This window comes from Monodelphis domestica, chromosome 4 (assembly GCF_027887165.1).
Source record: "Monodelphis domestica isolate mMonDom1 chromosome 4, mMonDom1.pri, whole genome shotgun sequence".
In the NCBI taxonomy this organism is placed as follows: Eukaryota; Metazoa; Chordata; class Mammalia; order Didelphimorphia; family Didelphidae; genus Monodelphis; species Monodelphis domestica.
The window spans coordinates 93,066,821-93,305,272 of NC_077230.1; the positions used below are offsets into that span (position 1 = coordinate 93,066,821).

Below are 238,452 nucleotides of genomic sequence, written 5' to 3' on the forward strand. Positions count from 1 at the left end.
GCTAGAAAAGGGGAAGGTAGGTGAAGACAGCTAGAAGAAATGGTGGTAGAGAGTTAAGTTAATAAGAAGTTGAGTTTGTCTTTCTAGGGATACTACCAGAGCTCGGGTGTATGGCATTATGATAATGAAAAAATGGAAGGAAGATAGGACTTGTTTTATTTTCCTTTTCTCTATTAAAAAATAAAGGAGGGGGCAGCTGGGTAGCTTAGTGGATTGAGAACCAGGCCTAGAGACGGGAGGTCCTGGGTTCAAATCTGACCTCAGACACTTCCCAGCTGTGTGACCCTGGGCAAGTCACTTGACCCCCATTGCCTAGCCCTTACCACTCTTCTGCCTTGGAGCCAATACACAATATTGACTCCAAGATGGAAGGTAAGGGTTTTATAAAAAAATAAAGGACAATATTTGGATTAGAGAAGATAGAACCAATATTGTTAACAAGGAATTAAAAGCTAAGATAAGAGACATGAGCAGTTGGGTAGTACAGTGAAATGAAGTGCTAGCCCTGGAGTCAGGAAGATTCATCTCTCTGAGTTTAAGTCTGGTCTCAGACACTTACTAGCTGTGTGACCCTGGACAAGTCACTTTACCCTGTTTGCCTCAGTTTCCTCATCTGCTCAATGATCTAGAGAAGGAAATGGCCAAACCACTCCAATATCTTTGCCAAGAAAACCCCAAATGGGGTCATAAGAGAGTCAGACATGACTGAAAATGACTGAGCAGCAACAAAAATATGACATGATCAAGCTACATCTAGCTACCTTTGACAGATTCATGTCACCTAATCCTGACAAATTAGATGATGAGACACTGATTAGAATGACAGATGTGATTGCTCAACTGCTATCAATTTGGGGAAATGATAAAGTGTGGAAGAAGTGTCTCAAAATTGGAGAGAGACAAACATGGGAAGAGAGTAAAATCTTCAAACTAAGCCAGGGGTCACGTCTGAAGGCTTAGTGGAAAGTTGGCCAGACAGAGAACCCCCAAAACCTTCTCCTCCAGGGCTGTTTTCTGTGCGTTGGCATTACTGTGTAGAAAGCCAAACCTTGGGAAGATTTATTCTTTGGCAAGAAGAGAAGAAAATGAAACGAATGCCCTCCCCATCGCCATCATGTAATGTAGGGTGTAACAGTCCCTTTTTCATAAGCCTCCCACTGAAGTGCATCAGCTTCTGGCCACAGAGTGGATTTCAGGGCCTGCCAAACTACCTTTGGAAAGAAAAACACCTTATACTGAGGAGCTGTAAAGGATGTTGGGGCACTGCGGAGAGGTCTCCTGAGTTTGCATGCAAGGGTGCTAGGACTAGTCTTGGAAGCCACAGTGTATAAGCATGCAGATCGTCAGCTAGATAAGAGCCTGAGAAAATATTTAGTGGCCCCCTCTAGAATATGCTCTTTGTCGGCAGAGATTATTTTCTTTTTTTGCCTTAGTATCCCCAGCACCAAACATGCTGTTTGGCATCTAACAAGAGATTAATAAATGCTTCTTGAGGTCGTTTTCACATGAAGAAACCAAAGCTAGTTATGGTCATGTAAAAATGTCATGTATTGATTAGAAAAATGCTTACAACTCTCAGGTACCACTTCATACCTATCAGATTGGCCAGTATGACAGGAAAGGAAAAGAATACACATTGGAGGGGGTATGGCAAAGTTGGGGCTTTAACGCATTGTTGGTGAAGTTGTGAATTGATCCAACCATTCTGGAGAACAACTGCCCCGGAACTACATCCAAAGGGCTATAGTACTGTACATACCCTTTGATCCAGCTATTCCACAACTAGATCTATATTGTAACTGTGAAAATATGGGTTTCAAGACTGTGAATTTCCCAAACTGTAAAGATAATTTTTAGCGTCTTGATTTTATATCAAAAAATAAGTGGTCGCCATGGGAAAAATTTCCAAATATGAAATACCCAAGTCAGCTGGGTTTTATGGAGATTTTAATTCATATAAATGAAGGAATTAAGGAAAGGGAAAGAGACAGAGTAAGAGGAAATAGTAGAAAAAGGCTAGGGCCTAGGCCAATGGCCTAGGCCTTTCTCTTTAAGAGAGAAACTAAGTCAATCTTTAATCACTCACCACAAGATCTTTCCAAGCAAAACTCTAGTGTTCAGAGACTCAGCAGCCTCCTCTGACTCCTGACCTCCAATTCAGCTACCAAAGCTGAACTAAATCGAACTCCCTTGAACTGGTTCAGACCGCTCTTTTTAAAGAGAAATTTCTTTTGTGTCACCTCCCCTAAATTTTCACGTCTACCAATCACAGTAGATACTTTCCTAGGACAGCCCATTCTTAGTTTTTAGTTCTCACCTTCTCTGGATAGATTATATCTTCTGAGTACTTCTCACCTCTTTGCTAAGCTTGCCCCTTGCAAGTTGCCTGAACTTTTAGTGATTAATTTGACCTTTATAGGTACTTAGCACCCTTTTGTATTAGATCTAAAAATAGACCTAGCTTAAGGTTTTAGCCTCACTATAAGTATGAGTTAAGTACCTTCATTGTTCACTAAGGAGTTTACAACTTTATCTTCCCCTAAAGTATGCCCAAGTATGGGTGGAGTAATTTAAAGTTCCCAATACATTCCTGATCAAGTACCTCCATTGTTTAAATGGGGAATAACCTTAACCATACCTTAAGATAATGTTCCAAGGTAGAGTCTGAGAAAATTTAAGATTCACAATATCCCAAAGAAATCAATACATCAAAATTATCAACAATCATATGAAAAAAATATTCTAAATCCCTTCTGATTAGAGAAATATAATCTAAAACAACTCTGAGGTACCACCTCATACCTAGCAGATTGGCCAACATGACAGCAAAGGAAAAGTAAATAAAATATAATAAATAAAATATAAAATAAGCAAAGGAAAGTAACAAATGCTGGAGGGGATGTGGCAATTTCCCTGACCAGACCTCAGAAGCCTATGAGGCTGTTCAGTCATGTCCAACTATGTAACCCCATGAACCATACTGTCTTTATGGAGTTTTCTTTCTTTTTTTTTTAAGTGTATTTATTTAATTAATTAATTAAGAATATTTTTCCATGGTTACATGATTCATGTTCTTTCCCTCTCCTCTTCCTACTCCCTCCCATACCTGATGTGCAATTCCACTGCATTTTACATGTGTCATTGATCAAGACCTATTTCCATATTATTAATATTTGCATTCAGATGATTGTTTAGAGTCTATATCCCCAGTCATATCCTTAATGAAGTTTTCTTGGCAAAGATCCTGGGTGGTTTGCCATTTCCTTCTCTAATTCATTTTATAGATGAAGAAACTGAGGCAACCGAGGTTAAATGACTAGTCAGATAGCTAATAAGTGTCTGAGGCCAGATTTGAACTCAGGTTTTCCAGACACTGGACCAGAGCTCTATCCACTGAGTCATCTACTTGCCCCATCGGAGACCTACAGTATAAACATAGTGTAGCCAAAATGTTAAATATTCATAATTTCTCTAATAGTAGAAAGTTATGTTGTTGCAAATAGAATGATTTAAACAGAAGCAGAGTTGTTGCTTTTTAATAGCCCAAACTTATGGTACGTGGGAATATGTGTCTCCTCTATCTCCTCATAGTTCTCCCCACCATGTAGCACCATCTTTTTCTTTTAAATTAGAGTAGGGAAAGTTTTGGGGTATCATGGAAAGGAGTAAGAAGGGAGGTCAGAATTCAGTTAGTAAGAATAGTAGTTCTGAGCCAAGGAGAAGCATCCCTGAAGGCAGCCAAGTCAAGTGTGACATGGAGGATGAGGAAAAGGGAGGCTGAGTTGTGGCCCATCTGGGAAGCTGCTAGATTTGGTACCAAAGGATGTGGTTTTAAATATTGACTCTGCTTTTTTTAGCACCTATGGCCTCAAGCAAATCACTTAATCCAGGAGGGCTGGTTTCCTTATGGAGCAGGTTGGATTTATAGTCCAAACAAATTGTAACGCTCAAATCCTTTGATCCTATGAGTCATACAGGGCCAGGTCTTGATATTAATTGGGATTCAGTTAATCCTGATCCAGATAAAACATTTCAAGGAAGGAAGGGCCCTAAACCAGGCCATCTATAATATGAGAGGCCCTACCCTAAAGTACTAAGTAAATGCTGGTTATTATAGTCATAACAGACCTGTATTAGGATGGTAGGATAGTATAGAATTCATAAGTCACTGGCTCCTCTGATGTACAATATTCTGTTCTAGGAACTTTAGTGGGGAGGGGCTGTTGATGGATACTGGTCCTTCTCTGGAGGAGCTTACATCCTGGTGATAAGGACAAGACAATTAACAATACCCTGGATTCCCTGACAGCCTAGGAGACTTGACAGTTTATCCAGGCTTAGAGATAATAGGAGTATCTTTATCCCCATTTTACAGATGAGGGCTCAGAAAGTTACATCCATGGTCACTTTAAGTCTTTTCTGTTATACCATGATGCTTTTCTACAAAGCAGGTGACGTCAGTGATTGGGCAGGCTTCATGAAGGAGATAGATGAGTCTTGACTTGGGTCTAATAATAATAGTTACCATTTATATAGTCTGTTAGGATCAGGCAAAGTGCTTTACCAATATTATCTCATTTTATCTCATAAGAAGCCAAGGATATATTATTATTCCTATTTTTATAGATAAGGAACTGAAGCTGACAGAAGTGAAGTGACTTACTCAAAGTTACACAATAAGGTCTGAAGCTGATTTGAATCAGGACTCACTCCAGGTCTAGTGCTCTAACCACTGCACAACCTAGAGAGATAGTCAAGAGATAGAGAGGTTAGAGGAACAGCTAGATGACCTAAAGCACAAAGGGAGACATGGTTAGGATTCTTTATTATTATTGAAACTGTCAACATGGAATCTAGAAACCTCAAACTTGTAGCCTAGTAAGATCTGATGAACCCCAAGTTTCAGGACTAGCTTGTAAGTTAGAGACCCCAGTGACTCTTTAGTGCAGTAGGCAGCACATCAGTCTCATAAACTGAAGGTCCTGAGTTCCCTACTCGAAAGGAGGGTGAGATACAGTGGGAGAGGCTTCTGGAGACCAGAGGAGTCATTTGGCCTGGGCTTGGCCCACCTGACAGGGATTGTCTTTTACCTTAGGGTTCATTATTCAGTCTGAAACTGCTACCCTGAAATTCCCTTCAGGGTTGATTCTCACAGGAACAGGGAACCAGTCCAAGCTTTGGGGTCTCCAGCTTATCGGCTAGTCTTAAAAGTTGGAGTTCATCAGATCTTACTAGGCTTCAAGTTTAGGGTTTCTAGATTCCATGTTGACAAAACCATTACCTTCTTTCTTAGAATCAAAATTAAGTATTGATTTCAAGGCAAAAGAGCAGCAAGAGCTAGGCAGTTGGGGTTAAGTAACTTGCCCAGGATCACCCAGCTAGGAAGGGTCTGAGGCCAAACTGGAACCCACAACTTCCCATTTCTAGGTCTGACTCTCTTCCACTGAGCCACCCAGGTGCCCTAGCAAAGGGACAATAGATAGACCAATCTAAGTTAAGAGAAGGCTTTGTGTATCGAAGTAATAAGAGATCAGTCTTGGAAGGTAGGTTGGGAGTAGATCATGAAAGACTTTGAATGCTAAGCTAAGAAGTTAAAGTTTTGCTCCATGGACAATGGGAAACCATTGAAAGACTTTGAGACTTTGATCAGGGTCGTGCTGACAAACCTATGTCATACATGCTGAAGGGGGCTGCTCCCCTCCTCTCCGTGCCACGGAGGACATTCTTTACTTCATTCATCCCTCTACCCAGCAGCCAATGAGAGCGCTTCTTCCCTCCCCCATCTGGGGTACTGGGGTAAGGCAGGAGGCTCACATGCAGCATAAGGGTTGCAGTTTGGGTACTTGGTCTCTAAAAGGTTCACCATCACTGGATTAGGAGAATCACATGATCCAAATAGTATTTCAGAAATATTAATAGTAATAATAGCTGAAATTTATGCAGTGTTTTAAGGTTTGCAAAACAATTTTCAGATATTATCTTTTATCCTCACAATAACCCTGAGATGGTTGTTTTCCTATTTTATTATTCCTATTTTACAGATGAGAAATTAAGTTAAACAGAGGTTAAGTAATTTGTCCAATAAATTGCCCAATGGACAGATTGATTGTTATATGTTTTTTAAACCTTCGTCATTTATCTTAGAATCAATACTGTGTATTGGTTCCAAGGCAGAAGAGTGGTAAGGGCTAGGCAATGGGGGTCAAGTGACTTGCCCAGGGTCACACAGCTAGGAAGTGTCTGAGGCCAGATTTGAACCAGGGATCTCCAAGTCTGGTGGTCTATCCCCTGCACCCCCCAACATAAAAGTAAAGTGTGACTGTAATGTGAATTTGAGGGTGGAATATCTCTGGGCTTTGTCTGCATGGCATTAAAAGAGGACATGGGGACAGGGTGATGGACCCTGAAAGGACATAGTTTTAAGATGACATGAACTAATTCTTTGTTACAAAAGAAGGTGATAGGAGTCACTGGGAAGTGATAATATTGGGGAGGAAGAGAGGAGAAAGAGTAAATAAAGCAAGTATTTTTTAAAAATAAATGAGTCTGATTTAAATATAGGCTCCTCTCACCCTCTCCTCAGTAAGCTGACAGTCAGGATGGAAGGAAAGCAACCCAGGAAAGCGATTCCCATGACACTGGTGGGTGGGGAAGAGGAGAATAGGGAAATGATAAGTCATTCTGAACCAGTTAAACAGGGAGTCATGGAAATCTCTGTATAACATGATGTTTGGGATGGTAATAAATGCCAAATGAGTGGAACAGATGGAGGCAAGGAGGGAAGAGTTCATTTCTTTCTTTAATAATAACTGACATTTGCATAGCCCTTCAAGGTTGCTAAATCATTATTCACACATTTGAGCATTACAACCACCTTGGGAGGTTTTATAGCATATATAATTATATACTCACACATACCAAAAAAATATCAAATATAATTATCCCATTTTATGGATAAGGAAACTGAGGCTGCTGAGAGAAACTAAGTCCTTTCTCTAAGGATCCCACAATTAACAAGTTTCCTAGGCAGGACTGGAATCTCCAAATACAAAACTCTTTCCATGACACCAGGATGCCTCTTCTCTAGGCTGGAGTGAGTCTGGAGGGCTTCATCTCGAGGAGGTGGTGGCCAGATTGGAAATCAAGAAACCCAGGTTCTATTAGAACTCTGCCTGTAACTTTTACCATTCACTAACCATTAGCTCTCCAGGCCTCAGTTTCCTCCTCTACAAAAAGGACAGATTAAATGAGATCATCTCTCAGCATTTATGCTGTGCCTATAAATCCAAAATGTGTTGGATTTCAAATCCTGGTAAATTGTAAATCTGTCTGTCTTTGACTCTGTCTCTGACTCTGTCTCTTTCTTTCAGGCCCCTGCTACTAGAAATTACGCAGTCTCATTCTGTGAAAATCATCTCCGGGATCATGGCTTCACTGCTACTAAGTGTTCCTTTGAAAGAAAACGATGGCTAGCAAGCTGATGCTGAGGGACCACGGGGATTCTCAGGCCAGAAGTTTTCAGGTTTCTGAGGATGCTCTTGGTGCCATCAAGCAAGAAGCAGCAGCAAGGATGACATTAGTGTTTCCATGTTTTAAACCAATGCAAAGGTAAGCGAATAATATGGAACTGTGTTTTTCATTGTCAGCTAGGTGTAGTCTGGAACCTGAGTTCTCTCTGTGGATGAATGAATGTGAAAAAAAAACATTTATTATGCATTTACTCAATGCCACACACAGTGATACAAATAGAAGCAAACTCGACGGTCTCTTGCTAACATTCTATTGGAGATAGATATTGGCAACCCATTCTGCCGAGTAGTGTTTTGGACTAGAGATTGAAGGATAATGAGTGAAGTCTTAGAGTAATTTAATTGACAAGGAGAAAAGTTGGGCATCTCAATCAACTATGAACTGGATTAAAAAAAAAAAAACCCTTACCTTCCTTCTTAGAATTAATACTATGTATTGGTTCTAAGGCAGAAAAGCATAAGGTAGGCAATGGGGGTTAAGTAACTTGCCCAGGGTCACACAGCTAGGAAGGGTCTGAGGCCACATTTGAATCCAAGACCTTTTGTCTTTAGGCCTGACTCTCAATCCACTGAACCACCCAACTGCCCCCAGAACCGGATTTCTTGCTAGAGATTGGGAGATAGAAGTCGGGGTTGCGGCAGAACGAGAAGAAAGGGTAGGAAGCCACAGGTGAAGGCCTTTTTTTTTTTTTTTAAACCTTCCGGGTAGATTAGCTCCGGGAGTAGTTCTCCACCTTTTCTCATAAATATTCTTCCTTCTTCTTTGGCCCGGAGGGTTGCTGCTTCACCCACCCCCCCACCCAGCCTATGCAAATCAATGCTCACTTTCTACCTTTGGCAGCTTTCCCGCCCAAGACAACAACAATCAAACACCTAATTCCTCCACTAACTTTCTCACCCAGAGTCTAGTCCTCTCCCGGGATCAGGATCGCAGCAATTCTGGTCCTTTCTAAAAAAAAAAGTACAAAGTTGGGGAGGGGAGGCGTGTTCCGTCAGTCTTCCGGCCTGTCTCCCACCCCATCCATCCTACTCCCTGGCACCTGCCTTAGCGCTCGAGGTAGCCCAGAACGATCCATGGAACCTTAGTGAAAAGCCGGGAGAGAGTCCTTTCTCGGACCCCTTTCTCTCCGAGGGAGTCCGGCCCAATCCGAGCCTTATGTGAAAGATGGGAACAGAACCCTTTGACTTTGCTCGTTAAGATAAGCACGATTATTGTGGAAATAGGCGGCCTTCTCATCCGGACTTTGCTTGAAAAGGGTCCTTTGGTCCCCCTTTGCTGGGGTATGATAAAATCCACCTTCCGCGATCCCCTGCAGCTCGCCTTTCCAGTCTGCCTGAGCCTTAGACGTGCGCCTTTCCTGTTCTCCCAGTTAAACTGCGGGGTTGCCAAACGGCGGGAAACAAAGGTTAGAAATGGTTTCTCATAACTTCAGAAAACTTACGTGGACATTTATTATTAATGTGTCAACATGGAAGTCTAGAGATCCCCAGTTTATTTAGTTTGAGTGTAGAAACCCCAGGTTTTGGCCTTGTCTCAGGAGAGTTTCCCCCTGAGGGAAGGTCCCTCTTCACCAGACAGTGAACTTCCTGGTAGTTTGGGTGGGAACAGCTAATCCCATCCAATATTAAGCATCCCTTTTGTCCCAATGGTTTCTTCCCCCTAGGCTAAGGTCCATGACCAAGGTGACCCAGCCCTGGGCTGAGTCTTTCCCTTTTGTGTCCATTGTGGGGCATCAGCCCCTCACTATTATTCCTGTCTGGAACTCCTCATTTTCCTTTCTTACCATTGTAAAGTCAATCAACTGCCCCTCTAATCCTAAATCCCCCAGGTCATCTAGAGTGGTCTATAGGTTCCCCAGGTTCTTTTGTTCCTCCTGTCGGTCCTGAGTCGGTGGCACTCCCAGGGGCTGGTGACCAGGGCGTCTTGACTCTGTGCAGTCATGGGAAGCAGCTCTGTTGCTGTATTAGTAGCTCTAACCCCTTTTCCCTTGATTAAAGAGTGATTTTTGACTATTTAATAGTTCTGTGTTTTTTCTAGTTGACAAAAGTAAAAAAATTAAAAATATGTAATAATGTTTTTACCTGTAATTGGGGGGAAATACAATATTGTTGGAGAAAAACACATAAAATAAAATCCTAGGATCCATGGGTGGGAAGTAGAAATTGAGGGAACCTTGAAAATCAAAGGACACTCTTTAACCATTATTTAAAAATATAACTAGGAAAATCCATAGGTTAAAATGTAGTGCTTTATTGAGAAATGGGGAAGGGGAGCACGGTCGTAAGCCTAGGACCCGAGATAGAAATCCCTCAAGGATTTATAAAGAAAATGAAGGGGGGAGGGGCGACGGGTCGGAACTGCCTCAAGTCGTTTACCTAAAACAACCGCCCAAAAATTCACAGGAAAATCCCTTATTTTGGGGAGAATCTGGATACAATCAAGCCTCCCTGAAGGGATTATAACATTTTACCGAGGTGGGAGACCGAATTTTCAAGAAATTGGAGAATAGTTACTGTGGGGGGTACATTCAAACATTTTAGCATTTTATTATTTTAAATACTTACCTTCCGTCTTTGAATCAATACTGTGTTTTGGTTTCAAGGCAGAAGAGTGATAAGGGCTAGGCAATGAGGGTTAAGGGACTTGCCCAGGGTCACACAGCTAGGAAATTTCTGAATTCATATTTGAACCCAAGACCTCCCATCTCTAGCTTTAGCTCTCAATCCACTGAACCACCCAGCTGCACCCATTTTAATCCTTTAAAGAAATTATCAGCAAGTTGGAGCCGGCTACAAGGAGAAGAGTGATCTGGGAGATGCTGAAGTGAGCATCAGTAATGATGGCTGGACCTCCTGGAAGAAGCTTCAGCTATTATAGGTGTCAACTAGAAAAAACGCAGAACTATTAAATAGTCAAAAATCACTCTTTAATCAAGGGAAAAGGGGTTATCGCTACTAATACAGCAACAGAGCTGCTTCCCATGACTGCACAGAGTCAAGACGCCCTGGTCACCAACCCCTGGGAGTGCTACCGACTCAGGATGGACAGGAGGAACAAAAGAACTTGGGGAACCTATAGACCACTCTAGATGGCCTGGGGGTTTAGGATTAGAGGGACAGTTGATTGACTTTACAATGGTGAGAAAGGGAAATGAGGAGTTCCAGACAGGAATAATAGTGAGGGGCTGGGGCCCTACAATGGACACAAAAGGGAAAGACTCAGCCCTGGGCTGGGTCACCTGGGTAATGGACCTTAGCCTAGGGGAAGAAACCATTGGGACAAAGGGGATGTTCATATTGGATGGGATTAGCTGTTCCCACCCAAACTACCAGGAAGTTCACTGTCTGGTGAAGAGGGACCTTCCCTCAGGGGGAAACCTCTCCTGTGACAAGGCCAAAACCTGGGGTTTCTACACTCAAACTAAATAAACTGGGGATCTCTAGATTTCCGTGTTGACACAGGAAAGACTAGTTTTTTTAAACCCTTATCTTCTGTCTTGAAGTCAATACTGTGTATTGGCTCCAAGGCAGAAGGTAAGGGCTAGGCAATGGGGGTCAAGTGACTTGCCCAGGGTCACATAGCTGGGAAGTGTCTGAGGCCACATTTGAACCTAGAACCTCCCATCTCTAGGCTTAGCTCTCAATCCACTGAGCAACCCAGCTGCCCCCTTATAGGAAAGACTTCTAAGACAAAAGGGTACTCAAGGTTGGCACTTAAGATTTGATCCTGTGTATTTCAGAGTCTAAGAACAGTCCAGCCTGGGACTCCTGCTTCAGGCAAATTACCAAACTCAGAAGACTCAATTCAAAACACTGTCCTACTGGGAGAAGGATAGAGTAATCTAGTCTGAAGGGAGCTTAAAGAGCAATGGATTGGATGGGGGGGGGAGGGCGTCGGGTTTTACCAACTTTTTTGAGATATTAATAACTTAAGAATAACACACTAGTTTCTCACTCCACACATGGAAAACACAATTGCTTGTATTTTTCTCATTGCTTGAATGTGGGTGAGATCTTGCCCTTGAGGTTACTTGGAGCCTCCAGGACTTTCATTTTTGGCTTTTTTCCTTTTGTTGTTACTTTTAAATTCTTCCCTCCTCTCTTAGAATCAGTACTATGTATGTATCAACTTGAAATCCAAAGAGCCCAATTTTGCCCCAACTCCGGAGAACTCACCCATTTCAGACTGAACAATAGACCTTAAAGTACTTGGTGATCCCAATTTAGGTGGGGCTAATGTACGCTTAGAAGTTTCCCCTATTGTGTCTGAGATCCGTGCCCAAGAAGACCTACACCTGGGCAGGAACCATGGTAGTAGGGCACTTCCTGATAGCCAGCCTCTGGCTACAGCCTCTTTCCCAGGCCTGCTTACAACGGGGCAGTGCAGTGTGATGGCCTGAGTTCCCCAAAGGGTATAGAAGATCCCTATGCTCTATTGTACGTGCATTGGAGAGGACCCAAGTTTGAGGGATGCTTTCCTGAAGGAGGTGACCTCTGGGATCAACTTTAAAGCAGGGATAGCAATTAAACAAGCTAGGAGAGTGCCAGAAAGGGCATTGCAGGCAAAGAGATCAGCCTCAATAAAGTCAGTCATATAAGCAGAAAAGGATAAGAAGTTGGAAAAGGAATAGAGTGATCCAATTAGGCTAGAAAGTAAAATGGGTGCAGGAGAGGAATAATATAAGGCTGCCAAAGTAAAGTAATGACAGATCATGGGAGCTTTGAATACATTGGAGTTTTCGACTTATTCTTTTTATTTATTCTTAACATTCTTTTTAAAACTTTGAGTACCAAATTCTCTCTCTCCAGCCTTTCCACTGCCCTTTAAGAAAACAGTATCATATCAGTTATATGTGTAAAATCAGGCAAAATGTATTTCCAGATTAGCCATGATGCAAAAACAAATGAAGAAAGATAACATGAAAAAAAATGCTTCAATCTATGTTCAGAGTTCTTTGGTTCTCTCTCTGGAGAGAGCTGCCATTTTTCTTCATGGGGCCTCTGGGAGTTGTCTTGGATCATTATCTGGATCAGAGTAGCTAAGTCTTTCACAGATGATGCAATATCACTATTACTATGTACACTGTTCTGCCCAGTTCACTTCATCCTGCCTCAACTCACAGAAGTCTTCCCAGATTTTTCTGAAACCATCCTTCTCATCCTTTCTTCTAGCCCCATAGTATCTCATATACCACACAGTCATATACCACAACCTGTTCAGGTATTCCCCAATTGATGGGTACAAATTTAAGGGTGTTCACTCCATTGCCAATTCTTTGCAACCACACAACGAGCTGCTATAATAAATCTTACACACATGTTGGTAAAACCCTCACCTTTCTACTTAGTATTAATTCTAAGACAGAAGAGCAGCAAGGGCTAGACAATCAGGGTTAAGTGACTTGCCCAGGGTTATACAGCTAGAAAGTGTCTGTGATCAGATTTGAACCCAATTCCTTCTAGTTCCAGGCTTGGCATTCTATCCACTGTGCTACCTACCTATCGATACATATGTGTTCTTTTCCTTTAATCTCTTTGGGATATAGACCTAGGTCCATATTGATGGGTCAAAGGGTACGTACGGTTTTATAGCCCTTTGGGCATAGTTCTGTTGTGGGGTGCTAGAGGTGAACCCCTGGGGTCCGGGAAGGGTACCTTTTGTAAGGATGTAAGACTGAAACTTAGCTTAAAAATAAAAAGAGAAATGTATTAATTTAGAAAGTAATGTTGAATCTGGCCAGGAGAAGAGTATAGGTGGAACAGCAAGATGAAAGGCTGCTCCCTGAATCCATCAATTCTGGGGATTTTATACTTTTTACAACAGTGGGGACGTGATGTTGTGTCGTGGTGAGGACATTCCCAGGTGGGGGGTCACCTGACCGGGGTCTGCCTGGTGACCCTCATAGTTTAGAGGACAGATGGATGTCTGAGACACAACCTGATGGGATCAAGGTGTAGCCTGGACGTGCATCTCTATGTCCATCTCAAATCTAAAGGATGGTCCAAGAATGATAATAATCTCAGGGTTTTATAGAAGTATCAGATGTTCTTGGGTTAGAAGTCACAAGGACAGAAGGGAGCAAAGGAATTTCCCTGCTTACAGTTTGCCTGGGTTTTGGGGTTACAATGCCCATGCCAGCTCCAGGATCCTGGACTGGGTCACTCCTCCACCATCAGTGCATTAGTGTCCCTATTTTTCTAAATCCCCTCCAGCATCCCTCTCTTTCCTTTTCTGCCATGTTAGTCATGGTGTGAGGTGTTACTTCAGAGTTAGTTTAACTGAATGCACAGGAGTCTGACTCCCTCATAAATAAGGAATATGGACTTTTTCTTGTGGACAGCGAATGACTTCTAAAGTTTTCTTCCTGAATTCATAAATTGGGCACAAATGAAGCTCATAAGGCCAAAATGAAAATAATTTGTCTTCTTTACCCAATAGTAACTAAATTAAGAAATGGGGTAGGGATTTAATCTGTTCACTGATAGATGAAACTCCTAGGTAAGCAAACTCGCTTGACCAGAGCAGGTCAGCATCTTTTTGGGACGTTATACAGTAGTAGAGAGAGCTGCCTAGAGCACTGAAAAAGTTAAGTGATCTGCCCAGGGTCATATAGCCAAGATGTGTCAAGAGAAACCTGGTACCCTGGTGTCCTGGCTTCAAGACCTGATCTCTACTACACCATACTGCCTTTCAAAAGAAGAAATAGCTGTATTTTTTGTTTGTTTTCTTTCTTTATTCTTTCTTTTTTAATTTTTTTCCCCATGGTTACATGATTCTTGGCTCTTTCCCCTCTTCCCTGTCCACTCCTGGAGTTGACAAGCAATTTCACTGGGTTATACATGTGTTATCACTCAAAACCCAAGAAATAACTGTTTTTTAAAAAGTGTTAAATTAATATCTATTAAAGATCACATAACAATAACAGCTTTTAAATTGGTCTTCAGTCTTTATAGTGTTTCGGCATGTAACCCAAGCCATGGCCCAATCTCCTACCTAGCTCTTACTTCATTCCCTGATATCTCTGAAAGCCTTGACAGGAATGAAAGAGGACAGCAACTGGGATTTATTTTCAGGAGATGATTGCTAATAAAGGAAGATATCAAGGAATTCTATGTGGCTTACATGGCAGTCCAGGTTATTATAGATTAAAAGCTGGGAGACATCTCTTAATCCAACTCTCTCATTTTTGTTCACACTTACATAAGGCAGTGTATAACAGAGTATATACTTACCTTTACCTTCTCTCAGAATCAATACTATTAATTCTAAGAAACAGAAAAGCAGCAGAGCAATTGGAATTATATGACTTGTCCAGGATCACACAGTAAAAGGTGTTTGAGGATGGTTTTGAACCCAGGTCCTCCTGACTCCAGGCCTGGGACCCTATCCTGGGCTACCTACCAGTCCCCAGAGAAGGATTTAAATCTCGAATCCTCTGATTCAAAATCTAGAGCTCTTTCCTCTGTGAGATGGTCCTGGAGCCAGTCTCTCTTTTCTCTTTCTATTTGCCTTTCTTCATCTATCCATCCTGCCCCAGAATCTCACCCATTGGCATTACAGTAAATCTGGGATACCTACAAGGTTATTATTATTCAGGCGTGTACAACTCTTCATGACCCCATTTGTGGTTTTCTTAGCAAACATAACCAGAGTCGTTTGCTGTTTCCTCCTCCAGCTCAATTTACAGATGAGAAAACAGAGGCAGACAAAATGAAGTGAATTGTCCAGGGCCACACAGCTAGTAAGTGTCTGAGGATGGATTTGAACTCAGTTCTTCCTGACTCAAGACCCAGTGTTCTCTCCACTGTACTTCCTAGCTCCCTTCCTACAGGATATCCAAGTAGAAATGTCTGTAGGTCTGTAGGTATCTGGAAACATAAGGCTGGAGCTAAGGAGAAGAGAACAGACCAGTGTACGTAAAAAAGAGAAAAGAGCAGAAGGCCAAGGATAGTCTTGGAGAAGACTCATAAAAGGAGTAGTCAGGGAGGTACAGAAGAGCCAGAGAAAGGTATTGTTGCAGATGCTGAGGAAGGAGAAAGTTTCTATATGGAGGGTCTATTTAACAGGATCAGGGACAGCCACTAAAGTGAGATCAAGTTGGTCGAGGAAGGAAGCCACCTGCTGGGGAGTGGCCAGGAAAGGAACTAGAGGACAGTATCTGTGTCCCCCACAGCAGCACGGACGGCAGGGAGTCCTGGGAAGGACATAGAACTTCCCACCAGCCAAGCTGTTGCTGCTGCTGGTGGCTTCACTCCCTGCTGAGCCAAAACAGGGTGGACCATAAACCAAACCGTCGCTCCTTTTTCCTCTCTTTAAAGAAACCTGACATCTGTGCTTCTTGGTTGTTTTATTTTTTACTTCTCTTTCCTGCCACAGGATACTGGGGGGAGTGGGGTGGGGGGGTGGAGGAGGGGAACCCACCTACTCCTAACAAACATCTCGGTCTTAAAAGCCAAGTTCTTTGCATTAAGAGCCCTGGTGCCCCCCTAAGGATAGTCTTTGCTCTCTGACTTGGCTCCATGCTCCACTACAGAGAGCATCTTCCCTCACAGGACCACAAGCCCATCTCCCAAAAGCCCCATCCTGCAGAGCCAATAACCAGCATAACTAAGGCTTCAAATGATGCCTTCTCTAGCGTTTAGAGGGAAAAGAGGGAGTGTGCTATCCGGGGACCTTAATGTAACAAACTAACTAATTGATTTTTAATTAATTAACTAATTTATTAATTTATTAAAAATAAAACGGACTATGGGTGATTAGAAAGTCAAGTCAGTAGAGTGATTTTCTCTGGAAAGAGCTTCAAAGGACCAATGACTCCAGTGGAGTGAATGGAAGAGCTCCCAAAGGGCAGAATCCCAAAGAGGGAGGGAAACTGAGCAAAGGGTCACCTGATAGAAAAGGCCACCTGGGATTGAATTTATCCACTTCTAGATGGCTAAGAGTCTTCCCACAGGCTCATAGTGGTAGGGCTAAAAGGGACCTTGGAGGTTATCTAATCCAACTCTCTTGTTTTACAGATGAGGAAACTGAGTTTCAGATAGATTAAGTGACTTGCTTCAAATCACAGATAAGTAAATAGAAGAGCCAAGATTTGAACCCAGATTCTCTTCTCCAACCCCACTTTCTTTTCTCCATACCAAAAAACATCTCACTAACCTCTCCCTCCTCCCCCCAAATCAGAGGTTCTTAACCTTTTTTGTGTGTGCCATGGGCCCTTTTAATAGTCTAATGAAACCCATGATCTCTTCCCAGAATAATGTTTTTAAATGCATTTAAAAAATCATAACGTTATAAAGGAAACTAATTCTTTGGAAATAAAGATGGTAAGCAATCTCATATAGATTTTACATGTGCAATCATGTAAAGCATTTTTCCATATTAATCATTTTGTGGAAGGAAATGCAAATAGAAAAAAATTAAGAAAATGAAAAAGTTTGCTTTGGTCTGAACTCAGACTTTATCAGTTCTGTTTCTCTGGAAGCAGATAGCATTTTTTTTTTATCATGAATCCTTTGGGATAGTTTTAGATCATTATATTGTTGAGAATAACTGTCATTCACAGGTGTTCAATGTAAAGTATTCCTGTTACTGTGTACAACGGTTCTGCTTTTTTCACTCTGCTTCAGTTCATGTATGTCTTTCCAAGTTTTTCTCAACTCCTCTTGCTTTTCATTTTTCATAGCACCATAGTATTCCATTACAATCACATGATATAACTTACTCAGCCATTCCCCAATTGATGGATATCCTCTCACTATCTAAATCTTTGCCCCTCTAAAAGTAGCTGTTTTAAATATTTTTGTACATATAAGTCCTTTTCCTTTTTTTATCTCTTTGGGATACAAACCTAGTAATGGTAGTACTCAAAGTGTATATACTGTTTTTTAGCCTTTTTGGCATAAGTCTAAATTGCTTTCCTGAATGACTGAATCAATTCACAATCCCCCCAACAATGCAATCATGTCCCAGCTTTCCCATATCTCCTCCAAGATTTTTCATTTTTTTGGTCATAATAGCCATTTCTATTTTGTCCTCTGGTTCTAAATTATCAGAGCATTTTTCCTTGATAATTTCTTGAAAGATGATGTTTGAGTGCTTTTTTTAAAAAAACATGGTTTTCAGTTAAGCCAATAATTTTTAGATTCTCTCTCTTGGATTTGTTTTCCAGTTTAGTTGTTTTTCCCATGAGAGATTTCATTTTTTCTTCTGCTTTTTCATTCTTTTTAATTTATTCAATTGTTCTGTGATGTCTCATGGAATCAAAGCTTCCATTTGTCCAATTCTAATTTTTTTTTCAATTCTAATTTTTAAGACATGATATTCTTTTTTATCTCTTTATTAATTTATTAAGTCATACAAGTGGCCTATTCAAAGACAACTTCAAGATGATTGGCCAAAATGAAGTAAGAACTGAATAAATGGAATTTCTACAACTTTCTACCTGCATATGGCTAGATAAAGCAAATAGAGAAAAAATTTGTAATTATCCTCCAAATTAATTTACAGACTTATCATGGCATAATTAAAGTGTCAATAACATTTAATAGAATTTAGGTAATTATAATTCATATGGAAAAATAAACAGGTAAGAATATCAGAACCTAGATATGCAAATCTATCAGGATCTAAAGTACTTTTTTAATTAAAATTTTTTATTTAATTAATTAATTTAGAATATGTTTCTATGGTTACATGATTCATGTTTTTTCCCTCCCCTCCACCCCCCTGCCCTGGTAGCTGAAACACAATTCCACTGGGTTTTACATGTATCATTGATACCTATTTCCATATTATTAATATTTGCACTAGGGTGATCATTTAGAGTCTACATCCCTAATCATATCCCCTTTGGTCCATGTCATCAAGTAGTTGTTTTTCTTCTGTGTTTCTGCTCCCACAGTTCTTTCTCTGGATGTGGATAGTGTTCTTTCTTGTAAGTCCCCTAGAATTGTCCTGGATCATTGCATTGCTGCTAGTACAGAAGTCCATTACATTGTACCACAGTGTATCTGTCTCTGTGTATAATGTTCTCCTGGTTCTGCTCCTCTCACTCTGCATCCATTCCTAGAGGTTTTTTTAGTTCACATGGAATTCCTCCAGTTCATTATTCCTTTCAGCCCAATAATATTCCATCACCAACATATGCCACAATTTGTTCAATCATTTCCCAATTGAGGGACACCCCCCTCATTTTCCAAATTTTTTCCACCACGAAGAGTGACTATAAATATTTTTGTACATGCCTTTTTCCTCACTCTTTGGGGTATAAACCCAACAGTGGTATGGCTGGATCAAAGGGCAGACAAAGACATCATATTCTTGAATGAACTTTTGTATCTCTTTTTCCATTTGGCCAATTCTACTTTTTAAAGAGTTTCTTTTCCTCTGTGAATTTTTGTATCTTTTTTCAGAGGGCCAATTGTATCTTTCAAGAAGTTTTGCACTTCAGTGCATTTTTGTGTATCTTCTGATTGGTGTATGTGTGTTTTATATCATTTGGCCAATTCTGTTTTTTAAGAGATTCTTCTCTTCTTTGGATTTGTGCCTTTTTTGCCAATTGGCCTATTTTACTTTTCAAGGTATTAATTTCTTCAGCATTTTTTGTACCTCTTTTACCAAGGTGATGTCTCTTTTTTCATGATTTTCTTGTATCATTCTTATTCTTTCCCCAATTTTTCTTCTATGTCTCTTATTTGATTTCTAAAATCTTTTTTTAGTTCCTCCACTAATTCTTTTTGGGCTTAAGAGCAATTCATATTTTTCTTGGAGGCTTTGAATGTAACAGTATTGACTTTGTTGTCTTCTTCTGAGTTTGAATCTACCTTGTCACCAAAATAACTTTCTGGGTTGAGTTTCTTTTTTGGTTGTTTGTTCATTTTCTTTTCTTTTGGTTTAAAAAACTGTTAAAGTTGGGCCATGTAACTGTGGTGAGTAGGGCACTCTTCCAAATTTCAGATTCTTTGTGCAGCCTTCAGAGCTGGCATTGGGAATCTAACTGCTTTCATTTTTTCCAAGGTGGTATGCTATAAGAGTCAGTATGCTGGGGGCCATCAGTCTACGACGCCTTGACAGAGCCATGCATGGTAGCTGGGGAGACCACAGAGTGGTCCTTGGTGAGATGTGACTGCCCACTCTATCACCCTTGCATGATTTCTTTCATCAATGTCCCTTACCTATGAATTGGCATGATTATTATTCCCCCTAGTCTCAAAAGAAATAATGCAAGAGCAAAACACATGTACCCTTATTCCCCAAAACATCACCAAAAGATCAGACCCTCAAACCCAATCCCAAAAGACTATCATGGGTTAACTTTTCCTTAGGTACATAATTCCCAGCAAAACTGCAGGTACAGGCCAAGCCCAAAACTTTCTCATGAAGCCAGCACACAAATCAATCATAGAGGCCCATATAATACGTACAGGTACAGTACAGGCAAAGTAAGCTTCAATATGCCTCAGTGACTCAATTACACAAATCAGTAATTCAAACTCCCTAGTAAACCACCTGTGACGAAATCATTTATCTTGTATTCTGTCTGTAATCACAATACAAAAATATGGAATGTGAATCAAGTGATTTGTTAAAAGTTAATGTATCACTTTTCCAATTATCTCTCTTTGATTCTGTGTATCTACATGCCAATAATATGGATATAAAAATAAATCCCAAGCCTGGGAATGTCAGAGCAGCTATCAGATGCAAAGCAATCCCATGGCTGTTATGATTAAGCTGTCTTCTGTTTGTTATTTTTGTTGACTGATCCTTCACCACCAGTCAGGATACCCTGGAGTCACGAGTGAGGCTGGACCCTGACCGTGGCATTCTGGCACTGGAACAGGACCATTCCTGGCTAGGTAAGTCCCCTTCCCCTAACCCTAATAGTTTCGAAAGGATCAGCTTCTCCCCCCAGAAGAGGTCCCGGGCCCCCCTGTGGATAGAGCAGGGTTTGGGGGGGAGTAATCCAGGGCCCCCAATATAAGAGGGGCAGGCTCCCAAGGAGGAGCAGTTTCAGAACAGGTAAAGTTAGGAGAAGCAAAGGACCGCCATGGGACACCGTGAATTAAAAGAAAGCAAGCTATTCACTGAAATAATTAAACACAATTTTCAGAAAAGGGGAGTAAAGGAGAGATAAGCAAGCAAGTCACAGCTGACTAAGTTCTTGGAGTTTATTCAAAATTGCAGTCTGTGGTTCTCCAATGTAAGAATGGTAGATTTAGACACAGAAGAAAAAGTTAGCCCAGACTTAAAATCTTATAACATCCCCGTTCGGGCTAGACAACCACCAGCAACTCCCACACACACACACCTGAGGGAAGGAGGAGTGAATGGACGGGAATGAGGGGTCCCCCTCCTCCTTCACCTCCACGACCCCCAGCATCAGTACCCCCCACACTCTTTTACCCCTTGGAACTATGATCAGGGTCCCCTGCTTTTCTGTGGCTGCAAATGCTGGTGAATACTGGTGCTCCTCCTCATCCTGTGACTGTGCCACAAGGCTTCAACCTGGTTCTGTGTATGGCCAATATGACAAGAGTTTTGCACCCAAAGCCAGCAAGGAAACCCCTGTAATCTCCTTCTGGGCAGTTGTCCAACTCCCCCTTTTCATCTGTGGCTGAAAGTTCTGGAAGCCTTGGGTGCTGCTTTAGCTTTGCCAAAGACCTATTGCCTCAGTGAGGCCTGCCTCGGTGCACTGTGCTCTACTTTCACCCTGATGCTCTACATACTTCATGCCAGCCTTCTAAGTTGATTGGGGCTGAAAAATGACTTCACCATATCTGTTTGTGGGTTATGCTGCTCCAGAATTTGTTTTGAGGCATTGTATAATTGCTTTTTGGAGGAAGATTTGTTAGAAAGCAGATGAGTCCCTGTTCCTTCAGTGCCATCTTGGCTTCACTCCTCCCTCAAAGCAGTTAAATATTTTTAAAACTATATTTCAATATGGTGGGTCTTTACTTTTATGTTTATATTATGCATTTAGAGACATGATTCTAAGATGGGATCTGTTGACTTCCCAGACTGTCAAAGGGGTCCAAGATCCATAAAAGGTTCCCTTTCCTCTCTGAAGGGAAGTTTGTCTCATCATCTATTCTTTGGAGCCAAGATTAGTCATTCTAATCCATCAGAATTGAGCTGCATTCCATTTCTTCCATTTCCATTGTTATAGTCATTGGGCATAATATTGATCTTGTTCTGTTTACTTCATTCTCCTTCAGTGTATACAAGTTATCTAGTGTTTGTCTGAATTCCTTATATTCATTGTTTCTTGTAATAGAATAATATTTCATTAGAATCATACACCATAATTCATTCTTCCATCCCCTTTATTTCCAGTTTTTTCCCCATACAATTTTTTTTTTACTATAACTATATTTTGTTATATAGGAATCTTCCTTTCTTCCTTCCTCTGATTGCCTTAGGAAGGGGATAACTGGACCACTGTTTAGTGACTTTTCTGGAATGATTAAAAACTGTTTTCTAGCATGCTTAGGCCAATCAACAACTTCACCAACAATGTATTTGTATGCTTGTATTTCCCATATACCCTTCAACATTGACTGTTTCTGTCTTTTACCATCTTTACCAATTTGCTGGCATGAAGTAAAACCTTGGAGTGGTTTTAATTTGTGTTTTCCTTGTTATTAGTGATATGGAGCATTCTTTCATGTGATTGTTGGTAGTTTGTAGTTCTCTGCCACTGAAATAATTTATTGTTATCTTTTTACAAGTTCTCTATCCCAGAATACCTCTTGGTCCTTTGCATTTCTATGAATTCTTTATTTATCTTGGACATCAGATTTCTATTGGAGAGATTTGATTAAAAAATATATTTTTCCCCATTTCTTTTCTCCCCTTTTTCTCCTTGCCTGTATTTATTAGTGCCCAAAATTTTTAAATTGATATCACGCTCTGGTTCATTTAATTATGTAGTCTTTTATGTTTGGTTTGAATGTCTAATTAGAGCTTATTGTGATACATGGTGTACAGATGCTGATGTGAACCTAATTTCTACTAAACCAATTTTCTACTTTCTCCAGAATTCTTATCTATCATGGAGTGCTTTCCCCAGTAGATAGTATTGTTTGGTTATCAAACACTGGAATAATCTATTCCCTTGCTTCTGGGTTTTGCTAATCTAATCTGTTTGAATAACCCCCTCTTTTTTACAAGGGAGTAAGATGAGTAAACCAAGAAGGATCAGGTAACTTGTTCAAGTCCATGTAAGCAACAGGCTGCTCAGCTGAGACCAGAACTTAGATGTCCTGACTCCTAGTTTGTCCCTCCCTGAGATGATAAGCAATCTAATATAGATTTTACATAGCATTAGAATTAAAAAATAAATAAATAAAATGAAGGGTTGAAATGAATGATTTCTTTCTCCAAGGTCCTTACCAATGCCAAACCCCATGACTTCTAGGTTCAAGTAGGAAGATCTTTAGGTCTTCTATACATGGAGAAAGGCTCTGATTTCAATGAGCGGTTGGAATCCTGCCTTCAGCTAGAAGAGGTTTCTTTTCATTTCTGGCTTTGATCTTTTGCTAACCATCCCGCACGCTTCCTTTGTCCAGAATCTCCCTTCCCCTTTCAGCCTTCCATGGCCATTATTATTTCTTGCCCAAGTCTTCCATTTCAAACTCAGCAGCAGCCATAATTCTGAAAAGCAAGAACAAGAAAAAGGAAAAAATAATGTCCCACCGCCACCAACCACCAGCTGCAAAGCAGAAGTAACCAGGGACTTTCCTAAGGAGAAAACCCCTCTTCATTTCTTCAATGACCTTGGCCTTCCTTTTCCTAGAATCTTATGCCATAATTTCTCACTGTCTTTCCTCCTATCTCCCCAAGAGGTAAAGCCTTAGTAATGGATTTTTGTTGCTGTTAAAATCAGTCCAGGCTAATATTTCCCCCCCAAACCCTTTCAGATATATTATTCTTGCACTCGCTAAGAGATGTAGGTAATTTTCTAATGGACACTTGACAGATATGGAAATAAATATCTGTACTCCCCTCTCTCTTTAGAATGGAAGTTCCATAAACACTGTACACAATAACAGCAATATTGTAACCAGCTGCAAAAGCCCAGCTACTCCAGAATCCAGAAGGATTCTTTTTTTTTTTTTTTTTTGTGAAGCCTTTACTTTCCGTCTTGGAATCAATACTGGGTATTGGTTCTAAGGCAGAAGAGTGGTAAGGGCTAGGCAATGGGGGTCAAGTGACTTGCTCAGGGTCACACAGCTAGGTAGTGTCTGAGGTCTGACTTGAACCCAGGACCTCTCATCTTTAGGCCTGGCTTTCAATCCACTGACCACCTAGCTCTCCCCTCTAGAAGGATTCTTGAGGAAAAATGCTATCCATCTCCAAAGAGAGCCAGCCCATAAAATCTGAGTGCAAATTGAAGCATAATTTTTAAATTTATTTTTCTTGCTTTTCTTTTTGCAACATAGCCAATAGGGAAATATGTTGTATATGATTTCTCATGTATAATGGATATCACATTGCTTAACTTACAATGAGGGAGGGATCAGAGGAAGGGGAATTTTAAAAATTAATTGATTGATTGATTGATTTACACATTGATTAAATCAAAATTCATAAAATTTAATTTTAAAATGAAGTGAATAATTAATCCATAAATTAATTTGACATTGAATAATTCCTTAATTAATCATTTAATTTAAAATTTTAATGGATGTTACAATAAATGTATTTTAAACAAATAGTGTTTTAAAAAAGAATGAGAGCTCCAGAGAGTAGAGATTATTTTCTTCTTTGCATTTATATCTCTAGAGCCTAGGACAGTACCTGGCATAGAGAAGGCACAAGTACTTGTGGATGAAAGAATGAATGAATGAATGGAGTTGAAGAAGGCCATACAGTGAGGTGCTGTTTGTTAAGAACAGAGGCAAGGCTAGAACCCTTATCTCGTAACTCCAGGCTGGACCTCCTGTTTCAACATGCTCTGGTCCACTGGGATGCCTGGGGCTGGGTTTCATTAATATCTGGCCCAGCAGACCTTTCTCAGGCACTTGCTATGGGCAGGGCGGATACCAAGATAATGGTGAGCCAGGCCCTGCTCTCAAGGAACTTGTAGCTTCAAGACCAACAGTGGAAGAGGCGGAAATGGCAGCCCCGCAGACAACTGATGAAAGGGAAGATAACCTGCCCAAAGCCACAGAGCTAATAAGTGGGGAGCCAGACCTGGAACCTAGGCCCCTTGACTCCCCAAGTCCCGAGTCCTGAGGCTGGAGACATCCCCTGGGGTCTAGCCCCCTTGCCCTGCATGCCCAGCACATTAAGCAGGAGAAGGCTGGATGTGTGACTGCCTCCATCTTTCCTAGAGCCAGCTTCCCATTCTCTGACTCCTCAGAGCAGCCTCCCTGCTGCCCACAGCCTTGCTCCTGCTTCCTCTGTAGAGGCAGCCTCAAATACTCTCTCTTCCTTCCTCCCCTCAACAGAACCACATCTGTACCAATGAGCTTGATGAAGCAGGAAAAGCCTTCTAAAAAGGCAGTCTCGGTGGTTGGGGACTGTGGGGGGGGAGGGGCGGTTGGCATCAGGGCAAGGCAAGGCAGAGGGCAGGGCAAGGGCAGGGCTGGATTATCAGGGTGTTACTGCAAGGCTGCTAGTCAAATGTTAAGCAAGCTGTCTCTTCAGGAAGCTGGCCAATTTATTATCAGAAGTGAGCTCCCTCCAGCTTCAGGCACTTTTTCTGGGGGGCACATGACTGATCCCATGGTAGCTCATCCTCTCTGCCCCCTTGGTCCTCTGGAAGGTCCTCAGGAGCAAGAGCAGCTTTCCTGGCTTTGTGGGGGAAAAGAAAAAGAAGGAAAGGAAGGAAGGAAGGAAGGAAGGAAGGAAGGAAGGAAGGAAGGAAGGAAGGAAGGAAGGAAGGAAGGAAGGAAGGAAGGAAGGAAGGAAGGGAGGGAGGAAGGAAGGAAGGAAGGAAGGAAGGAAGGAAGGAAAGAAGGAAGGAAAGAAGGAAGGAAGGAAGGAAGGAAGGAAGGAAGGAAGGAAGGAAGGAAGGAAGGAAGGAAGGAAGGGAGGGAGGGAGGGAGGGAGGAAGGAAGGAAGGAAGGAAGGGAGGGAGGGAGGGAGGAAGGAAGGGAGGAAGGAAGGAAGGAAGGGAGGAAGGAAGGGAGGGAGGGAGGGAGGAAGGAAGGAAGGAAGGAAGGGAGGGAGGGAGGAAGGAAGGAAGGGAGGAAGGAAGGGAGGGAGGGAGGGAGGAAGGAAAGGAAAGGAAAGATTGGTCCGTAAACCTTTTACACTGTACTAATGGATGTACTAATAGGATGATTTAGATTCCTTTGATCCAAGTCCAGTACAGTTCTCTTCAGTCCAATTCTAACCCTAATCAGGATATTAATGGCAGCTAGGTGGCATAGTAGATAGAATGCTGAGGTCTAGAGTTGGGAAAACTTGAATTGACTGAGCAAGAAGAGGGCAGCAGGAGCCCACATTGGGAGCACCCATGTGGGGACTTAGATTAGGCTTAAATCTCTTATATTTCTACCTATTTCTCATCCTTCATCTATCTAAGTAATTCTACTAAACTTTATAAAATTCTAAGGACCTAGGAACATCTGGGTGGCTCAGTGGATTGAGAGCTAGGCCTAGAGATGGGAGGTCCTAGGTTCAAATGTGGCCTCAGACACTTCCCAGCTGTGGGACTCTGGTCAAGTCACTTCACCCCCATTGCCTAGCCCTTACCACTCTTCTGCCTTGGAACCAATGCACAGTATTGATTCCGAGACCCAAGGTAAAGATTAAAAATTTTTTTCTAAGGACCAGTCTCTTAAATTTAATTCTTACCAAAAAAACCCTTCAGAAACCACCCAATGGGGTAGCTAGGTGGCTCATTGGATAGAGAGGTAAGTCTAGAAATGGGAGATCCTGGATTCAAATTTGACCTCAGATACTTCCAATTGTGTGACCCATGGCAAGTTACTTAACCCCAACTGCTTACCCCTTACCATTCTTCTGACTTGGAATATTGTTTAGCACTGATTCTAAGACAGAATATCAGGGTTTTGTTTTGATTTAAAAGAAAGAAAGAAAAGGGAAAAGGAAAGAAAAGAAAAAAGAAAAAGGAAACCCCTAGTTTTAAGTTCCTTGCTCCTAAGTCTAACTTAGAACAATGGTTCATTAATTAGAGCTTCAAAGGACCTTGGAAATTTTGTTTAACTGCTTTACTTTACAAATGAGGAAACTAAGGTCCAGAGAAGAGAATGACTTGCCCAAAGCCATACAGTTAGTTATGGATAAAGGTGGGACTCACTTTTTTTGTCAATATTATACTGCTTCTGGAGGTGTGCTGGAGTCAGCTCAAACAAACTTAGGGAGAGCTGATTGTTAAATTTCAGTGTAAACATTTACAGGTTGAAAATCAACAAAAGATACACATCAGGGCTTGATTTGTTGTTTTACTGTCTAGACTTAAGAAAGTGAAGAAATTGTTAACAAAGCAGATTAAATTTAAAAGGGCCTCATGCACATACATACATTTTTTTTAGAACAAAACATTTAATAATAACTCTCTGGCTGTTTATCTTCTCAGGCCCAGTTTCCTTGGAGGCCTGAGCTATCTCTCATTAGCTAAGGCTCCCCCAGGGAGAGAGAGATAGGAGAAAGGGTCTGACTGTGTGCTTGGGAACACACAAAATTCCTCAAACTTCAGGAGCTGGTCAGTAGCACTGGTCTCACTATTAGTGTTTTTTTTTTTTAAAGCCTTACTTTCTGTCCTAGTAACAACTCTAAGACAGAAGGGCAAGGGCTAGGCAAGTGGGGTTAAGTGACTTGCTCAGGGTCATATAGGTAGGAAGTGTCTCAGGTCAAATTTGACCCTGACTCTAAGTCTGTAGTGCTATTCAGTGTTCCACCTATCTAACCCTAACCCTAGTCTCACTGTTGTTATTCAGTCATGTCCAAATCTTCATGACCCCATTTGGGGTTTTCTTGGCAAAGATACTCCAGTGGTCTGCCATTTCCTTCTCCAGCTCATTGTACAGATGAAGAAACTGAGGCAAATAAAGTTAAGTGATTTGCCCAGGGTCACACTGCTAGTAAATGTCTGAAGGCAGATTTGAATTCAGGTTTAGACATCTACAGCCCATATCTCACTATTATCTCACTACTATTCCCTTGCAGCTAATGACCCTGGGAGTGAAACAAAGTATAGCATTGGAAGGCATCCAGGGCTTGGACCCCAATCTGGACTTCCCTTGCCCCAGGCTTTTATTACACTATTTGCCCCCTCCCCCCCACTCTTGCCCAGCCTCCAGGTATAATGGGGAAAATCTTGGACTTGGAGACAGGGCACCTGGATTTGAAATTCCAGCTCTCCAATGTACTTCCCAAGTGATACTGGGAAAGTCATTTCACTTTACTGGGCCTCAGTTTCTTTATCAGTAAAGTGAGAAGGTTGAGATCTATAGATAGGGGTCCACAAATAGATTGCAGGTGGTCAATGAACTTAGCTAAGAAGGAAAAAAATAACACTTTCATTTTTACTCATCTCTAGCTGAAGTTTAGTGTTTCCCTCAAATTACTTAAAAACATTCTTTTGAGATGGTCTTAGTAGACTTTACCAGACTACCAAAAGGTTGAGAATCTCTGGACTCTATCATCTCTAAGGTTCCCCTCAGCTCCAGCTGCTCCACTTCACTGGACTCACTAAGAAACGAAAGTCCACTCTAAACCCAGCTGACTTTCCTCTAAGGCTGTATTGGTGAACCTGTGGCACACCTGCCAGAGAGGGCTGCTCCCCTACCCTTCTTCATGCCCCTGAGGACATTTCTCATCACCCACTCCTCTGCCCAGCAGCCCAATGAGAGCACTTCCTTCCTTCCCTGTCTGGAATAAGGTGAGGAGCTCACATGGGATGGGAGGGTTGCAGTTTGGGCATTCGGTCTCTAAAAGGCTCAACATCACTGCCCTAAGGAATAGAGGGGAGAGAAAGAAGTTTCCAGTGGCCACCCAAAGTACTATGGTGTGAGAGAGATTATAGGAGCTATATATACCTGGAGGTGGGGAAACTCCATCCCTTGACTAATTTATCAACAGGGACCCAATATGCTCATGTATTTAGTTCCATCTCCTTATTTTATAGTTGAGAAAAACAAGGCTCAAACAGGTCACCTGGCTTGCCAGTGAGCGACAGAACTGGCTTTCCAGAACCTCAAACAGCAGCCCCAGCTGTTTGGGAAGGGGCTCTCTCTACCCAGTCTGGCACCAAAGGTTTACCTAGTTGAACCTTCTCTGCCCAAGGTTCTAATTTGTTTGAGAGAGTTCTGAAGTTGGTCTGGATCTGTGGGAGAGGGGAAAGGGCTGAGTGGTTTCTCACACTGGGAAATTAAGGGTTTCTTGCTCTCTCAGCCCAAACACCTCGAGCTTCTGCTTGGTTGAGAGGTGGGGATCAAAAGGACTTTCTGGACCTGTTCTAGGTAGCCAGCCCTGTACATGCTGGGGCCCCCTGATAATTAATCATTCTTATCAGGACCAGAGGACTGGTGGGTGGAGTGATTCAGGTCTGTGGGTTAGAGGAGGAGGAGGAGGAGAAGTGATACTGGAGGGGGTGGATTGTGCTCTTCCTACTCTCAACATAAAGGAGACACTGAGGAATGAAAAGCTGGAGTGGGGATAGGGGGAGAAATGAAGCACATTGATGGCTGGTGGGGAAACACTCCGGTGAGGTAATGGGAAGTTCTCAGGAAGAAATCTGAAGAAGGACTTGGCATAGAGAGCGTTGGATTCCTACAAAGAGATCAGCTATAATATGGCTGAGTCTTTGGTGTGTGACTTGGGGAATGGGGCGCAGTTTGAAGTCAGGGACCCAAGCAACATCATTAGTTCTCCAAAGTCAAAATGCCTTTAAGCCCAAGCCTCAAGTTCCCTTTCTCAATAACCCTGGAGACTCTAGCTGACATTTGCTGTTCAGTCATTTCACTTGTTCCTCTTTGTAACTCCATTTGGAGTTTTCTTGGTAGAAATATGGGGGTGGTCTGCCATTTTCTTCTCCAGCTCATTTTACAGATAAGGAAACTAAGGCAAACAGGGTTAAGGAGCATGCCTAGAGTCACATTCATATGTGTCTGAGGACAAATTTGAACTCAGATCTTCCTGACTCCACTATGCCATCTAGCTACCCGTTACCCATGCTGCAGTCTCCTACAACTCAGCTGAATAACTCAACTGTGAGATGTAGCTCTGGGAGAGTGGAAGAATCTTGGGAGGTTCTGAACCGCGTCCATCCCGGGAAATATACCTTCTGCGCCTCATTTCTCAGCCTTGGTAAGGAACCTCGGTGGTTGCTGGGGTTCTTGGCTCACCTTGAACTCCCTGATTTACCAGAGGGCCAACTTTCCCTCTCCATCCGCTCTCCCATGCTCATCTCCAAGGCTAACGCCCCTCCTTTCGGTGGGGACCCAGCTTGGTCCCCACTCAGAGGGGAGACAACTAGAGGGAAGAGTTTCTAGCACGGCTCCTTCCAGTCCTGTCTCCTAAGCTCAGCCCTGAGCGAAGGGTGGGCATGCCTAGGAGAGTGTGTGCCCACTCCCACACAGGCACACTGGTGGGAGATGACTCTCAGGGCGTCTGCTGAGTCTGGAGTATTTTTAAGTTTTGAAGAAAAAACAGTTCTTGGGAATTTCCTAAGACCAGACTGGGGCTGCCTGTTCCCATGAAAATGTGTAGGACGAGTGCCCAGTGGGGATAAGGTGAATGGCGTATCTGGGCATCAAGGATTTGGCATGGGGAATGACTGAAGGGCACTGTGGAAGGTTAGGGCTAGAGACACCGGGCCAAGGGAGAGAAGGGTGCCTGGCACACTGGTCAGAAATACAAGGGCTTAGGCATACTTGTGGGGCAGCTCATGGGATCATGGGGACTAAGGGGGGGGAGGGCTTGGAAGCCATGAAATCCAGCCCATCATGGATTCCTCCAGGACACACTCGTTGGATAAAATGAGATGGGTGGCTATAAGAACAGCAGGAAAGGGGCAACTCAATGGAGAGAGAGTCAAGCTTGGGGACACGAGGTCCCCGGTTCAAAGCTGACTTCAGATGCTTCCTAAGTGGATGACCGTGGTAAGACACCTAACCCCAATTGCCTAGCTCTCACTTATCTTCTGCCTTAGAACTGAAACTTAATATTAATCGATCAATCAATAAGCCATGCAGGGAGAGAAAACCTACCGGCCATAGAATGAGGGGTCATCTAGGTCAAATCCCTCATTTTACAGGTGAAGAAACTGAGGCCCAGAAAACTGAAGTGACTTATCTAGGACTGAATCTGAGCCAGGATGAAAACCCAGGTTTTCCTGGCTTCAATTTCAAGCAGCTCTCCCCTCTGCCAGGTCTAGGCTCATGGGCATTGTTTCTGATGCCCCTCCTCACCTCTCCCAAAACAGCAGCACATATTTTTAGCTCGGTGGTCTTCACATCTATCTCCATCCCGCCCAACCCAGAGAAGCATGGCAGGAGTGGAGGAATTTAGAACCCAAAGGATTTCATCATTCTGAGGAAGGGGATGGGGAGGGGAGGAGATATTTCCCACTAGCAAATGCCCAGAAGACTGAGGAAGTCATAAATACCTCTCTGCTGCCTCCTACAGCCAGAGAACAACAGCAGCCTCCACAACAGAGGCTAGGGGGCATGATGGGGTGTTGGCTCACCCTAGAGTACAGAGGGAAGCATCTTTGATGAATATTTAAGAACCATAAAAGGTAAGAGTGAGAAGCAACCTTCATTGCAATCTAGACCAAGCCTTGTTCTCATTTTCCAGCTGAAGAAATGAGAGCCCAGGAAATGACTCCCCCAAGGACATTTGGAGAGTAAAGTGGCAAAGACTGGGAGGCATCTGAGTCCTTGTCACCACTCCACACTGCTCTGGGAAGTTAATAAAAGGATATTTAATGGAGACTTTGGGGAAATCAAATACTCCCACCAGTGGGAACCAGGATGGGAGGAGAGGCAGTTCAGGATCGGGAGCGGGGTTTGGGAGGGAAGGGAGTTGAATCCTGATGTGTGGTTCAAGGGAGAGAGCCCTGGGAGGGGTGGTCTTGGCAAGGTGGAGCTCCTTGGGAAGGGCTGGCTCCAGGGGGTGGGAGGCTTCTCAAAACTTGTCTCTGGCTCTCTTTTACTTGAGTAAGAACATCCACACTCTGCAGCTGAATGAAGAGTGGGAAACAGTTGTGGATATCTTCCCCCTCTCTTCTTCTGTCTCTCTCTTCCCCCCTCTTCCTCTCTCTCCCTCTCTCTCTCTCTTCCTCTCCCTCTCTCTCTCTTCCCCCCTCTTCCTCTCCCTCCCTCCCTCCCCCCTCTCTCTATTACCCCCTCCTCTCTCTCTCTTCTCCCTTCTCTTCCTCTCCTCTCTCTCCCTCTCTCTCTCTTCCTCTCTCTTCCCCCCCTCTTCTTCTCTCTCTCTTCCCCCTCTCTTCCTCTCACTCTTTCTCTCCCCCCCCTCTCTCTCTCTCACACACACACACACACACACACACACACATGCAAAGCTGAAAGACCTCCTGCTCTTCTATCTCAAGGATGCCTTCAGAGAGCAAAGGGTAGAAGAGACCTTAAGAGGTCACTGCCTTTTTTTGCCATGAGGAAATTAAGATCCAGGGAGGGGAGGTTACTTACCCAAGATCACACAGCTAGTAAATAGGAGAGCTGGGGCTAGAACCCATGGCTCTTGGCCACCAGTGCGAGGCTCTCTCCTCTACACTGGGCTTCCTTGACCCACCCCACAAGGGGCAGAGTGAACCTGGACAGGAGGGTGCTAACCCCAGAAGGTATTTTGGACTTTTGTCCTTTTTCATGGGAAGGGAGATGAAGCGACCAGTTTGCCCCTGGAATCTACGGAGCAGCCTGGCATCCTGGGGTGATTCAGCATGCTTTGTGAAGTCTGATGCCCGAGTGCCCCACTCCTGCCCTCAGCCTCAGGGCCCCTCCCCAGCCTCCGCCTGCCCTCCCTGCCCCTGCCCACACACACACACTCTTTGCTCCTTACCTTTTGCAGAGAAGCTGCTTTCCCACCCCCCAATGGGCCTCTCCCTGACCTCCACAGTTTCATGTGGAAGAGCGGAGGGGCAACAGGAACAGGGTGAGAGCCTGGCACATTGGCAGGGTGGGGGCCTGGCATGTTGGTGGGGCAGAGGCCTGGCACACCACCGGTAGGGTGGATGCCGGGCACGGGGACAGAGTAGGGGCAAGACACATTGGTCACGTGGCAGTAAGGAACGGGGAAGGGACAAGAGTGCCAGTGAGAAGCACACAATCTGGGTTTTTGGGTCCTGTCCGGCTCCACCACCCTCTGCAGCTGGACGGCATCAGCCATGTACCTGGAAAGAGAAAACCATTCACGCCTCGGCTGCCTCTTGTGCTGTCCTTCCTTTCGAGAAGGAAGAAGCACAGGGTTCTGGGCCCATGATAGTGGCTTTGCTCCAGGGGGAGTTGCTTCCAGCACCCCACCCCATCCTTGGAGATGACCGGGCTACTGCCAGGGAAATGGGGGCCAGGAAAACAGGGAGGGGGATCCTCGGTGCAACAAGGAAGGCTGCCCGGGGGCCCCCACCACACTGGCTCTTTGTGGGGTGCCTCAGGGAGAGGCTTGGGGAAAGGAGGAGAGGATAGGGGTGGGCTAGGGAGCTCAGCATGACCCCTCCCCCCTGGCGTGGCCCTCTCGGGTGGGGGCCCCAACTCACTTAGGTCCCAGCGGTGCACAAAGGGTTAAATACCAGTTGCTGACACAGCCCAGGTCAAAGGGGTTATAACCCTGCAGGTAATGGCACTAGGAGAGGCAGGAGGGTTAACTGGCTACTTACTGCATCGCCTGGCATTTACAGTCACTTGGTAATAGTCCCCCACTAGAATACTAGCTCCTTGAAGGCCTTGCCTCATCTCTGGGTGCCCGGCACCCAGCCTAGTGCCCTCCTGTGCTTACTGAATACCGTAAGAGCCTGCCAGGCATTTGGCCTGCTGTCTCATTTTGCCTTCACAGACAACCCTGGCAAGGAAGTGCCATTATGATTCCCATTTTACAGATGAGAGAACTGAGTCCGAGAAAAGATGACTAGACCAGAGTCCCACGGTCCACAAGTTTCAGGGGGCAAGCTTTGAACTCGGGTCTTCTTGACTCCCGTGTCACAGTGAGGGGCAGCTGGGTAGCTCAGTGGATAGAACACCAGACCCAGCGTCAGGAGGACCTGGGTTCAGATTTAGCCCTGAACATTTTCTAGCTGTGTGACCCTTGGCTTAAGCCTCTGTCTTAGAACAGATATTAAGAGAGAAGGAAATAAAGAAATAAATGTGTGGTGAAGGCTAGAGGAGGAGGGAGAAGCAAGCTCCCCCCACTGCTCAAGCACAGGATCCCTCCTGTACCTTGCCCTCGTAAGAGCGCTCAGCCGAGCTCACAGACAGAGCTTGCGTCCCCAGGAGCAGCAGCAGCGGGAGCAGGAAGGCGGTGGCTGGGATGGCCGCCACGACCCTGGCAGCTGGGCTAAGGGGCACAACTTTCTCCTCTTTGTGCTTCCTCATCTCCCGCCTCCATCCTTATTTTAGTACCCCTTCCCTGTCCTTTCTGGTCCCTTCCTCATGCTACTGCCTTACCTCTCCCTCTCCCAGACCCACCATCCCCTCTCTGACCCCTTATCGTTTCTTGTTCCTCCTCCTGGTCCATAGGTCCCCCCCCAGTCGCCGGTCAGACTCTTCCAGACCCTATTTGGGAATTTCTTGGCACAGATACTGGAGTGGTTGGCCATTTCCTTCTCCAGCTCATTTGACAGATGAAGAAACTGAGGCACACAAGGTGAAATGACTTGCCCAGGGTCATTCAGCTAGTCTAAGGCTAGATTTGAAGATGAGTCTATCCACTGAGCCACCCAGCTGCCCCCTTCTTTCCTTGTCTGTTTTCCTCTTCCTTGACCCCCTTCCCTTGGCTCCCTCCCTGACGTTTTCCATTTTGGCTCCTGCCCTGTCCCCTTTCCTGAGACCACATCAGCGTTCATGAAGCCCCAGCCTCAGGGACCCTGCAGAGGATACGCAAAGGCCTTGTCCAAGGTGAAGGGCTGCTGAGACGTTCGGATTAAGAAGATCAAGCAGGAACAGAGCAGGGCTCCCGTGTAGAGGCAGAGCGAGACCACCAGGAGCAAGAAGCAGCGGAAGTTTCGTTGGCCGATGCAGTTGTTGACCCACTTGCAATGGTGATCAAAATCCTGGGAGGAGTGAGGTGAAATGGGGCTTGGGGCTCCACCGAGGAACCTGCAAGCCTCAAGCCCCTCTCCATTTCCTCACCCCTAGGTCCCTGCCATTTCAAACCCTTCCCCTCGGAGCCCTCCCAAACACGTGAAGAACCTGAGAGGCAAACTAGCCCGCCCATGCCGATTCCCAGCTGAGGGATGGGAGTTCTTTCTTTTGGGGAGGCAGCTTGGGCCATGAAAAGAGCACCAGATGGAAATCAGATCTGGGGTCCAGTTGAGTCTCTAGCACAGCCAAGTGATGAGACTAGGAGTGGCTAGATGATGGCTCAGGGGACAGAAAGCCAGGCTGGAGAGGGGAAGTCCTGGGTTCAAATCTGGCAGTGTGACCTTGGGCAAGTCACTTAACCCCAATTGCCTAGTTCTTACTGCACTTCTGCCTTGGAGCCAATGCATAGTATCAATTCTAAAATAGAAGGTAATTGTTTAAAAAAAAGTGAAGTGTTAAATGTTCTTATTCTTCATGGCCCCATTTGGGGTTTTCTTGGCAAAGATACTGGAGTGGTTTGCCATTTCCTTCTCCAGAGCATTTTTTACAGATAAGGAAACTGAGGCATGCAAAGTTAAGTGACTTGCCCAGGGTCTCACAGCTAGTAAGTGTCTAAGGTCACATTTGAACTCAGGAAGAGGAAGTCTCTCTGACTCCAGATCTAGCACTCTATTCACTGCATCAACGAGTGGCCAAAGTGCTATAAAGCAGTTTTAGATTAATCTGAGAAAGTCTTTTATTGTTGAACCCCAGACTTTGATTCCCAAAGACTCGAGTGAGCAAGGGACAGAGTTTTGTGCTGGGATCAGCATTGCTCTGGCCCATTCTCTGCCCCCAATGTACCCCCTACATGAACTCCCACCAGTAGGAGTCTACATGGTCTGGTCAACTGAGACCAAGGGGGCAATAAAGTTGACTTTCTCCCCTCCCTAAAGAGAAGTAAGTGTGTTTGTGTACAGACAGAATACAAGAATCAGTCCTAAGTCATGGGCTATTTTTCTTTCTTCCTTTCAAATTTTTTAAAAATTATATTTCTCTTTTCCAGATTACAGGAAGGTACAACTTTTAATCATTGTTTTCTGACATTTTGTTATGTACGTTCTCTCTCTCCTTCCCTCTTATCTTCCCTCCCTGAGATGGTAGCTAATATGTAATAAGGTGTACATGTGCTATCATGCGATACATATTTCTGTGTTCATCATGTGAAAGAAGGCATACGCCACTTACACAAGAAAAAAATTCAAAGAGGAAATAGAGTATTACAAAAGGCATGCTTCAAGCTGCATCCAGAAGCCTTCAGTTCCTTCTGTGGCAGTGGATGGTGGTACTCATGTACCATGAGTCTCTTGGAGGCATCCTGGATCCTTGTAATGGATAATGGTTAAGTCTTTCACAGTTGATCATCATACAGTATTGCCATTTCTGTGTAAACATTCTCCTGGTTCTGCTCCCCTCACTTGGCATCACTCCATGTCAGGCTCTCCAGGGTTTTGGTTTCTTTTGTGATACTCTTGTCTGTCCTTTTTTTATGGCACGACGGCATTCCATCACCATCATTTACCACAACGTGTTCAGTTTCCAGTTCTTTATCACCACAAAAAGAACCGCTTTAAGTATCTTTGTACAAGTCGGTCTTTTCTTTTCCCCTGTCTTAGAACTTTGAGACATAAACCTCCTAGTGATATTACTGGATCAAAGGGTATGCATAATTTTATGATCCTCTGGACACAGTACCAAATTGCTCTCCAGGATGGTTATTTCAGTTCACAGCTCCACCAACAGGGTATGAGGGTCCCAATTTCCCCACCTCCTCTCCAGCATTTATCATTTTCATTTTTTGTCATATTAGCCAATCGGATAAGTATGAGGTAGTACCTCAGAGTTGTCTTAATTTGCATTTCTCTGATCAGTAATGATTTGGAGGCATAGCTAGGTTGCTTAGTGGATAGAGATAGCCAGACTTGGAGAAGAAAGGTTGTGGACTAGAATCTGGCCTCAGACATTTCCCAGTGGTGTGACCTTGAACAAGTCACTTAACCCCAATTGCCTAGCCTTTACCCCTCTTCTGCCTGAGAAGAGATATTTAGTATTTATTCTAAGAGAGACAGTAAGGGTTTCTACAAAAAAAAAAAGTGATTTGGAGTATTTTTCCATTGGACTAAAGATTTAATTTCTTCATCTGAGAACTACCTGTTCATAACCTTTGACCATTTATCAATTGGAGAATGACTTGCATTCTTATAAATGTGCCACAGTTCTCTATATATTTGAGGAAATGAAGGCTTTGTCAGAGATACTTACTATAAATTTTTTCCCCCAGTTTGTTGTTTCCCTTCTAATCTTGGTTACATTGGTTTTGTCTGTGCACTCTATTTTTTATTGTTGTTATCTGTTTTATATCTATAACTTTCTGTATGTCTTATTTGGTCATAAATTTTTCCCTTATCCATATGTCTAACAGGTACACTAACTTGTGCTCCCCTAATTTGTTTATGGTTATCACCCTTTATTTCTAAATCCCTCATCCATTTTGACTTTATTTTGGTATAAGGCATGAGATATTCTGGTCTATGACTATTTCCGCCATATTGTTTTCCATTTTTCCCAGAAATTTTTGGTTGAGTAGTGAGTTTTTCTTCCAGAAGCTTGGACTTTGGGTTTGCCAAACACTAGATTATTGTGGTCATGCACTATGCATATTGAGTGACTAATCAATTCCATTGATTCACTACTCTATTTCTTAGCCAGTGCCAGATTGGTTTTGTTGGTTTGGTTTGGTTTTAAACCCTTACTTTATGTCTTAGAATCAACACTCCATATTGGTTCTAAGGCAGAAGAGTGGTAAGGGCTAAGCAATAGGGGTTAAATGACTTGTCCAGGGTCACAGTTAGGAAGTATCTGAGGCCAGATATGAACCTAGATCCTCCTGAATCTAGGTCTGGATCTCTATCCAACCTGCTAGCTAGCTGCCTCTAATACCAAATTGTTTTAATGGTTGCCCTTTATAACACAGTCTGAAATTTGGTACAGCTAAGCTACCTTCCTTCATATTTTTTTTTCTATTTCCCTTAATATTTTTGACCCGTTGTTTTTCCAGATGAATTTTATTATTGTTTCTAGGGCTATGAAATAATTTTGGGGTTCTTTGATTGGTATGACATTGACTAGGTAAATTCATTTAGGCAGAATTGTTATTTTATTGTATTGGTCTGACCTATCTATGAGCAATTAATGTTTTTCCAGTTGTTTATATCTGACTTTATATGGAAAGTATTTTGTAATTGTATTCATATAGTTCCTGGATTTGTCTTGGCAAGTACATTTTTAGGTATTTTATTTTGTTTATACTTTTTTTTAATGGGATTTCTCTTTCTATCTCTTGTTATTGGATTTTATTGGTAATATAGAGAAATGCTGCTGATTTCTATGGGTTTATTTTATATCTTACAGTTTTTCTAGTTATTGTTTTAATTAGTTTTTTGAATGATTCTCTAAGCCTACTATCATATCATCTATAAAGAGTGATAGCTTTATTTCCTCATTTTCTATTCTAATTCCTTCAATTTCTTCTCTTATTGTGATAGCTAACATTTCCAGTATAACACTGAAAGTAGTAGATATAATGGGCATCCTTGCTTTACTCCTGATCTTATTAGAAAGACTTCTAGCTTATTTTATTACAGATCATGTTTGCTGATGGTTTTATGTAGGTGCTATTTATCATTTTAAGAAATGTATCATTTATTCCAATGTTCTCTAGTGTGTTTAAAATATCAATGGGAGTTATATTTTGTCAAAAGGTTTTTCTGCATCAATTGAAATAATCAGATTTTGGTTTTATTGATAACATCAATTATTCTGATAGTTTTCTAATTTTGAACCATATCTGCATTCCTGCAGACATAGTCATAGTGGTCAGGGGTTCTTAATGCAGGATTTGGGGTATCTTCATAGATTTCAGGGGATTTGTAAACTTGAGAAGACAAAAATTATGTCTCTATTTTTCACTATCCACTCACTGAAATCTGTTATTTTATTCAATTATCAATGTTTTAAAACTATTAAAAAACCAAAGGGGTCCAAAGGCTTATTAAAAAAAGGTATCCATAACTCAAAAAAGGTTAAGAACTGTTAGAACTCTTAGGCAGGATTCTTAGAGATCATTTAAGTCATTTTTTTGTTGTAGCTAATCTGTCATGACCCTATTTGGGTTTGCTTGTTTTGTGTGTTGGTTTTTTGCAAAGACACTGGAGTGGTTTGCCATTTCCTTCTCTGGCCCATTTTATAGATGAGGAAACAGGGTAATGATGGGATTAAGTGACTTGCCCAGGGTCACATAGCTAGTGTCTGAGGCCAGATTTGCCCTCAGGAAGAGGGAGTATCTGACTTCAGATCTAGCACTCTATCCATTGCATCACCTAATTGCCCTCCTTGAGATCATCTATCTAATTCATTTTTTAGATGAGAAAATGGAGGACTATAGAGAAGTCATAGATTTAAAAATAGGAGGGACCTCAGAGTCTTTCAAGTTCAACCCCTTTTTATAGAGGTGAGAAAACTGAGATACACAAAGATTCAGTGCTAAAGTCCCATAGGTAGTGAGCGTTGGAGGTAAGATCTTAACCTACACAAAGAACTGGAAAACGAAAGGATGCCCATCAATTTGGGAATGGCTGAACCAATTGTCATACGTGATTGTAATAGTATCCTATTGTGCCATAAGAAATGATGAACAGGAGGATTTCCGAAAAAGCTGGAAGAATGTATATGAACTGATACAAAGCAGAACCAGGAGAACATTGGGCAGAGTAATAGCAAAACTAGGCTGATCAGCCTGAAGGACTTAACCATGTATCAGCAATGCAAGGATCCGAGACAATTCCAAGGGGCTCATGATGGAAAAGGCTATGCACCACCATAGAAGGACTCCATGGGGTCTGGAAGCAGACTGAAGCATTGTAATTTTCCCCACTATTTCTTTCATGAGCTTTTTCTTGTTTGTGTGATATGTGTCTTCTTTCACAACATGACAATAGCATGTTTAACCTAAATCAGTTATTTGCCATCTAAGGGAGAAGACACAGGGGAGAGGGAAGGAGAGAATCTGGATCATAAAATGTCAGAAAACAAAATGTTAACAACTGTTTCTACATGTCATTGGGGGAAAATATCATAAAAAATTTTTGAACCCAAATCCTTTGACTCCAGAATCAGTGCTTGTTTCACACGATGGTGGCTGCCCAAGGTCACATAACTAGTCAGTGGTGGCACTGGAAATCAAACCCAGATCTCCTGAGTTCCAGGTCCAGGGCTCTCCTGACAGCATCTGATTGCACCCCTACTTTTCGTAGACATGCCTGATCCATGTTTGTACACATGTTTCCAACCATAGTGAAGCTAGCTAACATGTGACGTGCTTTAGAACAGTTTTTTTGAACCCTTACTTTCTATCTTAGAATTGATACTGTGTATTGGTTCTAAAGCAGAAGAGAGCTAGGCAATTGGGGTTAGGTGACTTTCCCAGGGTCATATAGCTAAGAAGTGTCTGGGTTCAGATTTGAATTCAAGTCCTCCCGACTCCAGGACCAACTCTCATTTGGATGAGCCTTCTTTGGACAAGTTTTAAGGAATTCTCATATATGTGCTTATGTGATACAGTGGGAAGCGGAGCTAATGCACAGGAAAGCACAATAGATCTGGTGTGAAAAAGACAGGCTTGAATCTCTGTTCCAAACCTTTTTTTTATGACCATGCACAAGTCATAGAACCTCTCTGAGCCTTGGTTTCCCCATATGAAAATGAAGATAAACTTGTCATTGTGAAATTTGTTCTCAAGAATGTGCTATTGGAAATCTAAGCTATCCCATTGAAGGTGGGGGAGTCTTGATGGCAGCCTGGATGCCCTCCCAGGTAGGACTCACCTCCACACAGATGTTGCACCTGGGACAGTGGTAGGTTCGGGGAGGACGGTGATAGCGACACCTCTGGCACCATTGGAGGCGGAAGGCTCTCCTGTTCACCCACACCACCTTGATGGCCAGTGGACACTGCCACTCAGAGCCTGGGCATGGAGAGAGGCAGGGAGCACCTGATAATGCTTACATCCCCAGAACAAGGAACTAGAGGCCTGGGGGCTTCCAGATTCCCGGACTCTAAAGAACCCTCCCTCGAGGGAGGGAGGGAGCAATCTGTGGAGAAGAGTAGAGACGTTTACATGGGGCACACAGGGCAACCCTACTGAGACACTTATGTGTCTAAAGCACCAGGATTTTCCAAGCAGGAAGAGTTCTGATTTAAAAATGAGGCCTTTGGAGCCATTAGCCCACCCTTTAAAGTGGAGTTGAGGAAGGGGTGATGGAGAGGGAAGGAAAATAAAGAAAAGAGAGGTACTGGAACCTGGTAGGATGGAAGGAGGAGCAGGGTCTCTCTATTACCCTGCTTCACACCTGGCTAGGTTTCTCCCCTTCTCTTCCTTCCCACACCCACTTCACTCATCCCCAGGATCAGCAGGAAAATCCTCAGAAGTGATCCAGACCAGTTCCCTCCTTTTTCAGATGCAGAAACTTATTCCCCAAGAGGGAGGATGACTTCCCAGGCTCCCACAGTTAATTAGTGGCAGAGTCAGGAAGAGAACCTAAGTTCTTGGTTCTCAGCTCAGAGCAGAATACCACTTTAGCTTGATGGTTTAGGAAAAACAGCTTCTGGAGGCAGAAGCAGCAGAGACAGGTACTCTGGGGAAACTGAGGCACAAAGGAGGGAGAGGTTTTCTATCTCCATGGCTGGCCTGATCTATGGCCATCAACCCTCCTCCTTCCTACATTATTTTTTTTAACCCTTACTTTCTGTCTTAGTTTCAACTTTAAGGCAAGAAGGCCAAGGGCCAGGCAAATGAGGTAGAGTGACTTGCCAAGGGTCACATGGGTAAGAAGTATCTGAGAATAGATTTGAACCTGATCCTCCCAACTCCAGGTCTGTCACTCTATCTGCTGTGCTACCCAGCTGCCCCCTACCCCTACCTAAGGCTGGAAGGGCCTTACCTCGGTGGAGGATGCCAGGGTCAGAGAAATTGAGAAAAATAAGACTGACCAAAGTGAGAACAAAGAGGAACCCATTGATAGTAGGAGACACCCAGTCACCATGCTGAGCAAGCCATCTGCAACTGAAAAGAGAACCCCAACTAAATTGCTGCTTCAGCCCTCCCTCTACTCCCCTGTGGGCATTTCCCCTCCCATCCCAACTCGCCCCAAGCCCCAGGGTCCAGTTGGACTCAAAGGAAGGTATGTTGAATGCAATGTCCAGAAATGATACTGTCTCAAGAGAATACCCCAATGCCTTTCATTCCACCTGAGCCAGGCCTGAACCTAAGAGCAGGGAGGGGAGGAGAATTCTTGTTCTTCTTGGTAGCTGTGATGAGCAAAGCTGGGTGTGTATGGCCCATTCCACCACCGTGGTCATTTCTACTCATTCAGAGCCTTGGTGTATCTGGGTGGCCTTTGGGAGACAAGAAGGTAGCCCTACCAGCCCAGGAGACTAAAGGGAGTATTAGAGCACAGTAAGCATTTCATTGATCAAGAGCATCCATGGGCATGTATCAGGGAGACAGGAGAGATGAGGGATAGCTCTAGCAGACCCTCCCTATCCAGTCAGGATTCCTGTAGAGGGGAGGGGAGCCCAGTTGGGCTATGGAGAAGGCAAGATACCTGGGAGATGGGGAGCTGTGATCTGATCTGTGTATATGTAGTGCTTCATGGGAGCAGAGAATTGAGAGAGACCCAGGCAATGGGGACCCACTCACGGAAAGGAGAAGAACAGACCACTGATGGTGATCAACAGCATAACATTGAAGGCAGCAAAAATGCTGGATGGGGCCCAGGAGTGAAGCTCATTCCTCTGGGGCACTGACTCCCTCCTGGGGTGCATGACCAGGCACTCAGTGCCCCCAGGGGAGAGTAGAGCCGCTGCTGGGCTCTCTCCCCCCTGCTGGCTACTCAGGACCTGTCTGTCCCTTGCCTTCAGAATTCTATGAGAAGTTACGAAGTCATACAGTATGACATCATAATAGACAAAGAGGTCCCTAGGGGAGGCTGGAACTCAGGTTTTTGAACAGATACTTCTGTTGGGTTCTCCTGTCTTATTTGACTATTCTCTAGCCCCTGATTTCCAACCTCATTGTCTAGGTTCTGCTTCTGGTGAGGGATGGCTCTCAGAATGAAGAAGAGAGATAGGTAGCTAGTTGGATGGATAGATAGATAGATAGATAGATAGATAGATGAAGAATGAGAGAGAGGAAGGGAGAGAGGGAGAAAGAGAAATAGACAGACAACATTTATTAAGCACTTACTATGATCCAGGCACTATGCTAAGGCCTAAGATACTAGAATTTAGTGGGGGGAGGAAGGAGGAGAGAAAGATACTCAAACTCAGGATTATGGTGAAGAGATGATCAGGAATTGGGCTTTTTTTTAATTTAAATTTATTTATTTATTTAGAATATTTCCCCATGGTCACATGATTCATGATTCCTACCCCCCCCCCCCCCCCCATACACACACACCTCTTGCCTCCCCACTCCTGGAGCTGACAAGCAGTTCCCCTGGGTTATATATGGTATTATTGTTCAAAACCTATTTTCATGTTATTCATATTTGCAATAGAGTGATCTTTTAATGCCAAAACCCCAATCATATCCCTTTCAAACCATGTGATTGATCCTATGTTTTTCTTCTGCATTTCTGCTCCCACAGTTCTTTCTCTGGATGTGGATAGCTTTCTCATAAGTTCCTCTGGATTGTCCTGGATCATTGCATTGCTGCTAGTAGAAAAATCTGTTACATTCAATTGTACCACAGTGTATCCGTCTCTGTGTACAATGTTCTCCTGGTTCTGCTCCTTTCGTTCTGCATCAATTCCTGGAGGTTGTTCCAGCCCCCATGGAATTCCTCTACTTTATTTTTCCTTTTAGCACAATAGTATTCCATCACCATCAGATACCACAATTTGTTCAATTATTCCCCAATTGAGGGACACTCCCTCATTTTTCAATTTTTTTCCACCACAAAGAGTGGCTATAAATATTTTTGTACAAGTATTTTTCCTTATTAACTCTTCAGGGTACAAACCTAGTAGTGGAAAGAGTATACATTCTTTTAAAGTCCTTTAGGCATAGTTCCAAATTGCACTCCAGAATGGTTGGATCAATTCACAATTCCACCAGTAATGCATTAATGTCCAGATTTTGCCATATCCCCTCCAACATTTATCACCTTCCTTTGCTGCCATATTGGCCAATCTTCTAGGTGTGAGGTGATACCTCAGAGTTGTTTTTTTATTTGCATTTCTCTAATCAAGAGGGATTGAGAACATTTTTTATGTGCTTATTTATAGTTTTGATTTCTTCATATGAAAACTGCCTATTCATATCCCTTGACCATTTGTCAATTGGGGGATGGTTTGATTTTTTGTAAATTTGACTTAGTTCCTTATATATTGGGGAAATTAAACCTTTGTCAGAGAGTTTTGTTATAATAATTTTTTCCCCAATTTGATGCTTTCTTTCTAATTTTGGTTACACTTGTTTTATTTGTATACAACTTTAATTTGATATCATCAAAAATCATTCATTTTACATTTTGTAATGTTCTGTCTCTTGCTTGGCCTTAAATTCTTTCTTTTCCCACAGATCTGACAGATATATTATTCTATGTTTACCTAGTTTATTATAATTTCACTCTTTTTATTTAAGTCATTTACCCATTTTGAATTTATCTTGGTATAGAGTGTGAAATATTGATCCAAACCTGATTTTTCCCATACTGTTTTCCAATTTTCCCAGCAGTTTTTGTCAAAGAGTGAGTTCTTGTCCTAAAAGCTAGGATCTTTGGTTTTATTGAACATTATCTTGCTGAGGTCGTTTATCCCAAGTCTATTCCACTAATTCTCCCTTCTGACTCTTAGCCAGTACCATGTTGTTTTGATGACCACTGTTTTAGAGTACATTTTAAGATCTGGTACTGCTAGGCTTCCATCCTTCACATTTTCTTTTCATTATTTCCCTGGATATTCTTGATCTTTTGTTCTTCCAGATGAACTTTGTTATAATTTTTCCTAATTCTGTAAAAAAGTTTCTTGGTAGTTTCATAGGTATGGCACTAAATAAATAAATTAATTTGAGTAGGATTGTCATTTTTATTATGTTAGCTTGTCCAACCCCAAAAGGCTTTAAAAGAATATCTACCCTTTGATCCAGCCATAGCCATGGGTCTGTACCCCAAAGAGAGAATAAGGAAAAAGACTTGTACAAGAATATTCATAGCTGCGCTCATTGTGGTGGCAAAAAATTGGAAAACGAGGGGATGCCCATCAATTGGGGAGTGGCTGAGCAAATTGTGGTATATGTTGGTGATGGAATACTATTGTGCTCAAAGGAATAATAAAGTGGAGGAATTCCATGTGAACTGGAAAGACCTCCACAAACTGAAGTTGAGTGAAATGAGCAGAACCAGGAGAACAAACGTAATCAACTTTGCTGCTGATAGCCATGTAATGATCCAGGACAATCCTGAGGGACACTTTCCACATCAAGAGAAAGAACTGTGGGAGCAGAAACCCAGAAGGAAAACATGATTGTCATCTGTTTATATGGGTATGTGATTTGGGGTTTTGCTTTTTGAAAGATTGTTACAAAAGTGAATAATATGGAAATAGGTACTGAGTGATGATACATGTATAACCCAGTGGAACTGCTTGTCAGCTCTCAGAGGCAGGAGGGAAAGAACATGAATCATGGAACCATAGAACAGAACAAATTAAAAAAAGTAAAAAAAGAAGTCCTACTAAATCCTGGAGAAGGAAGGAAAGGGAGGGAGGGAGATAAGTTCGATCATATAACTTAGGAAGACTTGCGTGGAAATTTGTTATAATATGTAATTGATAAAAAAAAAAAGTTTTAAATAAAGTAGCAAAAAAACCAAAAAACAAGTCATCATGCTGAACCTTATTGCCCTCTAGTGGCCACTTAGCAAATCCACCCTAGCACATATAGACAGGAGCTACAAAATGGTGAATTTTCAAGGTTTGGCTAATTCACAGAACTTAAGAGCTGAAAGGCTGCGTTGGAGAGGTTAGTCCAACCTGGTCTGAATAAGGATCTCTTCTACGGTGCACTCCACAAGCGGTCATTTGGTTCTTTTCTTGAAAACTTGCAAAGAGGGGAACCCTCCTGCGGGTTGGCCTCCTGAGGGAGATCATTACACTCTTGCCTGGAGCTAAGTGCAATACAGTTTTTACCGGCTTCAAGCTGAAATTCACTTCTTTGCAATTGCCATCCATCACTCTGGGTACTACCCTTTGGGACAAGCAGAACATGTTTAATCTCATGGGACAAACCTTCAAATATTTGAGGATAAATGTTTCTCTTCTCCAGGCAAAAAAGCCCAGTCAAACTCAAGCCAAATCTTCAGGGGATCCAGATTACCCTCCTAAGGGCAAGGTGCAATTCATTAATCTTTCCTAAAATGTTCCCTAATTGAAAAATGTTCAAAAGCTATGAACAGGCAGTTCTCAGAGGAAGAAATTAAAACTATCCACAGTCATATTTCAAAATCCTCCAAATCACTATTGATTAGAAAAATGCAAATTAAAACAACTCTGAGATATCACCTCCCTCCCACTGGATTGGTTAACATGACCAAGAAGGAAAATGATAAATGTTTAGAGGGGACGTGGGAACGTTGTGACACTCATACACTGTTGGTGCAGCTGTGAACTGATACAACCATTCTGGAGAGTGATATGGAACAAGGCTCAAAGGACCACAAAACTATGCATACTCTTTGACCCAGCAATAACACTACAGGATCTCTATCCTAAAGATAAGGGGAAAGGACCTACCTGTACCAAAACATGTTTAGCAGTTCTTTTTGTAGTGGCCAAGAATTGGAGACTGAAGGGTGTCCATTGCTTGGGGAATGGATGAACAAGTAGTGGTATAAGGTTGGAATGGAATACTATTGCACCATCAGGAATGATGGACAGGATGAGTTCAGAAAAACCTAGAAAGACTTCTCTGAACTGATGCAAAGTGAAATGAGCAGAACTCAGGGAATAATGTGTAGAGTAACAGAAATCTGATATGATGATCAAAGATTTAAACCATTATCAGCAAAGTGAGTCTATGGACTCATGATGAAAATGCCATCCACAGCCAAAGAAGGAACTGGTGGAGCCCGAGTGCAGATCAAAGCCTTCCATCTTCCACTCGATTTCCTTCATGAGATTTCTACTGTATGTTATTATGTGTGTGTTCTATCATGACATGAGCAATATGGAAATGTATATTACATGAAAGTTACAGATATGACCTACATCAGACTATTTGAGAGAGCCTTAAGAAGAGAAGAATAGGTATTGAAGAGCTTCTATGGGGAGTATAATAGTGGATCAATTAAAAAGTAAAAATATAGTCTTCCTGCAATGAAGTTAGATAACATAAATTTGTAGTCTACCCAGCCGTGGCATTTATGTGATTTCCTCTTGCTATATTCAGAAGCATATGAATAGGAGTTGAGAAAGAAGATGGTGAGTATAATCAGGGGTTATAATTTGGCAAGGAGTTGGGGGAGGAGGGCGATTTGAGACTATAGAATAGTGTAGAGTTGAATTGATTAACTATGGGATCAAGATAGGGAAAGGATAAAAGTGAAGTCAGAGAGGGGGTAATGAATGGAGAAAGCAGAGAGGGAAAATGGATTGGAAGCCATGATGAAGGTAAAGACCACATTTAGGAGTGGTGAGGCATAGAGGATGATAGAGGGAGGTTATGATCAAAGGAATGTAGAGATCTTGACCAATGAAATGGGATACTTGTGAATAATGATGAAATCTTAAGATCATCAAGAAATAATAAAACTACTTCCACTCCTTAGTCCCTTTATGACCCCTCTATGTCCCCTTGAGGGGACTCATATCATCTCCCCATATTTGAATGTATTTTTGGTCCTTAGTCCTTTACCATTGTTTATTTCTGTTTTCTTTTCCTATATTTCTCTTTACTCCATGTTTGAATTTCAAATTTTCTCTACAACTTTGTTCTTTTCATCAGGAAGACTCAGAAATCCTCTATTTCATTAAAGAACCATTCTCACTCCTTTAATATTAAGTTTTATTAGTGTTGTTATTGTTCATCCTTAATTTTTAAAGAGGACCAATGACATCACAGAGTGATGTCATGACTTGTTTGTGAATTGGATTGAAGTGAGGCAGAGTTTGACCAAATCATCAGTCTCTCTTTTTTTTCTCTCTCTCTCTCCTCTCTCTCTTTCTCTCTCTCCTCTCTCTCTTCCTCTCCCTCTCCCTCTCTCCCTCCCTGTCCCTTTCTTCATCTCTCTTTCTCCCTCTCCCTTTCCCCCCTCTCTCTTCTCTCTCTCTTATCGCCCCCTCTCTCTCTTCTCTCTCCTCTCCCTTCTTTTCCCCTTCCCTCTCTTTCCCCCTATTTCTCTCCCTTCCCTTTCCCCCTCTGTCTATCTCAGAACCTTTACTTTCCATCTTAAAATCAATACTGTGTATTGGTTCTAGGGAATTGGGGGTAAGTGACTTGCCTAGAGTCACACAATTTGGAAGTGTCTGAGGCCACATTTGAACCCAGGACATCCTATCTCCAGGCCTAGCACTCTATCCACTGAGGCACCTATTGGCCCCCAGCCTCACTCTCTCTTCTGGAGTCATCCAAGTCCAGTGGCAAAGAAAAAAGTCAGGATGAGTGGTGGTGACCCAGGACTTGTGAATGATCTTGGCATCTTTGATGTCTGTTCAAGCTCTCAGGGCTCCACAGCGCCTACTTCGGCTGCCTTTAAGGCCATTGGAACAAATTGTTCTCAAGTCTTAAACTTCTAGTACTTCTATTCGGGCTCTCCCTGGATCCTGTTTTCCTTTCTTAAAGAAAGTAATGGCCAGTCTGGAGTGGATCCCAGAAATAAAGAGAGGGGGGAAACGGAGCTGGATGCAGAAAACCCAGAAGTTTCAGGGGACAAATGAAGGATTCCCCATAACCTGTCTGTCCAGAGAAGACCATCCCTGTGGAGCCCTGATGAATGGCTAAAGATGGCAAGCCCGTTCGACCCTTCTGAGATCTGCATATCTCCTGATAAACAGCTTCTTCAACCCCAGCCCCCCCATTCTTACTTGTTATTGAGGTCATTTGCTGACCCCCAGCCCTGCCCATTCCACTGAATTGTCTCAGGCGGGCTCCCCCAGTCACGAGTAAGTCCTGTCCCCCTTGTTTGCCTCTCCCACAAAACCAATTAAAACCTCTCTTTTTGTTACTTTAGGCAGGTCGACTCCTCCTGGGGAGCTGTCTCCGGGCCACCAACCCACTAATAAGCCTTTAACTTTATTGGGGTGCTTGTAATTGTTTAGGTGGGAAAGTCCTCAGCAATCAGAACGGCGCTCCCCATCACAAGTATCTCATGAGACACTTACTGTGTGCAGAGCCCGAAACAGTCCCTGCTCACAAGGACCTACATCCTAACTGGGGAAGCGAGTACATAGCATTTCTATCTATGGGCTTATTTATCTTTTATAATGTTCCATATTTGACTGAAATCTGCAAGTAAATAGATACTATATATAAATGTACGTGTATAAGGGCATTTGGGAAGGAGGTAACTAGCAGTTGGGGAAGGAACCTGCAAAGCTTCTTAAAGATGATGGTGTTTCAGCTGGGCTTGGGGTTTGGGGGGTGTGCAGGGAGCGCTAGCACCTCTGGAGGGTCACTGGTCTGTGCAAAATGGCGCCACCTAGGAGCCCAGGGAGGGCCAGCACCTCTGGAGGGAGGGTCACTGGTCTGTGCAAAATGGCGCCACCTAGGAGCCCAGGGAGGGCCAGCACCTCTGGAGGGAGGGTCACTGGTCTGTGCAAAATGGCGCCACCTAGGAGCCCAGAGAAGCTTAGTATCCCTGTCAGGAGGCTTTGTTCCCTTTTCAGGGCTAATCACCCACCCTTTGGTTTTTACCTGTCACCCAACTCTAACCTGTGACTCCAAGAAGGTGTACATTCCCTGGGGCTGCCCTCCAGTAAAACCATCATGGTGGGCAGAGTAAACCAGACTGAGGGTGACCAACAGGCCTCAAACCCCCCAGTGAATGAGAGGGGGGTCTGCCCTAAGCACAGGCAGAATGGTTAGAGAAGGACAATTTGCTCCAGCAGCCAGGAAGGTAGCGGAAGGGGAGGGGGGGTGTCCTTAGAGCTTGGCCATCGCCAGCTGTCTTGACTTTTGTCGGGCCGACGGGATCTGCAATAACTGAAAGAGGCAGAGGCTGACGACTGTGCAGCTTTATCTCTCTTAAACCCAGTCCAAAGAGCAAGTCCTCTCCCTGTGATGGTCAAAGCGAAGGAGCCAAGGAAAAGAGAAAGCGCACGAGGCAGGCAGGCAGAGGAGCTCTGTGTGTGAGAAAGCTGTCAGGGTTCGAGGGCCCGGAGGGCAGGATGGCGGAGGGGCCTGCACAGAGGGCTGTGGAGGGCTTTAAAGGCTTAGGGAGAGCCCTCAATTTCTTTTAGAGGCAGGAGGACGACGATGGATTTGGTTGAGTTGGAGAGTGACGCGATCAGATGTATGAATGTTCAATGAAAATTAAGAGGGATTGAAGGCAGGAAGGCCGATGGGAAGGTTCATTGATCCACGTGAGAGAGGAGGAAGGCCTGAACTAAGGCAGTGGCTGGGAGTGGGGAGGAGGGGTTGGACGCCAAAGATATGGTGACGGAATAACCAGCAAACCAAACTAATTTGCCGTGTGGAGTGAGGAGTTAAGAACGTGGAGGTCGTGAATCTTGGAGTCCCAAGGAAGGTGGAGCCGTCAACAGAGGGAGGAAATTGGGGAGAAGAGAAGATCAAAGGGGGAAAAAACATTCAGTTTGAGATACATTGAGGTGATGATGATGTCTCTGGGACTTCCAGTATGAGATTAAGCAATTGGTGATTCCGGGAAGAGACCAGCATGAGGCACGTTGGTAGTATGAAAGCCATTGGCCTCTCTCCTTCCTTATTCCTGAACTGTTTATACATATTATATATATATATATATATATATATATATGCATATATAATATGTGTGTGTTTTTAAACCTTTATTCCTTATTCCAGAACAATATCTATTTAAACCCATACTTTCTCAGTAACAACTCAAAGACAGAAGGGCAAAGGTTAGGCAAACAGGATTAAGTGACTTGCTCAGGGTCACACAGCTAGGAAGTGTCTGAGGTTAGATTTGAACCTGGGTCCTCCAGACTCCAGAGCCTCCTGGCTCTCTATCCACTGTGCCACCTACATGCCACTTGTAAATTTGTTTGGTATGTTTGTTATTGTTGTCATTTTCTACTTGTGTCCAGCTCTTTTCGACCCTATCTGGAGTTTTCTTAGCAGAGATACTGGAGTGGTTTGCCATTTTCTTCTCCAGCCCATTTGACAGATGAGGAAACTGAGGCAAGCAAGATTAAGCAATGTCTCCAGTGCTTATGAACTGTATGACCCTGGGCAAGTCACTTAATCTTGTATGCCTCAGTGTCCTCATCCATAAAATGAGCTGGAGAAGGCATTGGCAAACTACTCCAATATCTTTGCCAAGAAAACCCCAAATGGAGCCAGATATGACTGAACAACATTGTCTCCCCCACACATAATGTGGTTTCTGCCCATAGCAGAAAAAAGCTTCTGGGTCCGTCTCTCTTTTCTGTATCCTTCAAAGACAAGCTCCATCCCACCGCATCCATCTCAGAGCTGAGGCTCCTGTAGATGTAAGACGCTCCTTCTCCCCTAGAGCATCAATTTCAGGTACTCCCAGCTAGGCAGGGGAGAATCTATGATGAGATCGCTAAGAAACAAGTCCTCTCTCTTTCCTTAACGGAGTGGTGGGGAAAATGACACAAACACAGAAAAGATGAAATGCTTCAGGGCCTGAGACTGTACCCAGCTCACTCTCCCAGACCCCTGATTCTTTTTCTCTTTCCCTCAAATAAAATAAGTCATGGTTTTGCATAATAATACATGTATTACCCAGATTAAATCACCTGCCAGCAACGGGAAGGGAAAGGGAGGGAAGGGAGGGAGATAAGTTCAATCATATAACTTGTGTGGAAATTTGTTGTTACAAGTAATTGGTAAAAAAAAATTATTTTTTTAAAAGTAATGCATTTCTATTTCTGATTGTGTACCACTGCAATATTTCTTATTATTTCGGACATCCTTCTGGAGTCAGGGGACCTGGGTTCAAATCCTGCCTCTGATATTTGTTACCTCTCAACTTTTCTGGTTTATTCCTCTGTGAATCAAGAGTGTTGGACTAGATGAACTTTAAGGTCCTTGCCACCGCCCCAAATCCCTTTCCCCTTAACACAATTCCAGCACCCTCTGGACAAAAAATTGTAGGAAACGACCTCCCTGCAAGTCTAAAGTTCAGCTCTCTGAGCAATTAACCTCAAGGTCTTCCATTAAATCTGGGATGAATGACCTGGGAGAATGTTTGATTGGAGATGATTTTCAGGAGGCTGAGTCAGCTTGTTCTACTGTCAGGGACAATCTTCAGGCGAATGTCTCACTGGTCAAGGACAGCAGAGAGGGCAATACCCTTTCCCCACTCCTTTACAATCCATCCAGTCTCTGACTCCCCAACATGAGGTCTTTACTTGGGGACAAATCAAGCCAACACATGTTTAGGATCTCATATGTTAGGCTCTGGGCCACAGTGAGAAAAACAAAAGCAAAAAACTCTCTCTCTCTCTCTCTCTCTCTCTCTCTCTCTCTCTCTCTCTCTCTCTCTCTCTCTCTCTCTCTCTCTCTTTGTCTGTCTGTCTGTCTCTGTCTCTCTGTCTCTGTCTCCTTTCTGTCTGTCTCTCCTCTCTGTCTCTCCTCTCTCTCTCCCTCCCTCTCTCTCTGTGTGTGTCTCTCTCTCTGTGTCTCTGTCTGTCTGTCTCTCTCTCTTCCCCCCTCTCTTCCTCTCTTTCTGTCTCTCCCTCTCTTTCTTCCTTCCTTTTTAAAAAACCTTCACCTTTTGTCTTAGAATACTAAATATTAGTTCCAAGGCAGATGAGTGGGAAGAGCTAGGCAATGGGGGTTAAGTGACTTGCCCAGCGTCACACAGCTAGGAAGTGGCTGCAAAGAGATTTGAACCCAGGTCTTCCCATCTCCAGGTCTGGCTTTCAATATACTGAGCTGCCTAACTGCCCCCTACTCCCTGATTTCAATAAGCTCATGGTCTAATGAGAGAGACAATATACAAACAGCTATATGCAAGCAAGATGTATATACAGAGATAAATGGGGCATAATCAAAAGAAAGAAGGCACTACTATTAAGAGGATCCCAAAAGGCTTTCTGAAGAATTTTAGAGTTTAGCTGAGATTTGAAGGAAATTGGGAGCAAGAGATAGAAGAAAAGAGAGAATTCCAGGAATGGGGAAACCAGTGAACTAGTGAAAATGTCCAGAGTCATAGGATGGAGTGTTTTGTTCAAGAAACAGTAAGGCCAGTGTCACTCTATCAGAGGATATGGGAGGGTATAAGGAAGGCATAAGAAAACTAGAAAAGAACTCCACTGCCTAACTTTTACCACTCTTGAACTTGAACCAATGCAGTATTGATTCTAAGACAGAAGGTAAGAGTTCTGATTTTTTAGAAAGCTGGAAAAGAAGGAAGAGGCTAGCCAGGGCAGCTAAGTGGCTCAATAAATAGAGCATGGGGCTTGGAACTGGGGAGACTCATCTTCCTGGGTTCAAATCCAGTCTCAGATACTTACTAGCTGTATGACCCTGAGCAAGTCACTTAACCCTACAAGCTGCCATTTTCTCAATTGCAAAATGAGCTAGAGGAGAAAATGGCAAAGCACGCTAATATCTTTCCCTAGAAAACCCCAAATAGGGTCACAAAGAGTCAGATGTGACTGAAGGAACTGAACAACAAGAACAATTGAATTCCAAACAGAGGATTTTACATTTGATCCTGGGAGCCACTCAAGTTGATCAGATAGAGGGAAAGGGGACAGGGCCAGAGATCTTGGCTTTAGAAAGATCACTTTGAAGGACGGAGGGGAGTGGAGAGAGAGACTTTCACATCCTATATGAAAGTTACAGTAGAGAAGGAAGAGAAGAAGACCTGAAGGGTCACTCTAATGATCAACTCAACCAATAAAATGATTAAATAAATCTATGGAGTCTTCGGTGTCTATGGGGCACACATGGAAAATCCCCATATGATATGATTTGGTTCTCTTTCAACTCTGGGCAGGTTTCTGTGTGAAAACCCAGGAAATCAGGGAGGAGCCAGGACCTGGGCCATTCAACCTTAGGAGCATTTCCCAAGATGAACTCTGATACCATACCAGGAACTTGGCTGCACAGGAAGGAGGGAAGAGAGGGAGTGTGTCAGGCACAGACACCAGCGGCTCCACACTGGCATCTCAGCAGCTCAGCCACACACATCTTGGACTTCACCTGCTCCCAGCCCTCCAAGGCAGCCAGCCTCCAAGGCAAGTCTGGATAATGGAGCTAGACAGGACCCAGATAACACCTGACCCCAGGTAAGTGAGGGCAGCTCGGGAATCCTGAGCTTTTGATTCTCCATGACAGAGAGAAGAGTTGTTTTCTCTGAGACATTGGGTCACTCCAGACCAGAGTAGATCAGGAGGGATAGGAGGAGGCTGGACAAGTCATTGACTTGTAGGAGGGCTAGTCTAGTCATAGTCCTAGGCAATATCTTAAGCTAAAAGAAACTTCAAGGGATATCTAGCCCAACTCTTACATTTTATGGAAGAGAATACTGGAGTCCATGGAGGTTAAGTGACTTGCCCAGGGTCAAACAGATGGTAAGCATTAGGGGCAAAATTTGAACCCAGGCCCTTTGACTCTAGGACCAAGGTGATTTCTTCTGTCATGGTGGCGCAGTGGATAAAATGCTGGATCTGGAGCTAGCAAGATCTGAGTTCAAATCCAGTTTCTGATACATTTTTTCGCTGGGGTGCCAATTTTTAAAAAAAACCCTTAACTTCCATCTTAGAATCAATACTGGGTATTGGTTATAAGGCAGAAGAGCAGCAGGGGCTAGACAATGGGGGTTAATTGACTTTCTCAGGGTCACATAGCTAGGAAGTGTCTGAGACCACATTTGAACCCAGGACCTCCTGTCTCTGGACCTGACTCTCAATCCACTGAGCTACCCAGCTGCTCCTGGGTGGGTGGGTGGGTACCAATTTTAAATAGATTTTATTCTCCAGGACAAGAATTGCATTTCCATTTTTTTTTACAGTACTGATAAAATACAATGTTTTTTACTTTTCCTTCTGCACATATTCAAGTATTCAGAATGCTCAGATTTACATAGTAGCTTAAATGTTATTTTTTAAACTGCTACAACCTTGGCTACAAATTTAAGTCCTTCAAATTTTGGAAAGCTATATGGAAAGCTCTTTCTTCTTTGACTGACCAGTTTTGAAGAATTAGATTATTTAGTTTCCAATTAATTTTTAATTTGCCTCTCTATGAGCGCTTATTGGTTATAATTTTTTATTACATTATAATCTGTAAAGGTTATATTTATTATTTATGCTTTTCTGCTTTTGATTGTGAAGTTTTTATGCCCTAGTACATGGTCAATCTTTGAATATGTACCATGTGCTCCTGAAAAGAAGGCATATTCCTTTTTATCCCTATTCAATTTTCTCCAGATAGCTATTAAATCTAACTATTCTAAAATTTCATTCACTTTCTTTACTTCTTTCTTTTTTTTCTTTTGTTAGATTTATCTAGTTCTGATAGGGGAGGTTGAGGTTCCCCACTAGTATGGTTTTACTATGTATTTCCTCCTTAAGCTCCTTTAGCTTCTTCTGATATCTTTAGTTGACCTCTTCCATGGTAGATCCAAAAGAAGCACTTCCAGATAAGGCTGCTCCACCCCCTAGGAACCCACCAGGAATACCCTCTACACTCTGGTTTAGCTTGATAATGACTTAAAACCTCAGTTTGCCTTAGTTTTCTCAACTGTAAAACAGGAATAACAGCAGCACCAACCTCATAGGATTATTGTGAGACTCAAATGAGATATTATTTATAAAAATGTCTGGCACATTATAGACTCTTTATAAATATTTGTTCTCTTTTCTTTCCCTTTCTCCCCACTCTATACTTAGCCTTGCCCCTCAGAGTTTAATAGGCTTTTCAGAGCTAAGGTACTTAGTCCTCACTATGTCCAGGATCTCTCCTTGTAGAAGTGGGAGAAACTGAGAACAAAAATGAGACCAACATAGTATGGGCAGTGGGTTAGAGTGAAAAGGACAATGGTTTAGGAGACAAAGTTCAGATCTTGACTCTGCTCTATCCTAGATATGTGACTTCAGGCAAATTATCTCACTTTTTAGGACCTCTGTTTAAATTTGTCTGTAAAATGAAAGGACTTATTCTAGAAGATCTCTAAAGTCATATCTAGATCAGAATCTCATGAATGATTATTGTTGTTCAGTTGTTTGGGATTCTTTGTGAGCCCATTTGGGTTTTCTTGGTAGATACTGCATCAGTTTGCTATTTCCTTCTCCAGTTCATTTTACAGATGAGGAAACTGAGGTAAACAGGGTGAAATGACTTGCTCAGGGTTACCCAACCAATAAGTGTCTGAGACTGTCATTTGAACTCAAGAAGATGAGTCTTCCTGACTCAAAGCCCAGTGCTCTATCCACAAGTTGCTTACCAATGATCACAGAACCCAGTCCATAATAGTTGGGGAAGACAAGGGTTAGAGAGAACATGGCTTTGAACACTGGGGTTAATGAGATGGATTTCTCCCCTAGGTTTCCACCGAGCCTTTTCGACTTGCTGACAACCAACTACAGCATTCCAGCTGAGTGCCTTTCTCAACCTCCCACTGCAGCCCAGCTCCTGAAGAGTGAGTTAGACATTCCCCCGAACCAATCTGACAGGGATGAGGTAGGGAGGGGAAAGGAAGAACAAAAGTCTTGTACAGGTGCCCAGTTTTACAGCCTTTTCCCCCCTGGAAAGCACAAGATGACCTTCATTTACTTACTGGAGAGCTAAAAAAAGCTGCAGGAAAACCAATCTTGTAAACTGGTAGCACCTTTGGGAAATCCAAGTGGACTGCTGCTTGGAAGCTTTAAATGAAGTGAACATCTTTAAAACCTCCCTCATGGTCCTGCTCCAAAGCCTCCCTACCCTGAATTCTAGCTCCTGCTCAGTGAACACCATTGGCTCTCTATCACCTCCAAGATTAAATACAGGGGGCAATGAAGTGACTCAGTGGATTGAGAGCCAGACTTGGAGATGGGAGATCCTGGGTTCAAATCTGACCTCAGACACTTACTAGCTGTGTGATCCTGGGCAAGTCCTTAACCCCCCATTGCCTAACCCTTACCACTCTTCTGCCTTAGAACCAAAACATATTCTTTTTTTTAAACCCTTACCTTCTGTCTTAATATATTTTTGATTCTTTTTTCCCCAAAACAAACCCTTACCTTCCATCTTAGAATCAATACTGTGTATGGTTCCAAGGCAAAAGAGTGGAAAAGGTCAGGTAATTGGGGTTAAATGACTTACCCAGGGTCACACAACTAGGAAGTGTATGAGGTCACATTTGAACCCAGGACCTCCTGGCCTCAGGCCTTGAGCTCTAACCACTGTGCTATCTCGCTGCCCTTCGATAATCTTTTTATTATTTTGCAGTATCATTCAATTCAACAGACATCTAGTAAGCACTTCATATAGCCTTATGGACAACGACTACAGAAAGGCACTCATAGCAGAGGGCTAGCCCTAGACTAAGAAAGGTCTTGGTTCTTGTCTTGACTCTGACACACATTAGCTTCATGACCATGGCCTAGTCAATTAATCTCTCTGTGCCCAAGTCAGGCTTCTGAGTCTATGAGGAAAGGGGGGAAGAGGGGATGTCCATACAGGGGAATGGAGGAGAGGAGAAGGGAGAGAGCAAGGGGGAGAGAGACATAGATGGAGAGACAGAAACTGAGAAAAATAGAGAGAGGAAGGAAGAGAGAGGAAAAGAGGGAGAGGGAGCCACAGAGGCAGGAGCTGGGAGGGAGGGAGAGAGAGAGAAGGAAAAACAGAGAGAGGTGAAAGGAGAGGAGAAAGAGGGAGGGAGGGAGGAAGAGAGAGAGGAGAGGGGGAGGGAGGGAGAGAGAAAGGGAAAGGGAGAGAGGGAGGAAAAGATAGGGAAGGGAGGAGAGAAGGAGGGAGGGAGAAGGAGAGAGGTAGAGTGAGATAGAGGCAGAGAGAGAGAGATTGCTGAGGAGGTGAGCATAGTATTGGTTTGCTCCTAGATAATTTGAAATTTGTGGGGGATGTCACAAAATTGCAAGCTAAGAGAAAATCCAGTGGGGGCATCTTACCAGAACTCTGTCTTTATTCCCTCTGTCAGCTGCTCAAGCTGCTCTGATGGCTTCTCATGTAGGTATCGCAGCAGGCAGGGGATTTCCATCTTTCTCTCCTTCTAGCACTTTGAGTGCTCGAACACAATTAAGTTCAACACCTGAATTGTGCCATGCTATGAATCAAACTAGGCTTAGATCACCATAAAAGGCTAGTGAATATGAATAGGAGAATTGATGTATTATAGGATTATGGCATAACTAGTATGTAGGATTGGAGGATAACTAACATTCTATTAACCAGCATATTGTAGAATACATGTCTGTAATATGCCATAAATAGCAAGTTTAGAATCTATTAGTTAATGATACATAAGACAACTACTGTATTCTATTAACTAATATATTTTAAACTGCTATTTATGGCTCTATACTACATATTTAGCAGAGAATTCTTTGTTAACTGGAAAAACGGGTGGGGAACATGATCCTCTCCGCCATGTGCTAGTCACAGTGTCTGTTTCGCTTTACTTACTGTTTTTTGGTTATGAGATTGAGTCCTGTGAGGCGAGGGCAGGGAATGACTGTGAAATGGTGGTAATGCACAAAACAAAAAGTCTTCCTGCACCTTTACAGAAAGGGCCATCCCTTTTCCTTATGACCAAACGAGAAGACGTCGCCCCTGTCCCCCAGTTGAGTTAGGGAGACGCTTTGCACTGACATTGAGCGGTTAATCATTTGCTATTTGTCTTACAAGGTAAGTGCCCAAATGAATGCTGTGGACAATAAAAGGAATCCAGAGAAGGGAGAGCTCGGTGCGGTTGGGCAAAGCTTCATAGATAAGATCGGAACATGAACTGGGCCCTAAAGAAGAGCAGAAATTGCTTGGGTGGAGAGGAGAGGAGGTAACCCTTCCAGCATGAATGAGGGGCAAAGACAGAAGTGAGGAGGCCAGCCCGGCTGGAGTGAAGGTTTCTGTGGGGAGAAACAGAGGACTAAAGGAGGGTTGGGTAGCTCAGTTGAAGTCAGAGCATGGAAAGCCTTGAAAACTAGATGGAGAAATGTGGACTTTATTCCTTAGGCAATTAATTGAGAATCGCTGCAAGTTTTTGAAGAAGGGAGTGGCAGGATAGAAGTGGTAAGTCAGAAGGATTTATCAGTGTCTACACTAGCAAATGTGTTTAGGGATGAATGGATGGGCTGGAGAGGAAGAGACGAGGTTATAAACAAAGAAAGGAACTGAAGGTTATGCCAATAATCCAAAGGTAAGATAATGAGGCCCTGGACTAAGGGAGCAATAGTGAGAAAAGTAAAAAAAGAAAGGTCCAGACTTGGGAAATATTACGAAGGAAGAATCAGCAAAATCTGGTAACTGGCAATATATGGGAAATCATAGTCAGAAGTCAAAGACAACTCTAAGGTTTGGGTGCTTTCATGAACAGAAATAAAAGGGTCAGACTAGGACAACCATTTCAGAGCTTGCTACAAAACAACTTTATATCTACATTAATAAATTGCTAAGTTTTCATTCTATATTTTGGCTAAACACAGTTTATTCCTAAAAAAAACAACTACCCTTTAACAAAATAATTTTTAGTATAAGCTGAGAGTTTTCTTAAAGTACTGTAGAAATCAGTGCTTGCTAAGGGAACAGTTGTATTCAAATATTAATTAGGCTTATTTTTAAAAAAATCTTTACTTTCTGTCTTAGAATTGATATCAATTTTAAAGCAGAAAAGTGGTAAGGGCTAGGCAATGGGGGGTTAAGTGATTTTCCCAGGGTCACACAGCTAGGAAGTGTCTGAGGCCAGATTTGAACCCAGAACCTCCCATCTCCAGGTCTGACATGCTCCCCACTGTGCTAGGTTTTGTTAGATCAAAAATAGTTGTAGATAAGAGAGTAGGAGCCATAAACTGTGATAATTAAAATGTTTGGGAGCAAAGGAAATATATATATATATACATATATATATATATATCAATTATGACCACTGAAATATGTTTTCTACTGTGTCTTGGTTTTATATAAATATAAGATGGTCGCCAGGGAATATATTCCCAATTTATGAATATGCCCAAGCCAACTGGGTTTTATAGAGAAATTTAATTTATAATACACTGATTAATCAATAGAAAAAGAGAGAAAGTAAGAAAGGAATAAGAATGAATAAATCAGTCAGTTGGTTTTATCACTCACCCAAGATCTCTCTAGGTAAGGCTTCTCATGCCAACCTCAGGTTCCACCTTCAAGAGAGCCTCCTTTCAAGAAATTCAAGAAATGTTTCCAGAGAATTCTCCTCCTTCAGAGCCAGCCTTCTCTCCTGGTCCTCCCACAGAGCAACCTCCTCAGTCCTCCTTCAGAGCCACCTCGCTCAGAGCAAAACCTCCTTCCTCTCTGTCCTCAGACCCCGCTATCTTTAAGGAAACCATCTAAGTTCCCTCCCCTCAGTTCTTACATCTACCAATCACTGTCGATGTCTCCCCTGTGCCAATGGTGGCTCTAGTTTAACCCAGGACCGCCCAGAGGTTTATGGCTTTGCACAGGTCTGTTGAAGGTCATATTCTCAAATAATTAAATCTTGATCCTTTGCTGCAGCCCTTCCTAAATCCTGTTACTCTAAGTAGGGTGGAGATTGTATTTTCCAAGACCTGGTTCTGTCATTCCAAGTATCTCTATTGTATCAATTCTAAAATCAATCATGACTCAAAGAACTTCCTGTTCTATGCTTAAGCATAGGTCAAAACCCTTTCCATTGTTTAGCAAAAGGTTTCTGTCCTAAAGTAGTCTTAAGTAGGGAGGAGAAGGATCCTCCCATGCCAAGGGGTTTCACATTCCAATAGAGTTCTTACCATCAGTAGGAAATTTTTTCCAGTATGAAATTTCCCAATGGGGAAATTTCCAACATTCATAAGTCTAAGAAATTTTAAGGTTTACAGTTTCGTCTTATATAGAATATTTCTGGGCTTAAAGCACATTGAACCAAACATTCAAATGGATCTGTGATCACAATTTGGATGTTTCTTCAATGATATAGTTTGACTCTCTCCATGCCCACCCACCCTATGTGACTCTTGTCCAAGCTCCCCAAAGAGGGATCCACCAGTGTATTAAAGTTCTTCCTTGATTTCCCCCAACATCACAAGGCAGACTGCCCTGTCTACTTGTAATCCCTTGCCCTCAGCTATGAGACCAGCTTATCTCTTCTTCCTATTATACAATTGAGGATATCTTTGTTTTATTTTCTTTGGAGAGTGTCATAGTTAAATGATCTCCTATTAGAGGGATGGCAGTGTTAAAGGAGAGAAGGGGGCTTATTTGAGAGATGTTGCAAAGGAGAAATCAAGAGGCCTTGGGAAAAGATTGGATATTGGGATGTAAGAGAGAGTATGGAGTCAAGGATGAAACTTGGGTTTCAAAGCCTGGGAAGATGGTTATGCCCTTGACAACAGTAGAAAAGTTTGGAAGGGGACAGTTTTAGGGGAAAGATAATGAGTTGTATTTTAGATATATTGAGTTTAAGATATCTACTGGACACCCAGCTTTAATATCTGAAAAGAGCTCGGAGGTACAAGACTGGAAGTCAACAGAGAGGTGGTAGATTTTAGAATCATCAGTATTGACATGATAATTAAATCCATGGGAGTTGATGAGGTCATCATGTGAAATAATATAGAAGGAGAAGAGAAGAGGGTCCAGGAGAGAATTCCATGGGATGTCAATGGTTAGTAGACATGACCTGAATGAAGAACTAGCAAAAGAAACTAAACAGGTAGATAGATAGGATGAGAAACAAAAGAGAGTAGTATCCCACAATCTTAAAGAGGAGAGGGAACAAAGAGAAGAGAGCGATCAATAGCACCAAAGACTGCAGAGAGCTCACAAAAGATGAGGATTGAGAAAGGCCATAGGATTTGACAATTAAGAGATCCTTGATAAATATGGAAAGAATAGTTTTAGTGGAAGTGACTGAGAGAAAATACAGCCCCCATACCTTGTAAAAAACACCAGAGAATAGTAGAATAAATGGAGCTTTCCTTAATTATTTATAATGGAGATGAAGGGAAGCAAGGATGCCCATTATCAGCATCAGCATGCTATTCAATATTGTACTGGAAATGTTTGCTATAGTAATCAGAGAAGAAAAAGAAATTGAGGGAATTAGAATAGGCAATGAGGAAGCAAAGTTATCACTCTTTTAAAATTATAATATGGTATACTTAAAGAATTCCAGAGAATCAACTAAAAAACGAATTGAAACAATTAAGAACTTTAGCAAAGTTGCAGGATATAAGATAAACCCTCATAAATGATCAGCATTTCTATATCCTACCAATGGTCCAATAGCTGGAGACTGAAAGAGAAATCCCATTTGAAATAACTGATATACAATATAAAACACTTGGGAATACACCTACCAAAACAAACCTAGCAACTATATGAATACAATTCCAAATAAACTAAACAGTTGGAAAAACATTAATTGTTCATGGGTAAGTTGAGTCAATATTATAACAATGGCAATTCTGCCTAAATTAATTTACCTATTCAATACCATGCTAATCAAACTTCCCCAAAATTTTTACATAGAGCTAGAAAAAATAATAATTCACTTGAAAAAACAAAAGGTCAAGAATATTAAGGGATTAAATGGGGAAAAAATATGGATGAAGGTCTAACCATACCAGATATCAAACTACTATAAAGCAGTAATCATCAAAACAATCTATACTGGCTAAGAAACAGAGAAGTGGATCAATAGAATAGATTAGGTATACAACCCACAGTATTAAATGTCAGAAAGTATTGCTGATAAAGGCTTTATTTCTCAAGTATTTAGGGAATTGAGGCAAATGGATAAGAATACAAGTCATCCATCAATTCATAAATGGCCAAAGGACTTGAACAGGCAATTCTCAAAGGAATAAGTCAAAACTATCTATAGTCATAAGGAAAAATGCTCCAAATCACTGTGTGATTTAAAATAACCCTGAGATATAATACCGCACACCTGCCAGATTGACTAATATGACAACAAATGAAAATGAAAATACTGGAGAGGAGGTAGGAAAATTGGAACACTAATAAACTACTGGTGGAGGTGTGAAATGATGCAAGTATTATGGAAAGCAATTTGGGGCTAAGCCCCCAAGCTCTAAAACTGTGCATACCCTTTGACCCAGCAATATCACTACTAGGTCTATATGCCAAAGAGATAAGGAAAGGAAAAGGTCCTATGTGGACAAAAACATTTAGAGTAGCTTTCTTTGCTGCAACAAAAACTGGGAAACCAAAGGGATGTCCATCAACTGGGGAATGGCTGGACAAGTTGTGATTTACGGTTGCAATGGGATACTCTTGTGCCATAAGAAATGATGAATGGGATGATTTCAGAAAAGCTTGGAAAGAACTGATGCAAAGTGAAGCAAGCAGAACTAGGAGAACATTGCATACAGTGACAGAAATATTGTACCATGATCTCTTATGAAGAACTAAGCTATTATCAGCAATGCAGGGACCCAAGATAATTCCAAGGGGCTCATGATGAAAAGTGCTCTCCAAACCATAGAAGGAACTGTCAGAGTATGAATGCAAGTCAAACCAGGCCATTTCTTGCCTTATTTCCTTCATGATTTTTTTCCTTACATGTGCAATGTCTTCTTTCAGAGTGGGGAAATTTGTATCAAATGGCATTAGAATAACCTGTATCAGATTGTTTGCCAACTGGGGAGGGGAGAGGGATGGTGGGAGAGAGAGAATGTGGATTACAAAATGTCAGAAAAGCAATTCTTAAAAAATTGTTTCTACGTGTACTTCAAAAAAAAAAAGGAATGGTTTGTTTAAAAATAAAAGAAGAGAGTGAGAGCAGAGAAAGTGGAGGCACCCATGGAAGACGACCTTCTCAAGAAGTTTAACCACAAAGAGCAGAAGAGGTCTGGATTGATGATTAGCTAGCAGGGGTGGAATAATCAAGTGAGGGTTCTTTTCAGGATACAGGAAAGTATAGATATGTTTGTAGGCAATAGTGAAGCAGTCAGTAGACATGGAGAGACTGAAAATAAGGGAGATAACAGAGGGACCAATCTATTGGAGGAAACGGGATGGAATGGGATTGCTTCTGCGGGTAGAGGGGTTTGCTTTGACAAAGTGTAGGTCCATTTCTTTGTGTGGGACAGGGAAGAGGGCAGAGATTGTGGCACGAGGCATCTCAGTGATATGACAGAAAGGAGAGAAATGGGAGCTCTTGGCGAATGGCCTTAATTTTTTCCGTAAAGTAAGAGGCAAGGTTCTCAGTCAAGAAAGTGGGGAAGGGGGAGCCATAAGATTTTGGAGGAGGGTTAAAAAGATTTGGAAGAGCCATTGTGGGGAATAAGATAGTGAGTTGAAAGGGGATGTAGAAGGATTGCCTGGCAGCAATGAGGGGCTCATGTGACATAAATTTGTAGTGGACCCAGTGAGAACGGACGCATAATGTTCTTCATCTTTGTTTAGCAGCACAAGTAGAAGAATATTGATAGATATTGAGAGTGACCCAAAGTTGAAGCTTGAAAGGAAACAATAGACAAAATTATTAAAGGGGCCAGGGACTAAGAGAAGGATAGCATGGAAATGAACCACTTTACCAAGGCACAGAGATGGGGAAAGGAGGAAGCTAGTGCAGGGATGATGGTCCAAGAAAGAATGGAGAGGTAGAGGAGTTCGATATCCTGGTCTGTTTTGGGAAGGCAGAGGGAGAGATGGAAAGTCTGTGATCAGAGAGACCATGATCAGATAATGGAATTTCAGTCCTTGAACATGGAGATGGGTACATTTGTGTAATGGAAAGATGAAGGGAATATCATCTTTGGGCATCAACTTCATGTGCATCAGGGCGTATTCTCTTTATCTTTATCTCTTTATCTATAAAGATATCTCAAATATCTTTATTTTCTAATGAGGATGCCACCATCATTCCCAGATCATATTTGTAAAACACTTAGCACAATGCCCAGCACAGAGTAGGTGCTATGAGTAAATGTTAGCTATATTATTCTAAAATACCTTTCCAGGTTTGACCAAACTAACTTTCTTAAAGCTCCTCACATGACATTTTGTCATCCAGCCATAGCACAGGCTATGTCTCACAGGCTTAAAATATACATCTTCCTTGATTCCACTCTTTACAGTCTCTTATTTTCTTCAAAACTCAGCTCCAGCATAAACTCCTAGATGAGAGCTTTCCTGATCCCCCTCCCCTTTTTTTCCTTCCCCCTCTCCCATTATTTGTATTTGTACTTGGGCATATGTACATGTTGTCTCAGTACAGCTAGGTGGTGCACTGGATGGTGGATAGTCTGAGAGGATCAAACTCCAATAGAAGGAACTTTTTATACTCTGAGATGATGCCATTCCTGAAAACCAGGCTAATATGGCCAGAGGTTACCAGGAGTTGGCAAAGAAAAGCAGTCCAGGGACAGTTTTGTTTCCTTTCCAGGAAAATAATCCATGGATAGAGGGAGAGGAATGGGAAACTATAGACAGCTTTCAGAGAAAATAGGTCTAACCTTGTTGGAGGGGAAGAGAAGGGAGGGATGAGAAATCCAGATAGATATTGGTCCTATTGCAATGGGGATACAACTTGAATCAATCAATCAATTGATAAGCATTTTTTTCAAATAGCAAGGAATCCTTTACTATAGAAACTATTTCTTTTTTTAATGTTTTATTTTTCCCGATCACATGTGAGAACAACTTTTAACATTTGTTTTCTAAAATTTGGAATTCTAAATCCCCTCCCTTTCTTCTTCCTCTCTCCCCTCTATGAGGCAGTAAGCAATTTGATATAGATTATATATGTGCTTTCATGAAAAACATTTATATATTCATCATGTTGAGGAAGAAGCCATATATCAATAAAAACAAGTGAAAATAAGTGAAGATAAAGAAAATAAAGTGAAAGATGATATGCTTCAGGGCAGCTAGATTGCACAATGAATAGCGTACCAACTTTAATTTATATTTTAAATTATTAATCAATCAATCAATCAACCAATTAATTACTAATAAATTAATTATTAAATAAAATAAGCATTATTATTTATTTAGTTTTTAGTACTTCAAATGTGCTCTTTATTCACCAAAATGAAATATTTCCTTTTAATGGGAAAATGTTTCATTTTAATAAATAGTAGTACATTGCTTTGATAAGTATTTTTCTTTTTTTAATTTTTAAAATTTTATTCTAGTAACAAATTTACACATAAGTTTTCCGAGGTTCCATGATTTATGCTGTCTCTCTCCCCTCTTCCCTTCCCCACCACAATTGACAAGCAATTCTACTGGATTTTACATGTATTATCATAGAGTATCAACTTTAGACATTTCCTACCTGTGTGACATTGGGCAAGTCATTTATCCCCAATTGTCCAGCCCTTATTGCTCTTCTGCCTTAGAATCCATACTTACTATCAATTCTAAAACATAGGGGAAATATTTAAGAAAAAGAAAAACAGTACATTTTGATCTGCATTCATATTCCATCAGTTCTTTATCTGGAGCTGGATACCATTTTTCATCATGAGTCCTTTGGAACTGTTTTGAATCAATGTATTGCTGAAAATAGCTAAGTCATTTCTAGTTGATCATTGTACAAAATTGCTGTTATTATGTACACAGTACTGGTTCTGCTCATTTCATTTTGCATCAGTTCATTTAAGCCTTTCCAGGTTTTTCTGAAATCCTCCTGCTCATTATTTCCTATATTCCATCACAATCATATACCACAACTTGTTCAGCCATTCCCCAACTGATGGACATCCCTTCAGATTCCAGTTCTTTGCTACCCCAAAAAAGAACTGCTGTAAATATTTTAGAACATACAGTTTATTTTCCTTTTTCCTTCATTACTTTAGGAAATAAACCCAATAATCATTTATCTTCATATATTTACACACACACACTCACATACACACACACACACACACATATATGAAACTCTTTTTCAAAAGGAAAAGTAGGGAATTTGGGGAAGAGTGGGAAACTATGTGAACCCTTGGTTATTACTTGTGCTTATATGGTGGAAACTGGATGTTTGGATCAAATATTTCTAAGTATCTAAGTCCTTGCCTCATTTGAGGAAGGAACTCTTTCTCATGTTGATTAATCAAGTACTATCTGGACTCAACAGGCAATATAAAGCCAGACCATGCAGTCAATCAGTCAGTTGGTAAGCATTTATTAAACACCAACTATATGCTCATCCTGGGGATATAAAAAGGCAAAGAAAGCCCCTGACCTCAAGGGGCTCACAACTAATAAGGGAGACAACATATAAACAAGTGTGTACAAACAAATTACATAGAGGAAAGATAGGAAATAATTAACAGGGAGAGTACTGGAATTAAGAGGGATTGTGTAAATTTCCTATAGAAGATGGGAAGTCAGGGATTCTAAGGAAGTCAGGAGGTAGAGACAAAGAAGAAGAGCATCCTACGCATGGGAAACAGCTAGGGAAAATACCCAGAGCCAGGAGATGGAATATCTTGTTTATGCAACAGCCCAGTAGGTCAATGTCATTGGATATAAAGTGCATAGCAAGTAGTAAGGTATAAGAAGACTCTAAAGGTAAGGAGGAAAGAGGTAGATTATGAAGCACTTTGTTGTTGTTTTCTTAAATTTTTTAAAACACTTTTTTCCAATCACAAATATAAATAATTTTTAACATTTTAAAAAATTTTGAGTTCTAAGTTCTCTCTCCCCTCTTCCCTCAGTGACAAGGCAATTTGACATGAAGAGTTGTGCAAAACATATTTCCATATTAGTTGTGTTGTAAAAGAAAGCACAAACCAAAAAATAAGTAAAATAAACACTCAAAAATTTTTAAAAAGTAAAAAATAGTATGCTTTGATCTGCATTCAGACTTCATCAGTTCTTTCTCTGGAGTTGGACAGCATTTTTCACCATAAGTCCTTTGGAAATATTTTGGATCTTTGTATTGCTAAGAATAGCTAAGTTATTCACAGTCGATCATTGTATAATATTGCTGTTACTGTGTACAATGTTCTCCTGGTTCTGCTCACTTCACTTTGCATCAGTTTGTGTAAGTCTTTCCAGATTGTTGTTGTTTTTTCCTGAAATCATCCTGCTTTCCCTTTCTTATAGCGCAATAATATTCTATCACAGACATATTATGAAGAACTCTGAATGCCAGAAAATGTTATATTTGATCCTGGTAATGATAAGGAGTCAGTGAAATGTATTGGATGGGGGAGGTGGGGAGAAGGGATGATATGGTCAGACTTATACTTTAAGAAAGTTACTTTGGCAGGGCGACAAAAGAATGTCTACCCTTTGATCCAGCCATAGCACTGCTGGGTCTATACCCCAAAGAGATAATGGACAAAAAGACTTGTACAAGAATATTCATAGCTGTGCTCTTTGTGGTGGCCAAAAACTGGAAAACGAGGGGATGCCCATCAATTGGGGAATGGCTGAACAAATTGTGGTCTATGTTGGTGATGGAATACTATTGTGCAAAAAGGAATAATAAAGTGGAGGAATTCCATGGAGACTGGAACAACCTCCAGGAAGTGATGCAGAGCGAGAAGAGCAGAAACAGGAGAACATTGTACACAGAGACTGATACATTGTGGTATAATCGAACGTAATGGACTTCTCCTTTAGTGGCGGTGTAATGTCCCTGAACAATCTGCAGGGATCTAGGAGAAAAAACACTATTCATAAGCAGAGGACAAACTATGGGAATAGAAACACCGAGGAAAAGCAACTGCCTGAGCACACTGGTTGAGGGGACATGACAGAGGAGAGACTCTAAATGAACAATCTAATGCAAATATTAACAACATGGAAATGGGTTCGAATCAAGAACACATGTGACACCCAGTGGAATCATGCGTCAGCTATGGGGGGTGGGGGGGAGGAAAAGAAAATGATCTTTGTCTTTAATGAATAATGCTTGGAAATGATCAAATAAAATATTATTAAAAAAAAAAGAAAGTTACTTTGGCAACTGAGTAAAAGATGGATTGGAGAGCACAGAGGCTGGAGGTAGGCTGACCTGCCAGCTGGCTATTGCAATAGTCCAGGCATGAGATGATGAAGGTTTACACCAGAGTGATGGCAGTCAGAGGAAAGAAGTAGACATGTTGGAAGGATATTGCAAAGGTGAAATCAACAGGCCCTGGCAACAGACTGGACATAGCAGGGGGAGAGGAAGTCTGAGGAGTCAAGGATGACATAGGGGTTTTGAGGTTGGAGGACTAGAAGCATGGCATTGCTTTCAGAGATTACTGGAAGTATGGAAAGGGGATAGATTTGGGATAAAAGATAATGAGCTCAGTTTGGGGCATGTTGAACTTCAGATCTCTACTAGATCTCCAATTCAAGATTTCTGAAAATCTGTTAGAGATGCAAGACTGGAGGTCAGCAGAGAGGTTGGGGCAGGTAGATTTGATGATAGATAGATTTGAGAATCATCAGCATTGAGATGATTAAAGCCATAGGATGACCAGATGAAGTAGAGAGAATGGAAGAGACACCTACAGATTAGACCTAGATGATAATCTCATAAGGAGACTGAGAAGATGCAGTCTGAAAGGTAGGAGGACAACCAGAAGAGAGTGGTGTACTGAATACCTGGAGAGAAGAGAGTATCAAGGAGAAGAGAGCCTGACAGTATCAAAGGCTGCAGAGAGCTCAAGAAAGATGAGGATGAGAAAAGGACGTTGGGTTTGGCAATTAAGCGATCAGTGATAACTTTGGAGAGAGCAGTTTCTGTGGAATAAGGTTGGAAGCCAGACTGCAAGAGAAAAGAAGAGAAAAGAGAGAAAACCACCTCATCTACTGTAGATGGTCTTTCTGAGGAGTTTGGTCACTAAGGGCAGAAGAAATAAATAGCCTCTTAAGGCTTAGAGGTTACCCAAGAGTCTTCTGCTCACTTGGCCAATAGTTTGCTTCTCTAACTTGAACTCTAGACAGCCCATATCTTCTGTTACATTTGGGTCTCAATTATTTCAAACAATGCATTCTCTTAAGCAGTCTCCTAATTTGGATGCATTGGACTAGACATCATTACTATAGCTCACATCATCACACCCACAAATAGTGTGAATATGGCCATGTGTGACCACTTCGTGGGATCATCATTCAAGTTAATCTGGACCTGGCTGTATATTCTCCTGGGATGTAGAAACCCCAGGGAACATTACTGAAGAGACTCTGCTAATCATTGGCTTTGTGACCTTGGGCAAGACCCTCAAAGGTCCCTGCTGTTTATTCCTTCATTACCTGCCTCCCAGGGATGTTTTTAGGATCAGATTAAAGAGTATATCATCTCTATATAAATATATATCACCTATATAAGGTATTTTGGAAATGGCATGTTGACTTGTTGCTATTCTTATCCCCCCGTGCCCCCCAGAGCTGAACTCTGTGGAGCTGGCTATCACAGGGATCCTGACCCTGTTCACTGTGAGTTCTGTCATCATCTACGTGGAGGATGCCATTTACCTGTACAAGAACACACGGTGCCCCATCAAAAAGAAGACTCTGATTTGGAGCAGTTCTGCTCCCACGGTGAGAGCCCCACCAATCTGGGGAGGAGGGCATGGCAGGAGAAGGACTAGTGATGGGGCTGGAGCCAAAGTCAGTCCTTACACTCAACTATTCAAGTCTCTGAGGGGGCTGCAGGAATTCCATTCAGTTCATTTCTTCCAACAAAGATTTATGAAATGCTTACTATGCCAGGGGCACTATATTTGGTGAGATGCAAAAATGAGACTCAGCCCTCAAGGTTCTCACATTTCACTGCTTCAGATGCCTACTAGCTATGTGCACCTGAGCAAATCACTTCCCTTTTGGTTTCCTCAGTTTCTTCATCTGTAAAATGAGGATAATTTTGGCACCTACCTCCCAGGATTGTGAGAATCAAATGAGATATTTTTGTAAAGTATTTTGCAAAGCTTAAAGTTAATTATAAATTCTAGTTGTTGTTAATATTATTACTATTAATTACTATACTTAACTATATTACTATATATTGTTATAATTATGCCATTACATTTACTATATATTATTATAGTTGCTAATTACTATAATTACTATTAGATCAATACAAATTTGAGGTGGCTAAAAGCACTAATAACTAGGAAGCTCAAGAAAAGCTTGAGCGAAGCCTCAATTAAGAAGGTAAGAATTCTGAGAGGCTGAGATGAGGAAAGAGCAGTTGTAAGCAGGATAAGATGGAATATCAAGATTAGAGGGAAATGTGATAGGCTATTTTGGCTGGGAGGCAGGGTACAGAAAGGAAAGTAATATGAGAAGGGTTAGAAAGGTGGGTTAGAACCAGATCCAGAGGTCCTTAAACACTAAATTAAGGAGTTTTTATTTTACTCTACAGGCAATAGAGGAACAGTGGAATCTTTTGAGCAGGGTTGGTGGGAGGATCTGTGCCTTGAAGCAGGGAAACCAATTAGAAAATGATGGGCCTGAACAAGATGAGAACCATGTGAATGGAGAGGGAGATGGGTGGAAGAGATAAGAGGTAGAATGTATAAGACTTGGCAACTAATTGAGTTTAGGGAATGAGAGGGAGAGAAGGGTCAAGGATGTTTCTAAGGCCTTGAACCTGGGAGACTGGAAAGATGGTACCCTCAATAGAATAGGGAAATTTGGAGAAGTGGGTTTAGAGAGAAAGATGAGTTGCATTTTGGGTACAATAAGAGGAAGACATCTAGGAAGAATCAATAGGCTTTGGGAATGGGGTTTAGAAGAGACATTAAGAGTATATATAGGGGGGTCAGCTGGGTAGCTCAGTGGATTGAGAGCCAGGCCTAGAGACAGGAGGTCCTAGGTTCAAATTTGGCCTCAGACACTTCCCAGCTGTGTGACCCTGGGCAAGTCACTTAACCCCCATTGCCTAGCCCTTATCACTCTTCTGCCTTGGAGCCAATACACAGTATTGACTCTAAGATGGAAGGTAAGGGTTTAAAAAAAAAAAGTATATATATAGGGGGCAGCAAGCTGGCTCTGTGCACTGAGAGTCAGTCCTAGAGATGGGAGGACCTGGGTTCAAATGTGACCTCATATACTTCCTAGCTGTGCAATCCTGGGCAAGTCATTTAACCCCCATTGCCTGGCACCTCTACTTCCCTTCTGCCTTGGAACTTATGAAGTATTGATTCTAAGATGGAAGGTAAGGGTTGTTTGTTTGTTTTTTTAAGTCTCTCTCTATATATAGACATATATTTACACATTTGACTGAATCTTTGGAGATGATGTCTCCATCCAAAGGAAGAAAGTAGAGGATAAAAAGAGAAGAAAATGCAGGGCAGACCCTTGAGAAACATCCTCATTTAAAGGATAAGATATTAATGATGATTCAAAGGACATTGAAAAGGAACAGTCAGGGGGCAGCTGGGTAGCTCAGTGGATTGAGAGCCAGGTCTAGAGACAGTAGGCCCTGGGTTCAAATCTGGCCTCAGACACTTCCCAGTTGTATGACCCTGGGCAAGTCACTTGACCCCCATTGCCTAGCCCTTACTACTCTTCTGCCTTGGAGCCAATACCCAGTATTGATTCCAAGATGGAAGGTAAGGGTTTAAAAAAAAAGAAAAGAAAAGGAACAGTCAAATGGTAAGAGAACAAGATGACTATATGTAGTGTCTCAGAAGAGGGAACATTCAGAAGACAGAGATGTTTGACATTGTTGAACAGAAGCTAGAGAGGGGCCAAAGGATAAAATCTGATAAAAGGTCACTGAATCGAGCAATTAAGAGATTATTGCTAATTTTAGATGGAACAATTTCACTAAAGTGATGAGGAAAGAAGAGAGAAAAAGAAAAGGAGAGGGAGAAATAAAGAGAAAGAATGAAAGAAAAAATAAAAAGAGAGAGGGAGGGAGAAAAGAAGGAAAGGAAGGGAGGGAGGGAGGAAGGAAGGAAGGAAGGAAGGAAAGAAGGAAGGAAGGAAGGAAGGAAGGAAGGAAGGAAGGAAGGAAGGAAGGAAGGAAGGAAGGAAGGAAGGAAGGAAGGAAGGAAGGAAGGAAGGAAGGAAGGAAGACTTATTAAACACTTATGTGCTAGATATTGCACTAGGCACTGGAAATCTAATACAAAAGTAGGACAATTCCTGGCCTCAAGAAGTTTACAAGATGAAACCTGGACTTGGAGTCAGGAAGAGATCTGGATTTGAATACTGTCTGCTGGGGAAGTAAGTTTGAGTCTGGGGAACTTAACAGGAATGCTGTATGGAAGTAGAAGCAATGATAGGATTGATTTAATTATTGTACCCAGACCAGAGCAAGAAGTGGAAAATGGAATAGTGGAAGGAGAAAGGAAGGGCAGAAGCCAGCAGCAGGGCAGATGCAACACATCCAGGGGAAGCCTGGGGCTAGCTGCACATAGTGAGTTGGGTGAGTTTGTACTCATTCACTAAAAGGACAGCTCTGGACTCAGAGCAGAATTCCAAAACTGAGTAGATTAACTCTCTCCAGGGAGTTTTGATCTACAGGATACTATTTCAGAGAAAGAGAAGTAGAGGGAGAGAAGGACAGCAGAGCAATTCATGACATTGTTTAGAAATCTGAATCCCATTCTTGGACATCTACATTTTAAGCAGTTTTTCACTTTCCCAATTCAACTGTCTTCTGGAGCCCCAACCTTCAAACAGTAGCGGTCTTTAAAAAAATAAAATAAACACTTAAAAATCACCTTTGTTTCTAAGGTCTTAAATTTCTTGTCCTTCAACAGCTGTGGCATTGTTTTCTTTGGGTTAAGGCAGCTCACCATCAAATGACCCCAATGATCTCAGTGAGGGTGTCTGGTAAGAACAAGAAGGAAGAGCAGATTTGGGGTTTGAAGGGAAATGGTTTGGAACAACTATCATAGGAATTGTGATGCAGAGCACCCTCTCACTTTTATAGCTGAGGAACGTGAGGCCACAGGGGAAAAGTGACTCACTTGTACTGTTTAAGGTGCAGGAGGAACATCTAGGCAGAGACACAAAGCAGACAGAAATGCAAGGCTGGAGCTGGGAAGATTTTAGGGATGGAGCTACACAGATTTGGGATTTGGGAGGGAGCTACATAGATGTGTCCACTGAAGTCATCCAAGGTCAAACAACTCTTCAGGGTCCGAGTCAAGATTGGAGAGCCAGTGCAACCGGGCAACCATACTGCCCCAAGAATTGGACATCAGGGCTATGAAGGACAGAGAAGGGAGGGATCCTACCTCTCCCTGCTGGTCATCTCTAATTCTTTTCAAGTAGGTGGTGTCTATATTTTGCTGCTGTGGGCTCTGGATCCCCCGCTCCCTGATGTTCGTGGAGATGGCTGTCACCTCGTAAGCATCCTAGTGCCCCTCTACGGTCTGGTTTCTCCTATCAGCACCACAAGCTGCGGACAGCGCAGGTTTGGAGCTCTGCTCCTCCCCACTTTACTTTAGCCCAGCCTCAGCAACTACTCTTCTCCCTGTAACCTCTCCCCGAAAGCGGACTGATCTAAGAGAAGAGGACTGCTGCCTCCAACCCCATTATAGATGCTACTGATCATTAGATTAGCACTTCCCAAACTGGTTATTTGGCTCTTCTGAAGCCCCTGGTTCTTGTTAAGCACCATTTTCTTCCTTAGGAGGAGCATCCTTTTTCCTGTTTCAAGAGTCAGACATCTCCTTTCCCATCGTCTCCCTGTGTTCTACACACAAGGCCAATCCATCCCTGCTGCCTTCTCCCTTCAGCAAACAACGTCAGAGCCCAAGCCCCCACCTCTCTTTCCTACTTCACAATTCAGTTCCTTCCTAGGACAGCTAACTTCTCCCTCCCTCTCCTCTGTTCTCAGGTATTTTGCCATTTGCTTTTATTTGATAATGTTGGTCATGGTGGAAGGCTTTGGGGGGAAGGAAGCAGTGCTGAGGACGCTGAAGGACTCGAAGATGATAGTCCACACTGGCCCTTGCTGCTGTTGCTGTCCCTGCTGTCCCCGCCTCATCCTTACCAAGTATGGGTAGAATTGTGTGTGTGTGTGTGTGCGCGTTTGTGTAGTCACAAGGGGGAAACCTCAGCTTAGACTGGGACAATACCAGTGGTGAAAAGGTTGGGAATCACAGAGCCAGGCTTGGGAAAACTTGCCAATGGGATGACTCTACTACTGTCTACTAATGGAGTAGTATCCTGAGGTTACTGAGGCTGCTCCCACTCGGCCTCAAAGCCTCCTCCAAACAGACCAGGTTATTGATTTTTGCTATCTCTGCCACTCTCCTTGGTCCTTGGGAAGGGAAGCAAGAATTCATTTAGTACCTACTATGAGCCAAGCACTATACTAAGCACTTTACAAATACCTCATTTAATCCTCACACAATAACCCTGGGAGTAGCTGCTACGGATCCCATTTTCTTTTCCCCCTTTTTTTCATGTTCTTTAAAACAATTTTTCTTTATTTTATTTTAATAACAGATGTCCACACAAGTTTTCCAAGGTTATATGATTCATGTTGTCTCCCTCACTTCTCCCCCACCCCTTCCCAGAGCTGACAAGCAATTTAGTCTGGGTTATCCATGTATTATCAAGCAAAACATATTTTTGTAAGCGAATAATCTTATAAAGCCAAACCCCCAAAATCATATATCCAAAAAGCCAAGTGATAAATCATGTGTTTTCATGTGCATTCCGACTCCCACAGTTCTTTCTCTGGAGGTGGAGAGCATTCTTGGTCCTATGTTCCTTATAGTTGTCCTGGATCATTGTATGTTTGATCGTCCCACAATATTTCAGTTATTGTATGTAATGTTCTCCTGATTCTGCTTATTTCACTCCGCATCAGTTCATGGAGGTCTTTCCAGCTCCTTCTGAAATCCTCCATTTCATTATTCCTCATATCACAATAGTATTCCATCACCATCATATATCACAATTTGTTCAGCCATTCCCCAATTGAGGGACATTTAAGAATTAAAATTTTGAGACTGGCCTCAAATTAATAAAGTTTATTAGTATCACTTGGATAGGTAAAAGATCAGAAATAGGTAGGCTAAGAGTAAAATAGTCTATTACGTGGGTTCACTCAGTCTGGCCTCCAGCAGCAGCTTCCTTGGCTCATCACCAGACAGAGGGAACAATTCCTCTTTTGTCCCCTTTATCCTCTCTCTCACTTGAGGATCACATTCAGAGACATATCCAGATCAAGTCCATAGGTCACACTACATTAGGTGACGTGGGTGTAGACTCAAGTGACCTAATTTACCCAGTGATTTCCCTCACACAGTTCTGACTTCTGGCTCAAATGGTTGACAAGTGTGTGACCCCAGATGAGTCAATTTCCTTCACACAGACATCCCTTTAGTTTCTAATTATTTGCCCCCACAAAGAGAGCAGCTAAAAATATTTTTGTACAAATAGGCCCATCCTTTTTTTATTTCTTTGGGATAATGGTATTGCTGGATCAAAAAGTGAATCCCATTTTTCAGTTCAGGAAACTGAGGCAGTCAGAGGTTGTGACTTGCTATGGGTCACACAGGCCAGTAGGTCTTCTCGACTCCAGTTCCACACTTCTGTCCACTGTACCTGGACACTAAATTTTGCCCAGGAGCCATCATCTTTGAGATACCTTTGAGATAAGGGGTGTGTGGGAGCCTGGAATCAGGGTGTTCTTCCAAATGAGTATAATGATAACCACGGGTGCTTATTGCTATCCCATTTTTCAGATGAGGAATCTGAGACTGAATAGTTGAATAACTTGTCCAAGATCACACAGCTAGCAAGGGTCTGGAAGTAGGATTTGAATTTATCTTAACTTCTTCTCAGCTCCCTTCCCACCCACCTATGGTGTCTCAGTCCCCAAGAGAGAGGATCCACTTAACTTAAAAGGTGCAGCCACTGTGGCTGTCCTCTTTGTCTAAGGACAAAAGGGCTTCATGGGGCAGCAAAGGGGGGTGGGGTGGCTCTGTGTCCATACCTCCCTCCCACTTCCTCAGGAGGAAACTGCAGTTGCTGATGCTGGGCCCGTTCCAGTATGCCTTCTTCAAAATGGTCTTTGTTTTGTTGGGCCTGTTGCTGGTACCTGATGGCATCTACAGACCCGAAGACGTAAGTAGGAAGGGGTCAGGGGCTGGGTCCTTGTTCCACACCTTCAGTCTTCGCTCTGGTGGAACAGGTAGAGGCTGGAGGGCTGTCTGGGAAAACAAGACCTTTATGGCACTTTCCTTCTCATCTCCAACATGGCGAGAGAAAGGGATCCTGAGCAGAATTCTATCACTGATGCCTGCCTTCTCTGCCCCTTTCAGATCTCTGCAGGGAGCACAGCTCTATGGATGAACACTATCCTTGGTGTGTCCACCTTACTGGCCCTCTGGGCCCTGGGAATCCTCTTCCGCCAGGCCAGGCTACACCTGCGCTCTCAGAACATGGGAGGCAAATTTGCTCTCTTTCAGGTAACTGCATCTAAGTGTACAAATGTTGTCAGCTCCATCACTGGAATGAAACCATATTATAAGCAATAATACTCTGACCTTAGACCCAAATTCCCCAGAAGGAATTCTGAGCATCCAGTGGCTCCTCTAGGTTTGGGGAGCCAGAAAATCAGCATCTTCTACTGAGCCAAGGATGAGAAGAATCAGGGAAAGGGAAGAGGGGTAAGAAGTGAAAACTGGAAGGAAACTTTAAAGAAAAGCCTTTACAGAGTACTGTGATGTACAGAGACACAAACTTCGAATATTTGTGGTTTGTTTTTGAATCAAGACCAACTCTATGTATGTCCATGGGGTTTTCTTGCAAAGACACTGGAATGGTTGGCCATTTCCTTCTCCAGAGCGTCCCCATTTTACAGATGAGAATTGAAGCAAATAGGGGTAAGTGACTTGCCCAGAGACACACTGCTAGTGTCAGAGGCTGGATTTGGACCCAGATCTTCCTGACTCCAGGCCCAGCACTCCATCCACTGAGCTACCTAGCTGCCCTGAATATAGCAGGTGCTTAATGACTGCTGAATCCATGGTTGTTGGGATAGCAAGACATTCAAGTTAGTATGTCTCTGCATCTTTTCTCCCATCCTTTAGCAGTCCCAGAAGGTGCTGTCTTGTCTCCCCTCCAACGCTTCTCCTCTGTGTTCTCAATCATCTCTCTTTATGAATGCAGAATGACTTCGCTTTCCTTTTCCCACTTCAGTCTTTCCGTCTACCTCTAAACATGCACAGGTCTCCCTTCTCTCTCTTCTATACCTCTTCTTTCCTCATTCTTCCTTAGAGAGGTACTATGTCAAAGTACAAAGAATACTGGGATGGGAGTCAGAAAACCTGGCTTTAAGTCCTGGTTTAAGTTCTGTGACTCACAACTTGGGCATGACCTTGACTTTGAGCCTGAGTCTCAGTTTTCACGTCTGCAAAATGGAGGAAGGGGTTTGAAAACCAGGCTGAGAGATGGAAGTCCTGCGTTCATATCTGGCCTCAGATACTTCCTAGGTCTAAGCAACGTGCAACATTAAAACCAAGATGGAACTTCAAAGAAAAGGAGCAAAATATATCAAGGAATTGCATGATAGGAGAAGATGGGTTGGTCAAGAGGTGAGGTCAAAGGATGACAGGTTAACAGCCAGAGTCTACCAGCAACCTCTCAGAGTCCAATGAAATTAAGGAAGAGTCTCACAGAATGACTAGGCATGGAAGGGGGGCCAACTGCATTGTGGGAACTCTTGAATGAATAAGTCATCTGAGAATTCATGTATAAAATACCTAATAGCATTCTCTGATACATACACACAAAGTAGCTTTATTTCCCCAAGCAGGCTCTCATTTTCTTGAAGGCAGGGCTCATGTTTCTTCTTTTTATATCCATTAAGGCCTATGTATGGCGCTAGGCACATAGCAGAGGCTCACTTGAAGGAAGAACAAAAGCAACTTCCTTGTGCAGTTCAAGGCCATGTGGGCAGCTCATGCAGTATGACTGAGATTCAGCCTTCGATTAGCGCCTAAAACTGCTCTTGACCAAGCTAAGAAAGGAGACGCATTAGGGACAACATCTCTAGGATAGTCATTGTCAGATGGAAGCGAGGTTAGAGTAGATGAGACATCTAGGCAGTGGGAATGAAGACTGCATTATCATTAACACTTGGAAAGTAGGTGCTTAATAAATGTTTGTTGCCTTGATTTGATTATCCATTGGATTAATCAATTCAGTTTAGCTCTGTTCTGACTGCCCATTTTGATATTTATGCATTAGCATCTCCAGCTTTGATCAATACACATTGCTCTTGATTAGCACTTTGGGATCAAATGTTTGATGAGTGATGAGGCTGAAACCAGGGGTAGGAAGAGATTTTCTAGTAACCTGGATTTTCAATTTCTGAGCTCTCCCATCATTGCAATAAAGAATTGGTGAGCCTATATACAATGAAAAAGACAAGGCTGAAAACCTAGACGGTGACCTATCCTTACACTGGGAGACCACAGAGTCTCTGCTCTCTTCATGCAGAATTACAAAATCTAATTTGGAAGGGACTGAAAGAATCATGGATATCTATGATTTCCCCCAAAAGTGGTCATCCCACCTTTCCTTGCAACCTTCAAGGGAAGGGAACTAACTCCTAAGATTTTCCTTTGGGACATCTGCAATTGTTAGGAAGTTTTTCCTAGCATTAAGCCTAACCCTCCACTGAAAGTTCCATCTTGTTCTGCCCTTCAGAGTCAAAGCAGACGTCTGATCCCTCCTTCCATGTGATGGTCTTTCTATACTTGAAGACAAACATCATATCACTCCCTCTTCAAGTTTAGTCCAAAAACATGATCTCCAGATGGCTCCCTATTTTGATCATCTTCCTCTAAACACACTTTCTTCCCAAAACATAGTAAATGCAATACTCTGGGACGCTCTCACTTTACTCTCATTCGCAGGTACTCCTCGTACTGACTGCCCTGCAACCCTCTATCTTCTCGATATTGGCCAGTGTCGGGCAGATTGCTTGTTCTCCGCCCTATTCCTCCAAAATCAGGTCCCAAGGTGCGTATCTGCAACTCTTAATTCACTTCCTAAAGGAAGGCTGGGGAGGAGCAAGAAAAAGGCAAGCAAATAAGAGGTAGACAAGTCTCAACTTCTGTCCTAGCTGCTCACTGTTGAAGTCACCTTGATCCTCTCTACCCACAGGGCTTTTTACTTAGGGAGCAAAAATTACACTCAATAGCTTGAGACTAGTCATGGTGCCCAGAGGAGTCTGTGACCACTAATTTCCATCCCCTAAACTTTTGGATGAGCATCCTTATCAAAGGGAAGGCCATGCTAATAGAGATGTATTGTGTAGTAAGACAATTCATCCCCAGTTAGACTACACATGTTCTCTTTAACAGGCTCATAAAACTTATTTTGGGGTCATAGCTGGATACTAGTCCTGATTCCATCTCTAATTGACTATGGCCTTGGGCAACCTTAGCCTCTCTGGACCCGTTTCCTGATTTCTTGGATGGGGATATTATCTGTACTATCAACATCATTATTGTAGCATTGTGCAGTGCACCCTGGCATCATTTTATTATTCTTGGGCACTTGATTTCTATATACAGCTAATGGTAACAATTAGGATTTAACTCAGTTTGGGTGACTCAAAGGTTTAATCCAGAGAACAAACTTTTGGAGTTGTCTTTCACATCAGTGTATTTTCGGTTTTATTTTGGGAGTTTGGCTATGTATGACTTTGCTCTTACAAGTGACCAAAATAGAGATGTTTTGCATGACAATAAAAAAATTAAAAGGTTCGAGAGACTTAGATACACTAATATGGATCAGGCCTAAACTGGCAATTCTCAGTAATCCTGCAGTGACATTTATCATAGAAATGGATCATCAGGGAGTTGATATGTCAGCAATCCCTTTCAATAAGGCAGCCAGGTGGCTGCAGTGACAAAAGCACCAGAGCTGGAATCTGGAAGACTCCTCTTGAGTTTAAATCCAGCCTCAAACACACTAACTAGCTGGGTGATCCTGGCCAAGTCACTTAAGGCTGTTTACCTCAGTCTCCTCCTCTATAAAATGGTAAATCACTCCAGGATCTGTCAAGAAAACCTCAAATGGGGTCACAAAGAGTTGGACATGCATTGAACTGAGTAAGAATCCTTTCAACAGGTTCCTTATCCTGAGTTTGTCAGCAAGACGCTGCACTTGTTTTTAATGTCATCCCTGTGTTTTGTAGTGATGAACTGCCACCTTCTAGTAGCAGAGACCTGTCTGCTGACCATACTGACGAGGATATACTATCGGAAGCGAGATGACAAGATGGGGTTTGAACCTTTTTCTCTTCTGGATACGACCTCTGAAACCAAAGCTTAAAGACAGGCTGGCTTCCCCAGTCTAAAGGTCCTTCTTCACTACCTGGCTCTGACACGAGCAAGGGAATTCTCATTGCCATTATGCAGTTGCAAATAACTACAGAAATTGTTGGATATTTTCACATGATAAAGGACGGATGTCGTAAGGAAGAACAGATTTTCTTTTATTAAAAAAAACTCTGAAAATGGAAGTGGCACGTGTGTGTACACAAATATCTCAGTCCAACCTTAAGTCAGAATACTCAAAAGTCTACTCGCACAGAAAACGTTACTATTGTGGGAAGGAAATTATTGAGGGGACTTTGATCATGAGGACAGAATGGAAACTCTGGTGCCCCCTGTCGTCAGCCAGGAAAGCTAGCAATTGAGATAGGGGATCACAAGGCAGGAGGCAGGCCTGTCTTGTGCCCTGGGCTGCCCAGGCAAAGGAGAAAGGAGATGGTTTTGAGGTGTGAGAGTGAGTGGGCAGAGAGAAAGTTCGATAAACTGAGGCAAGACCAAATTTCTCTGTCAGGACTTCTGTGTTAGGGCGGGCTGGGAGGAGCACATGGCTGCTGGGGAACCTTGAGCTAAATGTAGCAAGCTAGATTAGGGTAAAAACTTCTCAAAGCTATCTACCTCCTCTCTCCTTCATCCTCTCCCCTACTCCTCTGTGATGAATAAAATAATAACATTTGTGACCAGTCTCACAATTTTAACCTGGGCAATTCAATCCTTTGAAAGGGCACCTAATTAGCATAATCCAGCCTTATCCAAAACCTTCAGAGAAATCAGGTGGTGGGGTAATCAAAATTAGGATGGAAAATATCTTAGTAGCTATAGAAGTACAGAAGCATCATTTAGACATTGGGTTTCATTTTTGTAAGGCAGTAATTTTGTGAATCTTCTCTGCCAGGCTGTAGCAGGATTATCTTGGAGATAAATTAACCTCCCCCCCCCCCCCCCCAATAATGCAAATTGGGAACTCTATTAGAGAAAGGCAAATGGGAAGACTGGTGGTATCTCCCTGCCCCACCCCACCCCCAACATCACCACACAAAGTAAAAAACACATGGGTGGAGAACATTGATTAAAATCACTTTGCATTTATTTGGCTAAATGACAAAAGCCAAAACAACTCTGAACAGATTAACAACACACAGACAGAAAACTGATAGACTTAACACCAACTGAGGAAAACTATCCTTTGGACTCCAAGGAAGTTAACATTCATGCCAAGACTTGTGTTTCTTTTTAAGACAATTCGTTTCTCCCAGGAGCTTCAACTCCCAAACAACCCAAGATGACAAATCTTTGTTTATGGGGTCAGAAAGGCTCACATTCCATCTAAATGAACTTAACCTGAGTCATTTCAACTGGAACCTAATATAAAATGGATGCTTTCATCTTTTATCTTTCTGGCCCTGCCAAGTATAAACCTATATTTTGGCAGAAAGAAAATGCTGTTTTTTAAAAAAGGAAATTAGTATTTTAATACCATAAACCCAATACTATCTTCCATTTAGTAATCAGGAAAAATCACAACTAGGAGGGAACATTCTGCATCCCATGACCATCTGTTCTCCAAGAGAAAAAAAAAGTACAAATCACTGTGTTATGACTCTGAAAAATATACTCTTAGAAATACTTATACTGATGAGTTAAAAAAAATACAATTACTTACAAAATATTGTCAATTTTTTTCTTTTTTTCCCATCTGTATTGGTCAGGCTCCCTATGATACTGTATACAGAGAAAATTCTTGAGAGCTATGGCTTTTGACAGGAGAAAAAGGCAAATGTAGTTGATTTGAAGAGATTATGGGGAACGGATCCAGAGCTAGTTCCTAAAAGCATCAAACTCCTTTACAGAGGAAGTCATACTCAAATCAAGACAATCCAACGATGGAAGAATTAAAATGTTGCAGAGAAGTACTTTGGAGATGGGCCCCCTATCAATGCTACTTACTAGGGGCTTGGCCATAGGCAAAGAAAGAAAAAAAAATGTAATTATGGTACAGCCTAAGGAGTTCTTGTGGCAGAGAAAGAAATGACCTATTCCCTTTATTTATGATATGTATAGCTCTTCCTCCCCCCACCCCCCCTACTTTATAGAACCCTCTGGCTCCTATTTTCACCTAAGACTTTGATCATGGTCTGCTTTTTGACTTCTGAGGAGAGGTTGAAACAGGAGAAATAATCCCCTCCCTTTTTCTAATGTAAACTCTCACACCTCATTTCCTCACAGTTGTGGTTGCAAAAATGAAAAGTAGACTTTCTGCTGAGTCCACAGTAAGCTCCTACTGAAATGGTCACCTTTAATGTTAAACTCACGGCATCCATGAGGCCGACACAGACTACGCTTTTTAACCTATAGACCACAGCCTAGTTCTGACCCCTCTATTAAGTCCACCTTATCCATCCCATCTGGGCCTTTCATTTACCCAGAGACACTGAAAAACGGCCCTACACCTTCATAGAATAAATTCTGATCAAAGGGGTAATCATAACACAGTCATCCCCTCTAACTTCATTTAATTAGGTTAATAGTCAAAGAGGCATCATTCCAGTGGTATCAATCGTTTTCTTGTCTTCCCTTTCCCCCAGGTGCAAAGACGTACAAATATAGACTTTAAGGTACCCAGAAAACATCTCTGACTACAAAAAGCTATTTGTGTTTGGATGGTATCTACTTGAGACAGGTCAAAAGATAGTACTGAACACAAATGCAGGCTTACCAATTTTGTGGCTTAACAAATTTGCCTAGATGTTCTTTGCTAAGGATGGGGCATGTCCAGACAGAATATCCCACTAGTCATTGGCACAGAGGAGTAAATATACTTCTGGGAAACATTTTAAAGGAGGAAAAACCATATTCTGAGGGCCTTTGTAAATGTACATCTGAAGAGAGTGAAGAAATTGTAAACTAATGGATGCCAAGGACATTCCAGAGGATGCACCATAAAAGACCATGGGGGCAGGTTTCAGCAGTCACATCTTTACGTTCCCTACCACCAGCCTTCAAGGGCACAGCTTCATAAAATTAAAAAATCTGTACCAAGAAGAATGTTCTAGGCAGAAACAAAATCACTAAAAAGGGAAGTCTGCCTGGCTGAAGCAAAGAAGTTAAATTAACACTTGATCAAATGAAGCCGTGAAGCAGCATAGCAAGGGAAAAAATTGATTTCAATTGTTTCAGAGAGAGGATCCCAAACCAAAGCTCAATAGAACCATAAGGCTCCAGAATAAAAATGGCGCTTCATCAGAAACACAGTTTCCATAAGCCACGGGGGAATCCAGAGGAAGTCTCCCTCTATTCATTTCCTTCACTTTGATATATCAGCAGCCTCTCCAGGCAGCTTGAATCTTAAGAATTCTAGCTACCTTGCTCTGCGGGTACAGTGTAAATCCTGTGACAATTACTTGTCATCTAGCAGGCACAAAAAACAGGTTTTATCAGAAAGTGTTCACATGGGGGGCCACAGGAGGCAAACTGCCCCAGCACATGGACAAACACAGAAAGCTATTTGTGGTTTTCGTAGCTGAAAACACTAAAACTCCACCCCCACAAGGGGTATTGATGAGCAACCGAACACAGCTGACACAAGCAGTTTTCCCATTAGGCCCACCACACAGGTGGGTGAGCAAGCAAGGGGTGGCTGCTGCTCTGCTGGTCTCTGGGTTGAGGAGGCAGGATGGTGAAGCTAAGAAAGAGGCACATGCGCAGCAGCAGCGGCGGCAACAGCAGCAGCGGCGGCAGCAGCAGCACAGCCTTAAGCATCCACATTCCTCGGGATAGGAGTGAAGTGGTGCACTCCCCTGAGGGCTAAGCCAGGCCTGGGTGAATGGTGGGTGGGTAGAAGGGAGAAAGGGAGGTTTGCACCTAACTTGGGTCTCATCTCTGGGAAAGGAATATGGGCTCTGCTTTTTGGGAGAGAGGTGAAAAGTCCCTGTTAGCTGTTTCTCAGAGTGGAAGAAGAAATGGGGAGGACTGATCAAGGTTAAGAAAGTTCTGAGGAAAAAGATATGAGAGAAGGTGTGGCTGCTGTTTAGAGAAAGGGCGGCAGGTCCTTGACACTTTGTTCCCAAACTCTAAGAATTCTTCTACAATCATTAAATGTGAGCATGGGAACAGGGATTAAAAGAATACACTGAAAGCCTTCAGACACTTGCAGTGGTATCCTTTTCGGTAGAAGCAAAGTAAAGTCCTAGATATGGGAATGATCAGGTCCAAGACTGTTTCCCCACTGGAATTCAGTTTATAAGCTGAGTTTGCACATGAATGTGTACATGTGAGTGCACACCTACACAAATATCACAGTATGCTGTCCTCTAAAAGCAGCCCATAGAAAGAGGCAAAAGCCTACCAAGGGCTCCTAGGCAGCTTGGTAAATTGGAGATGAGTTTCTGAAAAAGATAAGCATTTCAGGGAAACGGCTTGATGAATAATCCTTCTATCCACTGTCCTCAGGGATCACAATGGTAGCATATTTCCAGTAGACCCATCTTAAGAAGTGAAAAGAGACAGACCCAGAGACCCTTCTCTGAGAGCTCCTTACTACACCTCAGCACATTGGCCAGCATCAAGCTTAGGGGGGTTAGTGACTTCAGGAGGTCAGTTTTGCCCTCAAAAAAAGAAAAGAAAAAATGGAAATCAAATTAATTATAAGGAAGTTCACATCATTTTCCCTAAGCCACATCTGGCATGGCTCACATCAGGTCGTAAGAACTTAAGAGAGTCACTCAGCTTCAGACCAGAAATAAAACTAGAGTGAACTGGGGTTGCGGGGAGTGGGGAGAGAAACCTCAGGGAACAATACTATCTCTTTTTTTCTCTCCTGGTTGGGGCTCCACTTTTTACATTTAAAAAGGCTTTTTTTTTTAAATTAATAAAAACTATTATTTTCCTTTCAAGATTATCTGAATGCAAACAGTAAAGCAATGTCCTCGTGGAAGCTGGTGCAGGGGAATGGAAGAGAGGCTTCTAAGGCAGTTCTTCCTCTGTCTCTCTGGGTGATGCCTTTCAGAGGACAGGCTATTTTGATCTCTGTTCCAAGTCCTCCTTCCCTCGTCTATAACTGTCCTTGGATTTAGTGTTGGAACTGACAATTTTGAAAAGACAGCTGAAGGTGAAAGGACAGAGGAAGGAGAAGGGAAATGGGATGGCATATTAGTCATCTTCATCATCTTCACTTATGTCATACTGAACAGCCTTGTGTACCGAGAGGTTCGCAGGGGAGGAGGGTGGAGAAGTCTTGCCAGAGAAGGGCCATCGAAAAGAGGGAGAAGGGGAACGTTCACGAGTGGGGCTGTTGCTTGGGCTCTGCTTGGGACTGATAGCTTGAAGCATCCGGCCTTTTCCTTCCTTTAACATGTGTTTCTGGGGATAGAGAGGACAACAAAAAGAAAGTTAGAGGAAACTTTTGGATGGTACTAGACCACCAATAATGGATTACAGAATTAATTAAGCTACAAAATATCTAAGAGGTCATATACTCCAACTCCTACATTTAACAAGAGAAGAAACTGAAGCCCAAGGAAGCCAAGTAACTTGCTTTTAGATCACATGGGACTTTAGTAAGTGCCTGTAGTCTTAGTGAGTCATCTTGGGTTTCAGTAAGTAATCACCTTGGATTGATATTGCAGGATGACTTTAAGCCACATGAGGATGCATAATCATAAGCTTGGCAATAGCTTTAGACACCCACCTAGGCACAAATGATTTTTTTTTTTAAACTTAACTTTCTAAATATCAATTTGAAAACAGAGAGGAGTGGTAAGGGGTAGGCAATCAGGGTTAAGTGACTTGCCCAGAGTCACACAGTTAGGAAGTGGCTGAGACCAGATTTAAACAAGGTCCTTTTGACTCCAGGCCTAACTGTGCTACTACCTAGCTTCCATGGCACAAATGAATTTGAAAGAAGTTTTAAGCTATGATCCTTTAATATTAAACCACTGTTGACTGTACAGCCACAGAATTCTAAAATTAGAAGAGACCTCCCCTCAGAAAGCCATCTCTTCAGAAGCCCTTTACTTCTAGACCAAATTACAGATCAGTTCACTTAGACCGAAAACTGTCACAGTCTTAAAAGTTTTTGAAAGTCTCCTGATTGGTGCAGAAAGCCTCTAAATGATCCTTTCCAATATCCAAATTGCCTCGATACAAAAAATCTTTCTTGAAAGCTAGCCTAAATCTCTGTTGCTAAATGACCACATATGATATTGTCACATAGATTTGGAAAGAATACCTCTTTTTTAATTTTCTTTTCTTTTTTATTCTTGTATTTAACTCTTTTTTAAAAAATTAATTTATTTAGTCAATTTAGAACATTATTCCTTGCTTAAAAGAATCACATTATTTCCCTCCCCTCCCCTCCCCATCCCTCCCACAGCTGACAGTGAGTATTACATGTGTCCTTGAACAGAACCTATTTCCATGTTGTTGTTTGCACTAGGATGTTCCTTTAGTGTCTACATCCCCAACCATATCCCCTCGACCCATGTATTCAAGCAGTCGTTTTTCTTCTGTGTATTTCTACTCTTAGTCCTGTCTTATCTTCTTTTACTATTTCCTTCTACACCAATGTTTTGTTTTTAATCAGGCCCCCTAATTCCCATCCTTATTTTACTTCCCTTTCTACTCCCCTCCCTTCTTATTCCCCCCTTATTTTTCTTTACAGTCTTTTTAAACTACCCCCCCCCCACCTCTCTTGTACTGCTTCCCTCCCCACCAGTCTGTTTGTTACCCTTCTACTCCCCTATAGGGCGCAAATCAATTCTCTGCCCCAATGGATTGGATTGTTCTTCCCTCTTTAAGTCAATTTCAATGCACATAAGAGTTGAGTATTTACTATCTCCAACCTCTTTACCCTTCCGGTGTATTGATGTTCTCCCCCTCCTGCCATGAGCTTCTTTGTGACATATCAATTTATACCCTTTTGTTTCTTTTCCCATTTCTTTTAGTATTAACCCCCTTTTTAAAGCTCTGGTTGTATATATATATATATATATATAGATACACACACACACACATATATATATTTATGCATACATATATCCATATACATATTTATGTCTTAGCATTTCATCCTATACAGTTTGTCACTGTTTCCTCTAAGTGTAATTCTTCTGGCTGCCCAGGGGATAATAAAATTTTTTAAGACTTACCAATGACCTTTTTTCTTAAAGGGATACATATCATTTTAACTTATTGGGTCTCTTTTAAAAAAGTTGGGTTTTTTGAGTATTGTTTTGTTTTTCTTTTTTTCCCCGTCTTTTTAAATTACCTTTTGATGATTCTCTTGAGTTCTGTGCTTGGGCATCAAATTTTCTGTTCCGGTCTGGTCTTTTCTTTACAAACACTTGGAATTCTTCTATTTTGTTAAATGACTATACTTTCCCCTGTAAGAATATAGTAAGTTTTGCTGGGTAATTGATTCTTGGTTGTAGAACTAGTTCCCTTGCTTTCCGGAATATCATATTCCATGCCTTTCGGTCCTTCAGTGTAGATGCAGCCAGATCCTGTGTTATCCTCACTATGGTTCCATGGTATCTGAATGACTTCTTAGCAGCTTGTAATATTTTTTCCTTGGTCTGATAATTCTTGAATTTGGCTATAACCTTAATGGGTGTTGTCATTTGGGGACTAAGTACAGGAGGAGATCTGTGGATTCTTTCAATCTCCACTTTTCCCTCTTGTTCCAGAATATTGGGGGAGTTTTATTGGATAATTTCCTGTAGTATGATATCCAGCCCTTTCCTTTTGACATGGTCGTCAGGTAGACCAATGATTCTTAAGTTGTCGCTCCTGGAACAATTTTCTAAATCTTCTGTTTTGATAATGAGATGTTTCATATTTTCCTCAATTTTTTCATTCTTTTGATTTTGTTTTATAGTGTCCTGATGCCTTGTGAAGTCACTTGATTCTAGTTGTTGTATTCTGGTTCTTAAAGACTGGATTTCATCACTGGCTTTTTAGTCATCCTTCTCCTTCTGGTCTGATTTTCTTTGGAGGTCATCTTTCATCCTCTTAGCCTCATATTTCATCTCCTTTGCCTCTTTTTCAAGCTGGTTGATTTTGGCTTTAAAGACACTATTTTCTTGTTTTAGTTCAAGTGCCTCTGTTTCCATGACTTATCTTAGTTTTTAAGTTCTTTTCCCAGTTGTCTTCAGCCTCTCTTTTCAAAAAAAAAAATCTTTTAAACATTATTTTATTTGTTCATTTTCAAACATTATTCCTTGGAAACGAAGATCATTTTCTTTTCCTCCCCCGCTCCCACCACCCCTCCCATAGTTGACATGTGATTCTACTGGGTATCCTTGAATCAAGTGTCCTTGATTCAAACCCATTTCCATGTTGTTGGTATTTACATTAGGGTGTTCATTTAGTCTCTCCTCAGTCATGTCCCGTCAACTCCTCTAGTCCAGCAGTTGCTTTTCCTCAGTGTTTTTACTCCCACAATTTGTCCTCTGCTCGTGGACAGTGTTTTTTCTCCTAGATCCCTGAAGAATGTTCAGGGACACAGTATTGACACTAATGGAGAAGTCCATTACGTTCAATTGTACCACAGTGTTTCAGTCTCTGTGTACAATGTTTTCCTGGTTCTGCTCCTTTCGCACTGTATCACCTCCTGGAGGCTGTTCCAGTCTCCATGGAATTTCTCCACTTTTATTATTCCTTTGAGCACAATAGAATTTCATCACCAACGTACACCACCATTTGTTCAGCCATTCCCCAATTGAAGGGCATCCCCTCATTTTCCATTTTTTGGCCACCACAAAGAGCGCAGCTATGAATATTCTTGTATAGGTCTTTTTCCTTATGATCGCTTTGGGGTACAAACCCAGCAGTGCTATGGCTGGATTAAAGGGCAAGCAGACTTTTATCACCCTTTGGGCATAGTTCCAGATTGCCCTCCAGAATGGTTGGATCAATTCACAACTCCACCAGCAATGCATTAATGTCCCAACTTTGCCACATTCCCTCCAGCATTCATTGCTTTCCTTTGCTGTCATGTTGGCCAATCTGCTAAGTTTGAGGTGATACCTCAGAGTTGTTTTGATTTGTATCTCTCTGATTATAAGAAATTTAGAGCACTTTTTTATGTGCTTATTAATAGTTTTGATTTCTTTGGCTGAAAACTGCCTGTTCATGTCCTTTGCCCATTTATCAATTGGAGAATGGCTTGATTTTTTGTACAATTGATTTAGCTCTTTATAAATTTGAGTAATTAGACCTTTGTCAGAGGTTTTTGTTATGAAAATTGTTTCCCAATTTGTTGCTTCCCTTCTCATTTTGGTTACATTGGTTTTGTTTGTACAAAACCTTTTTAATTTGATGTAATCAAAATTATTTATTTTATATTGTAAATCTTTTATGTCTTGCTTGGTTTTAGTCTTTCCAGAAAATGCTGAAGAGGGTTATAAGGAACTTTGGATTCTACCAAATCCTAGATCCACCTAGAACTTGCTAATATTTTGGGTCTCCACACTCAGATCTTATTTTGAGTTCCCCTTGTGTTTTAAGCTTTGTTCAAATTTCATTGAATGTTTACATTTACCCATCTCCATTGCTTTCTGGGCAAAATTATAGGTATCCTTTCCACATCAGAACTTTCCCCATTGGTAGTTTTGATATATCACAGGTTGGCATAAGAAATTAAGTGGGAATTTGGGGGGGGGGGTTCAGAAGTTACAGACGACACACAAAGGCCAGCAGAAGACACAGAAAGAGTACGATGCATAAAATATATGTATATTATTGTGTAATATCAACATATTTTAATACCATAAGTATACACAATTTCTTTTTCAAAGTTAAAATAAGTAAAAAATTAAAGCTTGCAAAAACAAACACCCCCCCCCCCCAAACAAACATGAAAGTCAGCAAAATTTTATGTGGCTTTTCCAGAGTGCTAGGGGGCTGTGGGTCTCAATGCAAGTGTGGTTAGTGTGTGAAGAACATTGTCTCAATCCTATATCATATAAATCTCGTGAGCCTGGTGGAGAGGGAAGCACATCTCCTTTCTAGGTGTAGAGTGTGAGGTGTTCATCCAAACCTAATCTCTCCCACACTGTCTTCCAATTTTCCCAGCAGTTTTTATCAAATAGTGGATTTTTCTCCCCAAAGCTGGGATCTTTGGGTCTTGCCCCAAAGTCACTTGCCCTAAGTCTATTCCACTGATCCTCCTTTCTGTCTCTTAGCCAGTACCAAATTGTTTTGATGACCGCTGCTTTGTAATATAGTTTGAGATCTGGGACTGCAAGGCCCCCTTCCTTTGTATTTTTTTCCCCATTATTTCCCTGGATATCCTTGATCCTTTGTTCTTCCAAATGAACTTTGTTATGGTTTTTTCTAAATCAGTAAAGAAATTTTTTGGAAATTCAATGGGTATGGCACTAAATGGATAAATAAATTTGGGTAGGATGTTCATTTTTATTATATTGGCTTGTCCTACCCATGAGCAGTTAATGTTTTTCCAATTGCTCAAGTCTAGTTTTAGTTGTGTGGAGAGTATTTTGTAGTTGTGTTCATATAGTTCCTGTGTTTGTCTCGGCAGATAGATTCCTAGGTATTTTATTTTGTCTAAGGTGATTTTGAATGGAATTTGTCTTTTTAATTATTGCTGCTGAGCTGTGTTGGAAATGTATGGAAATGCTGATGACTTATGCGGGTTTATTTTGTATCCTGCAACTTTGCTAAAGTTGTTGATTATTTCGCTTAGCTTTTTCATTGATTCTCTAGGATTCTTTAAGTAGACCATCATGTCATCCACAAAGAGTGATAGCTTGGTCTCCTCCTTGCCTATTTTGATGCCTTCAATTTCTTTTTCTTCTCTAATTGCTACTGCTAGTGTTTCTAGTACAATGTTAAATAATAGAGGTGATAATGGGCATCCTTGTTTCACTCCTGATCTTATTGGGAATGCATCTAGTTTATCCCCATTGCAGATGATGTTAGCTAATGATTTTAGATATATACTGTTTATTATTTTTAGGAATGGCCCTTCTATTCCTATCCTTTCTAGTGTTTTTAATAGGAATGGGTGTTGTATTTTATCAAAGGCTTTTTCTGCATCTATTGAGATAATCATGTGATTTTTGTTGGTTTGCTTGTTGATATGGCCAATTATGTGGATGGTTTTCCTAATATTGAACCAGACCTACATTCCTGGTATAAATCCTACTTGATTATAGTGAATGACCCTCCTGATCACTTGCTAGAGTCTTTTTGCTAGTATCCTGTTTAAGATTTTTGCATCTATATACATTAGGGAGATTGGTCTATAGTTTTCTTTCTCTGTTTTTGCCCTGCCTGGCTTTGGAATCAGTACCATGTTTGTGTCAAAAAAGGAATTTGGTATTACTCCCTCTTTGCTTATTATGTCAAAGAGTTTGTAGAGTATTGGGATTAGCTGTTCTTTGAATACTTGATAGAATTCACTTGTGAATCCATCAGGCCCTGGGGATTTTTTCTTAGGGAGTTCTTTGATGGCCTGTTGGATTACTTTTTCTGATATGGGATTATTTAAGAATTCTATTTCTTCTTCTGTTAGTCTAGGTAATTCATATTTTTTGTAAATATTCATCCATATTGCCTAGGTTGGTATATTTATTGCCATATAATTGGGCAAAGTAGTTTTTAATGATTGCCTTAATTGGGGGCAGCTGGGTGGCTCAGTGGATTGAGAGCCAGGCCTAGAGATGGGAGGTCCTAGGTTCAAATCTGGCCTCAGACACTTCCCAGCTGTGTGACCCTGGGCAAGTCACTTGACCCCCATTGCCTAGCCCTTACCACTCTTCTGCCTTGGAGCCAATACCCAGTATTGACTCCAAGACAGAAGGTAAGGGTTTAAAAAAAAATGATTGCCTTAATTTCCTCTTCATTGGAAGTAGGGTCCCCCTTTTCATCTATGATGTTGTTAATTTGCTTTTCTTCTTTCCTTTTTTAAATTAGATTGACCAGTACTTTGTCTATTATGTTTGTTTTTTCAAAGTCTTATTTATTAAATCAACAGTTCTATCACTTTCGATTTTATTTATTTCTCCCTTTTGTTCGCTTTCAAGTTTTTTTATTTGCATTACCAGTTCATTGATCTCTGCCCTCCCTAATTTGTTAATATATGCACTCAAGGATATGAATTTTCCTCTGAGTATTGCTTTGGCTGCATCCCATAAGGTTTGAAAGGATGTCTCACCATTGTCATTTTCCTCAATAAAATTATTGTTTCTATGATTTGTTCTCTAACTAATTGATTTTGGAGTATCATATTTAATTTCCAATTAATTTTTGATATGGCTCTTCATGTACCCTTACTGATAATTATTTTTATTGCCTTATGATCTGAAAAGGATGCATTTATTATTTCTGCTTTTCTGCATTTGAGTGCCATGTTTCTGTGACCTAGTGTATGATCAATCTTTGTGAACGTGGCATGTGGTACTGAGAAGGTGCATTCCTTTTTGTCCCTATTTTTCTCCATATGTCTATTAACTCCAATTTTTCTAAGATTTCATTCACATCTTTTACCTCTTTTTAATTTATTTTTTTATTTGATTTATCTAAATTTGATAGTGATTGGCTTAGGTCTCCCACTAATATGGTTTTGCTATTTCCTCCTTCAATTCACCTAGTTTCTCTGTTAGAAATTTGGGTGCTATACCATTTGGTGCATACATGTTGATTAGTGATATTTCCTTGTTGTCTATACTCCATTTTAACAGAATATATTTACCTTCCCTATCCCTTTTAACCAGGTCTATTTTTGCTTTGGCTTTGTCAGATATCAGATCAACTCCTGCCTTCTTTCTATCAGTTGAGGCCCAAAAGGTCTTACTCCATCTTTTAATTCTGACCTTGTGAGTATCTATCCACCTCACGTGTTTCTTGAAGACAACATATGGTAGGGTTTTGGATTCTAATTCATTCTGCTATTCGTCTACGTTTTATGGGTGAGTTCATCCCATTCATGTTCAAAGTTATGATTGTCACTTGTGGATTCCCTGGCATTTTGATACCCTCCCCTAATTCTGACCTTTCTTCTTTAGCTATAACCTTTTAAACCAGTGATTTACTTTAGATCAGTCCCCCTGGTCCCCTCCCCTGATATGCTTCCCTTTCTAGCCCCTCCCTTTTTGTTCCCTTCCCCTCCCCCCTTCTTCCCTCCCTTCCCTTCCTTAATTTCCCCTTCTCTCTTACCCTGTTGGATAAGATAGAATTCAAGATCCCAATGGATCTAGATGTTCTTCCCTCTCAGAGTTGATTTCACTGAGAGTAAGGTTTAAGTAATACCACTTCGCACTCTCTTCCTCTCCTTATAGGAGAATTCTTCCCCTCCCCTTTCCATGTGCATCTTTGTGTGACAAAGATTATTCTATTTAGTTTTTTTCTATTTCTTGAAGTATATCTTAGTATCATCAATGATACCCCCCCTTTGTCTTTCTCCTCCCCTGCTTTCTCTATATCATCTTGATGCCCCAATCTTTCCCTATGCATGATTCTTCTAACTACTCTAATGATGCATAGTTTTTGAGAATTACACATTACATTTCCCCCACATATTAATATATATAATTTTATATAAATGTAGTTCTTATAGAATAGAGCTTGGATAAAAGAAAAAGATAACATTTTTCTCCTTTTCCCTTTCCTTCATATTTACCTATTCATGTTTCTCTTTCTCTTTGTGTTTGGATGTCAAACTTTCCACAGAGCTCTGGTCTTTTCTTTATAAATACTTGGAAATCTTCTATTTTGTTGAATTCCCATACTTTTCCCTGGAAGTATATAGTCAGTTTTGATGGATAGCTGATTCTTGGTTGAAGACCCATCTCTCTTACCTTTCTGAATATCATGTTCCATGCCTTACGGTTATTCAGTGTGGAAATTGCAAGGTCTTATGTGACCCTGATTGGCATTCCTTTATATCTAAATTGTCTTTTTCTGACTTCTTGTAAAATTTTTTCTTTTGCTTGGAAGCTTTGGAATTTGGCAATTACATTCCTGGGAGTTGTCTTTTGGGGATTTAGTGTAGAGGGTGTTCTGTGAACTCTTTCAATGCCTATATTGCCCCCTTGTTCTAGAATCTCCAGGCAGTTTTCTTGGATGATATCTTCTATTATGATATCAAGATTACTGTTTATTTCTGGCTTTACTGGTAGACTGGGGTGTATGGGGTGCTAAGGGAGGAATAATATTTTTGGTATGGAGGACTTGTTGTGCCCTCCTAGGGCAGCTCCCCAGCCTCTGATCCTCACCTGACACCCAGCTCTCACTTGTGGCTCCTAGTAGCTGCTGGCATGCGGCAGCGGCCACACCCTGGGCAACGGCTTCGACAGGCCAGCTAAACCTTGTGAGGGTAGCCATCGGGTCGATGTTGACCCCTGGTGAACTAGGGCTTTGCTCACTCAGCATGTGAAGACTGCTTCGGTGGAACAGGCAGAAGAAACCAACAAGAAGGTTCAAAGACTGAGAGGGCGACGCAGCAAAGCACTGTGGAGTGCTTAGGGTGTGTTAGAGCACAAAGGACAACATGGCCATCCAATGTAGCTGAGGAAGTCTCCAGGTGTAAAGACTTTTCGTGCCAATGGGCCCAGGCTTCCAAAGCTGAGAGAGTGGGACTGTCTCTGTGCATCGACTTTTCCACTTAAATCTTCATGCACAAGTGTCTTTGTGCACAAAAACGCACAGTCAATTGTCATCCTCGGTTACCGAGAGACTACTACATTCACTGATAGTCCAATGATTCTCAGATTGTCACTCCTTCCTCTGTTTTCCAGGTCTGTCACCTTGTCAGTGAGATATTTTATGTTATCTCCTAATTCCTTAGTCTTTTGACTTTGCTTTATTAATTCTTGCTCTTTTGCAAGATCATTGTCGTCCAGTTGCCTGATTCTGACCTTTAAAGACTGATTTTCCTTTTCAGATTGGTCTGTTCTGCTTTTTGAGGCTTCAAGCTGTTTCTGCAGTTGCTTGTTTTTGTCCTTCAGATTGCTGAGTTCCTTTTGCATTATTTCCCATTTTTCCTGCCAGAAGGCTTCCATCTTTTTGATAACTTCCAATTTAAATTCTTCAAGAGCTTGTGGACAGTTTCCATTTCTTTTGGGAGGTTTTGGAGCATTTGCTTGTGTTTCCTCTTCTATTTCCTCTGTATTCTGTTTTTTCCCTCCATAAAATGTATCCAAAGTCACCCCCTTCTTCTTGCTTTTCTTGGTATTGGGAGGCTGTTGCTCCTGTGCACTGTTTGCCATCTCTATGTTTTGTTTTTTTTTCTTCCCTTTCCAGTCAGAAATCTGAGTGAGGAGGGCTTGCTCTCAGTGTAAGGGTCTAATGATTGAGGCTTTAGCCTCAGGCTAATTCTTGGTTCTCCTCAGCTGTGCTGTCTTCCCCTGCCTGCCGGCTTTTCAGGTGTTACTCTTCTCAGGTGTAGGTCTTTGGTGGTCTTAGTTAATTCCCAAGACCTGTGGGTGCTCCTTGCTCACTTTAGGGGATCCCTTCTCACACTAGTTGATTATAGAGTGCTAGTTCTGGGCGCCCGAGATGTGAGTTCCCCTCACCCACCTGCTGGGGTTTGGGGTGTTACTACTCTCAGGAGTAGGTCCTTGGTGGTCTTATTCAGGTCCCCAGACCTGGGGCTGCTTGTTTTTCAGTCCTGGGGTGCTCCTCCCTCACTTGTTGATTCTGGCCAGTGCTGACTTAAACTCTGGCTCCCTTTAGTGTGGTGGGTGGGAGAGGGTGGGTCAACTCTTCATTCCCTTATATTGTGGAAATGCCAGAATCTCACCTACCTTCAGTCCTGCACTTTAGTGTGGGGTCTCTCTTTTCTTATGAGGATGGTTGTTTTTTTTGTTTGTTTTTGGGGGGTCTTTTGAGGTCATCTGTGTCATTGGGTCTGAGGAGAGGAAGCGAGCCATATCTACTCTGCAGCCATGCTTACCCGGAAGTCCTGTTCAGCCTCTCTTAATTGTGTTTTGAATTGTATTTTGAATTCTTCCAGAGCCTGTATCCAGTTCGCTAGGTTTTCTGTTTTCTGTTTTTTTTCCCTTGGTGTTCCCTCATCCTTCTCTGTTCCACTTACTCTTTGTTCATTGCCTGTAAAGAAGCTGTCAATCCCCTTCTTTACTCCCTGCAGTTGCCTGAGGTCTTAGCTCTTGCTCCTCTCATTTTTTTGTGGTTTGGGCTTTTCTTTCTGCCTTCACCCTTGGAATTTTGTCAGTAAATCTCTCAGTGCAGTCTATGGGGGAGGGGTGTTGGGAGCTTGAGCTTCCCTGCCCTCTGGAAGCTTTGATGGGATTAAGTTCAGCAATCTGTGGGGGAGGAGTTTTGGGGAGCTAGAGTTTCCCTTCCCTCTGAAGGCTTTGATGGGATTAAGTCTGGCTGGGTTGCTGGATGTGCCCTGAGGCCAAAACCTCAGGAAGGGGGGAAAGGAATGTATCCACTTCTTCAACTGCTGCCCACTCTTCATTTTCTCTATCTGCTTCTCCACTGCCTATGTTGGACACTCTGAGCCTGGCACAGCTTTCGCCGCAAGGTACTTCCTCCAGACCAGAGCCTTTGCTCACCCAGAGGTTCCAGCTGCCTCCAGAGGCTTAATGCTCTAGGGTGGGGGAGGGGTCCCAGGACCTTTTAAACCTTAAGGTTTAACTCTTAAAGTCTTCTCAAATTCTGGCTTTGCGGGGGTGTACCTTTTAAGTTGAGTCCTGCAGGAGGGTTCCTTGACTCTGTCTTATTGCTAGGTTTGATTTTCAGTCCCCTGGGAGCATTTAGTTTGTAATCGGTAAAGAAGGGTTTTCAAATGTCTGAATGTTTGCTGCCTCTATGCTGCCATATTGACTCTGCCTCCTTTTCTTTTTTAAACCCCTTACCTTTCTGTCTTAGAATCAATATTGTGCCAATAAGGCAGAGTGATAAGGGATAGACAATGAAGATTAAATGACTTGCTCAGGGTCACAGCTAGGAAGTATCTGAGGCCAGATTTGAATATAGGACCTCCTATCTCTGGGCCTGGCTTTCAATCTACTGAGTCACCTACCTGTCCCCTGATATGTCTTTTTTCAAAGCAGGTTCTTATAATAATTCAGGCTCATACAAGTTAAAATTAAGAGTTTACTTAATATTCATTTTTTTTACAACAACAATACAGAAGCAAGCCAAATAAGGTTAATGAATTAATTAGGGACTAAATCTTTTGAGATTTATCTGAGACTGATGAAATTATCAAGAAGTTGCACAAACTCCTTAATCAGTCACCAAACATTTATCATGGAGAGATTAATTAACCTTTTGTTGTCCCTTTTTTATTGCTCCAATACCCTATAGTGTCTTCAACCAGCAGGAAAACTGTCCAAATACTTAAAAGGATATTCTCTCTAACTAATGAGAAAAATCATACCAGTGCTCCTTCTGGGCCAAACATCTCCAGGAAGTTTCCAATGAATTCTCTGGATTTCTCCTCCCACTTCTGAATGAGGTCAATGCTTTTCTCCTCCACTTTCTGCACAAATTCCTTGGACTTTTCCTCTACATCTTTTACCTTCTTCTTTACTTTGTCTACACGTTCCTGTAAGTGATATTTCTTCTCCTAAAAAAAAAGAAAGAAAGAAAGAAAACTCTTAAAAACACTCACCTAGATTAGGTTATATAAGGAAAAGGTCTTTAACATATCTTGTTTAGAGAGGCAAAGCACTAATAGGTGAATTTTTTAGGTGTAAAACCCAAGTCTGATGCATGGACAGTTCAAATATTATGTAGATGTAGATGTTCAGAAAACAGCAAGTTCATCTGATAATACAGTCAAAAAATATCAGTTGTAGAGTTTAAAGATCTGATCTGGAAAAGGAATTCTAGATATGCCTCTAACACTAGCCAGCAATATGATTTTAGACAAGATCTTTCTTCATTCTATGATTTAATCTGCTCTTTGGTAAAATGAGGGAATAAAATACTGAGCAGTTGACAAAAAAACTACATTAGAATTCCTTGAATAGTCAGTGTCTATTGTCTGAATAGATAATTTGCTTTAAAACTGAAGATTCAGACAACTTGATTAACCTGGACAGAAAGATGGCATTGACTGGAGCAATGGCTCCAGTATGGTCCAGTGACCTTGAGGGGTCCCCAAGATCCTTTCAGAAGCTCTTTAAGGTCAAAGCTACTTTTATAATAATACTAATATATTATTTGCCTATTAAAATACTCCTCCCCTTTTCAATTACATATAGAATTATTCTTCATATATGTCAACCAAAACAACATATGGCAACAGAATGAATGAAGAAGCAAGATAAGAGAATCTAGCTGTATTCTATTAAGTCAAACTTTAAAGAGACTTACAGAATTATGTAAAATAATGCCACTCATGTCATTAAATTTTCCTGTTTTGGAAAATATGGCTATTTTTCATCAAATGTTATTTTTTAAAAGATATAATATGGATTTTTTTAAAAAGCGAGTTAATAGGCGCAGCTAGGTGACTCAATTGCTAGAAAACCAGGCCTGGAGATGGGAGGCCCTGGATTCAAATCTTGCCTCAGACAACCACTTCCAGACTATGTGACCCTGGGCAAGTTACTTAATCCTAAGTGCCTAACTTATCACTTTTCTGCCCTGAAATAGGTACTTAGTACTGATTCTAAGACAGAAGTTGAGTTTTTACAAAAAAAAAAAATTAATCAATAAACATTTTAAAACATTATCAGCTTTAATTTCTAATATAGCATACATCAATAGATATAAACAAAAGACCTTTGGGATTTTAAATAATTTTAAACAAAAAATTGAGGGTCTTGAGGTCATAAAGTTTGAGCACCACTGATCTAATGCAAACTATGCTGGATTTAAAGGCAAAGGCCTTAAATTCAAATAGGATCCTATCACTAGCCAGCCAAATAAACCTGAACAAAAGGCTGAACTTTCAGTTTCAGTTTCTTCATCTATAAAATGAATATACTCACGATTCTCACTCAGATGTTTTGAGAATCAAATAAAATAGTGAATCATAATATATGAAATCCATTTTGTGACCATAAAAAACTATAAATGACCTAATAGAGTAACACTATTACTACATCATAAACTCCAAAGATAATCATATCTACAAAGAAATAATCAGTCAGATTTTTAAAGGCAAAAAACTTTCAAATATAAAATTTGTTTATTCATTATCAAATTTCAAATATCAAAGCAAGTTCTCTTTATACGTATTGGACATATTTTTTGTGTATATGCTGGCTTATGGAACTCATCCAGTTGTCTTGATTATTCTTATCTATTAGGGCACACATTTTCTGGAGAGAGGGTAGAGACTGAATCTACACAATCTTCAGTGTGCTGAGTTTAATACAATGCTACAGGCAACTACATATTAAAAGCTTTAAATTGATTCTAAACTAAAGAAACATGAAAACCAAGCCCTATTCAATTAGTCTGGGTAGGTATTCAGTCTATGGGGCCCTGGAGCCAAGGGGCTCTGACTCACATTGATGAAGCTGACATTGAGTTCCTTGGCAGTGTATCCCCGTTGCAGGTTCCGCCTTGCATATACGTCATAGTCCCGAACAATGCGGGTGATGATGTCTGATGTGGATATACCCTCTGTCCTCTGTGTTGGCGCGAACATACCTAACACCATGACATGCATTACATATACACACACACACACACACACACACACACACAATGATAGGACTTTATTCAGCCCAGATGATGGGATTTCTCTGCCTTATAAGGGAAGAATGGTCAGTATAGCCTTAGCTATCTTTCAGTAAAGTCTGGGAATCCCAGGTTCCTCTATGTTACAAAAGGATAACCATTTGTAATCTTCAACAGTAATCTTCAGACTTAGAAGGTAATGCCATAAAAGGGGAACGCAGGGATAGGAATTGGAGTAAAAAGATAAAAGAGTACAGGGCACTAGGATTAGGAAGAATTTGGGATTTCAGACATAGGGAACTCAATAGACATAAACAAGTTTTCCTGAAATTAAATCAGTCATCACAAGGAAGGTAAGGGCAGAAAGGATTGGGATCCACCAGGCCAAAAGAAAGGACTAGGAATCATAGGACCTCAGCTCTACTTTGGGATTTCTCTATGACCAGAGACAAGTCATAGTCTTAGAGAGAGCTTTGATAAATCCTTTCCAGAAACTACTGACATCCCACAAATTGAGAATCCACCACTGACTCACCTGCTTCTTTGATATGTTTGTAAACATCATCACTCCCAGCAGAAGAATATGGGATGTCATCATGGGCTACGAAATCGATCTGAAAATAGGGAAATATTTCAAACTAAGGAAAATTCCCATCTAAAATGAACTGGTAAATCTTCCTAAGAAAAAAATAGTAACCAGGTTAGGATCCAAGCTCTCCTTATATTCACAAATTGCATAATTCATTCAACAAACTATATAACCAGTGGTACAATAACCTCATCAGGGAATGGTAGCAAATGTGAGGTTTATCAGCTTTATAGCTTGAAACTTTTTGTAAATCCAACTTTAAAGCTGCCAGCATGTCTTTGCCCAAGGTATGAAGTCTGGCCTATAAGCAGAACATTGGTCTCATGAAGGAAGATGAGAAAACTGACCTATTCCCGATTCTGTAAAGGATTGGCTAAGTAAAGGTCTCTAATGCAGGATTAGATTAGAAATTAAGTTCATCTTTAAACAATTGGCTCTCTGTTCATCATTCAATGAAATAATTTGAAAAAGTAACTGAAAGTTATTTTATTGCTAATATGAAAGAGTTATGGCAAAGTTCCAAAAGCCAAAGACAAAAAAGGCCTTTTAATTCCAGAATTCAGCTTCTTACTGCACAGTAACTCTTTATTTGCAATGATAACAAACGATGCAGAACAGCAACCTTTTAAGGGTATCAAGCCAAATCCTTCTTTATTTATTTCCTTCTGAAGAGGAAGAAGAGAAAGGTGTGGAAATAGTGGCTGCCACAGGTCACTGGCTAGCCTTCCCTCTTCCCAGGTCCCTCCAGACTTGAAGAATCTATTACAGAATAAAGCACTCCAGTTAAGTAGAATCATCAATAAAAAAATTTAGGAGAATTTCCCCTAAATCTCAGTTCCCTGGGAAGGAAGGATGGAGCAGCCAGGGGAAGGGGATGTGTAGGGAAATGAAGGAAGGAATCGCTTGGCAACTTAATTATCAGTTAAATAACTAGTTGACAGCTAGCTGAGAACAAGAATGAGAACCAGCACAGGCTAACCAATATTTCAAGAAAAATAGTGAAGGGGGGTATTGATAGAAGACATAAGAGTACTCTAAAGACTAACTTCCTAATTTTGTTTAGGATCTACTCAAATCAAACCACTAAAAATCATCTCACATACTACTTTTTACTTGTATAAAATGCAGCAAAAGCAGATGATTTAATCCATTCCCAAAAGTTTCCAACAAATCCCATCCCTAAACCTTCCTAAATCCTGTTTCATACCATCTTGGCTTTACTTGTTCTTCCTTTCTTCATCTGGTAGTTTCCTACTGCTTTCTATCTGAAAAGAATGTTTTTTTCTTTCTTACTGGATTAGCAATTTCATCATTTTAGGGATCATCCAGTAAAGAAAATACCTTACCTCTTACACTCACCTTTGCCAGCAATATGGCATTCTTTCCATGTTACATGAAAATTGAGAAAGGACAAAGAATTACAGTACTCAAATCCTAAACTGGAAAAAAAAAAACAACACAACCTACCTTCTGCTCCTCATCAGCTTTTTACCCCCATATTAACAACAAAACCAATAAAAATGTCTGTGCCCATCTTTGAATCCAGAATGTCAGCTCCTGAAGGTAGGACTGGGGCTCTGGTGCATATCCATAAACATTCTATATCCTATTCCATAGGATGAAAGGAACAAACCCAAATGCACCTCTCTTTAAAGTGGAAGGGGATGGGGAATGAAGAAAGGCCACATCTAACCAGACTCTTACCCGATGCTCTGTCAGGAATTCAGGTGTTAGTGTCCAGGGGGCATTCCTCACCACCTCATCCACATAGCGGCAATGCTGAACTGCATCATAGCGTTCGTTTTCATTCATTACAGTGAAGCCCTTGAAATTGTGTGTCAGTTCATCGCTGCAAACTGAGTCCACAGGTACCATGTAAGTTATCAAGACAAAATTACTTCTGCTTGTCCCACCCCTAGCTTGTACTCTTTCCTATCTAGAAAATGAATCAATTTCTATATACTAAGCAGTTAACTAAATATAACTAAGCCCAAGAATCAAAGTGGTTAGATTAGATATGCATTTTCCAGATCTACTAAGATGACTATCTTTCCATATGAATTCTAAAGACTATAGGCATAAGAACTTTCCCAGAGAGGACACAATAAAGGTCTGGGAATAGTTTTAACTCTTTGCTCTGATGCAAACTGTTTCAAGTTTGGTTCATTATCACTTCTATATAAAGCTGGATTGGGCTACAACATTTGTTTATAGTACCTCAACTGGTGCAATATGAAAATAGAAACCTGGGTCAACTGGACAAAATAAATCAAAGATGTTCCAAAGACTCAAGAAATTTAAGCTAACAGTGAACAAAGAAATTATATGGCATCTCAATTCAATAAGCAAAGAAGTTTTATTCTTTTTCTTTATTTTAAACCCTTACCATCTGTCTTAGAATTGATACTACATATCCAAGGGAGAAGAAAGGTATCTTAGAATCAAAACCACATATCCAAGGGAGAAGAGAGCTAGGCAATTATGGTTAAGTAACTTCCTAGGTTCATACAGCTAGGAAATGTCTGAAACCAAATTTGAATCCAGGACATTCCATGTATAGGCCTATATAATCTATCCACTGAGCAACCTAGCTGCCCCAGGAAGTTGTATTCTCTTAATTACAGTTGCTCTTATTGTGTACTTCAGCACTAGAAGAGGCACTTACCATCTCTTTCTGAACAAAAATAAAAAAAATCTTTCCTTACCTCCCACAATAAGGTATGTGTTGGGGAATAGGTTCTTTGCTTGCATCAGAGCCCGGGCATGACCAGAGTGAAATAAGTCAAATATACCATCAGCATAAACCCTTACAGGTCGATCACCTTAAAATGAAAGAGAAGAATACCTCATTAAAAAGAACTGATCTATCATCTTACATTCTGTAAATGACACTGGAACAGATCACAGTTAGACAAGGTCAAACCTCCACAAGACAAGGATATAGTTTCATTCTGTGAAAATGTCAAAATATGTCAGATTCAACAACTGTCAGACTACTGTGCCTACGATATGATCTGGATTTGACACCTCCTCTACTTCTGTGAGGATAATTTTAGCGTTGTGACTTAAAATCTAAATTTTAATGGTCGCCAGGGGAAATCCCAAATAATAAAATACCCAAGTCTACTGGAAATTTTATGGTGATTTAATTGATATAATGGAGAAGATTAAGAAGAAGGGAGAAGGAAAGGGTAAAGGATTTCTTCCCCTGCCCGGCTGGTACCGGGCAGGAAAATTAGAAGATCTAGAAAGTAAGAGTTCGGAGTGTGAAGGAGGAAGAAATCAATGAAGGAGGAAGAAATCAATCAACATGAACTCCAAAAGGGGCTCAGCTGAGATGCCTGAACCTGAATCAGGTCAAGGACAAAACTCACCACCAAAACCCAGACAAATAACTGTTACCGCTCCCAAGATGTCGGAACGCCTAGCACGCTGCTAGCCAGAGTTGCCTCTCCAGGGAAAGAGGAGGAGAGAGGAAGTGAAGTGCCTTATATAGACAGTTTTATATCACTTTCCTGAGTCTCATCTGTATCAATGATGGCTTAGCTTGACTTAGGACAGCCCAGGGGTTTGTCCTTTTTTCTGCACATGTCTGTTGAAGGCCATTTCCTCAGATAATTAAATCTTGTTTGATGCAGACCTTTCAAATCTTGTTAAACTAAGAAAGGAGGAGAAATGTAGAGTTTCCAAGACCTGATTCTGTTATTCCAAGTATCTCCATTGTTACTGATCAGGAAGTAGCTAAATCAAATCTTCTAAAGAATGGTCTGATTAGAGTGGAATAGTTTTAAAATTCACACTTCCCTTTTGAAGTATCTTTGATTCATACTAAAGAGATTAGAAATATTGTCCTCAAATCCTCAGATACAGTACCTAAATATAAAGTCACACCATCAAAACAAAAACCAAAACCTAGGAGAATGAAAGGAAGTTAGTTCCCTGGACAATTATGCCTGGGGGGAATTATTATGTATTCAAGGGACAAGGTGACTATAAAAGAAAAATTTCAATTACATAAAACTGAAAAACTCTTGCACAAATCAATCAATTGAGCTAGAATTAGAAAAAGAGAAGTTATTTGCTGAGGAAATCTTTGCAGCAAATATCTCTGATAAAGATCTGATATTCAAGTTTCAAAGGGAATTGACACAAACCTAGTGAGAACATGAGTCATTTCCCAATAGATAAGTGACCAAGGAATATAAACAGGTAGTTTCTCTTTTTCCTTTAAAATTTTGCTTTTATATCACCTACATTTCTCTTTTAAAAACAAACAACTCTTACTTTCTGTCCCAGGATCAATAAAGAATATCAGTTACAGGGCACAAAAGTGGTAAGGGTTAGGCAACTGAGGTTAAGTGACTCGCTCAGGGTTACAGAGCTAGGAAGTGTCTTTGTGAGAACAGAACCCAGGACCTCCCATCTCTAAGCTTGGTTCTTTATCCACTGAGCCACTTAGCTGCCCCAAGAAAATAATATGTACAGTCTTTGTTGAGTTAAATGATCTGGCACTTATTAATACTTCATTTATTTTCAACCTTTTCTCACCAAAAATAGTCTACAATTAAGTATATAAACTGTTGTTATGCTTAGTAACAACAATACTTTGTGCTGAGTTTGGGACAATGGTGAACCCAGAGCTCTGTTCTGTAGGGGAAATGTCAAGTGTTACTGCCTCCAACAGGATCCCTTTATCACATACCTCAATTTGACCCTTGAATGTCTGTTGGCATTTTGGAATTTGACTCCCCTTACATTGTTATAATCACTGTGTTTCTAATCTGGGTTTATTACAGTGCTGTTCATGAGATAATTTATTAAGCTATACTGACTCATATTAAGTACTCTGATCAAAATATTATAAGTAACCAGAGTCTATCACATCACAGAAGGAAATATTAAACATGAATAGGGCTGAGTTATTTGGCAAAAGTAAAGCCCTCTTGGGGGTTGCTGGGTGGCTCAGTGGATTGAGAGCCAGGCCTAGAGCCAGGAGGTGCTGGGTTCAAATTTGTCCTAGCTGTGTGACCCTGAGCAAGTCATTTAATCCCCATTGCCTAGCCCTTGGCACTCTTCTGCCTCAGAACCAATATACAGTATTGATTCTAAGACAGAAGATAAGGGTTAAAAAAAAAAAAGTAAAGCACTCTGTGGAGTCTTTCCTTTTAGAAAGACTTAGATATTGATTAAAAAAAATTTTTTTTGGTGTTGATTAATCAATAACCTACCTACTGTTCCAACTGTTTCCTCCTCTCTAATACCAGAGATTGAAGTACAGGTCCAATTCTATAACCATTGCTACTAGGTAACTGAGCACAAATTCTCATTAAAATGAAGGCTATGCTAGAGGGGCTATGGGAAAAATATGTTCACTAATGCACTGTGGGTGGAGCTATCAACTAGTCCAACCATTCTGCAAAGGCAATTTGGAACTATAACCAAAAAGCTATTAAGCCACATTTAATACAGTAATAATGCTAATAGGTATATACCCTCAAAGAAAGAAAAAAAGGAAGCATTCGTGTAAAAATATTTATAGCATTTCTTTATTGTGGTGGCAAAGAATTGGAAGCTAAGGGAATGCTCATCAATTGGAAATGGCTGAACAGTTTATGACACATGAATGCGATAGAATACTATTGTGCTATAAAAAATAATTAAGATGATGATTTCACAAAAAACTAGCAAGATCTGCATGAATTGATGCAAAACGAAAAGAACCAAGGAAACAAACTATACAATAACAGCAATATTGAAATGATAGACTTAGTAACTCCAGTAAACACAATGATCCACCACAATTCCAAAGGACTCAGGATGAAACACACTATTCACTTCCAAACAGAAAACTGATGGACACAAAATACAAATTTAAGTACATAATTTTTTCTCTATCTCTTTTTTTTATTTGGGGGGGGGGGAACAGGAACATGTTTAATGAAGAAACCTGTTTTGAAACACTATACATATTCATAATGGACTTTGTTTTCCTGGACTCTCAATGGGTGGAGGAGGAAGTAGGGAAAGGCTGAGAATCTGGACCTGAAGAAAAGTGCAAATAAAGAATTTAAGTCTGTGTGCTTTAAAAAAGAAACAAAAATAAAGTAACTACAGAATGTACAAAATATTTGTGTATGTACCTACCAAGGCACACAAAAGAACAAAAACATTCTTTATAGAAACAAAATCAGACCTTAATAACTAGAAAGACAGCAATTGTTCATAGTTGAGATATGTCAATTAATATACTAAAATTAAAAATGACAGCATTACCTAAAATAAAATGAGACTTCATCTCTTCTAATAAGAGATATATACAAATCCTCTAAAAGGTCAAAAACTTTCCTTAATGGATAAACTACAGTTCTTAAAAGAAGAATTATTAACTATTAATATGAAAAATTACTCCAAATCACTAAGAGAAATTAACATAAAAATAACTCTGGTTTTACCTCAGAGCTAATAAACTGGAGAATATGACAAAAGATGAAAATCATTAGTATTAAAGGGGATATTGAAAGACACTTATGTATGGTAGAACTGTAAATTAGTGTAACCATTCTGGAAAGAAATTTGGAATTATACAAATAAAATGAATAAAGTATCCAATATCCTTTGACCCAGAGCTCTCAATACCTTAGTGCAAGCCATATGCAAAAATATTCATAGCAGCACTTTTTATGGTAGCAAAGAACCAGAAACAAAGCAAATTATGTTATATGAATGTAATACATTTTGTGCCATAAGATACAATGGAAACTATGAATATGAAATCAGGGAAGCATAGATTGATTACTATCAGTACTGTCTCATAAAGCAGAGATGAAGTAGCAGGTAAAACTAGTTTAAAGAAAGGTTGTCAAGACATCCAGCTATGCAAGATCATTCTACAAGTATTTAAGAAAGAAAGTGAAAATCCAACAGAAGAAAAAGGAAAAGATCTGTGAAAATTATGTATAACAAATTACCTTCTTCATCAAAAACAACCTAAACACCACAATCTCCCAAAAAAATAGGAGTAGGTTATAACATATAATTAAATACTCCAAAGAACAGGAAAAGTTGTCTTCAAGGGGTTGTATGGTAGGACAGCTAGTAAATATGACAGAAAAACTGGTAAAGATCAAATAGTAATGTGGGTGAGAGGAAGGGATGACAAGTGAACTATCAGAGCAATCACCCCTTTCTCATTCTGCCTGTTTTCCCCTCTCTTGTTTTAAAATAAACCTACTCCTTTGTGAATTGATTCAACCATTCTGGAAGGCAATTTGGAATTCTGCCCAAAGGGTTTTAAAAGAATGCCTACCCTTTGATCCAGCCATACCACTGCTGGGTTTCTATCCCAAATAGATAATAAGGAAAAATATTTGTACAAAAATATTTATAGCTGTGCTGTTCGTGGTGACAAAAAAATTGGAAAATGAGGGGGTGTCCCTCAATTGGGGAATGGCTAAACAAACTGTGGTATCTGGAATATTATTGTGCTAAAAGGAATAACGAACTAGAGGAATTCCATGTGAACTAGAATGATCTCCAGGAATTGATGCAGTGAAAGGAGCAGAACCAGAACATTATACAAAGAGACAGATAAAAGATGGTTACTCAGGGACCAGGAGGCACAATGGTTAAAGTTGAATTTTTTTTTTAAACTCTACCTTGTCCATTTTAGAGTTAATACTATATGTTGGTTCTAAAGCAGACAAGTGGTGAGGGCTAGCCAATGGGGGTCATGTGACTTACATAGTCACATTGCTAGAAAATATCTTGAGACAGATTTGATCTTCCATCTCTGGACCTAGCTCTCAAACCACTGAGCCACTTAGCTGCCCTTCAATTTGGAGGTTTGAGGATAAGTAAAGTTTAGAAAACAGTAAAAGAACAACACCCTGGTTGAAGAAATTAGCTCTAGACAGAAGAAAGTTTTGAGTTTCACTGATGGCTGAAGTTCAGGAGTGGTTCCTTCACAGACTAAGTAGAGTAAAAGAAGGAAAGAATCATAATAGTGAGAATAAAGGGTAGGCTACAAAATTGTAGGCCAAAAAAAATGGGCAACAGATTATATGCTAGATTTCTAGACTGCATTCAGTATGTAACATAGCCAACAAAGAATTTGGAGAGTCTGAGATAAACATTAATATAAAGAAAAATGAATTTGACAATAATGAGGAATCAAAGGGGAGCAAGACTTTGATAGGGAGATTGGTAAGCAAAATGTTGCAATTGCCCACGAAAGCAATGAGGACTTGAGATTCAGATGTTAATAACAGGAATGGAAAGGAAATAAATGTGAGAGATGCTGCTGAAGCAGAATCAACAGAAGTTAGTAACTAACTGAATTTTGGCCCCAGAGGAGTTAGGTGACAGAAATTCTAAACCCAAGTTATGAAGAGAAGGGTAATGCCATTAAGAGCAATGGAGATGAAGTTGCAAGCTAATAAACATTTCATCAGATGGATTTCTACCCGTTTCAATATATAGTCTCTTCTTCCCTAGCCAACAATCTTGGGGGGGGGGGGGCGGGGGGAAAGAGCAACTGAAAAAGAAAAAATGACAAATGAATAGAATTCAAAGAATAGAATGTGCCCTTCCAAACAGCAGCAAGCCAGGTAAGACAAAAACCTACTCTCCCATGAGAAGTAAACTTCTGCACATTTATAGAGTGTAATAACTATTAGAGTAGTTTATACCATTGTTTTGTAAATACCACGAGAGGCTGAAAAATGAACAAGAAAAAGGAAGCACACAATATAAAACGTACATACCAGGAGTCCCTTTCTTGGCCTCCTCCATTGTTACTCTGACATAGGGCTTACTGTAGTCAACTTCAATTTCATCTGAAAATGGGGCTGGTTCCCTTAAGCCCTTTAGGAAAAGTAAAGAAGAAACATAGTTAACTTTCATTGAAGAAAATGGATGTCAAACAAATTACTAAAAGAAGGGCAAATTATAAAAAAAACAACAATTAAACCAAATATCCTTCTATCTTAAGAATACTGGCATGGGGGCAGCTGGGTAGCTCAGTGGATTGAGAGCTAGGCCTAGAGATGGGAGGTCCTAGGTTCAAATTTGGCCTCAAACACTTCCCAGCTGTGTGACTCTGGGCAAGTCACTTGACCCCCATTGCCTAGCCCTTACCACTCTTCTGCCTTGGAGCCAATACACACACAGTATTGACTCCAAGACAGAAGGTAAGGGTTTAAAAAAAAAAAGAATACTGACATAATCTAATCTCTTTCCAACACTTGGGTAGAGAGAGGGAAAGTGGTCCCTATGGGATCTGGTGAGAGATCTAAGTAGAGGTTTTCCCAACAGTTTTTTGTCAATTTAAAGGAATCTTTCCCCAACTTATTTATGTGGTTGGGTTTCTCAAACATTGGATTTCTGTTTCTTATTGCTTTGGTTCTTGCTTATTTAGCCTATTCCATTGATTTATTTTTTTAATTTTTAAAACCATGATCAAATAGTTTTGGTAATTATTTTTATTGAGAAACTATTTCTCCATCACAAATAAAGTCCAATCTGGTTCTAGATAAAAGTCTTTAATCATATTAGGGAAAAAACTTTCTAAATATATGCTTTTTAATGGTTTTCAACTTAAATAATTTTTGCAATTTGCTAGACAAAAATTAAGTTTAGACCAGAACTCTATACCACATACCACAATAAGCTCCATGACTTGAATATGAATGTTATATCATAAAAAAAAATTGAAGAGACTTCTTAGTCAAACAAGGGATAAAAAAGAAACCACAAAGTTGAAATAGATGAGTTAGGTTACATAAAATTTTTAAAAAGCACAAACAAATCAAGGCAGATAGAATTAGAAAAGAAACTGTTAAATGGAAAGGTTCTTTGAATCAACTATTATTTTTCTTTAAACCCTTACCTTCTGTCTTAGAAACAATACTGCATATTGGTTCCAAAGTAGAAGAATGGTAAGAGCTAGGCAATGAGAGTTAAGTGACTTACCCAGAGGCCACATAACTAGGAAGTGTCGAAGGTCACATTTGAATCCAGGACCTTCTGTCTCTCAATCCACTAAGATATTATTGATAGACATTTGTTTTGTAAGAGTTAAAACTGGTTTTGGTCAAATATGAGTTAAAAAGATTTTTGTGATCTCCATTTATAAAAATTAACTTGTAAGTCACGAGGCTGTTAGTAGCTTTATTACAGTAAGGTAGAGATAGTAAAGAGAGGTAAATGTAGGAAGGAGGTAGAAAATATTGCCTAGGCTAAATACCCTATAATTGCCAATCCAGGGGAATCTAGCTCAACTCTGACAAAGGCTCCCTCAGGTCCCAATCTCCAATCAGGAGTCACGGTAGTCTCTTCAGCAAGAGTCTCATCATTGCAGCAGAAGTCCAACATAGAGACATCCATGCAGCAAAATTCCTCTTCAGCAAGAGCCAACAATGCAGCAGAATCTCCAACAAAGAATCCCTCTTTCAGCAAGAGCCACCAAGGCAGAGGCACCAATGCAGCAGAATTCCTCCAACACAGAATGAATGCTCAGCTCCACAGTCTCGTCTTTTATAACCCCTTTTCCACGTCACTTCCTGTCTCTCTGGTTTCTAATTCCTTTCAATGACAGCTGGTCTATCACATCTCAGGAACATAGTTTCTTAGTTTGCCTGGCACTGTGGGGATGGGGGTGAATGACAGTGCTTGTGGGATCTACTTCTGGTCTTTAAGGGTATGAACTTCCTTTTCTAGTAAAAGGTGTAAACCTTAAAATTTCTTAGACTTGTGAATGTTGGAAATTTCACCACTGGAAGGTTTCATGCTTGTAGGGAATTTCATACTGATAGTGGGAACTCTATTGGAATGTGAACCCCATTGGCAAGGGAGGTTCCTCCTCCTCCCTTCTTAAGATTACTTTAGGACAGAAACCTTTTGCTGAACAATGGAAAGGGCTGCAGCATAGATCAAAATTTAATTATTCCAATCTCCACCCTACTCAGGGTAACAGGATTTAGGAAGGGCTGCAGCAAAGGATCAAGATTTAATTATTTGAGAATATGACCTTCAACAGACATGTGCAAAGCCACAGACCTCTGGGCGGTCCTGGGTTAAGGTAGAGCCACCATTGGCACAGGGAAGACATGGACAGTGATTGGTAGATGTGAGAACTGAGGGGAGGGAACTTGGATGGTTTCCTTAAAGATAGAGGGGTCTGAGGACGAGAGAGTTGGTTGGAGAGGTTTTTGCTCTGAGAGGTTGTGCTCTGAGAAGCTTGCTCTGAAGGAAGCTGGAGGTGGAGGCCCCTGAGACTGTTTCTCCATTTTGGTCATGTGAGTGATAGGGACTGATCTCTTTCCTTTGCCTCAGCTATCTAAGGGCTTGGGCCTTTTGGCCCAGCCTAAACAGAAGGGGTATTTAAGCCCTATTCCCTTCTCTCCCCTTTCTCTCTCCCTCTCTCTCTCTATCTCTAATCCCTTTCTTCCTCCTGTTTGTAATTAAACTCCATAAAAGGTTGACTGCTGATTTGAGTTTTCATTTAGGAATTACATAGCTGAATTCCTTGGCAACCTTAAATTAATATATATCAGTCTTTTAAAGTGATTTCCTTGTCACATTTGTGGCTGACCACACGGGAGTCTAAAGAATTCTCTCAATAAACTTCTGAAATTCCTTGCCTTTTTACTCTACCGTCTCACCACTTAGTCCCTTTTAACAACAAACTTGGCTTAAAGACACAGCTGCTAGAACACGTGAGTATAAAAAACTTTTTCTCTCTTCTCTTTTCTCCTTAAGTTAAATTGGAATCAGCAGTTTTTCTTTTTCTTCCCTTTAATCTTAAGGGACAGCTGGGTAGCTCAGTGGATTGAGAGCCAGGCCTAGAGACAGAAGGTCCTGGGTTCAAATCGGACCTCGGGTACTTCCCAGCTGTGTGACTCTGATAGACAGAAAACAGCTGTTTTAAATCTCAGCAACAGGACCCTAAAGTCCTGGCTGGAAGAGCTGTTTCTAAATATCCTTTCCCTTAAGGAACAACTTCCTGGATTAGGAAAAAAAAAAACCCTGTGGAAAGTTTGTTGCTTTGCCCTGCTCCCCATGTGTTTTGTGAAATTACAAAATATATATATATAAAAATGAGTACTACATTCTTTGACAATTATATGGCAGCTGAAGAATTAGGGGCATTGAGGAATGCAGGATACCTCCAAATTTTTATATTAATAGGTACTGTCATTTTTGTACTCCTCAATACTATATTTAGAGATGCTAAAATAAAAAAAAATTGAGGATAAAATAGAAAATATTGAGGATAAAATAGAAAAAATTGAGGATAAAATGCAAGCCCAATTAGAAGATCTAAAATGTTTCTTACAGGATCAATTGGCAAACACCCACTCTACCAGAAACAGACCTGTTTCTGAACCTTTGAATGAGGAAATTTCCTTCCCTGAAATAGAGATGGAAAACACCTTCCCTATAGCCCAGTTAACAGACTGCTTCTCTCGTGCAGTGCAAATCTTGACTGAATTTAATCCCCAAAACCCTTCCCCTGCAATCCCAGTTTCTCATGTTCCCTCTCCTACAGAAAACCAAATTCCAACGCAAAGGAGATCTTGTCCTCCTAGAGAAACCTGTCCTTGTCAAACTGACCCACAGGTACAAAATTCAACTAGAGGCCTGTTTCCTCTAAGAGAAGTACCTGAAATAGGACGGAATGGGGATGTGGTGACTTTAAGACATAGGATACCGTTTACTCCCCAAGAAATAAGTGAATTTACACGAAATATCCCCACATATGAACAAAATCCTTTTCTAGTAACAAAAAAGATGGGAGACAGATTTTTTCAGTATAATCCGTCTTACAAGGACGTTGAGAACTTACTACAGGCTTTTTTAAGTGAACGTGAAAAAAATAAAATAATTGCTCACGTCAACAAAACCTGGGGGCGTAATGCAGCATGCAAATTGGCCATCTCAGGATCCCGAATGGGACTATAACAATCCTGAGGATTATCTACAACTATACCACTGTAGAGAGGCCATCCTCACGGCAATGAAGGAATGTGCAGATAAGTGGATGGAACTGGAAAAAATTAAGCAAAAGGAAGAAGAAACACCTTCCAGATTTATGGATAGAATAATCGAGTTTGGGAACAGATACTTAGATTGGGACCTAACTAAAGAGAGTAGTTTAAGACAAGTTAGAAGGATCTTTGTAAATAACTCTTGCAAAGCAATTAAGAATTATTTTAGAACACAATGCCCAAGATGGTCAGATATGGACCTTGAAGAATTGCGAAAAACAGCTATATATGTTTTAAAGGGAAACAAAGAAAAGGAGGAAGAAAATAATGATGACATGGAGGAAATGAAGAAAAAATAAGATATTTAATAGATAGGATGACTAAATTAGAAAGTGGGCATGATAATGAACCAACGACAATTGCCCCTCTCCAGAAATCCAATTATCAATCCATTACTTGCCACTTCTGTGAGAAGAAGGGCCACAAAATGATGGAATGTAGAACCTTTCTTAAGATGTTTGGAAGGAATACACAGTTTAATAATAGCTTTAGAAATAATAACTATAGAAATGATGATAATGGTTATAGAAACCAGAATTCTAGAAATTATAATAATGACTATGGAAATAACTATAATGAATATAGAAATTAGAACTTTAGAAACCAAAATTATAGAAATAGGAATTGGGAAAATAATGACAATTCTCCAAATGAAGAAAATGATAATACTCAACAACAATATATGAGAAATGGCGCTCATCCAAAACATGCTCGAGGTGCTAATGAACCTCAGAGAGGTGACCTTCAGGAGGGTGCCCAAGGAACTTCCTAATATAATGAAGATGATTCTTCTTAGATTGTATTGATTTTGTTGATATTAATTAACCTTTTTCAGTTTTTTTCCCTCCTCTCCAAATAGTAGGAAAGGATGAATAAAGAACTTAAGACTATGATTGGCAAATTATGCACTGAGACCGATTTAAAATGGCCTGAAATTCTCCCTCTGGCCCTATTTTATCTTAGAAGCAGGCCTAGAGGAGACTTACATATTTCACCATTTGAGATGCTTTTTGGACATCCGCCTATACAGGCTAAGCCTTTCTCCCTGGCTTATACATCGCTATTAGGGGGAGATATTACTATTGCTTCCTATATACAGGAGTTACAACACAAACTACATGAACTTCATGAATCCAGAGCTGCAGTACAGCTGGACCATTAGACTTTTCTCTGCATGACCTGAACCCAGGAGATAAAGTTTATATCAAGAATTTCAAGCGAACTGGAGCAACTCAACCTTCATGGGAAGGTCCATTCCAAATATTATTAACTACTCCAACATCTATAAAGATTGGAGAAAGAGACTCTTGGATTCACTGCTCACATGTGAAGAAAGCATCTTCTGCTGAGACTGACTGACTGTATCCTATCATATGAATTGTGACTCTATCTTATATGAATTGGAGATAATAATCCATAGACAAATGGATGCTGTTTTTTCAAGAATATATTGAATTACTGATTTTTTTCTTATTTTTCTTATTTCTTTTATTTTATTTTTTGATCAGAATATTTAAATTTTTTCTCATTTTTTGTGCTGAAGGTACACATAATTAATATTAATATTATTTTTTTTCCTGCAGTAATACAAGTTAATATATATATACTCTTGCTATAATATCAATATATGCCTAAAAGCTTTAAACTATGGGAACCTGCCATGCATTGATAAAATATTATAGGACTGTGATTAATGTTTGTGTCTGATTCCAGGAAAAGGGATAAAAACAAGGAGCACAGACTAAACCTGGATAGTGCCAATAGAGCACACAAGAAATATTAAAGTGAGACTCGAGGTTGCGACGCTTAACTTATGTTTAAGTCGTAGGACTTCCTTGTATCTACACTCTTTACGAAGTACTCAAACAAGTACAAAGCTTGACTATCATGCTGGCTCCCTATATCCCTGAATGGGAAAAAAAAAATCAGACGAGGGAATGACATTTCCCCATCAAAATAGAATTCTAATTCTTTTCTTCTTATATTATGGCAACTTCCTGTAGTCTTGGCTACAAATGGCTAAGTGAAATATTACTGCATCCTGTCCTACATACTTGTGGGATAGAAATTACTTTAAACTGGACCTATTTTGAATTTTTCCTATGTTTTTGATTATTTTTCTATTCTTTTGATAATTGACACATACACCCCCATAACTGAACAGTGTATTCTGAGCTAAACTTGATATATTTTTTAATACTTACTTCAGGGGGGATTGTATTTTAATTTAAAATCTAAGAATTTTTTTTAATTTTTTAATTTTTTTGTTTGAGATTGTATTTTTATAAAAATCTAAGAATTTTGTTTAAAATTTTACTGTTATAAAAAAATTCAAAGATTTTGATTCTGTTTGAGAAAAGATCTTCAAGAAAGAAGCTTGAAACTTTTATATCCAGAGAATGAACTGTTGCAGAAAGATGCCGAAAACCTACACTTCATCAAGAAGATCAAGAATGAACTTTGGATGTGATTGATTGGACTAAACTTTTGATTGAACATTTATTGTAATTGTACACATTTATGCCAAAAGGGACTGCCCCTAATTTGGCTTTCTGTCAATGCGCCTAGCAAAACATTGGTTTTGCTTTCTTTTCTTTTCTATTTCCTCTCTCACTATTCTAATTTCTCTTAGAAAATTGAATATTGTGTATATCTATAGTTAGAAGTGCATTTAGAACTACAAAATGATTATGTTAAATGATCAATGGGGAGACTAGTCTCCCAATGATCATCAGGGGGGATTGTAAACCTTAAAATTTCTTAGACTTGTGAATGTTGGAAATTTCACCACTGGAAGGTTTCATGCTTGTAGGGAATTTCATACTGATAGTGGGAACTCTATTGGAATGTGAACCCCATTGGCAAGGGAGGTTCCTCCTCCTCCCTTCTTAAGATTACTTTAGGACAGAAACCTTTTGCTGAACAATGGAAAGGGCTGCAGCATAGATCAAAATTTAATTATTCCAATCTCCACCCTACTCAGGGTAACAGGATTTAGGAAGGGCTGCAGCATAGATCAAAATTTAATTATTCCAATCTCCACCCTACTCAGGGTAACAGGATTTAGGAAGGGCTGCAGCAAAGGATCAAGATTTAATTATTTGAGAATATGACCTTCAACAGACATGTGCAAAGCCACAGACCTCTGGGCGGTCCTGGGTTAAGGTAGAGCCACCATTGGCACAGGGAAGACATGGACAGTGATTGGTAGATGTGAGAACTGAGGGGAGGGAACTTGGATGGTTTCCTTAAAGATAGAGGGGTCTGAGGACGAGAGAGTTGGTTGGAGAGTTGGTTGGAGAGGTTGTGCTCTGAGAAGCTTGCTCTGAAGGAAGCTGGAGGTGGAGGCCCCTGAGACTGTTTCTCCATTTTGGTCATGTGAGTGATAGGGACTGATCTCTTTCCTTTGCCTCAGCTATCTAAGGGCTTGGGCCTTTTGGCCCAGCCTAAACAGAAGGGGTATTTAAGCCCTATTCCCTTCTCTCCCCTTTCTCTCTCCCTCTCTCTCTCTATTTCTAATCCCTTTCTTCCTCCTGTTTGTAATTAAACTCCATAAAAGGTTGACTGCTGACTTGAGTTTTCATTTAGGAATTACATAGCTGAATTCCTTGGCAAGCTTAAATTAATATATATCAGTCTTTTAAAGTGATTTCCTTGTCACAAAGGTTAACTAAGTATGAAAAGAGGAGCACTCCAAGTTCTTGATTAAGTTAAAATGACTAGGAGGATAATTTCCTTTCACAACCCCCCTGTGATTCTATTGGGAGACAACCATGTTGAAATCTTCCAGATTTACATGCCTAATCTCCCCAATTAGTCATTTCAAATAACCATCTTATACTTCTAAAGATCTTCTGGTTAGAGGTGTATATAATATTGCACTTTCTAAGTGGAAATTACAATTTGGGGATAAGAGGGAAATAAAAGAGAAAGAAAGCAGAAGCAATGATTAATAGGCACATAGACAAAAAAGGGCAATTGGGGGCAGTCCCCTTTTGCATAAGAGTTTACATTCAGAATAAATGTGTTCAACCCTCTTCAGTTCAGCTCATTATATCCTAAAGTTCACTCTGGATCTTTTGATGCAATATATGGTTTCTGAAGGCTTCTCCAAAAAGATCCACTTCCTTGATTTGGGGTGTTGGCAAGTTTCTTTTCTTGAAATTTCTCCAAAAAAAATTTTAAACCTTGGGATTTTAGGATAATTATACAGTTTGATAACCAAGTCATATGAGGAATTCAAAATCTGCTATGTACTACTAGGCATAGTCCTGAGCACTAAGGATACAAAGACAAAAATGAAATAGTCCCTGACCTCAAAGAACTTATATTAGGGAAAAACAACATGTCTCCAGAAGAATAAATACAAAATATATATAAATGTAATTGAGAGGGGAGGTACTTAAAAATCCTCCTGTATGAAGTAGCACTAGAGCTGAGCCTAAAAAGGATGGGAAGAGTTCCAAGAGGCAGAGAAGAGGAAGGACAGCATTCTAGGCATAAGGAATAGCCTATGCAAAGTTGTAGAAGTGGGAGATGGGAAGCCATGCACAGGAAGTATCAAGAGGGTCAAGTTTACCTGGAATATAATTGAGCAGGGAAGTGGGAGTGATGGTAATGTGTAATCAGCCTGGAAAATAGGTTGAAGCCAGATTGTGAAAGGCTTTAAATTCTAAAGAGAAGGGTTTTCTCTTAAGAGGGAGAATATGAAGCCAACAAAACTTTTTGAGTAAGGGAGAAATGTCATTATTAGGAATAGCAATCTGGTAGTCAGGTGATGGGGGAGAAAATAAAACAACAATTAAGTCCAGGACAGAAATGACAAGCCTGAACTAGAGCAGTGGCCCAGTGTGGACATACAAATGACAAGACAGGGCAACTGATTAATTTGTAGGGAAGAGAGAAAGATACCAAAGATTGAAGAAGACTAATATTATAAACTAAAGTGATTGGGGGGATTGCAGTGTCTTTGTCAGAAATCAAGAATCTGAGAGAAGAGGCAGGTTTATGGGGAAAGATAATGAATAATTTAAACAAGTTGAGTTTGAAATACCTGTGGGACATCCAGGTGGAGATGTTCAGCAGTAATTTGGTGATATAGGACTGGAATTTGGGAGATATCTAAAGACCAGACAAGTAGATTTGGGAGTCATTTACAAAAAGATATTGAACCAATGGAAACTGATGAGGTTTACCAAGAATATAATGAGAGAAAGGGGCAGGACATGGTACTGGAGTAACCTATACAAAAGGGACAGAATGACCTTGAAAAGTCAAAAAAGGAATAGTCAGATTGGAAGGAAGAGAAAATCAAAATAGTCAACTGTCAAAAAGGAAGGAGTACAGGAGGGAAAAGGGAGAAGGGAGGAGGAATATGCAAGTGATAGAAAAGAGTAGTGGTCAAGAATGCAAACACTGCAGAGAGGTCAAAAAGGATAAAGACTAAAAAAATGTCTTTCTGGTTGGTAATAAAGAACCAATGGTGAGAGGCAGGTAGGGAACACAGTGAATACACTGTGTACACTAAGCCTTCATGAGATACTTAGTATTGATGTTAAGAGGTTTTTTTTTAATGATAATAAAATAATAGATTTAGAACTGAAAGGAACCTTAAAGTTTATCTAGTCCAATATCTTCATTTTATAGATGAGGAAACTGAGACCCAAAGAAGTAAAATTACTTGCCTAAAGATACATAGAGTGGTAAAACTAGAATTTGAACCTAAGTCCTCTGACTCCAGATTCAGCCATGATTGTACTAAACTAGGATTTAAATTAGACTTCAAGGAAGTAGGAGTAGGAGGGAAGAAAATAGAGAGGTTTTTAAACTACAGAAAAAGATAAAATAGGATGATAAACTGAGGAAACTGTAGAGTCTAGTGACTTAACTCCTTGAAAATGCTATTATAGGTACCTTCTGAATCTCTGTAACCTCTAATACTGTTAATCACTATCTTCTCCTTGAGACTCTCTAGGCTTTTGGAACACTTCTCTCTTCTGGTTCTCCTTTTACCTGTCTAAATGCTCCTTCTCAGTCTCCTCTGTTAGATTTTCAATCAGGTCACATTTGAAACTGTGGGAATCCCATGAGGCTCTGTCCTGGGCCCTCTTCTCCTATACTATTTCCTTCAGTGATCCTATTAGCTCCTATGAATTCAATTATTATCACTATGTGATGATTCTCAAATAATCTCTAAGCTCTTTGTTGATCTCCAGGTCTTACATTTATCTACTTGTAGGAAAAAAGACCTCTACCCCCTTATACTTGATTGGATTTTAGTGATAGTGATAGGTTTAAGATAATCAGTATTGTGATTCTAAAGTGATTAGTATAAATTCCATTATAATCTTAATACAATCAGTAGAATTACAAGGATTTCTAACTAAAGCATAAAAACTGCTTCTAAAGGGATATCTAACCCCTCCAATATAAAATCATGTTTGGCATTCAAAGCCTTTCATAACTTTTCCATAGTCTTCCTACTTCCCATCACATACCCTCTATAATTCATTGACACTGTCCTCCTTGTTGGTCCTTGTACAAGACTCTATTTTCCAACTCCATTAATTTTTCACTATCTCCCATGCCTAGAATTCTCTTCCCTCCTCATTTGTCTCTTGGCTTCCCTGGCTTCCTTCAAACTCTAGCTAAAATCCCACTTTACACAGGAAGCATTTCCTAAATCCCCTCAATTCTAGGGCCTTCCTTAACTCTTTTTTCCTTTTGTATCTCTAGCACTCAACACAATACCTGGTCCATAATAGTTGAGTAATGTTTACTGATTAGTCAACTAATAAATAGTACTTGGATAGCTGTTGATTATTATCCACAATAAAATACTATAAATAATACTATATTATATACTATATATATAAATATATATATATAAACTATAAATATAAATATAAATATAAATATAAAACTATATATAAATAATACTATAAATAAAATACTATAAATAAAAATACTCTTGTCCTTCTTGTCCTTAATCTTCAAAGGTGATTATAATGTTCCTGAAAGGAATCAATTTTTAAATCACCCAGAGTCAGTCAATAAGCATTTATGAAGTAGTTACTATGCCAAGGACAGCATTATTACTGACAATACTTATTAAGTCCTAACAGGATCTGTTGGCTAACTACCTTTCAAAGAAGACATAAGAGGCAGTTTTCCCTGGCTTCATTTTAGATCATTGGTATTACTCCACCTGCTCATTAAGCAAATGTGATCAAAATGTCAAACACTCTTCTTGTCATAGCCCTGGCTCTACATGCCACCATTATGTTCCAAAACACCAGAAATACAGCTTGTCTTGCCTTACAGCTGTCCTGCCTAACTTTGTATTATGCCCATTTCAAACTCTCAACAATGATTAATTTATTGAACTGTTATGAAAACTTGCTGATTCTGTCACACATATTTTCTAATCTAAGAACTTGAGTCTCTGGGAGCTATTTTGCAACAAAGTATTTATCAAGAGTTTCTGACCTTTTTGACTATCCACTGGTCTATTTCTGATTAGTCCTAAAGTGGGGGGAAAAAAAGTTATCCCTCATATGGTCCTCTGGGCAAGAGTACCAAAAAAAAATTCAAATTAACAGCAAGATTTTGGCTAGTTACCTAATTCTGTCCAGAATGCCCTAATGTTCATGCCTGGATATTATGTTTTTCTTAATGTGGCTGAAAATCAGATTAATTTTTTTGGCTGCCACATCATAAAAATGTCTCCTTTAGAGCTTGGAGCTCACTAAAACCCCCACATCTTTTTCATAGGAATTACTATCTATCTAATCTGCTTCATACATCCTAGGAAGGGTATTATTAAGGAGGTGATGCTACAAAAGCACAACCAGACCTCTGAAGAGTTAGGATCACAGCATGAGAACAGATTGAAAGGAACTAGAGTTGTTTAGCCTAGAAAGAAGGCTAGGAGTGAGAAAGGGGACATCAGCTATTTTCAATAATCTAAGGACCTGTCTTCTAGTATTTAAAAATGGTTTAACATGAGAGAGTAGATTTGTTTTGCCTGATTCTGGCTGGAGGTCAGAGAACACTAAGGGAAAAGAGATCAATTTAGGCCAGTAAGAAAAAAACTAACAAATAACTGGGTCTATTTGCAAGTGAAATGAATTGCCCTGGAGGTGGTGGGTTCCCCTACACAGCAAGTCTTAAAGTGGGGACTAGAAGACCATTCAAGTATATTTTAGAGGCGGGTTCTTCTTGTCATAAACAGGTCTGACAAGAATGCCTCTGAAATCTCTTTCACTATAAGATTCTGAGATTTATAAAGTGCTCAAAACATCTCAATAAATGGTTGGCAGAAGTGACATCATCAAAATCTTTATTTACTCTGCTGCTCACAGTGGGAAATGACTTAAAAGGTGGTTTTGTTGAGAAAACATTTAAAAGAGAAGGGCTCCTGAAAAGTCTGGCAAGAAACAATCATTCATTTCTATTTGCATTTTCTTTTTTGCTACATACCTTCTTTATTCTGACAGGAGAGGATTTCAAAGTTTAATTTTTACATTCAAAGTTTCAAGATCTTTAACATTCAACAACCTTCAGTAGGGAATAAATTTTATAATGATTTTTTATCTAAAGTAAAATTATTGTAAATTTGCATAACTAAAATGAATAAATTGAAAATGTTAATTAAGATTCCTTGAATTTCTAAAAAACACTTCTTTCTAGGGTATTTTCATATTCATTATCTCATTTATTCTCCTTTTCCTGGCCACTGACAGAAGTAAAGTGGTACCTCAGAGTTGTTTTCATTTGCATTTCTCTAATCAATAGTTGATTAGAACATTTTTCTCTATGACTTTAGAGGCTTTGATTTCTTCTAAAAACTGGCTGTTCGTATACTTTGCTTATCAATTGGGGAATGACTCGTTTTTAAAAATTTGACTCAGTTTCCTGTTTGAGAAATGAGGCCTTTATCAGAGAAAGTTGCTATAAAAATGTTTGATATTACTTCACTATCTATGGTATTTTTTAGCAAAATGTCATTTTTCATCTCATTCACTATCAAAATACAAGTGAAGCAGAGGAGTTGAGTATGGGGAAGGAAATGTGCCATTTCTCATATGATTCACTATAGCCTTCACAGCTGACCCTTTGGAAATAATTTTGATTAAGAAAAGGGGTAGGACAGAAAAAATCTGAGACAAACTTCAAATAGATTCATTCACACCGTGAAAATTACTGAAAGAAGATGGCAATGTTACTGGCGCTGGTAAGCCAAAAAAAAAATTTTTTTTTGGAAAATTTTATTTAGTCAATTTAGAACATTATTCCTTGGTTAAAAGAATTATATTCTTTCCCTCTCTCCCCTCCCCCCAACCCCTTCCTGTACATACCCAATGTACAATTCCACTGGGTTTTACATGTGTCCTTGATCAGAACCTATTTCCATATTGTTGATGTTTGCACTAGGATGATCATTTAGAGTCTACATCCCCAACCATATCCCCTCAACCCATGTAATCAAGCAAGCCAACAAAATTTTAAACAAAGCTTAAATTGAGTTCCTGGCTAAAGTACCAAAACATCATTTGACATACTAATAATCATTGGACTCCCTAACTCCTTACTCTACTCCCCAAATCCTACTACTGTCTACACAACTGTAGATTTCTTAGCATCTGATTCTCTAAAATAAGACCATTAAGATGTCTCTTGTTCTGTTTGTTTGGTTTTTTTTAAAACCATATTAGCCCTTATAATTAAAAAGAAATAAAGATAACATTTCCATTCTGACCAAACTCAGTCTACAGACTCTGTGTTTCCTGAATCTGGCCATTATTAAGGTGTTTCTATACTTCTTATTTCAGAAATACCAGTAAAGGAATAACTGTGCTATAAGCCAGAAGGCCTTTATTTAATACCAGAGCAAGGAAGAGAATATGTTGAAAATAAACTGAGAGGCAAATCTAGATAGTTCAATGAATAGAGTCAGGCCTAGAGATGGGAGGTCCTAAGTTCAAATCTGGCCTCAGACACTTCCTAGCTATGTGACCCTGGGCAAATCGCTTTAACCCTAATTGCCTAGCCCTTTCTGATTTTCTGTAGTAGAACTAATACTTAGTAAGGGTAAGGTGGTAAGGGTTTTGAAAGGAAGAAAGGAAAACTCTTCACTTACATGTCAACAAAGACATCAAAGGTGGCATAACAGATAAGAGTGCTAGCCCTTGAGTTAAAAAGATCCCAGTTCAAATCTGGTCTCAGACACTAGATGTGTGCCTCTGGAGAAGTCACTTAACCTTGGTTTGCCTCATTTTCCTCAACTGTAAAATAAGAACAGCACCTACCTCACAGTGTTATTGTGAGAATCAAATTAAATAATACAAGCACTGATATAGCAGGCACTAAAGAGGTACATACTTATTCCTCTTTCTTCCCTTCCATAAGAACAGGCTCTGCAAGTGAATAGCTAGCAACAAAAACAACGTAAATTATATATAATAGAATATGTTGCCCTCTAAGAGTCCACCCCAGAAGTCTCATGCCCTAGAACTTCACAATCCTATTAGTAAAATAAGATGAAAAAATTGAGACCTCGTTTGCCTATTCCTTTCCTTGCTTAATGTTTCTCTAGAGCCAAAAGTTTCTATTCATTGCTCTTTAGGAGTAAATCTCAACAGTCAATGCTGCATATGGTGGAAAGCAGGGGTTCTTTATCTTTTTTGTGTGTGGTGCTCCCCATTAGCAGTATGGTGAAGCCTGACTCCTCAGAATGTTTTTAAATGCATAAAATAAAATACATAAGATTACAAGGAAACCAATTACACTAAAATATAGTTGTCAAAATCTTTCACAAAAAAACAAGTTCACTGACCCCAAGTTAAGAACCTCTAGTTTAAAGGACCATCTTCACTCAGCTGTAACTAATAATCTTAGGTTCATTAACATGAAGAGGGAAAACATGTAACTTCCTGGCTATGGAAATGGCACTTGGCTTATTCAGGGACATCCAGGAAATACCACTGTATAACATTTCATTCATCAGAAATTAAGTTTGTATTCTATAACAGCAACCCAATTTTAATATGTACAGGCAGCAGGTAAAGTAGAAGGGAGACAGTGGTTGATCTTTAATTGTATGGTCTGATGGTAGTATGATGAAGGAAAATTATTCATCTATTTGCCCCAGAAAATATCGATTACCTTCCCTTTAACACTGCCCAGTGGAGATTACACCACAAGAAACTGAGTTTCAGTTTTTTTCCCCAAAAATATAAGGGGAAAGTCATATGAATTATACAAATAACTAGAGGCAAATGAGTCAAGAGAAAAAAAGAATAGAATAGGTAGTAATGGAGCTCTCAATGACCTCAAATATTATATTAACTTACACTTCAATACTTGAAAAGATTAATTAAGTAGGTACTCCACATGTCTGAAGTCTCTTGAGTTGCTCGAGTCAGAAACATTCTAATATCATTGGTGATCAATCTTCTGGCGGTCATTAGTGGTCAACCTGGTGATAAGTCTCTCCAAATTTAATTTGATTGGGCTATTTCAAATTGGGCCCATAAATCCATTACCATGCCCACTAAGGCATATGCTACAATGGTACAATGCTACAATGGTTTTAAGAATTCTCATTTTCATATCTGAATTAAAGCATGAGAGTAAGTCTTTAGTATAAGAGTAAAGAGAAATAATTTCAAAATTATTAATTTTGTTCTGCCTTGTCAAGTAATAAAGCCATCATCATTCTCAAATGATTAACAATTTACAACCTAGATAAAGGATTTATATACAATTTTCTTTGTTTATTTACAAGGTTTTATTTACTTAGGCTTGTTACTTTGGGTTTGTTGTTTTTTTAACATGCTATCGAAGAGATTCAATCACAGGAACGACAAAAATAAAAATACCTTTTGGGTTTGTGTCTTTTTAACCAAACAACTCCAGAGAATACATCCGCTCTGTCATGTAGGCTCTTTCTTCAGCACCACAATTAACTTTGGATTTCTATAATTTGGACCTACAAGTTCAGAATGGGCATAATACTGTCCCATCTGATACCCTTAGTTCTTTTTTTAACTTATGAACACTTGACTAGTATAGTAGACAGTGCCAGGTTAGGAAGACCTAAATTCAAATACTGTCTCAGACACACCAGCTATGTGATGCTAGGCAAGTCACTAAATGTCTCTACCTTCAGTTTCCTATTCTGCAAAATAATAGAGTTGGATTCTGACCTTTACATTCTCTTCTAGTTCTAAATCTACAATCATATGATCCCAAGAGCTTCTGTTTTTCTGTTTCTGAAGGGTTTGCTATTTTCCCCACACCAACAACAATTCTGTACCAAAAAAAATATAATCCCTAATTCCTTTTTCCTTTCAAAATTACAACAAATGCTAAACACCAGAAGAGAACAGAGAGGGAAAATCCATTAACATAATCTTCAGTTTTGCCATCATCACCAACAAAAAAAATTATACTATAAACTATATTGTAACCTGTAGCAAAAAAAAAGTCCTCTTGTAACCCTCCCACTCTAAATTTCTATTTTGTTTTTTATTATTTTTTAATTTTTGTTTTATTTTATTCCAATAACAAATATACAGATAAGTTTTCCAAGGTCACATGATTCATGTTGTCTCCCTCCCCTCTCCCATAATTGACAAGCAATTCCAGTGGGTTTTCCATGTATTACTCAAAACATATTTCCATAGTTCATTTTTGTAACAGAGTAATCTTTTAAAACCAAAACCCCAAATAAACAAGTGATAAATCATGTTTTCTTCTGTATTTCTACTCCAACAGTTCTTTCCCTAGATGTGAGTACCATCCTTTTCATAAGTCCCTCAGAATTGTCCTGGATCACTGTATTGTTAGCAGCAAAGTCTGTTACATTTGATCGTCCCACAGTTTTAGTTACTGTATATAATGTTCTCCTGGTTCTACTTATTTCACTCTGCATCAGTTCATGTAGGTCCTTCCAGTTCTTACAGAAATCAACTGTTTCATCATTTCTTATTCCATCACCATCATATACCACAATTTGTTCAGCCATTCCCTAATTGAGGGATATCCCTTCCATTTCTAATTTTTACTACCACAAAAAGTACAGCTATAAATATTTTTGTCCAATCAAGTCCATCCCCATTTTTAAAAATTTCTTTGGGATACAGAACTAGTAGTGGTATTGCTGGATCAAAAGGAATGCATTCTTTTCAAAGCATTTGGGTATAATCCCAAATTGCCTTCCAGAATGGTTGGGTCAATTCACAATTCCACCAGCAATGCATTAGTGTTCCAATTTTGCCATATCCCCTTCAATATTTGTTGTTTTCCTTTACTGTCATATTGGCCAATCTGTTAGGTTATTTCCATTTCTCTAATCAAGAGAAATTTAGAAAATTTTTTCATATAATTATTGATAGCTTTGATTTCTTCCTCTGAGAACTACCTATTCATATCCCTTGACCATTTGTCAACTGGGAAATGGCTTGACTAAACCTCTATTTTGGACAACAATAGCTTAAATAGTTTTAATATTCATTTACTAGACTTCTAAGGCACTTTATCATTTCAAGGTATTAGTCTTGATTTTTCAGTAGTAAATCAAAAATTAGTACTCATGATATACCTCTAAAGGGGACCAGTTCTAAGTAAGTAAAGCACAATAAAAATGGGAAAATAAAAAGTACTGATAACTTCAATCATTGTGAGGGTTCTTTTGATTGTCTTTCTGAAAAAAGGATGGATGAAATCTTACAGAGATAATGTAGCGTAGGAAGCTTGGGAAGTAGTCTTAGGTGTAGTTTCCCATGTGAGACACACTTGAAAAGTATGAATGAAAGAAGGTTTGGGGGTAAGAAGCAGCAAATAAGAACTCTGATTCTATTTTTGCAGTAAAGGGGAGAGGAATTTAGGTATAAGAATTGACTTCACTAGAAAGGTATATGGGGTTATGAGGAAAATCCTAAATGTGGTAGACATGTTGTTATTAGATTAGATATTAGATATGCTGATTAGAACCCATTTCCCCCATTTCATTAACTGATGTTTGCTACTGGACCAAAATATGTTCCTAACACCCCCAAACTTTTCCAACATTCCTTCCTTTGCACTTTTTAAGCAGCTCAACTAAATTACTACACTAGCATATACAGAACAAGCCTTCCAACAACTGTGTGGATAAGCCATCTTCTTATTACTTTATTAAGCAACTACAATTTCATCAATGCTATATCAATTCATCCAGAAGGCAAGAGATGTCAAACCATAAAATCCTTTTGTTTACTTACAAATGAGCTGCGAGATACTTTGGCAATGACCTCTTCTGCTGACCCATTGGATCCACTTGATTCTCTCCTCCTCTTCCTTGAATTCAACTTGGCTGAACCCTGTTCATCTTTTTTGTCTAACCTGGACACAGAAAAGGAAAGAGATTTCCTTTTTATTGGGGAAGAAAAAGAAAGCTAATATTTAAGTGATAACATTAGGTATACCCAGCAAATGGTTAACTTCAATGTGTACCTTTCTACAAAATATCCAGTTTCATTTGGTACAAACGGTAATACTTAATAAGGCACAGTATCTGAGAGAAATAGTGAATGATGCTCCTGAAAAAGTAGTCAACCCTTTATTCCCTTCCCACTCTCTTCAATTCTATTTGAATGCAGAATATATACTGTGTATTATAGGTCAAAAGCATTCTTGTAAGAACACTGAATTCACAGTCACTGCAGGTCAAAAAATTGGAATTCTTTGGCTTAAAAGGAAAATTACATAACCTCTAATATTGCTTATTTCTATGAAAGGTGAACTCTGGAGCTATGGGAGGCTCAAGAGAAGTTTGGAGAGATTAATCTGGTGTAGAAAGGCCCCAGCCCACCCAACCCTCAAAGTATAAGAACAAACTGAGACATCTGCAATCTAGTCACTGGGGCTATCTTTTGACAAATGTCCCACTCTAATTCAATTTTTATATCCTGAGAATCCTCCCCCCTCCATTACTGATAGTGAAGAAATACTCTGAGGCAAAGGTAAAGCAAATTGTAAATAACTTCTTTAATCTAGGGCTTCATAACTTAAGAGGGGTTTGAAACAAAGCCTCGTGTAACAAAAGCTAACCTAAAAAACAGATACTAAAAAAGAAAAAAGAGAAAGATTCCATTATGAAAGAATAAACTTACATTTTCAATAGGAAGAAATAAAATTATCAATATTACATTAACTACTGATTAGTAGCATAGGTTCATTGTAATATATGTAGATCCACATATCTCTCTCCCCTTCAACCTCCCTTCAATAAGGATTCACTGAGTTTCCATGATTGACATAGAACAATGGTAGATGCTATGGACAATAAAAAATATACATTTGAGATAACAATTCCTGTCGCCATACATTTTTCCCTTACTGCCTATACTATTCAACATTTATTCCCTAGATTCCCCTTTCTCCCTTAAGCCTAAACTGTTCCTGCTCATTCTGGGCATTCCCTGGACTACCAAAACAGAAGACATGCTTATTATGACACAACTATACTGGGCTAGCTACAGGCAAAAGAAAAAAAAAAGGTCTTAGAACCCAAGAAGCTTTAATGTAAAAAGAAGAAGCAGAGGTGATTATAAGAATGGGAGGGAGGAAAAAATCCAAATATTCACTAAAACATAGCCTCAAACAAACAACAAAGATACCAGGCTACAACATGAATCAGCAACCTATGCCACAATTATCAAAGGTTGTATGGGCCAGGCAAGATGATGAAACAGGTGAAATTTATCTTTGACATACTTCTCTTGGCAGCCGATTCTGAGTTTCAATATTAAGTAATCCTTACTAAGGGTAAATTAAAGTTAATTTATGTCCAGATTAAATGTTTTTCTGTTTGAAAAACTGACTCATTAATACCAACCAGCCAGATAACAGAGCACAAATTCTTTAACATAAAAGGATTCTAAATGACCACAAATTCAGGGGCACCAGGAGAGACCTTAAAGATAATCAAGTCAGACACCTTCGTTTTACAGATGAGGAAAATAAGGCTTAGAGATAGTAAATGATTTTCCTAGAGTCACACAACTAATCTCAGAGTTAAGATCTGAATCCAGATTTTCCTGCCTCTCAAGAAAGGGAAAGAATTCATTTTCTTACCCAGTTATTTGCCTGTCATCTCAAAGCAATGTTACATTAACGAGATAATTTTAAAGCACTTACCACAGTGCCCATCACATAGTAAGCACTATATAAATGCTTGCTATTATTATTATTACTGAATACCAGATAGAAAATGTCAGATTGCCAATAACAAATCTTCCCTAAGGAATATGTCTTAACCAAATCCAAGTAGCAGTAAGTAGGCAAATTTTATAAAAATGTGTTCTAACTCTTCATGCCTAGAGTTATCATGAGTCAAGGCTAAAAAACAGATAGGTTCATATTTTCTGACCATTTATTTACTGAGAAATTACTTATATTCTTATAAATTTGATTCAGTTCTGCTTTTGTCAGAGAAATTTGCTATAAAAATTTCCCCCCAGTTTCCCAGTTTCCTTCTAATCTTGGCCACACTAGTTTTGTTTGTGCAAAATCTACTTAATTTTAATGTGGTCAAAATTGTCTATTTTATATCCCAAAACATTCTCTTATCTCTTGTTTGGTCATAAATTCTTCCCTTTTCCATAGATCTAACAAGTAAAATTTTCCATGCTCTCCTAACTTATGTGTATTATATCAACCTTTATGTCTAAATCATTAACTCATTCTGACCTTATCTCAGGATATGATATGAGATGTTGGTCTAATACCTAGTTTCTGCTAAACTGCTTTCCAGTTTTACCAACAACTTTTGTCAAATAATGAGTTCTTGCCTCCAAAGCTTAGTTCTTTGAGTTTGTCAAACATCAAATTATTAGTCATTTACTATTGTGCACTGTATACCTAACCTATTCCGCCGATTCCCCCCAACTCTATTTCTTAGCCAATACCAGATTGTTCTGATGATTACCACTTCATAATATAGTTTTAGATCTGGTACTGCCAGGTCACGTTCCATCATGTTTTTTTCATTTGATATTCCTGACCTTTCCTTCTTCCAAATGAATTATTATTTATTTCTCTAGCTCCCTAAAAATTTCTTTATTGTGTTGACTCAGTCTACCTATAAGCAATGAATTCTCCAACAGTTTAGCTCTAAATTGATTTGGGTGAAAGTTGTTCTGTAATTTTCAATCACATGATTCTTCCTGAGCTCATTAGGGTTTTCCTGACAAAGATATGGAGTAATTTGCCATTTCCTTCTTCAACTCAATTGACAGATTAGGAAAAGAAGGCAAACAGGGTTGAGTTACTTGCCAAGTCACACATCTAGAAAGTGTCTGAGGTAAGACTGAACTCAAAAAGATGAATCCTCTTGATTCCAGGTCCATTACTCTATCCACCATGCAACCTAGCTGCCCTGCATTTGTGTGAAAAGTGTTTCATAATGGTGTTCATATAGTTCCTGGGTTTGCCTTGGCACAAAGATTCCCAAGTATTTTATAATGCCTATACTTATTTCCAATGGAATTTCTCTTTCTGTCTCTTCCTGATGGACTTTGTTGATAAAATACAGAAATGTTGATGATTTATATAGGTTTATTTTATATCTTGCAATTTTGCTAAAGTTGTTGATTATTTCAAATAGTTTTTTAGTTGACTAGGGTTCTCTAGGTATATATTACCTGAAATGAGTGATAGTCTTGTTTCCTCATTGCCAATTCGAATTCTGTCCATTTATTTTCTTTTCTTACTACTATAGCTAGCATTTCTAGTATAATACTGAATAATAGTGGTGATATGGGATAATCTCCTTGCTTCATTCCTGATCTTACTGGGAAAGTGTCTAGCATATCCTCATTATAGATAAAATAAAAGACAGTCTGGAACCAATTCTTTTCTTTGGTCTTTAGACCATGTAAGTAGAGTTGAAACAAACAGAAACTGAACTAGACAAAGAATCATAATTTTTTTTAAAAAGCCTTCTATTCATTGGGAATAGAAGATAAAAGACAAGAATTATTTGTTTAAAATCAAGATAATTTTTCCCACACACAAAGAATCATGGTAACCATTTGCATAATTATTAACCTGCAAGAACATCTCTTGAATCTTCAATTAAATGGTAGTACCTAACTGCATTTATAGTTCAGCTTAGTATCTCTTTGGAGAACTGTTCTCTCAATCTTCCATAAATAAAATAATTCATGAATCAATATAGAGAAAGCAGACCTTAACTCTGATTTTAGTGTCAAGCTCTAAAAATAAAAGCTTTTACTTTTAAAAATCTAGGCCAGGCAATTTGGAATTATGGCCAAAGGGCTAAAAAAAGAATGTATACCTTTCAATTCAGCAATACCACTACTAGGTTTGTATCCCAAAGAGCTTTAAAAAAAAATGGGAAAGGACCTGTTTGTATAAAAATATTTATAGTTAGGGGGCAGCTGGGTAGCTCAGTGGATTGAGAGCTAGCCCTAGAGATGGGAGGTCCTAGGTTCAAATCTGGCCTCAGACACTTCCCAGCTGTGTGACCCTGGGCAAGTCACTTGACCCACATTGCCTAGCCCTTACCACTCTTCTGCCTTGGAGCCAATACACAGTACTGACTCCAAGACGGAAGGTAAGGGTTTAAAAATATATATATATTTATAGTTGCACTTTTTGGGGTGGCAAAGAATTAGAAACTAAAGGGATGTCCCCTCAATTGGGGAATGGCTGAACAAATTGTGATATATGATGGTGATGGAATACTACTGTGATATGAGGAATGATGAAACAGGATAACTTCAGAAAAAAACTGGAATGACCTACATGAATTAATGCAGAGTGAAATAAGCAGAACCAGGAGAACATTATACATATTAACTGAAATGTTGTGGGACTATCAAATGTGATAGACTTGGCTACTAACAAAATAAAATGATACAGGACAATTCTGGAGGACTTATGAAAAAGAATGCTATCCACCTCTAGAAAAAGAACTGTTGGAGTAGAAATGCTGATAAAAACATATGATTTATCACTTTTTAATTTCCATACATAATGAAGTTTTGGTTTTATAATATTATTCACTTTCAAAAATGAATAATGTGGAAATACATTTTGCTTGATAATTAAATGTATAGCCCAGAAAAAAAAAAATCTAAGTTGTGGTGGCTCACCAAAAAAGGGAGGAAATGTGGCAGGCTGAGACCCTCAGGTCCAAAGACTCTCAGCAAAGCTCAGGCCCATAGAGCAGAAAGTCCCCAGACACATTTCTACTCCTTTTTCTCCTTCTGCATCTAAGTTATGTTTGTGTTCACTACCCCTAGAGTAAGCCAGGCAAATTCACCTGTATGTATCATGTAACCAAGGCAAATCCTTGTGTATATATCATGTAACCTATGGACACCTCCCTGATCCTCCAGTCCCTATATGAGATATACCCTAGAAAATCACTAATAGGAAACTGCTTGTCAGCTTCGGGAGGAAATCATGAATCATGTAACCATGGAAAATATTCTAAATTAAAAAAAAAAAGAAAGCCACTGATGTATGGCATTGCATTGTGTCGCTTAAAGTCTCTCATTACCTGTTACCATGTAAACATTGCCTGTTACCATGTGTATGGATAGTTTGGGCAAAAACTCCAGCCTGTATTTCTCCCTTTATAAATGAGGATGTGACTTTCAATAAAGTGCCTTGATTGCCATCCACATCACAACCCTCCTGACCCCGCGGCATACATATCATTTTTCTTACATGTCTTCAAGGACCCTAACTATTGTCAGGTGGGACCTGACACTAAGCCAGGGGTATCTTGGTGGCTCAGGGGATTGAGAGCCAGGCCTGGTGATGGGAGGTCCTAGGTTCAAATCTTACCTCAGTCACTTCCCTAGCTGTGTAACCCTGGGCAAGTCACTTGGCCCTATTTGCTTCAGTGTCCTAATCTTTAAAATGAGCCAGAGAAGGAAATGACAACCTCTAGTGTCTTTGCAAGAAAATCCTGAATGAGGTCACAAACAGTTGTACAGAACTGCAACAACTAAATAACAAAAATACATCATATCACTCTGAGAAAATTGCAATTTTTGCCATATGCCTCAAAGAGACCAAAGAAACAGACAAAGGATACATATGTAGAAAGTTTTAGCTGCTCTTTTTGTTATAACAAAAAACTGGAAACTAAGGGGTTGCCTGAATAAAGAGAAATGGCTGAACAAAGAATGATATATAAATGTAATGACCTTCTATTGTGCCATAAAAAATTATGAGATGCACTATTTATGAGAAACTTGGGAAAACATGAATAGATTCAGAATGAAATGAGCAGAACCAACAAAACAATTTATACATTTACAAGAATGTAAAGGAAAACAACTGTGAACGACTTAAGAACTCTGATCAATGAAATGATCAATCACAAAGCTAGAGGATAAATGATGAATGTCCCACCCCACCCCCCACTTCTGAAGAGAAGTGCAGAATGAGACATATAGAGAAGAAGAAATTCAAGTATAAGAAACTACACAAGACTTTTGGAGGCTTTTACTGTAAACAAGAGGAGAGCTTAAAATACAAAATTTCCAAATTCAGTAAATATGGCAAAGAATAGACAAGAGAAAACAATAACACTGCAAAGCTGAAGTTAAAAAAAATGGATCTTTAATGGAATAAGGCATTTTTAACCATCTTCCATGAAAAAGCCAGAGCTAAATAGGAACTGTGAAAAGAATAAAGGAAGAATCCAGTGAAACCTAGAAAGGCAAATTTATTTGAGCAATTGTAAGGGGCTATATGATGATACAGCATTAAGATTCTAATAGTAAGAGAAGAAAAAGTGTCTCTTCAGAACTTCAGTGTCTTCAAAGAGTACTGAGGGAGTTTAATAAGAAAAACAAGAGGTCTAGTTCTAAATGTTGTAAAGGAGGGAGGAGGAAGGAGTGAAGGAAATATACCAGTGTACAAAGGAGGAAGAAGGTGGAATTTGCTACATAAGAAAAGTAACCAATATGGAGGAAGGGATGGGGAAAACAGGCATAAAATGAACCTCACTCTAATCTGAAATGGACAAAGGAGAATTTATCACTTGCACACATGGTCTGGTATTGTTATATTTATTGAGAGAGATGGGGAGGATATGAAGAACGGGGGGGAGGGGGGATAAGGAAGGTTTGTAGCAGGGTATGGAGGAGTTGATGAGAGAGAGGGAATATTGCTGCTGGTGAGACAAAGATGAGTGATGCCCCCTTCCAAGAGGCAGCAGCAGCAGGGGTCCGATAAGGAACATTTGTCTTTGAATGACTGAACTGATGTTCAGCTCCCTTTATGCCCCAGAAAAGATAGTCCACTTATCTGACTGCGAATTAAAATAAGATAAAGTTTAATAACCAGTTTGGATGGGAGAGGTATCAGGAAAGAGGGACGAGGGATGTCCCTAAATAAGGTTGGAGTCTTCCTCAGCTTGGAGCTGAGGCCCAGCTTCACAGGCTGGTGGAGGGTTTCTCCCACGCCCATCTACTCTATATCTGTGTTAGCTTTGTCAAATTCAGAATCTTAGCAGTAGACAGCAAGCAACCAAGGAAAGTTCTAACCTTCAGAGCTGATTGGGCCCGTGTCTTTAGGCTGAAGCAAGTAGAGGTACTCCTAATCCAGACTGAGAAGCCAACGCTCCTCCCACCATCAATACCAGGACAGAAGTAAAAGCCCAACAGGCAGGAAGTGCTAGTCGCAAGATACAACTGCCACTCCCCGTTGTCCCTTCCTCCACCAACTGTCAGTCTTGACAATTTCTTCTCTCTTGATATTCCCACTCTTGCTTGTTCCAACACAGTGGCAAAAAGTTCAGAACTTATTTCTAGTTTCCTTTCTACAGTATAAATATACATCAAATGGATAATAAGTAGGGATAAAGAGGAGAATAAAATTTTTTAAATCCTTAACTTCCATCTTAGAGTCTATACTGAGTATTGTTTCCAAAGCAGAAGAACGATAAGGGCTAGGCAATGGGGGTTAAATATGACTTGCCCAAGGTCCCACAGCTAGGAAGTGTCTAAGGTCATATTTGAACCCAGGACCTCCCATCTCTAGGCCTGGATCGCAATCCACTTAGCCACTCAGTTGCCCCCCCCCCCCCCAGGAAGATTTCTAACTAAGAATAATCACTAGAAAAATAAACCAGGGTGTTGAGTGGGACAGTAACTAAAAGGAAAAAAGAACTAGAATCTAAGGGAGTGTCCATCAATTTGAAAGTGACTAAATAAACTGGTTTATGAATACACTCCCTAAATAATAACAAGATTAAATTTCAGAGAATCCTGGGTAGTATGAACTGATGCAATTTATGTAAAGACAAAAACACTGTGCAGAAAAACAGGTTTGAAAGACTGGAGAAAGCTTATCAGTACAATGACAAATAACCAAGACTCCAGGGGACATATAATGAAGCTTGTTATTCATCTATCAAAGAAATAAAGCTGCAGAAAGAGACAGACATTTTTATACATAGCCTCTTCATGTATTTGTCTTGCCTGATACTTAATTGTTACAATGTTTTTTGTTTTTCTTTCTCTAAGCTTTTTAATGGGGAAGATTAACAATAGTTTTTGGTTTTTTTTTTAAACCCTTTCCTTCAGTCTTAGAATCAATACTGGGTATTCTAAGGCAGAAGAATGGTAAGGGCTAGGCAATGGGGGTTAAGGGACTTGCCCAAAGTCACAAAGCTGGGAACTGTCTGAAACTAAATTTGAACTCAGGACCTCCTATCTCTGGGCCTGGCTCCCAATTCACTGAGCCACCCTGCTGCCCACAACAATAGTTATTTTTTAAAAAGGGCTATTGAAATATTTTTTTAAATTGAGAGAAGAAAACTGACCAAAGGAAGTACAAACAGAACAATTTCTAAAGTAATATATGTGGGGCACTTAATAGAACCAGTCTGATCAAGAACAAAAAAAAAGTCTGATCTAAAACCCAGTGGAATTGTGTGTCAGCTATGGGAAGGGGTGGGGAGAGGGGAGGGAAAGAATATGATTCTTGTAACCAAAGAATAAGGTTCTAAATTGACTAATTAAATAAAAATTAAAAAAACAAAAACAAATAGATATAGAACCAGGACTGGAGACAGGAAGTCTCCAATTTCAAATCTGACCTCAGATACATCTTAGCTGTGTGGCTGGGCAAATCCCTTAACCCCCATTGCCTAGCCTAGTAAAGGAACTGAATGAAGTTTTAGAAAAGTTAGATTTAATGGATTTCTGGAGAAAACTGAATAGGGATAAAAAAGGTCTATACCTTCTTTTCAGTAGGCACGTGGTATATACACAAAAACTGACCATGTACTAGGGCATAAAAACTTCACAATCAAATGCAGAAAAGCAGAAATAATAAATGCAACTTTTTCAGATCATAATGAGATAAAAAGCTTAATCAATGAGGGTTCATGGAAAGGCAAATAAAAAGCAGATCACTGAATTGGGCATGCAACTAAAAAAAACTAGAAAAAGAAGACATTTAAAATTCCCAATTAAAGACTAAATTGGAAATACTAAAAAAAAATCAATGAAGAAATAAAATTGAAAGTAAAAGATTACTGAACTCATAAATAAGAGTTGGTTCTATGAAAAAAAAACCAAATAAAATAAAAGTACTAGGTAATTTGATTTTTAAAAAATGAAGAGAATCAAATAACTAGTATCAAAAATGAAGAGGTAAAGCAATTATTACCAGTTATTCTGTTCTATTTGGCAAAATAAGCAAAGGAGTCCTACCAAATTTTTTTTATGACAAATATGATGCTGATACCCAAGCCAGGAAAAACCAAAAAGAGAGAAAGAAAATTACAGACCAATTTCCCTATTTAAAATTGATGTAAAAATCTTACAATAAAACAGACAATAAGGAAACCAATCTATCACTCTTTGCAGATGATATGATGATATACTTACAGAATCCTAGAAAATCACCTAAAAAACTAGTTGAAATAATTAATAAATTTAGCAAAGTTGCAGGATACAAAACAAACCCACAGAAATCATCAGTATTTCTATATATTTCCAATAAAAATCAGCAGCAAGAGTTAGAAAACTCCATTTAAAATCACTTTAGACAATATAAAATATTTGGGAATTCATTCACCACAAATGCAAGAATTATATGAACACATTACAAAACACCTTTTCACACAAATAAAGTTCGATCTAAACAACTGGAAAGACATTAATTGCTCATGGGTAAGCTAAACTAATATAATAAAAATAACAATCCAATCTAAATTATTTTTTTAATTCATCACCATATGAATCAACCTACTAAAACACTTTTATAGAATTAGAAAAAATAATAACAAAATTCATCTGGAAGAACAAAAGATCAAGAATATCAAGAGAAATAATGAAAAAAAATGTGGAGGTGGTGCCTAGCAGTATCAGATCTTAAACTGTACTATAAAGCAGTGGTCATGAAAACAATATGGTACTGGTTAAGAGACAGAAGGGAAGATCAGTGTAATAGACTTGGGGTAAATGACCTCAGCAAGACAGTGTATGATAAACCCAAAGACCCCAGCTTTGGGGACAAAAATCCACTATTTGGCAAAAACTGCTGGGAAAATTGGAAAACAGTATGGGAGAGATTAGGTTTGGATCAACATATCACACCCTACACCAAGAAAAATTCAGAATGGGTGAATGACTTGAATATAAAGAAGGAAACTATAAGTAAATTAGGTGAACATAGACTAGTACGCATGTCAGATCTATAGAAAAGGAAAGATTTTAAGACCAAGCAAGAGCTAGAAAATATTACAAAATGTAAAATCAATAACTTTGATTACATCAAATTAAAAAGGTTTTGTACAAACAAAATCAATGCAATTAAAATTAGAAGGGAATCACAAATTGGGAAAAAAATTTTATAACAAAAATCTCCAACAAAGCTCTAATTACTCAGATTTATAAGGAGCTAAATCAATTGTACAAAAAAATCAAGCCATTCCCCAATTGATAAATGGGCAAGGCACATGAATAGGCAATTTTCAGATAAAGAAATCAAAATGATCAATTAACACATGAAAAAGTGTGCTAAATCTCTTATAATTAGAGAAATGCAAATCAAAACAACTCTGAGGTACCACCTCACACCTAGCAGATTGGCTAACATGACAGTAAAGTAATAAATGTTGGAGGGGATGTGACAAAATTGGGACATTAATGCATTGCTGGAGGAATTGTGAATTGATCTAACCATTCTGGAAGGAAATTTGCAACTATGCCCAAAGGGCGCTAAAAGACTGTCTGCCTTTTGATCCAGCCATAGCACTGCTGGGTTTATAACCCAAAGAGATCATAAGGAAAAAGACCTGTACAAAAATATTTATAGCTGTGCTCTATTTGTGGTGGCAAAAATTTGGAAGATGAGGGGATGCCCTCCAATTGGGAAATGGCTGAACATATTGTGGTATATGTTGGTGATGGAATACTATTGTGCTCAAAGGAATAATAAAGTGGAGGAATTCCATGGAGACTGGAACAACCTCCAGGAAGTGATGCAGAATGAAAGGAGCAGAACCAGGAGAACATTGTACACAGAGACGGATACACTATGGCAGAATCGAATGTAATGGACTTCTTTATTAGTAGCAATGCAATGATCCAGGACAACTGCTTGATCACATGGGTCGATGGGGATATGATTAGGGATGTAGACTCTAAATGATCACTCTAGTGCAAATATTAATAATATGGAAATAGGTCTTGATCAACGACACATGTAAAACCCAGTGGAATTGCTCGCTGGCTATGGGAGGCAGGATGGGAGGAGGGAAGGGAAAGAACATGAATCATATAACCATGGAAAAATATTCTAAATTAATTAAATAAAAATTTTTAAATAAAAAGAAAAATGTGAAGGATAGTGGCCTAGCAGTACCAAATCTTAAACCAAAGCAGTAATTTCCAAAACAATCTGGTACTGACTAAGAAAACAGAAGAGTAGATCAATGGAACAGATTAAGAGTAAATGATCTCAGCAATCTAGTATTTGATAAACCCAGAGATCCTAGTTTTTGGAATAAGAACTCACTACTTGATAAAAATTGCTGGGAAAATTGGAAAACAGTATGGTAAAAACTAGGTCAATATCTCATGCCTTATACCAAGATATGGCAAAATGGGTATATGATTTAAACATAAAGAGTAAGTAAATTAATAGAACATAGAATAGTTTACCTATCATATCTGTGGAGAGGGGAAGAACTTATGACCAAACAAGAGACAGAGAACATTACAAGATATAAAATGAATAATTTTGATTATATTAAATTAAAATGTCTTGTACAAAGAAACTCAATGCAATTAAGATTAGAAGGGAAGCAACAAGCTAAAAAAAATTTTAATAACAAATTTCTCTCATTTCTCAAATATATAAAGAACTAAGTCAAATTTATAAGAATCCACATCATTCCCCAAATGATAAATGGTCAAAGGATATAGGAATAGGCAGTTTTCAGATGAATAAATCAAAGCTATCAATAATCATAGGAAAAAACGTTCCATATCACTCTTGATTAGAGAAATTCAAATTAAAACAATACAGAGGTACCATGCCATACCTATAAAATTTGGTCAATATAACAGTAAAGTGTGTAGAGGGAGTTTCACCCTCTTCCTCTCCTGGATTGCTGACCCAGTGCTGCGTCCATGAACGTGAAAAAAAAAAGTGTTACGCAGACCGGGCTCTATTCCCTTGGAGGCAGTTAGGCTTAAAACTCTACATATCTGTTTTTTTCTATTTCAAGTGATTATTCATAAACTCGATGGAAATAAATACCTATACTTTTACATTTTAATCTAACAATTTTTGGCAACCACTATGGAAAAAGAATTCTTAATTTTCTTTTAAGAAAGCCTCTTAGTATAGAGTAAGGGATAGGTTAGATTTGCTGGTGCAAAGCCATTTTTTTGTGGTTTTCCCTCCACCACTACCAGTGCTGCCACTGCTGCCCTCCCAAAGATGCCCACTGCTGCTGCCCCTGCCAAAATGGCCACTGCACCAGCTACTCTGGTAAGAAACTCCCCCACATGTCCCCTCCCTTAGCTTAGATGAGAGTGGGGCTTTGGAGAAAGGAGCCCAAGCCTTGAGGTTTGTGCTTGGTGCACTTAAGCTAAAGCTGCCCTAAAAATCCATGTGGATCCCAAGAGGCTCTGGAATATAGCAAGAACTTCTAATCCTTTCCAGACCCCTGGCTCCCTGCACCCCCCCCCCCACCTGACAGACTTTGGGTGATCCCCTGTGCAGCACCCTCAACCCTTTTCCCCCTGGGAAACTACAGACTTTCAGCTTGGAGCTAACACAGTTCTTAACTCCCTGTGTGCTCAGTTCAGTACAGCCACCACTCTGAGAGCAGCAAACCCATGCTATATACCCCCACCCCCGCCTGGCTCCAGACTAACAAACCCAAGGGATTTCCACGATCCTGGCTGTGAGGATCTCCCATGGGCCCCTAGATCCTGACCCCACCTAGCACAGAAGGCCTTTCTTTTTAGAGATCCAGACCCTTTTGGATTAACTCCTTCAGTAGCTCCTCCTAAACCCTTGATTAGATATAGCAAGAAAAACACCCTATCATCCTCCCACCTGAACTGTGAGGAAGTTTCTCCTACCCCCCTTCCCCTATCAGACCTCACTCATCCCCAACTCCTCCCATCTCCTTTCCTCTCTATCCACTTCTCTACCCTCACTTACCATCTGACTCTCAATCCCACTGACCTTACCCTGGAGAGTTTCTTCCTCCTTGCTACCCCAGTCCCCACCCACCTTCCCTATTCCTACCCAAACCATCCTTCTCACTCTCTTGGCTATTCCTTTCCATGCCCTCCTTCCCCTGACCAACATCACCCATCCTATTATGTCTCTTCTCAACCCCATCTTACTATGTCTCCCCCTCTCCTCCCTGCCCCGACCTAGTCTATCCTAGCTCTTCCTAGCCACCAACCTTGATCTCCTCCCAACCCCATCCCCTTCCCCCCCAAATCCTTTCAACCTGCTTCCCCACCCCCTGACCAATTCTTTTCTCTTCACTCACCCACTCTTTCCCCTTCTCCTACCCGCTCCACTACAACCCAAACAACCCACACTACAACCCAGGCCAAGCAGCAATTATCACAGATAATTCAAATGAAAGTCTATTCCCTCTAGGGGATGGTCCCATTTATAATAAGCAGGAGAGCTTGGTGAACATTGGCCATCATACACTTTTCTCTCCACAAGACATTGAGACATTGAGAGCTTTAAGGAAAAGATCCTTTCCTTTGAAGATGATCCCATTTTAGTTACAACTAATTTTGAAAGCTTTTACCCTCTCTTATAATACCACAGTCTTGCTAACAGAAGCCCCCTGCTGTATCAGATACAGAGACCATTAATGAAGTGCTTTCTGCTCTCCAGCTACATGAAGCTCCAACTGTAGTTCATTGCTCTGCCCCTATAGGTGGAACTGACCCTGTCTCTAGAGGGAAGCACCATGCAGATACTGTAGGAAAGCTCACTGTTTTAGAAGGACTTACATTGATTTTAACTTAGACACCTAGTAATGACTGAAATTTATCTCTCTCTTATAATGAACAGGAAGTAGAAAAATGGAAACAAAAGTTTAAAGCAAAACAGATCAATGGGGTATAGATGTCTTTTGAAGGAAAACCCCTACTGCCTAGAAATTTTTATCATCAAATATGCTTATCCACTCAGAAGAATGGTCACTTTGGCACTCAGGGTATTGAAGACTCTGTTAAAAAGGTATGGATAGCCCCTGGTATAACCACATAGCTATAGCCTCTAAAGTGTGTACAGTTTGTCCTACTCAATATGCTTTTCATGACAAAGCTTTTGGTGGGCATCCTCTGGCTTACACACCTTTTAAGCATTTACAAATTAACTTTATTACCATGCCTAAGGTTGGACATTATAAAGTTTGTCTGGTCACAGCAGCTTTTGTTGCTAAAGTGCTCTTAAGTCCCTTGCTTTAGCCCATCAACACAAATTGATTCAGGCAGGGAAACCTATTTTATTGATTCGATTTTGTCTCAGATTTATTCTTGTTTAGGGATCACTCCCCAATTCCATAAACCCTATCACCTCCCAGAGCTCAGGCCAAGAAGAGAGAATGAATAGGTGTCTTAAAAATATGACTGGGAAATTATGCGCTGAGACTCACTTGAAATGGCTGGGGTTCTCCCCTCCAGGGGAGACCTTCACATCTCACCATTTGAGATGCTTTTTGGGCATCCCTCCAAACAGGCTAAGTTTTTTTCTCCTGCATACACATCATTACTTGGGGGTGGGAGGGGACGACATTTCTATTGCTCCTTATATACAGAATTTACAGGTCAAATTACAATAACTCCATAGGAACTCAGCCTGCCTGGGAAGATACATTTCAATTACTGTTAAACACTCCATAAGTTATCAAAATTGGAGAAAAGTACTTTTGGATTCATTGCTCACATAGGTACCTCGTGTTAATACTGAGTGACGATATCCTAACACATTTATTATATTTGCTGATTGTCTATTTTAAGATTTAATTTTGTTTTTAAGTTCACATATTAATCTAATCTATAACATTCCATTATACTATGTCTTTTTCAGTTACTGTGTTTTGGTTATTAGCTATACGTTCTGTTACACTGTCTTTATTTGTACCCCCTTCCTATGACTGGACTGGGGATAATACCATTATATAAGTCCATAGACAAGTTGGACAAACTCTTTTCCTTGGCAAAGCCATTGATCTTTATGGATGCAGGTGCATCCATATGCACCAGATGCATCAGAGTGTTGTTTTGTCTTGGACAATAATTCCAGCCCACAGTAATGAGATATTACCACAGCTTAAAAAGGCCTTTTTCTCCTTTTTACATTTGTTAATTGACTCTATCAAATTGGTTACAACCTGTATCAGTAACGAGAACTTAATAAGCTAAAAATCTCAATTTATTTTAATGGGTCTTCAGAAGTGATTTTCAGATATCTAGGAGCACCACTAACTCTGACTGATATGCCTACGTTTGACTTGTGTGTAATAACAAGAGGTAAGGGTCCATTTAGTAGTAAGTACATGGGTGCATTATTGTATTCCCCACCTCCACATTTATAAAAAATGTAATGGATGACACACCAGAAGTGATTTTCACCATTGTATTCCTCACCTCCACATTGCAATGGATGGAACATATAAATACATGTCTTTTACGGATGTTATAGTCTTATCCTGGAGGAAGGAGGGTTTTCCATAGGGCTTGATAACCTTTGAATGGTTTTACAGTCTCATCCATAGGAGGATTTCCCATGGGGTTGGATGTTTTTATAATTGTCTTACTCTACCCTTCTACCAGAATGGTCTATGTTCTTAGTGGCATCAGCAGTACAAAGGTTTTTCTGGGCTCTTCTGCCAAATTTTGGAATGATGGCAATAATAGATTCTGTTAGAAATATTTCAATTGAGGTTTAAAGATTTGCTAGATTTGGAGAACTTGTGACAAATATCCATGAGCTTATGAAGATAGAATTAATACTCCCTTTGTCTATTTTGAGTTAATCAATCAATTACTTTAAGTACTCCTACTTAGCTAACCATTAAGTAATTGAGTTCACAAGTCACTTACTAGAGAAATCTCACACCTCCAAAGGCCACTGCCTCTCCCCCAACCCCATCCTCATCCCTGGCAGTACTGGGCAAATTGGGGGGCTGTGATTGATTCCCATTAAGTGGGGGAGCAACAGGAAGTGACGTTGAGAAAACTGCTTTAAAAAGGCCAGCCTGATGATTCATTCATTCTGTGTTAGTGAGCTGGACTGAAGGGAGACTCTTGGAAGCAGTTTTCCTGGACTCGTCTTGGGCTGGAGCATTCTGTGCTGGAGAGGCTTGCTGGGTGAGCTGGACTTCACCAGAGCAACACTTAGGGTTGGTAAGTAGGCTAGACAATTCTCTACCTCCTTCCTACATTTCCCACTTTAATAGCTCTATCTTATTGTAAATAAAAGCTGTTAACAGTTGTTTTGCTTTAAGGGCTAATATTTTATAATTGGCGACCACAATCTTCTTTTTAACTCATATATTTTGTCAAGCCAACTTTTTACCCTTAGAAGCTTCAAAGGTTTTTAAATGACACACAGCAAGTGGCTATAGAGATTCATGTGAATCCTAATGATAGTGGGTTTGTTTACAGTTGTCATCAAATGGGCTCTTATGATTTGGGGGATTTGGGTACTTCTTAAAATCTGCATTCATAGTTAGTTGTACTACTGTTTTTAAAAAGCTGTTACCTGGTAAAAAAAAATCATGTATACATACTGTGGCTCATGGCCAAGTTAAAAAAAGAATTAAAACTCATTCTTGAGTGAGAAACCTTTGTGTTGTGCTTCTGCTTGGCCAACACATTGTCACATGGAATGTGAACTATGAATTTATTATTATTGTTTTTATTTATATTTGCAGCAGGATATCTGATTTTTTCTTTTTCTTTTTTGTACTTGAAGTACATAGAATCAGTGTTAATGTTTTTTATTTAGAAGGATGTTTACAATATCTGTTAGTCCTAATATCAATGCATACCCAAAAGCTTAAGACTATGGAAAGCTGTCATTGATTGTTAAGTGTTATCAGACTTTTACTAATAATTGTGTCTGATTTCTGAAGAAGGGATCACAAAAGAGCCACTGCACAGTGTCAAGAAACACAAGATCAAGGAGACCAATAATCCCTGTGGGATTACTGAGGATCTGTGCCAAGTCAGAGGACTTGTTTTGAGATTCAAGGAAATGGCTGTTTGACAACTTCAGACACATGACTCCTTCATGCCAGGTTTCCAACAAGTACCTTAGTTTGGCTTCCATTTTGGCTCCACTATCCCTGAGAGTGAAAGTAAAATCAGACCAGGGAATCATGCTTCCCTTTTACCTCAGAACCTAGTCCCTTCTCTCTTATAGTTTGGCAATTTTTCTGTAGTCCTGGCTGCCAATGGGTAAAGTGTTATATCGCCACAATTGTCCTATAAGCTTGTAGGACATAAATCACTTTAATTGGGCCTTGTTGGTGATTCAAGGACCTGTTACAGATTTATTCATTTTTATTTTTGCTCTTTTATTTGGGATTGGGGGGGGGGGTTATTGGGATATTTTTTTTTTATAATTGACTCAAATACTTCATAACTCAGCCATGTATTGTTAACATATTGGTTAACACCCTCCTCAGGAGGTAATTGTGTAACTATTCTAAAATCTAAGGTTTAAAATCCTTTGGAGAAATTTCAGGAAAAGAAACTTGCCAACACACTAAATCAAGAAAGCGGATCTTTTTGGAGAAGGTGCCACAAAGATGCCTGCGGAAACCACACATTGCATCAAAATATCCAGAATGAACTTTGGGATATAATGAACTGAACTGAAGGAGGTTAAACATACTTATTCTGAATGTAACCTCTCATGCCAAATGGAACTGTCCCTAATTGGCTTTTTGTCAATACATCTATCGATCATCTTTTCTTTTCTTTCCCTCTTATCCCCAAATTGTAATTTTCACTTCGAAAGTGCAATATTGTATGTAACTCTAGCCAGAAGATCTTTAGAAGTATAAGCTGGTTATGTGAAATAATTCACAGGAGAGACTAGGTATGTAATTCTGGGAGATTTCAACATGCTCATCTCCCAATAAAATCACAGGGGGCGGGGGATTGTGTTGAGGGAGTTTCATCCCCTCCCCCTCCTGGAATGCTAACTCAGTTCATCCCATTTTTCCAAGAACCTGAAAAAAAGGTGAGGGTGTGACCTGACCAGGCTCTATTCCCTTGGAGGCGGCAATGGAGAACCTTGGCTGAGGCAGCCAGTCATGTAGAGAACCACATGATCAGTTAGATTAGATTAGGCTTAAATCTCTACATATTTGTTTTTTCTATTTCAAGTGATCATTAATGAACTCTATGGAAATAAGTACCTCGAGTTATTAATTTTAATAGAACAAAAAGCAAGTGATAAATGTTGGAAGGGATGTGGCAAAACTGGGACACCAAAGAATTGTTGTGAAATGATCCAACCATACTGGAGGACAGTTTGGAACTATGCCCAAATGGCCATAAAATTAAGCATACCACTACTGGGTATGTATACCACAGAGATTAAAAAAAAAGGGAGGGTCACCTGCTTGTACAAAATATTTATAGCAGCTATTCTTGTAGAAATTTGAGGGAATGGTTGAACAAATTATGGTATATGTTGGTGATGGAAAATAAGAAATGATAGGCATGATGATTTCAGAAAAACCTGGAAAGATCTGCATGAACTGATGCAGAGTGAAATAAGCAGGATCAGGAGAACATTGTACACAGTAACAATATTGTATGATGATCAACTGTGAAAACCTGGATACACTCAGCAATGCAACAATCTGGAACAATTCTGAAGAACTTATGACAAGGAAGATGCTATCCCCTTCAGGGAAAGAACTGTTGGAGCCAGACGAAGATCAAAGCATACTATCCTTCACATCAGTTTATGTATGGTTTTATTGGGGAGGGGGGGTTTGTATGAGTGTGCTTATAACAACGACCAATAAAGAAGTGTGTTTTACATGATAACACATGTATGGCCCAAATTGCTTATCATCTCCAAGTGAGGGGACCAGAGGGGAGACAGTTTGGATCTCATAATTTTGGAAAACATGTTGAAAATTATTACATGTAACTGAGAAAATAAAATATCTTTGAATTAAGAATTATAAGCTCTGGAGTGAGAGGACCTAAGTTCAAAGGCCATCTTTGATGCTTACCACCTTTGTGACATTGGGCAGGTCACTCTACCTCCCAGGTTTTCAGTTTACTCATCAGTAAAATGGTTGAACCAGAAGTCCTTTAAGATCCCTTGCAATTCTTGATTTATAATCCTATTAAAATCCAGACAGCCTAAGGAATCTGTTCAGTTTTTAATCATAATAACAACGAAGTAGGCAGAGCTTGAGGAAGTTTGCCAAGAAAAATTATCACTAAACCACATCTTTATCTATGTGACCAATAGATACCACTCATGAAAAAGATACAATGACAAGCCTGAACAAGGAAATGGGTTTTGAAAAGCAATGTTGATTCATTTATGTATTTTCTTCTCTGTGGTCAGTGACCATGTTTTAAACTTCTTTATACCTCTTACGGTATATCCCATTGTTCCCAGCACAGAGCCCTAAACAAAGTAAGAACTTAATAAAAGTTTATTGATGGGAAAAGCAGTGTTCAAGAGAAAAATGGACTCTTATATTTTGTGTTTGCTCAAGGAAAGAAAAAGTTGTGGAATTACAGCCACTGTTTGGTGCCAATGTAGGGGGATCAAAAGGAATGGCATTTTCCAGTGCTACACAGTATGATTCTGGTTCCCTGTCCACAGCACTTACATTCATGAAACTAAATGAGATGAAATAGCAGTTTTGCCCCAAAATATACAGTGTCTCTAAATTAACATTACTGAAGTATGCTAGGACTTCTTGTTTCCTCCATGGTTTCTCCCTAAGAGGCATTTCTTTTGTCAAATGCCAACAAGCAGCACAAGGTGCTGTGACGAAAGACTCAAAGGAGGTTGGCAGCCCAAGTATGGAATCTGGGTGAGGTGCTCCCTTTAATATCACAGCCTACACAGCCCTTAAAAGTCGCCCTATTTAATCATTCAAATTCCCCATTCTTGTGGGTTTCAGGAAGAAGCTTGCCCCCTTGCCCAGACTACCTCATGAATTCTTTGGTTAATTTCCCCAAAGTGGGAGTGTCCTCAAAATTCAGAATCAGACTTTACTCTTGACTAGATCTGCCTTTTGAATTCTTATTCTAGTTCACAAAAGCCGACTCTTTCTGCTCACTCATTCCTCAATATATATTGATTGCCTTCTTATTTAGTGTTTCAACAATATTCCTAATAAGGCCTAATAGGAAGCAGCATATTACTTAAGGCACTTAAGAGGCAGAAGCAGTGGGGTAGAGCAGATGGACACGCTCCACTAAGTCTTTCCAAACTTCATCCAAGAGAGCCCACATATGGAACTTGGATCCTTGTTGCCCCCAGTAGTGAGAATAGGCCCCAATAAAATCAGAGCCATCACCTAGCTAGAGCCAGACACGTAGCTTCTTGCACCCTACCCTGTCCCCACCCCCAGCATGAGAACTTAATCCAATTCCTTCACAAATACTAGATGTTCTTCCAAAAATCACAGGTGCAAGAATTCTATGAGAAACTCATTTAGATGGTTACACACTGACATATTGAATTATTATCCTATAGAAAACTCTGTTTAAGTTTCAGTGAGGTAAACTAAATTATTGTACTAAGATTGTAAATCATTACTAACCATTGTCCATGTAAAAAGTATACCTAATCCCTTAGCTTGCATCACTTTCTCTATAAAATACTAGCTGTGCTCAATAAACCTTGCCTCTGATTGCTACCAGCTTCATTGGTCCTCCTGACACGTGTCATCCTTTTCCCTATATCTTATTCTCCTAATGCTATATCTTATTCTCCTAATGCATTCAGGACCCCCAAATGTTTGTCAAGACCCTCTGACAAACCCTGACACTGCAAAATGAACATATATTAAAACAAAAAACCACCACCACCACCTGATATATCCTGGCACCAAAGCTCCCCTTCCCCAATCCCTGCTGAGACCAATAGCCCCCCACCCCCACCCCAGTACCAGTCTAAACCATAAGACAAAGCTCCAATAAAATCTGGCAAAACATCAGGATTTTTCTGTCAGGCCTAGACAAATGACCTCCTACATCATTGACTATCAGGCCTGAGAACTTCCCACCACCACCACCACCCCACCACCCCCCAGACCATGGTTCCCAACACACTTATGGCCATCCAATCAACTGGACACAAGTACTCCACTTTGACCTATAGATGCAATCTAGGTTACCTCATCCCAGACCACCACCCCATAAGGGATTGCCCACTTCTACACCCCCCACTCTCACTTTCTCCTCCCTCACACTCCACTGCCACTGGCTTCCCATCCCCCTCTACCCCCTCCTTTAACTCTAAATAAAGCTTTGTTGCATTACTCTCTGTCTCTTTAGTCTCAGGTCGAACCGGTCAGCAAGGTCTGACACCACCAAAACCCAGCCAAGGTTTAAAACCAAAACTATTGCTTTTCTACCATTTCCTATTTCATTTAAGGAAGCAAGCCCCAGTATGGCATTACCAGGAAAGAGTTGTTGCAAATTAAACTATCTAAATTTGACAAGCTATAATCACAATCACTTTGTCAAAGCCAAGAAAATCTAAATCATACCTTTTAAACTGCTTGATTACTATAGGGATCCACATGGAAATTGGGAGAGCTCTGGGCATTAGCATAGTGCAGAGTAATCTTGATTCATCCATCCATCTATATAGGCCAATGTATCCTTTTTCCCTCAGCACTTTTCCAAATGGTATACCAACAGTCACAAAGCCAATAAAGCACTTAACATTGTATCCTATTTGGAACCCTTAATTCACTACCTTTGGGAAGTTTTACAAAGGAACACTGCTAAAAGGGACAGACTTTTCAAACCCATTTTGGAATGATATTAATTTTGTTATTCATGTTATCTACAGTGCACTGAGGGTTCTGGGCAAGAACATTAAGTAATATCAGTGAAATCCAAGGGAACAACTAACCTAAGGCAAAAAATCTCTAAATTCAAGACCAAGGGAAAAGAGCCTAAAGTAACCCACAAGCTCCAATCTGATACAGTTGACTCCATTGCTAGAGAAGGGAATAATCTTTTTGATACAAAAGTGGGAGATCTTAGCCAGATTATGAGGGTAGTTATACTATGAGAAAAACTGCAAGGATTATCAATGTGGCTATCTCAATGAACCATCTGGGTAAAGATCACTAGAATTTATACACATGTTCCAAAGGCACTATTAAAACTGAACCTTGACATCTGGGATATTCTGAGTGTCCAATCATAACACCATCTTTTTTTTTTTTTGGAGGGGGATGTGTATCAGAATCTGTCATTTTTATCATTGTGGAGAATTCTCAGTATGGAAATTTCCTCCATCAATTGGCACCCTGTCTTTAATTTATAATCTTATAGAGAGCTTCCAGGGATACCGAGATATTCTAATTTTCCAAATGTTATATAGCTAGAATGTGTCAGTGGTAGGATCTAAACTCTAGTCTTTCTGACTCTGGTGTTGACTCCCTCTAACCAATATTCCAGGCAGTCTCGATACAGTTATTCTTTTATACTTATTAAGTACCAAATGTGTCAAAGTTTGGACAATCTCCAACACCATCCTTTATTAGAGAATCCCTCTAGCCAATTTATAGACAGCTAGGTGGTAGAGTAGATAGAGCACTAGTCTTTGAATCAGAAATGCTCATCTTCCTGAGTTCAAATCTGAATTCATCCACTAGCTTTGTGACTTTGAACAAGTCATTTAACCCTTTTTGTCTCAGTTCCTCACTTGTAAAAATGAGCTGGAAAAGGAAATGGTAAACTGTTCCAGTATCTTTGAGGGGAAAAAAAAACACAACAAAATTGAGCCATGAAAAGTCAGACATGACTGAAACAATTCAACAACATAAGATTAGAATTTAACTTCTTTCAACTAAGAGCTTCCTCAATTTCCAAGGCCCAAGAGATGCTGTCAGTTTTCTAATGCAATCATAAGAAGTAATCAGTTCACACATCCACAAAGAAAAAGTCATATGGCAAAAACTTCTAGCAGCTAATCTAAATCAGCTCCAATGTCTAGATCAATGCAATTGTAGCAGTTCTTCCTAAAGATGTTTTTCCCCCTTTTGACACTATCCCCATTGAAGACTCAAAACACTGCATTCTCTACCTACATCCTATTACTCAGAGGAAGTACGAATATTTATAAAAACACAATTCCCAGTACATCTAAATTATCTATCTATGATAGACATCTTTGGGCACAGAGCAGCCCATGAGCTACTTATAAGCACCACATTCACCCAGAACATACACTTGACTCTTCCTAAATAGATCATGTTATTTTTAGCAGACCCTGAGTGAAACCTAGCATGCAAACAGTTGTGGATTGGATATATCAGACCAATAGGTCCCTGTACTCCCTGGCAGGTGACCAAAACTAAAAATAAAAAACCTCAATCCATTACAACTTTCTGATTCAGATTTATATACCTGCCAATTTGGTTTACCTGTCATCATACAGGCAACCTCTCAATTATCACAAGCAATTGACTGTACAGCCATCTCAAAAGAGATTTTTAAAAGACATTATTTACATTTGGTTTCAGAATACATGCTGCCAATTTTAGTTTTTGTAATTTAAAACTAATTATGTTTTGCTTAAACTAATATTAAAAGCAGTTTGTGTTGACTGAATGTATACTGGCCAGGAATTGGAAGAAGCTGGTCCAAATTTAAAGCTTGCCACAAATCAGCTATTAAGTAATTAAAAGGTGATTGTAGTAAGTGACATCACAGCTTTGCTTTACTTATGAAAAAAGCAAGTCACAACATTTAAATGACAGAGAAACTGGGAAGGCCAAGGTACAGAATTTTGTGACCAGTTTAGGTTTAGAAGACAGACTGATTAGTCTTGTATAAAGTGACAAATGAATGATAAAATATGGTAGATGATTAGATTTAGAATTGAGATAGGAACCTAGATCCTTTATTTTTTTATTAGACCATACTGCTTTTCCAGTCTGTCTGTTGCTGACAATATTATAGATATAGGCACAACCAAGACCTCCATCAAAAAGAAATTCCCTTCTGGTACAAATTAGAATTATATGAACATCTTCTATCATATTCTGCAATAAATTCAAAGTGGATATGTTATTTTAATATTAAAGATTATAACATTAAAAAAGGATAAGAGAAGATCATTTAACTTTCAGAATTATGCATAGTAGATTAGTTTATAAGCAAAAAAGGGATAGTTAAGCCAAAAGACATAAATGATTCTGATTGAATGAAGTTACAAAGCCCCTACACATGAATAAAATTAATGAATTATGGATAAGGGAAGCATCAATTGGTAAATAATTTTGTATTTAATATTTCTGACAAGTTATGCTATAAGAACAAAAACAATCCCTAATAGGCAAACTGATTCAAGAATATGTACAAATAATTTTCAAGTGAAGAACTTCAAACTATAAACAATTAGATAAAAGAATGCTTTAAATCACTAATAATAAAGAAAATGCAAATCATAATATTCAGCAAGTTAGCAAGATGACAAAAACTGGGAATAGTAAATGTTGGAGGAGCTATGGAAAGAAAGCACATTAATGCATTGTTGGCAGAGCTGTGAATTTATACTACTCTGGAAAGCAATTTTAACTTAAGAAAATAAAGTGACTGAAATGTCTATTCCTTCTGACAGAAAGATTCCTGTACTAGGAAAATATTCTACTTGCAGGAAGTAACTGACAAAAAGGCTCCCTATACACCCAAATTTTGTAGCAGCACTTTTTGTGGTAGCAAAGAACTAAAAACAAAGTAATGTCCATTGAGAAACAGCTTAATGAACTGTGGTACATGAATGTAACAGATTATCACTGTGCTGTAACAATGACCAAAATGATGACTATATACAGAGAAGCAAAGAAAGATTTACCATGAATTTATGCAAAATGAAGAAGAGCCAGGAAAAATATATATGCAATGACAACAATGTAAATGTAAAGAATAACTGCCATAAAACAGTGAAAAATAAAAATTACAAGGTCATAAAGAACCAGTTTGGTCCCAAAGATCTCTCTCCTGAAGGTGAGAAGAGAGAAGTGAGGGAATCCCATGACTATTAATGCATATAAACTGGGTAAGGTGACAGGAGTCTTGTAATCCCTGATGCTTAAATGGAGAAAATTGGGAGATCTCAAGAGTCCTAAATTTCAATGCTCTAAATATATGTGCTTGGAAAGGAGGAAGAAGGAAGGGATAAAATACTAGACTGGTTAAGGAGGAGCTAACCAGCTCTTGTCTGCAATGGAGACCATCAATAGTAGGAATAGCCACCATATTTCCAGTCTCAGTAAGATAAGACCCAGACTAAAAATTAAAATAAAATAAACACTGCATGCAGTATCAGGATTTAGGTTGGTTTTGGACGTAATGATCAGTTTTGCTGAACCTTTTTTTGTTGTTGTTATTTTAAAAAATCTGTTAGAAAGGATGGTTCTCTGGGAAGAGGAAAGGGAAAACAGAATATAAAAGACATAAATTAGGAATATAAATATATGTATGATTACACACACTTTAAACCCCTACCTTCCATCTTGGAGTCTATGTATTAGTTTCAAGACAGAAGAGTGGTATGGGTTGGACATTTGGGGCAAGTAACTTGTCCAGTCACACAACCAGGAAATATCTGAGGTCAAGCCTGAACCCAGGACCTCCAGTCTCCAGGCCTGGATGTGTCTCCACTGAGCCAGCTAGTTGCTCCAATGTGTGTGTATATTTTTTTTTTTAAAGGAACTCCCCCAGCCCAATTAGATAGAAAAGTCCTATGAGAAAGGGTTCCCTACCTTAAGTCTGAAAGAAGATAAAAACTACTGTAAAAACAAAACATTATTTCTTAAGAAAAAGAGAGACCACAGCATATACCCGTTTCTTAGTATGATATAACAACATAACAGAATATCAATGAAATTTTAAAAATAACCAATCTGACATATAAAATAGGAAAAGACATGAAATACTGTGAATTTAAATGAGCAAGATGAAAAATATTTTCATTGATTTCAATTATATTTTTAAAAAGAATATATGAGTACTAAAGTGGACAAAACAATCAGAAATGGATTAGTGGTTATAACTGCTTGCATGTCAAAATTTATCTTAAAAATATAGTTTTAAGTGTTATAAATTTTCTACTAGCTTTTAAAGTTCATAATAAAGTTTTCTTTTTTTAAGCACAAAAAGTTCCTTGATCCAAGAGGAAACAGGAAAAACCAAATAAATTTGTTTCTGGCTAATTGAAAAAGTAATTAATAACCTTCCTAGAAAATAAGAGGATCAGTTTTGTCACTAATTTGATGAGAAAATGGTTAACAATTTCTGTTTCAGTTTTCCCATCTATAAAATTGGTGTGATACTTGTCCCCACCCACTTCACAATATAATGGAAAGAAGGCTAAGCAGGGAATTGGGCAAGTTACTTAATTTTCTGTGCCTCAGTTTCCTCATCTACAAAAGAGTTTGGACTAAACTACCTGGAAGATTCTTTCCAGATTTAACTCTATGATTACAAGATTTCTAAAATGAAGAAAATGGATAATAAACAAGGAAAAATATACTCCTACTACTAATTTTTCAATTTATTACTGCTGAATACTTTTTCTTTCTTATTAATTATGATAGCATTACCATACTTTTTTTCAGAGCTCTGTGTGTGAATTCTCATTAACACTGTCTAAGACATCTTACTCTGACAGAAAATCTGACCTGGAGACAGACCTGTGAATACTCAGTCAATATCTTCTGATTCCAAAACTGTAACTGACTTGATAACTTTCTTTTAAGTAAAAAGGATAAGGAAATTGTCACCCCCAAAAAATCTGTAAACCAGATGGATTGATTCTACCAATGTCTGGTTACCATAGTCAGAAAAAAAAATTTTTTAAAGAAGCATGGGACAAAGCAGGCACAATCAGCTCAACATGAATATGAAAAAATACTGTTATCTTCACCTTGGTTTTTAACTTAATGCCCCTCCCCCAATACTCTTTTGCCCAAATTCAAAACCACAGGGGTTGATACATTCAATTACACTTGGATAAGAGGATAATTATCTGGATACCAGCCTGGACATGGTGTGTGACAATTTAAAATTGGCCAATCTCAAGCCAGGAGGCACTGGCTGTTGTTATTTATAGGTAGTAAGCAACTTCTGCCTGATGGGTATGAGAAGGAAAAAGTAAACTGACTTTAACTCAGAATTACCTCGGTTTCTCTGCATGATTAGTAGAGCTGGTCCAAACGGAAATAACTAGAAAACAAAACCAGTAGCTACCATCGAATTCTGATTACCCATGGAACTTTGTCTTAAAAACACCACTTGGGCTGGGCAGGTCTGCCCCCCATCCAACATAGACAATTCAACAAATTGCAAATTCAAACAGCTGTACTCCTTAATTATCTGCTGGTCACTGCTACTGACCAGGGATCAATGCCCTGCCGGGGGTTCCATTCCTCTAGACGGGTCACTTATTCATTCGAATTTATTCATTTAAATGTGCTACAGAGCAGCTAGATAGCACAGTGGACAGTAGGCCAGGTCTGGAGTCAGGCAGACGGGCTCAAAACGCCTCAGACACTGTCTAGCTTTATGACCTTAGGCAAGTTCCTTAGCACAGACAGCCTAGTTTTTGCTGCTCTTCTGTCTTAAAATAAGATACTAAGGCAGAAGGTAAGCGTTGTTTGCTTGTTTGTTTGGGGGGGGGGGGGTAGAGATGTGCCATATAAATTTAAGGTATCACTATCACTGTCCCTTTCCACATACTACTAAAAATCCAGTGGTGTCAATCATATACATATAGCTCTTCTACATCATAAGCACCTTGATAGCAAGAATCTGGTCTAATCTAAACTTTATATTTCCCGTGAGTGGCTGCGGCAATACTCTGCACACAATAAGTGCTTAATATTCGCTCCCTAGTATTCTCTTAAATAACAATTTTCTCCTGCTAGAGCAAAATGCCTCTAGCAGACAGCCCAATCCCGTAACCCGATTCCTAGATTCCCGACCCTTTAGGGCTACTTCTGCGGGTGTTCATCCTCTCCTCTGCCGGACGTCAACCTCACTTCTAACTGCCACTGTCAATAGCCCAATCCAGATCACGTCAACCGCAATCTAGTGTCCCAAGTCGGCCCTACCACCCCCAATCAATGACAAGCACCTCCCAGTCTCCAAAGGGCAGCCGGAGAGGACCCCTGGTTTCACCGCCCCACTCGGCCCTCCTTCTCTAGCGTCTCTCTAGCCCTTGCCTCCTCCCCGCGGTCAGCTCCTTCATTTCACCCAGTGGGGAAACTAAGACTCATGGAGACGAAGTGACTTGTGAAAGTCAAACAGCTCGTTCACGTAAGAGTTAGGCCAGAAACCAGAAACCCCGACTCTCAAGTCTCTCAGGGACACCGACCCCGCCCTGCCGTCGGGCGCCTCGGACCCCGCTATCCCCGAGCCCCACCCACTCCACCACTCTTTGGGCCAGCTCCGCCCTGCCCCGCCCCCTCCTCACAACCTTCCCCCAAACCTGTCCCCGGCCCCCAGCCCACGGCGCCCCGTCACCGCTGGATGGCCCAGAGCTGCCTACCTGTGCCGGCCGCTGCCCCCGTCCGCCATGCCTGCCTGCTGGTGCCCGCGCCGTTCGCCGTCCCCTCGGTCTCGAGAACTCCCTGTGGCGCCGCGTCACTAGCGGAGGACTAAGGGAAGAGGACCGCGGGAAGGCAGCTGACACCAAACCGGAAACTCCCTTCCTACTGCCCTCCCCCTAAGGGAGGTTCCCCCCACCCCCGGCCTTCCCACTAGGAACTTCCAGACTTGCTACCAAGGTTCCGCATTCACTGCAGGGCCAGGGGGAGGAGCTGAGCCAGAAACTGGAGAGGAAGGGAGTAGGATGAGCCGAAAAGGGGGATGTGGAGGGAGAGGAGAAGCTGCGGAGTGCCGGACCCACCAGCCAAGCGGCTGCAGGGAGGGAGCCCAAAGAGGCCGGTAGTGGATGAGAGAAGGAAACAGACTTCATGTAGGGGATATATATCTGAGCACACGCGACTATCAGAATGGGTTTCAGTCTCTCCAGAGCAGCTGCCAAAAGTCCAGGCCAGGCTGCTCCTGACTTGGCTGGAGGTAACTTTGCAGCCAGCTTTGATCTCAGATCGCTCGACCCTGATTCTCATGCCTCTTTTATAAGCTTATGACCATTCTTCAACAAGACATCATTTTCACAAAACGGAAACTCCAAAGTATACTGCTGGGGGCTAGAGAAGGGGCGGGGGAGGGGAAGGAGGGGCCGGGAACAAGTGGTGAACCTATATAGAGTTGTTTTATAAGAATCAACTGGGCTGAGTTTCAAACCTCTCACCCTATCTTGAAGGTCACTTGTCTAAGAAGTTTATCTTGCCTGTCGGGCTTGGGCACCGCAAGAACTCAGAAAGTTTCCAGCTCCTAAAAGTGGCTGTTCCATCTACAGACTGAAATGAGATGCAACACCAGCAATTCCTGAAAATTAAAAAGGTGAAGAGTTGCTCATGGGTAAAAAAAAAAATGTTCTTCACTCTATGCCTGGCATAGAGTCATGCTTTGCAATTATTAAATGTGGAAATGAATTGAGGAATGGTTTAATGGTCATTATGTCTTGATACCTTCTCAATCTTGTTTTTGTAGTCATATCATCTAGATGGCTCAGTGAATTGAGAGGTTAGACCCAGAGACTGGGTTCTAATCTGGCCTCAGACACTTCCCAGCTGTGTGACCCTGGGCAAATCACCGAACCCCATTGCCCAGCCCTTAACACCCTTCTGCTTTGGAACCAATACACAGTATTAACCCTTACTTTCCCTCTTGGATTCCCTATTGGAACCAAAAAAAAAATTATCATTCATTTTTTACATCTTGAGTAAAGGTGGGGATCAAATATTAGTTATTTATTTGTGAGGAAATAGGATTGAATTTGGAAACATTTAACTCATTTTCCTTTTTTTTTTTGGTTTTTTACTATTTCATATTAAATCATGAGGAAAGCTAGAACACAGGACAATTGAAAGGGCAGAGATCAGATCAGGGAAAAGAAAAAGTAAAAATGGGAGAGGATACAATAGGAAGCCTGTACATGTCAAGAATAAAAAGTATCCAAACATTAACTGAAAAATCATAGGCACTAAATCAGTTTTCAAATACATAAAGGTTTTTGATCTCTAGTCCCTTCCCCATAAGTCTCCTAAGCCTCTGAGGCAGGTGTTTAGCACAGAGGAAAGAATGCCAGGCCAGGAGTGGCAAGGAACTGGGTTCAAATTTGGCCTCAGCCACTTACTCCCTATGTGATCCTAGCCCTTATTGCACTTCTATCTTAGAACTAATTAATAATCAGACATAAGGTAAGGGATTTTTGTTTTTTGAAGAAAAGAAAATCTATAGCAGATGCTCCACCAAGTGCTATACTAAAAAGGTTATGTTGCTACTTTTAAAGCTACTGAATTTTCTTTTTACAGGTCTACTTGGGAAGCAACTTTACCCAAAGGTCCCACTTTTGTCTTCCTGCTCTCTTTTTCTTTCTACCTAACTTACTCACACTAGATATTCAGTGTAACCACAGAGAAAGTAAAATATAACTTCTTTAAGGCAGAGATGGTGTTGTATAAATCCTTGTTGAAATAAAGAGAGGAAAAAGAGAGAAGGGGAAGAAGTAGAAAACTGAAACTAGAAAGGTTTTTCCTTAGTAAATATTTTAAAAGTTCTAGTTAGTTACATTGCAAATGGATGATTTTGATTGTCATATGGAGTACTCTATTAATAATTTATGACCTCCTTCTGAACTTGCCTCATTCATAATAGGAAATAACCAAGAAAACTAACTCAAATATCAGATGTCAACTCAAATGAAGAGTCTAACCTTGTGTCACTATCACGAATAGATGATGAACTATGCATGCATTATTCACATTAAATAATTCACCTTAACATCATGTCCCTGTAATAAGGGTGTATATAATCTACCCTTTATTCTAAATCTGACAAAAAATACCTCAAGTCTGTAAAGGATAATTTTAGCATTGTGACCTAAACTATATTAATTATTGGTCGCCATGGATATCCCAAATAACAAAAAATTTACTCAAGTCAGTCTGGAAATTTATGGTGATTTAATTAATATAGTGGAAATAAATTTAAGAAGAAGGGAGAAGGAAAAGGGTATAGGATTTCTCCTGCCTGGCTTGTGCTGGGCAGGAATATTAGAGGCTCTAGAAGGTAAAGTTTTGGAGAGAAAAAGAGGAAAGAATCAGCCTGAATTCCAAGAGGGTTTAGCCAAGATGCCTGAACCTGAATTAGCTCAAGGGCAAACTCACCACCAAAACCCAGACAAATAGCTGCCACCACGCCAAGATGTCAGAATGCTTAGCACACTGTCAGCCAGAGACACCTCTCTGGGGAAAAAGGCCCAAGGAGAACAAGTGACTTGCCCTATATAGACGGTTTTACATCACTTTCCTGCATCTCATCTGTACCAATGTTAGCTTAGCTTGACTTAGGAAAGCCCAGGGGGGTCTGTCCTTTTTTCTGCACATGTCTGTTGAAGGCTATCTTCTCAAATACTTAATCCTTGAGTATGGTGCAGACATTCCTGACCTTGTTAAACTAAGTAGGGTGGAGAAATATAGAGTTCCCAAGACTTGATTCTGTTAAACCAAGCATCTCCATTGTTACTAATCAGGAGATAGCTAAATCAGATCTTCTAAAGTATGGTCTGAGTAGGGTGGAGTAGTTTTAAAATTCACAAGTCCAAGGTCATTTTTTCTAAGCGTCCAATTGTTTCATTTTAACAGACTCATAATGTACAGAATATATACAAATACAGTTATGATCAGAAATATTTAGGGAGTTCATTTCACTGTGATTTGTGAAGTTTGTTTTATAAACTGTGGGGATTGGAACCTTTCTTTTTTGTGCAAAATGTGACAACTGGATTTAGGTAAAGCTAGGCTTTTTTGCAGACATGTAGACCCAGCTGTATTTAACTGTAATAAACTGTATTTAAGGACTAAAAAACTTTAGATATTTGAATGGAAATATCTTGAAGATAAAAAATAAGTCAGCTTGTTAAAACACTCAGCAATATCTGAAATTTGAATGACTAAGCAGGGAAGAAACAGAAGATCAATTTCATTGAACTGTCTTTCACTTCTCAACCAAGAGCTCTAAGAGTGTAGCAATGACATCTTTGATAACAAAATTAGATAAGAGTATTTGGTCATAAAATAATCAACTAGTTCAGATGATCACAAGTCTGTTATTGTAGGATTATTGCTGACAGCCAGCCAGAGCAGAATTTACCAAGCTTTCGCGTGATATAGTCACAGCAAGTACTATGATGTCAATATAGCAGCAGGACTTAAGGTTGGCTACTCAATGATTTCTGAACCCTCATAGCAAAACTTAAAGAGAATATCGTGGAGACACAGCAAGACAATTAAGAAAATACACACAAGACTTTGTTTCCAATCCATTTACTAGCTCATCAAAGTCATATCACAAAGCATTTATACCAAATGTACAATAACAGATAGAATAACGTTTAACAGGCACAAGTGGAGCTTTTAGATTAGGTGAAAAAAAATGCCTGTGTGTAAGATAAATAAAAAGGAGAAAATCCTACAATTTTGGACCCATGAAAAAACACTTTATATAGGTCAGCTAACTCTGAAAAGCAAATATAGACCCTGAAAAATGAAGTGGCATGCCTAAGGTAGGACAAGAGACAAGACCTCAGTTGTTCAGATTCCTTGTTTGGCGCTGTTTCCATTTCATCACATTTACAAGTTTGGCTGAAAAAGATGTTACCATAAGCATCATTTAATATTTACTGAGTGTCCACTATGCTAAGGACTGCTTGATCCTATGAAAAAGCTAACAAATTCAGACAAGTCAGTCTGAATGAATTAGCAATGTGCACACCAGTAAAGTATTGATTTGGGAGAGCTAGGGTTCTGCTATTTTATTCAAAATTTGTGTCAATTTCAAGGGTACAATGAATTAGAAATTCTAGAAGTACAAATAAGAAACAAAAAATTAAAAATATCTGGCCCTATACAGGGTAGGCCCAGTAATTGCCAAACTGTCCACCGATCTCTGTTTTAATTGACTAGATATGCAAATGCTTGTTGAATTGTAAGCTCAGAATATAAACAAATTTAAAAATTCATCATTTCTTTTTGGGCTTTCTTTACCCTGCTCTTCAAAGGATCAATAGTAGAAACAGCCAAATGCAGCTACGACACAGAACAAACTGTCCTGAGAAAACAAGAGAAAATGTTTTTAGTGCTAATAACAATGTACTTGCAACATTTATGATTGAAATCATAACTATTAGATCATTTCTGGATATTCTGAAGGAATTCATCATGGATGGACACTCCAAAAAGGCAATATGAACCATTGCCAGCCTTCTTGTTCATTATTATTCTTCCATAGAGGATCTAGTCAACTTAATGCTCTTTCAATATATCAATTTTAATACTATGCCACTCAGATTTTCTATCTATTCTCTCTCATCCTTAATCAGTAACTAGTCATACTTATTTTCTGATATTCTTGGTAATATCCTTTGCTCAGAACATTAAAAAAAATTTCCTTCCTCTTACCAATGGTAGCACTGCATAGTAGACAAAGAGATCTATCATGACAGGTGAGTGACACACTGGCTAAAATACTGGCCCTGGAGTCAGGAAGACATGAGTTCAAATCTGGCCTCCTACACTTAGTAGCTATGTAACCCTGGGCAAGGCACTTAATCCTGTTTGCAAAATAAAAAACACTATCTTCAGAGTCAGGAAGACCTAAATTCAACTCCAGCCTCTTCACACATTCTGTAATAGCCACGTGACCCTAAACAAGTAACAACCTCAGTGCCCTAGGCAACTCTCTAAAAAAATATGTTCCATATTGATAGAGGAATTTTCCTCACCAGGAGTTCTCTACATGGTGAAATCATAAAGAAAAATAACATCTAGAGTTGTTCCTGAAAGGATAAGCTATGATGATAGTGTAAAGAGCACTCAAACAAGAGTAATAAGTATTGGGCTCTAGACCCCCTTCACCACTTAATAGTTATGTCAACTTGAATAAAAGCCATTCATCTTTCTGGGCCTCCACTGACTCATTTGTAAAATGAAGGAGTTGAACTAGATGATTTCTAAAGATTCTTTTCAGGTATAACAGTATATGAGATATTTCTATGAGCACAGATGTGTTAGATGTGATAGAAACCACACAGCAGTTATGTTATAAAAATTAGGAATTAAATTACAATAGTATCCAGGTTGGAAGTTTTTTGACACTCAATAAGAATTTGTGAAGTGCTTATCATTTGCCAGGAACAGTGCCTGAGGCTAGAGAAACAAAGATAAAAAGGGAACAAGTCCTTGCCTTCAAAGTGTCTGCAATATAGTGACAATATATGAGTGTACATGAACACGCATGTGTATATACATACATGTATGTAACATAATACATACAAAGTCACTTGCTACTACCTCTCCAACTTGGCCTCCACGTGTTTGTAGGTCAAGGGGGCAAAGAGAAGGTAACTACTCTCAAGGGTCCCAAAGTAGCCTAAGTAAATTCACTGCTTACACTACAGTTCATGAGCACCTACCAAAGCACTTAACCTTAGTAGTCAGGCAAGAGGAACAATTTAACTCAGAGTAAGATGGCATAGAAGGAAGAGGAGCTATAAAACATTCCCCTCATAGTTATGCGTCATTCGTGTGGAGAAAAGAGGCACAGACTTGGAGTACAGTGATAGACACGGGGAACACATGTAATCACGTGCAACTCACTCTCCTCCGGCTTCATAGGACCTTGATGTCCTTTCTCTTCTCGTGTAGTCATCCTAACCCCTGTCAACATGGAATCTAGGAATCCCAAACTTGTTACCTAATGAGATCTGATGAACCCCAAGTTTCAGGACTAGCTTATAGATTGGAGACCCCAAAGCTTATCCTTGTTCCCTGTTCCCAAGAGAATCTACTCTGAAGGGAATTCCAGGCTAGCAGAATAGACTGAGTGGGGGACCCTCTGGGGAATGACAATCCTAGTTGGGTGAGACCAAGCATAGGCTAAGGATCCTTTAGTCTCCATTGAAGCAGCCCCTTCTCTTACACCCTAGCCTCTAGCTAGGATTCCTTTCCCAAGCTTGACTGTATCATATTGGTGTCGTTTGAACACTCCCATTTTCCTTGTAGCTATAGTGATGTCAATCATCTCTCCCTGTCCCTGGACTCCCCAAATGGTATAGAGGTTCCCCAAGTTCTTTTGTTCCTCAGAGTCCATCCTGAGTCGGTGGCACTCCCAGGGGGCAGTGACCAGGGCGTCTGTGCAGTCTCGGGGGGCAGCTCTGTTGTCATGGCCTATTAGCGCTGAGGCCTTTAGCGCTGAACCCCTTTAGCCCTTGATTAAAGAGAGATTTTGGCTATTTAATAGTTCTGTGTTTTTTCTAGTTGACACCCCCTGGATTTGCTTCTCTCCATAGCTCACTCTCAGCTGCAAAGGCTAATTCTCTCTTGAATCTCTTAGACAGCTCATTCCCTGATGCCACAGATCTGGTTCCTTCTGCCTTCTGCTTGTTTCTGTGTCTGTCTAAAATCAACAATCTTTTTTTCTGTTATGGACCTCCTGCCTCCCAAGTCTGATGAAACCTATCAACCCCTTCTTTGAGGAATGTTTTTAAATGCACAAAATAGAACAATAGGATTGCAAAGAAAACAAATGTTGGTGAAAATATTTAATTTTTTTCCCATTCAATTTCACAGCTACCCTAGGACTCTCCATGCTGTATACAAGAGATATAAAAAAAGGCTATAACTTTTTAAAAATAAAAATTATCTATGAAGAATAGGGGAACTATAAAGAGACTATAGTTATCTAATCCATCTCTATTTTTAAGCAGATTCATTCAAAGTATCTTTAAAAAAATACTCTTTTGTAAGGGGGAAAATGAAGAAAAGCAAAATTTGCAAAAACGGGACTGTGCATAAGTAAAAGGCAAAGATTTGAAGGAGGGTCTGCTCACACACACAAAACTGAAAGAAGAGTTCCAGAATCTGGGGAAGGGATCAAACAGAGAACCTGAAAGAGCTGGATGTCAAGGAGAGTGGAGAGGTTACTTCCTGTTGGCCATTTTGTTTATGCCTAAAGAAGGTAACTGACCTTTACCTGCTGAAACCCAGAGGTTCCTGTATTTCCTGTCATTCAGAGATTCCCGAGATCATTTCTATCCCTGTCTCCAGTTACCATCTCCCATGATCCTGTGAGCTTCTGTATTTCTGCGAGATCCTGACTCTGTGTGTTGTGTGAGCTGCCAAGACCCAGTAAACTGCCAGTGAAGACAGGCCAGCCATCTTGGCCCTTGGCCTCTGGCCTACAAGGGTGAACTCATCACCTTTCTAGCTATCTCATCCTGATAAACTGTTCGCTAGTCAATCAATAATTTGTGGACCAGTAGATCAGTGTGGTTAGTTAGTTTATTTGGTAGAGTGAGACAGAATAGGAATAGTGTAGCCTACAGATCTATGAAGACGGTCCCTGAGGACCCATAGTGGGTTTTGGGTGAAGAAATAAGATTATTAAGTTTAGGGACACCTTTTCCCTGGTCCTCAACATTTCTCTTTACCTTATTATAAGTAAATGTATGTTACTGTTTAACAACAAAAGTCGGATAGCGTTTAACCTTGTAAGCTGCCTCTCAGACGGTATACTCAACAGTGAAACCAGTAAGTCTACAAACCCATCTATCCATCATAATCATTTAATTTCAGTTTAAAATCTTTAAAAAAAAAACAAATCTTACCTTCTGTCAGTACTAATTCTAAGAGAAAAGAGCAACAAAGGCTAGGAAATCAGGGTTAAGTGACTTGCCCAGGGTCACACAGCTAGGAAATATCTGAGGCCATATTTGAACTCAGATCCTCCCAACTCCTGGCCTGCTGTTTTATTCACCATGCTACCTAGCTGCCCCTAAAAAGTCTTGAGAAAAATGAAATATGCTACCCACTTCCTGATAAGAGGTGATGGCCTGCAAGTATGACATATTGGGGTGGGTGAGGGATGTCCAATGTGGGAATTCATTTTGTTGATACTATGTATGTTTATATACTACATGTTTATAATGGGTTTTGTTTTTTCTTGTTTTCTCAAAATAGGGGAAGGAAAAAGTGGGAAAGAGAAAATACTGATCTGAAAATAAAATAAAATTCAACAAAAAAAATTGTTTTTAATCTTGAGATTGTTATCCAGCATTTAACACTGTGTACATACTGCAGTTAATTCCTATTAAGTATGGGTCTGAAATGAGTTGGTGATTTTTAGATTTTTTTTGTTATTCCAAACTTGACAACAAAAATAAGCATTTACTTATACAAAGAATAAACACGAAACAACTTTCTATTATATATAGCTTATTTTAAATGTATATGCATATAAGTAGATGTAAAGATAGCTCACATTCAGCTTATTAGTTCTAAAGCTATCCTGACTATTTATCTCTCCCCCAAAATCCTGCTATTCAGTGGCACCTTTAAAAAATGCTTCATTGATATTTTCATTATCCTTTTTTTCTATCAATATTTATTCACCTTCTCTGCCCTCCCTCCTCAATACTCCCTTGTAATCACCAAGCATAGTCAAGCAAAACACATCATATGTTGCCCAAGGCTGAAAGTATGTGTCATTCCTTACCTCCAAGCTACAACCTCTCTATCAACAGGTAGAAAGCCTGTCCTGTCATTGTCCTCACATGGAGTTGTGGTCAGTCACTGCACCGAACAGATTTTCCAGATCTTTAAAAGTCGCTCCTCACCACTGTTCAAATTGCTCTAGGGGTTCTGCTCACTCCTTGAGCATCATTTCACTGAAGTCTTCCCAGGTCCTCCTGAATTTGACCCCTTCATCATTTCAGCACAATATTCCACTAAATTCTTACACAACTTATTCAGCTACTCTCCAATGGATGATTACTACCCACTCTCCAGTTCTTTACAGAAAAAAAAAAGTACAGTCATGAGTCTTCCTTCTTTAACTCTTTAGGATATCACTGATGGGTCAAAGGGTATGAACAGTCCAATGACTTCCTGGATATATTTTCCTCCAATATGACTGTACAAATTCACAAATCCATAAGTTCCACTGGTATGCCTGTTCTCCCACATCTCCTCCAATAACTGCCATCTTCTCCTACCAAAATCCCTGCCAAAATAATGGGTGCAAGAAAGAACCTTGGAGCTTTTCCGATTTTCATCTATTCTAGCTTAGCAATATGGAATATTTTCTGACATGTTTGTTGACATCCTGTCCCTCCTCTCACCATTTATCTTTTGGACAAAGACCTCTGCTCTCATATACCTGAATCAATTCCCTATTAAATTTTAGGGTTTTATTTTCTGATTTTTTTAAACCTTTATCTTCTGGCTTAGAATCAAGACTCTGTATTGGTTCCAAGCTAGAAGAGCATTAAGGGCTAGGCAATGAGAGTTAAGTAACTTGCTCAGGTTTATACAGCTAGGAAGTGTCTGATGCCACATTTGAACCCAGGACCTCCTATTTCTAGGCCTTTATATCTATGCAATCAAAACTCCATTCCGTCCTCTGTGATCCCTTCCATTCCTTGCCTAATCAATAATGCCTCTACTAATCATAGCCACAAATTGTTACTTAGATTTGTTATTAATGATGTGACCTTTTATATCTACACGTATCTTTCTGGAGCTTATTGTTGTATATAGTATGAGATGATGGTTTTAACCTAATTTATGCCAGATTGCTTCCTAGTTTTTCCAAAAGTTTGTGTTCAATAGTGTCTTTCCCCTAGTAGTTGGAGTAGTTAAGTTTATCAAGCTCTATTCTCCAATTTCCCATTGTTTCTGGGATTTTGCTTTATTAATCTGTCCCCCTGATCAATTTTTCCATTTTTAAATCAGTATCAAATAATATTAATTTAAGTTTTTAAAACTCTTACCTTTTGTCTTAGAATCAATACCAAGTATCAGTTCCAAGGCAGAGAAGTGGTAAAGGTTAGGCAACTGGGATTAAGTGACTTGCCCAAGGTCATATAGCTGGTTAGTATCTAAGGCCAGATTTAAACCCAGGAAATCCTCTCTCTAAGCCTGGCTTTCTATCCACTGAGCCACTAGCTACTCCCATCCCAAATAATTTTAAATATCATTGCTCTATAGCATAGTTTGTTATCTGGTACTGCTAAATCATCTTCCTTCCCTTCACACATTATGTTTAACATGATTCTTTTATTCAGGTCTGGATGAACCTTACTCCCCTCAAGAAAAATTGCCATATATAGAACAGAATAAGAGGCCTACAACTGAAATCACAAATCTGTTCCACACACCTTGCTTTTTAAAAGTGTATAATAAATTCAAAAGGTTACTTTGAAGGTTTCTTGCTTATGTTTCCTTCTGAACTCCTGTCAGTGCTTCCCTTGAGTTTTTTATATGCCTAAAGACTCTGGTGTTTCTTTTCTTCTTTTTTTGGAGGTAACCCTATCACTAGCTCCCCTCTATGTACCCTTGTACTTTCTTCAACAAACTGGAAAACAAAATCCATGTAGCAGAACAAACCACCATATTGGCCAAGTCCAAACATGCATGTCTCATTTTGTTCCTCTAGGATCTTAAGAGACTAAGGGTCTATTGAGCCATTTCTTTTTAAACCCTTACTTTCTAGCCTAGAAACTCTATGGCAAAAGAGCAATTGGGGTTAAGTGACTTGCCCACATATTCCTAGGTAAAAAGTGTCTGAGGCCAGATTTTACCTCATATCCTCCTGACTCCAGGCCTGATCTTCCTGTGCTGTCTGCTGCCCCTGAGGCAGTCTTAAAGTAACTACCTTCATCAGATGAGAGCTCCTCTTTTGAATCAATCAATCAAAGGCTTTAAAGTAGATAGAAAAAGTTCTTAATCATTGTGGAAAGAACAAAAGCCACTGAATGGAATTAAATGATGCTATACAGAGTAAGTGAACTGGGATTAGTTGAAGAGATTCAGTCATACTCTACCAGGGATAAAACAATAAACCAGTTTGGAATCTATTTGACTCTCTGGTCAGCCTAGTGGTGAAAACGATTCCGGCCAACCTCCTCAAAAAAGGGAAGTAGTCCCCTTGGGGGGAGGAGATCCCCACAGACCAGAGGACCACCTTGTGAGTTCTGAAGGGTACGAGAATGCACACTTCCCAGGGCATCATAATAATATCTCCAGAACCAGAGTAGCTGAAAGTGGAAGCAAAGAACAAACCAGACACACTAGGGGAAGGCAAGCTCAGTTCTCTATAAGGATAACCAGCAGAAAGCTACCCCTCACTTAAGTGAAACTTCATGAAGACCAATAAGAGAGAAAAGGAGTTCCTACAATCGGTTGCTGTGAATCTCTCCCTTTGCCCCAAGAACTCTCTAAGCTTGAGCCTACTTTTCCTTGGACTCTGAATTTGTGGGCAAGTGGGCCCAAAGTTTGAGCAAAGGATTTGTAGCAATTATTCTTACTATACCACTTTGGCAGTACCCATTTTTAAAAGCCTAACTGGTAATCATGAAGGAAGCCCACTGATAAAGGCTCATGAGCAAAAGCTTAAGAACAATGTCTCCAGCACCTCAGAGTTGCCCATAAAACCAACAACCAGCGACCCTCTGGAAAGCCAACTTTCTAATATGAACAGGAATTTGGGATAACAACAGCCTCAAAGCACATACTACAAGTTTCACTGCCTCTCAGGCAATACCTGATGCCTCCTTTTCAGGCCTCTAAAATTATGGTTGTTCATGGCAGTGATCATAGTTCTCAAGCCTTTCAAAGTTGTTTTTCTTTACATTATACAACACAATAAACATTGAGCACCTATTGTGTTCCAGACACTGTGCTAACCACTGGTAACATCATAAACGGAAAGACAGCTCCTGCCCTCAAGAAGCTGGTACCCAGTGCCGGCCCCGATGATGATGGAGATGGGAATATAATCCGCTAAGCTTGTGAGCCCTCTTTTATATAGGCTTTGGGAATACTCTTTTGCTCTGCCCTCCAATCAGATGAGCAGAGTCCACTTATATAAATCGTGCTCCTCGTTCTGCTCTCTTCATCCTTCTTCAGTTTGTATATTGTTCCTCGGTTTGTATGAAAACATGTCTTTCATTATTTTTTATGTTGCAATAATGTTCCACTACATTCATATACCATCACCTGACCATTCCCCAACAGATAGGGGGACTGTTATAGCATTATAACATTATAACAAAGATCGATTATAAATATTTTAGAATATATGGATCCTTTTCCTTTTTTGGACCTCTTTGAGGTAAAGGCTTTTCTAGATCCACACTGAAGTAAAAGGAGGGCTACACTTCGCTTAGCTATCTTAACGTGAAGTTTCCATCTCTCTCTAATGTTGTCTCTACCTTAATATTTGCTCATTCTCTAATGGTAACAAACATACCCCAGATCTCATCCATCATTAAAAAACCCTCACTAGATCCCTTCCATATTGGCAAGCTATTATCCCTTTATTATTTATATTATTTATTAATGTAAATATTAACTATTTATTATCCCCAGTATTCCAAGTTATTTCTCCTCCCGTTCACAAAACTTTTCCCAGGAAAAGTTCTCTCTACTCATTGCTTCTACTTCCTCTCTTCTCACTCTTCAGTTCCTTGCAAGCTGTACTCCAACCTCACCTAAATGAAGCTGCTCTCTCCAAAGTTACAAATAATCTATTCTTTAATGGACAAATCTAATGACTTTTTCTAGTCCTCACCAGGAGTCTCTCTACAGCATTTGACACTGTTGATTACTCTCCTGCTTCTCCTACTACTTGTCTGCCTTCAAAGAGCCTTTCCCAGCCTTCCTGAATTTAGTGCCCTTCCTCTGTTGATTATTTTCAATTTATCTTGCATCTTCTCTTGTTTGTACACAGTTGCTCAAGTGTTGCCTTCTCCTTTTATACTGTGAGCTCCTTGAGAGCATGATCTGTCTTTTACCTTCCTTGTATCCGAGGAAAATTAATGTTGAATTACATTATTAGCAATATTTCTATGTGAATCCATTCATTTTTCTCAAACCCCCAACCTCTGACGGTCAGGTAGTTCAGTTCTCAAGCAAATGTAATTAATCCCAGGCCACTAGGCATCTAACCAAACCAGGCTGGGAACTTTGTCTTTTGTTAAAGGCAGGATGGATACTTATCTATAAGCAAGGATACCCTCCCTGAGACATTCCAAAGCCCAAGCCTCTTTGTCCTGACTAAACATATCATCTAGATTTGAGGTTGATCAGATCTACAATAGGGGAAAGAGCCATTGAAAATATGATTGAGGCAACTTATATTTTTCTTAGGCTTGCTAGAGTAAGCTGGGTTTCATAAACAAGCTGACATTCTATTTCTTAGAAAGGCCAGGTCAGCCATGTTTCCTTCTCTAGCTTAGTGAAGTTGTAGGAATCTATCCACCTGAGGAGTAAGCCTTTCCTTCCCCCTTTTCCCATGAAGTAATGGGGAGAAAGTGAGATCTCTAAGATGACCTCCTCTTTTAAAATATCTACCAATAAAGACTTCCAGGGGAGGTCGAAAGAATGCACCATCGAAAGATGATGGAAGGATACCATCTGGCTTGGGGGGGGGGGGGGTTCTGCACAAAGGCACCTGTGATCATCTTTTTTAACAGATCGCATGCCCCTATTAATAAATAATGTTCCACTCAGAGAAATGGCCTCTATTTATTTATTGGTTAAAATTCCCCGGGTGCTACATATGCCTGGCATTTAGTCCGGTGACTGGCACAACAGGTACTTCATAAATGCTTAATGACTTGACTTTTCATTCTTCTTTTCTGGACCATAACCTATGCCTCACCCCTTAACTGTAGGTATATTCAAAGGCTCTATCTTGGACGTTTTTCTCTTTATAATCTCTCTTCTCATAGGTTCAATGACTATATCTTATGCCAATGACTCCCAGATCTACATATCCATCCTTATTCTCTCTCCTGAACTAATCACTTATTAGACATTTCAATCAAGATGCTCCATAGATATCTCAAAATCAATTATGTCCAAAACAGAAATATCATCTTTCCCCCAAAGCCTACCCCTCTTCCAAACTTTCCTATTTCTTTGAAGAGCACCGCCCCCCTCCCTTCCAGTAACCACCTCATTTAAGTGGCATCCTTAACTCTAGACTCTCCCTTTACTCCCCATATTCAATTGGTTGGCAAATGTTGTCTTTTCTATCTCCACCCACCTCTGACATGTACTCTGTGACCCTGGGCAAATGTATTAGTAGTTAAGTGCTCCAAGGCAACTCTCTAGGACTAAAGGTTGCAGATAAGGCACTGACACTGGTACTTCCATCTTTCTCCCAGTAGCTCTCTTCCTGCCAAGGACCACGTGCCCCACAGCTTAGAAATGGCTCTGGTTTCATCATTGCTTCTTTCATTTTGCCAAAACAGCACTATGCACAAGGCTGGTGGCGACACTTATGGGGGTCACAGATAAATGAGACAAAGATGAATTCATTAAGCTTTAAATTCCACTCTGAGACTAAACTGTCTGACTGGTGAGTGAGTGAGCACAGCTTCCCAAGGCAGAAGAGTGGTAAGGGCAAGGCAATGGGGGTTAAGTGACTTGTCCAGGGTCACACAGCTGGGAAGTGTCTGAGGCCAGATTTGAACCTAGAACCTCCTGTCTCTAGGCCTGGCTCTCAATCCACTGAGCTACCGAACTGCCCCCAGCTAGCTTGCTCTTATCTTAATAGCCAGACACAAAGCTGATGCAGCCAAATCTGCCCTCCACCCTGGAGTGTACATATTGCTCTCTCCCTTCTTTCCATGTCTTTACTCTGGTAACCATAATAAAATCAATACTACCATTGCTTCTATAAAAAAATATATCAAATATGGCTCCATCATCTCTGTAATTTCCTTCCTTTCCATATATGTTGTCCCCTCCTAATAGAATAAGCTCCTTAAGGATAAGAACTATCTCACTTTTGTATTTATATCCCCAGTGCTTAGCCACTTAGTAGGCATTTAATATTTTTCATTGATTCACAAAACCTTTGAAAACCCAGGGCCATCTCCAAGCTATAAGAAGGCACTAAAGAAGAGTTTTGGAATAAATAAATAGAGCAGTACACAAGCCTAAGAAATAGCTCTAAGATATACCCAGGAAAATAGGGGAAAAATCATCACTTTTGCTAGTTGGATCCTCACAGCAGAAATTTATCAATGCAGTGCACATAGTACATATTGAATAAATATGATGCTACTTTCAAGTAGCCTATGAAGATTACAGTGTTTATAACAGAATGGCCTTAATGCCTTTATTTGATCTGTTCATTTGTCTTTGTTAACACAAAAGTATAATACTAATATTACCATTACCATCTTGATTCTGATTCAAATACTTCATATTTAATATGCTTCACAAACAATGTTTCTGATATGACTAGAAATCTCCATGTCTTCAAAGGGAAAAAAAGGCCCAAAGATACTTACATTCATAAAAACATCATGAGTATAGTTGTCTGTGTCTGCATCCCAGAAACATCGAGCAGCCATACTAACCAGCCAAAAGAGAATTAGGAAACATCAGTATGCTAGAAATCTGAATTATAATTGATATAATATTTGGTCGTTGGTTAAGTTTTCCTTAAGACATTCTTATATAAGACTGGCTGAGATGTTTGTGAATGGCTTTTAAAGTCAATAATACCCATGTTTCATATTGAATTAGTCACTGCCCCCTGCACACTGATAAAGGACAAAGAGAACTTTAGAGCTGAAAGGGACATAAATGAATGATCAAAGATCTCTAACTCTGGATATAGGAAGATCCAATATAACATCTAATGCACTTCCATCATTTCATATGTTTAAAAAATCAGGTCCATAAAAGTCAATTGTTTGCCCAAGGTCACACAGTTCATTACTGGGAGATGCAGAAATAAACCAAAGCCCTTCCTAATTCCTAGATTCAGTGTTCATTTTACCAAACTACCCAGCCTTCAAATATCTATACCATTGGCTAGACTCTGCTACACATAGTCCAGGAATATAGAAAAGAATTTGTGTCTCACTAATCCTAAGGCAAGTTATACTTCTAACAGGTAAACATTTTCTGATTTGCTTCTCTAGTGCTAAAAGTATGTCAAACCTAAATTCTTTGGTCCAGTCCTTTTAATTCAAATGTTATTATCGTCATGACAGCCAGTAAAAATTTAAACTACCTTTCAGGTAAAAATACATGTCACCCAAGTTCTCATTTTAGGAATGTCAGTCATGTGGAAGAGTACTATAAAGCACATTTTCCATGAGAGGGAGACAGAAATGTTGTAAAGGTAGAATCAATCAGACTGATTTACTTAGAGGATAAGAGAGAGTTAGAATTTGAGGATAACGCTAGTGCTGGAAACTTACATGCCTACAAGGATGATAGTATCCTGGATAGAAATAGGCAAGTTAGGGTTTGAGGGAAGATAAAAATAATGGTTTCTATTTTGAACATGTTGAGTATGAAATGTTGACTATAAATCCAATTTGAAATGTCCAATAAGCAAAATTGGTGATGTAGGAGAGCCCCTCAAGACCCACATTTAATCATGGTTACTATTCTGTGCCAGTAAGAACCACAATTTCTTCTTTTTTCCCTTTTTTCTACTAGTGCTTTTTTTATTTACTTTTTTAAAAACTATTTGTTTATTTTAAACCCTTACCTTCTGTTTTAGCATCAGTTCTAACAAAACAGAGCAGCCAAAGAAAGAATTGATGAAGTCTGGTTGCAGACTGAGACATACTATGTTTCACTTTATTTCTTCACTTTTATTTTGTTAGTTGGAGTTCTCTTTCACATAATGACTAATATGGAAAGATATTTTACACTATTACATATGTCAAATTTTTATCAGATTGCTTGCCAACCAGGGGGGAGAGCAGGAAAGGCAAGAATTTAGCTCAAACTTTAAAAATCATTTTTTCATGTAATTGAGGAAAAAAATAAAATTTAATTAAAAAAAAAACAGTGGCAAGGGCTAGGCAGTTCAGTTAAGTGACTTGTCCAGCTAGACAATGTCTGAGGGCAGATTTGAACCCAGATCCTCCAGACTCCAGGCCTGGCTCTTTCTCTACTGTACTACCAAACTGCCTCCTTTCATTCGCTCTTATAAAGAATCTTGTTAACAGGCAGCAAACTTAATATAACCTCTTTTGGGAAGCCCCCAAAACAAGAAGTGATGGTAAGGACTTACTTTACTCCTTCACCTCTTTGTTCTCCAATCACTACTTGTACCACCATTTTGTATCGGTCAAATCCCATTTCTAAAAGGGAAGAAAGAGAAGAATATGGAGTTATAAACAAATAGACTGAAATGACCTATCGAAGATAAATCTACCTTAATGCCACCATAAGCAACAGAGCAGGAAGCATAAATATAAATAAATAAGCTATACTTATCAATGAGTCTTTTTCTCAGTTAAAAAAAAATAAAAAATTTGATAGTCAATTCCATTTATATTTACCCAAGACACTAAAGTTATTGGAACCCAGATAATCAAATCATAAAACATATCCATCTTATGATTGTTCTAGAAAACTATGTTTAATTCTGTTATTAAGATGACAAAAGCAAATCAGTGGAAAAGGAATGGATATATAAAGTGACCCAAGTAATCTAAAAGTTACATTTTGCTAGAATAATCAAGTCATTTCAAAAAGAAGTTTTCGAACCGAACTATATAATTTATTATGAGGCTTTCTGGAAAGTAACATCTGCATGCTCCCTTTTCAGTGCTTATGAACAGTTATATTCCAATAAAACTGAACTGTCAAGTTTTTAATCTAGAAACTCCTAAACAAAGCAGTTTTAGGAAATATAATTGAACCTTGCAGGGGTTTCAACTTTCTGCACTGGGAAATGATACCAATAAAAAACCAAACTCTCTATATAAAGAACATTATATGGAGCAGTCAAAAATTACTCTGGCTTTAAATATAAAAAAATATTTTAAAATGTTTTAAATTAACAACTTACCAAAAGGAGAGGAGAGGAAATGAAAGAGATACAGACAGACAGACAGGTACAGAGTTATCTTTGTCAGGACTAGGCTAAGCAGGTACACATTTACCAAGGTTAAATTTTAAGACTGAATTCCACTAGTTCAAGAATTTGTAATCTTTAACAAATTTAGAATAAAACAAAGTTAAAGCAACTTGCTTTGGAATCAAGTAACACATATTTAATGCCTATGGTGAACAAGGTAACATGCTAGATAATGTAGGTTAAAGTATAAAACACAGTCCATCCCTTAAGAAGTTTATAATTAGATAAAGAATATGAAACAGAAGTGAAACAATAGCTAAGTAACAGTTCAGACTAATAGGAGATGTCATAAGGCATACAAGATTAATTGCCAAATGAATGGTACAGACAATCAATGCTCCAAGAGTTTTTAGTTTTCATAAGTGCTGGAATGATCTTGAGAGGCTTCATGGAACAAAGGACTGGAAATAAGTCTTGCAAAATGACTAAATTTGCTGTGAAGCAGAATCCCAACTGGTAAGAATAGCAAGAACAAAAGCAAAGATAGGAATGAGTAAACCACACAAATTGGACTAGCATTCAAAAAGGTAGGTTAGAGATCAACTACAGATGGCCTTGAAAACCACAACAAGAAATGTGGCTTTTTGGTAGAATTATAGCTTTACTTTGAAAATAGTCTCAAAAAATATAATGATTCTGTTAAAATAGGGTATGTATTTCTGGAGGAGAAGGGCTCCCTCCATTTGACATGTCTTCCCCTGTGAGAGAAAGGCATCTTGTCCAACAGTTATGAGTAAAAGTTTGGCTTGAGCCATAGAAAGCACCCAAAACTTGAGTCTTGGGCACAAAGGGACCCAGTATTTAAACTTGGGTAAATCGAACTGCCTCCTGTAGTAATGCTTTTTTCCCCCTTATCCTTATTCTTTCCCACACATTGCTGGCTCAGTAATAACCCCATCAATGTGCATTACTTACAGTTTCATTCAAATTATTTTGGTCAACTAAAACTGATAAACATGTACCTGATGAACCATCAGATTCCACAACAAGGATATGAAAGAATGGATAAGAGGGAAATAAAATATTCTGAGAAATCATTGTGGCTACCTTTTAATTTATTTTTGATGCTCTCTGACAAATACTTTGTGAGGGCAGGCATTTCAGATGGCTCATATTGAGCTGTTGCCAATTCTTCCTTGAGTATGGTGTGGATGCATTCTTTCACCGTAGAGGGTCGGAACCTAAATGAAACAGAAAATCAACTACTATCCATTGAAACTGGAGATTATTTGATCCGGGACTTTATAATCTCAACTTCATTTCATGAACCCAACTTCATTCCATCCTTTACACACTTTTAATACATTTCAGAGTTCTTCTACTAAAGATTTTAAGTCCATTTATAGAAATAAATGAATATACCATGTGGTATACCTAGTTTACAAATAGAAAAACTGAAGCCATAAATAAACAATTTGCTTATTCCGAAATTTGGTGACACTTGAAGTATGTAAGGTCTTGACATCCAGAGAATAGTTACAGACCTACTTTTTATGGTGTTATAAAAAGTTAAAACAAAATCTTACAAATATGAAAAAAGTATATATATATATTACACATATATACACACATACGCATATATGGTTATACTTGGTTTAATTTTATCGGTGTTTTTCTTTATATTTGTTAAGATTCTTAATTTAAAACCCTTTAAAAAACATTATCATTGTCTCAACTCTTTGGAATATAAGATCAGAACTCCCAGGTTCCTCAATTTCATCACATAGTAAACAATCTGCATCAAATTTTGTGTCCTAGTTAAGAGAAGGAAGAGATTAAAGAAAATTTTGCTAAGCTACCTGTGCTGAATTTTCATAAGCTAGACGAAGAATCTATTCATCCACTCAAATTTAGCAAACAACAGAGTTATATTCACAACAGTGTTACCTACTAGTAATAGAGATAATCTGTTTGCCCTTAAGGAAGTTTTCTCTCTGGGGTGAATAAGACAAATATTTAAATAGTTATAATACAAGGTAAATAAAGTATGACAGGGGAAATGAGAAACATAGAGAAAATAGGAAAAACTAGACAAAGAATGCTAGTTCAGTGGATTGAGCTTAGAATCAGGAAGACTCATCTTCATGAGTTTAAATTTGACCTTAAAAATTTACTAGCTGTGTGACTCTGGGCAAGTCACTTAAATCTGTTTGCCTCCATTTCCTAAGCTGTTAAATGAGCTGGAGAAGGAAATGGCAAAACACTACAGTAACTTTGCCAAGAAACCCTAAATGGGGTCACAAAGAGTCAAACGTGACTGAAACAACTCAACAAGGAATGCTTGTAGCTGGGGACATCAGGGAAGGCTACAGAGAGTAAGCTGATCTCTGAGCTCAGCTTTTAAGGACGATAGGGAGCATTTCAAGCATAGGGGCCTTGCCTATGAAAATTCACTTTCTGGAAAGCAATTTGGCACTGTTCCAAAAATTACTAAAGTGCGCATATACCCCTTGACCTAGAAATATGATCTATACTAACATACTAGACCCAGAGATTAAAAAAGGGGGAAGGATCCACAGGCACTAAAATATTTATAGCAGCTCTTTTTGTGGCGGCAAAGAATTGGAAACTGAGAGGATGTCCATCAATTGGGGAATGGATAAACAAGTTACAGTAGAAAAATGTGATGGAATATTATTGTGCTATAAGAAATGATGAAGGGAACAGTTTCTGAAAAACTTTTGTGAACTGATACAAAGTTAACAGAACAGGGCCAGGAAAACATGTATACAAAAACTATTATAGAAAGCCTTAGTATAATGACCAAACACAATTCCAAAGGACTCATTATGAAAATGACCTCCAGAGAGAGAAATGATTCAAGAGCCAGAAGGAGGAGAAGATATATGAAGCTGGTGGAGCTAAGGGACCATTTGGAATAGCTTTTGTAGGGATAGGGAATGAATAAAAGGATTCCCTCACTACAGTGGGTGGAAGCTCAGTCTTAGTTGGGTAAGGTGAATTTATAGTTTACACATTCAGCACAGTAGTATAACTTCATCAGCACAGGAATAGGAATCCACGGCTGGAATTTGGCAAGGGATGAGCAGTAACAGGACAAGTAGGCAAGGGATTCGAGAGTTGAATTGGTTAACTCTACAGTCAAGATTGGGAAGGGAAGAAAGTTAGGGCTGTGAAAAAAGAAAACAGAGAAGGATACAGGAACTAGAAGTCACAATAATCTAAACTGTATGTCTCAAGTTTTCATCTGTAAAATGAGGATAATCTACCTTCCTAAGCAGTATGTCAGGATGAAATGAGATTTATAAGGCGCTTTGCATATAATATATAAATTAGCAATTATTAATAAACAATTTTTCATTCACTTATGTTCTTGGTGGGTAGATTGTTTCTTTTTCGGGTGGAGGGGGGTATCCTCAGTGTCTGGAACATAGTAGGTACTCTAATAAATGTTGAGGGATCAGCTAGGTAGCTCAGGGGGTTAAGAGCCAGGTCTAAAGCTGAGAGGTCCTGGGTGACCTTGGACACTTCCTAGCTGTAAGACCCTATGAAACTCATTTAATCCCCATTGCCTGGCCCTTACAGCTCTTCTGCTCCAGAACCAATACTCAGTATCGACTCTAAGATGGAAGGTAAGAGGTTTGGGGTTTTTTTTTTACACTTTTTTTAATGTTGGTTGATTAATGGATTAATTGATAGCCCTGGACAACATCCCCCTGTACACAACAAACAATATAATAAGGCCTGAGAAAATTATGACTAATAATATAATGCCAATTGTGGGGAGGGCGAGGGGAGAAAAGGGGAAAGGGAAGGGGATAGGGAGGCTGAGAAGGGGAGGAGAAAACAGGGAGGGGGAGAGGGAAGAGAGAAGAAGAGGTGAGGGGAAAAGAGGATGAGAGGGAGGGGAGAAAGAGTAAAGATGGGGAGGGGGAGAGAAAAGAGAGGAGGAGGGGAGAGGAAAGAGAGAGGAGGAAGAGGGGAGGAGAAGGGGGAGGAGAGAGGAAAGAGAGAGAGGAGGAAGAGGGGAGGAGAAGGGGGAGGAGAGGAGGAAGCACTTCCCAGCCCAGCTGGGGGCCGAGTACGCTTTCCAACCCCGGCTTCCCAAGAGAAAATAATAGATGCGATAATCCGTCCTCTACTGCCTCCCGCAGGTGTGTCCACGACAGGACCCGAGCTTGCACATATTCCCCCTCAGCCCTGAATCCCTCTCCTCCACCACTGCATCTCCCATTCAACGGAGTGCAAAAGCCCGTTTACAACGCCCAAAGATGATTGTTAAATTTTCAGGGCTAGCAGCTACACCTCTGAAATCAACAAATAGGCTTCCAGTCAGGACCAGGTTTATTGCTTTGTTAATTGACTCCAGACTTAAGGAAGGGATGGAATGGATATGAAGACGTAGATTCAATTTATCCTGCATGATTTTTGTGGGTGCCTCCGGCCGAAGAGCCGGTTCTTAAATATTTCCCAGCACACTTCGGCTCTTAACCCGAAGTCAACTGCCCCCGGCCTGCACGCAGGCTCTACCCCCAATACCCGCCTCTGTTGGAAGATGGGCCGTAGGATGTAGGTGTTCTCCGACGCCACGTGGCTCTTGTCTTTGTCGCCCCCACCGAGAATGAGAGTCGAAGTGAGCTCGGTCATAATCGCGGGGCGCCGGGAGACCCGCGGCTCCGGGCCTGTGGCAGGATGGAAACCACGGCCAGTTTTAGCCCCAGCGCAAGGAGACTGTCTCCTAGCAACGTGTCGTCACTTCCGTCCTGCCCCTCTGTCTTTCTTGGTATTCCTGTTGATGGGGGCGGAGGGCAGAGCGCTTTGCTCGTGTGCAGTCTCTAGCGCGATTGGGTATTGGGAGGCTCAGTTGTGTGACTTTGGAAGTGGAGAGATGGTTGGGGGAGGGGAGAGGAGGGGAAGAGGAAAAAGGAAGAGAGGAGGCTAAGGGGATACGAAGCGGGGGCCAGGGGGAAAGAAGAGAAAGGTCGTGGTCCCTCCACGCCTATGCAAGTGCATAGTGCTTACAGCATTGTTCAAGAGCAAAATGTATTTTTTAAATTATTAATTAAAATTATTTTTAAATAATATAATAATAACTAGCGTTTATATGGATCTTAAGATTTGTAAACATTGTAGCCTATATACACTTAGCAATCCTAGGAGGGGAATGTTATTATTACCCCATTTTAAGAAGAAGGAAACTGGGACAGAGGTTAATTGATTTTGGCCAGAATCACACAGCTAATAAATAGGTGAATCAGAATTTGAACTCAGATCTTCCTCATTCCAAATCAAGTCTCTTATTCGCCACCACTTAACTTGGCCCTCCCCACCCCCCCCATCTAAGGTCCTTAAAGGTCTCTCAGTTCTTCCTAGAAGTAGCTGTATATATATCCAAGTTCAAATCCTGTCTTTACTAGGTATAAGAACTTGGGCAGATCAAATAGCCATTGTTGGCCTCAATTTCCTAATCTATAAATTGCGATAATGATCGCACCAAGGTGTTATTCAAATGCTATTATTAAATTAAGGGGCATTGTCTCCAGACCCTTGTCCATTCCATTGCCTCACCTTTGGTCATGAGTTAATTGGTCAATATCATTCCAGGGCTTGGCACAGTGTCTGACCAGTAATGGAAGCTTAGTAAAAGTCTGTTGACTAACTCACTAAATATGGTGCCTGAAAATCAACTTATTTTAACAGGAATTATTTAGTACTTCCTAATGGGACAAAATTGGGCAGCTAGGTAATATAAGGAATAGAGCACTTGTGAATGTGAAATCCCATGCCCCCCCTGATTCTATAATATTATATATATATGTATATTCTGTTCCAATATCCTCCCCGCCCATGATTTAAACTTCTTCAGTCACATCACGCCAATGAAACTGTATCTAGTTCATATTTCTGTTCTGTTATGGTTCTGTATTTTTCTGACAAACTGAAAGCCAAAGAACCTGAGTCCAGTATATATGTTAATGCTATTATAATTGTTCTAACAAACCTATCCTGGTTTTGTAATTGTTCTAAATAACTTCTCCTTATGTTATAATTGGTCTAAGACCCTCAGCAAAGTCACTGGCATGTGGAATACACATGCTGACAGCAAAGAACAAAGGATCTACTTGTGTCAATGGCATGGACCAAGGGAATGATACTGGTCAAATTACTTATGTCAAAAGTCATAATTTATGTATCTCTAGCTTAAACAGCCATGCTTTAAAAGGGGGCTGACTCACAATGCTTGAGGTCTTCTGGTACTAACCCGGAGACCAACTTTATTGTGAAACTGGCTCCCTCTCTCAATAAACTTATTTCATTTTGTCTCAGAGCCTTTGTTTTATTTTTTATTTATTTATTTTATTTTTTTATTTTTTGGTGACTCAGCTAATAAATTTTCACCACAACTGGATCTGGAGTCAGGAAGACTTCTTCCTTAGTTCAAATCTGGCCTCAGATACTTACTAGCTATAGGGCCATGGGCAACTCACTTAACCCTGTTTGCCTCAGTTCCTTCATCCATCAAATGAGTTGGAGAAGGGAACAGCAAACCACTCCAGTAATACAAATGAAGACTAAAGAACCAGACCAACACAATAGATTTTGGGAAGGCAAAGCCAAAAAACACTGCAATGACTAAGCACAATATTCCAAATGTGCTCAAGAAAACGAGCTATTATGCTGCCTGGTCCAGGATTCATCCCTACCACCATCACCTCCACCTCTAGCAGGATCACCACACCCCTACATCTGTACCCCCAAGAAATGCTTTGAAAACAGTGTTTGTCTTTATAACAATTGCTGTTTCCATCAAACAACCTATCTCCCCCATATAGTCTACCTTAATTAACTGAAGAGACTCCACATTAAAAGTCAGCATTATAGCCCTTCACAAATACTACAGTGCAACCAAATTAGCTTTTTTACTGCTCCTTCTATATTCCACTTAATGTCACATCTCAAATCCTTTGCACTAGTTGTCCCCTGTGCTTGGAATATGCTTTCCCTGTTTCTACTTAGAATTTTGCTTCTTTCAAGGCTTAGTATCTATCACTTTCTTTTGGAGACTTTCCTATTCCATCACCTGTTAGTACTTTCTCCCCAAAAGCATCTTGTACTGCTCATAGGCAACTTGAAGGCGCAATTTGGGCATGTGATCTCTAAAAGTCTCACCAATGCTGGCTGCTATGACCCGCATAGCAGGGACCAGGACAGGTTCAGGAAACTGGGAGAAGCGATTTGGCTTGAATTAGGAAAGAAAGGAGAGAGAAAGAAGGAGACGTGGAGCCAGAAAACAGATTTTGCAAAATCTTCTCTCTGATGCTTCACAGAATTGCTAAATTCTCATTACCATAAAATTTATACATTTTGTGGCTATGAGACAAGAAACAATTTAGATAAGGAAAGGGGTGACTGGCCTTTTTGTGTCTAGTGGAGGTGTACCTATGAGATACTAATTAGGAATGCTAATGAAAGTACCTGTAGCCTAAGCCAAAGTTCAATAGTAAACTTAGCTCTTTTTGCCAATGAATAGCTTTTTTTTAAGAATATGAAAATTGTGCCCAAAATTTATTTAGAAGGCTAGGACTCAGTTAACTCATGATGTTTCATGCCACAAGAAGAGAATCGCTTCTGCAATAATCTCTTATTGTTACTGAATCTTTGCTTTCATTTTTTTCATGGTACTTAACTCCTAGTGGTTCTTATACTGGCCTACTGCTTGTCCCCCTTCTGCCTTAAAACCAATACTTAGTATCAATTCTAATCCCAAAAGTAAAGGATTCTAAATATATACGCATATATAAAGAGAAATATATATGTATATATGTTCATTATGCAAGTAAAATATACTCATTTTCTTAAGTATATATCTTTAAGAATACCTTAAAATATAAATATATATTATATCAACATGAGGAAGATATCATAAAGCAATATAGTAGTATCCAAGATGCTTAAACGCAGGAAATGAGAACAATATGAGGGCTTGAAGTGCAATCTAATAAAAATTCAAATTCTGACATTGACTGTATTCAAAAATGTATGTTTCATTCTATATCTTGTATCTCTCACTTTTCTGATATGAAGTAGGTAATAGGCTTCATCATAGATCCTCTAGAACTGTGGTTTTTCATTGCATTGATCAGAGTTTTAAATCTTTCAATTCAATCTGTGGTGGGAGAAACACACCCAAGTTCATAGCAGGGTCTTGCCCCAAGAATGGGAGACTCAAACTCCGTTCAATCCAGAAGTAAGAAAAGAATTTTATTTGAAGGAGAAGAGGTTTTTAAATAATGTAATAGCCTAGGCTGGTAGAATGGCCTTAGAGCAGGGATGGTGAATCTTTTATAGACCATGTGCTGTGCCCCTCTAGCAGATTGCATGTTATGTCACACTCACCACAGAGACAGAATGTCCCACCCACCACCTCCTTACCCCTAAAGGCAAGGGAGTAAAATCAGAGGGGTGGGGAGGGGTGCTGAAGAAGAGCAGGGGAGCAACTCCACCCAAATTCCTCTGCCTTTCTAGTAAGTAACTCTGCCAGTAATGGTGCATGTACCCACAGAGGTTTCTGTGTGCCATCTTTGACACATGTGACATAGGTTTGCCATGATGGCCTTAGGGGCTGGTAGAATAGCTTGGGAATTGGTGGAGCAGCCACCCCCCACTCCTATGTGGGGTAGTCCCTGAGCTGATGGAGTAACCTCAGAACCCTGGGCTGATGGAGCAGTCCTCCTGTGTGGATCAGGATTTGCATATTTCTTGAGAGCCCTAACCTACCAGAGCCCTTAGTGCACATGCTCCATGTTTTCCCCCCTTGGTCTCACCTGTCATGAAAAAGGTCTCACTACCCTTCTAGCAAAGGTGAGAACATAACTAAGGTAAATACAAAACAATTAAAAATAGAGAACTGATGCACAGAACATCTTAACAGTTCAGTTAAGGTACAGAAGAGCACAAAACCATTGAGTGATTAATAATACAGAATGGTTCACTGATTAATAATGCAGATTTTTGTCATTTATGCTTGACTAATACTGGAACTACAGATTTTCCAGTTTATGCTTAACTAGTGCTAACTGGTAATAAATATTAGATTTCAGAACATGAGAGTCCTGTTTCTATTACTTCTGTTGTGAAATTTAGATTACTCCCCCCTACTTAGATCTTACTTTATGGAGAAGATGAAATTGTAATCTCCTGATTGAACGATGAAGGTACTTAGTTCATACTTTATAGTGAAGCTAGAACTTTAAGCCAAATCTATTTTAAGATCTTAATATAAAAAGGTGTTAAGTAACTATAAAGGTTAAATTAATCACAAAAAGGTTAAGTAACTCACAAAAGGTGAACTTAACAAAGAAGTGTTAAGTAACTCAAAAGATATAATCTAATCAAAGATGAGAACTAAAGAATGGGCAGTCCTGGAGAAAAGCTCTCTGATGGGATTGAGAGGAGAGGACACAAGAGTAAAAGGTCTATATATTTCGCGTCACTTCCTCTCTCCAGTACCTTTGGCAGGGGAGAGTTGGCTGGTGGCAGTGCACTGGGCCTTTCAGCATTTGGCGTGGCTACAAGCTATTAACTTAACTTTCCAAACTTTATCCTCTTAGAAGCCTCTAATCTCCTTTAGAGATCCAGTGGCAGAGATCTTGAACTCCTCCTGGCACAGGCCAGGCGGGAGAAATCCTATATCCTCTTCCCTCTTTCTCCTTAAATTCTTCCCTCTATATTAATTAAAATTACCATAATTTTCCAGATTGACTTGGGTATTTTATTTGGGATTTTCCCTGGCGACCAATTAATTTAGATTTTAAGTCACAACCCTAAAATTATCTTTACATATGAAGATTGAATTAATTCTCCCTACCCATTTTTAGATTTAATTACCAAAAGTATAAATACCCCACAATTGAGTGGTGGAGGTCTGTGACCCACATGTACAATAGTGGGTGACAAATCAGAATTGACTGACTTCCCCCTGGGCAGGCCTAAGCAAAACTTTAGGCTATGATTTGTTCATGTGAAGTAGAGGAAGGCATAGGAAGTAACACAAAGAAACCTCTTTACAAGGAGTTACAACTTCCTTGGAGAGAGAGTTCTTCGTGCTTGAGACTTCTAAGTGCTCTCATTTCTTTAGAGTTCTGATTTTGACTTCCGGTCAAGATGGCGGCTTAGAGAAAGCTAAAGTTCAGATCTCCGGAAACCCTTCCCTACCAAACTCAAACTATATGCTCCTAAGGCACCGAAATTCAAAACAAACAACAGCATAGACCCTGGGAATCCTCCCCCTCGACCTGGACCTGGATCAAAAGGTACAGCCCCCCTAAAAGCCAGATCACGAGATCACTTGGACCTAAGGGGTAGGCAGAAGGAAGGTCCCAGGACCCATCCCCCCAACCCAGAGCACTGAGTCCAAGGCAGCAGAGGGAACCTCAGAGCCTAAGGGCCGGCTATCCTGAAGGCCGCTTCCTGAAAACAACCTGACCCAGTCGAGGGGGCACCCGGACAGCAGGGAAACAGAGAGAGATGGGGGAGCCTGTAACCCCCTGACCAGATCCTTCCATCTGAGTCTCACCGAAGGTCCCTGCCTCAGGGCATACTCAGTCTGAGGTTAATCCTATCACCAGCCCTCAGAGCTCCAGGAAGCCAGGGCCCCTCTCCCCTCAGAGAGCAGGGTCTTCTGAAAAAACAGTAACCCTCAGGGCTGGCAAAAGGGCCTCAGGAGCCAGCTATTCTGAAGGCCACATCCTGAGTCCAAGGCAGCAGAGGGAACCTCAGAGCCTAAGGGCCGGCTATCCTGAAGGCCGCTTCCTGAAAACAACCTGACCCAGTCGAGGGGGCACCCGGACAGCAGGGAAACAGAGAGAGACGGGGGAGCCTGCAGCCCCCTGGCTGGATCCTTCCATCCGAGTCTCAAGGTCCCTGCCTCAAAGCATACTCAGTTCAACCCAGAAAAAGTTAATCTTATCAGGAGCCCTCAGGGCTCCAGGAAGCTGCAGACCCTCCCCCCTCAGAGTGCTGGCTCTCCTGGCCAGCTAAGGCACAGAAACAAACACCCCAAGGAAAGGGCCAAGCCAGGCTCAGAGCGTGGAAGTAAGGCAACAGAGAAGCATCTGGAGGGAACTGAGGAGGGCAATAACAGGGAAACACCAACAATTCCTGGCTTCCCTGGGAAGACAGAACAACAACTGCATAGAACGGACAATCTGTCTAGGGCTAAAACCTCTGAACACCAGACAGAGATAAGAAAAGCTAGTCCTCCCCACTCAGATAGAGATGGCAAATTCCACAGAAGCACAAAAGCCCCAAAATTCCAAGAAAAACAAGAAGAAGGGGGTGACTTTGGACACATTTTATGGAGCAAAAATACAAAATACAGAGGAGATAGAAGAGGAAACACAAGCAAATGCTCCGAAACCTTCCAAAGGAAATGGAAACTCTCCACAAACCCATGAAGAATTTGAATCGGAAAGGATCAAAAAGATGGAAGCCTTCTGGGAGGAAAAGTGGGAAATAATGCAAAAGAAATTCACGCATCTAGAGTTCTGATTTCAAGTTGGAGGCTGATAAAGAATCTGCTGACTGGACCTGAGACCTTAGACTTTGTGAGACTGTCCTTGAATCTCTCCCTTTGGACTGACACATAGTGAGTAAAAGAGCTGTCTCCTTTCATGGATTTTCTGAAGAGACTAGCCTCAGAAGAGACCTACCTTCTTGAGAGAGTTTCCCTGCTTGGCTATAAGGATCGAAGCCTCTCTGGCTAAGGGCTAAATTCTCCTGCTTGTTTTTGAGCCAGGGGTCAGAGCAAAATATTTAGTGCCTAGGCTAGATATCTTACCCTAGCCTCTCTCTCATTTTCTTACATACACTCTTTCTATATTTTGTAAATAAATTGTTAAATAAATCTCTTGGAATTAATTAAAATTCCCGTCGACCCTATTCTTAAATAATCCAGTCCAACCTTTTATATGAAATCCCTCACAATTTCTACCCCTTACACATCCCACTGCCTACCTCCATCAAATTCAAATTCATCTTTAAGGTAGTGTTGTAATGTATAAATGGTTTTCCTGGTTCTGTTTACTTCATTTTTCATCAGTTTATAGAAGTCATATTTGCTTCATAGAAATGATCCCTTTCTGACACTGAGGCCTGTTCTTTTGCATTATAGAAACCAAAACTCTAAATAAATATCCTTGAGAGAAAGGAAGAAGGAAAGAAAAAAGGAAAGAAAGAAAGAAGGAAAGAAAGAATGGAGGAAAGGAAGAAAGGAGGAAAGGAAGAAAGAAGGAAAGTGTGACAAGGAAATCACTTTAAAAGACTGATAAATATTAATTTAAGGTCGCCAAGGAATTCAGCTATGTAATTCCTAAATGAAAACTCAAGTCAGCAGTTAATCTTTTATGGAGTTTAATTACAATAGGAGGAAGAAAGGAATTAGAGAGAGAGAGAGAGAGAAAAAGATAGCTGGGGCAAAGAAAAGAGATCAGTCCCTATTACTCACGTGACCAAAAATGGAGAAACAGTCTCAGAGGCCCCCACCTTCAGCTTCCTTCAGAGCAAACTTCTCAGAGCCACACCAACCACACCGACCAACTTCTCCACCCTCCCCCCCCCCCCGAGTCTTCAGACTCCCCTATCTTTAAGGAAACCATCCAAGTTGCCTCCCCTCAGTCCTCACATCTACCAATCACCTGTCCATCAATTTCCCTGTGCCAATGGAGGCTCTAGCTTAAACCCAGGACCGCCCAGAGGTCTCTGGCTTTTGCACATGTCTGTTGAAGGTCATATTTTCAAGTAATTAAATCTTTGATCCTTTGCTACAGCCCTTTCTAAATCCTGTTAACCTGAGTAGGGTAGAGATTGGAATAATTAAATTTTGATCTAGGCTGCAGCCCTTACTCAATCCTGTTAGGACTGAATAGGGTGGAGATTGATTCCAAGTATCTCCATTGTATCAATTCTAAAATCAATCATGACTCAAAGAAATTCCTGTTCTATGCTTAAGCATAGGTCAAAGTCCTTTCCATTGTTCAGCAAAAGGTTTCTGTCCTAAAGTAATCTTAAGAAGGAAAGAGAAGGAACCTCCCATGCCAATGGGGTTCACATTCCAATAGTCAAGACCCACTATCAATAGGAAATTTTTCAAGTATGAAATTTCCCAATGGTGAAATTTCCAACATTTATAAGTCTAAGAAATTTTGAGGTTTACAAAAGAAAGAAGAAAAGAAAGCGAAAGAAAGAAAAAGAAATAAAGAGAGGAAGAGAGAAATAAGATAGAGAAGAAAGAAAGAGAAAAAGAAGGAAAGAGAAGAAGGAAGGAATAAAGAAAGAGAGAAATTATGTCTTTATTTTTTTTTAATTTTAAAATCTTAACTTCTGTCGACATTAAATATTAATTCCAAGACAGAAGAGCAGTAAGATTTTTTTAAATCAAGAAAAATATTTTCTCTATTGTTATACCATTAAAGGGAAAATTCTTTGTAAAAATAGGCATAATCAAGCAAAACAAATTCTCTCATATACAAAAATTTAATATGTCTCATTTTGCACATGAAATTTATCACCTATGTCAAGAAATGGATGGTACATTTCATCATGGATTTTGTTTTTTTTTCCATTTGAATAAGTTTATTTAGTCAATTTAGAACATTATTCCTTGGTTATAATAATCACATTATCCCCCCCCCCCCTCCACCCACTCTTCCTACAGCCAATGCAAAATTTCATTGGGTATTACTTGTGTCCTTGATCAGAACCTATTTCCATATTGTTGTTTATACTAGGATGTTCATTTAGAGTCTACATCCCCAACCATATGCCTTTGACCCATGTATTCAAGCAATTGTTTTTCTTTGGTGTTTTTACTCCCACAGTGTTTTCTCTGGATGTGGATAGTGGTTTTTCTTGTAGGTTCCTCCGAGTTGTTCAGGGTCACTGCATTGCCACTAATAAAGTCCATTATATTTGATTGTACCACAGTGTATTAGTCTCTGCGTACAATGTTCTCCTGGTTGCTCCTCTCACTCTGCATCAATTCCTGGAGGTTGTTCCAGTTCACATGGAATTCTTCCAGTTCATTATACCTTTGAGCACAATAGTATTCCATCACCAACATATATCACAATTTGTTCAGCCATTCCCTAATTGAAGGTGATCCCCTCATTGTCCAATTTTTTGCCACCACAAAGAGTACAGCTATGAATATTCTTGTACAAGTCTTTTTCTTTATTATCTCTTTGGGGTACAAACCCAGCAGTGCTATGGCTGGATCAAAGGGCAGACAGTCTTTTATTGCCCTTTGGGCATAGTTCCAAATTACCCTCCAGAATGGTTGGATCTATTCAAAACTCCACCAGCAATGAATTAATGTCCCTACTTTGCCACATCCCCTCCAGCATTCATTACTTTCCTTTGCTGTCATGTTAGCCAATCTGCTAGGTATTAGGGGATACCTCAGAGTTGTTTTGATTTGCATCTCTCTGATTATAAGAGATTTAGAACACTTTTTCATGTGCTTATTAATAGTTTTGATTTCTTTAACTGAAAATTGCCTATTCATGCCCCTTGCCCATTTTTCAATTGGAGAATGGCTTGATTTTTTGTACAACTGGTTTAGCTCTTTATAAATTTGAGTAATTAGACCTTTATCATAGGTTTTTGTAATGAAGATTGTTTCCCAATTTGTTGCTTCCCTTCTAATTTTGGACACATCAGCTTTGTTTGTACAAAACCTTTTTAATTTGATGTAATAAAAATTATTGATTTTACATTTTGTGATTTTTTTCTAGCTCTTGCTTGGTTTTAAAGTCTTTCCTTTCCCATAGATCTGACAAGTATACTATTCTGTGTTCACCTAATTTGCTTATAGTTTCCTTCTTTATATTCAGGTCATTCACCAATTTTGCATTTATCTTGGTGTAGGGTGTGAGATGTTGATCCAAACCTAATCTCTTGCATACTGTCTTCTAATTTTCCCAGCAGTTTTTATCAAAAAGTGGGTTTTGGTCCCCAAAACTGGGATCTTTGGGTTTATCATAGACTGTCTTGCTGAGGTCATTTACCCCTAGTCTATTCCACTGATCCTCCTTTCAGTCTCTTAGCCAGTACCAAATTGTTTAGATAACCACTGCTTTATAGTATAATTTGAGATCTGGGACTGCAAATCCTCTTCCTTTGCATTTTTTTTCTTCATGATTTCCCTGGATATCCTTGATCTTTTGTTCTTCCAAATGAACTTTGTTAAGTTTTTTTCTAATTCAGTATAGCAACCCCCCGCGGGAGTCCTATATTATTTATATGTGGGTAATAACCTGAGATGGAGAAGGGAGACTAAGGAAATAGAAAATAATACAGACTCAAAGACAGCAGGTTCAAACACATGAGGAGTAACGTGAACTCTGAGGAAATAAGAGGAATGAGATAATAGGTGGGGAGTACCAACTCCTTGATACTCCTATAGACAAGGGAGTCTGCGTTGGGGGCAACAGTGTCGCAAGAAAAAGGGGGGAGTCACAACTCCTTGTTGCCTCCTACAGACCAGAGAGTCTGATCATTAGTAGGAGGCACTGGGGGTGACAGGGTCTCTAGGAAAGGGGGGAGTCACAACTCCTTGTTGCCTCCTATAGACCAGAGAGTCTGATCATTAGTAGGAGGCACTGGGGGTGACAGGGTCTCTAGAAAAGGGGGGAGTCACAACTCCTTGGTGCCTCCTATAGGCAAGACAGTCTGAGCATTAGTAGGAGGCACTGGGGGCGACTTCATTGCAGAGGAAAGAGATACAGTGAAGCAAGAGAGGTAGGAGGAGAGGAGGGGAAGAGAGAGAAAAGAATAAGAGTAAGAGAGGAGGAGGGAAGAGAGAGTGAGCTCTTGTTTATTCCCCAGCCTTTATTGAAGGTTTTAGGAATGTGGATTGGGAGGAGATCAATGAATATGTAACATGGCATAGATCTTAACATTGGCTGAATTGACAATGATGAGATCAAAGAGGTAGAGGTTAATAAAACCCTCACTTTGCAAATGAATGTACTCCGAGCCAAGGCAGCATGGCTGCCAAGGCCCAGCCCATGAATTTGCCCATACTATGCTAGTGCTTTGGACTGTCCCTTTCCATACAATGAACATCAAGAGGTCTGACCATGTGTCTGGTAATACAATATCAATACCTCAATCATACTTCCCAGATGCTAACATGCCTGGTATGCAACATCCAGTAAAAAAGTTTTTTGGTAGTTCAATGGGTATGGCACTAAATAAGTAGATTAATTTGTGTAGGATTGTCATTTTTTATTATGTTAGCTCATCCCACCCATGAGCAATCAATGTTTTTCCAATTGTTTAGATCTAGTTTTAATTGTGTGGAGAGTGTTTTGTATTTGTGTTCATATAGTTCCTGTGTTTGTCTTGGCAGTATTTTATATTGTCCAGGGTAATTTTAAATGGAATTTCTCTTTCTAATTCTTGCTGCTGAACTGGGTTGGAGATATATAGAAATGCTGATGACTTATGCGGGTTTATTTTGTATCCTGCAACTTTGCTAAAATTGTTGATTGTTTTGACTAGCGTTTTGGTTGATCCTCTAGGATTCTTTAAGTAAACCATCATATCATCCGCAAAGAGTGATAGCTTGGTCTCCTCATTGCCAATTCTAATACCTTCAATTTTTTTTCTTCTCTAATTGCTACTACTAATGTTTCTAGTACAGTGTTAAATAATAAAGGTGATAATGTTTCACTCCTGATCTTATTGGAGAGGCTTCTAGTTTATCCCCATTGCAGATGATGTTTCCTAATGGTTTTAGTTATATACTGTTTATTATTTTTAGGAAAGGCCCTTCTATTCCTATACTTTCTAGTGTTTTGAATAGGATGGGTATTGTATTTTATCAAAGGCTTTTTCTGCATCTATTGAGATAATCATGTGATTTTTGTCCATTTGCTTGTTACTATGGTCAACTATGTGGATGTTTTCCCTAATATTGAACCAGCCCTGCATCCCTGGTATAAATCCTACTTGATCATGGTGGATGACCCTTCTGATCACTTGCTGGAGTCTTTTTGCTAGTATCCTATTTAAGATTTTTGCATCTATATTCATTAAGGAAATTGGTCTATAGTTTTCTTTCTCTGTTTTTGACCTGCCTGGCTTTGGGATTAGTACCATGTTTGTGTCATAATATGAATTTGGTAGAACTCCTCTTTTGCTTATTCTGTCAAATAGTTTGTATAATATTGGGATTAGTTGTTCTTTGAATGTTTGATAGAATTCATTTGTGAATCCATCTGGACCTGGGGATTTTTTCTTAGGGAGTTCTTTGATGGCTTGTTCAATTTCTTTTTCTGTTATGGGGTTGTTTAGGTAATTTATTTCTTCCTCTGTTAGTCTAGGCAATTTATATTTTTGTAAGTATTCATCCATATCACCTAGATTGCCATATTTGTTGCCATATAATTGGGCATAGTAGTTTTTAATGATTGCCTTAATTTCCTCTTCATTAGAGGTGAGGTCTCCTTTTTCATCTTGGATACTGTCAATTTTTTTTTCTTTCCTTTTAAAAATTAGACTGACCAGTACTTTGTCTATTTTATTTGTTTTTTCAAAGTACCAGCTTCTAGTCTTATTTATTAAATCAATAGTTCTTTGACTTTCAATTTTATTAATTTCTCCTTTGAGTTTTAGGATCTCTAATTTAGTCTTCATCTGAGGATTTTTAATTTGTTCACTTTCTAGTTTTTTAATTTGCATGCCCAATTCATTGACCTCTGCCCTTCTTAATTTGTTAATATATGAACTCAAGGATATAAATTTCCCCCAAGTACTGCTTTGGCTGCATCTCATAGGTTTTGAAAGGATGTCTCATCATTGTCATTTTCTTCAATAAAGTTATTAATTGTTTCTATGATTTGTTCTTTAACTGGTTTTGGAGAATTGTATTATTTAACTTCCAATTAATTTTTGACTTACCTCTCCATGTACCCTTACTAAGTATTATTTCATTGCATGGTGATCTGAGAAGGTTGCATTTATTATTTCTGCTCTTTTGCACTTGTTTGCAATGTTTTTATGCCCTAATACATGGTCAATTTGTCTGAATGTACCATGTGCTGCTGAAAAGAAGGTATATTCCTTTTTGTCCCTATTTATTTTTCTCTACATGTCTACTAACTCTAATTTTTCTAAGCTTTCATTCACTTCTCTTACCTCTTTCTTATTTATTTTTTGGTTTGATTTATCTAGTTCAGATAGAGGAAGGTTCAGGTCTCCCACTAGTAGAGTTTTTCTATCTATTTCATCCTTGAGGGGTGTATGGGGTGCTTAGGGAGGAGTAATATCTTTGGTATGGAGGGCTTTGCCCTCCTAGGGCAGCTCTCCAGCCTCTGACCCTCACCTGACACCCAGCTCTCACTTGTGGCTCCTAGTAGCCGCTAGCATGCGGCAGCGGCCACACCCCAGGCAAAGGCTTCAACAGGCAGGATAAACCTTGTGAGGGTAGCCATCGACCCCTGGTGAACTAGGGCTTTGCTCACCCAGCATATGAAGACTGTTTCGGTGGAACAGGCGGAAGAAACCAACAAGAAGGTTCAGTGGCTGAGATGGTGATACAGCAAGGCACTGTGGAGTGCTTAGGGCGTGTTGGAGCACAAAAGACAACAGGGCCATCCAATGCAGCTGAGGAAGTCTCCAGGTGTAACGAATTTTTGTGCAATTAGACCCAGGCTTCCAACACCGAGAGAGTGGGACTGTCTCTGTGCAGCGACTTTTCCACTTAAATCTTCACGCGCAAGTGTCTTTGTGCACAAAAACACACAAAGACAATTGTCATCCTCGGTTACCAAGAGACTACTACTATTCCATCCTTGAGCTCCACTAGTTTTTCCTTTAGTAATTTGGATGCTATACCATTTGTTGCATACATGTTGAGTATGGATATTTCCTCATTGTCTACACTGCCTTTTATCAGGTTGTAATTACCTTCCCTATCTCTTTTAACTAGATTAATTTTTACTTTGGCTTTGTCAGATATCAGGATGTAATTATCTTCCATATCTTATTTAACTAAATTTATTTTTACTTTGGCTTTGTCAGATATCATGATTGCATCTCCTGCCTTCTTTTTATCAGTTGATACCCAATAGATTTGGCTTCAACCTCTTACTTTCACCCTATGTGCATCTACTTTCCTCATGTGTGTTTCTTGTAGACAGCATATGGTAGGGTTTTGGATTCTAATCCGCTCTGCTATTCACTTGTGTTTTATGGGTGAGTTCATTCCATTCACAGAGCTATGATTACTAGCTGTGTATATCCCAGCATTTTGATTTCTACTCCTGATCCTGCCTTTTCTTCTTTCACTATTTCCTTCTTCACCAATGTTTGTTTTTAATCAGTCCCCCTAGTTCCCACTCTTATTTTACTTCCCTTTCTACCCCCCTCCCTTCTTATCCCCCCTTATTTTCCCCTGTAGCCTTTTTTAAAATTGCCCCCCCACCCTCTCCCTTGTACTGCTTTCCTCCCCACCAGTCCATTTATTACCCTTATTCTCCCCTATAGGGCACAAATCTATTCTGTCCCAATAGATTGGATTGTTCTTCCCTCTTTGAGTCAATTTCAATGCACGTAAGAGTTGAGTATTTCCTATCTCCAACCTCTTTACCCTTCCAGTGTATTGATGTTCTCCCCCCTCCCACCATGAGCTTCTTTGTGGCATATTAATTTACCCCCATTTGTTTCTTTTCCCGTTTCTTTTAGTATTAACCTCTCTTTTTTAGTTCTAGTTGTATACACACACACATGTATATGCATTTATGCATGCATATATCTATATACCTATTTATATCTTGTCCTTTCATCCTATACAGTTCATCATTGTTCCCTCTAAGTGTAATTCTTCTAGCTGCCCAGGTGATAACAACAATTTTTAAGAGTTACCAATGACCTCTTTTCTCATAGGGATACATATCATTTTAACTTATTGAGTCTCTTAAATTTTTTTGTTGTTGTTTTGTTTTGTTTTTCTTTTTTCCCTCTTTTTTAATTACCTTTTGATGATTCTCTTGAGTTCTGTGCTTGGATGTCAAATTTTCTGTTCAGGTCTGGTCTTTTCTTTGCAAATTCTTGGAATTCTTCTATTTTGTTGAATGACCATACTTTCCCCTATAAGAATATAGTCAGTTTGGCTGGGTAGTTGATTCTTGGTTGTAGACCTAATTCCCTTTCTTTCCAGAATATCATATTCCATGTCTTTCAGTCCATCAGTGTGGATGCAGCCAGATCCTGTGTTATCCTCACTGTGGTTCCATGGTATCTGAATGACTTCTTCTTGGCAGCTTGTAATATCTTTTCTTGGGTCTGATAGTTCTTGAATTTGGCTATAACATTCCTGGGTGTTGTCAGTTGGAGATTAAGTACAGGAGGTGATCTGTGAATTCTTTCAATCTCCACTTTTCCCTCTTGTTCTAGAATATCGGGGCAGTTTTCTTGAATAATTTGCTATAGTATTGTGTCCAGGATTTTTCTTTTGTCATGGTCTTCTAGTAGACCAATGATTCTCAAATTGTCTCTCCTCAAACAATTTTCTAAATCATTTGTATTGTGAATGAGATGCTTCATATTTTCCTCAATTTTTTGTTTTTGTTTTATAGTGTCCTGCTGCCTTGTGAGGTCACTTAATTCTAGTTGTTGTATTCTGGTTCTTAAAGACTGGATTTCATCCCTGGCTTTTTGGTCATCCTTCTCTTTCTGGTCTGATTTTCTATGGAGGTCATCTTTCATCCTCTTTACCTCATCTTTCATCTCCTTTGCCTCATTTTCCAGCTGATTAATTTTGGCTTTCAGGACACTGTTTTCTGTTTCCAGATGACTTATCTTGCTGTTAAAGTTGTCTTCAGCCTCTCTTAATTGTGTTTTGAATTTCATTTTGAGTTTTTCCAAAGCCTGTATCCAATTCACTGGGATTTCTGATTTAGCATTTGCTGATCCCTCCCCCTCTGTTCTATTTGCTGTATCGAAGCTATCTACTGTAATTTCTTTCTTCTTTTTCTGTTGTTTGCTCATATCCACCCCTTCTTTGCTCCCTGTATTTGTCTGTGCTCTTGCTCCTCTCATTTTTTTGGTTTTGGGAGCTTCTGTCAGTCTTCCATCTTGGAGCTTTGACAGAAGATCTCTCGGTGCAGTCTCTGGGGGAGGGTTGTTGGGCGTTTGAGCTTCCCTGTCTTCTGGAGGCTTTTGGTTGGATTAAAGTCCAGCAGTCAATGAGGGAGGGGTGTGGAGCCTGGACTTCCCTGAGTTCTGAAGAATTTTTTGGGGATTAAGTTCAGCTTGGTTGGGCTGGGTGTGCTCTGAGGCCAACACCTCCTGTAAGGCTGGAGCAGATATGGAGGATCTCCACAGCTCTGGCCAGGCTGCTAGCTCTATGCTCCCTCTCTAGCTCCTTCCCTGCCATCTGTGTTCAATGCTCTGAGCTTGGCACAGCCCTGCCCACAAGGTACACCCTCCAGACGATCACCTTTGCTGGCCCAGACATTCCCACTGCCTCTGGAGTCTCAGCGCTCTAGGTGGGCAGGAGGAGGGGTTCTGGAACCTTCCTTCTGCTTTCCCCTTAAAACCGAGTGGTTCTCGGATTCCAGCTTGCGGGGGGGGGGGGGATACCTTTTGAATTGAGTCCAGCAGGAGGGTTCCTTGGCTCTGTCATGTTGTTAGGTTTGATTTTCAGTCCCCTAGGAGCATTCAGTTTGTGATCGGTAAGGAAGGGTATTCAGACATCTGAACTTCTGCTCCTTCTTGGCCGCCATCTTGACCGCCCCCTCATCATAGATTTTAGAATCATAAATGGTCATTTTACTTATCATAGCTTTTAATACTTTTTATATAAAATTCCAAAATGCATTACAAAATGATTATACCATTTATTGGTAGAATACATCAATGTGTCTGTTTTCCAATTGCTTCCAACCCCAAACATTTCCCTTTTCCTTTTTTTCACCTTTGCCACTCTGATGAATATGAGATGGAACTTCAAAATTGCTTTAATTTATTTTTCTGTAATTATTAATGATTTGGAGACTTTTTTCATTTGGCTGTAGACTGCCTGGGTTTCTTCCCTTGAGAATTATGTTTTCATATCCTTAGACCACAGTTCTCAAACTTTTTGGTCTCAAGATTCTTTTATACTTTTATTTTTTTTTAACAAGTTTTTACCTTCTGTCCTAGAATCAGTACTATGAATTGGTACCAAGGCAGAAGAGTGGTAAAGGCTAGGCATTTGAAGTTAAGTGACTTACCCAGGATCACACAACTAGGAAGGGATTGAGGTCATATTTGAACCCAGGTCCTACCAATTCTAGCCTTGGCTCTCAAATACCCGAACCACTTAGTGATCCTACTTTTATTTATGTATTTTAATTAATTTATTTGTTGTTTACATAACTGAGCCATTTTTATGTAACCAGAGAACAAAAGATGCATAGTAAACACAGACAAGCCTTGAAAATAATGATAATTTATTAAATACTTTAAAAGAAAAGAAATCTATACACAATAGTGATTCACAACTTTAATACAATATTATCTGATATTTGTTAACTTTAGAATAAAAAAAACTCTGATAGAAAAATAGAATTCTTTAGGGAACAGGAGCCAATAGTGAGATTATTTCCTCCTTCTCCCCTAGAGCTTTGAAAGGAAGATGCTTGAGAGTGCTCCATTACAAAGATGTTCAAATGTTATCAGCCTTTGCTTCCTTCCTTTTTTTTTTAAGCTTAGATGACAGAATGGACAAAACACGGGGCCTGGCATCATGAAGACTTGAGTTCAAATTCAGCTTCGGGAAAATACTTGTACAAAAATATTTAAAGCCATGCTATTTGTGGTGGCAAAAAAAAACTGGAAAATGAAGGGGTATCTCTCGATTGGGGAATGGCTGAATAAATTGTGGCATCTAATGGTGATGGAATATTATTGTGCTGAAAGGAATGATGAAATGGAGGATTTCTATATGAACTGGAAGGACCTTCAGGAACTGATACAGAGTGAAAAGAGCAGAAGCAGAAGAATATTGTACACAGAAAGTAAAACATTATGGAACAGTCCAATGCAATAAGCCAGAACACTGAGAGAAAGACCTGTGGGAGTAGAAATACAAAAGCAAAACATATGACACCACTTATCACATGTATGTGATTTGGGGTTTAGGCTTTAAAAAATAACTCTATAGTGTGAAGATTGGATTTGGCTCTCCCCTGATTGTAACAATGAAGGTACTTATCTCTTGCTTTATTGGGAAGATTAAATTGTAATCCCCTGTCTATTTTTAGATTTTAATCCCCAAAGTGTTAACTCAGTATTTAAAGTAGATCTACCCAATTTAACTACAAAAGGTGTTAACTAACCACAAAAGGTGTTAACATCAACTTCATACATTGAATGGGCAGTTCTGGAGCCGAGAGTCTGCTATGATTGGTAGACGTAAAAATTTAGGGGAGGTGACACAAGATAAAAAGGTCTTTAAATAGAGGAAACAGATTTAACACTGGGTTAAATTGATTCAGTCACTCAGAGTTGGACTGGAATTGATCAGTGACTTGGGTTTGGAGTGAAGAAGAATCCCTCAGAGGAGAGACTGGAAGAAGTCACTCAGAGTTGAACTGGAAGACAGACACTTGAGGAGAGACTGGAAGACAGACACTCAGACTTGGAGTGAAGACACTTGGGTATGGAACTGGACCCCTGGAGGAGCTTCTGCAGGAGACCTCAGACTGCTTTCCTTTCAGAGGGTCACTATGGTGAATGAAAGGCTGCCTTAGTTTCCTTGCCCTTTTTGGAGGTGGGAACCTCCAGGAAAGGCTCATAGTCTCTGCTGGGGCTTAGAATTTCTACCTGGCTCTGAGGAAGCCAGAGCTCTCTCTCCCATTCTCTCTCTCTCCCCTTTTCTCTCTCTTCCTTAATATCTTCCCTCTATTGTAAAAATAAACTACACAAATTCCATTCTACTTTAATAATTCATAATTTAGAAATTAAAATCCCTGGTGACCACCAATTAAATATTCAAGTACAAAACATAAAAAATTTAACAATAGCAAAAATTAATAACATGGAAATAGATATCAAGTATTTGTGTAATCCAGTGGAATTGCTTGTTAGCTCTGGGAGGGAAAGAAATGAATCATGGAAACATGGAAAAATATTTTACAATAAAACATTTTTTAAGATTATTCACTTACAAAAATGAATAATACAGAAATATGTTTTGTGTGATAATACGTATATAATCCAGACTAAATTGCTTGTCAGCTCTAGGAGAGGGGAGGGAAAATAGGAGGGAGACAAAAGGATCATATAACTTTGGAAAACTGATGTGGAAATTTATTAAATTATATAATATATAAAATATAATAAATAATACATAAAATATAATAAAATAAAATATAAAAAATATACTTTTTTCAATTTTAAAACAAAAAAGAAAACTCCTATTGGGGTCATGAAGAGTTAGGCACCACTAAAAGGATTGAACAACAAAAATTATTCCAGGTACTAGGCTGTGATACAGAAAAGAATTGGGGATAGGACAAAAGAGAAAAAATAAAAAACAAAATATTCTGAATAGCTACCTGAGAGTTTAAAGCCAATCTTGATACCTTGACTTTCATCATAGTAAAAATTCCATTCATTCTCTAGGCAAGTGAATAAATTCTATGAACTTATGCCCAGAAAATAAAAATAAAAATAAGGATCTGGATGGCTAGATACAGAGCTAACCAAAAGAGAGACTGATAAGTTATTATTTGAAGGTCTCTATATAAGAGCTTTTGTTGTTGTTGTTGAATTGATTAGATGTGTCTGACTCTTTATGACTCCTTCAGGAATTTTCTTGATAAATGATTTGCCATTTCCTTCTCCAACTCATTTTACAGATGAGGAAACTGAAGCAGATTGGGTTAAATGACTTGCTCAAAGTCACATAGTTAATGTTTCTGAGGGTGGATTTGAACTCAAGACTTCCTGACTCCAGACCTAGCACTTTATCCACCGTGATACCCAGCTGCCCTATATAAGAGTGCTAGAGCACTGAAAAAGAGGCTGCTATGATACTGGCATAAATACTGAGTGACTGAATCTAGTAGGTCAGTCTTTGTGCATTACCTATTGGTCTGATGAAATATCCCAAGCTTGGTTTATCGATAAGAAGTGAGCTGGGGACAGCTCAAGCTTAGATCATTGGCTCTGGAATATTCTAGTAATTGCTCCTCCTGGTAATATCCTCCATGTAATTGCTCAAGCCACAACCCTTGTCCCATTGGAAATACAGCCTTGTGACTGCAGTGGAATAGGCTTTCACATCAATAATTGATAGTTAAGTCTACAGGGGATGTACCAAAGAGGGCAAGGCAATCAGTGGAGAGTGTGAGTGTTTCTTGCTCCATCCAAGTACCAATTTTAAATAATGATCTTTGTCTTGGGTTTTCTTCATGTTTCCTTGCTTGCATAATTGATTTCTTTTGGGGAAGGAAGATAATTTGAGAAAGACATCTCTTCCACAGACTGGGAGTTAAATCTGAAACCAAAGAAGCCAATAAATTCAAAAGGGAAATAAATGATAAAGCTTGCCAGAGGTTTTCTCTAAGTTCTGAATTTGGGCAACACAGTGAAGACCAAACTTGAATTCTCAGTCCAGCCATTTAATTAGCAACCTCTTCCTCTCTTTCTGGTAGCATAGTCTATCCATATTTTCTAACCCCTTCCTCAAACCAGATAACTTTTTTTTATGCAACAGCTTCCAGGAGGAAAGCAGGCACAGGACACTGTCTAAAAAGATCTGCCCACTTGGCCATAGGTTATGAAAGGGCAAGGGTTCCAGACTCTATTCTTCAGCCCCAATGTTTAGAGATCTCCAAGATATTTTTCTAGAAGTCCCCAATGAATTAGAGCTTTCTGAATCTAGAAGGGAATAAGAGCACCATCTATGTTTACCTTTATGCCGTACTGTTCTCTCCCCTCACACACACATTTTACCATCCTCATATTCCTTTATACCCCAGGCCCTGGTGATATTGATTTCCCTCACCTTCCTTCCTTCCTTCCTTCCTCCCTCCCTCCCTCCCTTCCTTCCTTCCTTCCTTCCTTCCTTCCTTCCTTCCTTCCTTCCTTCCTTCCTTCCTTCCTTCCTTCCTTCCTTCCTTCCTTCCTTCCTTCCTTCCTTCCTCCCTTCCTTCCTTCCCTCCTTCCTTCCTTCTTTCCTCCCTCCCTCTCTATCTCTTTCCTCCTTTTTAAAAATTTTCTTAATTTTTTTTTCTCCACTTACATGTAAAAACAATTTGGGGCATTCATTTGCTAACATTTTGAATTCATAATCTCTCCCTCCCTTCTCTTCCCCCTCCTTGATGCAGTAAGCAATTTACTATTAATTATACATGTGCTATCATACAAAAGAGATTTCCGTATTTATCATGTTGTGGAAGAAGACACATTTTTTTAAAAAGTAAGAAAATAAAATGAAGAATGGTCTGCTTCCATTTGCATTTAGACTTCATCAATTCTTTCTCTGGAGGTGAATGATACTTTTTATAATGAATCCTTTGGAGTTATCTTGGATCACTGTATTTCTGAGTATTGCAAAGTCATTCACTGTTGATCATTGAACAAGATTGCTTTTACTATGTACCATGTTCTTCGGGTTCTGCTCGCTTCACTTTGCATCAGTTCATGTAAGTCTTTCCAGGTTTTTCTAAGGTCATCCTTCTCATTTCTTATAATATTCCAGTACAATGATATATCAGAACTTATTCAGCCATTCCCCAATTAATGGACATCCTTTAAATTTCTAGTTCTTTGCCACCACAAAAAAAAGCAGCTATAAACGTTTTTGTGCAGATAGGTGCTTTCCCCCCTTTCTCCCCCCCTCTTTGGGATACAGGTCTAATAGTGGTATTATTAGATCAAAGAGTAGGCATAGTTTATAGGCCTTTGGTCATATAGTTTAAATTGCTCTGCAGAATTGTTAGATTAGGTCACAACTATAGCAACAGTACATTGGTGTCCCAATTTTCCCACATTCCTTCAAATATTTATCATTTTCTATCATATCAGTCAATCTGATTGGTATGAGATAGTACCTCAGAGTTGTTTTTATTTATATTTCTCTAATCAATAATGATTTGGACAAGTCCTAGCTGTGTGAACTTGGACAAGTCACTTAACCTCAACTGACTAGCCCTTACTCCTCTTCTACCTTGGATCTACTACACAGTATTAATTCTAAGAGGAAAGGGAAGAGGGGGTTTTTTTGTTGTTGTTTTTTTAAACCCTTACCTTCTGACTTAGAATCAATACTGAGTATTGGTTCTAAGGCAGAAGAGTGGCAAGGGCTAGGCAGTGGGGGTTAAGTGACTTGCCCAGGGTCAATCAGCTAGGAAGTATCTGAGGCCAAATTTGAACCCAGGATCTCCCATCTCTGGGCCTGACTCTCAATCCAATGAGCCAAAAAGCCTTCTCCAAGAGTTTTTTAAAAATAAAAGAAAATGTGGTGATGGAATACTACTGTGCTCAAAGGAATAATAAAGTGGAGGAATTCCATGGGAACTGGAACGACCTCCAGGAATTGATGCAGAGCAAGAGGAGCAGAACCAGGAGAACATTGTACTCAGAGACTGATACACTGTGGTACAATTGAATGTAATGGACTTCTCCATTAGTGGCAATGCAGTGATCCTGAACAACTTGGAGGGATCTATAAGAAAGAACACTATCCACATTCAGAGGGAAAACTGTGGGAGTAGAAACACTGAAGAAAAACAACTGCTTGAATACATGGGTCGAATATGGTTGGGGATGTAAACTCTAAATGAACATCCTAGTGCAAACAACAACATGGAAGTGGGTTCTGATCAAGGACACAAGTAATACCCAATGAAATTGCACATGGGCTGAAGGAAGGGTGGGTGGAGGGAAGGAAGGGAAATAATGTGATTATTGTAACCAAGGAATAATATTCTAAATTGACTAAATAAACTAATTCAAATGGAAAAAAAAAGAAAAGAAAATGATGATTTATAGCATTTTTTTTTCATCTGGCTTTAGATGGTTTTGATTTTGTTGTCTGAAAACTGCCTGTTCATATCCTTTGGTCACTTATCAATATTGAGGAAAGATTCATAGTTTATAAATTTGGCTCGGTTCTTTATATATTTGAGAAATGAGGCCTTAGTCAGAGATACTTGCTGTAAAAAATTTCCCCCAGTTTTGCTTTCCTTCTAATCTTGGTTTGTTTGTACAAAAACATTTTAATTTAATGTAGTCAAAATTATCTATTTTGCATCTTGTAATGCTCTCTGTCTTTTGTTTGGTCCTTCCCTCATCCATAGATTTGACAGGCAAATTATTCCATGCTCCTCTAATTTGCTTATGGTAGCACCCTTTATGTCTAAATCATGCACCCATTTTGGTTTTATCTTATTATATGTTGTAAAATGTTGATCTATACCTAGTTTCTGCCATGCTGTTTTCTAGTTTTCCCTGAAGTTTTTGTGAAATTGTAAGTTCTTATCCTAGAAACTTAAAATTTTGGGTTTATCAAACACTAGATTATTATAGTCATTTTTTTTCTATTATCTATTGTGTACCCAACCACTGATCCACTACTCTCTTAGCTAATACCAGATTTTTTTTTATACCTTTCCCTTTCATCTTAAAATCAATATCAAATATTGGTTCCAAAGCAAAAGAGTGATAAGGGCTAGATCATTAGAATTAAATAACTTGCCCAGGGTCATACAGCTAGGAAGTATACAAAGCGAGATTTTAACCTAGGACCTCCTTCCCTTGATATTCTTAAAATTTTGTTCTTCCAGATGAAATTTGTTATTATTTTTCTAGCTCTATGAAATAACTTTTGGTAGTTTGATTGGTATGGCACTGAACAGGTAGATTGATTTATGTAGAATTGTCATTTTTATCATGTTGGTTAGACCTATCCATGAGCAAGTGACATTTTTTCAATTGTTTAGCCACAATTTCCTTTAAGTCATCCTAACTGAAAATCCCCCAGAGACATCTTGCTAGCAACTAAATTGCATCTGAACTATCTCTCCTAAAATAAATGGGGGCTTGCTTTGGCAGTACATATACTAAAATAAGTGGAATTGTCCAGAAATCTTTCTTTTTGGCATTCTCTTCTACCCTAACATTATTTCTAGGACTTTCTTCTCCTTTATTTTTCTCCATCTATGTGCTTTGCCTCCCTAGTCCTTGAACATCTTTAGAGTGCTCTTCCCTCCACATACACACAATCCTTTATCTATATTCAGCTCCAGTTCCTAACTGTTTGGACTCTCTGTCTCTATCTTCTAGATCAACCATAGGTGATATAAGGGATGGAGTGCTGGGCTTGGACCCAGGAGCACCTGACTTCAAATCAATCCCCTCACATAATAACCAGGACCCTAGGTAAATCACTTAACCTATTTCAAGCTTAGTTTCCTTACATGTGAAATGGGGATAACAATAGCACCTATCTCACGGAGTTTTGAAAGTCTTAAATAAGATAATATATACAAACCCCTTTTGCAAACATTAAACTCTTAAGTAAATGTTAGCTCAAGAATTCTAAGGAGGAATCCTAGGGGACACTAAGACCCATTTTGCTCTAGAGGCACCCAAAACAGAAATTACCTCTCTCTTCTCAAAGAAGCCACAAAAGAAGCCCAAGAAGCTGTTGATTACTTGGACTAATACCAGCATAATCTGGAGGACGCTGACACCCAGGAGTGTGGAGAAGAAAGTTACATGCCAGATGACAGCTCTCGAAGGCTCGAGACAGACTGAATCCCAAAGAAAACGGTCATAAAGGTAATTCCTATCCCAAAAAAGACAAGAAAACCAACAGATTGGGAATGAACCAGATCAGAAACCGAAAAGGAAACAAATAAAATTAAGACATCCAGACAATCTAGAAACAGAGACTTCATAAAACAGCTCAAGTATAGAACTCTAGTACAAGATTACGTTTTCACTTCACTGAGCTCAAAGCTAGAGGAAATAAGTGTAAGACTTCAGAACCTAAAAAAAAAAAAGAATTTTGTGTCAAAAGAGTTGGATGCTCTAATGAAGCAATCATTTGATAAGCATTATTTTAAAATTTTCAATAAGCATTTAAATTGGAGGGTAGCTACATAGCACAGTGGAGAGAGCACCAGGACCTGGGTTTAAATCTGGCCCTCTCACACGTCTTAGCTGTGTGTCCCTAGACAAATCATTTAACTCTGTTTGCCTTGGTTTCCTTTTCTGTAGAATGAGCTGCAGAAGTTAATAGCAAACCACTCCAGTAACCTTACTCAAACATGACTGAAAGAACTAAATACCAAAAAAACAAAAGAAATGGTGTTATTGACAAGGACAAGTTAAGAAAAAGAAGGATGAGAAACTAGAATGAGTATTCTCATTTCCTGGGAAAGGACTAAGGCTATCATTTGACTTCTACAGTCCCTTCGGGCTCCAAAGCTATGACAATCATCCTATTTACCTGTCGGTCAAGTCTTGAAATGGATAGCCGTACTTGGAGGCTTGTGTCTCATTGGACCAGGAAACATCAAACATGCAGAAAGGGCCATTCTTCAGGGCCGCACCAGATGTGATAAAGCAAACAAAGGCTCCAAAAAAAGCCAGGCAACTCGCCAGCAGAGAAACAAGCATCTATGGAGGAAGAGAAAAAGAGGGAAGCCACATGTGAGACAGAATTATCCTCTCACTTATAGTGCTGCCCAGGCAAGTGGCCTGTGTCTCGGGCTAGCTCGCTTCCCCAAGAGCACAATTAGGAGGATGTGGGTGATGGAATGACCCTCAGGACCTCACAGAACATGAAACAGGACTAGATTATAAGAAACAGGTGCTTTAATGTCTTTGCAAGGAATCCATCTCCATGGCAGATGCTTAAACCTTTTTTTAAAACCTGTACTTGCTGTTTTAGTATCAGTTGTAAGGCAGAAGAGCTATAAGGTCTAGTCAATTGGATTCAAGTGACTTGTCCAAGGTGATGGACTATCTAGGAAATGCCTGAAACCAGATGTGAACCCACGTCTTCCTGACTCCAGGCTTGGCTTTCTTTTCACTGAGCCACCCTAGCTGCCACATTTCACACCTTTACTTCAAAAGCTTTTACAGAAGATTTGGATTCAGCCTTTGACCTCACTAGATAAACTTAAAAATTTTTTTTCATTTCCATGTAGAAACAATTTTTGACAATTGTTTTCTGATATTTTAGGATTCAGATTTTCCCTTCATCCCTCCCCCCCTCCTCAAGGTGGTAAATAGTGTAATATAGGTTATACCTATACTTTCATGCCAAACATAGTTCATTTTCAAATCTTTTAATTTCTTAAAGAAATCAGATGATTTTAAAAAAATTTATTTTTTAAAGGATATATTATTTTCTCCAATTACCTGTAATAACAATTTTCCACATAAGTTTTCTGAAGATCCAAACTGTCTTCCTCCCTCTCTTCCTTCCCCCTTCCCAGAGATGGGAAGCAATTTGATCTGGATTATACATGTATTATCATGCAAAACCTACTTTCATATTTTTGTAAGAGAATGCTCATCTGAAACCAAAAGCCCAAATAAGAACCCAACTAAAGTAAAGTAAAAAAGCGTATGCTTTGATCTGCATTCCATCTCCCACAGTTCTTTCTCTGGAGGCAGAGAGCATTCTTTGTCACGAATTCCTCAGATTTGTCCTAGATCATTGTATTGCTGAGAGTAGCTGAGTCGATCACAGTTGATCATCCTTGCTGTTATTGCGTACAATTCTTCCAGAATACAAGAATTCAACATTAGAAAACATAGTCATATAATAGTTTCTCCATTAAAGCCAAATTACCCTGAAGCTCAAAATACACAAAAGCTATGCATGTGTTCCAGAAGGTTTGGGTTTTAAGTTAAAAGATTCACAATGAATTCTGCAAAACAATTTAAAATTGTACAAGAAAGGGCTCTTAACTGCTCATTCCCTTTGATTCAGAAATCTCACAACCGATCACAGACTCCAGCAACATCAAAGGCAAGAAAGGTTCCATTTATGCCAAAATAGCGACAATAAAAGAATTTCTTTGTGACAAAAAAAAATGGACACAAAGTATACGTGTGTACATCAGTTGGAGAATGACTGAACACATTGTATATTACTACAGTGGCATATTGTTGTACACTCAGGAATGAGAAATATGAGTAATTCAGAGAAACTCAGTAAGGTTTATGTCAACTGGTGAAGAACGAAGCAAGCTAAGAACAATAACAATAAGTATAATAATAAAGATGAAAAAACACAAAATGAAGCTGGTTAACAAATAATTGTAAAAACCAATCCTTATCTCAGAGAAGATGGAGTACTTCCCAACTTTTAGCAGAAAGGTGGGGGATTATGGGTGTGAAACATTGAATATACTGTTAGATATGATCACTATGTCAATTGCTTTTGTTTAACCATTTTCCCCTTTTAGGAGGAAGGGTTCATTGAAGAAGGGAATGGTTATACTCCCAAAAAACTGTTGTATAAAAGCAAAAGGTATCATTAAAACTTCTTTTTAAAAATAATGTTTTCCAATGGTAATTGTGAAAAATAAATTTTAATTTTAAAAATTGTGATTATTCTTGCTATCTCTTATCTTTATAACACCTATATTTCATAATGTATTTCTCCTCTACCAGCAAGTCATCCCTTGTAGCAAAAAAATGAAAAATTGAGGATGGAGAAGTTCAGCATAACAAACCATCGCATTGACCCAAGCTGATAATAGATGTACTACTCCATACCCACAGTCCACCACTTCTACAAAGAACAGATTTCTTCTCCTGGAACAAACTAGGTCATTATAATTACAGAATTCTTTCTTTTTGTTGTTGTTCTTTCTATCTATATTATTGGAAGCACCATGTATATTGTCTCCCTGGTTTTATTTCACTTTGTATCAGTCAATCAATATTTATTAAGTGCCTACTATATGTCAGACACTATGCCAAGTGTTGGGTATACAAAAAAGTCCTTACCCTCAAGGAACTTATAATCTAATGGAGGAGACAAGCTAGCAAATAGACATGAAACAAGCTACAAGTAGGATTAATATTGAAAATTGAAAATAATTAGCAAAGGAAAGGTGCAAAAATTAAGAAGGGTCAGGGGAGGTTTCCTGTAGAAGGTGAGATTTAAGATAGGACTCAAAGAAAGAGATGTCAGTAATCATATCAAAGGAGGGAGGGTATTCCAGGTATGGAGAAAATCCAGAGAAAATGTCTAGAGCCATTTTGTCAGTTCCTATAAATTGTTCCATGCTTTTCTGAATTCTTCCTATTCATGATTTCTTATGATACATTCATATTTCATTACATTCATGCACCAGAATTTGTTTAGGCACTCACAACTCAATTGGCACCCACCTGGTCTCCAGTTCTTTGATACTATAAAAAGCACTTCCATGATTATTTTCTCTTTGACTTTAATAAAGTATATACCTAGCCTGGGTAAATACCTGGACCAAAGGAGGCAGTCATTTTAATCATTTTTTTTAGCATAACTGCAGATTGCTTCCCAAAATGATTGGATAATTCACAGCTCCACCAAGAGTGTATGAGTGTGCTTTTCTTCCAGAAGTTCCTCCAGCATTGATTATTCCTATCTTTTTTGTCATTTTTGCCATTTTGTTAGGTTTGACATAAAACCTCAGAATTATATTGATTAGGATATCTTTTGTTATTAGTTGATTTGGACCAATCTTTCATAGAGTTGTTGATATTTTGTAATTCTTTTAAGAATTTTTTTTTCATTTCATTGGATTATAGCTCTTGGTTTTTTTATATATTTGTGTCAGTTCCCTATAGAACTTGGATTTTAATCCTCTAATCTGATCTCAAACCCTTAAAATTATAATGACAGAGACATCACATAATATAAGAAAATTATGTGGGCCAACAAATTAAAAGAGAACTTGGGGAATCTCTCAAACCAAAGATCCTAAGATCCTCCCAGAGAGTACTTCCTTCCCCCCCTGGGTTTGTTTGACTGGAGGCAAGGCTGGAAGATAAAATCTTTAATTAGCATTTGTTGCTAGGTAGACTTCAATGTTTAGAAAAAAATATATATATATTTATATGGTTTTATACAGCTTGATGACAATATTACAGTTAGAAAAGAAGCCTATCAGTGCTCAGTCACCTTTCCTTATTTGGGATGTTGAGTAATAGGGACAGGATATCAGGTGATCTGGGAGAGAATGTGTTAACCTTGAGGCCTCAGGACTTGCTAAAGCTCAGTTTGGTTCAAGTGAGATGTCCTCTCTCTATAGCTAGTCTTATCAGATATCCTGGTAGGGAATCCCTAAGATAGTGGAGGTCCCCTTCAAGACAGAAATCAGTAAGGATCATCCTACCCTTTTCAGCCTGGGGATCTCTATTTTTATAACCTTGTAGTTCTCTTTCTTTAACCTCTACAGTTACTTTTTCTAGGAAGCTGATGCTTCCCCCAAACTCATAATACAGAAATTTTATTCATTTTTCTTCTGCAAGGCAAACAACCTTTGCAAGCTGAAACAAATATGGAAACCACTTTAATAATTGACACGCTGTGAAAGCTGATTGTGAGAAATAATAATAATAATACTTTATCAACTGATATTTCTTGATAAAGGGCAGCTAGGCCTTTATGCAGTGAATAGAGCGCCAGGCATGAAGTAAGGAAAACTGATCTTAATGAGTTCAGATTTGACACTAGACACTTACTAGCTGTGTGACCCTGGGCAAGTCACTTAGCCCTGTTTGTCTCGGTTCCTCCTCTGTAAAATGAGATAGAAAAGGAAGTGGAAAACCATTTCAGTATCTTTGCCAAACAAACTCTAAATGGGGTCTGACAAAAAGTAGGACATGACTGAAAAACAGATTTATGGATAACTGTTATATGACTCTGGACCGCAGTTACATATCTGTAAAATGAGGGTCTTGACTTCTCTCAGTTCCCTTCCAACTCTGACATTCGTGAAGTAAAATAACCTGAAGATTTTTATCTTCACTATAGATGAAAATAAAAACATCTATATTATATAGACACCCATTGGATACAATTTAATATGCATACGTAGAACATATATATACATATTATATAAAGCTAGATAATACAGAGATGTATCATACACTTTCCCAAGTCAAAGACTCTATCAGACAAAGCAATGAACCAAAGAAAAGAGGTATAGGAATTAGAACAAAAGAACTACTTACGCTTTTGCAGGCCCCACTGTTCCTGAAGCAGCCCTGGCGCCAGCCTACCAGCGAGATGAGAATAGATGCCAAGAACACCTACAGAAAAAAAAGTAAGAGTTAAGGGGGGAGCAGAAGAACCAGGTTTCTTGTAGTTTTTAGGATCCCATCTTCATGCTCAGCAGGCTAGTCAAATACCCTGAATCTATAAGATTATCCTATATTCCAGAATTTTATTCAGGTGGTTTTTTTTTGTTGTTTTTGTTTTTAATCCTTACCTTCTGTCTTAGAATCAAATATTGTGCATTGGTTGCAAAGCAGAAGAACAGTAAGGGCTGGGCAATGGGGATCAAGTGACCTTTCCAGGGTCACAGAGTTAAGATATGTCTGAGGTCACATTTGAACCCAGGACATCCCCCCTCTCTAGGTCTGGCTCTCAATCCACTGAGCCACCACAATGCTGCCCGTATTCAGTTTTTTTGTTGTTGTTTGTTTGTTTTTTAAATACTTACCTTCCTTCCATCTTAGAATCAATACTGTGTATTGGTTCGAAGGCAGAAGAGTAGTAAGGGTTAGGCAATGGGGGTCAAGTGACTTGCCCAGGGTCACACAGCTACGAAGTGGCTAAGGCCAGATTTTGAACCTAGGACCTCCTGTCTCTAAGTCTGGATCTTAATCCACTGAGCCACCCAGATGCCCCCTTTTGGTTTTGTTTTTTAATCCTTACCTTCCAATTTAGGCTCAATACTGTGTATTGGCTCCAAGGCAGAAGAAAGGTAAGGGCTAGGCAATGGGGGTTAAGTGACTTGCCCAGGGTCACACAGCTGGGAAGTGTCTGAGGCCAGATTTGAACCTAGAACCACCTGTCTATAGGCCTGGCTCTCAATCCACTGAGCCACCCCACTGCCCCCACCATATTAAGTTTTAAACCATTAGTACAACACAATTTAGCCCTGCTGATCATGCTGACAAGAGTTAGTTCATAGTTCTTACCCCAGTTGGAATATGCCCAACATTCTCTAAACTGTATTTTGGCAACTCAGTCCAAAAGATTCTTTTTTCTCTTGGTTCTCAGGTTCCCTTGAGGCCCTTTCAGGTCTCAGATTGGTCTGCTGGACCCTCAGCAAAAAAACTCTCTTTGACATAATTGCACACCCAGTATGAGAAAGAGCAGAGAAGACGACTAGCATGGAGAAAAAATAGGTCCACTTACCATTAGGCCCCCTCCCCAAAGGCCTGAGCCCCTCAAAGCATGCTTGCCTATAAGGCCATTCCTCAGAGAGGTCACTTCCCAGTCAGGAAAGAATAGAGCAAGGTTGGCCCCAGCAGCAAATAGGGCTGAGAGGCCAAGGCTGACCCCCAGGATGCGGGAACATGACCGAGAACACGCCATCACAGGTTGGGGCAGGAACTGTGCTCTGAAAGATAGAAGAAGAGGGAAGGTTATCATGGTTCCAACTTTCAATCAACCTTCCCATCCCTCTTGTCTTGACCAAGAGATTTCTCTCTTCCACAGTAAATCACAGAAAGTAAGGACCAATAGGAGAGGCTATGAGGTGCTAGGACCATGGCCAGAAGCATATGGCGGCTAGAGCCCTTGCTACCCAACAGCACCTGAGGAAGCCCCATCACCAAGCCCTGGATGCCTTCTGTACTATATTTCTTTTCTGAGCATCAGTCAGTGATACTGAGATGTCTGGGCTAGGAGGCAGCCTCTTGAATTTGAGTGTTCTGAACACTCTTAATTGGAGCTGACTGGTGGCAGGATTTTCCCCACTGGAGAAAATGACAACAGAGAGATGGATGAGTCCAAGCCGGGGCCTGGCTGGCTAGAAGCCCTTGAGGTAATTGTTTAAAGAATGCAGAACTGGAAATGTAAAGTGCCTATTCAGTGGGTCTAAAAAAAGGCTATTAAGTGGTTCCACCAATTCCCAAGAGATAATAACAGGAGTTTGGAGTTATTACGGCTGATTCTTTGTCTTGTTTTGTTTTGTTTTTTGGTCAATGCTTGCAGGTGAATCTTGTGGTGAGCATTTCTTTTGTGAACAAGAAATAAGGGGCTGCCCAGATCTACAGGTTACAACGGATTCCTGCCTTTTGGGGAAGATCTTAGACCAGAGTCAAATCAAAGCTTTAAGAATTTTCTCCAGAGTTCTGGGATGAGTCATAAAGAGTCCCATAGGAGGGTTAAGTTTGACCTCAATCCATGTGTCCAAAGCTGAGAGTGGTTGGTGAATGGAAAAACAAAGGAAAAGCACTTTCAGCCTTCCACAGCCCAGGAGAAGTCATTGTTAGGCTTGTATTGTACCAAAATCTACAACTTCCACTAATTGGGTTTTGTTTTTCCATTTCCATTTCTAGTGCTTCATTTCTTTTGTGTTAACCCTTATCTTCTGTCTCGGAATCAATAATACCTACTAGTTTTGAGGCAGAAGAGTGGTAAGGGCTAGGAAACTGGGCTTAAGTGACTTGCCCAGGGTCACACAGCTAGAAAGTGTCTGAGGCCAGACACTTTGATTTGAACCCATCTCCAGGCTCGGTTCTCTATCCACTGAGCCACTCAGTTGCCTCCAACACTCATTAACTGTTAAATAAACATGAGGGTTTTTTTTTTTCATTCATTTTCCCTAATTCTGTCCTTCAGGACCAAAACCAATCTAATTGCTTTCCCAGGTGACAATCCTTCAGGTCTTTGACAACAGCTAATCTATCCCCACTCTGCCTCTCTTCTGGCCAGAGGCTCCTGCCCTACATTAAATCTGGGGTTTCCACTCATTTTCCTTTGCACACTCTCCAGTTTGCCAATATGTTTTCTAAAGAAGAGGCATCTAGTACAGGATTTCGCCTATTACTATGTGTATCCTTCTTTAAAATGAGGCACCCAGAGTAGAATATCATATATTCAGTCCGTTCTGGCTGATCTATGGGTGGTTTTGCTGAATGAATTATTTTTTCCTTTTTAAAAATCTTTGTTGCAGAGGGCAGTTCACTGTACAAACACAATATCCTAGAACTGGTCTGATCAGAGAAGAGTTCATCAGGCCTTTTGGGCAGTAGAGATTATTAATTCAATCAACAAGCATCTCCTGTAATGTCTTGAAACCTCTTCAGCACACTTGGTTATTTTATTTATTTTTTTAAGAGAATTTATTTATGAGTGTCTCAGCCCTCCATCCCCTGGAGAAGGTATCATCTGGAAAACAAATATGTACATACATATTATGCCCTTCATTCCTTCATGCTTCCACCTTTCAATTCATTCTTTGGAGGTAACATTCACATTTATTCTTCAAGTATTAAATCTGTATGCTGTCTTCTTGGTTCTACTCATTTTGCTGGTCTTTATCCCACGTAGTTCTTTCCAAGTTTTTAAAAAATCAGCCTGCAATCATTTCTTATGGCTCAGCAATGTTCCCTCACAATCATATACCAATTTGTTGAGCCATTCCCCAGTTAATGGGTATCCCCTCAATTTCCAGGTCTTTGCCACCATAAAGAGAGCTGCTAGAAATATTTTGGAACCTAAGGATTCTTTTCCTTTTTTCCCTGATCTCCTTGAGAAACAGACCCAGCAATGGGGTTACTTGATCTAAGGGTATACACAGTTTTATAACTCTCTGGGCATAATTCCAAATTGCTCTCCAAAATAGTTGGATTGATTCACTCTGCTACACAATAAATCTGCAATAATGAGAGACTGGGGCTCAAAGGATCAGAGCTTATGTATTCATTGGTAAGGTTAGTGGTTACCAATAATAGAGGTCAATAGCCTCTCAAAAAACAAAGACCCCTGATGCAATTAGAATAGCTTTTTTATATAGTTTAGTGACTACATAAGCTCCAGAAATGTCCCCCAAACTAAGATTGTGATTGGTTCTTCATTATGCTAGCTGACCACCTGATCATGAGTCTTCAACATTATGGTGATTAGAAAAATCAAATTAGGTCACATCCTCTTGTCAGAAATGGACCCAGAATGTCTTACCAGACCAGAGACTTTCTAGAGTCCCTGGTGTTATGAAAGACTTAATTATTCTCCAGAAGTTTCCTTATCTATCATTCCCTGTACCAATGGAGCCTAGTATAGGAAAACATCTTGTGATCAGGTTAAATTATCCTTCAACCATCTTTCTTTCTTTCTTTAAAAAAAATCTCCTTATGACATCACTTTTTTATATGGATATATGACTTGGGGTTTCATCTCTATGGTTAAAAATGAATAATATGGAACTAGGTATCGAGTGATAACATTTGTACAACCCAGTGGAATTGCTTATTGGCTTTGGGAGGGATCAGGGAACAGGAAAGAGGGGAGGGAAAGAAAATGAATCATGGAAACATGGAAAAATATTTTCTAAAAAAATAAAATAATAAATAATAAACAAATAATCTTACCTTACATCTTAAAATCAATACTGCGTATTGGTTCCAAGGCAGAAGAACACTAAGGACTAGGCAATGGGGATTAAGTGATTTATCCAGGGTTACTATAATAAGGGACTATTTTGATTGGTAATTGATGACTTTTTCTCTTCCACAGTTATACAACTAGTCAGTGTCTGAGGTCATATTTGAACCCAGGACCTCCCATCTCAAACCTCTTAGCCACCCAGCTCCATCTTTCTTAAGTGACATCTTGGGTTGCTCACTAATTGAGGGATGGCCTTAGATCAACCCAATAATACTCTACATCTCAAAGCCTTAAAACTTGGTTACAATGCTTGATTATAATGATTTCTATTGTGATTTTTAAACTCTTAACTATAAATCAACAATCATTTTCACACACCAAAAGGGGACACTCAAATAATAAGACTTAGGACCTCCCTTGCTCAAATGTAGCTTATGTGCCAGCATCTATTTCAGAGGAAAATCCATAAAGCCCTCAACAAATTCCTCCCAAACAAACTAATATCTATGGGGCTTCCAAACTATATTGGGCAGTTGGCTAGCCAGTCTGTTGAGTTAGGACACTGGTACAGATATTCCCCATTGCTTGTGGACAGAGAATTGGACCCAAAGTGGAATAGGAGGAAGATGGCAGATTGGATTGTATCTGGAAACCAAGCAGTGCTTTCAAGGATTCTAAGATGATTTCCAGTGCAGTGAACACATCCTTTAAACCCAGATGTTGCCATGGTAATCTTGAGATGTTTTACAGCATCTCAAACTCTCTCTGCCTGCAGATGACCCTTCTGTCCCCTGGATAAGACAAGTCAGGCACTGGCCCAACTAGAGCTGGCTGAGGTTGATTCTTGGCAGCTGTCCCAGGCGTGAAAGATGAAGCGTTTTCCAGTGTTAACTGTCTTTTCTAGGCCAAAGTTAAGACAATGCATTTATGTACCCAGGATATAAAATTCACACTCCCATGTTATTGTTATTCCTGAATCCATTCTCTCTTTTGATCTTCTACTCACTGTAACACAGGACATTTGCCTTATCATAAAACAAATATACTCTATATTCTCTATAGAGAACAAAATTTTCTAGCATTAAAAATGTGTGCATTTATAAAGTCATATTAAAAAAGCATTCAGGACAGTAAGGGGGCTCAATGAATAGAGCACCAGGCCTGGAGTTGGGAGGACCTGGGTTCAAATCTGGTTTGAGATACTTAGTAGCTGTGTGACCCTGGGCAAATCCCTTAATCCCAAATGCCTAGCCCTTACCTCTCTTCTGCCTTGGAACTAATACTTAGTATCAATTCTAAGAGAGAATGTAAGGGTTTCAGGCCCAGAGATGGGAGGTCCTGGGTTCAAATCTGACCTCAGATGTTTCCTAGCCATGTGACCTTGGACAAGTCACGTATCCCTAACTGCCTAGACCTTACCACTCTTATGCCTTGGAACCAATACTTAGAATTGATTTCAAGATGGATGATAAGGATTTTTTTTTAAGTGCAAGGGGGAGTGGATTAAGAGCCAGACCTAGAGACAGGAAGTCCTGGGTTCAAATCTGGCCTCAGACACTTCCAAGCTCTGTAACTCTGGGCAAGTCACTGTAACAGTTAAAAATTTAGGGGAGACTTAGGCAAGATAGAAATTAGTTTCTCTCTGCAAGGAGTATTATATTTTATGAGGTTTATTAAAGATTAAGGATTAAAGAAAATACAGAATAAGAAAGCACATATCTAGGCCAGAGAGGCCTAGACAAGATAACCTCACATCATGAAAGAGATGCGTCTGCTCCAAAAGTCCAAGTCCAAAAAGGAAGTCCAAAAGAGAGGCCGAGCCTATTCACAACCAGGTTTAAATATCCCATCTTACTCTCAGCCCAGGTGAGAATTCAGTGAGATTAGAGGGCCTTCTGGGGAAGTGGAGCAAGGACTTCTGGGGATTGAAGTCCTGGATTTGAGCATATTTTTACATCACTTGACCCCCATTGCCTAGCCCTTTCTGCTCTTCTGCCTTGGAACCAATACACAATATTGAGCCTAAGATGGAAGGTAAGGTTTAAATATATATACATATTTTTAAAAGGTACAATGTAAATGTTAGCAATTATGAAGATATTATATACCTGGCTGAGTGAAAGAATGAGTATGAGAGGACCCATCAACAGACAAAACAAAGTATTGAGGAGGGGAAAGTTTGAGTTTTATTTTGAACATGTTGAGCTTGAGATAACTATGGGACATTTGTTGATGTCCATCCAACAGGAATTGGCCATGGATGCCTAGAGCCCAAGTAGAGATCTGGCTTGGGTTCTTCCAGCTCTGGAAGTCATCTGCACAGCATCTCATTGAATTACAACCCTGGGAGATAGGTGGTGCTATTTAATAATATATATCTTTTCTCTTTTGTGGGAGATCACCAGAGAGAAAAGAGAGGAGGGCCCAAGACAAGCTTGGTGGGTAGGGCTATTCAACGTCTATGACAATCCAGCCAAGAAGGGGGAGCAGGAGTCCTCAGGCTGGTAGGAGAGAAGATCAGAACCTCTTCACTGAGGGAGGAGATAGAGTGATAAGCAAGGTCAGACTAGCCTGGGTGGTTGGACATGTCTATCATCCCTGCTCCTGGGAAAGCTGAGGCTGGTAGATCTCTTGATTTTTTCAGTCAGGTCTAACTCTGTGATGCCCTTTGGGGGTTTCTTGGCCAAGATACTGGAATGATTTGCCACTTTCTTCTCTAGATCATTTTACAGATGAAGAAATTGTGGCAAATAGGGTTAAATGACTCTCCTTGGAGTTATATAGCTGCTAAGTGTCTGAGGCCAGATTTGAACTTAGGTCTTCCTAATTTTAGTCCCCCTTTGCCCCCCCTCTGGATGTCTAAAGAGAGGCAAACTTGATCAGGTCAGAAAAGCCCCTGAGCTGCTCAGGGGTGGGAGAGAGGGAGAGGGAGAGGGAAAAAGCCAGAGCCAGAGCTAGAGCCAAGGAGAATTGGGAAAGGGTCATCAAATTGGGCAGGTAAGAGACTACTGAGGGCAGCTAGGTAGAAACTTCCTAGCCATGTGTCCTTGGGCAAGTCGCTTAACCCTGATTGCCTGGCCCTTGCCAGTCTTTTGTCTTAGAATTGATCCTTAGAGAGTTAATATTAAAAACAAAAATCACTGGTAACCTTGGAGAGAGTGGTTTGGTTTCAGTTTAGTGGTAGCTAAGAAACCAGAAGGGAAAGGAGTGAGAAATAAGTGGAAAGGGAGGAAATAGAGGCAGGACAGGTGGATAATCTTTGCTAGGAGTTTGCTGTTGAAAGAGAAGAAAGAGGGCACTAGATTGAGGGGATGGAAGGGTCAAGTGAAGGGTATTTTGATGATGGGGGAGACCTGGGCAGTGTTTGCAGGTAGATATGGGAAGGCAGGATTTCCTATGGCAACTAGCCACCCTCCCACACCCCCTCAGATATCACCTCAGTGTCTTCAGGCTCCTCTCCATCAGTTACCCACTCAGCCTGCCAGCACTTTCCATGTTCTGGTCTCTTCTCTATCAAAATGTACCTGTCCTGGACTATTCAATCCCGCTTTAACATCTCCCCTGAAGGACGTTCAGCTTGGTAAGAGATGAAACTCATCAGCTATTTTTGCTAATTGCATTATTTCAAGATGATCTCTCTGAGTCTGATCAGTCTCAGGACGGAGCCCTTCCGGAGCGGATCAGACTTCTCCTTTTTGAAACTAGTTAGGATTTGCATTAGAATCATTGCAAAAACATGTGCAGCCTCTATAGGATTGCTTGTTTTCTCACTGAGTGAAGGAGGACTGAAGGAGAGAATTTGGAACTCAAATTTAAAAAAATGAATGTTAAAATTGTCTTTACGTGCAATTAAAAGAAATAAAATATTTTTTAAAAACACCTTATTTGTCCTGGGTCCCACCTGGATTTGGGAGAACTTCTTTCTTTTTATGCAGCAATCTCTAGCCAAAAGCTATTGCCTCATTCTAGAAAGCTGCAGACATTGCCAGCCTCTAGCTGGCCACATTAGGCTTGGTGCTTGAAACCAAGGCAAAGGGCAGCCAGATCTTGTCCCTATATCAATGGCGCTCCTCTTAAGGAGAAAGGCCAGCTTATCGCTAGGCCTCTTTAGAATGGCCACAGGGCTAGGATCAGGTTCCCTAGCTTGGAAGATCTGGAAATTCTCTATTCCACAAAATCATTAGAATTAGTGAGCACTTGGGGAGCCTTCCTGTCCCAACCTGGGCCCTCCAGGTTCAAGGTGCTCTGTGGAATCACAGAGTCCACTCAAAACAATATCTGGTAATAAATGCATTTTCATTCATTCATTCATTCATTCATTCATTCATCATCCACTGTGCACTTATTTGTCTGTTTACATGTTAGATCCCCCCAAAAGGAAGAAGGGCAAAGTCTGTTTTTCTCTTGGTAAGTCCATTGATTGTTTTCACTAATTTGTATGTATTTTTCTTCTACTAAGCCTGAAGCCATAATTAATTTAAAACAAGGAGGCATCTAGGTGAGGAAGTGAGTCACAGATTTGAGTTCAAATCTGGTCTCCAACATTTACTAGATATCTGACCCTGGGCAAATCACTTAATCTGTCTGCCTCAGTTTCCTTAATTGTCAAATGGGGGTAATAATAACCTCATCCTCTCAGGGTTGCTTTGAGGATCAAATGAGAGCAGATTTGTTTATTTATTTTATTTATTATATTTTTCCATAGTTACATGATTCATGCATGTTCTTTCCCTCCCTCTTCCTGGAGCTGATAGGCAATTCCGCTGGGTTATACTTTATCGTTGTTCAAAACCTATTTCCATGTTATTTCTTTTTATTCATTCATTCATTTGCTTGTTTGTTTACAGATCACATTTGTAAAGTGTTTAGCACAGCACTTGGCAATAGAAAACACTTACTAAATGGTGGTTTCCTTCCTTTCAAAACAAGAACATTTAACGAAAAAAGCACAATAGATTTGCTGTAAAGCATCCCACTGTCTCTGTCCCTCTCCCATAAACTTGGGCTCTCACTTTTTCCTAAACAAATACCAGCAGTAGGGAGTGTGAGCAAACATAGGGATCACGCATGAGGAACCCAAGCGTGAGAAATAAATGGAGTAGAAATGCCTTCCTTGCTCTAGAAACTGTGGTTGTCTTTAGTCTTGTTCTCTGCTGGGTTCCACACACTCCCCACTGTTCTCACAGCATCTGCTGAAAACCTGGTCTCCAGGGGGCTGACCTACTATTCTGTGGGACCTGACATCTCTTTTGCGTCACTATTCTGGTAGTTTCTGCCAGTTCCAGCAAAGAGACGGTGTCTCGATGGGCATCGCTCCCTACTTCTATCTTCTAGGCTCATCTTTTCAGGGTTACCCAAGGCATCTGGACTTCAGTCTTCTAAAATCTAGGTTATTGGGGCTAGAAAGTCTCCCAGATAAGAGATGAAATAAGATCAGGTAGCCTCACAACATTTTAGTCAAACTCATCACATCTAGTTAACAAGAACCAGCCAGATTAGGTCATTTCCTTTTTGATGCTTTCTATTACAGACCTAATTGGGGATTAGGTAGTCTTAGATATCACTAAAACCCTCTCTGGGAAAGCTGCAAATGAATGGGTCAGACCGAAGGGTAAATTTAGAAGCCTCTCCCATCAAATCATCTTCAATCTATTCTTTATAGATCCAGTAGTAACTAGTTCTCTGCATGTTGTCTTCCCCACTGGAATTTAAACATTTTTTTTAAACCCTTACCTTCCATCTTGGAATCAATACTATGGATTGGTTCTAAGGCAGAAGAGTGGTAAGGGCTAGGCAATGGGGGTTAAGTGACTTGCCCAGGGTCACACAACCAAGAAGTGTCTAAGGTCAAATTTGAACCCAGAACCTCCTGTCTCTAGGTTTGACTCTCAATCCACAGAGCCACCCAGCTGCCCTTTGGAATTTAGACTTCTTTAGGTTAGTCTTTGACTTTCTCTCCCCCCTGCCCTTTCCCCCAGAGCCTAGCACATAGGAGGTATAAATGGTGGGTTGTTGTTTTTACTAGAAGAGAACCAAGACAACATTGCCATTGGTGATAACTTTTGACTGGAGCATTAATGGAATTTAAGTGAGACAGAGTTTCCCCAAATTGTCAGCCTCACTCTCACACCATCTTGGGAAATATTGCACTCCCAGAGACCATGGTCCCAGCAGATGCTGTGAGAACAGTGTATGGAGCCCAGTTTCTGGAGTGAGGAAGGCATTTCTACTCCATGTAGAAATCCATTGGCAAGATGAAAGTCAGGTTGACTGGTGATGGCCCAGAACACAGTCAATGAACTTGGCATACCAATGTCTGATCAAGCTTCAAGCAATTCCTAGCACTGATTTCATCTACCTTCACGCAGTTGGAGCAAATTGTCCTCATCCATCCATTCCACCAAGGGAAGCTTTCACAGGCTTGGAGGAGCCTTCCCCCATCTTATGGATGTACTTGAGGCTTGTCCCTTATTCTCAGCCCAGTTTAGCTTATCTTTAAGAAAGAGTCCTGAGTGTAAACACTGTGTGCCCTTAGCTTCTTGGAACCACAGATGAGAGCTGGGTGGCAACTAGATACCAAATTATTGGGCAGAGCCAAGATGGTGGCTTAGTAGCAGAGAAAATGGAAACTGCTCTGACAGTCCTTCCAAATGGACATCAAAGGATTGGGCAAAGCCAAGATGGCGGCTTAGTAGCAGAGAAAACTTAAATCTTTCTCACCATCCTTCCAAGTGGACACCAAAGGACTAGGCAGGCCAACATGGTGGCAGAGAAAGCTGAAACCACTCTAACATTCCTTCCAAGAGGACACCATAGGAGGGTCACAGCCCTGTAAAAGGGATATTCATGGAAGATTAACACCTCTGGAGTGAAGTGGTGAATAAATACTTGTTGACCACTGACTTAAAGCAAGATCAGTCTTCTCCACCCAAATAGTAACCATCCCTACCTTTGTTATACATATCAGTTAAAACAAAATCTGATTTGCTTTGAAGCCTCAAAAAAAATTCAGTCTTGAACAGTGACATTACTTTTGCATATGCTCAGAGGTTAGGAATTCCAGGCAAAAAATGCCTAAAAGAATAAAAAGGGGTGTCAGGATATATTGTCCAAATTACTGTTGTTGCTTATCTTAAAAAACAGGTGCAGTCTTACCTAAGGGTGCAGAGACTCCAGTGAATCAATAACAACTAACTAAACTCCCAAGAATGATGGCTACTATATTTACAAAGATTCTGGCACATAGTAAATTTAGCCCTTGGCCTGAAGCCAGGAAAATCTCAGTTCAAATTCAATCTCAAGTCACTGTGTGACCCTAGGCCTGTGATGGCAAACCTATGGCACACATGCCAAAAAATGGCACACAGAGATCTCTCTCTGGGCACACATACCATCACCTACCAGAGTTAAAGACAGAGGGACTCATGGAGCTGCTTCCTCCCCTTCTCCATCCCTCTGTCCAGCAGCCCAATGGAAACTGAGGTAGAAGCAGTTAAAGTGATTGGTCCAGGGTCATATACAGCTACTAAATGTCTGTGACTATATTTGAACTTAGTTTTACCTGACTCCAACCTAGTATTATGCCCACTGAACCACCTAGCTTCCCGGGTAAGACCAGAAGTACCTTTCCAAAGCCCCTTCTCTGAAAGCGGGAAATTTTGAATATAAAGTGGCTGCCAGTTCCCCAAGAGTCTTCTTCTATGCTATCCTTCCTTCCTTCAATGAATCCATCCCAGGCCCCAGATCCAGGATTCTTACTCCCTTCAACCAGGGGCCTAATCCTGGTATTGTGTTATTTTTTAACCCCTTGTCTTCTGTCTTAGCATTGATCCCCAATATCTATTCTAAGGCAGAAGAGCAATTAGACTTGGCAATTAGCTAGGCAATTAGACTTGCCCTGAGTCACATAACTAGGAAGTGTCTGAGGTCAAATTTGAACCCAGGACCTCCCAACTCTAGGCCTGGCACTCTAATAACTATGCTACTTACCCTACTTGGTCTTGTTTGACAGCTAAAAACCCACCAGACGAGATTGTAAGATCCTTAAGGGCAGAGACTGTCTCTTACCTCTTTTTGTATTTCTAGTGCTTATCTTAGTGCCTGATATATAATAGGTGCTTAATAAGTGTTAGTTGATTTTAAAAATTATTATTATTTGCATGTGTGGTAGCCCATTTCATTGGTAGCCCCCAAAGGGTGTGCCTCTTTGGGAGGAAAAGGGGTGAGAAATATAGCACACTTGACCAGTTTCCACCAGTCACCTTGACTGCCCTTCACGTTGCACATTTCTTCAATAAAATAGATCCACCATACTCCCTTGTTGGATGCTCCCATATTTCCTTTTATTGGATACCAGAACTTTACTAAATCTGCATTGACACCCACTCCTTTCCCATATAAAAATGTCAGAAACACTTGATAAATTCTGGATTTTTTTAACCCTTACCTTCCATTTTAGAATCAATACTATGTATTGGTTCTAAGGCAAAAGAGCAGTAAGGGCTAGGCAATGGGGGTTAAGTGACTTGTCCAGGGTCACATAGTTAGGAAGTATCTGGGGCCACATTTGAACCCAGGACCTCTTATCTCTAGGCCTGGCTCTCAATCTACTGAGCCTCCCAACTTGCCACAAATTCTTATTTTCCAGTTCTCCTTTTTCAGTATTCCATTAAACTAGTATTTATTTGCTAGTCTCTAGAGAGTACAAAGAGGAGGAAAAAAAACAAAGTTTGATAAGCCTGATTTCAGTAAATTAACAAACAATATTTATTAAACCTTTTACTATGTCCCAAGCATTGTGCCAAGCTAGGGAAGATACAGTGAAAGGCAAAAGACATTCCTTGTCCTCAGGGAGCTCACCTTTTAAGAGAGGAGACAATCTTTAAAAAACTAGGCACATAAAAGAAAGACACAGACATTGTAAATGGAAGGTAATCTCAGGGAAGGCACTAACAGTGTCTTGGGGAGAGGGAGAGGAAGAAGGAAAGAAGGAGAAAGGGGGGAGGGGGAGAGAGATAGACAGAGAGTACTTCAGGCATGGAGTCAGGGAATCTGAGTGTGAGTTGAGAGGAATAGCAAGGTCAGTTGCAGCCAGATCATAGAAGGCTTTAAATGCCAGGCTACAGAATTTATATTTTATCCTAGAGGCAATTAGAGAAGCCATTGACAATTTCTGGACTGAGTAATGAGAGAATTAAATTTGTATATTAGGAAAACTGTTGTCATTTGAAGAGAAGAGAACTGAATGAAATGGAATTTGGCATCAGTCACAGTGAATCTTTCTTATGCGTTCTCATATTCTAATTTCCAAAAGTACATCTTGTCTACATTAGCTACTTTCCAAATTGATGTTTTCCAATTTATTGCATGATTTCACATGTATAATTGATATTCTGTTGCTTGCCTTCTCAATAGGTAGGGGAGGTCAGGAGGAAGAGAAGGAATTTGGATCTCAAAATCTTTTACAATGTTATAAATAAATAATTTGGCAAGAAAATGGATGTTTTCCTTTTTTTAGGAGAATGGCAGAAGCCTATTTTTAAGATTTAAGAAGCTTCTTTAGTCTTACTAGCAGCACATTTTCTTTTTTTTAATTGAATCTTCTTTTTTTCAATTACATGTAGAAACTATTTATGACAACTGTTTTCTGACATTTTGAGATTCAGATTCTTTCCCTTCCTCCTTCTCCTTCTCCTTCTCTCTGCCTCAAGATGGTAAGTAGTCAGATATAGGTTATACCAGGTGTTCATGCAATACATATTTCTATATTCTCCATGAAGACACATATCATATATACAATAAAAAACTCATGAAGGAAATAAAGTGAAGGATGATGTAAAATCAGATCCCAACCTTGACTGTGGACAGCCTTTTGTTTGTTTTAATCAAGAGTCCCTTAAGGTTATCCTGTTTTAACAGCACATTTTCAAACTTAAAGGTAGGTGAAGCACATGGCTAAAATCAGACCTTTTATGTTGAGTCTCCATTTCAGATGCTACTCACTGACCTTCTCTTCCAATTCTGGAGTGGTGGGATCTGTTTGGGACCAGCAACCTTCTTTATACTAACCACAAATTAAGTTTCACTTGTTCTTTTTTGGATCCTGAGCTCACTGAAAATACGATAATTGTTTTCCTCTTCTCTTTTTCCAATTAGCAAGCTTTTATTTCTCTCTTGCTCATCACCCCTTAGACCTTGTTAAATTAAAGTGTTATATTTCCCATTTGGGACAAAAAGAGAAAACCAAACCCATCAAAACAAGCATCATTTATCAAAACATTCCCAGGCTGTTTGTGTCCAAAAATTTATCTTTTCTCACCACCCATACAGTACCTGGTACATGCTAGGGGCTGAAGAAATGCTCAGTGAATGGCTAAGGAATGGATAAATGTCAGCAGCTTTCTTTTGAAAAAGTGCACATCTTGCTCTTTACCGTGAATCCATCCCCTTTTTACATGTAATATAGCATATGTAATTTTTAGTATATATCATATGTAATTTTTTTCAAAAGACTAGTTGCTCAAACGTTAAAAGGCAAAGTGTCTTGGGAGGGAAGGGAAAATTTATGGACATAAAGACCAGAGAAAACTAGAAATGTGGCCCCTTCACAGTCATGTGGATTGTAGATAAATAAGATCCGGATAACTGTTATTTTTTTAACCATTTGGATTGTGTTCCTCCCATCTTCCCCACTTGAAGCTTGTTGGAGTAGCTCTGCCCAAAACAAAACTGCTGAGTTTCTTGCTCTGCTCATGCCCTGCCTATTCTCTGATAGAAAGAATGACCAATGGTCACTTACTACCTCCCACCTGCCAACCCCCCACCAAATATAAAAAATAAAAAATAAGGCAGGTGGCCAGTGATAAAATATGGAAAAAACTTCCACAGGGACAGCTGGGTAGTGCAGTGGAGAGAGCACTGGGTTTGAATCCAGAAAACAGCTTTTTCCTAAGTTCAAATCTGACCTCAGACACCTACTAGTTGTGTGACCTTGGGTAAGTCACTTAACCCACTTTGCCTCAGTTTCCTCATTTGTCAAATGAGGAGATAGAAATGGCCAACCACTCTAGTAGCTTTGCCAAGAAAACCCCAAGTGGAATGAATGAGAGTCAGACACAAATGAATAACTACAAAACTTTCAAAAACAAAAGTTATCCTCTACAGTTAATCCTTATCATCTCACTATAGAACACAACTAGATAAACTAAGTCAACAAGTATTTTTTAAATGTCTAAACATCTACTGCCTGTTTGCCAGGCAGTGTACCACATCATTGAAAAGGTAAGCTACATAGCTAGTCAAAAAGAATGCCAGCTTTCTGAGTAGACAGATACCCTGCTTGATATCTAAAAAGCAAGACCAATGGATACTCACAAGACTCTGGGATTCTCTTCCTCCTCCTTGTGCCCAATGAAGACCAGGAATGCCAATGAGAGTGTGAGCCTAAAGCACAGTTTTCTTTTCCTTGATGCAGCTGGTCTGTAGCCCCAGATGTGTCCCACTGTCCTGATGATGGGTTTGCTCCTCTGTCTGGTGTAGGGGTTAAGAAAGATGTGTGTGTGTGTGTGTGTGTGTGTGTGTGTGTGTGTGTGTGTGTGTAGATATATATATACGTTCCTCAGCATATACCTCTTCCCTTCTCTCTTCCCTACATGGTCTGTATCAGAGGAGCTCCTCATCCAAGTGGCTGCCTCTTTCTGTCCAATCCCACCCTCCTCTCTCCATGTGACTTTGAAGAAGGAAAGAAAATCAAGACACTGGAGTATGAATGAGCTGGATCCTCTGAATGAGTCACCAAGAAGTGGGTCCACTAGAGCTGATCTCACCCTCCCATCTCCCCATGGAGGATATGCTTTCGTAATATCCTCAGGCTCTTAGCACACTCCCCCACTTCTTATTCCTGGGCCCCTTGGGTCGCTCATCCTGATCCACTTGGATCCAGTCCCATGACTGACCACAGAATGGAAGCCTCCATTCTGAACTGCTACAGAGAAAACAGCAATAGTTACTGCTCTTTGCCCTCTCACTGTCTTCATACCTGTCAGGCCATAGCAGATATCGAGCATCCGACGGGTGCCGAGATGATGTTCCATGTGGAACACCCCGTGTTTTGGGGCAGGGGTAAGAGGGGTAGTGTGGGAAAGATTTCTTTCTACATACATGTGTACCAATACGCCAATTCTCTTCCTCCCTCTCTCCCTGCAGCCATAACTAGTCTGACTGTAGGTTATACCAGAGTTTTCATGCAATACCTATTTCTGCATTCCCCATGCCCTGACAGAGAAGCTGAGTTCTATAGAGAACAGAACCACTGTTATCAGATTAGTTATTAAAGAAAAAAAGTCTCTTTGCTCATTACCAGAAGAAGATATTTGAAATCACATAAAGATTTTTATCAAGATCGCATCTGTTTTAGACTGAAGAATACAATAGTTAATATCTTTTAGTAATATTTATTTTTAACCCTCACCTTCCATCTTGGAATCAATACTGTGTCTTGGTTTCAAGGTAGAAGAGCAATGGGGGTTAAGTGACTTGCCCAGGGTCACACAGCTAGGAAGTGTCTGAGGCCAGATTGGAAATAATCATCTATTGAGGACCAATATATGCCGGGCATCTCACCTGGCACAGTTATTATTACTTTTACCTCATTTGAAACTTACAACACCCTTGAGAGGTAGGTACTATTATTAATCCTGATTTTTCTTGTTGTTTGGTCATTTTCAGTTGTATCTGACTCTTTGTGATCCCATTTGGGGTTTTCTTGGCAAAGTTACTGGAGTGGTTTGCCATTTCCTTCTCCAGCTTACTTGACAGGTGAGGAAACAAAATCAATCAGGATTCAATGACTTGCCCAGGGATATATGAGTAGTAAGTGTCTGAGGCTAGATTTTAAGTCTGACCTTCCCAGTCCTCTATCCACTGAGTACCTAGGTGCCACAGTTAAGGAAATGGGATTTAGGTGTCTGAGGTTGGATGAGAACTCCAGTCTTCCTGACTTCAAACCCAGGGTTCTCTAACTACTGTAGCACCTAATTGCCTCTGATTAAATAGAATTCGCTACTTTTAAATTAAATTGAAGACCACCTTGGTCAATGTCATAGTCTCAGACTATCAAGAGTTGGAAGGTATGAGAGGGACAGCTAGGTGTTTTAATGGACAGAGAGCCAGGCCTGGAGTCTGAAGGACCTGGGTTCAAATCTAGCCCCAGATACTTCCTAGCTATGTGACCCTGGGCAAGTCACTTCATCCTGTTTGCCTACCCCTTGCCCTTTTGTCTTAGAGTTGTTACTAAAACAGAAAGAAAGGGTTTAAAAAAAAAGAAAAAGAAAAAAAGGTACCCAAGAAATCTAGTTTTAATTCCCTTGTTTTATGAATAAGGAAATAGAAGCTGAGAAGGGTAAATGACTTATCCAAAATTATACAAGTTACTGAAGTAACTAGGATTAGAAAAGAGGCTCCTTCAGAACCAGGAGAACCTTATACACAGAGACAGATATACACTGTGGCACAATTGAATGTAATGAACTTCTCTGCTAGCAGCAATACAGTGATCCAGGAAAATTCGGAGGAATCTATGAGAAAGAAACACTATCCACATCCAGAGAAAGAACTGTGGGAGTAGAAATGCCAAAGAAAAACAACTGCTTGATCACATGGTTTGAGGGGATATGACTGGGGATGTAGACTCTAAATGATCACTCTGGTGCACACATCAACTACATGGAAATGGGTTCTGATCAAGGGCACATTTAAAACCCAGCGGAACTGCTCGGTGGCTATGGGAGAGGAGGGGAGGGGAGGGAAAGAACATGAATCTTGTAACCATGGGAAAATATTCTAAATTAACTAATTAAATAAAATTTTCAAGGAAAAAAGAAAAAGAAAAGAGACTCCTTTAGTCTTGGGACTTTTTTCTACTCTATAGTAGTGCCATCAATTTTAACTTGACTGATATCACACTACATGTACATGGTAAAATAAACAGAGCAATAGAATAGAAACTCCTTGAAGGGAGGAACCATTTCATTTTTGCTTTTATATATTCCCAATGCCTAACTGCATGCCATGGTGTTGCTCACAGCGTTGGCACTTAAAGCTTTATGGAGTGTTTGAGTGCTTCCCAGAAGCAATTCCTTTCTCTCTCGCCTTCAGTTTTAGCAGCGGTTATTGACTATGTGTTCCTTTTGCCTGTCTTTATAACTCTGGCACACTTCCCTTTAATCTCTTCCTATCAATAATCCACCCACCCTTCAAAGTCCAGTTTACAAGAATTCTTCCCTGATCCTGCTAAAGTGATCTCCCTCCCTTTTTACTTCATACCTCTCCTATGGGAATTGTCCCATTCAGGCTTGAACCATCTACCCATGAACTCTCCTTTTAGACTTCTTCAGGGCTGGAATTGTCTTATTCATCTCCCCAGGGCTCAGTATACAGTAGGCATGAAATAAATCGTCCCCATCGATTACGCGTTCCATGGGCGTGGTGAAACAGACAGCTCAGACTGCCTCCATGACCAGAGAATGAGCTTTATTATGTAAGGAATTATTATGGACATTATATGTAAGGACATTATTATGTATGATGGGTTTTCTGGAATTCTTTTTATTTTGACTAGTTACCAAGGAAGGGAGTCACTTGTTGCGGGGGCAGGGTGGTTGTCCTGTTGTTTCCAAGAAGTTGATGTCACTTTTACCTATGGGTCACTTTCATCTGTGTGGCTTTACCATGATTCTCTCTGCCCACTGTGGGGCAGGGTGGGAGTGGGGGAAATAAACCATGATGTAAATGATATGCTAATGATATGTTAAACACTCCACACAGTGACTTCAGTTCAAATCTTACCCTTTCTGCACAGGCTCTAAGGAAGGTGTGATTGTAGAAATTGGGCACTGTTTGAACCTAATATGGGCAACTGACCCACTTGGCAGAGGCCCCCAACCAAGGACTGAGGTTATGTGATATACAGAGTTTTCTCACAATTGTATATCTAAGCCACTCATATGTGTCTTATCTGAAACGTGGCCCCCTCCTAATGAACTAGTTATTGTTTCTGTGTTCTTTTGATAGTTTACAGCTATTTGGAAGGGTTAGTGGGACACTTCAGTCCACATCATGTGAACAGGAACCAATCTCCTTGTTCACTGAAGTTGGAACTATGAGATGTGAGAATCCAAGGCATATATATATATATATATATATATATATATATATATATATATAATTTCCTTTTTTTTTTAATCCTTACCTTTGGTCCTAGAATCATACTGTGTATTGGTTCTAAGACAGAAGAGTCGTAAAGAGTAGGAATTAAATGGCTTGGCCAGGGTCACAGAGCTAGGAAGTATCTGAGGCCAGATTTGAACCTAGGACTTCCTGTCTCTATGCCTGGCTTTTTATCCACTGAGTCACCTTGTGGCCCTCAGATACATATTTCTCAGGAGCTTTGGGGCAGAGCTGGCCAAAGAACTAGTGAGGCACTATATATCATAAAGTGCATTAGATTATAAACATTAAGATAAAACTTTTATTTATTTAAGTATTTTTTCATGGTTACATGATTCATGTTCTTTCCCTCCCCTTTTCTCTCTGCCCTTCCAGAGTCAACAAGCAATTCCACTGGGTTATACATGTATGAAGACCTAATTTTTAGCCCTGGCTGCCAATAACTGTGTGATCTTAGTCAAAGTCAACTTCTCTGGGTCTGTTTCCATATCTAAATATAATTCCATACTAAAAAGTAGGGGATGCCCAAAGGGCTATAAAACTGTGCATAGCTTTGATCTGGTAATACCACTACAGGGTCTGTATCCAAAAGAGATATAAAGGGAAAGGACCTACTTGTACAAAAATATTTATAGCTGCTCTTTTTGTGGTGGAAAAGAATCGGAAACTGAGGGAATGACCATCAATTAGAGAATGGCTGAATAAATTGTGCTCTAAGAAATGATAAGTTGACCAAATAAAATAATGTTTAAAATCTTAAAAAAAAAGAAAAGAAATGATAAGTAATATCATTTCAGAAAAAACTGGAAAGAGCTACATGAACTGATGCAGAGTGAAATAAGCAGAACTAGTAGAACACTTGTTCACAATAACAGCATTATTGGACGATGATTATCTGTGAAAACTTGGCTACTCTCAGTAGTGCAATGATCTGGGACAATCCTGAAAGACTTCTGATGGGGAATGTGATCCACCTCCAGAGAAAGAACTGTTGGAGTTGACTTTCATATCAGTTTATCTTTGGTTTTATTTGGGGGTTTTGGTTTTGTTTTGACTTTGCTCTTATAACAATGACCAGTACGGAAGTGTGTTTTGCATGACAATAAAAATAAAAATTTAAAAAGGTAGGGATAAGAGTTGGATGAAATTATCTTTAAGTTCCCTTCCAGCTTTACTAGTCTCAGAACATTCTGAATAAAAAGAAATTCTGATTAAAAAAAAAAAACATTCCCTCCCCTCTAGTATTTGAATTTGCTAGAATAGTTGCATTAGCAATTCATTTTCCTGAAGGTGGATTCTACATGACTGAGATCTTTACAAACATCTAAGGAGACAAAGTAAACTTTTTTTAATAGACCATGATACATGATTTGGCAAAGTCCCGGGTTATGCCTTCTAGATACTATTTGCTCTCATATTACTGGAGGTGTAGAGGAAGGTGATCAGGGCAAACAATCAAAAGGACTTGGAATGGAAGAATAACTTCTGCCTCTGCTTAATACTATGAAAGCCTTCCTAGAGAAGAATTCATTGAGGGGAAAAGAAAGGAACCAAGATTTCTTCTCAGCAATGATAATTTTTCAAGGGAAGGTTGCCAAATGGGATAGCTGCTCATAAAGGAAGTGTTTGCAGAATTGGGCACTTAACTGTGATAGAGGGCTTTTGAATAAAAATAACATAGTCATTTACAAGGCTGGTAGTGTGCTAGTGATGGTTGTGTCTGTAGGTGGGGAATGAGAAATAGGGTTGAGAAAATGGTTTTGTTTGGTCAGAGGGTAAAGGAAGAGAGGAGGAAGTCACTAAAGATAGATAATTGACTCACTTTGTTTCCAGATTGAGGAAAGGGTTAGTCAGTAATCTTGTGGGTGAATTTGGGATTTCAATTACAGCTGATTGGGTGTGGGAGGTGGGGAATCATTCTCTTACCAGGGAAAAAAAAGAGGAAATGTCAAAATAGCTATCTATCTAATCCAAGCCATGAAGTGGAAGGTTTTTTTCTCCTCTCTCTTTCTGCATTCATGGAAAATTATTACAAATTATATCTTGGGTTAGTTTATATAATTTTAGCCTTTAACTGCCAAGTTCAGTCCTGTAGGGGGGAAAAAGCACTATATATACTAGCCCATGTATAAGAAAATGATAGAAGTTTTAGAAAAGATGGCTATCTGAACAGTAAGCAGATGACCCAGCTTCTATATACCTACTCCAGGAAAACTCAGTAATTCTCAGCAGATGGAATAAGGATCAAGAAATTCAATGAGATAGCCAACATGGGAATTTATGATTGACTAAACTCTTCCAGTTTGATTCTTCTTGCTTTTTCAGTGGGGGCTGAGGGTGGCATGGAGAAGAGAACTCAGATATGAAAACAAATTTTTTAAAAATTCAGAGAAACTATTGACTTCTTTGATCCCAGACGTCAGCAGAAGCCTAAGGGCAGTAGGAAAAGGGACAGAAAACATGGGCACAATCAAATTCAGGTCAGGAACAGGGATAATCTATAAGGTAGTGAGTGTCCAGAGGCAACAAGACTGGAGGGCTACCTTAGGAAAGCCCCAAAGTAAGGACTTTCAGTAGTGGCCAAGGCTTCTTTCTCCTCCTGGAAGCCCTCAGGCAAGTCCAGAGATTCTGAGGTTATAGCATCACTATAAAAAGCCAGGAGACCCAGGATAAAAATCTAACAAGGTTAATCACTCCACTCAAAAGTGTAGCAGATATGGTACCGATCCCAAAGCCAGGCAGGTTAAAAACAGAGAAAGAAAACTATAGGCCAATCTCTCTAATGAATATAGATGCAAAAATCTTAAAGAGGATGCTAGCAAAAAGACGCCAACAAGTCATCACAAGGGTTATTCACTATGACCAGGTAGGATTCATACCAGGAATGCAAGGATGGTTCAATATTAGGAAGACCATCCACATAGTTGACCATAGTAACAAGCAAATGGACAAAAATCACATGATTATCTCAATAGATGCAGAAAAAGCCTTTGATAAAATACAACACCCATTCCTACTGAAAACACTAGAAAGTATAGGAATAGAAGGGCCTTTCCTAAAAATAACAAACAGTATATATCTAAAACCATCAGCTAATATCATCTGCAATGGGGATAAACTAGATGAATTCCCAATAAGATCAGGAGTGAAGCAAGGATGCCCATTATCACCTCTATTATTTGGCATTGTACTAGAAACACTAGTAGTAGCAATTAAAGAATAAAAAGAAATTGAAGGTATTAAAATTGGCAATGAGGAGACCAAGCTATCACTCTTTGTGGATGATATGATGGTCTACTTAAAGAATCCTAGAGAATCAATGAAAAAGCTAGTTGAAATAATCAACAACTTTAGCAAAGTTGCAGGATACAAAATAAACCCACATAAATCATCAGCATTTCTATATATCTCCAACCCAGTTCAGCAGCAAGAATTAGAAAGAGAAATTCCACTTAAAATCACCCTGGACAATATAAAATACTGCCAAGACAAACACAGGAACTATATGAACACAACTACAAAACACTCTCCACACAATTAAAACTAGATCTAACCAATTGGGAAAACATTGATTGCTCATGGGTGGGATGAGCTAACATAATAAAAATGACAATCCTACTGTTAATTTCAAAACTACTCCACCCTATTCAGACCATTCTTTAGAAGATCAGATTTAGCTAGTTCCTGATCAATAGCAATAGAGATACTTGAAGTAACAGAATCAGGTCTTGGAAACTACATTCTTCACCCTAGGAAGGGCTGCAGCAAACTCAAGATTTAATTATTTGAGAATATGGCCTTCAACAGACAGACATGTGCAAAAAAAAAGACAGACCCCTGGGTGGTCCTAGGTCAAGCTTGAGCCACCATTGGCACATGTGAGACGCAGGAAGTGAGGTAGAGAACAGCCTCTGGAGTTCTCAGGACTTCCTGGGAGGAGGGCTAGAGTTCATTTTGAGGTTGGAGCTTGAGGTTGGAGGAGCCCCACAGACTGCTTTCCTTCAGATTGGTTACGTGAGTGATAAGGACTGATCCCTTTCCCTGCCTTGGCTCTCCAAGGTCTTAACGCCCGCTTTGGCTCAGCCTGAGCCAGAGTGGTTCTGAGTTAAACTTCTTTCCTTCTCTCTCTCTCTCCCCCTCTAATATTTTCTTCCTCCTGTTGTAATTAAAACACCATAAAAATTTGTCAGCTGACTTGGGTATTTTATTATTTGGGATTTCCCTTGGCAACCATTTAAATTTAGATTTTTCTCAGTCTCAATCATAATATTCACCCTTTACACTACCCAAATTAATTTACTTATTTAGTGTCATACCCATTGAACTACCAAAAAACTTTTTTACTGAATTAGGAAAAAAAATGACAAAATTCATTTGGAAGAACAAAAGCTCAAGGATATCCAAGGAAATCATGAAAAAAATGCAAAGGAAGGAGGACTTGCAGTCCCAGATCTCTGACCTCAGCAAGACAGTCTATGCCCAGTTTTTGGGACCCAAACCCAGTATTTGATAAAAACTGCTGGGAAGGTTGGAGGACAGTATGGGAGAGATTAGGTTTGGATCAATATCTCATACCCTACACCAAGATAAACTCAGAATAGGTGAATGACCTGAATATAAAGAAGGAAACTATAAGCAAATTAGGCAAACACAGAATAGTATACTTGTCAGATCTATGGGAAAGGAAAGACTTTAAAACCAAGCAAGAGCTAGAAAAAAGCACAAAATGTAAAATCAATAATTTTTATTACATCAAATTAAAAAGGTTTTGTACAAACAAAACTAATGCATCCAAAATTAGAAGGGAAGCAACAAATTGGGAAACAATCTTCATTACAAAAACCTCTGACAAAGGTTTAATTACTCAAATTTATAAAGAGCTAAACCAGTTGTACAAAAAATCAAGCCATTCTCCAATTGAAAAATGGGCAAGGGGCATGAATAGGCAATTTTCAGTTAAAGAAATCAAAACTATTAATAAGCACATGAAAAAGTGTTCTAAATCTCTTATAATCAGAGAAATGCAAATCGAAACAACTCTGAGGTATCACCTCACACCTGGCAGATTGGCTAACATGACAGCAAAGGAAAGTAATGAATGCTGGAGGGGATGTGGCAAAGTGGGGACATTAATGCATTGCTGGTGGAGTTGTGAATGGATCCAACCATTCTGGAGGGCAATTTGGAACTATGCCCAAAGGGCGATAAAAGACTGTCTGCCCTTTGATCCAGCCATAGCACTGCTGGGTTTGTACCCCAAAGCGATCATAAGGAAAAAAGACTTGTACAAGAATATTCATAGCTGAGCTCTTTGTGGTGGCAAAAAATTGGAAAATGAAGGGATGCCCTTCAATTGGGGAATGGCTGAACAAATTGTGGTATATGTTAGTGATGGAATACTATTGTGCTCAAAGGAATAATAAACTGGAGGAATTCCATGGAGACTGAAACAATCTCCAGGAACTGATGCAGCGTGAAAGGAGCAGAACCAGAATTAGCACACAGAGACTGATACACTGTGGTACAATCTAATGTAATGGACTTCTCCATTAGTGGCAATACCCTGAACAACTAGGAGAAATCTACAAGAAAAATCACTATCCACATTCAGAGGAAACACTGTGGGAGTAAAAACACCCAAGAAAAACAACTGCTTGAATACATGGATCAAAGGGATCTGGTTGGGGATGTAGACTAAATAAACATCCTAGTGCAAACATCAACAACATGGAAATGAGTTCTGATCAAGGACACAAGTAATACCCAATGAAATTGCATGTCAGCTGCGGGAAGGGTGGGTGGAGGGGAGGGAGGGAAATAATGTGATTTTTGTAACCAAGGAATAATGTTCTAAATTGACTAAATAAACTAATTCAAATGGAAAAAAATAATAAAATTAAAAAAAAGTATAGCAAGAGTTTACTAGCTCTGGCACAAAGCCCCAATTTGGGAACTAAGAAAATCAAAGAAAACAGCAACCAGTATTAGAATTTATTGCAGTTTCATATTATTTATTTACTCAGAAGTGTTTTATGTGATAATATATTTATAATCCAGATTGAATTGAATTGCCTGTCAGCTCCAGGAGGAGGAAGAAGTGAGGGAGACAACTTGTATCATATAACTTTATACTTTTTTCAGAGGACTGTAATATTTATAGGAATTTTAGGGATTGAAGGGGTTACAGGGACTAAAGAAGGTTTTGTAACAGGGAATGGAGGAGTTGCAGGGACAGAGAGAATATGGCTGCTGGTGAGGTAAAAGGAGAGAGATGCCCCCGGCCGAGAGGGTATTTTTGAAAAATGGGGTTCCCAAGAAATGGGCCACCAAAAGTAGCCTGAGGGAACATCTTCTCTATTAATTGATGTTGAAGATGCCTCAAAGCAGGTAAGCACGGACCCTCCTGTGGGACAAGCCTCCCCCCAGACCAAGGTTGCCCAGCAAGGGTCCAATAAGAACTGTTTATGGTTGAATGGCTGTCCTTAGGTTTAGCTCCCTCTGTCCCCCTGAAAATGATAGTCCTCTTATCTGACTGCTGTTGTTTAAATAAAGATGAATTTTAATAACAAGTTTGTTTGGGGAAGTATCAGGAAAGAGGGAAGAGGGATTTCCCTGGATTGGGTTTGAGTCTCTCTCAGCTTTTGAGCTGAGGCCAGGCCTCGCAGGCTGGTGGAGGGTTTCTTTTATTCCTGTCTATGCTAATCTTTGCTAGTTTTCTTAAATTCAAAGTCTTAGCAGTAGACAGCGAGAGGAAGGAAAAGTTCTGACCTTCAGAGCTGGTTGGACTTGTCTCTTCGGGCTAAAACCCCTAAAGACCAGCCTTACAGTTCAAACTGTTTCCCTTAAGTCCTTTTGTTTGATGACATGATCACAGGAATCCAGGTAGAGAACATAGTTGGGAAAATCAATAGACACACTTCTATCCAGAGACAGGGAGAGTGGTTCCTCCTAGTCCGAGGGCCAGGAAGAGAGTCAGTCAGGAGACCAACTGCCACCCTCACTTGCCCCTCCCCACCAACTCCTCTAACATTCCAACTGTTGTTTGCTCCAACTCAGTGGCAGTATG

At 39.8% G+C, this 238,452-nt stretch overlaps 5 protein-coding genes across 13 annotated transcripts; 1 reads left to right on the forward strand and 4 right to left on the reverse strand.

The window, feature by feature from the left end:
- Positions 1–22,809: 22,809 nt before the first annotated feature.
- Positions 22,810–42,784, reverse strand: ZDHHC19 (zinc finger DHHC-type palmitoyltransferase 19). Of its 3 annotated transcripts, XR_008911758.1 has the most exons (9): positions 42,559–42,784; positions 41,801–41,922; positions 40,685–40,824; positions 34,560–34,732; positions 33,900–34,005; positions 33,224–33,309; positions 32,530–32,860; positions 31,115–31,196; positions 22,810–23,184 (listed from the first exon to the last, which is right to left on the reverse strand). XR_008911758.1 is itself a non-coding variant. In XM_056797177.1 (8 exons), the coding sequence occupies exons 1-8, from the start codon at positions 42,681–42,683 to the stop codon at positions 31,553–31,555; spliced, it is 1,221 nt and encodes a 406-aa protein (XP_056653155.1). In that variant the 5' UTR covers positions 42,684–42,784; the 3' UTR covers positions 31,418–31,552. The 3 variants fall into 3 exon arrangements, 2 of the variants coding, with proteins under 2 accessions (XP_056653155.1, XP_056653154.1); XM_056797177.1 differs by lacking the exons at positions 22,810–23,184; positions 31,115–31,196 and adding an exon at positions 31,418–31,690; XM_056797176.1 differs by lacking the exons at positions 22,810–23,184; positions 31,115–31,196 and having other exon boundaries at positions 31,871–32,860.
- Positions 40,704–175,780, reverse strand: PCYT1A (phosphate cytidylyltransferase 1A, choline). 7 transcript variants are annotated; one of them, XR_008911757.1, is made up of 15 exons: positions 175,709–175,776; positions 173,961–174,024; positions 158,823–158,920; positions 158,016–158,124; positions 156,646–156,691; positions 128,951–129,071; positions 110,400–110,499; positions 104,343–104,459; positions 103,342–103,493; positions 101,584–101,662; positions 100,876–101,018; positions 98,791–98,979; positions 86,622–86,780; positions 73,833–73,941; positions 40,704–40,824 (listed from the first exon to the last, which is right to left on the reverse strand). XR_008911757.1 is itself a non-coding variant. In XM_056797171.1 (14 exons), the coding sequence occupies exons 3-14, from the start codon at positions 158,883–158,885 to the stop codon at positions 85,868–85,870; spliced, it is 1,437 nt and encodes a 478-aa protein (XP_056653149.1). In that variant the 5' UTR covers positions 158,886–158,920; positions 173,961–174,024; positions 175,709–175,776; the 3' UTR covers positions 82,488–85,867. The 7 variants fall into 7 exon arrangements, 6 of the variants coding, with proteins under 6 accessions (XP_056653149.1, XP_056653150.1, XP_056653152.1 ...); XM_056797171.1 differs by lacking the exons at positions 40,704–40,824; positions 73,833–73,941 and adding an exon at positions 82,488–86,026; XM_056797172.1 differs by lacking the exons at positions 40,704–40,824; positions 73,833–73,941 and having other exon boundaries at positions 82,488–86,780.
- On the forward strand, positions 54,271–81,613 carry SLC51A (solute carrier family 51 subunit alpha). Its single transcript, XM_001373789.4, has 9 exons — positions 54,271–54,323; positions 56,583–56,677; positions 70,544–70,698; positions 74,389–74,462; positions 74,957–75,115; positions 77,088–77,199; positions 77,397–77,543; positions 79,998–80,103; positions 81,287–81,613. The coding sequence occupies exons 1-9, from the start codon at positions 54,286–54,288 to the stop codon at positions 81,421–81,423; spliced, it is 1,023 nt and encodes a 340-aa protein (XP_001373826.1). The 5' UTR covers positions 54,271–54,285; the 3' UTR covers positions 81,424–81,613.
- Positions 175,704–181,285, reverse strand: DYNLT2B (dynein light chain Tctex-type 2B). The gene is made up of 3 exons (XM_056797178.1): positions 181,065–181,285; positions 177,608–177,741; positions 175,704–175,778 (listed from the first exon to the last, which is right to left on the reverse strand). The coding sequence occupies exons 1-3, from the start codon at positions 181,166–181,168 to the stop codon at positions 175,705–175,707; spliced, it is 312 nt and encodes a 103-aa protein (XP_056653156.1). The 5' UTR covers positions 181,169–181,285; the 3' UTR covers position 175,704.
- Positions 181,286–205,163: 23,878 nt separating this feature from the next.
- On the reverse strand, positions 205,164–227,733 carry TM4SF19 (transmembrane 4 L six family member 19). Its single transcript, XM_007493866.2, has 5 exons — positions 227,535–227,733; positions 212,964–213,168; positions 211,772–211,849; positions 207,036–207,205; positions 205,164–206,369 (listed from the first exon to the last, which is right to left on the reverse strand). Exons 2-5 carry the CDS (start codon positions 213,141–213,143, stop codon positions 206,120–206,122), a joined length of 678 nt encoding a protein of 225 aa, XP_007493928.2. The 5' UTR covers positions 213,144–213,168; positions 227,535–227,733; the 3' UTR covers positions 205,164–206,119.
- Between the last annotated feature and the right edge of the window lie 10,719 nt (positions 227,734–238,452).

Excerpts from the sequence above, each read along its gene's own strand:
- ZDHHC19 (XM_056797176.1), bottom strand. The coding sequence starts at position 42,683 with ATGCACCCCAGGAGGGAGTCAGTGCCCCAGAGGAATGAGCTTCACTCC. Across the intron at positions 40,825-41,800 it reads CCCTGGCATCCTCCACCGAG|GCTCTGAGTGGCAGTGTCCA; the intron begins GTAAGGCCCTTC and ends CTCCATGCCCAG. Across the intron at positions 34,733-40,684 it reads GGTGCAACATCTGTGTGGAG|GATTTTGATCACCATTGCAA; the intron begins GTGAGTCCTACC and ends CACTCCTCCCAG.
- SLC51A (XM_001373789.4), top strand. The coding sequence starts at position 54,286 with ATGGAGCTAGACAGGACCCAGATAACACCTGACCCCAG. Across the intron at positions 54,324-56,582 it reads CAGATAACACCTGACCCCAG|GTTTCCACCGAGCCTTTTCG; the intron begins GTAAGTGAGGGC and ends TTTCTCCCCTAG. Across the intron at positions 56,678-70,543 it reads TGCAGCCCAGCTCCTGAAGA|AGCTGAACTCTGTGGAGCTG; the intron begins GTGAGTTAGACA and ends CGTGCCCCCCAG.
- PCYT1A (XM_056797171.1), bottom strand. The coding sequence starts at position 158,885 with ATGGAACAGCCACTTTTAGGAGCTGGAAACTTTCTGAGTTCTTGCGGT. Across the intron at positions 158,125-158,822 it reads GCGGTGCCCAAGCCCGACAG|TCCTCCGCTAGTGACGCGGC; the intron begins GCAAGATAAACT and ends CTCTTCCCTTAG. Across the intron at positions 110,500-128,950 it reads AAGTATCTCGCAGCTCATTT|GGCTTAAGGGAACCAGCCCC; the intron begins GTAAGTAAACAA and ends CTTTTCCTAAAG.
- DYNLT2B (XM_056797178.1), bottom strand. The coding sequence starts at position 181,168 with ATGACCGAGCTCACTTCGACTCTCATTCTCGGTGGGGGCGACAAAGAC. Across the intron at positions 177,742-181,064 it reads CGGCCCATCTTCCAACAGAG|GTTCCGACCCTCTACGGTGA; the intron begins GCGGGTATTGGG and ends TGTTTCATTTAG. Across the intron at positions 175,779-177,607 it reads CATCAAAAATAAATTAAAAG|AAATGGGATTTGACCGATAC; the intron begins GTAGCCACAATG and ends CTTCCCTTTTAG.
- TM4SF19 (XM_007493866.2), bottom strand. The coding sequence starts at position 213,143 with ATGGCGTGTTCTCGGTCATGTTCCCGCATCCTGGGGGTCAGCCTTGGC. Across the intron at positions 207,206-211,771 it reads ACAGTGGGGCCTGCAAAAGC|ATGCTTGTTTCTCTGCTGGC; the intron begins GTAAGTAGTTCT and ends CTTCCTCCATAG. Across the intron at positions 206,370-207,035 it reads TTTCAAGACTTGACCGACAG|GAATTACCTTTATGACCGTT; the intron begins GTAAATAGGATG and ends TTTTTGGGATAG.